The 228,814-nt window shown below is 38.6% G+C and overlaps 20 protein-coding genes across 37 annotated transcripts; 13 read left to right on the plus strand and 7 right to left on the minus strand.

Annotated features, from left to right (window-relative positions):
* Nucleotides 1-2,358: 2,358 nt before the first annotated feature.
* Nucleotides 2,359-35,894, plus strand: nedd4a (NEDD4 E3 ubiquitin protein ligase a). Of its 5 annotated transcripts, none has more exons than XM_011491447.4 (29): nucleotides 2,359-2,641; nucleotides 3,914-3,987; nucleotides 5,990-6,068; nucleotides 6,163-6,201; nucleotides 6,316-6,369; nucleotides 20,172-20,222; nucleotides 20,801-20,862; nucleotides 21,033-21,129; nucleotides 22,820-22,986; nucleotides 23,065-23,170; nucleotides 23,389-23,556; nucleotides 23,710-23,790; nucleotides 23,923-24,042; nucleotides 24,745-25,086; nucleotides 25,242-25,307; nucleotides 25,420-25,474; nucleotides 25,583-25,641; nucleotides 25,789-25,854; nucleotides 25,929-26,158; nucleotides 26,568-26,689; nucleotides 26,796-26,866; nucleotides 26,955-27,050; nucleotides 27,129-27,202; nucleotides 27,291-27,351; nucleotides 27,442-27,501; nucleotides 27,595-27,702; nucleotides 27,817-27,913; nucleotides 31,911-31,983; nucleotides 32,983-35,894. In XM_011491447.4, the coding sequence occupies exons 1-29, from the start codon at nucleotides 2,597-2,599 to the stop codon at nucleotides 33,083-33,085; spliced, it is 2,826 nt and encodes a 941-aa protein (XP_011489749.1). In that variant the 5' UTR covers nucleotides 2,359-2,596; the 3' UTR covers nucleotides 33,086-35,894. The 5 variants fall into 5 exon arrangements, with proteins under 5 accessions (XP_011489749.1, XP_078800638.1, XP_078800639.1 ...); XM_078944512.1 differs by lacking the exon at nucleotides 2,359-2,641 and adding an exon at nucleotides 2,793-2,942; XM_078944513.1 differs by lacking the exons at nucleotides 2,359-2,641; nucleotides 3,914-3,987; nucleotides 20,801-20,862 and having other exon boundaries at nucleotides 6,035-6,068.
* Nucleotides 35,895-38,937: 3,043 nt separating this feature from the next.
* prtga (protogenin homolog a (Gallus gallus)) lies at nucleotides 38,938-62,836 on the plus strand. The gene is made up of 19 exons (XM_004067331.5): nucleotides 38,938-39,122; nucleotides 40,436-40,738; nucleotides 46,730-46,874; nucleotides 46,984-47,117; nucleotides 47,782-48,078; nucleotides 48,182-48,341; nucleotides 48,653-48,900; nucleotides 50,118-50,282; nucleotides 50,655-50,960; nucleotides 51,459-51,647; nucleotides 55,582-55,677; nucleotides 55,753-55,939; nucleotides 56,323-56,450; nucleotides 56,554-56,724; nucleotides 57,710-57,889; nucleotides 57,987-58,110; nucleotides 58,202-58,343; nucleotides 58,594-58,707; nucleotides 59,088-62,836. Exons 1-19 carry the CDS (start codon nucleotides 39,053-39,055, stop codon nucleotides 59,427-59,429), a joined length of 3,501 nt encoding a protein of 1,166 aa, XP_004067379.1. The 5' UTR covers nucleotides 38,938-39,052; the 3' UTR covers nucleotides 59,430-62,836.
* Nucleotides 62,837-64,238: 1,402 nt separating this feature from the next.
* Nucleotides 64,239-69,942, plus strand: ccpg1 (cell cycle progression 1). Of its 2 annotated transcripts, XM_020714383.3 has the most exons (11): nucleotides 64,239-64,392; nucleotides 64,773-64,857; nucleotides 64,931-65,045; nucleotides 65,283-65,380; nucleotides 65,454-65,637; nucleotides 65,753-65,845; nucleotides 66,438-66,788; nucleotides 67,078-67,193; nucleotides 67,368-67,487; nucleotides 67,631-68,877; nucleotides 69,074-69,942. In XM_020714383.3, exons 2-11 carry the CDS (start codon nucleotides 64,798-64,800, stop codon nucleotides 69,267-69,269), a joined length of 2,580 nt encoding a protein of 859 aa, XP_020570042.1. In that variant the 5' UTR covers nucleotides 64,239-64,392; nucleotides 64,773-64,797; the 3' UTR covers nucleotides 69,270-69,942. The 2 variants fall into 2 exon arrangements, with proteins under 2 accessions (XP_020570042.1, XP_004067232.1); XM_004067184.5 differs by lacking the exon at nucleotides 65,753-65,845.
* Nucleotides 69,835-75,118, minus strand: pigb (phosphatidylinositol glycan anchor biosynthesis, class B). 3 transcript variants are annotated; one of them, XM_011491465.4, is made up of 13 exons: nucleotides 74,734-75,118; nucleotides 74,525-74,654; nucleotides 73,828-73,945; nucleotides 73,636-73,740; nucleotides 73,165-73,295; nucleotides 73,062-73,080; nucleotides 72,940-72,986; nucleotides 72,804-72,855; nucleotides 72,526-72,737; nucleotides 72,279-72,343; nucleotides 71,977-72,196; nucleotides 70,096-70,273; nucleotides 69,835-70,021 (listed from the first exon to the last, which is right to left on the minus strand). In XM_011491465.4, exons 1-13 carry the CDS (start codon nucleotides 74,840-74,842, stop codon nucleotides 69,908-69,910), a joined length of 1,500 nt encoding a protein of 499 aa, XP_011489767.1. In that variant the 5' UTR covers nucleotides 74,843-75,118; the 3' UTR covers nucleotides 69,835-69,907. The 3 variants fall into 3 exon arrangements, 2 of the variants coding, with proteins under 2 accessions (XP_011489767.1, XP_004067233.1); XR_002293150.3 differs by having other exon boundaries at nucleotides 70,096-70,226; nucleotides 72,940-73,080; XM_004067185.5 differs by having other exon boundaries at nucleotides 72,940-73,080.
* A 750-nt stretch (nucleotides 75,119-75,868) lies between these two features.
* On the minus strand, nucleotides 75,869-89,912 carry kif3a (kinesin family member 3A). The gene is made up of 17 exons (XM_004067186.4): nucleotides 89,824-89,912; nucleotides 88,963-89,236; nucleotides 88,685-88,829; nucleotides 87,379-87,463; nucleotides 87,163-87,268; nucleotides 86,813-86,952; nucleotides 86,483-86,680; nucleotides 86,147-86,321; nucleotides 85,935-86,033; nucleotides 83,991-84,147; nucleotides 83,722-83,902; nucleotides 82,867-82,977; nucleotides 80,671-80,796; nucleotides 78,444-78,497; nucleotides 78,221-78,289; nucleotides 78,005-78,135; nucleotides 75,869-77,225 (listed from the first exon to the last, which is right to left on the minus strand). The coding sequence occupies exons 1-17, from the start codon at nucleotides 89,833-89,835 to the stop codon at nucleotides 77,177-77,179; spliced, it is 2,112 nt and encodes a 703-aa protein (XP_004067234.1). The 5' UTR covers nucleotides 89,836-89,912; the 3' UTR covers nucleotides 75,869-77,176.
* A 1,323-nt stretch (nucleotides 89,913-91,235) lies between these two features.
* pigbos1 (PIGB opposite strand 1) lies at nucleotides 91,236-92,316 on the plus strand. The gene is made up of 2 exons (XM_020714400.3): nucleotides 91,236-91,307; nucleotides 91,975-92,316. Exon 2 carries the CDS (start codon nucleotides 92,018-92,020, stop codon nucleotides 92,174-92,176), a length of 159 nt encoding a protein of 52 aa, XP_020570059.1. The 5' UTR covers nucleotides 91,236-91,307; nucleotides 91,975-92,017; the 3' UTR covers nucleotides 92,177-92,316.
* A 1,233-nt stretch (nucleotides 92,317-93,549) lies between these two features.
* Nucleotides 93,550-103,313, plus strand: rab27a (RAB27A, member RAS oncogene family). Its single transcript, XM_004067187.5, has 6 exons — nucleotides 93,550-93,806; nucleotides 100,006-100,174; nucleotides 101,034-101,119; nucleotides 101,206-101,309; nucleotides 101,444-101,567; nucleotides 101,965-103,313. The coding sequence occupies exons 2-6, from the start codon at nucleotides 100,022-100,024 to the stop codon at nucleotides 102,158-102,160; spliced, it is 663 nt and encodes a 220-aa protein (XP_004067235.1). The 5' UTR covers nucleotides 93,550-93,806; nucleotides 100,006-100,021; the 3' UTR covers nucleotides 102,161-103,313.
* Nucleotides 103,314-103,529: 216 nt separating this feature from the next.
* On the plus strand, nucleotides 103,530-110,409 carry vrk3 (VRK serine/threonine kinase 3). 5 transcript variants are annotated; one of them, XM_011491498.4, is made up of 16 exons: nucleotides 103,530-103,667; nucleotides 104,718-104,920; nucleotides 105,019-105,147; nucleotides 105,331-105,411; nucleotides 105,492-105,641; nucleotides 106,369-106,503; nucleotides 106,788-106,828; nucleotides 106,912-106,978; nucleotides 107,124-107,208; nucleotides 107,281-107,383; nucleotides 107,469-107,561; nucleotides 107,711-107,843; nucleotides 108,758-108,875; nucleotides 108,985-109,043; nucleotides 109,123-109,259; nucleotides 110,072-110,409. In XM_011491498.4, the coding sequence occupies exons 2-15, from the start codon at nucleotides 104,719-104,721 to the stop codon at nucleotides 109,257-109,259; spliced, it is 1,533 nt and encodes a 510-aa protein (XP_011489800.1). In that variant the 5' UTR covers nucleotides 103,530-103,667; nucleotide 104,718; the 3' UTR covers nucleotides 110,072-110,409. The 5 variants fall into 5 exon arrangements, with proteins under 5 accessions (XP_011489800.1, XP_078800645.1, XP_020570076.1 ...); XM_078944519.1 differs by having other exon boundaries at nucleotides 110,102-110,409; XM_020714417.3 differs by having other exon boundaries at nucleotides 103,653-103,743.
* Nucleotides 110,410-110,494: 85 nt separating this feature from the next.
* LOC101157042 (rho family-interacting cell polarization regulator 1) lies at nucleotides 110,495-121,679 on the minus strand. Of its 2 annotated transcripts, XM_023953493.2 has the most exons (18): nucleotides 121,485-121,679; nucleotides 119,226-119,313; nucleotides 118,967-119,101; nucleotides 118,813-118,891; nucleotides 118,703-118,726; nucleotides 118,548-118,601; nucleotides 117,767-117,916; nucleotides 117,137-117,200; nucleotides 117,008-117,051; nucleotides 116,803-116,928; nucleotides 115,345-115,493; nucleotides 115,143-115,251; nucleotides 114,591-114,722; nucleotides 113,235-113,819; nucleotides 112,926-113,158; nucleotides 111,894-111,984; nucleotides 111,718-111,802; nucleotides 110,495-111,637 (listed from the first exon to the last, which is right to left on the minus strand). In XM_023953493.2, exons 3-18 carry the CDS (start codon nucleotides 119,056-119,058, stop codon nucleotides 111,612-111,614), a joined length of 2,043 nt encoding a protein of 680 aa, XP_023809261.1. In that variant the 5' UTR covers nucleotides 119,059-119,101; nucleotides 119,226-119,313; nucleotides 121,485-121,679; the 3' UTR covers nucleotides 110,495-111,611. The 2 variants fall into 2 exon arrangements, with proteins under 2 accessions (XP_023809261.1, XP_004067380.1); XM_004067332.5 differs by lacking the exon at nucleotides 114,591-114,722.
* A 3,082-nt stretch (nucleotides 121,680-124,761) lies between these two features.
* On the minus strand, nucleotides 124,762-131,872 carry LOC101157282 (transcriptional repressor CTCF). 2 transcript variants are annotated; one of them, XM_004067333.4, is made up of 13 exons: nucleotides 131,379-131,872; nucleotides 130,121-130,391; nucleotides 129,860-130,036; nucleotides 129,404-129,776; nucleotides 129,142-129,312; nucleotides 128,909-129,042; nucleotides 128,678-128,798; nucleotides 128,456-128,605; nucleotides 128,109-128,269; nucleotides 127,843-128,025; nucleotides 127,606-127,774; nucleotides 126,292-126,438; nucleotides 124,762-126,110 (listed from the first exon to the last, which is right to left on the minus strand). In XM_004067333.4, exons 2-13 carry the CDS (start codon nucleotides 130,343-130,345, stop codon nucleotides 125,860-125,862), a joined length of 2,262 nt encoding a protein of 753 aa, XP_004067381.1. In that variant the 5' UTR covers nucleotides 130,346-130,391; nucleotides 131,379-131,872; the 3' UTR covers nucleotides 124,762-125,859. The 2 variants fall into 2 exon arrangements, with proteins under 2 accessions (XP_004067381.1, XP_011489834.1); XM_011491532.3 differs by having other exon boundaries at nucleotides 124,762-126,107; nucleotides 131,379-131,609.
* A 1,716-nt stretch (nucleotides 131,873-133,588) lies between these two features.
* LOC101157523 (uncharacterized) lies at nucleotides 133,589-138,125 on the plus strand. The gene is made up of 8 exons (XM_011491543.4): nucleotides 133,589-133,811; nucleotides 134,730-134,833; nucleotides 134,915-135,383; nucleotides 135,471-135,563; nucleotides 135,653-135,689; nucleotides 135,900-135,971; nucleotides 136,046-137,407; nucleotides 137,492-138,125. Exons 1-8 carry the CDS (start codon nucleotides 133,713-133,715, stop codon nucleotides 137,761-137,763), a joined length of 2,508 nt encoding a protein of 835 aa, XP_011489845.1. The 5' UTR covers nucleotides 133,589-133,712; the 3' UTR covers nucleotides 137,764-138,125.
* Nucleotides 138,126-138,806: 681 nt separating this feature from the next.
* nudt21 (nudix hydrolase 21) lies at nucleotides 138,807-142,121 on the plus strand. The gene is made up of 7 exons (XM_004067190.5): nucleotides 138,807-139,110; nucleotides 139,930-140,130; nucleotides 140,209-140,272; nucleotides 140,356-140,445; nucleotides 141,163-141,238; nucleotides 141,342-141,456; nucleotides 141,699-142,121. The coding sequence occupies exons 1-7, from the start codon at nucleotides 138,989-138,991 to the stop codon at nucleotides 141,718-141,720; spliced, it is 690 nt and encodes a 229-aa protein (XP_004067238.1). The 5' UTR covers nucleotides 138,807-138,988; the 3' UTR covers nucleotides 141,721-142,121.
* A 1,174-nt stretch (nucleotides 142,122-143,295) lies between these two features.
* ogfod1 (2-oxoglutarate and iron-dependent oxygenase domain containing 1) lies at nucleotides 143,296-150,619 on the plus strand. 2 transcript variants are annotated; one of them, XM_078944518.1, is made up of 13 exons: nucleotides 143,296-143,567; nucleotides 145,164-145,309; nucleotides 145,393-145,439; nucleotides 147,512-147,612; nucleotides 147,680-147,796; nucleotides 147,873-147,964; nucleotides 148,056-148,184; nucleotides 149,008-149,121; nucleotides 149,365-149,444; nucleotides 149,518-149,747; nucleotides 150,138-150,214; nucleotides 150,293-150,351; nucleotides 150,449-150,619. In XM_078944518.1, exons 1-13 carry the CDS (start codon nucleotides 143,405-143,407, stop codon nucleotides 150,453-150,455), a joined length of 1,362 nt encoding a protein of 453 aa, XP_078800644.1. In that variant the 5' UTR covers nucleotides 143,296-143,404; the 3' UTR covers nucleotides 150,456-150,619. The 2 variants fall into 2 exon arrangements, with proteins under 2 accessions (XP_078800644.1, XP_004067239.1); XM_004067191.5 differs by having other exon boundaries at nucleotides 143,299-143,567; nucleotides 150,086-150,214.
* Nucleotides 150,620-153,208: 2,589 nt separating this feature from the next.
* On the plus strand, nucleotides 153,209-161,437 carry tradd (tnfrsf1a-associated via death domain). 2 transcript variants are annotated; one of them, XM_023953495.2, is made up of 5 exons: nucleotides 153,209-153,347; nucleotides 156,390-156,543; nucleotides 156,625-156,905; nucleotides 158,632-158,779; nucleotides 160,657-161,437. In XM_023953495.2, exons 2-5 carry the CDS (start codon nucleotides 156,393-156,395, stop codon nucleotides 160,947-160,949), a joined length of 873 nt encoding a protein of 290 aa, XP_023809263.1. In that variant the 5' UTR covers nucleotides 153,209-153,347; nucleotides 156,390-156,392; the 3' UTR covers nucleotides 160,950-161,437. The 2 variants fall into 2 exon arrangements, with proteins under 2 accessions (XP_023809263.1, XP_023809264.1); XM_023953496.2 differs by having other exon boundaries at nucleotides 153,216-153,347; nucleotides 156,393-156,543.
* A 3,203-nt stretch (nucleotides 161,438-164,640) lies between these two features.
* Nucleotides 164,641-170,846, plus strand: gnao1b (guanine nucleotide binding protein (G protein), alpha activating activity polypeptide O, b). Its single transcript, XM_004067193.5, has 8 exons — nucleotides 164,641-165,177; nucleotides 165,306-165,348; nucleotides 167,647-167,788; nucleotides 168,062-168,222; nucleotides 168,323-168,451; nucleotides 168,525-168,654; nucleotides 169,000-169,153; nucleotides 169,245-170,846. The coding sequence occupies exons 1-8, from the start codon at nucleotides 165,060-165,062 to the stop codon at nucleotides 169,430-169,432; spliced, it is 1,065 nt and encodes a 354-aa protein (XP_004067241.1). The 5' UTR covers nucleotides 164,641-165,059; the 3' UTR covers nucleotides 169,433-170,846.
* A 531-nt stretch (nucleotides 170,847-171,377) lies between these two features.
* cog4 (component of oligomeric golgi complex 4) lies at nucleotides 171,378-180,427 on the minus strand. 2 transcript variants are annotated; one of them, XM_023953497.2, is made up of 19 exons: nucleotides 179,270-180,427; nucleotides 177,445-177,527; nucleotides 177,226-177,340; nucleotides 176,972-177,146; nucleotides 176,525-176,718; nucleotides 176,261-176,366; nucleotides 176,036-176,193; nucleotides 175,905-175,963; nucleotides 175,685-175,809; nucleotides 175,472-175,590; nucleotides 174,949-175,115; nucleotides 174,676-174,841; nucleotides 174,300-174,362; nucleotides 174,098-174,211; nucleotides 173,436-173,528; nucleotides 173,275-173,358; nucleotides 173,103-173,204; nucleotides 172,804-172,932; nucleotides 171,378-171,794 (listed from the first exon to the last, which is right to left on the minus strand). In XM_023953497.2, exons 1-19 carry the CDS (start codon nucleotides 179,402-179,404, stop codon nucleotides 171,660-171,662), a joined length of 2,322 nt encoding a protein of 773 aa, XP_023809265.1. In that variant the 5' UTR covers nucleotides 179,405-180,427; the 3' UTR covers nucleotides 171,378-171,659. The 2 variants fall into 2 exon arrangements, 1 of the variants encoding a protein (XP_023809265.1); XR_013654862.1 differs by lacking the exon at nucleotides 172,804-172,932 and having other exon boundaries at nucleotides 171,655-171,794; nucleotides 172,977-173,204.
* A 483-nt stretch (nucleotides 180,428-180,910) lies between these two features.
* Nucleotides 180,911-185,680, minus strand: gfod2 (glucose-fructose oxidoreductase domain containing 2). 2 transcript variants are annotated; one of them, XM_004067194.5, is made up of 3 exons: nucleotides 185,541-185,680; nucleotides 184,177-184,473; nucleotides 180,911-183,478 (listed from the first exon to the last, which is right to left on the minus strand). In XM_004067194.5, exons 2-3 carry the CDS (start codon nucleotides 184,427-184,429, stop codon nucleotides 182,583-182,585), a joined length of 1,149 nt encoding a protein of 382 aa, XP_004067242.1. In that variant the 5' UTR covers nucleotides 184,430-184,473; nucleotides 185,541-185,680; the 3' UTR covers nucleotides 180,911-182,582. The 2 variants fall into 2 exon arrangements, with proteins under 2 accessions (XP_004067242.1, XP_078800647.1); XM_078944521.1 differs by lacking the exon at nucleotides 185,541-185,680 and adding an exon at nucleotides 185,105-185,230.
* Nucleotides 185,681-188,354: 2,674 nt separating this feature from the next.
* On the plus strand, nucleotides 188,355-190,642 carry thap11 (THAP domain containing 11). The gene is made up of 2 exons (XM_078944522.1): nucleotides 188,355-188,497; nucleotides 188,575-190,642. Exon 2 carries the CDS (start codon nucleotides 188,687-188,689, stop codon nucleotides 189,509-189,511), a length of 825 nt encoding a protein of 274 aa, XP_078800648.1. The 5' UTR covers nucleotides 188,355-188,497; nucleotides 188,575-188,686; the 3' UTR covers nucleotides 189,512-190,642.
* An 11,062-nt stretch (nucleotides 190,643-201,704) lies between these two features.
* slc38a8b (solute carrier family 38 member 8b) lies at nucleotides 201,705-207,375 on the plus strand. Its single transcript, XM_004067198.5, has 10 exons — nucleotides 201,705-201,995; nucleotides 202,976-203,174; nucleotides 204,520-204,676; nucleotides 204,755-204,859; nucleotides 204,946-205,003; nucleotides 205,782-205,896; nucleotides 205,982-206,129; nucleotides 206,203-206,405; nucleotides 206,742-206,793; nucleotides 207,117-207,375. Exons 1-10 carry the CDS (start codon nucleotides 201,807-201,809, stop codon nucleotides 207,217-207,219), a joined length of 1,329 nt encoding a protein of 442 aa, XP_004067246.1. The 5' UTR covers nucleotides 201,705-201,806; the 3' UTR covers nucleotides 207,220-207,375.
* Nucleotides 207,376-213,294: 5,919 nt separating this feature from the next.
* On the minus strand, nucleotides 213,295-222,381 carry cmtr2 (cap methyltransferase 2). The gene is made up of 3 exons (XM_011491610.3): nucleotides 222,309-222,381; nucleotides 217,354-218,613; nucleotides 213,295-215,553 (listed from the first exon to the last, which is right to left on the minus strand). Exons 2-3 carry the CDS (start codon nucleotides 218,602-218,604, stop codon nucleotides 214,396-214,398), a joined length of 2,409 nt encoding a protein of 802 aa, XP_011489912.1. The 5' UTR covers nucleotides 218,605-218,613; nucleotides 222,309-222,381; the 3' UTR covers nucleotides 213,295-214,395.
* Between the last annotated feature and the right edge of the window lie 6,433 nt (nucleotides 222,382-228,814).

Genomic DNA, 228,814 nt, shown 5'->3' on the forward strand with positions numbered 1-228,814 from the left:
TTTTTGGTTTTTCCAATTCTCCAAAAACATTTACATCAGTTCTGATTTTTCACCTCTTTGAGGTTTTTTGTAAGATAGAGTTTTTTGAGACATAGAATTCAGATATCGATAACAATATTTATCATCAATCAGTCTTCTTTTACAATTTTAGACATTTTCTTGTTGAGACAGTTTAAAAATACAGCTTTTATAATCACACATTACTCGTTTATGGGCTATAAACTTATATATTTGATTACAGTTTGTTTGAATTGAATAAAATACTTGCAGCTTATGTGATCTCACTTCATAGAGATGATAACTGCATTACTCACGTCTCTGAGACTTCAAAGTTCATTTTAAAAGATAAATGTGTCTGTTTAAGCATATTTTAAATTAAAGTTATATGAAAGATGCCACACCACAGTTGAACTGGTCTTTAAATGTTCAACATTTATTGTTCTTTCTTTTTGTTTAATGAGCTGCTTTTAAAAAAAACTGTGTGATGCGAATGAGCAGTAATTGTAAATGAATCTGTACCTGCAGCCGTTTCATAAACACAAACTGTCCTTTTGTTTGGGCGCCAGTACAAAACACCAGCTTAGTGAAACACTGCCTCATGACTGATGAGGCTTCAGTGTATCCCTTTCTGACCATATGCTGTTTGTGTTTCAACCAGACCTCCCCTGTTTTTATGTTGCAAGTGTGACTGCACACAGCTGTAATCCACTTAAATTACTTTAGACCACCAACTTCTTGATGCTTTAAAGGTTTTAAAGTCAATTTATACCCCATTTTTTGTTTTCCCTGGTGATCTACAGTATGTTTTTTGAAGAAAAAAATAATAATAATTAACATCATCACTCATTAATAACCTGCGTGTTGCTAGAAGACCCCAATAACTATGCATTTTGTTTTGACAGGGGGTCAGCAGCACTGTAGTTTTTCATCAAGCTGAATTTTTTCCCCCTTTTCTCCTCACACATACCCAGATAGCCTGAAGTTTCTGGGTGTAGTGGACAGGAAACAGGGTACAGCAAAGAAGTGACTGTGTTTGTGACACAGTAAGACAACAATCACTTTGTCTTGTTTAAAGGAAGTGACAAAGGAAATAGCTGTGGAAGCTGCAGAAGGACGAGGAATTAGTTCAACACCATTCCTTTTCCAGCTGCATACATAGAAGACAGCAGGATTTTACTTAGTAAACAGCCTAAACTGGTAATACTACATTTTCAGAAAGAAACAAACAACAGCCTGTGCTTCTTCAGGAGTTTTAGTTGTTCATTGTTAAAGGCAAGGTGTTGACAGTTCATAGTTTTGATAGTAAAGTTGGCTTTTCTGTTATCTGTTGTTGGAACAGCATTTGATCATGGGGCTAAAAAAACAACTACATGAGTGTTTTGTTTTCAATTCAGTCTTGTCAGGTCATCAGCTCTTTCACCTTTTGTTTCTCCATGTTTTTTTCTTCTTTTTTTTAAAAGTTTTTTATTAAATATTTAAGTTTCTGCCACTAAGCCTGCCTTGAGGTACTACACTGTCAGTTCCTGATACTGGGAAAAACACCAAAATACAATTTTACACTCCCTATCACTGTTACGGTGACAAAGTTTCATTATCCAAGGGCTTTCTCAAGATAGTACAGAAGGTCACAGCTACAGCAACAATATTATGCAATGCCTTTTATGGCTGGTTTTAAACTGATTGTGTTTGTACTGGTTTATGTGGACTTTCTCCTTCTTGATTGTCCAATTTGTCTGTAAATCTTTTATTAACTAGAAACTGAGGCTACAATTCGGACAATATCTATTGTCCATCAAAATTGGTGTCAGTAACATGAAAGCATGGATCCATCCTGCCTTATATAAACGGTTAAGGCAGGTGGCGGTGTAATGGTGTGGGAGACATTTTCTTGGCACACATTGGACACTTAGTACCCATTGAGCATGGTTCCGACACCACAGCCTAACTCAGTATTGTTGCTGACCATGTCTAACTCTATGGTGGAACGGGCGATTATTATCATGTATGTACAGTCGACAAATCTGCAGCAACTGTGTGATGATAGCATTTCAAACTCTATGAGGAATGTTTCCAGTACCTTACTGAATCTGCACCACCAATGATGAGGGCAGTTCTGGAGGCAAAGGGGTCCAACCCGGTACTAGCAAGGTCTACCTAATAAAGTGGCCAGTGAGTGTATTTTCTGATAAAAATGTAATAAACACGATGAAAAATATATATCTATATATAGATCTATATATAGATATATATCGATATATATATCTATATATCTATATAGATATAGATATCGCTACCAGAACAAATGAGTCCAAATGTCCAGTCTCTGTCTGAGTAGTCTCCCTCTCGGTTTCCTCGGTCAGATGACAGGAGAATGAGATGAGGAGGAGGAGGAAGGCAGAAGAAGGAGGAACGGAGGAAGAGGATGGGTTTATCAAGTGGTGACGGTGCCGGACTGCTCGTCATTCAGGTTCACGGTATTTGTCCGCGTGAAAGCAGCGAGGCAACAACAGGGGCGGGGTTGTGAGGGAACACCTGAAGGGAGACTTACTCGGTTCTTCTCCCCTACTCTCTGTTGGAGATAGGGCGTGGAGTAATAATGGCTGCGCCTTCATCATCGATCCGAGCGCTTCAAACTGACGAGGTAAAGTCACTCATTTCCTAACCGAGGCTACTTACGCTGTCGTTAGCCAGCTAGCTAACTAGTTACCCCAACCTCAGAGAAGTGAAAATTGCTTCAGAATATCGTTCGGTTTGAATAATTACTGTCTAAACTGTTTGGTGTTTTTCCCCGGAATCTTTGCCTTGACTAAACATTATTGAAGCTCGATGTCGTGGGTCATGTAGTTTTCGGCTAGCTCGACTTTTTCGGACAGGAAACCAGTCCAGTCAGCTGCAGATTTTGCTATCTATCAAACTCCATGACGTCGCCTGGAGTTCAAACCGTGAGTGTGAGCGGAGGCCCCTGAAGTTAGACCAAGAAGTTTCATTCTATATCTGATGATCCACGAAGTTTTTAGTAAATTTATAAGATGCTTATCTTGTTGTGGTTTTAAAGAAATAAAAGTAGAATGCCAGTAAATGACAGGATGTTATGTAACTCACAGACTGAGGGGTGTGCTCCTCTGCCATAAGATTTTAATTAGGACCACAGTTTACATGTTTTTTTTTGTGCCATTTTTTTGTCCAAATTTTTTCTGCCTTGCACTTGATTTAATTTACTTTTATTTTTTTTTAACTTGTCCTGTCCAACAGCTGAGCAAACAGATGAGAGCTGAAAGCCTCTTGTGTTAGACATATTTACTGTTAGAACAGGGGGTTATGAATCTTTTGACACACTAGATGTATATTTGAATTAACCCCTTTTGTAATTTAGGCTATTCACTTTACTTATATTTGTAATATATTTATGTTGGACGGAAAAGAAAAGTTCTCCTACAGGCATGTCATCGTGTACACAAAACAACTCATGTTCACACATACTTACTTCAGTTCAACTAGTGTGAAACATTTCATTCAGTCTTTCAAACTATTGGTGCAAAGGTGAGACAGCACCTGTGCTCGAGTGAAGTGTTTATGTTCTATATGGTGGATGATGGAATGTAAAGAGAAGGAGGGAGAGTGCCCAGTCCTCCCCACACCAAGACCCCCGCCACAGCAGCAGCAGCGGCAGCCAGGACCTGCATGCAGCATACCTGTTCCTTTTTTAGGCTATCATCAAGACAGGGATCTGAATGCAATGAATTCCCCGGCTGTTGCCGAAATATTGGGCTGTTTTATTGAATTAATCTAAATCTTTCCTCTATCTAGAGTTTTCTGTACCTTTTTGTTAGCTTATTTGTTTAAAGAAACATTTGTTTTTGTTTTTAGGTTATGTCTTTAATTTCATACTTGTTCGTTTTGTTTTCTTATTCAGGGTCAAACCCGAATCCTCAGAGTTAAAGTGATTGCTGGATATGGGCTGGCCAAAAAAGACATTCTCGGAGCCAGGTACATTTAATGTTCATTTAATTACTGTTTATTACAAGTTATTATTGTTCTATAAATGCCAAAATAGCCTGTTTTGTCTCAACTGTTTTTTGCATATAGATTTGCTTAAACTACTGTCATAAACAAAACAAGCATTCACACCTTGAAATACTCTCTTCCCAATCGCTTATAATCATTCTTGGGGAGGGGAGGGGGGTGTAAAAGGATCATAACAAATGTCTTAGTGTTGGACAAATTCAAGCTTAGATAGAAGGCAAAAATCTTTCTGTTACTGTGTCTTTATTAACTTTATTTAAACTTTACACGAGGCAAAGACATCCAATAAATCAAACAATTACATTTTAAAAACAAAAGAGACTTGAAGTTGCCATGACCTGCATGACTGCCTATCACATTCTACATCAACCAGGTTGGGATTCATTCACATGTTTGCTGCCTTGCATTGGATTATTGTCATGTCACATGACCCAGTTTCAGCGGTTAGGTGATGACCATAAACCTTTAGTGTACAACAGTTGACTGTTGACTTTTTTGGCTGCTAAAAGCTTCCAACACTGTGCTTGACTATGTTTTCGCTGAACATTTCACTGCATTAAGGCCAAAAAGTTACATAGTTTGAACTAATTTTTCCTCCCATTGTTCCCAATGTTGTATGTTTTTTTATAACTGAACTTTGCAAATCTTAGTTTCACTTTCATGCGAATTTTTCCCCCCTCCTAAATAAGCCAGAAGTCCTGTCATGACATTTTATAGAGGCCCAGTAGGCTCTGTAATCTAACATTTGGACTATTTATAAATTATTTTCATAGTTTTAGCTTGATAATTTTCTTTGAATGTTTAATTCTAAGTAGATCAAAAAAGACTTAAATGCATTCCATTCATCTTTCTCACTGTAGAGCAGGGGTTTCCCAACCCTAATCCTTACATTGTTGTAATCCAACAAACTGTTTTAATCTCCCTATTTCGAGAAATCAATAAGAAAAAATATAACAAAAGCAATTTCCTGTCAACTAAACCTGTACAGTATTTAAACCCATATATACTTCATGATGCACATGTGCATGCCAACATGTGTTGGTTGGTGAGAAACTGCTAAAATGTGTAAATACCTAATCAGTTCAAGTGTCTTTATAGATTCTGACATCCTTTCAAAAATAACACTAAAACTGAAAGATCATATGTTTGGTTTGAAAGACGTTAACTTGGTTATTTAAGGATTACTCGTCTCTTCAGAGTGTGAATTGTGGTTTAAATTGTATTGATCCTTTCTTTCATTCATTCATTCATCTTCTTAACCGTTTATTCCCTTTCGGGGTCACGGGGTTGCCGGAGCCTATCCCAGCCACTTGGGCGTAGGCAAGGGATCCTTTCTTTTTAATCCAAATTTATATTTTTAGGGTATTCAGAGCAAATCAGTGTTTAAAATGATGTAGCATCAGCATTTTGTTTTAAATTCAATTATGTGTTTTCCGTTAAACTATCAAATGACATCATTTTTAAATAATACATTTGGATGTCATACAAAAACATTTATGCCTCATATTTTTGTGCTATTTCTTAAGTGTGTCTATAAAGACCCACTTCAATGAAAATTGTGTTTTTATTTATAAATTATGATTTGAGTGGGACTTTCAGCTTCATCTTTTTGTCAACCTGTGAGAACAGCCTGAAATGTTGATCTTGTTTGTTTATGCAGGGACCTCCATCCCTTTTTTTGGTCAGAGTTAATACGTTACTTATGATGACACACTGCAACTGGCAGGGTAATGAATAACACGCTGGAATTGAAATAATGTTGCTTTAATGAATAGTGGTTCAAATCATTTGTGATGGAATTGCTGTCATTACCTGAGCAATGAGCTGCCTAAACTGTTGAGTTAGTGTTTTTATAAATCTGAAATAATCAAACTACCTTTGAGTGAAGAAAGCCACAAGCAGATATATAATTCCTGTTAGGATGCTTATAAAGGGATATAAATCTCAATCTGCCTTTCTGTTGCAGTGATCCATATACAAGACTGTCTCTCTATGATCCTGTTAATGGAGAAATCACAAGTCTGCAGACCAAGACAGTTAAAAAGGTGGGTGGGTGCACATCTGAAGCTAAAGTCAGACCTGTTTTTGTTAGCGGACTTATATATGAAAATCTTTATTCAAATCTCATGTCATGCAAAGACTCTGGACCCACGGTGGAATGAAGAATTCTTCTTCAAAGTAGGTCCCTCATGACAAAACATCATGTCTATTCTAATATCTCTTTTTCTAAAAGTTCTTGCTTTATCCTAAAGAAATGTGTGAAGCTTCGTTTAAGGACACCCTGTTTTTCAGGTTGACCCCAAAAGGCACCGTTTGCTGTTTGAGGTGTTTGATGAAAACCGCCTGGTAAGACGTTTCATTCAGTTTTTCCAAGATGTATGCATGTTTAGCTGGTGTTAAAAATGTTTTTCACAATCTGTTGAAGTAGTCATGCTGTGTACTGAAGGTTTATTAGAAGTGTGGATGAGAGAGGGGTCAGTCTCTGTACGCTACACTCAGATTCAGCAGAGCAGTGAATCTCAAAAGTGGATGGTTTTGTTGCTGCATCAATAGAAGGGATTGGATCCCTGAAATGTGAGTGGGGTTTTGCGATTACTGCCGGTAGAAAAGGAATACAAACTCAGAGAGCTGCTTAGGGCCAGCACTTAAGTAGGGAAGCAGAAGCTTCAGTTTTGTAAGATTTGTAGGAAAGAGGAAGCTGCTAATTCTGTCGTCAAAAATTCACATCACTTTTTGTATGAAATCGACCAGCAGTATTTGTAGTCACAGATTTATTTACAGCTGTAGGCAGCCCTGTCAATGGATAAACTAAAGAAACGCTTACATTTTAACCTATAGCTCAGACACTACAGGTTTGCTGTCAACAAATTAGCAGTAAACAAACTGATTTGATTTTCAAAAACGTCTTTGTAAGGAATCCTGTTTTGTATACCAAGAAACAGCAGCGTCAACGGAATGTGTCATATTCCTGAAGATGCAGGTATTCTCTAGTACCTTTAACATTGGCTGTGCTTGTCAATGATGCAGTAGGACCCTTATTTTGCCATGACACACACAGTATTGTTAGAAACCTAAGACACTCTGTTAGTCACACCTGTAAATATAGGGGAATTTGGCAGCTGTGAGAACATCCTTAAATCTGTTTGGTTAAAGATTACCAGATTTTTTTGTAATTATTTCGTTTGTGCAGGACCGAAAACCATTTGAAAAAGGGATGCTGGTGTTTGGTGTTTTTTTGTGTGTGATTCCACATTTCCAGCATTTTCAGATGCTAAATATCAGTTGAGCTGCTTCCTCTGTTCCTTGCTGGTATGAGGTGCAGCAGCTCCCAAGACAAATGGCTAAAACTCTGCGGTTGCACTTATTCTTCTTCCTTGAACTCAGTGTTAAGTTTCTGTATTTGTATGATATACAAGTCATTCCTTAGTTTGACAAACCACCTGTGCCTTTGTATTTCTTTCATGAGCACCTAATGAGGAAAACGATTTAACACATTTTTTTCCATATTCAACTCTTTTTGATGGAATAAATTTTGCAGTTTATTCCAATCCAGATTTATTTTTAAATTACAGCCCAGTAATAAGTAGAATATAAATAAAACCACATTTACAGATGAGTTTGGCCAGACCAATCTAAATTAGTTGGAGAATTTAGGATTATTTATACGTAGTTAAAGAACTGGTTCTCTTCAGAACAAAATACCTCGTTTCTACAATTTGCCCAACTGGTAAATCAGGATTTTCTAGGAAGCAGCAAATTAGTTTCTCATAAAAACACGTCAATGTAGAACCATTTGCAATCATTCATTTAGAAAAGTGGGTCATTTACCTGCAGCATGTTACACAGTAATCAAATGAACTGTGCTAACAGATCAATTCACGTGATCTGTTTCAGTCCCTGGAAGATTTTGTTTTATCTGTTCAATCATTATCTCTTTCTACACAAAACGCCATAAAACATGACCTCACAGATGAAAACAGGCTTTTTTCATGTGTTCACAGTTTGACAGAATGTTTCCATCGTAGGCTTAAGGTCACATGATACAATAGCTTTGGGTGTGACCTTAGACTTGCACAAGACTGGGTCAGGCTTAGCATCTTGTGCTGCAGGAAGGAATTGTGTTACTTCTTAGAGCTAATGTGTAAACTCACACATTAGCAAGGCGTATTTTTTGTCATCTTTCCTTTCTTTCTTATTTCTTATCCAAGAGTTCCAGTGACTCCGTTGCTTATGGTTAAACAATCACTGTGACCAGCAACAGTTGTTGTAAATGTATTCATTTTTCGAAGATTCACCTCAAAGCAACAGGTTTTGTTGTTGCTAAACTTATCCTCTACAGCCGCTGAGCAAACAGATGAGAGCTGAAGGCATCTCGTGCTGTTACAATAGGGGTAATGTACCTTCGGACAAGTGAGAAGTAGATGTGTATAAATCCCTTATATTATATTTATGTACATTTCTTTGTGGGCTGATCTGAAGAAAGCGCTAGAGTGGGATTGTAGAGATGGGGCTGCAAAAACTTTCACACACATGGATATCGACACATACACAATAAAAATACAAATCAACTCACATTGATTCGTATGAATAATTTTGCCTTATTGCAATGTGTGTTCTATCAAATGAGAAACAACAGAAGTGGTGGCTACAAGCAAAGCCTCTCTTCCCCACATATTTTCCCTAATCTTGTGGCAGCTGAGCATGTTGGTGTTGCAAGTGACTTATTGTCCCATTGTGTGCATTTCTGTAACATTTTGCTTCTGAAATCATAGGAAGTCAGACCTGTTATTCTGTTTGTGTCACTTTTAGTATTTAACAATTGTGAACATACTTTAGGTCTATGAGATTGTTAAATAAAAAACCCAATCAGGCAAACTGTAATGTTCTATGAATTCTTCTAGGTTTAGGATTGGGTGTTCACTACTACTTTACAGTTATGCAAAGATGTATTTCTCTTAGAGGTAAGGTAGAAAGAGAGGTTGTGCTGTGTATATACCTACTACATTATGCAAAGCATCTCTGTTGAACCCTTTTTGAATTCTATATTGCAAAGTTCAAATACTTTATTTAAAAAAAAAGTAAAACCTTGCAACAATACTGAGCCTATTGGCCCTCAGTTGCACAAATGCTGTCAAGTAAAATTTTTTTAAAGACTTCAGGAAAAAAAGGTTCTAGACCGAATCTTTTTGAAATAATCTAAAATCATAGTTTTTCACATTTGCTCTTGGCAAGCATAGCTGCCCTTGATTGAAAAAAACCATTTTAAATCCACCTTCATCTATTCAATTTAATTTTATTCATATGGCAAAATTTGAAATACAAGATCTAACGACACGACATGGTGAGACGACGTAGCTAACGACACTAGCAACGGTTGCTAAGGAGCCGTAGTGAGACGACAGGGAGGAACGACACTGTCAAAGACAAATGCAAAGGTTTAAACATAACCCATGAACAAATGTTCAGTAGACAGAGACAATGGACCAAAGACATAGACAGTGGTCACAAAAACATATATTTGGCACAAACAGAACCTCATATACTATAACATGTTTGGTATTTCTAGGAAAATGTATTTTTTACCATCTCTCTGTTTTGACAAAAGATCCTTTATAGTGTTATAACAGAATTTTTTTTTGTCTCTGGTTCATCTCTTAGACTTCTCTAGAAAGTGGATCCGTCCTTGTATTATTTCGGTTTCTCTTCATTTAAGGAATCCTAAAACGACGCCCTTTCCTTTCAAACATAGTGAAGTTATCAAACACATTGGGAAACACTGATAAGGTTGGGTTGGCATAATGTAAATTCTCATTAACCATTTGCACTGTAGTGGTTCATTTTGGTCTCAATGGACTATCTTTCAGAGATTCTGCTTCCTATTTATTACATCCTAATGGATATCTTAGCCTCCATGCTTCTAATTTGTCAGTATAGGACTCAATGTGTAACCACAAGGCTCTTTAGAACAGAAGATTGTCTTGCTCCATTTAGATCGAGAACTGAAAGATTTCCTGGATCCTGGATGAAGTGGTGACTCAAACATCAAACTTCTATGTTTTATCAAAAACATGTGTCCATGGCAATTGCTTAGAATGATTCCTTAGAATTTGATAGTCTATGTTTATGCTGTAATTGGTTTTTATCTAATAGGTACCATCTGCAGACTACAAGTTTTGATTTTCTGTTCACTTTTGATACGCGCAACCTGATTCTGCTAACGATTTTTCCAACTTTAAAGAAGTCAGTATTAAATATTGTAAAAAAAATAAAATTATAAATATTTGGCTAAATCAGTGATGTGACATTGTCCATTCCTGGTAGGTTCCATTCCATACATGTTAGTGTTTCTCCGCTCGATTTAATTTTGTATTACTGCTCAATTTCAGTCTCACTGATACATCCAGTTGGAGCAGTTTGATTTATTTCAGAGCTAGATTGGTTGGTTTACTGTAAAGTAAAATAGTTAAGATTTAGACTGACTCCTATTTTACCTCTTCAAATTCTCCTCAGATCTTATCTCAGAGTTTCCATTTGTAGCAACAATATCTTGCACTCTTAAATGTTGAGTAAATATGACCTTGTTTACTTCTGCGTCATGGAACATGAGATCCGGCAAAGCTCCTTCATTGTATTAATATATTACATCATGATACAGTTGTGTAGATTGACAAATATGTGTGTGGTGTTAGTCATACATCTTATCTTATGGCTGACCTATCACCATCACTCTCCTCTATCAGTTCTGGGGAGTGACTCATCTGCAGTCATGTGGTTCACTGGTCATGTGAGACATTGTTCCACCATGAAAGTGAGCAGGAAAAAAAGTGTCTGCTCGTGAGTCATGTCATTATCCTAGCTTTGCTTCTTAATATTAAACATTACCACCGCTCTGTATTGGAAAGCAGAGTAATTATCGGAAATAGACCAGCCTAGCTAACAATAAGCTTCCATTAATAAACTGGACTGTCAACAGCCATGGAAAAGAAATCAGAGCAGCAACTGGCTGTTACATGCGGAGTCATATAACCAGTGTCGTGTGACGGTAATGTCACAGTTATTATAGTTTTTATTTTAAAAGAAATATCCTTTAGCTCAGTGTTTAGCAGTTTGTTGGATCCCTGCTCAAAACAAGTAATTTAGCATTCTAGTTTATCACTTTGGAAGTCTCAGCATTAATGCTGTTGTGCAGCTTTAAATCTGTCTTACAATCCAAATGATCTATTTCTTCAACTTGAGCTTCAGTTTGATTCAGAATTATGTTGAAAGTCTTTCATTTTGATTTCCTGTAATTTCCTGTAATTCAATAGTAGAAGGTAAAAATATTTGTTGGAGGAAGGAGCAGCGAAACATTAGATGAACTGCAGTCACAGGAAGTGCAGTCCTGAGTGAGTGAGCCAAAGCAGATGTAACAGTTCACTAGACATTCAGCGTAAGTCTGCCTTCTTCAAGCTGGTTTTTCTTTCTTTTTAAAAGAGTAAACAAGATTGAATAAGATCGAGAGGGCAGACTTTCGATAATGGCATAATTACTTGTGTTTTACTGTAACTTTGTTTTCTGTTAGGGGGTCTGCTCTGGTTTTAAAATTGTTCATTTGGGTCAAGTATCCAAACAGAACCACTGGCCCCTTCTGACTTAAAGCTGAGATGAGCCTGGAGAGGAATGTAGGTTGTCACCAGAGCTATTTTGGCAATGTCCAGTCGCTAATGATTGTGATCACAGCGGAGTGCGCAGCAGTTGCTTTACTTGCTTCTTTTTCCTACCAGCAAGTGTGATCATGCTGCTCTTACAGGCGCTGCAGGGATTAGGGAGTTAAACAAATGGCGCGTCGGCTCCGCTTGCATTTCGCGTCAAGGAGAAGCAACACGGACCCCCTGTCACAAAGCCCGAGCAGCCACGATGAGGAGAGCGGAGTTGGTGCGTCTGTACGTAGTCCCACACAGAGTCTGGCGCACAGTTCTGTCCACTTGAAGGTGACTCCTCTGTCACCAGACTTTGCCAACAGTCAATACTCTTCAGTTTTCATACCGAGAGTTAACACTGGAGGGTGTAATACGAAGAGCGTTCTACAAATCTCACTGCAGCCCTGTGGACAGCTCAGTGGAGAGCAGGATGGCAGCATAGAGGATGGAGACCCTGGGGTTAATGAAGGCGGCGGAGGGTCGTGCCACAGCAGCATGGCAAGTGATGCTGGTTACTGCAGCAGCAACAGCATCTTTGAACCGGAGCCTCCAGAAAAGCACAAGACCAACCACGAGAGAACTCGACTCTCCTGGAGAACCAGAGTCCCACTGCGGAGGTGCTCGTCTTTGGTTATATTTCCAAAAAGCCCCTGCAGCACTCCACCTGCCTCCCCAGTGAGTTCAGGAGCTTTGCCACCTCTCCTGCCAGCAAGAGGATCTAGTCATTCAACTCCTCAGTCATCTACCAATACATTTTCACAAGACGACGAGGAAGTAAGTTACAAAGGGTCCACCACAGCTGCAGTCAGTTGCCAAAGTCAGCCAAGAGGAAACTGTTCAGCAGCTGAGGACTCGAAACACACGGTGCACTTTAATCTGCCTGTACAGGATAAACAGCAGTCCAAAGCTGAGAGCAGGAATGCAGGGGCAGAAGTTTCATCAGCTCCAGACAGGTCTAATCGTCACTCAAGTAGTTTGCTGCTGCATTTTACCCCCCACAGTCCACAGGGCTCGACAAAGGCAGCTCTCAGTAAGGATGCAAATGTGGAATATCCAGAGGCTCATCACCCTACTAATCGTGCTGAGCATGTACATGATGGGAAAAAAAAACTGTATCGCAGTACCTCTGCTTGTTTGTTTCCTTCTACAAAACCATCGCCCAAAAGGAAGCCTTGTTTAACGGGGAATGGCCAAGACTGGTCTGAGGATGGTCGCTGTCACCGTGCCGTGCAAAGGAGTTTTTCCCTCGAGGTGCCGTACCCTAACACCGAAATTTCATGTCACGTTTCAAAACCGAAGCTCAGCAGCTCTTATTCTCCCCATGTGCATATTCATTTGTCGCCCTGTTGCCCCACAAAGTTGCCCAACTCTACCAATGATGTAAACACAAGCCATAAATGGAATAATGAAACAAAGAGTTCAGGTCAGAGCACCAAGGTGAGTGCTATATTTAACGCTAACACCGACTAACAGCTGAATGCCTGAACTGGGATGTTGTGAAAACTAACATCTGTCAGAATTTTTTTTTAATGTAGATTATTGCCATATAGTTTTTCTGTGACATAAGTTCTGCTGAAAAAGTTGCTAAATAAGTCTAGCTTACAAAGATGTAATCTTACCCATCAGGATACTATTTAAAACGGGGTAATTGGTGCAAAATGCAAATGACAGGGTTTTATAAAATATGTAAATAACAAATAATTTAGAATTTTTGCTACCAGAAAAAAAATAGTTTCAATAAAATTTAAAGAACAATGCTACATATTAAGTACACATTTGTTTTTTCTAACTCTCCTTTTCATTTACTACCACTAAAGTGTTGCTTACAAGGGTTAGCCTTCAGGCTTTGTTCAAGACGTGCTGTAACTCCATAAGATCTTGAATACAAAGTCACGCAAAGAACAAGTACAGTGTGGACAAACACTTAGAGATATTGATTTACATTATATTTAATCCTTCCAAATGTGGATTTCCAAATAATGTGTGAATTGCAAAGACATGGTTCTTTACCATCTTGGGGGCATAACAATCCAATGTTGGGCAAACTCAACAGTTCCCTACTTTTATGATTCGGTTAGCACTATGAAGGATCAACTTAAGTATATCCCAAGGCTAATTTTAGTGGTGGGAAAAGTGCTGCCCCTTGCTGACTTAAATAAAGGGGCTCTGAAATATTCCCCCTGACTCCAGATAGTCTGGTGGACTGAAGCACTGCTTGGTCCTGTGGATTCAAATTTAACAGCATGATACTAGAGCAGCACACAGTCATGCCAGCCATCTGTGGACATGGCATGTGTGTGCGTGTTTCCCAGTACGTGTGCTGCCTGCACTGTTGTTCGTCTTCCAAGCAATGTTTGTTAAGTATTATGTGTCGGTCTCCCCACACTTTTGGCAGGTTGTAAGAAACTAAGGATTTCTGTCACATTTAGATGGTCTTTTCATTTTTAAAGATTTTAATGTTGCGCCCTCCTTTTAAATCATACTTTGTTCTAAATGCAGCAAGGACTACTAAAAGGTACTTGTAATGGTTATTCAGTCAAGTCTCACATCACACATGTGCAGTTAAAAACCTTTTTTTTTTACTCCTGTTCCACTTGCACTTCACCACCAAAGACATTTACTGCGTTATGTGTAAACTTGTCTCATACTGTAATAATGCTTGTATGTTGTTCCTAAATTTCATGCTTTTCCCCTCAAAATTTGTTAAATTTGTTGAAGTTTAAATACTTCCTCAGCTCATTTGCTGTGTTACTGCTCTATATTTATCAGAATGTTACTGTCACACATGTACTGTATAAAAATACATAAACTGGACACAAATATAGCCGCTTGCTTTGGTTTTTCAAGTTATTCTTTCATTAGTGGTGTCATGCCAGTCCAAAATGTCCAAATTACAGAATAACTAGGACTGCACTTGATCCGCACTTGATGAAGTGTGAGCCAGATGTTTCATGTGTGCTTTATTTGCAAGTATGATTGGTTTTTCATTTTATAATGCTTAAAGTACTAGGGTTTTACCTCACTGATAACTCTGCTGGTATTTAAATAAATGTACCGGTATACGAACCCAACAGAAAAAAGAGAACTATGGATTAAGTTTAGGGTGTTGTTAAATTGTGATGTTGGCTCTTTTGTTATGTTGTTTAGAATGTATGTCTAATGGTATAAATACCTGAAAAGACCATTCCATAAATTTTTTTTTCCACACACCCCTTATGACAAAAGAATCTTTGTAGCGACTTCAAAACCAAACAGTCGCTGAGAGGCGGACGCTGGGTCCGGGTATTGAATGACGGGCTCAGAAAACCAGAAAGCATAACGAAGTTTGTATTTTGAAGTTTTAATAATAAAAAAATGAAAGTAATTAAATCCACTTATTATATTATGATCAAGAAAGAAAAAAACAGAGAATCAAGAAAAAAGCACTAAAGCGTATGAAGCGATTAAAAAAAAATAATACGGCAACCCAGCTCACCCCCCCCCCCTTCCATCTTACACAGGGAAAAACCACAGGTGAGTTAAAGTTAATGTCACCACCCACAAACATGTGACCCACCAGCTGATTATCCTACTCAATGACCTATAATAAAAACAAATCTATATTTATTCAGCATAAGAAAGACCACACTTAATTCTTGGCACCTACAATCTTTGTGTTCATCTCTTAAAGACACCTTAACTTTGAAGTGTGGAAAATGTGACTTTCTTTTTGTGTCTCAATAAATATGTTGTGTTGATACTGTAAATTTTCCATGAGGAAAGCAAATGAATCATATTAGCCTTTAGACACCGTGTGGATAGATATGATGTTAACTGCAAATGGTTTCCATTTCAGGAAATGAGTTTGCTTTTTTGAACTTTTTCCATTTTGCTTTGGGTTCCTGGGTTCAAGATGAAGTGGGGATACTTTGCCCAAATGTTAAAGAAACACGATCAACACACTCCCCCATTTCCTTTACTATTAAACATTTTCAAACAGAAAATGTTCATTTGGATGGGCCTTGGGAAAGAAAGCATGACAAGCTGATGCTGCTGGATTCTTCAAGGGAGACTTCTTTCCTTTCTCTCTCTTATTTGTGTAGTTCCCTCTGGATGTGTTTGCACAGGTTTTTACCTGGGATTTGCAGAATACGTAGCATATTTTCTCTTCCATTGTCACTATATATTTAAATTTATAATTGGTATCATACTGACGGATAAAAGCTGTTTTGGAATATATAATAAGCACATTTTGGGAGGTAAAGCCATCGTGGCTCATTAAACTTTTGTATGTGATGATAAAGCTTGTATGACTTTTTTCTGCTTCCTTTTGATTTTTTCATGGGGGGGGGGGGCAGTGGCTCAGGTGGTTGAGCAGGTTGGCCAATGATCAATGGGACGGTGGTTCGATCCCTGCCTCCCCCAGTCAACTGTCGTTGGGTCCAGACGCCTCAATTTTTTCAAATACATTTCTCTGAAAATGTTAAACTACCAACATTACTAAGATAATATATTCTATATAATAGGATGGATCTCTTGACCATCATTGAAATCAAAGAATTAAGACTAAAGAAAAGTGCTGCCCCTTGCTGACTTAAATGAAGGGGCTCTGAAATATTCCCCCTGACTCCAGATAGTCTGGAGTAAGACTAAAGTAGTGCAGCTTTTCGAAAATGGTTCCTAATTTGGTATTCGCTGGTTGTCTGTAACTCAGATTACTCCCTTAAGTTTGTTTGGCTCAGTTTAGAAATTATTATCTTTGCTGCTTCACCTTTCAAGTCTTGTGCTATACTATAAATAAGAATAGGACAAATGGACTAACTATTATTTTGTTTTGTTTTTTTCTTCCTTTTTACAACAGTAATCACATATTCCATACAGTAATCAGTGAGCCAACCAAATCACATTAACTTTGCCAGTAAAGTTAAACTAGCTGCTTTCCCCGCTAATTGATTTTTTTTTTTACCAGCCACCTACAGGTCCAGCTGTCTAAAAGAGTTTGTCATTGCACAGCTTAGATGGTTTAGATTGATCCAATGAGCCCACAGATGCCCCAGACATGCCTGAAGCTTTGCCACAACATTGCATAAAATATGATCAGCTCTTCTTCATGGGATATGCTAACCAGAGACACGTGAACCTTTAGAATGCTTATGCATTAACATTTATCTATCATTATCCATTTATTTTAGGCCATTGTATGTCTGCAGTGTATACATTTCCATTATTAATCTTCCTCTCTCCTCACACAGTTACATGTTTTTATTTCTATGTCTGTCTCTTACTTATATAGCTGTGACCTAATCACACTTTCAAACCATGAAGTTAGTTTCAGCTTTCATTTTTAAACATTTTGTGGAGCGATCGCTAAATAGGGTGTTTTGTTTATCCTATTAGCAATAACTGCACTTTGTTGGCTTGCTTGCGTCTCGGATTCCTTTTATGTTTGATATACAGTTTGTTTTCATTCCTGTCAGGGTTCAGCTAATGTTGCTAACAGCTGTCAAACTGCTTAACAGTATGCTAAACGTTAGCAACTAAAGAACTAGTAGGCTAACTACACTGCAGCTGTACCAGTCCTACACAAAATGTAATCAATGCTGATACTGTTGCCAATAATACACTAAATATTTTGTTTCATCACTTACCTGTACAGCAGTTTAAGTTCTATATGGTCAAACCTTTTCTGGTTGTCTTAGCAAAACTCTTCAAATTACATTTCCTCATTTGATGTATTGTTGCTTTTTGTTTGAGATTTGTTATAGGTCAACTGTTACGCCCCATTTGTTGTCTACTGTAGGAGTACTTCGAGAGGCATAACATAAAACGTAAATGTTTTTGTCCGTTTAAACATAACGAAACACCAAAGAACTGTCTCCATAAAAACATAAAAAAATATTTACAAATTAATGAATAAAAACCAACAAGAACTTAAAGTGAAGCAAAAATTCTTCAGGGTGAACCAAGGACAAAATAAACAAAACCCTAACTTACTGAAACATGTAATGTTACCTGTAAATAAAAGAAAAGGGAAATCAATGACAAAACACTAACCTCCCTAGACTAACAAAAACAGGAGAAAACGAGTACTAAAGAAAATGGCAGTTCACCCCTACAGCTTCACTTAACATAACTACAAACCAAAAGACTAAACATGGTGGGCACAAAACCACTAAACTACAAAATACTAGAAAACAACACTAAGTGCAACACACAACAAAACAGGTGGAGAGGAGCGCCAAGCTGCAGTGGAGACATGTTGCTGCAAGGCTCCCTTCTCACATGCTGGAGGTCCAAATGGTGGTTGTAAAGGCTGCCTCCATCAGCTTGGGTCCAAATGGAGGCCACACCTGAAAATAATCAGACATAGACATACACACACAAAGATCAACAAAAACACAGAAGTCCCACTCTGATACGAATCAAATACACAAAACACAGAATAAACAGAACAAAACAAAACCAAATACGGCCACAGCCGTAACATCAACGATATTCGACATCATTTGGGTTATTTTTTATTTTCATGAAGCCTGCTACCTTCAGATGGTGCTGTTTATTTTTAGAGTTTTCAATGCAGCTTGAAGTCCCGCTCCAGTCAGTTTTGTATCTATCTTTAAAAGGGTTCCCAGGGTCTTTTATTAAGATTATGTCTTTTAGGACATAGTTTCTGCAGAGCAGCAGAAGTTCATCAGAAATTCGCCTCTGAGTTCTGGGCAAAGTAAGCCTTCCCTGGCTTCCCATCATCCTTCTGTTTACAGCCCCTCACAACTCTAAGCTCACATTATCGGTGCAACAAAAATGGCGAACAATATTGGAGCTATTCAGCTGTACAGTTCTGAGCCAGATCCAATCTCAGACGATGGAAACAAACTCGTACCTGGATCTAGTCGTCCACAACCGGATGCATCACAGTGGAGCTGGGCAGGGAGTTTGCGGCTCGTTGACTGTAGCAGCTGTGTCATTACTACAGGGATTTTTCAAACGGCATTATTTCGTCTGCTCCTTATTCACCACAATTTGAATAAAGAAATAACCAGAAATTCAATTGTAAGCTTAATTTTCTTTATTCATGTCATCCATCATGAGAAAAATGCTACAAGAACTTGTTAAAAACCAAAAACACATTTTTCATTGGAGTGGGTCTTTAGTAGGCACAAAGGCTTCAGGTCATGATTACCCTGATTACCCTGTCCCAGGCTGCAGCAATGCACTACCATGTTTTTAGTGTATATCTTTCAATAGCCTGCATCGGCTGATTATCAATAATTGGTGCTATGCAAACATTAACACTCTGGAAGCTACAGATTTTATTACCACAATGTGCTGGTGTGTCTCTCTGAAGAGATTGACAAAAATTCACCAATCACACCATGAAGATGCAGCGTGCTCTGTCTCCTCTTTGTGCATATCTTTGCTACCCAGTTTTGCTATCTCATATTGTAAAGGAGCCAATCCTGAGACCGGGTACCTTGTACAAAAAGTTCTGACCTTGTAAAACAAATCCCCCCTTTGCAAAGACAGACAAATTTGATCTCTTTTTTGACCTCAGCCTGCAAGGAAAGGAACAGTTTTACTCATTTCAGATTCCTGAGAATCAGCAATTCCCTCACCTGAAAGAGTCATCAATACCAGGAAGGAAATGTTTAATTTTTTGATTAAAGAGACTTTTAAGATCAACGTTTTGTTTTTGTTTTTTTCTTTTTTTATCTTCTATTTACTTACACAAAAGGCTTTATTCTAAATAGGTAATGCTCAGTGTTGACCCCATACACGTTAATTATGTTTTGTTTAGGGAAAAATATACTGATAAAACCAGCCTCAATCCATATTTGTCACCTTTGGACTGTTTAGACAGTTTGACCTGCATGTCTGTTGTTTTTTCAAAGCAATGTTTTTTTTACCTTTTAAGGAGAAGCTTTCAAGAGAAAAAAAAGGCACACACTAAATGTTCCAAATGCTTGACGGCAAAACAGTGTCCATGTTGCATTACTTTTTATTTTCCATTTGTCTCGCTGTAACACAGAGCTGCTGTTCATCTGTTGCTGATAATCACTCATCTGAGTTGCACACCGAGATAAAAGGCTTCACTCGTTTTAAGCATGGGACACATTTTCTGTTTGCGTATTTGTAAAATTAGATAGAAAGTACAGTTGGTAATGAACTAAAGGGGGAAGAGAGAAAAAAGACATAAAATGCTCGGTTTAAACCAAATAACAGACACAATTTTAATGTGTCTAATCTGAGATACACAACAAGATTTTTGATGTTGTAAAACTTACATATGCTGTGTATCTTGTGATTTTGAGAAGTGAGAACATTTTAAGGTTTATTAAGGCTAAAGATCAAGGATAGAAAGGTAATTGTAATGCTAAGAGTATGATGCAGCGGAATAAATTGCACCAACAGAAAGTCAGCGCAACTTTGAAAAGTGCGTGTGTCTCACTGAAACATTTTTGACACTTGTGTAACTTCCTGTTTCTCTGACAGACACGTGATGACTTCCTGGGACAAGTGGATATTCCTTTAAATCAGATACCGGTGAGTGGCTAAATGTCTTTGTATGTACGGACAGACCGAGGAAGAGTGTGGCATAGTTTACAGCACATCTACAATGGAAAACGTGATTATATACATCTTTACGGCCTGAATTACAGCCTAAATTTAGACAGGAATGAAATAGCTGAATAATTAAGGACTACAGTGTCTGCAAGTCAAAACTGTATTTACTGTCCTGCAACTAGGTGTTTTTACCCATGGATGCAGCAGAAGATGCCTTAAAGTAGGCAGGAGTCCAGAACGTACCCTACCTGTATGAGTTCTTAACCTCTGTCTCACCCATGCCTTCATGCAAACATAAATACACACACCGCGATTCAGATGTCAGTTCCCCATCGGTGTCCATAGTTTTGAAAACACTGTCAGCCATGTTTATGTTGGTGCCTTTGTTTTATTATAAATACAACTCCCTCAAATTAGGCTTCCTTGTGCACCGGTACCATCTTCCCATGTTTTATTTTAAAGTACACTGACACAGCCCTGGTGATCTAAACGTGTGCACATTATAATCAAAGTTTTTTTTTTATGTGTGTTTGTGGATTGTTTTTTTTTTCTCACAGACAGAAAATCCTAGTTCAGAAAGGCCATACACATTCAAGGATTTTCTGCTCCACCCTCGAAGGTTGGCATTTCATCATATGATTTACTTTGCTCATTTTAAGATCCATTTTTTTATGTTGACATTTTCATTTACTAAGAGAAGTGATACAAGTGAAACATGATCACAGTTAAGGATTTGCTTATAATGTGTAGATCATTTATTGAAAATTGACTGTTTTTTCCCCCCCAAAGTCATAAATCAAGAGTCAAAGGATATCTGCGTCTCAGAATGACCTACCTGCCAAACGACTCAGGGGAGGAAGCAGCTGACCAGACTGAAAACAATGATGTAAGTTGGCCCTTATTTTTCATCAATTGGTCATTTACTTCAGCTTTAATCTTCTTAGAGGATAAGTAAAATATTAATTGACTGTATTTTTTCCATGTTTACTGTCCCACTTGGTCTGCTTTGCTTGTATATGTTGGCTAAGAATAAACTGGATTCCAAGCATTTTGCTCAAACCAAAAAAATCTTCCTTCTGTGTATAGTCAGAGCAGTTCCCCGTATTACCAAGAACAGGCGGATGTATCTGAGAAGACCTTAAGTGGTCTGGATTCAGAGAAATGATATGAGAAACCTCAAATGACTTCCAAGCCAAAATATTGTTTGTGACTTGTAAAAGTAAAAGCAAAGGTATCTTGCATGATTTGTAATTCAAATTAAAGTTACTTTTATCTATAAATAGTACAAAAATAAGAAAATAAAAAAGGAATGAAAATGTATTTATTTATTTTTTTTAACTTAAAAATCCAAATATAAAAATGAAAAGAAAAGCAATTATATAAAGAAAATTATTTTATTAATTCAATTTTTGAAATTCACCAGACTTCAGTTCAGTAGTTTACATATTGCAACACAAGTGTACAGTTCAAACTTTGTAATCTAACTCAGTAAATACCTCCAATCATTTTATAGGATACCCACTTAAATCCTTCCAAATGTTGACTTACAGCTTCCTAATTGTTCAAATTAGTTTGTTTTTAATGTAACTTTATCCAGTTTTTGGCTACTACTTTTATACTATACTTTGCCATGTTTTTTGTAATATTTTACAATCACTGATGTCAAAAATCTTTTTATTGTCAATAAAAATCTCTCTTATATTTATTTTCTAAAACAGTCCAAATAGTTTAAATGTATATAAATAAGTGATATTAGGTATAACCTGTCTGATCTTAATCCAATTTAAAACAAGTTACTTATTATTTATTTGTAGACAGAATAAAGCAGCTTTCTTTCTGATAATTATCTGACACTGTGAAAAGGACACAAGCGGAAACTGAGGTTTTTAGAGGAGTTTGTCACTTTGTCCTCACTTAATGACCCACTACAAGGGTCATTAAGTGTGGTTCTGTGTTTGGAAAACATGTTCTTTTACTATTTTACTCATGATGGAGGATATGTATACAGAAAATGAAGATTAAAACTGTATTTCTGAGTATTTCTTTAGTCAAATTGTTGTGAATTAGGGGCAGTCGAGAAATGCAGTTTAATAAAAGCCTGTCGTTGTTGCGTACAAACTCCAGTCGGCAGACCACAAGCTCCCTGCTCTGCTCCATTCTGATTCATCCACATGCATCTTTGTTTTCATCGTCTGGGCTGGCATCTGGCTCAGAACTGTGCGGTTGGATAGCTCTGATATTGCTTGCCATTTTTGTTGCACCGCTAATATTAGCTTGGGGTTTTGAGGGGCTGTAAGCTAGCAGGGAAGAGTGTAAGCCAAAGGAATGATGGGAAATAAGCATTGACTTGCTCCCCTCCAACAGTCCTACCCACAGCTCAGAACTACTGCCGCTCTGCAGAAACTATGTCCTAGAAAATGACACAATTTTTAAAATTTTGGCTAAAAACAGCATAATCATAATTAAAAGACCACTAGGGACGGTTTTGAAATAGATCAAAGGATGATCAGAGTGGGACTTTATCTTATTTTAATTGAAATATCTGTATTTTAAAACTTGATGTTTGTGTTGTGAAGCAACCTGACTGGGAGTTTCTGGAGGGCCAAGACATGTCGGGTCCACGACAAAGTCAGCTACAGCTTCCTTTGCCCCCAGGCTGGGAGGAGCGACAGGACAATTTGGGAAGAATTTACTATGTCAACCATGAAACCAGAACCACACAGTGGCAGCGACCCACAATACAGTAAGCCGGTGACCGTGTCTCATTGTTTTCTGTTAGGTCCATTCTTTGTGAGTGGTAATGTTTATATCTCTTGAACAGAGAAAGCCAACGCAGACTGAGCCTCTATGCAGATGGGGCACATACCTACATAACACGTAGGCAGATCTCTGAGCCTGATGAAAGTGCCCCCCAAGAGCCCTCTGAGGTAAAACGGCTTTGCCCTTTTCACTTCATCCTGTTCTTCTTTCCATTTTGTTTCGGAGAATGAGTTGATTTTTTTAAAGCTGGAAGTCAATGTTTGTAGTTAAACAAATAAATGAGCTTATTAAACCTCACTGTTTGTAAAAGCAAAAAACTGTCTTTCAAATTGGCTGAGAAATTATTAGGTCTTGAGCTTGAAGTGTCCTCTCACTCATTTGGCAGAGCTGGGAGATCCTTGGAGCAGATGAAATCCAAGCAGGAAGACGCAACAGTTACCGGCTCAGATCCCCATCACCCCAGGAACCGGCAGAATTCCACTCCTTCTGCGATGAGCTCGGAAACATTCATCTTTCACGATCCCCTACTCAAAATCACTGCATGTCTCAGATGGTCAGTTGTTTTCTATGCAGGATGTGGTTCCTGTTAGGGATTGCTAAAAAATTTGAATCAAAAGCAAAACAATTTCAGTAGTAAATGTCCTGTAAGCTATAAAAAACTTACCACCAAAATGATCTTTGACGTGCTCTGCTTCCTTTGCTACAGAATCACTTAAGTACCTCAAGACATTCCAGCATCAGTGATTTTCAATCTTCAACTGACGAGGAACAGCCAGTTAATCCTGTGGTGCTTATTTCTCTTTTAATCTGACCTGTTTTATATCATTTTTCTAAATTATCACTTCAGCTTGGTTTTTTTCTTGAACTAAACTACTACAATGGTTGAGTTTAAGTTAGTGTTTTTTCTTTCCTTTAAAAGTTGCTTCCAACCTCAACCGGGTTGCCTCCAGGTTGGGAAGAGAAGAGGGACAGTAAAGGCAGACGCTACTATGTCAACCACAACACCCGAACAACTTCATGGTCCAGACCTGTTGTTCAGGTACACGGTTATTCTTCTTACTTACCCATTTATATTTTATCTCTTGTTCTGTTTTTCACTCATTTTTAAATTAACTTTTCAAGATCATGTGTGTAACATTTTGTAGGTTTAACCCTCTGGATTTTTTTGATCATCGAGTCAATGTGAAACTTAGAAATAAAAAATTAATGATTTTTTCTTTTTTTATATCTGAAGTTTTTGAAATGGAAACCCTAACTACAATATTTCTACAAGCTCTAAAAAGCCAGTTTCTGAAACATGTGTGTTCCTGCTTTGTTGCTTAATTGTAGTAGCCTTTTTTCCAAAACACATTCTCAAAGATCTCACTTGCATAGAATTGTGAAAGTGTATTTGCAAGTTGTGGTTACTTCATCCAGTGCATTTCTCTAATGTAAAGCACTTTGAGATGTTGTGCGACAGGAAAGATGCTCTCTAAATAAAGTTGCATTTCAAATTTGTAAACAGTAGATATTTTTCTGTTAGCCATTGAAAACACAAATAACTCTGGAAAAAGTGTATTCATTTACTTAAAGAAAGACCACAGCAACACTATTAAGTAAAGTTGACTGTGACTTTATTATTTATTTTAGCAGTATGTAAGTAAATGTCTCAGTTTTTGTGGTTATCGACCAAAATCTAAAATCTTGTTGCCTGTCTATACTATGCTTCAAACTCAATATATTTTCTCTCTTTAATGCACAGAGACCCTCAGACGCAGCAGGGCCAGCATCATTAGCACCAACATCAGCATCATTAGCACCACCAGCACCGGCATCATTAGCACCAACAACACTGGCATCATTTGCAGCAACATCACCAACATCACCATCTGCAGCGCCGAAGGTACCATCTGAGAGTGGAGCCCCCCTGTCCCGCAGCCCCACAATCTCAATACAGCCCACAACGCCAGAGGAGCCAGTTCCACATGGGGCTAGCGCTAATGCTGCATTTGAATCTGCCTCGTTGCCTTCGGGCTGGGAGGTTCGCCACGCTAGCAACGGAAGGCTGTTTTTCATTGATCATAACACAAAGACAACTACATGGGTGAGAAAATAGTTGTCGAGAGGCTGCTTTAAAATGTTTGGAGAAAAACAGGGTTTTGTTTTTAGGTAGTTTATGCTGGCAGCCTATAAAAATGTACATCAGTCTGTGTTGTGGGACAAAATTGTTATTTGAGTGTTTCCTCTTTCAATAAACAGGAAGATCCCAGATTCCAGGTGAGGAGGAAACCCTCGCTTGACCCATCTGATCTCGGCCCTCTACCAGTAAGTTCACCTGAATATTTAAAATTGATTGTCAACAGAAAATCCTGTCGATACTAAAAATACATCATATGCATGGTGCTTAATGAGTGATATTATCTGTTTTCATTTCCAGCCTGGCTGGGAGGAAAGGGTCCACTCAGATGGGAGAATCTTTTACATAGATCACGGTGAGAACAAGCTTTTTCTATCAATGTCACAGTTTGAACTTTTGCAACAATAAAAAAAAAAAATCCCTCTCACCATTTTTAATGTATGTGATCATTCTTCTTGTATAGACAACAAGACCACACAGTGGGACGATCCCAGGTTACAGAGTTCATCTTTTACTGGACCAGTGAGTGCAGGCTATTTTATGAACACGATTCAAGACAAATTCTCAATCTAATATATGCTCAATTGTTCATACTAAATCACGATTATATTCCCAAATATTAATCCTAAAACGCGGCTTTGTGTTTTTCATCTACCTTGTTTATTTTAGGCAGTGCCTTATTCTCGAGATTACAAACAAAAGTATGACTACTTTCGAAAGAAGCTTAAGAAGCCGGTAAGTGTCCGTAAACATCAAACATGACTCACTCCTCTTCAAAGCCTAACTCATTTCTTTCTGTCTCATATTAGGCTGACATCCCCAACCGCTTTGAGCTGAAGGTGAAACGAAACGAAGTGCTGGAGGATTCCTATCGACGTATTGTGTCAGTGAAGACACCAGACCTGCTGAAGGCTCGACTCTGGATAGAGTTTGTTGGAGAAAAGGGGCTCGACTATGGTGGCGTGGCCAGAGAGTGGTTTTACCTCATATCTAAGGAGATGTTCAACCCATACTATGGACTGTTTGAGTATTCTGCCACGTAAGTACATGTCTGACAGCTTTTGTAATACGAATGTTTGGTGTTTGTTAGACTGGTGGGTTTTTTTGTATTTTATTTTATTGATATGTCATTGATATTTGAAGCTGATCCGAGTGCAGCTCTTTCTTTTGTTGAATTCATACTTCCTTGACCTGTTACATGGCATGATTAGGTTAGATTTTTGTTACAAAATTCTACCAGTTTTTAAAGTTTTGTTTGATTGACAGTGTCAGATAGCACTATTAAGAATCTTCACCATTAAATCCAATATTGGAAACTAATTATAACAAAGCCTGAATGGTACATCTTCTATTTAACAAATTTGAGCAAAAAGTTGGAAAAACAAGCTTAATAGTCTTTGTCACAACAGCCATATTTTTGTCTCTCATGATTTTTCTTCCTCCAACAGGGACAACTACACGCTGCAGATAAACCCAAACTCAGGTTTATGTAATGAAGACCACCTGTCCTACTTCAAATTCATTGGTCGTGTAGCTGGCATGGCTGTGTTTCATGGTAAACTTCTGGATGGTAAGTGCTACTTAGTTCACAGACCACAAAAACAAAGATTGATGATGAAAGTCATCTTCATCATCATCCACTTCATTGTTCTGTTGTGTTTCTTTTTATTTCAAAGCTTTTTTCATTCGGCCTTTCTACAAAATGGTGCTGCAGAAACCAATCATCCTGCAAGACTTGGAGTCTGTTGTGTGTATATAATTATGAAAACTTCTCAAATGGATTTTCCAGAAAAACAATGTCATAGGATTAACTTTTCAAGTTTCCCTTTTTTTAGGACAGTGAATATTTTAACTCCCTTAAGTGGATTTTGGAAAATGACCCAGAAGACTTGGACATGAGGTTCACCATCGATGAAGAGCGCTTTGGAGAGGTTTGCTCCACATGAGCACTTTGTTGAACCTTTATTTCCTGACATGTTCTCTTGATGAACACTACCTCTCTTTTTTAGACCCACCAACATGAACTGAAGCCCGGTGGTGCTGACATTGTTATCACAAATGAAAACAAGAAGGAATATATTGAGTAAGAAACAGTTCACTTCATACAGAAACCTTTGGCTCCTTGAGGTGCTTAACTGTTTGATGTTACTCTGTGTTTCTGCTTTTGACAGCATGGTGATGCAGTGGAGATTTGTGCACAGAGTGCAGAAGCAGATGGCAGCTTTCAAAGAAGTAATATTTATTACTTCAATGTTTTAACATTGTAAATTCATGTTGCTGTCAAAGATAGCAAATTAAAAAAAAAAAATCTTTTCATTTTAGGGATTTTTCGAACTGGTACCAGAGGATCTGATTAAGATCTTTGATGAGAATGAGCTTGAGGTAAGTTTTGAATTGGTCTGACGTGCACAAATCAACATCTTCGATCAGAAGCACAAATATTGATCGGCGTACCTGCTGTGTGTTGTCCTGCAGTTGCTCATGTGTGGTCTAGGAGACGTGGATGTAAATGACTGGAAAAAGCACACTAAATACAAGAATGGCTACTGTGCTGAGCACGCGGTTATCGTCTGGTTCTGGAAAGTAAGACAAATACTATACTTAATGCAAAACAGATGTTGTCTTTCATTCAAATCTATCTTTGATGTTTTGTTTTGGTTTCTTTGCACTAATACGATTATAATGTTCTTGTTGTAGACGGTGCTGCTGATGGATGCAGAAAAGCGCATTCGACTCTTGCAGTTTGTGACTGGAACATCCCGGGTTCCCATGAATGGCTTTGCTGAACTCTATGGTGAGGTTAAAATGGGTGGTGCACAGATTTCTGTCATGTCACTCAACATAATCTAGCCTTTAATACCTAACAGCTAAATATGGTGTGCCTCATTCTTGTCCATAACACAAGAAAAAAGTACATTTGTGTCATCTTTGCCTGATCAGTGTTAATCAATGAATAGCTTGATCTTATTTTTTATATTAATTTAACATTGCTTCTGCAGATTAATGCATCTGCTCCAGATAAGGGAAAAAACTACCGGTAAACAGCACCACAGAATTGACTTTATGTATTCTATTTATCCATTACAATGTAGATGCAGGTTTGACCAGAGATCATTTCTCTCCTCTTTTACCAACATTTTATCAATCAATCAATCAAACTCTATTTATAAAATAGCGCTTCTCATGCAGTTGCGCAGCTCGAAGCGCTTTAACATTAAAAACAGAAAACACACAATATTACAGTAAAAACCCAACCCACCCTTCACCCTTCCCTCTCCCCTCCATTAAAACATATGACCCATGGCCCCCACGTACAAAGAATAATGACTATGTAACTGTAAGGCTTGGCTCTGCTGTGAGGAAACAGTATATGGGAATCTCTTCATACCAGGAGCCAGCTTGGCCATGGGAACATCGCCACAGCGCCCACCCAGACTTGGACAACAACTGGGTCCACTTAAAAGCCGTGAAGCTGCAGAGCTAGACTCCAGCTGTCCCAGCAAGGGCGACAACCACGGCAACAACCACCGACTAAGCCAGCAAGCCTTGGAAGAAAAGATCCCCACAAGAAACACTGGGGCTAAAATCATAAGATACTAAAATGAAAGACATAAGATGTAAATAAAAACATACAATTGAGAATAAGATGCATAAAATGAAATTAAATACATAAAATAGCCTATACTAAAACTAACAGAATAAATTAGCAGTTAAAATCAACCAAAAGCAAAATTTAAAAAAGTGGGTCTTGAGCCTCTTCTTAAAAACCTCCACAGTCTCTGCGGCCCTGAGGTTCTCTGGCAGACTGTTCCACAGCCGAGGACCGTAATGGCAGAACGAAGCCTCACCATAAGTTTTGGTCCTCACCTTCGGAACAACTAAGAGGCCAGCACCGGAGGACCTCAGGGTCCGGGAGGACTCATACTTTAAAAGAATATAATTTAAATAAGAAGGCCCAAGACCATAAAAACATTTATAAACCATTAAACTAATTTTAAAATCAATCCTAAAGCGCACAGGGAGCCAATGCAGCGATTTTAAAACCGGTGTAATGTGTTCCCGCCCTCTGGTCCTCATCAGAAATGAAATAGACTTTTTGGGTAAACCAGAGAGCAGGGCATTTCAATAATCTAAACGACTGAAAATAAAAGCATGCATTAGCACCTCTCTGCTGACAAGAGAGAGGAACGGGCAGAACATGGCAATTTTTGAGAAGATTAAATCCTGTCTTAATTACATTTTTAATGTGTGGAAAAAAATTTAGTACACCCAGAAAGTACGCCCAGGTTTCTAACACATTGAGAAGGTTTAAAATTCTGAAGATGTGGTAAAATCATCTCTCTCTTGTCTTCAGAACCGATGATTAAAACTTCAGTTTTGTCCTGGTTAAGCTGTAGGAAGTTTTCTGCCATCCATGACTTTATATCTAAAATTCCGTTTAAAAGAGTGATAACATGTTTAAGGTCATCAGGAGACGCGGCGATGTAAAGCTGTGTATCATCAGCATAGCTGTGAAAGTCAACGCCGTGTCTCCTGATGACATCCCCAAGTGGCAACATATGTAAACTAAAAAGAATTGGACCTAAAATCGACCCTTGGGGAACCCCACAACTTATTTCATGGATTCTTGAAGAGCACGTATCCATACTTACATAAAAGTGTTGATCTGTAAGGTAAGAGTAAAACCACTTAAGAACATTTCCAGAGAGGCCCACCAGACTCCTAAGTCTGTCTAATAGAATCTGGTGATCTACTGTATCAAAAGCGGCACTAAGATCCAGTAGCACCAGAACAGAAGGTTTCTGTGAGTCATAGTTTATTCTAAGATCGTTAACGATCTTTAAAAGAGCCGTCTCTGTACTATGGTTTATCCTAAAACCAGACTGATATTTTTAAAGAGTAGCGACACTTTTTTCTATAATTTTACTTAAAAATGGTAAGTTGGATACGGGTCTGTAGTTATCCAGAGTTTTTGAATCTAAATGACTCTTCTTCAGAAGGGGCCTCACCACCGCCGTCTTACAGGCAGAGGGGAAGACCCCCGTCTGAAGAGAGCAGTTTACTATCTTTAAAAGCTGTGACTCAAAGAATCCATAAAATGTTTTAAAAAGTGAAGTGGGAATGGGATCTAAAAGGCAGGTTGTAATGTTTGCTTGGGAAAAAACTCGACCAAGCATCTCCGCATCAACCAGGACAAAACTCTGCAGGGTTTCTTTTGGTGAAAACAATGCTGTTGGTCTGTTAAGATCAGTGTATTGCATAGATGAAATGTTTGATCGTATAGCATTGATTTTACCCATGAAGTGGTCTGCAAAGTCCTCACATGCAGCATTAGATACGAGCATGGAGGACTTGTTGAAGTCTTTGTTTATTAAAATATCAATTGTTTTAAAAATAAATTTGGGGTTGTTTTGGTTTTCTGAAATGATTTTTGAAAAATAGAAGGTTCTGGCCCGTTTAACTGAGTTATTGTAGATTTTGAGTTGTCTTTATGAATTATTAATTTCATCTTCCTGTATCTTCTCTCTGCTCTTTTGCAATTCTGCTTCAGACGCTTAATGTCATCAGTTTTCCATGGGATTTTAGGAGTGGTTCTTAATGTTTTTGTTTTGAATGGAGCCACTGCATCTATGGAGGACAGAAGTCTGTTATTAAAATGATCAACAATAAAATCACAGGGTGCAGGATAGATCTAAACAGGAGTTTGCTTAAAATATCAATAAAACTTGCAGCCACTTCAGGAGTTAAATACCGTTTCCTCACAGTTCTCACTGAGGCTTCCTGCTGGATTTCACTGGTGACATCAAAAAACGCACAATAATGTTTTGATATCGCCAAGTCAACAACAGAAGACACCCCGGTGGACAGACCATAGGTAATGACAAGGTCCAGGGTGTGTCCTCTGTTGTGAGTTGGTTGTGTGACATTCTGCTGAAAATCCATGCTGTTTAGAAGATTTAAAAAGTCACAGGCATAGATATCATCATTCTTGTCAACATGCAAATTAAAATCACCAGTTATTAAAATCGATTGTACCTAATATGAAAAGATGATGAAAGTTCAGAATATTCTTCGATAAAACAGGAAGGAGGGGTTGGTGGTCTGTATACTGTGACAGTTAAAACAGGTGGGTCACCAAAAAGAAAAGCATGATGCTCAAATGAACAATACTTACTAAGTCCGTGGCGGTGGAATGGGCCTCAGCGGGAAATTCTCCAAACCACGGAAGGGTTTGAGACAGGGAGCGGTTGGTGCTGAGGGAATGCTGTAGATGTTGGATGTACTTAGACTGGGATGCTGTTACTGATAACATTTTCTCTATCAAAACAGATTTTTCTCTGAGCTCCAGTCTAAGCTTTTGAACAGTTTCCTTAAGTTGACAATGTCCTGGGTTGCAGTCGTCGGGAGTGCATGGTGGAGCGGCAGCCATCTTGCGATTTCCCTTAAACATGGCAGCAGTTACCTTAATACGTTTACTGGTCAGGAGTTAGACTCGACCTTACAACCTGACAATAGGACATCACTGCTCCCAGAACTATGGGTACTTCCTGTACCTTTGCAAGTACTCACTGCCTCCATGGATGTGAAAGAGCGTTTCTGCTGGACTTTAGCCCACCCCCTTCGATCTTGAGTGACCAAATTTAAAACACCTGAACTGAAATAGTAGCACCAGAGCACAGGAAAAAAATAGAAGGTTCATTAAAATGTGCATTCAAAAGTGGTAAAAAATGTTATTAGAGCATATTGTGATTATATTTCCCATAAAACTCATGTTTTGTTTTTGTTTTCAGGGTCCAATGGACCACAGCTGTTCACCATCGAACAGTGGGGCACAAGGGACAAGTTACCGAGAGCTCACACATGGTGAGTATTCACTGTCATTCTGTTTTATTATTTAACTCCTAACAGCACCTTTTAACTCTCTCAGAGGTGTTGCTAAGGTTTGTGTCAGTGTTTGTTAGGCCAAAGCTCAGAGAGCCTAGTAGCTCATAATTTTGTTGAATATTATTTCATATGATGCTAGTGAACATCAGCAATGTTTATTGTTTTGTAGGGATTTATTGAAAATTCTTGACCTGCAGTTATTTGCCTGCTCAGGTTTTAGTATTAATGTGAATAAAGCTTTCTGTTGTAGTGATGCTTTGCCAGGTGTTTACTGCATCTATTTCCAGTTATTTGTGTTTCTGTTTGTGTTTTGGGTTATTTTTGGTATCAGCAACAAAGTTGCATAGAGATCCAAACTGTGACAAAAATAAGCACTTAAATTATTTTTTATCAGACACTGGGTTTGTTTTGTGTAAACGACCCTGACGAAGGCGGAAGGCATTCCGCCGAAACATGTCGGTAGGTTTTACACAAAACAAACCCAGTGTCTGATAAAAAATAATTTAAGTGCTTAATAGAACATATAGACACAATGAACTTCATTGAATCATGTGACAAAAATAGCTAAGCTTAGTTTTTGTCTCATTTTAACCCTGCAAAATTGGAAATGTACTGCATAAAGCTCTTGGAGCTTAGTGTAAGGACAAACTGCTCTTTCCTACAAATCTTTTCAGTTTGATTTGATCTTTGAGAAAGGATAAAGTTCCACTTGTCGTGTCCATTGATGTCTTTTTCAGAATCATCCACATTGTTGTTCTGCGTGTTTTTGCTTTAGCAGAATATTTGTCGTTGGATTTTTATAAATGACTTCCATGTGGTTTACCTGCATAAAATCAGAGGCCTTGTCAGTCAAGGGGCCCCTAATGAAGAGCACTTTTACCCTCTTTGCATTGATTTTGCATATGTTTGACAAATATTTTCAAATGCTGCAGTGAATTAAGCTCAATAGAACTTTTGTTTCACTTCCCTTCTGTAAAGCTTCAACAGGCTGGACCTTCCTCCTTATAAATCTTTCGAGGAACTGAGGGAGAAGCTCGCCATCGCCATTGAAAATACGCAAGGCTTTGATGGGGTGGATTAACACGCATGCGGAGAGATTACATTAAAGCCATCGCACTAAAGTGGGCAGTGTGACACTTGAAGGAAAGTCACACAACCTTCACTTCAGTTTTCTTCACATAACACACGAGGAAAAGCTACAGAGACGGAGGTATTTTGATCTCAAACCACATTATCTAAAGTTTACAAATCAGGTTTCTTGTTTTTTAATTTTGAATGCAAGTCGCTTAAAGGTGTATTTAATCTTATGTTTGCTGCTGAAATGCTTAGCTATTTAAAAAAAAAATCTGATTCTATGAATTGATGCCAAAATAATAACTGTGAATAAAAGCTTTACAGATTATGTGAGTAAAATCACTTTACGCTAAATGATGGTAATTTGCAACAAACCATGTAATCGAGGACGCACTTATTTTAGCATCACCTTGAATGGAATAAAACACTGAAGAATATTTTTATGGCAAGAAATGTAGGTATTAGGGGGGTTAAATAGATTGATTTGGTGTTGTTTTTTTTATTTTGTTCGATACCTTTAGGGTGCTTATCTCGCCGTCCTAGTAATCCTTTCCTTTTTACTACTGAAATACATGTTAGGAGATGAAAATAAACTGTTTAATACCCTATGAGTTCTTGCAAACTGAAGAATAGTCTATACACTCATTGAACTTAAAAAGGTCACTCCCACAATTAGGTTTCAATTTTTTTGAACAAGCAGTTGCTCAGTCCAGCTGTTTATTTTAGTGAGCGGTCATGTAAACATCTCCCATTGTGATACATTTATGAAAACCTTTATTTTTTTTTTAGATCTTTTTTAAACGCAAGTACTGATATGTAGTCACTTTGCTATAATTTCATGTAAACTTCTCTGAAAAAGTGATGGACAGACAGACATGGCACAATGTGTAAGTTTACATATCACATTCAGCTGAGTAGCTCGTGGTTTAAATATCAAATAAGGCATTTTTGTAAAATATATAAATATTGATTTTTTTTTTGGCACAGTAATAATCATGCCAGAAAACATAGGGGTCACTAACTCAAACTCTTCAAAAGCTAACATCAGAAAATGTAGGAGCAGTTCACAGAACAATCTATGTTTTCACTGTGACTCTGGAGCTTTATAACTCAGCCATGTCATCTGAATCCCGGTTATGTAGTAACATAAGTTTCCACTAATTGTCTTAATACTACACAAGCTCAGAATCTTCACTGTAGGAATTTGGACTGTATTGATAAACAATACAGAAAACAATACAGAAAACAAAGTTTTCTTACTGTTTTTAAATATATATATATATATATATATATATATATATATATATATATATATATATATATATATATTTTTTTTTTTTTAATATTTCTTGATGTAGGAAAAATACTAAAAGTAATACTCCACAGTAAGTATTTCATTCTTTAAAGATGCCCTGGAAAAAACGTTTGGAGTGATGCTTTTTTAAAGTATCTGGGAGTGTATTTACTGTATCTTCCTGTTTCATTCCAGCATATTAGGAAAAACTAAAGCTAATGTTATAGGTTTAAAATGGATAAACCTCAAACCTAAAAATATATGTAAACCCCAAAAGCAGAAAATATGCAGGTTACATACAAATTTGAGCGACTTCAGTTAAACTAAATGTACTTTTTGTTCAAACAAAGTCAGGAAGTACTGATGAGCAGGACCATTACCATCTTGTCTCCACGTCTGTGTGAAGAGACCCGACTGCATGCTGTGTTAGGTTATGCAGAAACATACATGCTTGTACATATCGTCATAAACTGCCTTGATGCTTCTTCACTTCTGGGTTTCACAGATGCGAAATGCATGTGTTGTACAAGTCATATCAAATTTAAATGTTAAGTATACTGTATCTTTTTAAAAGTTGTACTTTAACAACTTTCTTGACTCAAATTTGGTCATTTTCCATACACTAGTTAAACCAGTGTAGAATGAATAAATGTCAATTCACTTTGTATTTCCTCGGCTGTTGCATAAGACTTTTCACATCTTGTAATGGACCTGATATAATTTGCATGCAATATCAGCATAAAAACGTTGCCTTTTGTCGGTTAAAATCGTGTCTATTTTTATTATACTACTCATAAAGAGTATCCAATTGCAGTTTAGTGCTCTATTTGTAAGAGTGCAACTATATTATTTTATCATTTTTATTTTGTTCTTGAATGTGTACAGATTATTGTTTTAAAAAAAATCCTTTGTGGTATATTTGTAAGAAAGTACTTGGGCAGTAGTTTTCCCAGCTTCTGGATGCTGATACATGTTTACACTAGCTGCCATGTTTACACATCTGCTAAAAGGGAAGAGAAAACGGGCTTGTCTCCAACAAAACACTTTTCTATGCTTTTATAAAGTGACGCACTTTTGCTACAATTGATGAGTCTTATTTCTGACCTGTGTGATTCTGTGCCAGTCTGTCACCTACAGACTGCTGAAATCCTATGCTTCGAATGTATGTGACTGAATGTTTACATGTGTTCCTTGCTGAAAATGAGCATTCTTTTCTTTCACTTCAGTTATAAATAAGATATAAAGATCTTTATTTGTAGCCTAGACTCCAACTCATTTAATTATGTCAAGATATTTTAATACATTTTACTAAATGTTTATGCTTGTCCGCAGAAAACGGTTAATTTCTCATACATCAGGTTTTGTAACACCTTGAAGTGCATTGCAACAACTGTCTTCATGCATCTGAGCAATCAGCTAAAAGGTCATAATCAGCTGTTCAACCGCTTATTTGATGGCCCCAAGCACACTAATGTGAATATAATTGTCAAAGAAAAAATAAAAGACTAAAACAAATGTGAAACTGTGCCATGTTGTCTCTTATTTGCACATGCAAAGCTGCTCTTTTGTTTCTTCAGGATGGACTGAATAAAGTTTCAAAGAGTAGAAGCACTACTAACTTTTTCCAGCTGGGGGAGCTCAAGTACCTGGTGCATTAAAGAGGTGCATAGACCTGGAAAAATATTCCTTGCCTCTGTTATTAAAAGAAAAACCCACAATAGTCAATTAAATAAATTGAAACTTACACAAAAAAAGAGACTGAAAATGTACTAATGAAAGTCAGGCATTTCTTTATAATTATCCAATAAAGTTCATCAAGCTTGAGGGACATTTTTGATTCAAAGTAGGAACATGTTAAAATAAAAATGTACAAAAACTGCTGCTTAGCAGTTCCACGGTCAACAATGTTAGCAGCTTTTTTTCCCCCAGATTGAATATTTACTAATAGAAAAAAAAATCTAAATAAAATAAATCAGCCTCAGACCTAATGTTTATACTTTAAAAAAGTTTCTTAAACCGATTATTGCAATAAAGGACAATAACAAATGTAGTCACTACTCCCTTTGTTTAAGTCAGTTGAGAAGAAGGCAGAGGCTGTTATTAAAGCTCTGCACATAGAAGACTCATCAGCATTGAGACCACAATGCATTTCTCCACCACCTCCCCACCAGGACTCTAAAACCCCTCACCTCCTCTGTGGTCAGTGAAAAAAGGTCACGCACACAATGCCAGACGACCTTTCAGTCACTTCGGGGGTCAGCGGGGATGGGGAAACTGGTGGATGGAGCGCCCCCGCCTTCGGCCAATGGCAGAAGGCCTTGGGAAAGCTGGCTCCCCACAACCCAAAACCTCACCAACATGCATAACCTGATAGGGACGTACTTTCTATTGATGAAACCTCCGAGCTTGACCTGAGTTCACTCACGGACTGAGCAACGGCACACCCACAAACTGCTGTTTTTCTGAAAGAGCCAAACTGAAGTCTTGATTTATTGAACACTCAGGGCAGAGCCTGCTTCAGTGTGGACGAGGTCCGCCTCACACTTTCTCACGTTATACAGCACAGTCACTGATGAAGCTAGAGTTGCAAAAGCCCTGAGTAATGCACATGCTCCAAAAAAAAGTACTTACCATGCAGAGAATCAACAGAAAACCCGAGATGAACAGAAAAAAACAAGTCACAAAGAAATCTTTTTGATTATTTTTTCCTATTTTTAATGGATTTATTTGGATAATTAAGTTTATGTAAAAAGGTTCAGTCATCTATTGTAAGAAAAATGGACACCTGCATGGACAAATTTCACTTTGTGATTGAAATTCAGAAAAATACGTTTTGTTTCAATCTTTTGTTTTCATTTTGTTATAATCTTAAACGCATCGTCTCATGCTACATTCCTTTAAAACATAAACCGAATTCTAGTTCCTTTTAGGATGAACCTCTCCGTGAAGCGTGTTTCTCTGAATTGATCAGCATGCTCCCTTTATTCTTCCTGATGGCCATCACAGCTGGTCAGCCGTCCTGCAGCTGAATAAAGGATCGTAGGTGGAGGAAGGGGCAGGACCACGGGTGGGCAGGGGTTCTGATCTCCCCCTACAATCAGTGATGGACACTGGATCAATATCAACATTGACACAGCAGCTGTCCTGTTCCTATCAATGCTGCCTCGTAATTGCAGGTCACACTTTTAAGGGACAGACTCATTTACATTTTTTTCTCAGCTTGTAGAGGGCATTTGGTGTACAGTTTACTCTGGTGGTGCTCTCATCAATATTGATCCGTTATATTGATAAAGGAAAGACTGAGAGTCCTTCTGGAGGGACCGGTGCGTGGGACAGGTCTTAGCCAACGTTGAAGCTTCAAATGGGGTCTAAAGTGTCCACACAGCACACAACATGCCTACACTTTTAATATTCCTTCGAATGATATTTTTCGCATTATATCTTGTACAAAACATTTGAAACTTTAAATTTAATTTCATTTTCCCCAAATGACCATGAAAAATTATCAATGTTATTTAGCTTTGATTTTAAATAAATAATGGGATCCACTTTGTGGCTCTTTCAAACTCAGCCATTACTTCGCAGAAATTTTAAAGTTTTTCCACTTTTTGTTCAATTTTGTGTTGTGTGTGAGGTTTGTGGGGGGATATGTGGGCATTGTGTGTGCTTTACCTTTTTTTGTGTGTGTTTGCATGAAAGTCTTTGATGGTTTGTTTTTGAGTTACAAATATTTTATTATGTAAAGCACTTTTTATTACACATGTATGAAAAGTGTAGTCTATCTATCTATCTATCTATCTATCTATCTATCTATCTATCTATCTATCTATCTATCTATCTATCTATCTATCTATCTATCTATCTATCTATCTATCTATCTATCTATCTATCTATCTATCTATCTATCTATCTATCTATCTATCTATCTATCTATCTATCTATCTATCTATCTATCTATCTATCTATCTATCTATCTATCTATCTATCTATCTATCTATCTATCTATCTATCTCTTTCTCTATCTCTTTCTCTCTCTCTTTCTCTCTCTCTGTTAACAGTCAGCCTCCTTAGGTTTGAACTTTTGTGGTTTATCCAGACTATGGAGGGGATCAATGATGGTCCTCTGGATAGTTGTCCAGTCTGAAGTCTTCTCTATATTAAACCCAACTGAACCAATTTAATGACATCTGGGAAACCTGTGCATGATTAGTTGGTAAAACTCAGTTTCAAACACTCATGTCCTGCAAAATTTGGGCAGGTTTCTCCACAGAATTCAAATTCTTTGAAATCCTGTTTTTGAGGGTCTCATGAGTTTTAACCCCAATTTTAATAAAAAAAAAAAAAATTGAAATCAATCAAACAGTGGGCCCCAAGTTTATATATTATGAAAGTTTACTTTTTTGCATGGAATTATGGAAATGAACACACGTTCCAGCGATATTCATTTTTTAAAGGGTCTGAAAGGGGTTGAAGCTCTACAGCGTGTATTACTACGTTCCGCCTGCAGGGGCCGCTAGACCTTAGAGTCCACGTTGACCTGCAGAGGTGATTAATTGACTCCGTCCATCCCAGAGGAGGGAAACTGCCCTCCTGCATCTCTGACCGCTAGTCCTCGCCGTCAGTAGAGTGCAGCTCAAGTGGAGGAAGCAAACATGCGAGAGTAGCTAGGATGCATGGACAATGGCGCCGGTTGAAAGGAGACTTTATCAGCGGTTGCTGTTCTTCGTGGTCATGTTGCTTCCAATCTCAGGTGAGCAGCTGTTTCATTATACGAATTTATAATTCCAATGCAACCGTCGGGTTACGTGCATGTGTGTGAGTGCCAAGACTGACTTAAGAGTGGGTTAATTTAAGTTTAAAGCTTTTTAAGTGGACAGATGACGTTGTTTCCAAACTGACCTTTGCTTTAGGAAAGACTCCACCGGTATGTTTTTAAATAGTTCATTTTTATCAATTTACACTTACAGCATTTTGGGTGCTTAACCCAGACACAGTTACTCTTACAGTGACTTTGTTTGGCCTTTAATTCTTCCTCAACTTCTTAAATATTAATTAGTAAATGAAAAAAAAGTTTAAAATGTGTGTTTTCTTATCAATTCAGTCAGATTTCCTGTTTAAAATACAGTCTTTCACTTACTTAGTTATTCTGCATGATTTCACTGGTGGTATGAGAAGCTGTTAATAGAAAAAAACACCTGCATAAAAATATTATCATTAATTTGATTCAAAATGTAATACATTTATAAATATTTGTGAAAACATAAGGGGTAGATGCCATCATCTTAAAAATGTAATTACTCATAATCGTAAATAGAGGTTTTTGCAGTAAGGCATGATACAGTTGCTGCTTGGGGCACATTAGATTAATTAAATCTAATGATTTTTAACTAAAGTCAAGTAGAGTGGTTTATTGCTTGAAAAGGAGTGGGAAGAAACAAACTTATTTGATCCCACCCTTAACTATATTTAGTTGTCATGATCCGGTTCTCATCACATCAAGGTCAGATGTTTTTGTCATAATAGAGTGCTTTTTGATTATCATCACAAAACATTCCTTCATAATTTCAGTAAAAATTAAAGTGAATCACACTTCATGTAATACATTTCTATTTATCATCACCGAAAAAGTTTAGTGTGAATGTATCCATGGTTTTCTTTTTTATGCTTTGGAAACAACATGTCTGCTATAAAAAAAACAACGACTCGTGTTTTTTTTTAATCAATGAGTGATGTTTTGAGTCGAGCTATAGAGTAATCCGAAGGGACTATGGGATTTATTTGTTTGACCTACTGTAATGGCAGCGTTGTCCTTCAGCTGACACTCCGAGTCGCTTTTACATTTGACAAACCATCTCAGCTTGTATTTTCCTGTCACGCTTGCATCAACTTTCACCCACTTAAGGTATAAGGTGCCACAGCCCTTAACTAATGTAATTACTAGCTCCTGAAAAGTCAATGCAAGCTGGCGTGTAAATACTTTAAATTCTTAGTTGGCCTCCTGGCAGAGGGTCTTGCTCTTGTGTGCGTCTCCTGATCGCCTCCTTTTGTATGTTTTTTCTGCAGGTATTTTATGCTTTAGTGAATTGTTTTTCACCAAGGAGCCCCGTGATGTGACTGTCATGAGGAAGGAGGCAGTTATCTTGGACTGTCAAGCACGAGGAGAGGCCCCCGTTCACATCCGATGGCTCAAAAGTGGATTAAAGCTTGTGGAGAGTGAACGGGTGTATCTGCTGCCCAATGGCTCCCTTTACTTTTCGGAGGTGGAGAGCAGACGAGGAGACAAATCAGATGAAGGGTGCTATCAGTGCCTTGCTCAGAACAAGTTTGGAACAATCCTGAGCCAGAAAGCCCGTCTTACAATCGCAAGTAAGTAGGTTTTTTCTCAAATTTTAACCATTTTTATGTTGCTTTTGTCACTTTTGTATGCATCTTCCTTTGTGTTGACTAATATATATATATATATATATATACACACACACACACACACACACACACACACACAATGTGTGTGTGTGTTTGCGGCCCATTCTTACACTTAAAACAAGTCTGTGGAAAGAGGCGCACAGAGTTAGAGCCTAAAATGGTGCTTGGAGATGCCTATTGGTGTGTTAATGAATGTGCAGGAGATTTGAAAGGTTAGAAGCTGTCCAGGATCCCAGCCCCTCAATACTAAAGAGCAGATGACCCCTATTTACTACTGGTCAGGCCTTTCATGTTATGGCACCCTGATCGTTTGAGGAATTGTTCTTTTGGAATGCTTTGTCCTTCACTGCTGGGCAAGTTGGCCTCATGATTTAAGGGGGATGTAGGGAAGCTTCAGGCTGAGATGGTCATGAGGGACCTAATGTTTTCTCTTTAGCGTCACCAGGGCGAAGATCAAAATGGGGTGCTCTGAAATCTATATTATAGGAAGCTTTCTGATTAAAGATTTAACAAGCTGTTAAAATTGAATTTGACCTAATTCTTCCACAAAGAAAGCTGCAATTTCTTTGTTTATGTTCAGTTTTTAAAGTTTCCCAACATTTTTTCCTTTTTCAGGAACTCCGTACAGCATCTGATTGGTGCTCACAAGAGCACGTTCAGATTTATTAATTAATTGATCAATTTACTGGCCCAGCAGCATGAACTAAAGCGGTGATAAACACTGTCTGTAAGCTTTACTAGTTTGTTTTAAAATGGCACTTAGACCTGCTAGAAGCTCTATCTGGAAGCTCGTAAAATTTTCACATACCTGAGAAATGCTTAGTTGAAGGACTCAGGGGCAGCAGTGGGGGTTGACACAAGTGGCAAGTATACAAACACACACACAAGCTAATGTGAATAGCTGTTTCCCAGTACTGCGGCTTTACTTTGTGTGTCTAAAAGGCCTAAACTTTATTGCAGGGCTTCTCAGGTTAGGAGGGACTGGATGCCTTGCAGACAATTGCTCTCTGCTTCACTACTCTGGTGAAAGGAAAGCTTTACACTCAGACCAGTTTTGTCCTCAGCGCCTCCCAAAAGCACAAAAGAGAAGGGATTCTGTGGGGGCAGTTGTTTTTTTTCCTGAAATCACTGGTCAGAACAACTTTGTTTGGTCACAGCAAAGCTAATTGCAGTGATTGTAAAAGTTAAATTGAACCAATTTTATGATGAATAATTCAAATGGGAATGCATCTGAAATCAGATCTGTTTGTTGTTTCTGAACAGGAAGTGGGGGTTTTTGTGTTATCAACTTCTCATTGGAGAATGATGATGTTGATGTAAGTTGACTTTAAAAGTTACAAAGCACAAAGAAAATAATTTGACACCCAAACTTTGTTGCACAATGTTGTCAGCAGACCTTAAATGAATGATGATTTTTATACAGAGACTCTTGTACTGTAGTTTCTTCATACTATATCAGATACACAAAGGAATGAACAGAAAAAATACATATTCTCTTGTCTTTCTACACATTGTTTGAAGTCGGAATGTGTTCAAATAGGTTAAGCCACAAACCAGTCAGTTAATGGGGTTGTTTTCGGTCAAACACGGCAGTTGATAACAGACTACATGAGCCAAAAATGTCTGGTATGAAATTGTGAGAAATTGCTGACAAACAGCAATTAAAGTTGGGAAAAGGGTTCTTCTCCAAATGGTTTGTGGCATACATTTGGAAATCTAGAAGATAGCAATTCAATCTCACATGGAATGTATTTAAATGATAAAAATCCTAGATCATTTTATTTTTGCTTAGTTTGATGCTTCTTAATTTTATTTTTGTGTAATGCTCAATGCATGCTTGGTTATAAATGGGCTCTTTATAAATACTTGTCTGTAAAAGATTAATATTCTGGTGCTGGTACCGTTGGTGTGCACAGACGATTGGAATTTAGCTGTGTATCCACAGGCAACCAGATCAAGACAGCTCCTTAAAGTAAGGAATGCATTTAAATTGAATTCCCGATGACAGTTAGAGGCTGCAATAAGGCAAAAGTCAACTCGCATGGTGTGAACTTTAATGTTAATGAAAGAAATGCCCTGAAGTTAGACCAGCCAAAGCTCTGAACCTCTGCAGGTTAAGAAATGTTACTATGGTTGCTCTGAATGGCAGGCCTGGAGGTCAGTAGATGGGGGGGCAGCGAGGCTGTGAAGAGGATCTAAATCTTCAGTACAATGCTGCTAGATGTCCATTTAACTTTATTTGTTGTTGTTAGTTTCATTTGAACTGCCATTGTAATAATTAAAAATGGAATAACAAATAAAGCTGGGTTAGAATGTATTTGCACATATTGACTTCTTAGTCCGATCTGATACAGGAGTTTTGGACAATGAGGCCACTGTTTTAGTGGAGGGTTGCTGTTGAGTGATTGGAAAACTTTGGGAGAGATAAGGACCTGATGTAGGGGGGTGAATGCTCTTTCTAGCACGACTCCCCCTCCGCCTATCCTGATCTTTGAGAGGTCACACTGCTCATGGGAATAGGCCTTTGTTTGGCCAGGCCAGTGGTCACTTGGCAGGGTTGCAGCCTGTGTGCAGGAGGAGCACATCTGCCACCCGGCTAGTGATTGATTTGTGGGCTTTTTCAGCTTCGCATTCTTCTTTTTTGGTTATCAGCCTCTAGTCGCGTTTAGAAATGTTCATTGGAGTCATGTAGTGTTGTAGGGAAGTCTCCCTCTGTTCCAAAGCGAGGTTATCCAAAGGAATGCAGGTAGAACAAGGAAACACAATGAGGGGTTTTTGGTGTCATTAGTCCTTGCTGAGATAGCTTAGTTTTGAGGGGTTATTGGTCAAGTGATAGTTATCAATTTAGCATGCAGTGGAGAAACCAGGGAGGATGATCAATTTTAATGTCTCTAAGCAAATATTGAACCTCTGGGGATGAGTTGGAGGAAGGAGGGTTGAGGCTAACACCAGGACTTTCCATGTGTCATGCTGTTTTTGTCACTTTTTTGAATTCACTGAGTTCAGAATGTTGTTGTCTTGAAAAAAACACGTTGCAGAAGGGGGAAAAAATATTGATTGTAAATGGATACAAGTTTTTTTTTAAAGTTAAAAATAATCTAGGTTTCAAAGACTATCTTAGGTGGAGGTTGAGCATTGCCTGAGCAGAAAAAATGTTTCCCTTAGTCTGCTAAATGAAACAAACAAACAAACAAACAGAAACAAATAAACAATTCCTGGGGTCCTCAAATAAACAATTCACTCCAAAGAAAAATGAAGCATATAAGAAATCTTTAGGTTAAGTAAGTATTTTTGCTGCGTTGTGTTCTGACTGAGAAAGTGACCACAGAGAGGGGCTGAACTCATTCCTAGCATTTGTGGGAGAATCTTTGTTTGTGCTTGACCTGTCCACTGACCTGTGGTGTGTTGAGCTGCCGCTGTAGAAGAACCCATATGCTTCCAGATGAAGTCCTAAATGCATCATTTCATCACTCCACCAGTTTGGACTATCACTAAAAATGCGTTAAAGATCAAAGAATGCATAGTAACTTGAGCTTTCATACCTGTGGGACTCTGCTTGTGAAAGTTTGTGTCAGACTGAAGCTTAGGCTGCATTTAAAGCAATTTTTATACAACAAATCAGCCTGTGGTGACAAAATTGAACTTTGAATCATCACAGCTGGAAAACGGCATAGGTGAATGTTTAGTTAGCTTTCATGCATGTTGTTAGCAGAGGCACTGGTTTAGGCTGGAGATCAAGTTAGATCTTTTTTAGACACCAAACAAATTGCAATAATTTTAATTCTATTCCAAATGTTGATACAAAAAGGAATCCTTTAGCCAAAGTCAGTGTAAAGGCTGCATCCTCAATTCATGGGATGTTCAGCTGCAGTGAGTCTGACGTAAAACAAGTTATTTAGTACTGCTTGAGCGTATTTAAAACTCTGTGCATTGATATATTGTGTTACTAGCATTTTGTCCTTATTGTGCTTGAATTCTTTTTTTTTTTTGTATATTGGTTAAAGAGATAAGCATGTGAAGAGAGTTAACACTATAAAAATAGGAGCAAAGTTTCTGAGGTAATGCGCTAAGTGGTCTCATTGGAAAAAAAGGTGTAGTTCATGGACAGGAATGGAATTGAAGGTATCAGTATCTAAACTTCTGAAATGATACCCAGTCCTAGTCAAGCCGCTCTCTGTCTGAGTTGAGTTCCAGCCTGAGATTTGTGAAGGTCAAAGGTCAAATTAATGAGAAGGGCAGATGGTCAGAGCTGTTTCTTCAAGCTTTTGGGAGTAAGCTGAGGTATTTGTTCTGTACTCTAGAAAAGGTAATGTTAACATATTCAGCCAAAGTTTCATGTTTTTGTGTGTTGGTGCAAAAACAAAACAAAAAAGGTTCCAATAGTTTTTTGCCTTTTTTTCTGGAAAGAAAAACTAAATATAGGTAACTTAGTAAAAAGACATCAGTAAAATGTCTCCAATCGCTTGACAATTTTGGTACAATAACTTTACCCTGAAATTGGCAAAAGAGACAGAAGAACCTTCTAGCGGGGAAAGATAACCACCAGCACATAGATCTTCTACTTTGCCTTTTTAGTTTATCAATAAATAAAGAATTTCTTGTTGTATTCCAGTCAAGAATCACCTAAATAAATGGGGGATCAAAGTTGTCAGGCAAGAAGATCAGCACATCTCCCATGTCCCGCAGCCGTGTTGTTGCATCACAGGGTGTGTGTGTGTGTGTGTGCAGTTGTGTGAAGAGGGTTTAACTGTGTCTCCTTTCCTCTATGTTCACATCAAACAGCCACAGTGGAGCTAAGGGGTAACAGCTCAAGACTAATTTGATTAAATAGGGCCTTGGTGAGGACATCTGATCTACACCACCGTTAGTCTCTGTTTAAACCTTGGAATATCATTGAGTCCACTGACAATTCAACATTTACCTGTGTGTAATTGAAATAATTGATAGGAACTTTAAATTTCCCATCTTTTAATGATTTAGTATGGATTTCAAAATGTCTCACCATAAGAATTGGTAGAATTTTTTTCTTCTTGAACTTAAAATAACTATAACTTTGCCAGAACTTAAAAGGACGTTTTTTATCAAATCTGTGGTAATAATTTCAGTTTTTTTAAGTCTCAGCTCTTCTGCTGCTTCGCTCTAGACCACTGCCTTCTCGAATGCATCCATCCGCCCCCTCATGCACACTACAATGCGTTTGCTGCAGCTGAAGTTCCCCAGAGACATTTGCAAATTTTTTGATATACACGTGAAAGTTAGCATGCCGCCCTGTTTCCTCTGTCACAAACAAACAAACAAAAACCTGTGATTGATTTCTTTTAACAAATTACTGACCACAGGCTGATGCAGCTTCCTGAGAAGAGGGGGATGGTACTAGCCTGGGTGACCTTTTCAAGACTTTTATGGCTCACTATGAGGTCTTATCAAAGGAGCCGTTCGCTGACTTAAAGGTCCCAAACTGTTAAAGCTCCTACATGATTTATACACTATTTTCCTGTTGCATTAACAGTCTAGTAGTTGTTCGTGGTAGGTCTTGTTTAGCTGCTGGTCAGCTGGTGCCTGAAAACAGCTCAGTTTCAGGGAAACCTTATCCCTGCAGGATGTAGTGGCTCCACTCCAGTCAACACCTACTTGCAGGACTTGGCATGTCTCTGGCTTTAGGTTATAGGCATTTTTGTTTTATGACATCCACTCTGGATCTGACTGGGAGATGGATGTCTGGGATCCATCACTGTGTTTGGAAAGAGGGATTGACCTGAAAAAACAAACAAAACAACTGCAACTTATTATCATCCTTTGGAGTTTGTACTTGTAGATATGTCCTCGCTTGTTTGCCACAACGGCTGAAATGGTCAAATATGTGCGACACTAATGCCTGTAATGTGATATGGATGCTATTCTGATACCTTTGTCCTTCATGCTGTTTTTCTGCAGGTATGTCCTCTTTTGCACTCCAGCCAACATCCATAGTGGTGACTGAAGGCTCAGTTGCCAGGTTTTCTTGTAAAATCAGTGCTCACCCTCCTCCCATCATCACTTGGGAGTTCAATCGAGTCACTCTACCCCTCTCCACTGAACGGTACACACTGGTATTTTCAATGTAACCTCATGGAATTGTTTAATGTTGAGTTTGATAATTGCTGTGTTACTGTCCACTTTTGAAATATTTTTGGTGTGTGTTGGTTCAGAATTACAGTCCTGCCCAGCGGTGTTCTGCAGATCCACGGGATCCAACGAGCAGATGCCGGACATTACCGCTGCATTGCCACCAACATCGCCAGCCGCCGCCGAAGTGCAGAAGCCACCCTCACTGTCACTCCATGTGTGTCTTTTCACTTATTGTTTAAGTCCCACTCCAGTCACCTTTGATCTGTTGTAAAAGAGTTCCCAGTGATTACTTAAAACCTCTGTCGTTTTTCCAGGACAAAGTTTCTGCAGGGTAGCAGTAGTTTAACAGTAATTCACCTCTGAGTTGTAAAAGGACCATTGGTGCAGAATAAACCTTTCCTCATTTCCCATAATCCCTTTGTTTACACTCTCTGTCTAGATTACAGCCCCTCACAACCCCAATTTAACATTACCTGTGCTACAAAAATGGTGAGAAATATTGGAGTTATTCAGCCGTACAGTTTTGAGCCAGATGCCAGCTCAGACAAGGAAAACAAAGATGTTCATGGATCTACTTGTGCACTAGTGAATGCATCGGAATGGAGTGGAGCAGGGAGCTTGTGGCTGCCGACTGGAGCACCTGCGTCGCAGTAATAGGCTTTTTTTAAATGGCATTTTTTGTCTGCTCCCATAATTTAATACTTTACTTTTAATTTTCTCCATCATAAGAAAAATGCCACAAAAACATTTTTACTATCCTGGGTCTTTAATTTTCTGTTTGCTCAACACACATATATCAAGATGGTTTTGCTGTCATTTTCCCTTCACTGCGAGTGATGTGAGATATTTACTGATGGTGTCCTGCTGTCCCTGCACAGTCCCAGCCCCCCATCTTCCTCAAAGACCCCATATTATTGCTGGACCAAAGAACATGTCAGTGTCGCTGCACCAGAGTGCCATCCTGGAGTGCCTGGCCACAGGAAATCCACGTCCTCTCATCTCCTGGAGCCGAGCTGACGGCAAATCCATCGATGTTTACAACACTAAAGTGTTGGGAAATGGCAACCTCCTAATCACTGACATTAAGCCGCAGCATGGAGGGGTCTATATGTGCAGAGCCACCACTCCCGGCACACGGAACTATACTGTCTCATCAGCCAACATCACTGTGTTAGGTAAAGGTTCTACTACTTTTCCAGGAGGTTACTTTTACTTTTTTTCCTTGTAGTTTATAACAAACTAATCTCGTCCCCTTTACATATTTTTTTTCAAATGTAGCTCCACCTTCCTTGGTGGAATGGCCAGAGAGCTTAACCCGCCCACGTGCTGGCACCGCTCGATTTGTGTGTCATGCTGAAGGGGTTCCGACACCTCAGATCACATGGTTCAAAAATGGAGAAAAAGTTCAGTCCAACGGTCGGATCAAGATGTACCACAGGTACATTTCTTCCTTGGGTTTCTCACACATGTCCGCAGAGACCAAGAGACCAGAGTCAAGAGTCTCATTAGACAGTTGTTGACCAATTTTAACCTGGTTAAATTAATAATTCACCATTTCTCCCACAGTAGAAAGGAAACCAAATAATTTACAGCTGTTCAAATTGAATTTTTGTTGGTTTTCCAATAATTTGATTCCTGCTTCTCATTCAGCTGTCAGTGTTCGTTAAAATAACAATAGAATGACAGCACTCTGGAGGAAGAGCAGAGGGAAGCTCCGTTTCTTTAATACTTTGCATTGTGTGTTAACAGCAAACTGGTCATCAACCAGATCATCCTTGAAGACGATGCCATCTATCAGTGCCAGGCAGAAAACGAGCTGGGGTCGGTCCTCTCCATGGCCAGACTCATCGTGGTGATGTCGGAGGATCGGCCAAGCGCACCCAGGAACATCCGGGCCGACACCGTGTCGAGCTCTGCCATCCTTCTGGCCTGGGAAAGGCCTCAGTATAACTCGGATAAAGTCATTGCGTACTCTGTGCACTACATGAAGGCTGAAGGTGAGTGTCGCTTTGACACAATATAGTATTTTTTTATGCAATAAGACATTCTAAGGCTGTTAAGAAAGTTATTATTTTGTTAGGAGGTTTTAAACAGAAATACTTTAAAAAAAAAAAAGAAACAAATCAAAAACTTTCTAAACAAATAGTCGAGAGGACAAACATCTCTTGGATTTCGGGAGCCCATTCCTTTGCTGGATAGAATATAAAGACATTACAATTCACAAAAACATTTTAAAAAGTTCCCATAAAGCCCAAAGGTTAGACCGAGGCAGGAGAAAAGCAGCCAAGTCTTTGGGTTTCCGTGGGAATACTTACGTTTGATAACAAGAGTCACATTCGCACAATGCAACTTTTCAGGAGAATGTGCTGCCAGTTCATTCAAGCACTGCACTTAATCACAATGCAGCTGACTTCCGCTGGAAAAAGGACACAGAATTTTTGCTCAGAGAAAAGAGCACCTGCTGGATTTTTCCAGATAAGGAGGTCAAAATAAAGGCTTTTTGAACTCCCTTTGTAAAGTTCTTTAAAAATGCAGCTTAACAGTAATTATTTTACAGTTTCCAGTCAGTGCATAGTTGAGCACTTAAAGAATGTTAAACAGTGCAGGTTGTTGACAGAGTGGCTTGGTGATACATTGAAGTTCTTCTGAAAAGAGAAGCTAATTAGTGCATGTAAAGAAGTGTCTAAAAATGTGTGTATTCTGGGAGGCAGCAAGAGTGTGTGAACTGAACAGAAAAACCAGCATTGTATTTTTGAAAAGGCCCTTTGAGGCTTTCAGGCTATTATACAAAAAGTCCTTTTATTGACTTTTAAGTATTTTGTTTACCAGGTAAGAATTCAAAGCTGGTGATTATGAATATCCAATCTCAAATCTTGTCTCTTATATTTTTTATTTGGACTACACTAAAATGTTAGTGCTGGAAAAATGTAATGTCAAAATTAAAGATTTAAAAAGTTGCATTTCTGTTTTAAAATCAGACCTCACATACATGAGATTCTAAGAACCATGAATACTTCTTTTGTTGAGACAACAATGTGGCTTTTGTTACCACAGCAACAGCAATCACTGACTAAACCACTAGAGCCCTAATGAAATCTTATCATTTATATTCTGAAAATTTCAATAAAAATCTGTATTTGCTTGTTGTTGTTTCATACTTTTTTGAAAAGAAAAGTCCCATTTATTTATTTGTGTAATCTCTTCATTTGTCCAGGATTAAACAATGAGGAATATCAAGTTGTCATTGGAAACGATACCACTCGCTACATTATTGATGACCTAGAGCCTGCCCGCAACTACACCTTCTATGTGGTGGCCTACATGCCCATGGGAGCCAGTCGCATGTCCGACCATGTCTTCCAACACACATTTGAGGATGGTGAGGCCAAACACTGTCTACTTTAGACTTTCTCTTATAAGAACCCAGACCCATTTCTCCTTAAGAATAAAATTATGTGGAATATACCACAAACCAAGAACACAGAACACATTTATGTTTTTCTGTTACACTGATGTCACTATGGGTTCTTATGGGTTAAAATAAAAATGTCCTTAAATACAAAAAAACAAACGATAAAAGCTGCCAGTTTTCCCATTCCCTTATATCTTATTTTATCTTTGGAAATTGTGTTTTCAATTTCGTATTTTATTGTATCTAAGTAATAGCTTTATTTTGTTTTTACAGTAAACATATAAAGGAAGTGAGCAGCAAAAAGACAAATTTATGTTTGTATTTCCTGTCTGTCCACAGTTCCCCTCCGGGCTCCAGAGCTGAGCCTCACCAGCCGCAGCCCCACAGACATCCAAGTTTCTTGGCAGCGTCTTCCGATGAAGCTGAGCCGTGGTCACGTTTCTGGGTACCGCTTGTCCTATCGCACCAGTTCTGAGAGCGGGGTGTCACAAATAGAGCTGCCAGGGGAAAAGACCCAATATTTCCTTGAAAATCTGCAACCAGACACCATCTACCTGCTGCGTATTGCTGCTGCCACCAGCGCAGGGTGGGGCGAGCAGTCTGCCTGGACTTCTCATCGTACTCCAAAGGCATCCAGCATTCAAGGTACAGCTTGAAGCAAATATGTTGTTTTTATTGTCCAGAATTAATGTAAATAACTAAATAAAACTGAAAAAGTGCAGGACAAACATTTCATTATAAGACTGATGAAATGACATTCTGATCAATTGGTCTCTATTATCGTGCTGTCCACCCTTGCACCATTTTACATCATAACATTAATATTCCTTGCCACTGTTATAAACCTCTACAAAAGAGAAAAATCATATCCTGTCTGAGTTGGGGAAATAGAATTGGCTGTTGTGGTTTAAACACAATGTAACACAGCTAGAGAGGTTTTGTATGGACTCTAACATTTTTAAGAGGTGACCAGTTCACATTTTAGTTTTCCTATGTAAGACAAAAATTGGGAATAGTTATTTTGATTTTTTTTTTATACTAGGAACTATTCTAAACATGTTTATAGCTTACAAACACCTTTATCAATACTGTTTCATCTTAAAACGTATTGTTTCCCTTCTGATTCTTGTCTGTTTTCCTCAGTTCCCTTGGCTCCTGAGCTGCATCTGGAGCCTTTAAACTGCACAACGATTTTAGCTCGCTGGCATCTGACACCGAGAGGTTCAGCCAGAATGCAGGGCTTCAAGCTCTTCTACCACGAGGAAAGCCAGCCTGAGAGCGCCCCAGTTCAGCTGAGCGCCTCTGTTAACAAACACATCATTGAAGGCCTTGGTGAGTTTTGTGTCAGGTTACCTTGTGCAACATTATCACTTTGTATGCAGTATTTTCCCAGCCTTCTGTCACTCATTAGTGTAGTCAAGAAGTTTCACTTTTGGGTTTTTGAGATACAGAATTTTCATTTATAAGCTTTTTGTGACAACTATTCTTTTTATAGCTTGTGTTAAAATTAGTTCAGAAGGTTAATTATCATTGACAGATTTTTTTGCCCCACTATTAGCTGTGAGATTCAACGCCTAAATGTCTATAATACAATTTATAATTGACTAAAATGTGTGTTATTAATCATCTAAAAAGTTCTTGAAACCAACAAAGTTTTCAGAACAAAGTCTTTGATTGACTAATTTGATTAAAACCAGCCGCAGCATCTGCTTACACCAAAGCTTTTGAGTGATTAATGGGATTAGGGCTTGTCACGTGTTGAGCAGAGCATCACTGGGCATAAAAACGAGAACAGCTTCACATCCTCCTGCTCTGACCTCCCAACCTCTGAGCAGAATATTTGAGTGCAGCTTTTTCTTTTGTGTTAGTAGACGTATCACAGCTTTTCTGGTCTTGGAGTCAGCAAAGCTGTAGGTTTTTATAATGCAGGAAGGAGGGGGGACAGGCCAGTTCAGTGGACATCTGACCATCTGTGACCAGGGGGGTCAACCAGGTGGTCAGCAGCTTTCTTGAAGATCAGGAAATTGTGTTTGAAAAAAGGAAGTAGAGAGAATAGATTAAACAAAGTTAGAGTAGATAAAAATGATTGAAGATTAAGATAACTAACAAACTTTGTCAAATGAAGTCAAACGTTTAATTTCTAGATTTTATTATATCTTTAAATCAAGAAGTAAACTCAATTTTCCCTCTAAGTTAACATGGGTAGTTGTCATCCAAACTAAAGGAGAGCTTCACCTGAATTAAAGTGCTGGTTTCATTGGGTGGAGGGGCTTTGCAGAGCTGTTTGATGGAGAGGAAAGCTGTTCTGAGGAAGCTGATTTATCATGTGTTTTATGACTGCTTTGAGCAGTGTCGCTGGAGGATCACAGGCATCAAAGACTCTTATTGTGTTTGGCTTTGAGAGCCACAAAGATGGTTTATTAGCCAGGGCCTAAAGGAAATGCATTCCCCTGACCATCTGAGTTGTTAGCCAAACAATGGGCGAGCTGTGTGAGCTCTGTATCTTGCAGCTCTGAGCTCCAGCACTGCACTTGTGGGGCAACACATCCTGCACCAGTGAAAATAGTGGAGAGACGCTTTTCACCCCTGTGTTTATATTGCTGTTAACAGAATTGCAGTAACCCACTGGTCAAAAAGGAAAAGGAAAAACTAAATAGACAGTGAAGTACTTTTTAGCACATGGGAACTCTTATCTGTTTTACCACTATATACATGGTACGTTTTTTCAGTCTCTTTTTGTTTTGTCTTTTTATTTTGTAAACTTAGACATAAAGAAAGGCTTTAATTTCGCTGTGACAGTACAAAGCTCACGAATTATATATCAATTTTTTTTATACACGTACCCTTGTTCCCTATATTTGATGCTTTTACTACTAAAGATCGAACTCAATCCAGCTGTTTTTAAGAAAGTAGCTTGATGTCGGAAATTGATGTTCCTCAGCAGGTCATGACTTCAAATTAAATCTCCTGGTACTGTAAATGGCTTTTCCGATAATCCACTTGATGTTGAGTGCAGTAACTGTTCTCCTTCTTAAAAACAACATTGATTTTTGTGCTGGGAGCTGTTCCAGGGCTGGATGCTGCTGAATCAGCTCTGTGTACATCTGCAGAGGATTCCGCTCTGAACCGGCCTCCTTCTGAATGATCCCTGATGACAATCCAAATGATTGAGAGGGCTCTGTGAGGGGACAGGAATGTGGTCGTAAGGCTCCAGTGTGTGTGTGGCACGGTGAGGTGACCTTTCTCTGCGTGGCGTACTCTGCTCGGCCTGTGGTTGGAAGTTGGTGAACTGAAATGTTTCTCATAGACGTATGGCAACAGACCTGGATGCACAACTGTAGATTTATATCCCAGCTGGAGGCCACATTGCAGCCACTCCTGACGTTAAAAAACGTGCTTGGTGGGAAAACTAGGTCTGAATGACCATGATTTTCAAAGGTCTTTTTCCTGCTTTAGCTGCATGCGTGTCAGTTTGTGTATACGTGTTGATTTGTGTGGGTAAAGGCAATAGAGAGAGGAATGGTGGGAGGGATGATAGATGCTGGTGTGAGAGTTCATGCAGGAGTTGACATTTATGGCCTGGCTCTTTGTGGCCTGGGGGGCCTTTCGCAACAGAACAAAACTTCAGGAGCTGATGGGTTGTGTGGCAGAAAAAAGAGAAGGTTTGCGAGACCAAACAATGCACACAGAACAATGTACAGCTGCAGGTCTTTACAACACAATGTTAACCTGCAAAAAAACTACTTGCATACTAGTAATGTCAGATAAATAATCATAAGAGGTCTAATCTGGTGATTGGAAATAGAAAAAGCTGCATTTTAGGGGTGTATTTCATGGATTATCAGGTATTGTCTAAAATGATCAAACATCTGGATGTATTTTGGTGGCTAAAAATTAAACCTGATTGCTCAGTTTTCATTCATTTGCAATTTAAGGAGTTCACTTCAGTACAAGCATTTTATTCTGACTTCTGGTGTTTCCCTGTTTTTCTACTCACTTCCTCTGCTTGACCCTCCCCCTTTAGAGCGAAACGTGTAACCCCTCCTTTTGCAGGATTTAGCTTGCCGAGATTCCATGTCAAAGGTCGTGGCCCAGATGTCACAGCCTCCCCCCTCTCAGAGCTCCTCTCCTGCATAATTATGGCAGACCCATTGTATTTTTGGGGCTGGGAAGAGGTGCACTCTCAATGCCTGTTCCTCGGTGGAGGTGGGCACTAAAGACTTCAACCTAAAAGACCGGGATTACTAGAATACTCTGGTCAAAGAATGTATAATCCTTTGTGAGTTTGATACACAAACTCCTTATTAAACTAGTTCTAGTTTGAATTTTTTCAACTTTAGCAAAACTTTCATAGCATCTTCATCTAAAACATTTGTCTTTTTTTTTAAGATTTTTTTTTTTAAAGTTTCAAGTTAAATAAACAAAGTCCCATCTCAAAGCCCACCCCCACCACCTTAGATGCTTTAAGAATTTTATCTCAACATGACCTGCTGGCCTTGGTTTGGTTGGAGTAAACCTCCCCAGGGCTGTGGGCTGTGAGCTGCTCCACTTTGAAAACCTCCATGGAAACATCTCCTGTGGTCCTTTCCCACTCAGATCAAGACAGTGTGTGAACCAGACAATACAAAGACACCTTTCCCTTAGGTAATGCTAAAGTGTGACTTCGTCTGGCTGCCTATCACTTTTATATCGGTGATAGATAATGGCATCTGCTGCAACTTTTAAAGGCAAACAAAAAGTCTTTGCAAATATCATATGCAACCATAAACTGGATACTAATCACTTATTCTTTTAGGGATAAATGGGACATTTGGTCAGATGGCTATTATTCAGCTGTGAAGGGTTACTCAGGCCTGAAACTGTTGTTGACCGTCTGCATTTCCCCTCCCAGGGGATTTTATCTCTATCTGACCTCCAGATTCACAATCTAAGTGCAAGGGGCAAGTGACCACTGACCAGCAGGCCTGACCGGGGCCAAAGAAAGGGCTCTCTTATTTGCAGTCAAAAGACTCGGGGTGACAGGGTGATGGATAGTGGATCTCTCTGTCCTGATGCCCTGAATGGTGTTGAAACTGACCAAAGGGTTCACAGCGAAGAGCATCTGTCACACTGTCCAACCGCTCGTTTACCACTGCAGTGTCACACCAGAAAACCTCATTGGCCTGACACCTACGAAGTCCAACTCTTTGGTTGAAGCACCTTTCTTCACAAACTCCTGAATGAAAGTTTTTACAGTTTGCTTTGTTTTCCCTTTTTATTGTTTTAGACCCAAGAAAGAAGTATCATGTCAAACTCCTGGCTTATAATGTTGATGAAGATGGATATCAAGCAGATCAGACTGTTAGCACTCCGGGATGTGTCTGTAAGTGCCTCAGCATTTTCATGCATCTTTTTATCCAAAAATGTCAACAAAATCTTAACGAGATGTTTCTCTCAGCTGTTCGGGATCGCCTAGTGCCTCCTCCACCTCCTCCACATAATGTTCACGTGAGGACCAATACCTCCACCTCTGTGTTTCTAAAATGGAGTCGACCGGCGTTCAGCTCCAGCCATGCAGTTAACTATACTGTACGCTGCAACCCTGTCGGCCTGCAGAATGCATCTCTAGTGCTCTACTTGCAAACGTAAGCTTCTGGTTCTGGTCACTTTGATCCTGAAATTTCTGTCTTTTCAGAATTTCATAAAGATCTTTTTCATTTATATTCTTTTTTAAGCACAGTATTCTGTAGCTGTCTGTAAATCAAACATTTTGAGCCATCAAATAATTAGTGTTCTTGGCACCAGCTCCATTTAATTGCCTCTCACTACAGCTCCGCAGCTCCATCTAGTGGAGATTTTTGAAAGGCCAGCTCAATTGAATGACAAAAACATCAGAAGGGCTAATTGCTCACATCTAGGAGTCTTAATTGGTGTTTTCACTTCACTTTATTTAAAGTTATTATAAGAGTTTCACTGAATAAGTTTGAATGACCTGAATGTTGAAGTTTGTCACATCTTTCTTCTGCAGGAACGAGCAGAGTTTTGTGGTACGTGACCTGGAGCCCAACACTAAATATGAATTTGCCGTTCGCCTTCATATAGAGCAGCTGTCCAGCCCTTGGAGCCCCGTGGTCTATCAAACCACTTTACCTGAAGGTAAGCTCAATGCTTTCTTTATTCTTTGTTGTTTTGTGGAAGTTAATTGAACATTTCAGGCTTAGATCACTCATAACAATTTTTCACTCTATCGACCACCTAGCTCCCACACAACCCCCTTCCAACGTCAAAGTGACACTAATTGAGGAAGACACAGCACTCGTTTCCTGGAAACTCCCCGATGAACCCAATGTAGCTGTGACGCACTACACTGTCCTGTACGCCTCTAGAAACACGTGGGCTGCTGGGAAATGGCAAATGCTGCGGAAAGAGGGTAAGCAGCACAGGCTAAAAATGTTTTAAACATCTTCAAAATGACTGATTCGAGAAAATGTATGTATTTGCTAAATATTTGTCGTTTATTGATTATGATTATGTATTTTACTGAACATGGTTTGGAAGGAAATCTTGAATGTCTTTATTGAGAAGGCACTAGTTCAGCAAAGCAAAGGTTTGCGTTAATTTATGCAGTTTGGTTGATTTGATCCCAGGAAACACACATGAAAGAGCCTACACACATGAGAATAAACAACAAACAACTCACACTGTGGTAATATGCCTGAAAGTAAAGACATTTCCTCTTCTAATGCTGAGCATCCAGCCCCCCTGCTGGGGGGGTGACTGGGTGGTACTGGTGAAAGGGAGGTGAATATCCTAGATTTCCTGACACCCCCTCTTCAGTTCTTCTCTCCTGATGATTGTTTTAATGTTTGCTTTTAATTACATCACAAAGTCCCATTGTTCACAGCTCAGCTCGTGCAGCTTTGAGAGCTTCTTTACTCTTTTATATTTGTCATTTTTTATTGCTTGAATGTGTGCTATTGTTTTCTCTGTAAGAGCCTGCCTTCTCTCTGTATGTCTTGGCTCGATGCAGTTTCTGGCTGCAACTGAATGCTTTGTCTACAGACATACAATGTTGATGTTTGACAAAAGAAGAGTTTAAATCCTACTTTTAGTGATATTTTCCATCAGTTTCTAACAGGTTTAAATGGATAACATGCATAAGAAAATGTTAGGGTTTTGTTGCTAAATTGTTCACTATTTGCTTGTTTTTAGTTTGCAAATGCAAATACCTTATGAAGAAAATGTTACCCACAACTCCCAAAACTAATTCCAACAACCTTTATATGGATTTAAATAATATGTAACATTTCCTTTAATTTTTTTAGGCTGTTCTTTTCTAATCTCTGTAAATATGGTTAAGAACTGAATTTGTTTTTAGAACAATTTACTTACAAAAAGATCATATCCCACCACAGGAAGCTTGACTATGGCGCTGTTGGAGAACCTCAAGCCTGGACAGGTTTACCTGGTTAAAGTCTCTGCATCCAACCAAATGGGCGATGGTCCATTTTCCCAGGTGTTGGAGCTGGCAGTAAGAGCAGATCCCTCAGCTGGAAAAGACATCAGATTCTCCAGTGGCTCCTCACACTCCACAGGTCAGTGACTTCATTACTGAAGTCACACAGAAACACATTGGGTGACTACGATGTTCTTTTTTTTACGGTACTTACATTCAACTTTGATACTTTCCAGGCTTTTCTGATGGTTTCTATCATCTGGACCAAAAATCAATGACAGGTATAAGTGTGGGCGTGTGCATTGCTCTCACCTGCATCATTATCTGTGCCTTCATCATCATATGCAGAGGCAAAAACAGGTACTTTGTGTAAACATGCCGGCAACACTTATCCCTTTTCCCTAATATTCCAATTTCTGTGAGTCTCCTGTTGAATGTTTTTTCCCTGCAGGAAGCTTTCGGCTGTGAAGATCTACAGAAATGGTGTGAGCAGATCTACCACACCTGTAGGTCAGCAGGGATCAGAGGAACAGGAGGAGAATGCTGATGTGACCATTCCAATGATGACCCAAAGCCACTACGTAGATGCTAAAGTAAAAAAAAATACTATTAAGTATATATCAAGATGAAATAAAACCAAAATATACAAAAGCATTCCACTGGAAACAATTAACAAATTAATTTGAAAATATGTAGCGACAATGCAGTAATTTTTTGCATTTAAGATTAACAACGTGTTATTACAAAATTAGTAAGGATGATGTTTAAAGAACAGATTAAATGGTGAAATGCTAATTAAAATATTAATTATTTAAAGTAAAGTAAAACTTTCTTTTTTTGTAGGGTGGAACAAATCTTATCATCAATTCTCTTGGACCTGTTCAGCCCAGCTCTCAGAAGAAAAAGAAATGGTCTTTCTTCAGCAGTGACATGAAAAAGGAGAGCTTTGCCATGCAGGTAGGATGAAGACTTTCCTAGACGGGTCAGTGGGCTTTTCAGAGTTCTCATGGGTCATGTTTACATTTATGTTGGCACCATAAAATCCCCAGAAATCAGAATCACTTAACTTCCCTTTATCTGTTTTAGCTGCAAAGGCATTTGCCTTTCATTAGTTGAGCCTGAGGCCTATCTTTTCTCAACCATCTTTTACTTGTAATCTCTGTATTTGGGGGGTGTTTCATGAAAATCTGTTCCACAAATCTTTTTGGGAAAAGAAATTGTTGGAGTAAATTATTCTTTGAGGGTATTTTTATTTAACAAGTTTAACTCAAAGCTAGAGCTGCTTTCTACAGCTGTAAACCTGGGCATCTTTTCTTGTTTTTTTCTTAACAAATTAGGGACACGGCATTGTCTCCTATCAGGCTGGCACTACGATGTTGACCTACGAGGAAGAACTGTGCATTTCTCCAAACCAGCCCTCCACCCTTCAGGGCTTGCTGGAACATTCAGGCGACACAGAAAGATCTTCCAACAGCGACGGCAGCCATGAAACTGGCGACTCTGGCCGCTACTCTCACGACGAGACGGAGTTGACCAACCTGTCTTCTGGTCCGAACAGCCGCCCGCCATCTCTGTCGGCTGAGGACAGCAGCGGGGACTCGGACTGCAGCGGTCCTGCTGAGGAGCACCACGAGCTGTCAGATGAGAGGGAAATTGACCTGATAGAGAGGGTCTGCTGAGATTTGCCTCAAGTCACTGTGAAGCCCAGAGAGGTTTTCAGTCTGCAAGTGTGCAGCCATGTCTGTGTTTGCGTGTGCATCTATTAAGGCAGTGACTTGCAATCAAAACAACATTGTGCAACATCAAAAATGGACAAAATGACTTTTATCATTTAGCTAAGGTGTCACACTCAAAACAGAACAAAATCCGCCTTGCAGAAGCCCCAAATCTTACATGTCATTTCTTAAATGTACTTTAAAACAGGTTATTTATGGGTTTCATGTACCAGAAGTCTTAGCTGAAAGAGTGACTTAACAGAACCGATTTTAAGTAAAAGTTTAGAACATCAACCTACTTAAGAGAGCTTCAGAGGAACACAGAGCTTGTAAAGCTTTGGAAAACCTCTTCTGTAATGCATGTGCATGTGTTTGCACTGATGTTCAGAAATAAGAAAGTATCGTGGAAGGGGTAACAGCTTTATCCAGGTCACCAACATATGGAAAATTCACCCATAAAGGCCTGTGGATGTTGTTTTTGATTGCAAGCAAACTGCTGGACTGATTGTCAGCGTGAGAGTTTTGTAAGCTGTGTGAAGAAGCAGAAAGAGTGAACTTTATTATCATTTATCTTTAAATCAGGAAGCCAGCAAAGACCTGAACATTGTCAGCTGTTGGCCGAGAGGTTTAGTTGGTTTCCATGGCTTCTCTTTCAATGAATGTCTTTTTTTAAGTTTCTTTTTCTGTATATTTTGGAGAGAAAAAATCTCACCCACCGTGAATGTTTAAAGAAATATATGAAATGTCAGGGAAGTGACATATCTGACATTATTTATGAGAGTTTATCACTGGAGCAGAAGGGGAGTGTGAGGTCTCTCTGCTTTTAATCTACCTCAGTTTACCTCAGGGTAAACTTTCCACTATATTTTTTCTAACTACTTTAGGTTACGTGATGGGCAGCTTCATTTACACGTCTTGTTGTACGTCCTGATAACTTTTGGTGTAATTGTTGTCCCATTTTCTTTTACATTGTGTTTGATTTGGTGGATGGTAAGGGCACTGCAGCTTCCTCCTCTCACTCCACCTGGTTGTGTGGAATGAAGGATTTTATCACATCCTTTTGTTATTTGTCCCCTCAGACGATGCTGAGGTACTGAGCCAGTATTAATAATATTTTTGTCCATTTTTGAGTTTGAAAGAAATAATGAATGTCAGTTTTTATTTTGTATGCGCGTGTGCAGCTGCCCTTACTATTCCTGTTTTATACTACCTCGTTTAAGAGTAACTTTTGTTATTGTATTGATTTCCTCCACTCAGGGAACAAGGTTTAGTACATTGAAAAGCCATGTAGTGTTACATGGTGAACAGACAGGGTATCTTCTCAGTGCTAAACTATTGTACTGTGTAATTTCCTAATAGAAAATCCTATGAATGTATCTCTGACATGCGTGCCAGTAGCTCAGGAATTAGTGCTGCCTTTTCCATATAATGCAAATTGCCTCCTAGATGACAGAGGGAGTCAGCAGAGCTGGTTGTTGTTGACTTCCCTGTTTGACTTGCGTATAGATTGACACCAGAAGTGCTTGCAGTGGCATATTGGGTTAGAAAAGCTTTATAATATTTGGCCTTAATGTGGACAGTGTTCCTCAGATGACAGACACCAAAGCCTAATCTGTCTGAGGGAGCAACTCCACGTGAGGATGCGACACATGAAGAATGATTGTAGTGGAAAAAGTGTCTAATCAAGGAGACTGAAGTGAAGAATGCTATAAAATGTTTTACCTCTAAAATTCTATTTTTCTTAGAAGTTATTGTACTTCAGAGGAGTACGATGTGTAGTTATTTTGTAACTAGTTTTTGTTTTGATGTAGATTAGATACAGATTAGCACTTGTAGTTTTGTATTTCAAGCCAATGTGCAGCGGTGACTGCAAAGCTATTACCCAAAGACTTGTTTGCGGATTTAGTTTGCTATGGTTCCTCGACTAATCTCTGGCAAAAGGCCACCGAGGAAGGAGAATTAATCACAAGGGATCAGACCAAAGATGAAATGTGGCCTTAGAGATCAGTTGAGGCGCTGCACCTCAAACAACGCCATGCGCGTTAGTGGCCTTCACCTGCTGCACAAAGAGTGCTGAGTTTTACAGACTCGCAGAAAGTGCTAGCAGAGGCTTTATGGAGTTACTATAAATAATCAGTTTTATGCACACTGACCAAACTATCCTGCTGCAGAGTTATTTGTGAACTGTTGCAAACAGATGTCTGTATAGTAGGTGAATATTATAAGAGATATATACAGTGTATTATATTGATTAGTGGTCTGAGTTGCAACAGTGCAGTTTCATGTTAATGTGCACCCACTGGTATGTTTCCACAAGAGTGAGTGAACAATAATTTTCTCAACACTTTATTTTGAAAGATATACTCAAATAATTATAGAGATTAAATATTTATATTTTGATATTTTGGTGTATTGAGAGTTCACTTGTACAAATAAGTGTAGATGTGATTTAGTTTATGACTCAAGAAAGAAACATCAGTGGGTGCACAGACGTTGACATGTTTCTGTGTTTTTAATCAGTGGACTCTCCGAAGGATTCAATCATTATAAAGGGAAGTGATTCGTGCGTTTCAATCATTTTAACTCTAAAGGGCAAACTGTTTGAACCAAAGATTTTGAAATGGTCACCGTTGCATATTGGTGTCAGATATCAGTTCAAAAGCATCCTATTTGTGTGAAACTCGATCGGTTCCAGTGATTTTTGCTTGGTATTCTATTTTTAGTTCAGTATTTTGTCACAATGCTTTTTTTTGCAAACTTTAAACAAAGCAAACATCTTAGTTCTCTTTAAATCCCTAAATGTTGAATCTGTCAATAAGGAACATTTGTAGTAACCAAACCAAAGCTTTTTGAGTCACACCAGTTATAGTTTTGGGTCATATAGTTATCAAGGGTACATAGGTGCTAACTTTGGTGTTTATTTTGTCTGTTTGTTGTATTTTCAGTTCAGATGACACAGAACTGTGTGTCTGTAATCAAATCAAAGGACCCAGGATTTTGGTCTGCTGCTTTTCATGTCAAATGCTGGATTGATGTTCCTGTCCGAGGATGTGAATTTAAAGGGATAAAACATAGAGTTCGCTCTTTGTTTTCCTTTCTAAGCTTCTGAGCACAGCGGGTTATTTACAGTCATGCTCAGGGGAACCCGCATCTGCTCTGCAGTGAGGAAAAACAGGTTTCAAAATATGAAATTGAATGTACCTTTTTTGCAATGATTATGCTATCTGATATTTTCTGTTGATGATTTGTTATATTTTTGTGACATGGAAATGATTAGCAAGTTTTTTCCCAAGTGTTTCAAGGGCAATTTAGACAATGTTTTATTATAAAAAGTCTGATTCTCACTTTGAATAAAAATACAAAAAAATGTATGACGGTAAATTTGTTTTCTTTGATTCCTGTTCAATAGATCCTGTGTTCCTTGGTTTCAATTAAATATTTCAGTTTTGAAAAAGCACAAAGACTTAATATTATATATAATATTAGTAGAGTTGCAGCATTTCATCCAACCATAACTCTATATTCTCATTTATCAAGTTGTGATTGAATGAAAACACTGTAATTTAGCTTTAGGCTCAGAGGGAAGCTGCTTTTACAACAACATAACTCTTCTGAATTATTTCTGAACCTTAGTTTATGTCATTTTTATAAAGTGTTTTACTAAAATATGTATATTTTTTAAAACCATCACCAAGTGCTCCTCAACATTTGCACTTCTTTGTGTGACCAGTCTGAGCCAACGGAAACACCAAACTTTGTGTAAAAATAATTATATAAAAATACAACTGAAATGATATTGCTATATATGAAGGAGTACATTTTAAATTTTAAATGTTTACATTATATATCAATTTTTTTAAAAACCTCAGTAATGAATTTCCTTTTTGAAAAAAGCTTTGTTGCACTTCGAGATCTTACAGATATAAACAAAACAGTTTATTTTCAAATTTCAACATAGTAGTGAGTGAGCACATTGATTCCCCAGAGTACATCTGGCATGACGTGACATCACCTGACAATAGAATGTCATAGGAAAAGAAAAAGAGGGAAAAAAGTAAACCGTTCTATCCAGGGAGTTATAACTTGCATGAGGATCTTGAACGTATTAGTTCAATTCAATGTAGCCCATAATAATAACAACATTCGTCTCAATGGGGTTCACACTATGGTATGAACGTATTACAAACAGACATTCTTAAATTAATTTGTTTTGGATTTCTAAAATAAAGTGTAAAATTAATATACTGTTTGTACTCCCCAAAAAAATCCAATAAACAGTTTTTTGTCAGAAAATTTACATTCGTATGTGGATTTTAGTTACTTCAAGCAAGGATCTTTCTGTATATTTCTTGCTATGAGACCAAAAAACAATTACATACAGAATAAAACAAAAAAGAAGATACATTTTATTATTATCATCTGCCATAATAATTTAACATGCGAGCAGTTCCGAAATAAATGAACACTTGTCTCTAGGAGATTGTTAAAACTGCATTGCATTTACATTGGATCTAAATTTTCTTTTAATGTAAACTTTAGCTTTAAGGCAGTCCTAAAGGAAAACGTTTTTTTAAAAATTGGTCATCAAAGTTCATTAGGAGTTAGCAAAACTTTCTTTCATCCCACACCATCCACAATGCAGTCAAAGTAGAAACAACTGGGTTGAGCTTTTCTTTTTTCTTTCGACTACGTTTATTATTTACGTGGTTTACGTCACCCCGTCAAACTTGTTGGAGTTTGGGCTTATACTCGGGAACTGTAGTTTGACGTATCGCGGGAAAAGTACTTGAAATTTATATAGGGAACTACATTTCCCAGAAACTGTGACATTACAGTGTTTTCAACGGCTACGTCCGGTCATACTGCAATAACCGCTGAACTGGTTGTAAACAGCTCCCTGGTTTGCTGATTCAGACTGTAATTTTATGTGAGTTAATTCGTTGTTGTTGTTTTTTAATGCAACAGCTCTTTTTGTTTAAAATAGATTTGTTAAATCTGAAAGGCATTGTTGTCAAGGCGGATGTAGGTTGAGTCGTGGCTTCGAAATGTAGTGTTTTAACATATACGTGTACATTAAAATTAGATAAAGTGGCTTCAAAACGGGCCCGGGTTGTCTTTAAATCCCTATGCCGGGTAAAACTGCGGACAATCCGAGAGTATGCAGGACCTTAACGGAAGCTGTTTTCACTTATGTCGTGCTGCTTTGATTCACTTGCTAGTTTTTCTGCCACCACTAGAGGTCGCTGTTTTTTGTGTGCATTGTATTTGGCCATGTGTGTGTAACAATGTGGGTCTTTAATTCTACAGACCCACATGTTCATTGCAGACAAAGATGTCAGAAACATCCAGTGATGCAGAGTCATCTTGTGGCTGGAGCATTATTAGTAATGAGGTAAACTTCGACAGACGTGTTTAAAAAAATGTTTCCTGTATTGGACAGTTTTAATGTTTTTTTTTATTTACAGGGTTCAGATATTGAGACTTTGGGGCAAGAGGCTACTGCTGAATTTGGAGCTGAGCTGTTAGAGCGCCCCTCACTGGAAGAACCAGAGCAGCTGGACTCACAGACTTCAGCACCTGGTAAAATCATAATTATTGTTGTATCATAGAGTTTTGCAGATGATGACAAAGCACAAAATTAGAAAAAGCTTAATTACAATCAAGTCTCTAAGGGGTTTTAATCAGAGAATATCTCCTCTCAAATTATGGTGTTCCTATAAACTTCTGAACATGCCTAACCTGAAATGAGATTGTGAATGTGAAGAGCTTCATTAATGTGTGTTTTTTTGCATTTTGTCTTTTTGCTATGTTTTGCAGCTTTTGAGGAGACTGCTCAATCCCTCGATGACACACTGGAAGAACAGGCGGGAGATAAAACACTGTACTCTCTGGACACAAAAGCACCTGAAAATGATGTGTGTTAATAGTCTTTAATTATGATGATGCTGTTCCCACTTTTATTGACTAATCTGAACATATCTTGTTTAGGTGGAAGGCGATTCTGCAGGGAAGGAGCCTGTGCTATCCTCCAGTGATCTTTCTGACATCGTAACACTGGGAGATGTGAAGGAGGACGAGCACACCGAGGAGGAAGCAGCCGCCCCCGCAGAGCTTTACCTCGGCACGTCCTGCAGCAGCCACTACGCCTTCACTTCTTCAGCTGCAGAGACTGGTACCACACACTCATCTGCATTGAACAGCTCTCGTGTTTCCTTGAACAAACTGGTTACTCCAGTTTGACTCAAAATGTCAGCAAAGAGAGCTTCAGCAAAAGAATTTCTCCTCAGATGTTTTGTTCAGTCAGTGGAAGTTCCCGCAGAGTTTGATGAACTTAAGCTTTCGTCTGAGAAGTCGTTTCTCTGGAGGGCGTTCTCCTACAGGTGCAATGATTGAAAGTGGAGTGAATCTTTTGACGCAATGCTTGCTCAGCAGCAGTGCAGGCTAATTCTGACAAGCCTTAATCATTTTTGGCTGAAGGAATGCTGTTTAAAAGGCTGTGCATGAGCTCATTTTAAGTGCAACATTCACTCTTATTGGGAAAAACTAGCCTAACTAACAACAGTGAAAAGAAAACTCAACATGCATAGTTGGAAATGATCAAATGTATCCTCTCTTGAAAATAATTGATAATACTGAAAGAGATCATTGATTTCTTTTTAGTTTATTTTACAAACAAATTCCCTTTAAACATTTTTAATGCGGAAATAATTTTTTTGTGTTGATATTATGCATGTTGATCACAGTATCAAGGGATTTCCAAGTGTGCAAGCTGATATTTGGACAAAGTTAAGTCACATCTCACAAACACAGAATATAACTTAAATTGAAATTGTAGGGTTTTATTTATATCTATGTGTTTAAAATCCTATAGATTTGATCTTAAAATCTGACGTTTTGCACTATTCTTTTTTTGCAGTTAACTGGTTTTGACTTTGTTCTTTATCCCTCTGCACCTCTCCATGTCATATGTAGTTTTTCCAGCGCAGCACCCAACAGTGACTAACTCCAGCAGCAGTGAAGACGAGGCTGAGCGAAGCTCCGGTGCTCTGATAAGAAGACGAAGGGTGAGGAAAAACACAGCGGGCGTAACAGACCCAGAGGAGGAGGAACAAGAGGCGGTCGTGCCGGCATCACGGTCAGCTGAGGAGAAGGTCAAGACCCCAGACGTGGAAGAACAAGAGCGTGAAGAAGAGCAGCAGGAGGCTGAACCGACTGCTGCTGCTGTAAAGGGTCCAGGTCAGAGCTGGGACGGCAGCATCCTCAACAAATGTATCCTGCTTGCCCTCATCATAGCCATCAGCATGGGCTTTGGCCACTTTCATGGTAAGAAACTTAAAAGTAAGTTTTAGTTGAAGTCATTAATTCTAACATCTGGATTAAAAAAAATTGTTTTGGTATTTGTTGAGTTTCTTTCTTATTTAACCTTTGTTTTACCAGGAAGTCCCATTGAGATAAAATCTAATTTTCAAGGGAGACCTATATCTGCACTCATCTCTATATTTTGTTGATAAAAGTTTTATTCTTACAAACATTTGGTTAAGAAAAATTGAGGGAACACAACTGCTCAAACAGGCCTCCACTCACAGACCTCTGCATTTCATATACTCTACAGGTACGTCCCAAATCCAGGAAAGGCAAAAACATATGGATAAATCCCGAGTGAATGAGCTTGACAGTGTGAGAGATCTGATTCAGCAACATGCCAGAGATCAAGGTTCCCCAAACCAGGTATGTTTGAATGTGATGACACATTCTGGGTTTTTAATCGTGATTTTCACTCGCTGATTAACTTTTTTGTTTAAATGTTTCGCTACAATTTCAATTTTTCAGTGAGTTTTGAAGTTTGACGTTTAATAATTTAATAAAATGTAATGACATTTTTGTTTTCCCACTCTCATTCAGATGATTGGGTCTGAACACGACCGCCTGGATGAGAAACAAATCATGCTGCTGCTCACAGAAGTGATTGAGAAAGTAAAGAAACAGAACCAGGAACTCGTCAGTAAACAGGCAGACGCTCAGGTAATAGTGATGTTGGATTACTGTCCAAACACAAATGCAGTTTCTTTTTTGCTGCATTTTCTTTACCTCTTAAATGCAGAATTTGTTGTCCTCCAATTAACAGCTTAAGGTTTCCCCTCTTTGTTCCTCTATTTTTCATCAAGGCTAAGAACGATGAACTGGAATTGTTGCTGCAACAGGCAGCAGAGGACAACCAGCAGCTAAAGATCTTGCTTCAAGATGGGGAAAGGTCTTTGTTCATCTTACAGGAGGAGATGGGAAACCTGCGCTCCAAGGTCAGGGATCTGGAAGCAGTGGGAGCTGCAGCTGACACTCTCCTGCTGGAAAACCAGAGCCTGAAAGAGCAACTGGAGGACGAAAAGCAGCTGCTTGTTGACGTCCAGATCCAGAACGGAGACATGGAAGCTGAAGCTCAGATGCTGAGATTAAAGTTTGACAAAGAGAGCAGGCTTACAGCGGAGCTCAGGAGAGAGTTGAATCATCTGAGGGGTCTCGTCCCTGAAGCTGGAAAGGAAGCGGGTGCAGAAGTAGAAGAGCTGCAGTCTCACCTGGTGGAGCTGGAGAAGAAGCTCGGCTTCGAGCAGCAGCGCTCGGATCTGTTCGAGAGGCTTTATGTGGAAACCAAAGAAGAAAGATCTAAGGGAGACAGAGAGTCTAAACAGAGAAAAACAAAGCAGGGTATGGCAAGGAAAGTGAAGGAGACCTTTGATGCTGTAAAAAACTCCACCAAGGAATTTGTCCACCACCACAAGGAGCAGATCAAGAAAGCTAAAGAGGCTGTAAAAGAGAATTTAAGGAAGTTTTCTGATTCTGTCAAATCAACCTTCCGACATTTCAAGGATTCAGCATCAACGTTCCTCAACAAAGCTCGAGGTTTTTATAAGAAAAATGAGGAAAAGAGTTCCGAGGAGTCTTGGGAGCACAGATCCCACAGTTATCCACACAGAGCCAAATCAGACTTTTTTCAAAACACCCGAAAGTCCACCTGGAAAGCACATGAAGATCAAACGAGTAGCAGTCATCAGGGCAGGATGAAAGGATGCAGTGGGGTCTTTGACTGTGCCTACCAGGAGTCCATGAGCCTGTTCAATAAAGCCACAGAGCCCATCAGGGCAGATGAATTTCAGCAGCTGCTCCGCAGCTACCTGCAGCAGGAGGTGGACCATTTCCACCACTGGAAGGAGCTGGACGCATTCTTAGGCAACTTTTTCCACAACGGGCTGTTCATCCATGATCAGATGCTGTTCACAGACTTTGTGACTGAAGTTGAAGACTATCTGACAGACATGCAAGAGCATTACAGTCTGGATGGTGACGTGTTTGGAGATCTTGATGACTTCATCTACAGGCACTTCTTCAGAGAAACATACGCAAAGAGGTTTAGCGCGCGGTAAGACTTCTGTAGTTTAATTTTCATTAAACTGCATTGTTTTCCAAGCTAGCACAGACTTTCTGGGGGCGGGGTTTCTGCTTTCTGTTTTCTTTTTGAACAGGTATGCTGCACTTTGTACTTATTTTACCCATGCTGGTGTCGTTTGTGCATTTTATGCATCATAGCAGTCACATTTTGTGCTTGTATCACACAGCGGGCCATTTGAAAGACCCAGTGCAGACACAAAAGAGGAGCTGAGGGCGAGACGCCAACAGCGGAAGCAGCACAAAGCCAGACATCGGCAGCACCAAGGGCGCAAATGTAGGAGAGCAGGACAGAGAAGCACAGACCCGCACCTGACTGACGTCAAAATAGAGCTGGGCCCAATGCCGTTTGACCCCAAATACTGACAACATCTCAGCCAGTTTTAACATCGGAGCTGTAAATCTTTAGGGGCTGTACCCAAATTTAAAGTCACTTTTTTTGTGTAATGTTGCACAGGCGTATGCTACTGGCTGTTCACGAAAGGTGTAGAGTTTTAGATGCCAACTGAAGTTGTGAGAGACCTCACAAACCTTTATGAAAAAGTCTGTTAGAGAAACAACCTCTCTAAAAACATTCATTGTGATTCACTTTAAGAATTACAGACATTTGGAATCTAGTTAGTGCCATGTTTACAAAGGGTAAAATCCAAGAAAGCACCTTGACATGAATCCACCTTTAAAGTGGCTCTGTGTATATTGTGTGTTTTGCTTTAACTTTCTGTAGTAAAAATAGTTTAAATGAGCTGGCTGCGGATGCAGATCTCTGATCAGATGCTGCTTATATCATTCCACCTGAAGATGCTTTCACTGAAGCTTGTAATTTTATTTCCCTTTTATTGGCACAGCAATGATGATGAAACTGGAAAAACATCACAGCTCGTCTGTTTTTTTCTTTTTTGGTTCTTAATTTGACACGGACTAAAACAAGAAATAACAGTTAAAATATTTATTTCAGCTGCAAATTGATAACATGTTGTTTAGAGTTTTAATTGTTCCAGTGTTTTTCAGTGCCTTTCATAAATAAAGATGCTTCCTCCAACCTTTCCCTCTGGAAAGTGAGTGTGAAATATCTCTGCAGTCCTGACAAATTCATTGCGCTGCAGAAATGCGAAGATTTCCTGCAAAAAAAAAAAAACATTTAAAAAGTTGCATCTTTTTACCAATATTTTCACAAATGTAAATTAGGCTTTACCTTTTCCAAAACATTAAACAAAACCAGATGTGTTGGCAGAGAGGATTTGTATGGAAATGACGTTCTGAGCCAGAGCAGGGGATCTTCATAAAATCTGTCGGACTCGTCAAAGTATCCCTCCTCTCCGAGATCTGGAGGACATTCCAGAAACCTCATCTTTAGTGGGCAGTGGATGTGACTGAAGAGAAAAGAGAATATAAGCTGATGCACTCATGGTAAGTTAAAGGCTGCTTTGACATTGTTTTCCAGTTACCACAAAAATCTGACCCTTTTTTTCAGCTTTTCACCACAAAATCCCTCCTTTCCCAGAAAGTGGTGACGGGCACACCCAACAGAAGCACAACGTTCAAAAACATTATTTAACAGTCAACTGTTTAAGTTTCAGTTTATTATTCTGTCAATCAAAACGTCACAACCATAATAGAACAACGGTTAAGTCTTAAATATTAAAAGACGAGGTTCATAGACATAGTGTTTCAATTTAACAACAGATGGAAAACATGTTTTTGGAACCAGACTTTCTGAGTTGGCCCATTTTCTACAACAGCAGCGAATAAGGAAGTCTTCCTTGCACAACAACCCATCTAGGAGTTGCTTCAGTTCATTTATCTTAACCCTTGTGCTATCTTAGATGACCCCACTCTTACTTTGACATGTTCTCCCTACCATGATAAAGGTGGAAAGATTTCATGTAATCCATGGACACCAGTGAAGTTCACAAATCATTGAAGAAAAAAGGTTTAGCGCACTGTCTAGTGGGTCTAGATCAGTGTTTTTCAACCTTTTTTGAGCCACGGCACACTTTAACCTTGACAAAAATCCCGCGGCACACCAGCATCCCAAAAAAAAAAAAAAAGCAGAAACTCATAGTCTGTTTTGATCTACAGCCCCCCCCCCCGGCAATCTGACGTGCATTTTTGTGATAATTGTGGCAGAAAAAGCAGGAAGTTGCAGATGTTTTTCTGAAAGATGTAATAAAAGTTAAGTTACATACAAACTGTATGTTCGTTGTGTTTTCAAGACGCTGTCCCTTTAAGCCAATGCATCATGGGAGATGTAGTGTGAAAACTGCTACAAAAAGGCAGAAAGACTTGCGTCTCTGAGTTTCATGGTTTTGTTCACTTGTTCCACGGTCTGATACCAGATTCTGTGGAAAGCTACACCGCTAAAGACGAGCTTTAGCTGGTGTTTTTGTCGGAACTGACTGAGTTATGAGCTAAATTGGAACAAGGAAGTGGAGACTTTAACCACTTCTGATTAGTCAGACTGATGACATGTGATTAAGCCTTCAAGAATGATTGGTGGAGTCGTGGAGACAGTAAAAGCTGCGGGACTTTTCCTTACACAGTTATAGCTGCAGCTATTTCGGGTTACCGTCATTCTTATCAAAATGTCTTTAATAGAATCAAATAAACACAAAGAAAAAAGTATTTTATGATCGTTTATAGTCCTAACTACTCAGTGTTTTATCAGGACCTGTTTGGATGAACAAAGAGCTGATTTCCTGGAGATGGGAAATGTTTTTAGATCAGTTAATGAGGGCAATTTTCCACGGCACACTTGACCATCTCCCACGGCACACTAGTGTGCCGCGGCACACTGGTTGAAAAACACTGGTCTAGATGACCCAAATCCCACTGTTAAAATGCCTAGGATAGCACAAGGGTTAATTATTCCCACAGTGCAATTTAATTTCTGAGCTGATCTGGATTCAGTCACTTTTGTGATAATCTGCTTCAAACAGGAAGCCAAATTGTTGCTCTTTGTTTTCCAAGCTAGCACTGACTTTCTGGGGGCGGGGTTTGTGAGCTGATCTGGAAGCCAAATTGTTGCTCTTTGTTGGGGTACCAACTCATCTGCAGCTGCTGAAAGATGCTGTACCTGTAAAAGGGTGTAGAGTGGCAAGGCATGAGGAAGAGGACGTCTGGCTGAGGTTGTGTGGAGTTGCCTTTAACATCACAAAGCTTCTGAATATGGATCATCACATCCAGAGTTCCCCGCTGGTGAACGAGGCCCGTGTAAAGAGCTGGAATAAGGTTGGCCACCAGCAGGAAAGCAGCTGCACTTCGGCGACGTGCTGTAAGATGAGCCAATGATGTTCCTGTGGGAAGACAAACGTCTGAGCGCATCTATCTGAGAGCAGCCACATGCTAGACTTTTGCAGGTTTAAACCGAGAACTGACCACAGAAGACCATGCAGAAAGGCAGCACTGGGTAGATGAACCTGAACTCCTTATGAGGAAGAAAACTGAGGAGGGAGAATAATACCGTTTTTCAAAAATGTAAGCATTTAATGTTTTAAACAATCCAAATTAATAATGAAGATAATTTTCTTTAAAAACACAGAAGATAAATATAATTTTATTAGGTATACAATCAAGTAGCTGTAATAAACAGTCCTATCTTCTCTTAACTCAGAAAGAGCCTAACCTGTAGACCACAATGGTCCAGACGACTGCTGCCAAGAGGATTTTGTACTTTCTGAAGGCGAGAATGGATCCATGAAGAAAAAATGGAAGATGTGGTCCGATCACCACAGCAAAGCCCTGGCTGAAGTACCAGTGCCAGGGGTGAGAGCCATAGAAATCGGCCACACCGTGGAAGATGTTGAGCTTGAGAAAATTGAATTGCACCAGAGTCCACTAGAAGAAAGAGCAGCTATTAGATCCCACTTTAGATACCGGATCTAACAAAAGCTGTACTTTTACCTTTTTGTAGAACACGCAGTCGATCAGAGCAGAAATCACCAAAGCCAATGTTCTGATGGCGACAACACAGACACACAATGAGGGTGAGAGGAGTGGCTGCAGTGACAGTGAGTTCTGTGGAGCTGAAAATACAAACCCTATGGGAATGTAGTTGTGAGTGACGAGCCTCAGTTTATGCTCCTCCTGCCAGAAATGATGCATCAACAGAGGAAACCAGACAATCAGCGCCGTTGGTCGAACTATCACAGCCAAGCTCACCAGGGCCAAGTACTTCTTGCTAAAAAAGAAAAGAAGAATTTGTGAGTTACAGACTGAAAAGATGAGAGTAAATGAAAAAGGAAGTGAAGGGACATTTTGACACCTGCTGTGTGTTTTGGATCCAGGCAGAGGAAAGTAGTAAAGAGCCAAACAAGTGAGGATGGTTTCTGTGCTATTGGTCAGGGTCCGAGTGCAGCAGAACCAGGAGAACCAGGAGACCATGTGGCAGAAGAACTGGATGACAAAAACACCACAAGAACTTTAAGGTTAGAAACCACAAACTTATGATCCTCCTCATGACTTCACAAAATCCAGTTTTATGATGAATACTGATTTTATTTGTTTGTAAAACTGTGCAACGAAGTCAGATCTCAAAATTAAATTAAATAAATAAGACAACAATCACATGCAGAGAAATCAGTTTAATATAGACAGACAGACAGATAGACAGACAGATAGATAGATAAGCAGCAATAATTTGAAGCATTTGATTATCAAAGCAGACAACAGAAGAGTATTAATTTCAATGTAAAAGAAAAAAGCAATGACATGCACCAACAGCCCTTTCACTTACTGTCCATCTGGCCGTGTCATGGTTTTCCAGTGATCGGATGAGAAAAAAGAACTTTGTGTCAGCAAACGCTGCCAGAAGAGCTTGAGCAATTCTTGGAAGCCAAATCTTCAGAAACAGCAAGAGCACAAACTTCACGAGTGACCAGCTTAACAAATATAATCAATTTCTTCATAGGAAAACAAAGAAACTTACCAGGAGATGAACCGAGTCATGGTTTAAGAAGAGTAGGATCTTGTACAGACATGCATAGAAAAGAGGATACACAAATCCTCTTATTCCAGCTTTCCATTCCCAGGTCAGATACCCATAAGTGCAGTGGTTAAGGTTATAACCGCACAAAATCTCACAATTATATCAAATGCAAATTGACAATTTTGTAACAAACATGCTTTTTTATTGTCATCACCTCTGTTTTAATGTAGTAAGCATGATATAACAACATGTTAAAACAAAAAACATTACTTTAAACAGATTAGATTATGAATAAACCGAACAGGATGAGATTAAGATGAAAAAGTGGTGCTTTAAATTGAAAAAGGTCCTTGTCTCCTTGAATTATCTGGTTGAAATTGACATATTCAGTTAATAAATAATGTTTATGCACTTTACAGAATGCATGTTTGCTAAGTATTGGGGGGGGGGGGGTCTGTCAGGTTAATCAAAAATGAAAATGCAATAAACCCAAACATACTTGAATGGTCATGAGCTGGTACCCCCAATGGTCATTACGATACTTTATTTAAAGGAGGAAACAAATGTAAAAATATGTTTTATAATAAATAAATAAATAAACAAATACATAAATATAATAAAGACCACTAAACAAATCCAAACCGAATTTTCTTTCTGACTGTCTGCTGCTCTTGATGACCGTCGTCCAAAAGGATATTTGAAGACCATTCGATGGGACACCTCCAGAGACTGCCAGTACTCATCAGGGACGAAGCTGGTCCGAACCAGCAGGCAGTTCACCAGCCTGAACACCACGGAAAACACGAGCACCCTGACTCCCAGCGCTCCTGATGGGACCAAGGATCAAAACACCGTGAACTCCTCTGAGCACATCATGGAAAACGCGCACAGAAGTTACAGCCGCACCGTTTTCCAGGCTCTCGTCCTCCTTTGAATACAGGCGGGAGTTACGTTTCCTCAGTTTCACATCGTCGGCTTTTTTCCCGAAAGACAGTCGCGATCGGAGATTCTCCATCTGCTGACTGTCAGCATGATAGTTCACCAGTCGGGAGTAACTCACGTGAGATCAAGCTCACTCAGTTTCTGATCTCACAATAAAACAAACCTGAAAACTGTTCTTCTGTCATTATCGATTCAACTTTATAAATTTAAAAACATGTGTATTCAAACAAACGTACAAATTATGCAAATGAATTCTGGGCTAAGAATTCTTAGCTTCACTTCCGAGTTTACTGTTTCGTTTTACATTTTCTTTTGCGTTTAATTTTTGTAGACCGACAAAGTTAAACGTGCAATACTGCCACCTATTGGCTGGAGTGACAAAGGAACTCAACCTGTTTATTTTATTTTATTTATGAAAGCTTTTGTAAAATTTCAAAGAAAAAAATGTTTTATTTTAATTGCTTCTAAAGATTTCAAATTCTCTTACATTTTATTTCTTCTTCTTTCTTTAAGTTGTAAATGTTCTGTTTCAAACAAAACTGATAATTAAATACATTTCACAAAATTTTGAGTCTTGTGTTCTTTAGGACCTATAAATAATATTTCTTTAGGTTTAGGGTAAAGGCATGTCCACCAATCCAGTACATGTATCACTTCTTAAGAGGAATGACATTTTTTGGGGTTTCTTTTGTATGAAAACTTCTGTGAAGATGAGGGAGTGAGTACCTGGTGGAAAAAATATTTGGAAAATGGACCAGAAAAACAGATCTTTTTTGAATTTACTGTTGGGGTAAAATACATAAAGCAGGGGGGAAAATAAGTGGAAATATGACATTCTCAAAATCGTTTGAATATAAAATTATTTGAATAAAAAGAGGATTTGGGTGAAGTAGTTGGAATTTTGATCACCTTACACAATGCCAGATACTGAGGCATGGTTAACAATCCACAATCACTTTATCATTTTATAACCATTTGAAATAATGATAAATTCATGTTTTGAAAGCACTTTGTTGATTGGACAACAAAACTTTTAGTTAACAGTACTAAACTTCACAATGCAAACTATCTTGTCAAAAATGAAAAACAGGAAGCAGGAAACATTTTAAGCTTTTTATTTTCATTTCACCTTTCGAGGGTCAACACACAGAGATTTAGAGCTTAAGAAACAAATTGGGTGAAAAATGCGTTTAGTTGCTGTGCTGCACACATGCAACCCACTCCCTGCTCCAGTTAAATAGTTCACTTTTGGTGACTTATTTTTTAGCTTTACAATTTGTTGACCCAGCAAATTATTCATATTTGGTATTTCCTTCTCTGAGCTGGCATCCCGGTCAATATTTTACTACTGGGTAGCTCCAATTTAGCTCACCATTTTGCTGCACCAATAAGGTTATAGAGGGCGAGAGATGCTGTAAGCTAGCAGGAGAGCGTGTAAACAGAAAGCTCTCTGTAATGGTGAGGGGAAGAGAAGGTGGTGCTCTGTGCCATTGGTCCCGTATTTCTAATGAACTACAGAACTGCTGCTCTGCAGAAACTATGTCCTGGAAAATGACAGGCTTTAATAATCATAATAACAAGACCACTGAGAATCTGTTTGGAATAGATCAAAAGAATATTGGAGTGGGTCTTTTGTGGTATGGAGCAGTAATAGAAGAAAATGTAAACAGCAACAGACGGCTGCATTAAAAACAGGAAGGTTACGTTTCAGCAGGATCCACCATTTATGAAAAAAAGTGAAAGTATCATGTTTTGATAAAGAGAAAATATTGAACATTACCAATAAAAACTTAACTGCTGTTTGAGCCTAATATACATTATTATTTTAGGTGCACATTTAAGTGGGAAAACAAGAAAACAGTGGATTTATCAACCACAACAACTTTTACAAAAAAAGTTCTAACTTCTCACAAAAAAAAAAAACATCAGTCACTGGAAATAAAAATGACAGTTATCTTCATATGTTCAAATATTTACATGCTTCTTTCCCCAAAACTCTTTGTTCTATCTATCTTCTTGCATCTTTTTCCGAAAACACAAGTCATTTTCAGTCACACAACGCCTTAATGATTTGAACAAACAGTAACCTGTCAAGCAGGCAGAGCATATGTGCAGAGCTAAAACAATTTTTTTGTAAAGTTCGAACAGCTGTTTAATATATCTATAAATAAAATGAGACTATATGAAACGCTATTTTTGTTGAACTGCATCATGAAGTACTCAACCAGCTCATAGTAGGTAAGACTGTTTGAAGAAAATTATTACAGTATGAACAATGGAAAAGTAACAAAAGAAATGTAAACATTATTTGCTATACATAGTGTTCAAGCAAAAACCAGACTAACAGGCTAACTGACTAACAGACATGAGAGTTGCAGTGAAATGGAGTCCTCGCCTTCAGCCGTCCTCATTGCAGAAGAGATTCAATCACAGCCTCTGGCTTTGAAGACCTTTTCCTGTGAGGAGATGGGTGCATGATGAATGTCAACAGCAGCATAGCACACCAGTGTTAACAATAATGTCACCATCTTCATTTCAATTCTACATCACATACATATTTCACCCAACCACAATTATTCTCTTAAATTAATAGGAGGATTATCATTTTCCTTGATGGAAGGAATATAGAGATACTGAAAGACGAACAAAAGCATCCATGGTAATGATTTATCATTAAAAAAAAAACTTTAAAATTTTAACAGCTAAAAGAAAAAACAAAAACTTTACCCCATTACAATTTTATGCAACACAGGGATATTTTAACTGTAAAAAAGTAATGTAAAAAGGAGTAATTACAAATTTTAAATCATTAAAACAAATAACTGATTCAACGTTACGGTTCAACTTTATGTTCAATCTAACCTCTAAATAAAGATATCTTAAGAAGCATACGAATCATGTCTAAATAAAATCTTTAATATTTGCTTCAATTTCCTGAATTAAACACTGAGCTACTTTTCTGTTCAGAAATCTCTGTCTCAAAATCAGTGTTATGTTGACTGCTGTTGTTTCCATCTGAACATTGCAGATCAAGAGTTTCCACGTTTACATCATTTGTCAGTATAAATCGAGGCTTAGCATTACTTACAAAACCTTTTTCCCGCACAAACAGTAGCTGCACTGAGAATGTAGAAAAGAGTACCACATTTTCTATGTAAATGACTTAAACACAAAAAAATAAATAAAAAAAGAAGTGAAACATGTTTATGCAGTTAGTTTTTGATGGAAACTTCACCTTCGCCCAGTCTTAGGTCGGCCGCTCTTGCTACTTTTAGAGGTTTTGGGCCTTTCCTGCTTCATCAGTGACTGCTGCAGACTCTCCTCTGTGTAGGCCAAGTACACATGGGACAGATCCACCTCGAACGGCTTCATGTCACAGCACCAAAACAAAAGCAAACTGAGTTTGTCAAAGAAACAAGGAAATAAATACAGTTACAGCTCATGGACTTACATCCTTTTCTTTTTTGTCTTGGGCAGGGCTTTGTTTTTTCATATTGTTGCCAGTGAAAGCCACACATTTCTGAAAAAATATGCACAAATATACATATAAATAAATAAAACAAAATGAAAGGAAAGTCTTATATAATCTAATAGAAATAAGTTTATTTACTTTAATTATAATATATTTTTAATGTCATAAAATGACAACCAAACACAAATCAAAGTGACCTCACCAGCTGCCATTCTCCTATGTCTTCATTCCAGTAAACATTATTCTCTATCATCTCCTAGAAGAAAAACAGAGAACAAATGAAAAAGGCATAAGAGTAGATAATGGATTCTGTATGATTTACACACTTTTTGGTTTGTATTATATTTATAGAAAATTATAGAAAATTGGTGTAGGATGGTTGTGTCTGTATCTGTACAGTGTCTGTGTTCACCATGAAAAAATAAATAAGCAATCAAACAATAAATACATTTAGGGATTCTGATTTGAATCTCCTAAATAGAAAATCAACCCAGGAAATTCATTGTGGTCCTTTTAAAATAAGACATTCTGTAGAGCACATGTGTCAAACTCAAGGCCCGGGGGCCAAATGTGGCCCGCCACGTCAATTTATGTGGCCCGCAAGAGCATAAAAGTTTTTAATTTCTTAAAATAAAAAATAAAAGTTGGTGTGTATTTATTCATATCTAGGGGGAATTGGACTTGAAATATCGGATTGGGAAACTAGACATTAGGACTTAAACACTGTCCATGTAAACTAACCTGACAGAATCAAATTTAACAGGATTTATGCTAGAGTAACAAGTAAACATATGTTTTCTATGCAACTGTAATTGTCAATTTAAAAGGTTATAATAAATAAATAATGAGTTATTTAACATTAAGGAGTAGTTACGTTTATTTTTCATTACATTTAGTTACATGTGTAAGTTATATCTGGCCCTTTGAGGACAACTACTATGCTGATGTGGCCCTCGGAGGAAATAAGTTTGACACCCCTGCTGTAGAGCATTTGAACATTTTTTGCTGATGCAGCCGTATTACTTTTTGGATGGGCGTTTAATCTTCATATGCCGTCATTAAAATCTCTGACTCCATCTCACTGAAGTATGGCGCTCTCTTTTGTTCTCCACGCGTTTCCATGGTGACTCGGGAAATCAGCGATCCATTGAGAATGTCTTTATGTACTTGCTGTGCACACGCATTAACCCAGTGTTACGGCTGTGGCCGTATTTGGTTTTGGTTTGTTCTGTTTGTTCTGTGTTTTGTGTATTATTTCTTTATTAGAGTGGGACTTCAGTGTTTTGTGGATCTTTGTTTGTATGTCTGTGATTATTTACAGGTGTGGTGCATGAAGGTGTGGCCTCAATTTGGACCAAAGCTGGAGGAGGCAGCCTTAAATCACCCCATGGACTTCCACACTGTGGGAAGGGAGCCTTGCTGCAACAGTCTCCATTGCAGCTTGGCCCTCTTCTCCATTTTGGTTTTGATTTCACCTCTTGTTTAGTTGTGTGTTGCACTTTTGTATTTTGTATTCGTAGTCCTTCGTAGTTTTGTCTGTGCCCACTCTGATTAATCTTTTGGTTTATAGTTATGTTAAGTGAAGCTGTAGGGGTGAACCGCCATTTTCTTTAGTACATGTTTTCTCCTGTTTTTGTTAGGTTAAGGAGGTTAGTTTTTGTCTTTATTTTCCTTTTCCTTTGTACAGGTAAGATTACATGTTTCAGTTAGTTGGGGTTTTGTTTGTTATTTTGGCCTGGGTTCACCCTGAAGCCTTTTAGCTTCACTTTTAGTTCTTGTTGGTTGTTTATTTGTAAATAAATTTTGGTTATTTTATGGAGACATTTGTTTGGTGTTTTTGTTACAGTTAAATTATTAGCCAAAACTTTACTTTTTTTTATGTTATGCCGCCTCGGTGCCCCTAGACACAATGGGGGCGTAACACCAGGGTTACCAAATCGAGCGTAAATATATCCGGTCTTTTAGAACGGGCATATCCAGAGTAAGCAAGTTCAGGCGGACTTCAGCCAGAGTTCAGGCTTAAAGTCAGGGTAGTTTAAACATGCTTCCTGGAATACCCCCCAGATTTGATGGTTTTGCCCGTATTTACAAACAAATGCTGAAAGCCTGAGATGCTTTAGGAACCGATATTGTGCTATTTGAACTCATTAAGTCTGTTTGATATGTCTACAAGCAAGAGTTAAGCTATTTGCTAACAGCAGGCCTCATCATCGGCCAGCAGGTGTGCTTCATGAAGGTTTGAGGCATCGTAAATCCATCCCTGTCAAACTCAGTACTTACCTGTAATAATGCAATACAAAATTCAAGAAATCTGATATGGATGTCATCATAAATGATATGACATAATCTAATTAAATTAAAGATAAATTACAATAACGTTTCTGAAATGTGATTTACAAAAACTTTTTTTAATGTGAGCACATACAGACCTGATATTCCTGGGGAATAAAATTATCTATGATGTGCATCTGCAACCTGAGCTCCCGGCTCAGCTGGCGGATGTTTTCCAGAAGACCCTCAATCTCTCTGTTATTCTCTTGTTGAAGATCTGCCATCTAGCAGAGAAAACAACAGTACATTTAAATGTTAACAGCTTTTGGAGAATTGATTTAGAAGTGAATATATAGACTCATGTTATAGATTTTATTAAGAATAAATCACTGATATTATTAAGCATTCATTCATTCATTCATCTTTTTCCCTTTATTCTCTTTGGGGGTCACGGGGCTGTCGGAGCTTATTCCGGCCACTTTTGGGCGAAGGCAGGGGCAAGGGCGCAATACCTAATTTCATAGGGGTATGCGGCCACATTAACACACACACACACAGACATAAATACACATAATAGAACGTCCCATCCACCCCTTCTAAGGCTATCTAAACATCCACACAACACCTTTATTGTTTAAATGTATAAATCCCATTACTGCTTCTTGATATGGCCCAGCAGAACCATTTTTTTATGAGCTATTTTCTACCATGTTTTGCCTCAATGATTCCCCAAATTTGTGTGGTGAAGGCCATTCAGAAGAATCTTCTAAGTAATGCTTTGCCCCAGCCCTCTCCTCTGTACCTCTCTGTTCTTCTCCCTCTTCATCAGCTGATCGTCTCTCCTCATTCTTCTCTGTTGGGACTGACTTGTCATGTATGTCTGCACTTGTTTCCCCAAAATAAGTGAACAGGTGGTCAGCAGAAGTTTAAACCAGAATGAGCATCTAGGTTTTTGTGACTTAAATGGTTTCATTATTCCTACCTGAAGTCATCTCTGCTCTCTTTTCTATCAGATGCATCACCAACCTCATGTCTGTGTCCTTCCCCCTTTTTGTCTGTGTTCTTCTCCACTAAATCATATGGCCAAGCAAAACTTATTTTATGTTTTAAATAAATTAAACATCTTGCTAATGATGAATATTATTTGAAAATGACTGACTTGCTATGAACTGGCTTTGCCCTGAACGTCCACCATAAGACCAGCCTGTTTCTTTCCTCCATCTGTCCTGATTCTTTCTCTCCATCCTCACAGCTGTGTGATATTAACTTTGTGTTAGGAAGATTTTCAAAGAATACAGTGACTAAACTATATGTAAAAATAGAAACATTTTTATCTTTAAATAATATTTGTGTTGGATATCACTTAGTGGTGGGATAGAATAGAATAGATTTCTTTATTGTTGTCAAACATCTCCAAATGTTCAACTAAAATCCGAAGTGTCGTTCAGCCAAAGTGATATTAAAAGCAAAAGGCTGTAAACTAAATAAACTCAATGAATAACTATCCAAACTTTTAACAATATAAAAAGAAACAAAACCACCATCTAACTTACCATCACACATACTTCTGCCTACTCCTGCCTAAAGGAGCAGCTTTTATCATCATTTAGTTCTATTTCAGTCAAAGGATAAAAAAAATTTCAGTGTTTTTTTCTAGTTAAAGAAATTATTTAAAAACTAAATCAGCACAAACAAGCTCCTTCTTTCTCTTCATGGTTATTGATACTGTAAATCCTGCTCAGTACAGCTGCAAGACACTTTTGTGACCATTTTACTATAGTAGCTTTAACCTGAATGTTTCCAAGCCTGTTTTTATCACTGCTATAACATACCTGCTGTCTCTCAACCATTTAGAGAAACTTTTCTTCATCCACACCACATCTTTGTCCCTTTTGTGTTTTCTGTTTGGATCCCCCGATTGTTTTTTCTTTTGCCTTTCCATTTAATGCTGTCATCAGATGATCACATAATTCAAATAAAAACAATCAACAGTGCGCCCTCGCGTGCATCTCCGCGAGACCGCGCTCCAGCACGTGTCCGTGAGAACGTGCTGGATTGCGCTCTCTGTTCAAAACCCGAGGGAGGGGGGAGCGGCTGCGGCGCCCAATCAGTTATGATGTGCTTCTGTTACTGATCATATCATGAAAATCAATGTGCACAAACAGCTGTGAAATAAAACAATACGGACTATAAATAGTTTTCGCAACTTGGGTATGGCGCCCCCTTTGGCCAGCGCCCTTAGGTGACGCATATGTTGCATAGCCACTTTTTGCGCCACTGGGCAGGGGGCACCCTGGACAGGTCGCCAGTCTGTCGCAGGATCATTAAGCATCACCCAGGATAGTTTTGCTTACTTCAGATTTGGCAGCCATTAGCATGGTCCAAACTTTCTTCAACTTTTTGGTCTTCCCTTGAGCCTCTTCCTGTAGGCTGGTGTACTTCTCTTCTATGTCCAGACGCTCTTGCTGTTTGATGGGAAGAGATGGTCACAAGACTGTTTTCACAGCAAAAAATCAAATAATAAAAAAAAAAAAAACTACTGTGGTCAAAGTGAGGTCAATCATTTTAATTTAGGTAAGAAAGACTGTAGAATTTGGTCATCAGATTAAAAAAGGAATAGGCTTTTGAGTGGTAATAAACTAATCATATTTCTAGTCTCCGTAATGCAGCAATATATGTTTGAAGTAGTTGAAAATCTTGAGTGAATTGGTGTCTGTTAAGACGTGAGATTTTTTAAATCAATTAGACCAAATTCAAAGAATATCTATCATGTCAGAACTGTGTGCAGAACCCTTTTCCCAAACCAAACCAGCTCGTCTATCTCCTTACAGACTTTGGTTTTGTAAAGCTGTGCACATCAGCTTAAAGCTTTGTTCTGGGAAGAGTGACTTGGATGCAGTTGCTCTGGTATAAAAACTATTTCCACAAAGTACTCTTTACATTATTGTTCTTCCCCTAGTAAAAAGGGCAAATGAAGTTTGGAGGTCAGTCATGATTAATTGTTGAAATTTGGCAACTCCAGAGCACCATGAGCCGCAGCATTTTGGTTACTCTTTTTAATAAAATAGCTCATTTTCAGAAAATGAGTTTATTTTTTTTAAGGCTTTCAAAATTGGTGAAAATAATTTTTCATGAGTTTAAAATTACAGCAGCACCAAGAAAACAATGGAGACACAGTGCCAGTATGTCCTCCCTGTTTAAACAGGTACCTCTTTCTCCTCCAGTTCCTTACGAAGCTGCTCAGCTCTCCTCCGACGTTCTTCAAGCTCATTGTTTGACTCTTCTAAGAGTTTCTCCTGCTCTTCAGCTTTGGCCAGAAGATCCACTCCACCCACAATCACCTTCTTCTCTAAGGTAGACAACTTCTCCAGCAGCAGCTGATGCTCCTGCCTGAGGATTTAAAGGCAAAATTGTAATTATTTGAACAAAACTCCCAAATACAAAGGAGTATCTTTCTTTTTTCTTTAGATAGACTCACTGGGCCTTAATAAGGTCCTTCTCTCGCTTTTCCAGCTCTGCTCGGGCCTTGTTTCTTTCCTCCTCCTCCATGTCAAGCTTGGCCTCCAAAGCCTTTCTTTCTTCTTCAATCTTTGCTTGCATCTCAACCATTTTGTCCGGCGAGACCTTCTTCCTTCCTAAACAGACACACACACACAATACCAATGAAATACATGCAAAGTTTAAGCTAAACCAATAACTTTTCTCACAGATTCTAAGGCAAGTGTATATTTTTGAAGTCTAGCTCCAAAACTACATGCACTTTGATGCAAATGCAGTTTTAAATTACTCTTAGCGTGAACATTTCAATGCTGGCACAACAAAGGACAAGACATAGCAAATCAAAACCTTGCTTGATCATCAGACAAAAACAAAAAGAAGCAACCAGTTAGTGTAACAGCTACGGAAGCGGATGGGGAAAGTCTTTTTTTATTTCATCTGAGGAAAGACACTTTTATTACATGACACCGAGATCATGTAGTTTCCTACACCAACCTCTTTCTTCTTGAATAAGGAGGAGGGTGTGTTTAAAACAGGACGTGTTTCGCACAAGGAGGAAGAGAAAAAGAGAAAGAGTGATACATTACAGAACAATCTCAAATCTTCTGACTTTAAAATTTGCAAGAAAACTACAAAAAAAGGTTTAAACAAACTTCCAAAAAGGAGAAAACTTCCAGTTACACCTGGTAAATTCCTGTCAATATGCATAGAAATGAAACCCAGTATGGGTGAATGGTGTATTTAAGATTGGGCAACAGTTACACAATATAAGCAGGTTGTTGTTACTCTGAAACAATCTAAACTCAGCACAAAAGTAAAGGTTTCTCTGTTAAAACAATGTTTTGTTCTTAATAAAATGTATCAAAGAGATAGTTTATATCATTGTACATGCTTTGTACGATGAATCTTCTCTATCAGGCTGATTTTTCTACTTCTAGCTCTTGTCTGGAAGGCTGTTCTGTTGCATTTCTAACACTTATTTACATCACAGTAATTAACAAACAGAAGTCTTAGCAGTCTGTGGAAGCACAATTTCTTTCTTACAAGAGGATGCTGCCCTAGACCGTACACTGCCTCCACAAAAGGAGAAATTTATCTGTGGGGCAGTAATTAACGCTTCCTCTGCCTTTTCCTCCATATTTCAATTGCCACCCTCAGAATCTGGACCAAAGCTCTCAGGTGCTCACAACCAGGTCCTAAACAACAACCAGCTGTCATTCAGTCTGCAGCTGGGGGTACAAGAAGGGGGCAAATAACAGGCAAAATGAACAGCATCAAAGCTGTAGGGTCTCTGTCAGAGTCAATTGAGGAATGGCTTACTGGGAAAACGAGCTGCTTCTCCACAAGTGCATCTTATTCCCAAATATTTTTGAGGAAACGGAGTCTTCTCTGTGTTTTAAATATCTTTAAATCATTTTTAGACATGAAATAAGCATTGAAACAGAAAAAATTCACCAAACTCAATTGCTTTTATTTTTGTTTGAAGGGTAATTATTAAATAAAAAAGATATAAGTATTAAAAGATTTATTCCAGAATATATAACTAACAAATTTTTACCTTGATATTTTTGGAAATCAGAAGCCTTACTCTCATTTGGTATTAAATTATAATTTGCAGGTTGTAAAACATTTAAAAAAAATTTTGGAGGTGAAAGAAGACAAGGGGACAGAATAAAGTCTTTTTCATACATTAATTTCTTAATGCCCTGAAAAAATATTTTGTAAAAATATTTACTGATACATTTTTTTTAGTTTTCCTACATTCAGTAAAAAGATTTGCAATTAGCAACCATTCAAACATAATATATGAGTTCGAATCTTGGTTTCTTCAGTAGATGATTTAACTTGATTTGTGAATCAAATCTAATCGCCATCTTAGTAACGAACCCCAGCCCTAGTCATTGTTCCAATGTCAGACTCCTACCTTTTCTTCTCCGGCGGCCTTCTCCTGGCTCTCCAGCTTCATCATCACCTTCATCCATCTCCTCAGACCCACTGCCCTCTGACCCAGAGATCTCTTCACCTAAAATTACAAAAGCGCAGGTTTCTCAGCCTATCTACACTTTAAATAAATAAGAAGTGTCAGTGCTTTAAGCTCTTCTGTGCTGAGTATGTGTTTGATCATCGGCTTCTTACCCTCTTCCAGTTTTTTCCTAAGGTCCTCAATCTCTTTTTGGAACTGTCGTAAAAGAGCATCTTTGGGATCCTCATTGATCCTGGCCTTGTTTTTGATGTTTTTAGCCCTGTTAGCATAGCGCAGGGTACTTATGGTCTCATCATAATTATAGTCTGCGGGACCAATGTTTGCACACTGGTGGAAAGAAGAACAGCATTCATTAGGATTCCCATTTTATAATATTAAATTTTGACAAAACTAGTCTGTTCCTGTAATGCAACGAAACATCAATAAATCTGCACCAAATGGATCAACTGCATCATCTCTAACCACATTTTTTCGAACTTCAGCTGTACCATCATAGTCTTGGAGTTTCCTCCCAGTGAATCCTGAAGCAGACGGGTCAGTTTGGAATTTCTGTAGGGAACGTGGGTGCTCTTGCCATCAACCAGGGCTGAGATGACGTTCCCCAGTGTGGAGAGGGAGAGGTTGATCTTTGTTGCCTCCTTCAACCGCTGACCTGTGGCTCCAGTTTTACCCTGCCTCTCTGAACCCTGCGGGGATGGAAAGCAAATGGGGTGGATAAAGTAGATCAGAAAATGGAAGGGGACGTATCTGTGGAGATGCATTTACAAATGACATCAGTGTCATCTCATTCTGAGGGACATTTTTTTTATTTTACATACCGCCAGATCAACCAAGTGCAGCTTTCCCATTCGCACATGTTGGTTTCCGTCCAGCCCCTTCTCACTGTACTCAATAGTGACGGTGAAAATAGCATGGGAACGGGAGCTGTGCTCGTTCATGTTTGTAGCACCAACAGATCCTAAATGTAAGAATAAAAGGTTAATAAAATATAGAAAAATAAAACCCATTAGATCACGTAACGTAATGAATTGGTTTACTAGGAGAAATGACCTATCATGTACTTCCTATTCAGACATAATCAGTTTATTCCTGTAGATTAACAAAAATCCCAGTTAGGCTATTTAACTAACAGTAAATATTGATGTTCTCTGTCAGTTTTTGTGCTTACGATTCTTATGGCCCACTGTCATTATCCTGTCCATGTCGTCAGCATTGTTCGCCGCATAGCTAGTCAGGTCCTTGATGTACACGCCTATATCTGGTCTTTCCTTCACCTGTCACGCAAAAACATTTTTTTTTTCCACAATCTGTACAATTTTGAGACTAGAACTGCAATAATAAAAGTCAGTTTGTTATCGGTGACTAAAGTGAATAACCGTATTACCTCTAGCCTTTGCATTTGGTCTTTGCCCAACAAGTCCCGGACTTCCTCATTGTAAATTTCCAGGTATGACACACGAACTAAAAATCTGTAAAAAGGTAAATATGTGGACAAAACCTTGATTAATACTTTAAAAAGCATATTTAACTTAAGTTGAGGTTGTAAATGAAGATTTTAAAAGACAAAACAGGGGCTTTGTTGAAGTAATCTAATAGTAAGAGTTAAAAGTTCCTATTTTATATGTAACATTAAAGCAACTCCTGGGATGGAACAAATTCTGTTTAACGGCTATTCTGTCACCTGGCTGGTTGCTGCTTATGACGAAATTCCAAACTAGATGAAGCACATGAGAGCTAACGTCCAAACAGATGTGATTCTTTTTTTGTTTTTTATTTTTGTTTAAACGTGTCTAGTCCAGCAGGTGAAAAAACAAAACAAGAGTTCTGGTCAGGGACCGACGGACCCGAGGTACTCGTCCAGTCGGAGCCACCCTCGTGTGTCTCAGTGAGTATCCCAACCGGTCGAACACCTCAGACCCCGTCCCATCAGTAGGATGTGATTCCCAAACATAAAAAAGCGCTCGCTGCAGACTGCTGACAGTGGAGACATTCAAACCCTTTCCAAAAAATGTGAATCCCCTGGAAAAGTGGATTCATTTCCACAATTCCATTCAAAAAAACTCAACTTTCATAGAATTTAGATTAAGGGCCCGCTGTATAATGATTTTAAGTATGTATTTGTTTATTTTTTTTTACATAAATTAGAGTTCCAGCTCATAAAACCCACAAAGAAAGGGTTTGAAAAGGGTCTTTATAATATTAAAAATGGGTCAGATCAGGATTTTTTTTATATATTAATATCGTTGACCATTGTAGAATAATGTAGCATAACATTAGAAATGTCAAAATGACTGAAATATGTAAGAGGGTTTGAATTTGTTTTGTCTTGATAGGATCCGGCTGCAAGTTTTTTTTTAACTGGTCATCGGCAAGCTCAGCAGACGATTCACCATAAATACTTAGGAGGAGACAATTTTTAGGAATCAATGAACTCTATCGCTCTTGGCAACTGCATTGACATTCTTACATTACAATTTTGGCATACAGTAAATTTAACAATGTTCATCACATTACACAAATGTTTTTTTTGATACAGTAGTGGGTGAGCTTTTCCTCAAATATAACCTCAATCTATCAATCAGGCTAAAAACCAACATTTAACTACATTATATTTTGCTTGACATGTATTGATAACAGCAAAATCATGTCATGGTGCAATATTACGTGGCCTGTGTGTCAAAATCCTTTACCTGGTGTCCCCCTCGGCCTTGGCGATATGACCAAAAATGTGAGCAAAGGAATTTGGGATTATCCCTCGAAGTTCTGGCACTGCTCTCACACCTTCCATGGTGAAGGTTTTTCCCGTCCCAGTTTGCCCATATGCAAAAATTGTGCCTACGGTAAAAAGCAGAGACATGATATAGGCGAAGAAAAAAAATACAACAGTATAGAAACCTTTGTTCCATTTTAAAGTTCAGTCACTCAGAGAGGATAAATCATAAGAAAAGTGTTACCACACGAACTGTACCATTATATCCTTCAAGTACTGAGTCTACGATGGGGCGAGCTGTGAGATTGTACACATCCAGCTGTTTGCTGTCAGGCCCAAACACAGTGTCAAAGGTGAATGTTTTCGGAGGCTCCTGAGCCGTCTCGAACTTATTAACTGTGATGGTTCCACGGATCTCGTCCACCGTGACGGCCTGTTTGAATCCCGTCATCTTCTCCCTCTGGTTGAGTGGGCGACATCTCACTACCACCTTGACATTATCACTGACCTCCTGTTTTTCATGCTTATGGCCCTAAAAACAAATGAGACACACCAAGAAAATGTATGAGGAAGTGTCAATACAGAAAGGATGCTTTGCAGATTTAATGAAAACCTCATCAATGCATAATACTGATGATAAAAATTAGGCATTGATTATAGATTTTTTTAAATAAAAGGAGTGGGTTGAGGTTAGAGGTTCCATTTAGCTACAACCGCATTCAGCTTGATACCAACACCTAGTAGTAGCAACCAGGTTATGGTTGCCATCGGTGTTGGCTGGATTGCTAGGCAGGCGCGCGTGCTGAGTAACTATGCTGTTAGCTGACACCTATTAAGAACAAAACACTAGTTTATGACGAAAGACTCCACCATTTCCCCCCGCTGTGGATGGTTTACATCATTCGAGGAATGATATAGCTGTTAGGCTAATGTTGCTAACCGGTCAGCAACAGTCGAAGAAGGGAGGACCCAACTCAACAAAAGCGCTAATAGGCGTGGCGACTAACCGGCATGATGAAAACGTAGTACATGTGCTATAAAGCTTATGTCACGATGACAAGAGTTATTAAAGTCTTCGTTGGTTTGACAAAAAGGCTAATTAAAATATTAATACTCAACTGCTGTGTCCATTTCGTCGATGGCTCACATCCGAAGCCTTGTTGTCAAGTCAGAGTTCTTGTGCGCATGCGTGACAGTGAAAGGACGGGATTGGTTACAGTCAATGGCAACACAGCTTTATTTCTATTTGATTAGGATGTTTTTAAAGAATATTTTTGTTGAAACTGATTGTTCTCAATATTTTGTAATAAAATAATTGAATCTGAGAGAATATATTAAAAATATTTAGTATTTAAAGACCCTACATTCTGTTTAGGGCTGCATGATATAAGGAAAACTCGCGATATGTGATATTTGAGATTAATATTGCGATAACGGTATAATTTGCGGTATATAAACAAATAACAAAATAACCAAAAACATAATTCCCATTTAATTGCAACAGTTTAAAAATTATACTCCAAATGATCCTCGTCGACATAGGTGACAAACATCTAACATAACAGACCTACATCCAATTGGTCAACAACGTGATTGATCAAATGCATAAAGGGATTTATTTGATTCGTTAAATGCTTCAAGTTACCTTGAGGTTGTATTAACACATTTAAGGTTTACGATTTATTGCGTTTTTCGCTGTCTTTTGCAATATGCATATTGCAGAGATATCGCCATAACGATAAATTTGAGGTATATTGTGCAGGCCTAATCCTGTTATTTATTAGCTATCTGCTGTTTTTAAATAGAGCTATGGTAACAAGGTAATTTCCCCTTTGTGGGATCAATAACGTTTCATTCTATTCTATTCTATTCTATTCTATTCTATTCTATTCTATTCTATTCTATACTGCTCTATTCTTAAATCCCTGAGGCTGAAAATTGTATAGGTAGCTCTTAAACATAGGTGTACTCCTGACATTCAATAAGAATGTACTTTTCATAATTTGGAAAAATTAGGAAAAATCTATTCGACTTTCCTTTTTTCAAGAATTTCGTCATTGTCTGACTTTTCTGTTCACTTTTGACTTGACAGCTCCAATAATGAATTTCATTATTATTAATCTGAAACTAATAGTTAATTAACCGCCTATTAGAGATGGAGTACTATCAGACAACAATAGTCGATTGCCTGGGTCCAACACTTTGAAGTTTTTGTTTAAACACATTTTTTCTTTCACCATGGGAATACATTGGTATTGAGCATCCGAAAAGCAGTTGGAAATTTGAATAACACATTTCAAGCTTATGATATTGTTTAAATTTCCTAATTTCATTTGTTTTAGATCTTTTGCCACAAGTGTCATAATTTAATAATAAAATAATGAGTGTCCATTTATAAGGTTTACCAAATGTGTTAATCATAAATAGACAATAACTTTAAGTTTTTGTTAAAGTATATTTAAGATCTTAGCAACCCTTAACCATTATTTGTGTGACGTCACCTTTTTTCAAGTTGTTCTTTTAATTCCCCACATGAGGGCACTCTTCGCTCCTTCAAGAGTGTTGTACCACAGCAAAAACCAGAAGAAGAATGCTCCTCTCATGTAAGTGTGCTTGCTGTGCGTTGTGGTTGCTTGTTGTTTTCATGTTTATTTGCCTTACAGAAAGACGCGCTGTCAGTTTATTTGATTTCGTATTAACTAATGCTATAGACTGTAACCTTTGTGCAAAAATACATTATGGCGGTTTTGTCTCATAAAGTACTCACAAAACGTCAAGGTTGTCAAGTTTCCCCCCCAGTTAGGACTCACTTCCGGTTTGAATTTTGAAAGTAACACCATAAAAACAAAAGTTTCACGTGTCTCATTGCTTCATCATTCATGACTTATATTATTTTAAAAACAAAACAAGGAAAACTAAAGCACTAATATTGACTCATCAGGCTTAGGTAAAGAATTTTATTCTGGTTATTTTAATTTCAAAATGGAAAGAACCATAATTTCCTCTAAAGCTAACGGGAGGACATGCAATAAAAATGTGGCATCATAACATTAGAAAAATAATTTGATTAAAAATAATAATAAATTCGTGTTTGTGGAGATACTGCTTTGGGTGTGTAAGTTTGAGGTGAAAGTTTCACTTACAACATGTTAAGGATGTGCAACATTCATCACTGTGAAGCAAATGCAAAAGAAAAAAAAAAAAAAAAACCCACCAGGAAATGATGTCTGCATAAATGTACTGATTACATCATTTTGCTTCTGTTTTTAGGATCTTCTAGTGTCTCCATTGGGATTTCTAACTGAAAAGGATCATGTTTAGGCAAAGATTGCCTTTCACGCAGTTGCTTTTGGCCACTGTGCTCGGGGTTGCGGGAGGCTTGTATATCTACAAACCTTATTTTGAGCCTGTACAGAAGATCTCAGGACAAGAAGACACAGATGTGCCGAAGAAACAGAATAAAACAGACTGAAGTAATTCATCGTGATAAAGAAATAAACAGACAAATGTTTGTGTCTTTATTTCAGCCACACTGCCTGTGTTGGACTCAAAGGCCATCATAAGATACTTTTTGAGAACGTGTGTATATTGAATAAAAATGTCTTAATTCAACATGACATGTGTAGAGCATACTTTAAGTAAATACCTTATGGCCTCTCCCTCTGCACACTTTGCAGAGATCGTCAGTCCATCACAATGAAACATAAAAGCCTCGTACTTTAACCTACTTCTACGGTCAGATAAGGATCACCGGTTCATGTGAGATTATGTGCAGAGGAATTAATGTCTTTTCTTACTAGCAATTAGCAAAACTTAGGCAAACAAGCAAAAACAAAGTATTTTTTTTTTAGCTTTACTTGTAAACACTGATATGTAATTATTAAATCTTGCAATGTTTGTACCAACACCAAACTTGAAAGAAGAATTGAAATGTTCTATCCAAGGTAAATTTTAAAGAATTTGAGTTAATATTGTTTGAAAATGTAAGCATTAAATGAATATGGCATTATAGAGATAAGCTGTTTGGATTGATAAAGAAATATACAGTTAAATGTATATAAAGTTATTTTCTCAATTTTCGTTGTGTTTTTCTAACTCTTACTATTACACTGAATCTACCATTAAGATGACAAAAAACTATAAATTTTTTTTCAAAGTAGGCAAACCCTACAAAATTAGCAATGGAACAAATACTGGATTTCTTCTACTGTATTGAAAAAAAATAATGCTATTTTAATGCGATGGTTGTATACCAGAGTGATTGCTTGTGCATTCATTATTTTAAGCTTTTATCAATACCTATCCAGTTTTCTATTAGGTACGTTGGAAGATGATGTGAATACCTGATGCATTCAATAAAACAACACAGCTATTGTTAAATGTCCCAAACCAGAGATAAAAATATTTCACCGCTTAACAAGTGTTAAATTGCTCTGTAGACTGCTATCATCCTGTTCATTGCAGTGGGTAACATTTAAGGTTGAAGAATAAAGTCATGTGCAAAGATTAATTATTATGAATTTTATTTATTTATTTGCTTTTGCTAACAACCATTTATTGGTTTAACAGCAATCACTTGTTAACAAATAATTAGTTCATAATTCATAAGAAATTTCTAATCAATTTATTTATTTTCTTTGTGTACTCCTTTACCATGGACATTTCTAAAATATTTTAGAAGGGAGATCAAGGAACCTTAGAGGTAACTAAAAAATTGCAAATTACATAAGTTTTTTTTTCATTCAGTATATCAGATTATTCAGCGTAACAATTTTATTTGTTGAATTTAAAACCAACCAATTAATATGGTTGTATTATTTATTCATCAAACTTTAACCAGTCAGATGGACTGACCCATGTGGGCCATCCTTGACGTGCTGCAGTTCCCGCCTGTACCGTCGGGAGGCGCTGTTTCTCAGCGCGGCCAGGCGGCAGTTGGTCTGAGCTCCGAGTAGATGCGGCTGCTCTCAAGTTCTCTGCTGGGCCAGAAAGGGACGCCGAAAGTCAAGAACTCCGTCATTTAGCTTCCATAAAGCCCGAAGCGGACAGTTGAGCGTTTTCTTTTTGACGACAGACAGCAGAGCAGCAACGCCCCGCGGCTGGTGAGTACTTTTTCTTTCAGGAAATGTCAAGAAATCAGCCCGTAGCATCTGTCAGAGGTTAGCAGGAAACTTTTTACTCGACTTGATGGTCTTGCTGGTATTTCTGCGCTTCCTTGAGAAACTGAAGAGCTTTGATATTTGGAAAACTTGAACCTGTTTCTCCTGAGCGGACACTTTTCTCGTTATTTTCTCAAGCAGCGAAATGACAAACCATCGTTACACCTTGCAAGCCACCAACATCTCTTCACGCAGGAGGTCATTTGACCAAACGGTCCAATTTTGAGAACAACATGTCTGAAAAAGTTTGAGAGTTTGACAGGACCCGCACTGCAGGCTAACTAAAATGTTTCCGGCGTCCCCCACATGAGGACCAGCTGAGGACCAATTGGTTTGGGATAATTGGCTGTTCAGGCCCGCATCTTTGCGTGCAAATGGATTTGGAGCGCCTCTTGTCTCACGTGTTTTTCTGTGCCTCCCTTTAAAAAAAAATAAAAAATGTACCCCCTCCCCCCAAAAAAGCACATTCACATTCTTGTTAATTATGTCACGTTGTATTTTGATAAGCTGGTGGTGCACATCCGGAACCCCCCTCCCTTGGCCGCCCACGGTGGCTCCTCCATTTATCTGTGACTTGGCTGCTACGTGGGTTCCGTCTTGCATGGGTGGGAGGGCTGGCAGCCGCGCTCGCCCCCTCCCTCTGTAAAATGAAGCAGGCAGAATAACATGAGTTTGACTAATCTTTATTTAAACATGGCTTAACATGGAAAGGATGTTACCAAGAGGTTTAAAACAACAGTTAACCACGGCAGACCAGAACCGTCAATCATTATAACTCACTTAATGGGTTTAAAATGTAAACATTGTTGGACTACAACATAATATCAAAAGTAAAGAGCACCTTTCACTTCTTAAAGACCCACTCGGATGCAAATGGTGGTTTGGTATTCTTGTGGCATTCTTCTCATGATGGAGGACATAATACATTAAGAGAATTAATATTAAAATTGCATTTCTGAGTATTATTTTATTCAAATTGTTGTGAATCAGGAGCAGATGAAAAAATGTCATTGGAAAAAGCTTTTAGGTGTGACGTAGGAGCTCCTACGGCAAGCCACAAGCTCCATTCCGATGCATCCAGTTGCAGACAAATGGATCCGTGTACGTCTTTGTTGTCCTCGTTCAAGCTGGTATCTAATTACAACTGGATGGCTCCCTGTTGCACAGGTAATGTTAGGTTGGGGGTGTAAGGGGCTGTAAGCTAGCAGGACAGAATGCAATCAGATGGATTTTGGGAAACTAGGACAGACTCAGGACTCAGCACCAACAGTTCCCAAAACTCAGAGACAAACTTCTAGTGAACTACTGCCGTCTGCTGAAACGGTCCTAGAAAATTACAGGTTTTCTGATTATGTCTTAAAATGGCATAATCATAATTAAAAGACCAATGGGACGCTTTTACCATAGATCAATAGAAAATTTGGAATGTGACTATTTTAAAATGTTAACACTTCAATTTTAAATTCTAGTTTTGCATCTGAATTCGTTTTCCTTTTTGCAATTCTTTTAAGATTGTTGAAAGATTCTTTCTAATTTTTGAGAAGCACTTTCTATAAATGAGTTCTCATCTTACAAATCTGTTGTATTTTATTGAACTTCCATTTGTCATTGGAAATAAAAATGGAATATTCCTGACCTTTGACTGAACAGTCACTTTATTCATTTAAGTAGGAGTCATCAGATGAACCCGCTGTTAAATTGATCATCGCTTTCATACTGATCAGCTGATGTCGTTTTCTGTTCGGAAATACATCAGTCAGTCTGAATTTATCTAACACTTTCCTCTGTATTTTAGCCATTTTATATCAGGAATGCTTTCTATATACTACAGGTTATTCATAATCCCCATTGATAGGCTCATTTTTGTCTTTCTAGCTTGAAAGCTGCTTGTGTAAAAAAAAAAAAAAAATCATAATTTTAAATTTTTTTCGAGCTGCAAACTAAACAAGCTAACATGCTTAGCACATGTTACCTTAACAGGAAACTCATGAGACATTTGGCCATGTTTTTCTAAAGAAAAAAACCGTCTCCGACAAACTTCCTCAATAGCTGAGAAGGTGATCCTTGCACAAGACTGTTGCCACTTTTGTATGTAGATAAACTAGTTTATTTGCTGTACAGGTTCATTCAACTGAACCAGCTTCAGGTTAGAGCAGTTTATGTATGAAAAGAATTAGGGTCTTGAGGGCCCTTCCAGCTTATAATATATCCAAATTTATGGCCTTTTTTTCTAATGTCACGTGCATCACGTCGGCCACGTCTTTGATCAGTGGAGTAGCACAAATTGGGCCATGATTGTCAAAGGAAAGCATATCTTAAGTAGCAACGGCTGCACTTCCCTTTTTGTTTTTTGCTCAGCTCTGTAAAAGATCTCATTCTGTCAGTAGAGCGTTTATTTTTCTCAGTTATGACACGACAATGAAGCGAGGCAAGATTCTTTTTCATAACTCATTTGTCACGGTGCCTTTGGAACACGTCTCATACAAAGGAAACGTCTGATTAGATTGATAATCTGCTAGAATATGCTGAGGCAGTCTTCCCTCCGACAGTGTGGTTTTGCTGTGCTGTGCTGCCGTTGTGACGTGTTTTCACCTAAGCAGAAGTACTGGACCCTGTCAATAAAGAAGATCTGAGTTTAACTAGTAGATTGATCAATAAGCTGTCAAATCAGATCCAAATGTTGATACTTTAATTCACGTGAAGTTGTTGAGATTTCCATTTTTCTGTCTGCTGCTTCACTGTTTATTACCAATACTACCAACTAGATTTTAACAGTGTGATGTTATTCAAATAGGTATTACACTCATAATACTAGTTTCAGGTGACAATTTTCTATTCACTAAAATGACAAGGTGTGAAAAGTTCTCCTGCCTGAAAATAAATCCCATTCAAAACTCATCTTCATGCAGCAACTATTGTTTTATACAGGATTATTTTTTGTTTTTTGTTTTTCTGACTTTTAGGGTTTTCTCTTTTTTCTTGTTTCTTTGACTGCTTTCTTTAAAATGCTATACATTTGTCAGTATATGCAACAGTTTAAAGTCCCACTCCCATCATCTTTTGATCTATTGTAAAAGCATGCCCAGTGGTCTTTTAGTTATGATTTTGCCATTTGCAGCCAAAACCTAAAAACGTGTCGTTTTTCAGGACATGTTTCCTGCAGAGCCGCTGGAATTCATTAGAAATTTGTCTCTGAGTTGTGGGCGGGACTGTTTGCACCGAGCAACTCCGCTCCCCTTCCCCTCCCCGTTGCTAAGAGCTCATAGCAGGGAGCTTGTGGTCCGCCCAGTGTTTTCTACATCACAAAAATGTTTTTTTTTTTTAAACAGCCTTTTTTCATTCGCTCCTGATTCACAACAATTTGAAGTAGGCGAGGGTCATTTTAGAGAATCATTTAAGTTATGTTGACTGTTATTTAAAACAAACTGTTGCAGTGAAATGTAGATGATGTTTTTGGATGTTATGCTATTTTTTTCATGTATCATAAGTTACATCGTCATTGAAATATTGATCATTATTATCACAAATTGCGAGTTTTCCTCATATCGGGCAGCCCTGATTTTAATAAAGAAATACTCAGAAATTTAAGTTTGAGCCTAATTTTGGCTATGAGTCTTCCAAATGCCATAAGAACATGTTAAAAACTCCAAAACAGGATTTTCTACAGAGTGGAGCTTTAATGAATAATATGGGTCTTGCTGCCAAATGACTAAATTGATTTGATTTTGTTTAACAATTGGTTTAATTCAGTTTCCAACTCTGTAGGATTAAATTAAACAGATTTTTTCCCGAACTTTATATCAATTTTAATAAAACTTTTTTTGTTTTTGTTAGATTATTAAAAAAACTGAGCTACATTTACAAGAACTAAAAAAATAAATTAAATACTAACAGAAAATCTTTTTTTTTTCTGCCTAAAAACACCATAAATAACGGATAAAAGAAAATGATTTCATGGATGTCATGAATCAATGTTATATTGTCAAAGTGCAAATTGATAAAACTTTTTCTTTTAATTCCAAAACATATTTACTGTGCTGTTTTTAGTTTGACCGGCTTTATTTAGCAAAAATGTCTAAGTTGTGGAATAAACCTGAATGTGAAATAGCTGTGGTGACATTTCCTGTTCCTGACAACAGATTTTTGGGTTGATCCACAGGAGAAGTTTTAGTTTAAAAAAAAAAAGTCTTTAAATATCCTAAACAAATAGAAATGAGTCTCAAACCTCTAAATGGGATTTCATGAAATGCTCTTCAATTCAGTTTTGTTGGCAGCCATGTTGGGTTCAGTGGGGAGGAATTGATTCATGTCATCAGGAAAGTCCTGTGGAGTGGGTTAGTCATCGTAGTTGGCATCACATCAGAGCTTTCCCATAACAGACTCCTACATTGACTGTAAGAGGACTGAAACTCGTTTGTGTGGTGATGTCTTGCTTGTAAGCGATTGCATCGTGGTGCAGTATTAACGTTATTGGTGCAAACTCCACGGGTTTGCATTGCGGCTAAACAAAGTCAAGTTTTGTGTCGAGATGGGACCTCACCTCTTTGCGGGGGTTATACTGTGAATAGAAACAGCTTAGACGTTATTACAAATAAATATACTGCCTAAGGTAGGAATGGGGTTTATAAAAATGAACGTGCTGATGAAATTCAATTGGAAAATTCAATATTCACTCATAAATCTTCTTTTATCTGGCAAATACAGATTTTCAGTTAGTTTATTGATTTACAATTTTATCAATGTAAGCATTCGTTCAATAGATCACTGACAAATCAAATCCTGAAAGAAAAGTTGAATCATGAATTTGTAAACCAAAGTGAATTGTCGAGATTCAGTAGTTTGGCTGGGATATTTTGGGACGTGGAACAGCCAGAAGTGGGCGGAGCCATGTTTGACCTAACTTTGCTGCATTCAGTCAATGGCTGCAAAGGACAGAGTGTTTGTTTTCCAGCAGTCTTCGCCCTACTTACTGCTGATCACCTGGATCAGGTGTGTTCTGCCATGAAGACGCTGCAAGTGAAGGCAGGGGGGGGGGGGGGGGCTTAATGGGATTCTTCTGAAGTATGCAGTATGAACTATGTGACAGATTTATATAAAATTAAACTAACAAAACACCTTTAACTTTTTAAGGCTGAATGTGTTGTAGAGCTCACTTAGCCTTGTATGCAAGAAAAGCTGTGCAGTGGAGCAAATGAAACGTTTTTGAAAACATTAAAAGAAAATCTGGAAAATTCAAAACTGATGATTAGAAATGCTTTTACACTAGAAGTGAATCACATTGGAGATAAATGCCTGTTAGAAGAGCTTTGTTGATGCCAAACTTGATCCAACTTTTAATCTTTATTGAATCAAAACAGGTTTGTCTGCAGAGATGCAAATCTTGCAGTTGTGGGATTTGCACGTTGTAACTTTCTGTTTATGGCGCCGTGAAGCTTGCTGCCATGACTTCCAGCACATTTTTCATGGATCTGGATTCTGCATGAAACCCCAATCCGCTTATAGTTCTCGATGAAAGGTTAGGGGGCGAGACAGGAATGCAGGGCTTGTCTGGCTCTGGTCAGCACCAACCATGTGATTTGGCTTTGCTGCTTTTTTTAGGTTTTTCCTGCAGTTATTGAAGCATTGCAAAAAGTTACATCAAGTGTTTCATATTTCCTTGAGTTAGTCACAGCCTTGTGATGCTTTACATTTTGTTCAGGCAGATTTAAATCCATTCTTAATCCATAATACCTAAAAGTTTGAATGTAAAGCTTGGCATGTTGCAGTAAACTGAGATGTGTTGTTTTTTTTCATTCGTTTATTAATATTATTTAAAAGAGGATTAGTGTTTCCTCAGGCAATGATTGTGCAAAATATTTCCACACATTTTTGTTCTCTGTCATTTTAAAGAAGTCCTTTTTATGAAGCTGCTGCTCCTCTTTCCTCTCAAAGTGCTACATCTGCCTGTAGAATTACAAGAGAATGTTTTTTTCTATTTTAAAGTATTTAGAAAAGGCTGGAATAACAAATGGAAATCTTTACCACTTTTTTAATAATTTTGTTGTTTCCTTTTGTTTACATTTCGATTGAGGATTTCCTATGTCTTCTGCTAGGTTACTGACCATGTCGGTTTGTGTTTGTTTGTAACAATCCTAAAATGTAGAAATCAAGGATTCAGCATGTCTGATGGGGAGTACGACTACCTCATCAAATTCCTAGCTCTGGGGGACTCTGGTGTGGGAAAAACCAGCTTCTTATACCAATACACAGATGGCAAGTTTAACTCCAAGTTCATCACTACAGTGGGAATAGACTTCAGGGAAAAAACTGTGGTAAGTTTGATGCCTTTTGATTGCTGCAGGTGCTGGTTTTGCTGCAGACTGCCAGCTCAGCTGATGTTGTAACAGAAGCTTTAGATATGACTAATGTTGGTGCAGGCACCACCCTCCTGAAGAATAAACACTTACCTTCAGTGCTGTGTTGACTTTCTTCTTACCTTATTGCTACTAATCTCCACTTCTAAAACTTTTTCTAAAATATTTCAAAATCCTGCAAAACACTTCAGGAGTGAATTTACATCAGAGCAGTGTTTTTCAAATTTATGATAAGAAAATACAATTTTTTTTTATCACGTTTGCTACACTTCAAGAAATATTTCATGGTAAATTTTGTTTACTGCGTTGGACTTAAACAATCTGCCAAAAATAATGTTCTACACACAAAATTGGTTCTTTTGACTGCTAGATTCCAAAGTATAGTAATCTTTTTTAAAAACCATAGAACATTATTTGAATATAGTTTTTTTTTTCTATATTTGGTTGCTAACATCTGTGTTGAAGATATTTCCCAAACATTTGCCCTCTTGAGTTGTTATGGCAGTGTCTTGAGATAAATGTTGTTATATTTTTATTGTCCAATCTTGTAGGATTACAAAAATGTGTACCATAAGTATAGGAATCAATAGTTAAATGTATAAACGATACAGGACGGTCTGTTATCACGGCCATATTTATGTTTTTTGCCATTTAATCCTTTTTTTCTTTGAATTCTTCAATTTGTGTAGAAATATTAGGATTTTTTATTATAGGTTTATATGATTGCGTCTCATTTTTTTTTTTCTCTGTGCAGAAGAACCTTCAAATCTGAATTTTTACTAAACATCTGACGTCTTTGGTTTTTGTTTCCCTACAGCTGTTTCCTCCCACAGGTTCAGGCGGAACATCCAGTAAAGGACAGAAGATCCACTTGCAGCTGTGGGACACTGCAGGGCAGGAGAGGTTCATGGACTTCTTTTCATACTCGCATTCTGAAGAACTTTCTGAATCCTCCATATCGGTTGTGAATTATTCCTATTTTGTTTCAGATTCCGAAGTTTGACGACGGCTTTTTTTCGAGATGCTATGGGTTTCCTCCTCCTGTTTGATCTGACAAACGAACAAAGCTTCCTCAATGTCCGAAACTGGATGAGTACGTCTGACGATGTCCAAACTCAGAATTGAAAATAGTTTCCTGAGCTGCTGCTCTGCTCCTCATCAGTCCATCATGTCCTTCTTGTTTGTGTTCTGAAACGGAGACCTAAACACCTGATTGTTGCTTTCCAGGTCAATTACAGATGCACGCGTACTGTGAAAACCCAGACGTGGTTCTGTGTGGCAACAAGTGTGACCTGATGGATCAGAGAGCCATCAGTGAAGACGAGGCTCGTGAGCTGGCAGAGAAATACGGGTATCTCAGTCTGGATTTAATCCGTTCGCACTTAAACCTCTCCCTTAAACGTTTGTCAAGAGGGCTGTGGCGCTGTGTTTGCCTAACCTTGAACAGCAAGACTAAATTTGTCCTCCTTCAAAAGCAAATATTTGCTGACGTAAAATATCCTGGTCTAGTACTTTTTAGCCACACCTGAGAGAACTTTTATAACTTAAAAATATCTGTTTGCTAGCAGCAACACTTTTTTTGTTGTTGTGTTTAAACATTGTTTTTTTCTTTTTTTTTAATCATAAAACTAACTGGGACTGAAGTTCAGAAGAGCTAAAATAAAATTCCCTCTTGGAATAAATGTGTTTAAAATAGTAAAGATGAAACGAGTGCATCAATTCTTGTTGTGGTTTTTGCATTCACGCAGAATACCGTACTTCGAGACGAGTGCAGCAAATGGACAAAACGTCACAGAGGCTGTGAGAATCCTGCTGGATCTTATCATGAGGAGAATGGAGCACTGCGTCGACAAGTCGTGGATCCCAGACGGGACGGTTCGACCCAACGGACCCAATCACCAAGACATCCCAGAGGCTCCTGACAGGGGAAAGTGTGCCTGTTGAAGATTAAAAAGTGGGAGTCTATACAGTATGTTTGGCTTGATGACAGTCCACCTCTTCATCATGATCTGTACCATTTCCTTCATGAAAGTACATCATACTCGCTGTAAAAGGTGCTCTGATAAGCCTACCAGTACAGAAGTGAATGTTGTTTTTCGTGTGGGAATTTCATTTTATTCCCCTTTATTCAGTAATATACTTTCTTTCCAATGATTCCTGCATATGGGTTGTTTGTGGGGCATATTTATTTGTAAAAATACCTGATGTACAATTCCTCTCTGTTCATAATGCTGAATGTGCTCTCAGAAACAGACTGTCTTCCACAGATTGGTGAACGCACACGTCTGAGTGATAACATTTATCTGCAACCAGACAACTAACAGATCAGCGATTGTTCCACTAAAGCTTTGCTAAATGTTTTCCTGGATGCTGTGGTTTTATCGATGCCTCCCCCAGTGAACATGCGCTTCATAGTTTTCACCTCGTTGTACTGCAGCCCTTTTTCCTTTTGTAAATGCTTTATGAAATCAACAATTGTTCTGCAGTTTTCTGAAATTCAAGTAAAAAATGTAGCAAGAACTGAAAAAATTAATGTATGTGCTAAATTCCAAATGTATATGTATTTAATATTATAATAGTCCACTAGAGGTTTGGGACGCATTTTTGATTTGCTTTCTTTTAAATCATAATGTAATTGTACCTACTATATTTAATTAACACTGTGCCTTTATATGAAAACAGGCTAAATATCAATATTATTCATAGTTAAGTTAGGTGAAATGCATAGTTCCTATTTATGATAATTATGTGCAATTTAATACATTTAAATGATTATACACTCCCTTCAATGTTTTACAGATTTATCATGTTTTCAAATGAAATGTCAGCAGACTGTTTTATACTGAAATAAAAATTTGTATGGAAAGAATTTTTAATGTTACAAGTTAACTCTGATGCTTTTCAGATGGTGTTCAAGAGCAGCCACAAGTTTCTTTTTTTCCAATCTATTAAAATAAATATTTGTAAGGCCATCACTAGAAATCTGTGCCATTTGATTTAGACTGAAGTACATTGTGTTGTCAGCAGTGCCATTTTTCAAATGCTGAATGTGTAAATTGTTTCCAAATAAAAATGTGTATATATCTATTACCTCAAATGGATTTTTATTATTTTTAATGAATGCTTGAATTGTGTAGTATCTCACCAAAAAGAAAAACAAAGGTGGTGGGGTTAATTTCACTAAAAATAAAAGAAATTTCCGAATCATATATTCATTTTTGGAAGAGGGTTTTATTTCCTAAGGAGTTAATATAGTACCATTCCATTTCCTTAAGTTTGTCAGCCTTTGGATCTTTACTACCTTCAAGTTGACCTTCAAGTCAACAAAGTTGGGCTGCTTGTAATTCTAGCAGCATTCCACGAGGGGGCAGCACGTTTGGAACCTCTCCTGTTTAGTCGGCGAAGAAGAACAGCAAGCTTCAAACCAAAACAGTCTTGTCTGTTTTTCCAGGTACCGTTAACGATTTCATACATCGTAGTTTTCATAATTATTGGTATATTGAAAACGAAAGAGAATAGTTTTTAATGTAAGCCACACTGACGTTTGTTGCATTAACTGCCTATAATTATATGCGTGAGGTAAACATTTTCATTTTGCTAAATGACAGTTTGCTATCGCTAGTACAGTACCAACATATATTACTTGACAAGTTGTTGAAAACGTAATGAAAAAATAGTTTGTTTGCTTTTGTCGCATCGTTCTTCTCCGTAAGTAGGTTAAAAAATACATTTTAAACTTTTTGATATATTTTGTTGCTACTAACTTTGCAGAACTTTATGAGATATAAATCAATTAAAAATGTGATAGCTCCTCCATGGAAGCTGTGACAGACTTTGCTGTCAGTATGACCTGACAAACACGTGATTTAGAGAACTGTGTTCCGTGTCAGCCTCTGAACACAATAAGGATTAATGTTCCTGTACAGAACCATAAGGGTCATATGCATAAATGTTAAGGGTGTTAAGATTCATTTTCACAATGATTCGATTCTATATTTGTGGATGTCGATTCCATTCACTTTTCGATTTTCGATCTGATTCACTGAGCTAAAATTCACCCAGAATATCTTTTGCCAAAAATTCCACCAGTGTGACTCTGAAATAAATATCTGGTACTGAACAGTGCAGGTGAAGTTTTCCAGATGCCTCGTACTTTCTTGTAAGATAATCAAGTGTAAATTAAATATGCATACAAACAAGAAAACAAGAATTAATTGCAATTCCATTCACAAGTGATGGCATTTTTTTTAAATCATAGAAACCAAAAGCACTGTTTTTTATATTATAGTAAAATAAACCTACCATGTCTCAAACCATATGGTATTTTCCTATTTTGATTCTATTATCGATTTGTCTCATTTTGAAAGGATTTTTTAATGGTCTTGGTCAATTTGATTCAATTCTGTCTCAGACAAATCAATCTGGTTCAGGAATAGAAATCAATTCATTGATTAAGCGATGAATTGTTACACCCCTAATAAATATATGTTTACTTTTGCAGGATGCCTTTCCAATTTTGCCCCCAGTGTGGGACAAAGTTGCAGCCTGGTTACAGATTTTGTCCATCATGTGGTGAGAAACTTTCTTGGGCGGCTGAAGACTTTGGACCGGGAAGCTCCACTGCTTCCACAAAAGCAGAAGTGGAGACAGCCATCACTAAAACAAACCTTGCTGCAAGAAGTTGTAAGCTTACGGAAAATAAGGGTTAGTGCAATTGCATTTTGGACTAAAACAAAAAAAAAAATCAATTCCTTTCGTCTTCATGTGGTTGCAGATCTTAACTATCTGTCTTTACTCAACAGTGCAGGAGGACATCGCCTCCATGAACGTTTCACCTCGCCCTCCACTGCGAAAGACCCGTAAATCGCTGCGCCTGGACAAAGATCCCACCCCCCTAGTGCTACCCAGCGCTCATCCTGCCATAGTTGAAGGTAAAATGATCTGCAGAATAATTATAGTTTTTATTTAGGCTGCTGGCAATAGAGGCCAAATCTTGGAAGACGTTACATGACCAAACTCAGAAGTTACTGTGCCTGTTTAAACCTGCCAATTCAAATCACTGTTACACTTCTTGAATCCAAAAAATGTGCACTAACGTTTATTTGCATCAACAGAAACTGGCACTATGAAAGCCAAAGTTGAATTTGAACCAACCATAGATGTTTCACCTTCTCGAGGAAAGTGCACTCGATCAGGTAAACTAAAGGTAAACACAACATGTATTTCTTCGTTCCTACATACATTTAATTTACATTCTTTTCTTGACACTCTGTAGGCAAGGGAAAGGCCAAAATGTCCAGCCCTCCTAAGAGACAAGCAGAAGAGCCTCAAAACCTGTGTGATAAAGGAAGCGGGGCAACACAGGGACCTGCAGTCGATGCTGCTTCACCTGTTTCCTCACCAGTCATCAAGTCTCCTTTAAAAGGTAGGGCAGAACCTGATGAATAAACATGCATGTTTTTATTTACCAGACAATAGTATCAGTCTCAGATTGACATAAAAACCCTAACAAACCTGAACCACATTGATGAGAGATGCGTTTCTTAGGTACAGAGAAAGAACGCTAAGCATGACACATGACAGAAACAAAGTCCAACATCCAAAACAAACACAAAAACCAAACTTAAAAAAGAACTGAATGTTACTGTACTGAATCCAATCTGTGAATCTGATTAAACCAATGTAGCCCTAAGCCAGCTTTTTTTAAAAATCTAGATTCTTTTTGTTTTTTGGCTTCCAGTTTTCATTTTCCTTGCAGTGCAGTGTGTTATAGAGCTCACAATTGGGTGAAGCAGTGTTGTTTGAGCAGAAAGGAGCTTTCCAGTGTGTAGATTTAAACAGAGTCTGCCCCTCCTTCTCTCCTATCTCTGAATTTTTTTACAATTTGTTTGTAATTGAATTTGCATTTCACAATATTTTCTGGATCATTTTCTCTTAATTTGAAGAGGTGATTGTCTGCATTCTGAATGTGTTGTGTAACTTTGCTGCCTCTGTTTCCCTGGTAACAAGGGTTTATGATAGATCTAAGAGTTTTTTATTATTAGGTTGATTCCTTAGTTTAATACTTATTCACAGAAACATTTTTTAAAATATATTTTAGTAGGTTCTAATTCAGCCTGAATAATTTCCCAATGTCAAAATGATGGTGACAGCGAGGAGTAAGAGGGCGAAGCACGCCGTCGCAGTGGAGCTGCTGCAAGAATGCGAGGAGGTGACCGACATGACGGGAAAGAAGTGGAAGCTGCAGAGGCTGCTCAGTCAGAGTCCAACAGAGCTTCTGTATGAAGGTGATACTATGAGAAGACTGTAATATTTCAGTGCTCTTTTCTTAGAAATGCACATTTCATCGTTTTGGGATACACTGGGAAACCAATCAGCTTCAGCTTTTATTTATTTTTTTATTTTTTTTACAAACAAAAAAACTCTGCACTTTTTCTTAGGGTTTGGACTGAAATGAATGTGTTTGTTTAAGTAGCTTCATTAGTGGCAGATTTAATGATCACAAACAGCATAGAAAAATGATAAATAAGGCTTATTTGTCTTAACAGAGTCATATTTTTGTTTCTTTCAGTGTTACGCCCCAACTCAAAGGAATCACACATCCTAAAACTGGTCAGCACAAATTCTTCAGATCTTTTTTAAATGAGAATTTTTGTCTGATGCTTCTTTGACTTCCTCTGTTGTTTTAATTTTAGGGAGCTAAAGAAGGAAAAATCTTTAATGAGCAGAACTTTCTGCAAAGAGCTGCCAAACCTGCTGCTGGTAATTGTTCAGTTTGTTGACTTTTTTTATTTTATTCTTGTTGTCCCTTTCTGTTCTGATCTTGGTGAATAGTAGTCTTACTTAGAGAAGGTGCCCCATCACATCGGTTTGATCAGTTAGATTTTGGGATTGGTTGTTTTTGTAGTTGACAAATGGCTCAAACAAAACAAGATGGATTTTCTTGGAATTCCTTCCTGTGCTGGTTTTGGTCTACATGCAGATTCATACAGGTATGACTTCATGACCTTTTTACTCATTTTTTATGAACATGTCACACTGAGGTTTTTCTCTTTACCGTGCAGGTTTCTTATTTTCCCCGACATGGGGCGCTCTCTCCACTCTGTCATTGAGAAAGAAAACAAACCTCTGTCAGAGAGCGTTGTTCTTCAGCTGGCCTGTAGAATAGTGAGTGTTCTCCTGGATGTCTGCTTGTCAGGTGGCCTTCATGACTCAGGAAATCGAGTATAAATGGAATTATTTGCTTTTCCAGCTGGATGTGCTGAGGTTCATCCATTCGAATGAGTACGTCCACGCAGACATTAATGCAGAAAACATCTACATCAAACCAGGACAGGATGCACAGGTGATTTTTGTTAAAGGGCTCAATAGACCTAAAAAAAAATTACTTTGTGCTGTTTTTTTTCTCTCTTAAATGTATTAGATAATGTTGTTTCTCTTTTTAATACCAGACCAGAATCCTCTAACGAACATGTTTCCTACATGTTCTGTCAGGTGTACCTGGTAGGATACTGCCACGCCTTCAGGTACTGTCCTGGAGGAAAACATGTGGAGTACCGGGAAGCCAGCAGAACGCCGCATGAAGGCGCCCTGCCATTCATCAGCGTGGACGCACACAAAGGAGCAGGTGCACCCCCCACGTAGCATAAATCTGACTCTATAAAGTCCCAGACCAATCATCTTTAGATCTTTTTTAAGAGCATTCTAGGTGGTCTTTTAATGATGATTATGCCATCTTTTTGCCAAAAATCTGTGTCATTTTCGAGTATATAGTATCTGTAGAGCAGCAGCAGCAGTTCATTAGAAATTCATCTCTGAGCTGTGGGCGGGACTGTGTGCAGAGTAAGCCCACCCTCACATCCTGTCATCCATTTTTTTAGGCGCTCTCTCACTAGGTTAAAGCCAGTGCAACAAAAATGGCGAGCAACATTGGAGTTGGGTTTTCCAGCCAGTACAGTTTTGAGCCAGATTTCAGCTCAAACAAGGAAAACAAAGACATTCGTGGATCTACCGGTAGTCGTCTACAAGTGGATGCATCAGAATGGAGAGGAGCAGCTTGTGGCTCGCCGATTGTAGCATCTAAGTCACACTTGCAAGCTTTTTCCAACGGCATTTGTGGGTCTGATCTTGATTCACAACCATTTGAATAAAGAAATTCTCAAACGCAATTTTAAACTTATTTTTTATATATTTCCTCCATCATCAGAAAAATGCCACAAGAGCATGTTAAAAACACCAAGAACAGTTTTATAGTGGGTCTTTGACCTCATGAATATGGAATCCCTTTAGTCCAACCTTAGCTGATGCAGTTTTCTTCTCTTAAGCTGTGTCACTCAGACACTCAGATTTCAGTGATGCAGACATGATCCCATGTTGATCATCAAACTGCAGACTTTTTTTACTGAACTGTAACCTCTGCTGCATTTAGCGGAATAACCTTGTTATTGTTTGTTAAGATAGTTTTAGTTTTTTGGTGGTGTGAGGGAAACTGCTCATGAAAGAAGCCGTTGTAGCATAGATGCTGTCGCTGGTGTGTTTCAGGTCCGTCTCGCCGCAGTGACCTGCAGTCTCTGGGTTACTGCATGCTGCACTGGCACATGGGGACGCTGCCGTGGATCGAACTCGCTCAGCCAGAACAGGTGGCCGTGCAGAAACAGAGGTAGCTGTAACAGGAGTGTCCTTTTTGAATGATTCCGATTTCTGTTGCATTTCTTTACATTTTGAACTTACTGACCCATGACCACTGGAATAAAAACGTTTAAATGCAGGTACAGACAGGATGTAGATGCCCTGTTGAGGCACTGCTTTGGGAAGAAGAGAGTTTCCAGTAAGTTTTTTTTTTTTCATAGCATGTAGCAGAGGAGGCGATCCACTGCTTGATGATCTGTTTGTGTTTCACTGCACAGGTGCGTTTCACACCTACCTGAAGTCTGTGATGGCCCTGGAGTACTCTGAGGAGCCCAACTACTCCTCACTGAAGAATGGCCTCAGTGCAGCTTTACATCAGCTGGGGGGGTCAGTGGAGTCACCTCTTAGTTTATAGGTGAGAATCAACAAGTCAAATATATTTCATTTGCAAACAGATTAAAATTCCTTGTTTCATCCAGTTTTACATTCAAATTATATTGTATGTTTTATAAGGACGAGTTATCTACCAAAATTTAAATATTTCTAAAATGTATGATCCTCTAAACCAGGGGTCTGTAACCTTTAACGTTAAAAGAGCCATTTAGGTCCGTTTCTTACGGACCAAAACCCAGATGGAGCCACGAACTCCCATGTTATTGTTTAGAAAATATACTTAACTTGTGTTTTTGTGGTCATTAAGCCCTCCATTTAGAAAATGTAGCTTTGAGATATTTACAATAGTATATCAATGTTATATTTTTCCTATATATAAATATTTTATTTTACTCTTAACAGCAGCATTTACAAGTTCCTTTTAAAAAAAGATACACCCTGTGTCAAGTAAGATCCTCCAGCTGCAGCAGATTTACTTGAATTAAAAATGCAGGAAAGTCAAAGATAGTATTTTCTATCATTATAACTTAAATAAATGTAAATACAATTCTATATTGCAGTGCTGCAGAACATACTGTGTGTTTTTTTAATAATATTCCACCACAAAACCTAATAAACAAAAGAAGTAAAACTGCAAAAATAATGTATTTAATATTTGTCTTTGACGCCAAAGAGCCACAGCGGAGGAATAAAAGAGCATGTGACTCTGGAGCATTAGGTTGCAGAGCCCTGCTCTAAACGTACTAATTTGACATCTAACCTTTTATCTTAAATTAACTTAATAAATATTTTTTAAAAAGCTTTTCATTTCTAATAATATTGTTTCCTCCACAGAAATCAAGTGGGATTTGTTTTTACTTGCAGGGTCTCTTCCCTTCAGGATGAATGTGGACATATGTAGGTAATGGATGGGGTTGAGATCTTATTTCTTGGGTTTATTCAGCGATGATTCTCAGGAAACTGCACTGCCGATTTTAACACTGATGAAAGTGGAGTTCATGTTGTCGCTGATGCTGTTGTTTTATCCACACATTAGTTCAATGTTCTTAGAAAGTTTGTACGATTTTAGTCATTCTTTTACGAGTTCATGTTGAACTGATGAGGCTGTTTTTATAAACTCATCTTAACATGTGAATTACTTTAAATAAAATGGCTTTTATCTGTTTAAAAAATGTGTTTACACTCTTTAAAAAAAACGTTTTTCCTTAAAAACCAACACTTATGCATCAATAAAACCACAAACGAGACCTACTCTGATCCGTTTTAAAGAAAACTTTATAAAGTTGAAACATTTCTGACATTTCAATACATATACAATTCTTATTATGAAACAGTAAATATCTCTTACTGCACACTGGTAAAGTGATTCAGAAAATAAACACTGCTATCTTCTGCCAGCTCTCCTGCTGTGGCGCTTAAAGCCGGAACATCTCTTGTCACTTGAGGCACTTTCTGAATGAAGAGGCGTTTGAAGGAACATGACAAAGCACATCAATGACAGACTAGCGCCCCCATGTGGCAGCTGTCACACAGTTATAGACCAGGTGGCTCTTCGCTCAGAGCCTAGCTTACACACTTGAAACTGATTTTTTTTATACAGACATGCAGAATTAAATACAGATCCACACTTACATGTGGTTTTTTTTTTTTTTGGTAAAAACAGGTACATTTTGTGTTCCTAATGTGTCTGTTCAGCAGATAGAAATGAAAAAGGCTCTTAAGGGAAAAGATCTTTTTGTTTTCAGGGTACATTCCTAGTTTGTAAAGGACTTCTTGTCTTCAGACAAACATCACATGCTCATAAAAGTCTGTCCTCCGACAGTAGAGAGCTTTGGGCTGTGCACTGACTCAACACTGAAAATGTAACTGGCTGGCTTAATTCTGTCATGTCCACAAATACTGGTGGTGCTTTTTTTCTTTTGGGGGGGCTAATGCAATTTGGTAAACAGATGACTTAACTTATAGAATGGTTTGAAAATAATGACTTAGAAAATTCAGAAACAAGGCCTCTTATCTGTTTCTTATTCAGCTTATAAAAGTGTAAACTTTAGTGGCATCCCACTTTAACACAGGCAACTTGATGGAGAGTAAGTCAAACGAATGATCTCTGGTGTTGGAGGTGCTTTTGTGTGTGTGTGTGGGTTTTTTTTAGGAAAGAACCACCCGGTTCAGCGTACTTGGTAAACAAGGCAAACATGAGCACAAACTCCACTGTGACAGAAGAATTTGTTTGTCTAAGTGGTGACTGGAACATCCTCAAGGCCTGCAGAGTGGCAGAGAAATGGCACTGAAATGACAAGCGGATCAGCTGTGGCCCCACTCGGCCCTCCAAGATAGCAGTGGCCAACGGGCTGGGGGGGTTAGAAAGATGCTCCTACAGCTCTTGGGAAGTTTCCTCTTCTGAAATATGAACAGAAAATGGTCATTTTAGCACCTGCTGACACTCAAACAGTCTCTGCTTCTGGTAAGAAACCACTCACCAACTCCTGTATCCTTACTGATCTCATCTTCAGCCTTAGGAATTTCCACAAGACCCAAATCCTGCTCATCTTCAACACTCGAGGCCTTCAAAATGTTTGAAGCACAGTTTGTATTTATTTGTTTTTTACATGGCAACAGCCAAAGCATTGTTGCGCCTTTTAAGAGCATTGTTCACCTGTGATCCAGAACGACAATCTTCATCTGAGTTCCTGAATCCCTCAGGCGCTTCCATGAGAATCTCCAGATCATTTCCCTCCTCATCGTCACTGCACAAAGACAGAAGTTACAGTGTGTGTAACGACTCGGGAAGATGCTCTTCATCAAGAGGTTTACAAGTTACCGTAAATATTTCAATCTTATACACTTTTAACTTTAGATGTTGATCATGAATCTAAGTACAAGCAAACCATAGAATAAGATTTGGGGAATGTGGGGCTGTAACATCTGCTTCATCAGAAAAACTACTTACGTCTGAAGTGAACCAATCCCATAGACCAGATACAAACACGAACAGCACTTACATGAACAAATTAAGTTTGGAGAAGTAAACATGTGTCTTAAAAAAACATTAATAAAAAAAGTCAACGGAAAACAGAAATAACTTCCTTCAAACCCCCGGGTTTGTTTTTTTAGGATGTGCACACGACACATAGTTTTCTGAACAGGAATAAACAGGTCTTTACACCACTTCCAGACCTTTAAAAGGACAGCGGACTCGAAAAACACGTCAGATTTTCCAGTTACTTGCTTGAAGGTGCTCCAAAAATGACTCTTCTTTGTCACAGGGCAGATTCTAGGGCAGAGCTGGAGGGCTTTTAAATGTGCTCATAGTAATTTTGGAGAGATTTGAGTTTTAGTCCTTACTCAATGTTTGTCTCATGTACCATTTAATTTCCTAATGCATATTTAGGATTACATCAGGGTAAATTGCTCCATCTGTGTAATCTGTTTTGGTCATAAGTTTATTTGCACATAAACCAGAGGTTGAGGGTTACATTCCTCTCAAATCTGGCAAAACAAAAGTGTGAAATGTTAGATCCTGGACAGGTTTACGCCTGAAAGGGCAGCATGGTAAACTTGGTCCAAAGTGCTTGAAAAGCATAGAAAAAGTAGGTGTTGAAGTCAAAACTGACTTTTTTTTCAGGGGGGTTGAGTAGTCAGATATAGCAAAGACCTGGACTGAAAAGATTAAACTAAAAACACTGACCTGTCCGTGGAGCACAAGTTCTCAGTGTTCTTTTCTTCTTTATTGTTCGTCTCTTCCTCAGTTTTAATTTGGTCCTCAATGCGTTCCCCGCACTGCTCTTCTTCCTCTACTTTCTCTTCCTCCTGCGGTCTGTCTTCCTCGTCCTCATTAAAATCAGAGTCATTGAGAAAGTCAAAACTTTCAAGAGCCGTCTCCACTTCCTGATTGAAGCTTGCAGAAGCAGGAAAGGGAGCCTGAGAAGAGACAAAAGCATGTGAGCGCCAGCCTGGAGCCGACAGACCAACCTGCTGGAAGAGTTCTCCAGCTCACCGTCGGAGTTTCCTCTGCTTGTTTTAACAGCTGCATGGACTCTTGTGGTGAATTTTGGTGACGTTCTGCAGCTTCAGCTCTGTCCCTGTCCTGCGTATCTGCCTCAGTCTGTTCAGCCTGTGATGATGAGTCCTCACAGGGACTGTTTATGTCTGCCCTCTTCTCTGAAGACGCTGTGGACATAGAAGATTCCTCTGGGCAGGAGAAGCTCAGCTCTGCTGAGACTTCTGAAAGGTCCTCTGATGGGACAGAAGACCTGCGATTTGCAGGACAGTCTGAGCCGCTCTTTCCAGCGAGGCAGTCTGAGCAGGAGGACTGCAGGTGGCCATTGGACACCGCATCTGTAGGCGGGAAAACATCTCCCACTTCTGTCTCGTCCTCTTCCTGGTTGGAGGAGAGCGATGGAGTGGAAGCTGTGGATTTGTGCGGGCCGCATGACACCGTCAGAGTGGTTTGGAGCACGTTGGAGGCTGTCAGCCTCTGAGCGTGATGAGCCAGTGCAGGACTGGAGGAGTCGTCAGAGGATTCCGAGGAGTTGGACCAGACTGTCCCGTTCTCAAGTTCCCCCTGACGCTTCAGCAGGGACTGGAAGATATGAGAACAACCGTTAACTTTACACAAACTTTCAAACAGAACTCTTTTCTCCAAACTACGAATCAGAAACAAAAGAGGGAGATCTGGTTCAAAAAGTCTTTTCCAAACCCACTTTCAGGGCTGAGAATTACATGAATACATATTTGATTCATTTCAAAACGAGTTCTGCTTGGTATCAAAGTTTTCACAGAACTAGTTTTAAAATAAAAGAATTCAAAGGAGGAAAAAACTTGAACAGAAAAATTGTTTTTGGCCTGAAAAAACACAAAAACTTGTTTAGAAAGAAAATGAATCAGTACTGGATCTTAAATATGCAAAAACAAGCAATAGTTTTTTCTTTTTAACATAAAACAATATATATATATACAATATATTCCATTTAGAGCTGCAAAATGCACAGACTGCATTTTCATTTTTTATAGATGTAAAAAAAAAATTCAAAGCAGGTTAATGAAATTTTTGAAAGAGCAAGAACAAAATTCAGTTTTGGAAAATCTTTAAAAAAAAGTTTTAACTAAAACCAATCAAACCTTTAATTATCTCTGAATTAACAATTTTATTTGCATCTGGAGGGTTAGATGAGGTTTTCTAACTTCATAGATTTAAAAGTAAAAGCAAAAGTTGTAATCAATATGTCCAGAAATCAAACTTTCAATAAAGATTTGGTCTTTGAATTTGACAGCTTTGATTGTGTCTACAATGAAGCACACATCCCTTCATTCTCACTACAGCAGAGTCAACTACAGCTACTTTTAAACACACCGGCTGAGGTGACACAGAGGGAGGAAGTTGACGGTTGGACTCCCAGCGCAAGAACCGGGCCCTATCCGCCGTGCGGTTGGGAAAAGCCTTCTCCAGTGAGCGGCTCTGCCTGGAGCCGCTACAAGGTGCACTCTTCATTGAAGATGAGGAAGACGAGGGACATAATGGAGCGCTACTCAACCTCTATCAAACAGCTACAAGAGCCACAGCTGCGCTCAAACACACGGCTGCTGCCAGACAAGCCTGCGCTGCCCACATTCATCCCCCCCACGTGGGACACCCCGCTCCCACAGCCACACGTCCTCACACACAACCCTCTGTGAAGGTCCTCGCACACATCTGCGCTACCACTACACACCAAGCAGTTGGGGAGCAGCTGAAACAGAACAAGCCAGTGCAATGACTCTGACGGCTATCAGAGATTCATCTGAAAAATGCACGTCTGTGTGTTATAAATAAACGTTTCACAGGGTGGGGAGGATTTATTGTGGACCCTTCACTGTTTGATTTAAAACAACAATCAAAATATGTATTCCATTTTCAGATACTTACGTAGAACACCTGCTCTCGCATGGATGGTGTGTCCGGAGGGCTCTGATTGGACAGCAACCGTTTGGAAACCGTGCTGGAGGAGGAGGTCTGGTCATCCTTATCAAATGGGCTTTCGAAGGAGAATACAGTTACCTTTTATAGCACCAAAACCAAATGATGTTTGGGTGATAGGAGGGGCTTCGGGGTCTGCCTGTTTAGGTACCTCCAAGTGACCTCCAGGTTCAGCTTTACTGTCCCCAGGTCGTTGATATCCACGGCGAGCGTCTGCGGGAGCGGGCAGAACAGGTCCAGCATTTCACAGGACACGCTGCCAACCACCACGTGATTAGCCAGGCTCTTCAGCTCCGTAACCTTGACAACCGAGAGGAGTGAATCTCAGATATCAAAACATGCTTAGATCACTCCTCAACACTGATGATTATCTGCAAACGTTGGAGCACAAAGGGATTGGAGTAAACATGTTCAGATGGCAGTGAAGCCTAAACCTGACAGAGATCAGGTTTCAGTACCATACATCATAAACCACGTGGTTTCATTTAAGGCAGGAGAGATTATCTCGTATATGATATTCTACAACATGTAGCAAGATGCTATGGAATTCTCTTCCTCTAGATCTATGCAACACTGACTCTGACGCCACTGTTCAAATCCAAACTCAAGACTCATCTCTTCAAACAATCACACAGTTAATCCATTCAGTTAACACAACCTCATTTGTCTGTTTTTCTATCCTGTTTTTATGTCTTTATGTTTATTCATGTTTTACTCTGATAATTTCTTATTGATGTTTTATTCTGCTTTCTTATTTTTAACCTTGTACAGTGACCTTGGGTGACCTGAAAGGCACTTGAAATAAATTTTTTTATTATTATCAAGAAAATACACAATTTAGTCCCATTGTAGCAATATCTGCAAGAAACTAATGAGACCAACCAGCTAAAATAATTTAAACATTTGAGTTATGAGTTTTCAGACTTTTGTACAAAATAGTATTGCCATTATTCAGTTTGGGGCATTGATAAAGTGCTTTTTTTCTTTGTCATGACAGCTTAGGCATTCGTATAGCTTTAGCACAGAACATTAGAACGGCCGTTTCCTCCAACGTTTGACTTCCGGTCGTATTCATCTGATAGAGAAGGCATGACTGTCTGTGCATTTACATACTGCTATAGTGTCACTGTTCAAAAAACGCAGCCAAGCAGGTCTGGTGTGTACTAAATATAAATGTAATAGATTCACTTTAAAAGTGTTCCCAATGGTCTTTGAATTATGATTAGGCTGTTTTAGCAAAAATAAAAAGTCATTATCTGCAGAGCAGCAGGAGTTCATCAGAACTTCAAAAATGCACCCAAATTACAATTTTCACTGTAGCTAATCTTTAAATTTGATCTTTTTTTATTCTCTTCACTGATATTTAAATGTCCATTTAAACCTCCAATCACCGTCTCTTAAGCAGTAAAATTACTGCTATAATATTTCTTCCTGTAACTTTTGTAACCTCAAGTTTAAACGTCAACAAAACCTTTTTACTGCAGATTTAAAGTAGACTCCTCAATTAAAGACAAGAAAGGTTTTATATCAAATACAGCAGCAAACATAAAAAAAAAAAAACGTTAACTGATTTTAATGTTTTATTTGGACTTCAGATATGGTTCCTTACCTTTATTGACAGCAGTTCTGTAACAAGTGGCAGGAAAATATATTCCTCACTGTCCCATATCTGCTTGTTGCTGACTTCCACTCGACCTCGTAGCCTCCAGCGCTGCCGGCCATAACGCATCAGAACCTAAGAGGGCCCAGCCATAAACCAGGGGATTGTGCAGAAACAGATATTTATAGAACAGAAGGGGGGGTTCCTGTCTTACTTCATACTGGTCACCAGCACACAGACGCGCAAATCCAGCAAGACCTGAAACATCAGACGTAAACAAAAATGTCAGAACTCGACTAGAAGGAGAGAACAGAAAAAGGGAAGTCAGAGAAGGATGACTCACCCTTCATCTTTACATGAAATTCTCCCATCTGGCTCTCTATTTCACTCTCAAGGGAACACATGTGCTGCACACGCAAAAAAGAAACCAGTTCAGACAGGCAGCATTAGCAGTTATGGGTTATTTCTATCACATAATTAATACATACTTGCATCTATTAATACATCTTGAAGTAAAAAAAGAAAGATAAATCATGGCAGAATCATCAACAATTAATTTTTCATTAATAACTTCATTATTTAGCACTAAGTCATATATATTTTATTTGTTACACATTTCTTGCCAAAGCGCAGCAAAAAAAAAAAAAGAATTTGAACTGAACAAGGCTGATAACTCCAAGTTCCCAATTCTGCAGCTTAAGTCCTAAAATATCTGCTCATTTACAAACACAGTCAGCTGATTCCAGCCACAAAGCAGTCTGTTGAGCTCATAGCCAAAACCAAGCAGGCTGCCTGAGCTGCAGCTCACCACCAACCTACAATAACGGCAGTCTGAGCACAAATAATAACGGAATACTTAAGTCTGATCATCAGAACAGACTTCATTTCACAAAACCATTATCAAAATCTGTCCAGCCCCCCGGATCCAAGTGAAGATCTTGGACTGCATAAAGTGCTGTTGGAGCTCACTTGCCTCTGTACATTCCCTGTAACCCCTGTTGGCTTCATTCTGACTCTCCCGAGCTTCCTTGCTGCCAGCTGCAGAGTTGAATGCTGCCACCATCTTACTTGCTCCATCACGCAGTCTGCGTTGTATACAATAAGCATCGTACAGCTCTTCAACCTGAAAGGACAAAGGTTTCATCAAAAATATACCAAAAAAATGCAGGTAGTGATCAGAAATCAATTTCTATAAGGTGTTTTTAACTGCTTATTTGTTCATTTTTACCGTGTGCATTTGTCATTTTTAAGCCACAGAAGAATCAGCTCATGACGAAAACTCTCAAATCTTTAACATTTTACATCTGTCTATTGGCTAAAACACTTTATTTAGTTGACAAGCTGTTCAAAACTTGTGGGGGTTTTCAGCAGGTAGCAAAGTGAGAGTTAATTTCTCAAAATTCAGTGTTTTTTTAAAAAGTAAGGTACTGCAAAAAAAAACCTTTCCATGATGCTAACATCACTACTTCATGGGTCCTTGTGGTTTTACTGAACACAAGGAGGAATAAAAAAAATAAAAGACAAGCAGATGGTAAAGGTTGCTGTCAAAAGAAAGCTTCTGCCAAAATTACATTAACTATTGATCGAATATATCCATCATTTTTTGAATTGTATCTTCTGTTCAAACATCTGCCTGCTGGTCATTTGAAAATATAAACAAACAAAAAAAAAATTCTGGACTGCTGCTCTTATCAATGCACATGTGGATGCTGCTTTCCCATGCAAAATCCTTTTCATTATTTTAGCATACGCACCTTACTGAGGTGGAACTCCAAGCGGCGCATGAACCTCTCTATGGCTTTCACTTGCTAAAAAAAGAAAAAAATGGAGTGAGAGAAGTTTTCCCTCCATCCGTGCTGTTTATCTGCTCTGCCATTAAAACACTGCAGTGGGTGTGAAAGAAACTCACCTTGTCCTGCTCGTACAACGACCCCTGCAGGGAATGAACAGAAGGAGAACAGTGAACCCTCTCGATCTGACAGTAAAGTTAATACTAGTGGGAGTAGTTTGACATCTCACCAGACGACCGTTTCTCTTGTTTTCTCTAACTTGGTGACCCAGACTGTCCAGCTCCAGCTGGTGGACCTGCAGGTACGACCTGACAGCGACATAATCTTCAGTCTTTGCTCTAAACCTGCGATATCCCACCCTGTATTGAGGTGTGTTTACTCACTGTAAGCCTCTGCGTAAGGCAGCATACACTTCGTCCAGCCTCTCGGGCTGGGGGGTTTTAGCGGGTGGCAGCTTGGTGGAGCCTGTGAACATCCTGCTTCTTTAGACAGGCACGTTTCTTTTGGATCAAACAGGACTGAGGGAGGGAGAGGAAGGGAAGGAGGCAGAGTTATCACACCTGATAAGGCCTGGGAGGCGAGTGCAAGATCATAGCCGTAGAAGAAACTAGAAATCCCAGAGCAAGTTTAAAGATTGGTCACCTGCTGAGTGGGGCGATACAATCACTGCATGCCTAGAGAGTTGCCTGTAGCCGTGTGGTTTTAGCAAATCAAAGGGCATGTCCTGTGTCTGCACAAAAGGAGAGGGTCGGGGTTAAAAATGCTGCTCTTCTCCCCGTACCTGACACAATTTTTGCTACTATTGAGAGAGGCTCCGGTAAAACACAGAGGTGGCTGTAGTAGGGACAAAAGAAGAGGAAGAGTTTCACTTCCTCAATTTGTCCAAAGGGCTTTGTCAAAAGCCTGAAACAGCAAAAGACACGCTGGCTGTATGCACAGCTGACAGCAGTGGGGCGTACAGTCTGCTTATGCTTCTCTTCCTTTCCTCTCCACCCCCCACCCCCCCCCCCCCCCCACCCCCACCCCTGCTCCTCCACATCCAGCACCAGAGTGCAGGAAGTCTCATGGCTGACTCTACACAGGAAATTCTACACTGAAGTCTGGCCCAGGAATATAAAACCGGTCTTCCACCGAGCACTTGGCTGTAAAAAAAAAAAAAAAAAAAAAAATCAGAAAAAAAATCAGCTTCTTTTTAAAATGCCAACTGGATTGATGCACGGGTCAGAAGAAACTTTAACAAAAGATACAAGAGGGTTCAAACCGGTAATCCACTCACAACAGAGATTACAGATTTAAAACGCACAAGCAGAAGCCAAACTTGCACACCAATAGTGACATCTGTTCTGCATAGTCGAGAAATTAGCTTTATTGTTGTTGTAACAGATGGGATGGGAAGAGCTCCACCTGTTGGGTTTGGTGGGATTGAGTAGATTTGGATTATCATTTTACATAAACAAAACTCCATTAAATACATCTGATCTGATGTGGGATTATTGTGTTTGTGAGGTGAGGTCCCCTCATGAGGAGTTCAAGTCAAAGTCCTAATCTGGAGGAGGGTGAGAGCATCTGAGCAAAATTACGGTAGTACAAAGGAAAAGGATGCCATGACATAAGAGCATTTACACATAAATAAATGCCTCCTGATTAACACAGATTGCAGCACTGACTAGGGTGCATGAAGGAAAAACAATGCAAACAGCTCAGCTCCTCGCATGTGCACAGCAAGCAGAACATCCAGATCTATCCAACTGCTTTGTTTCCTCTCTGCCTGACGTGCTTCTATACTTCTTTTCTTATATTAGCGGTTATTAGCTGCATTAATCCTCTTGGCAGAGCAGCGAAAACAAAGAGGATACTGTCTGCAAACACCTCACAAGACTTGGAGTTTGAAAAAAAAGGGGAAGGGGGGGGGGGGCTTCAAAGCACAAAGTGCATGCTGGGAGGTTTACAACTGTCTGTTTTTATTGTTTTTATCAATAGAAATATCATCCAAATTTGAAAATAATAATTAATATTATCTTACAAAACATAAAGAGGATTAGACTAACAATAGTGAAAATATTTCCACAAATGAGTCAAATATTAGATAAATAAAAACTAGTATTATTTATAACTAAAGTTCTATAGCTTCATAATATAACATTAGATGGATGTGACGAGCATTTTAATCATTTTATCAGAACAGGTTACATTAAAATTGGCAATGTTTTTTTTTTACTTCCAGATGTAAAATTATATTTTAAATAAATGTTAGAAGAGTTTTTATTTTTATTTTGTGTTTTTGGATATTTCCAACAGAATGACTCCACTCTGTTAGGATCTTCATCCATACTTTGGGTCTGTTTGAGGATGAGGAGGAGGAAGTGGAGGAAGAGGATGAGGGGAAGTGATGTATCAATAAAATGAAGCCACCTTTATTCCAGATTACTGGATTAGGCTAACCCGCCGGCAGGCAGCAGGCCACTGAGTCGGATAAACGAGCTCTTCCCTTACGGGGAGGGGGACTCTTTACTTGCACTAAGAGGCAAAGGATGAATATCAACTCAAAAGAAGAAGAGGGGGGGAAAAATAATAACTTGGGGGACGCCATCGTTTCAGATTTGTCCATATCCCAGTTGAAGGAGCTCCTCAAAGGCCACAAAAGTCCGCCCCCCGTCCTCACAAAGATCCCCGGAGCCCGAACCCTCAAGTTATTACGGTCACATGTCAGCCGCCGGCTGAGGAGAACGAGAACCCCACAATCCCTCCGTGGAGAACCGGGATACGGTCTGCCATAGCCCGATGGCAGCCGGATACCATTACGATAACATCACATTCACAGCAACACAACTTCAGACTTTCTCCATAGGGATAGACAATTCTCAGGGCCCGCTTAGTGACCTTGGAGATAAAAGCGCCTACCTCTGTTGAAATATCCCACGAGGCGAAGCAGAGAAGCAGCGTCCCATCCCGACGAGATGCTGCGCGCATTTACCAGAGGTTTACAGTTATTCTGGGCGCTGTCCTTCTTGATTTCGCAGCCCTTTTTTTTTTTTTTTTTTTTTTTTTTTTGTCATCAGTCAAACCGTCTGTACGCAGTCGTAACTGCTTCCGGCTAATGGATTTCAGTGTAAAAGTTCATAAATCCATTTACGTACTACACAATTACCAAAACATGGATTTAGAAAAAGGATTGTGGTTGCTATTATAATCAACGTCTTTCTTTTTTTAATTTTAGCAATAAAAATGACATTAATTTACAACATTTTGTCAGTGTATTGAAAAGGACATTTTAGAAACACAGAGAAAATTAAAACATAGTAACGTGTGAATCGGTGAATCAGTCGATCAAAACAATAGGGGTGTAATGGGTAATCAAATCAATTCAAAATAAAATAACTATCCATATTAGAAAATACCATTTGGATTGAGGCATGGTAGGTTTAATTCACTATGATGTAAAAACACCACACACGTGACGGCAGCAAAAGATGATCAATCCATCATTACAGTCTAATGTGTGGAAACACTGAATTTAGCAAAGACGTGACCATACAGTGTGGTAGAATGTTCTGATAATGTTCAGTTTGTATTATTTTTATGTGGAAAAAAAACAGTGGACTGAACCTTATGGAACTAATGGATTTGCAATTACTTCTTGTTTACGTATTTGTTTGTACACATATTTCCTTTACACTTGATTGTCTTGGAAGAAATATAAAGAATCTGGGAAACTTCACCTGCACTGTTCAGTACTCAGGTATTTCTCTCTGAATCAAACTAGTTGAAATTTTAACTAAAGGTTTCATTTCAGTTCATTTCTCCATTTCTAGACCACCTTCAATCATCATCCTAGGAGGCCCATTGGGCTGTATACAGTGTTTTACCAATAAATAATACAGTGATAAAACACAAAAAAGGTTCAAAAGACTTTAACAAGAAGTAATATCCTGGATAGATTTTAGGTCAGTGAATCAGATCAAATTGGATCGTTCAAAATGAACCAATATCGACTTTGAATCGAATCGGCGTCCTCAAATAACGTAGTGGAGCCTGTAATCTTCAAGCTATGTCAAAGCTAAACAGCATTCCTTTGGGTGAGAAACTGATTATTGAGTAATAGTGAGTATGTTGACTTATACATGTTGACATCTCAGCTTGTATTGAATAAGAAATGGAATAATACGCATATTTACGTCTATTTATGTGTACCACAGAAATGACTTTGAAAGAGGTTTGACCTTGTTAGATTTTCGCTTTTTTCCTTTTCACTTTTTGGTAATCTTCTGAAATTGTCGTTTTGACTTATAATCATTCAAATCAGTCAGCCAGCAGGGGGGCTGGCTGACTGACCAACACTGACTACTCTCCACTACCAGTTAATTTCAAGGTATGGAAGTACCAGTGTGGTATTTTCCCAAGCCCTTTGGCCTCCTATTGTTCAAAGCTGTCATGTTAATAATGGAAAGAATGAAGACAAAAATTAACTGTAACTTATGTACATGCTTACCCAGGAAATTGATCTGCACTGACTTATATGGAACAATAAATGCAGTACTGGTCATTTTCTGAGGCATTTCTGAATAAAAACTGTGCCAAAAGCTAGAATAGTCATGTGGTATCAACAATCTGGAGATCCAAAAATAGCTTCAGCTGGCATTGAGGTGTGCACAGAGAGTACATGCTATCAGAAAAGTGTGTAGGGAGGAAGAAAGGAAAGGTTGAGAAAAAAGCCTCTGTGGAAAAAACATGACTGGGCTTTTACCCCCACGTTAATAAGGTGGTGACTCAAGAGGGATTTTTCTCAAATTATTCCTTTGGGAAAATGTAATGGCCACTTTAATGAGTGGCAATGGCGTTGCAACTCCTTCTGACTCCAGAAACACTGATGATGTGACTGGTAGACATTTTGACCTATTAAATTTTTAATCAAGAAAATTTGATGTCCAATTATGTTTTCTGCCATACACTTGAAGTATTTTAAACTGGCATATGGACTCACTGCCTTCATTGTGTACCCACATGAGGGAGTCTGCTTCAAATACTGCTGTACCAGCGGTCAAGCTACACCGCTTCTTTTATTTTGAAATCCTGCTCAAAAAGCCGGAACGCTTGTCTTAGCTAGTTACTGTGGCAACACGCATGTCCCTTAGCCACAAGGCTGTTTTCTCCATGGATACTTTTGCCATGTTGGCGGTGCATCTGTCTGTGGAATAAACGGAAGGAATAAGTGTGATGTTTCTTGGAGGGGAGTAACAAACTTACGTAATGATTCCGGTCATTCATATGTGACTCAGGAATTAATGCTGCCTCACTTTTAGCTTTAGATCCATCCAGCGGAGTTGACTCGTGAGTTGTATGTAACGCCTATGTAAAAGTTGGCATTAGTGAAATGTGCTCCAGATTCGCCACAGTACAAAACCGGAAATTACATTATCATAATGCTGCACACATATAGTTCAACTGTGTATGTGGCTCTTGGAGATTACAGCATGTTTTATTTATTAAAACAGAATAAAAAGACACATTAAAGTTCTGTTTAAAATGCATTGAAACAAAGGGGTTTGAAATCAATGATTTCCGCATTTTAGTCCACAACAGAGATTCCCACAAAACTACGGTGCTTGTTGGTAAAACATTTGGATCAATAAATTAAAAACGTACCAGAGATGGGCAACGGTTTAAGATGTTTCTTTTAAAAAAGGCTGAAAGTTCCTTTTCATTGAAATTATTTTATCAATTCAAAGTGTTTTACGACTTCCATTAACCACTTCTTTATATCCACACTCATTAATGAGTAATTGCTCATTTGTGACCTTTTGATGGATTCTTCAAACTTCTCAGTATTCCAGTTGTGACAACTCCACTGCCATGCTGTATGGCTGAACTATTACTGTTCCATTACTGACCCAGGGCAGAATTTCATCAATTTCATCAGTCTTTAAATAGTAAAAGTAACTTTAAATAGTTTTGATATTATCTGTGTTCATTCATATCTTGAGATGGGTTAATTTAGGAAACGGAGTAACCTCAACATACTTCTATCACATGATGCATTTTTCTGTGTGTCACATGTTGTAGTACAGCCCCCTTTTCTAGTAAATCATAAAACTAACACCAGTAGAAAAATGAAAAACCTCTTTAATTCTTCATACCTCAAATCTTTTCCTATTTAAAATGAGCAAATAACACCCAAATATCATGTTTGTCATTTAATAAAATATATTTGCAAGCAAAATACAAGAACATAAAGATTCAGATGTTTTTCAGCCAATCAAAATAAAGGAGTCAAGCAAACTGTTGCTGCAACAGTGAGACAAATCGTTTAAAAAAATCTTGATTCTCAATTCTCTAGAAATCATCTCAAAACGTTTTCTCTCTTTAACTAGTTGTACAGTCATTATTCGCTCATGTCACAATTGTTTGTCATTCAAGCTGCTACACGACTCTGCCAAGATAGAAACCGAAAATCAACCCCAAGTGGAATGACTACACAACAGCAAAAACAGCCCCTTCTTCCTAGCACTTGTTTGTGACAGTGTGAAGTACACACAAGTCCTCTAGAGCATTTACAACGGAAAAGAGCATGAGATACACAATCTAGTAAGCTTTTTAAAAAAACTACAATATGCTCTAAACATAGGAAATTACTAACACAAGGAAAAAACAAAATTCATGATGTTTCACATTTCATATTTTGAAGTAACTGATCAGGGACAGTATCTTCCTGAATTCCAGGATTCCCCTTGGGTTGAATATTTGGTAATCCTCAAAGCCATTTTTAAAAAAAGCAGTGTCCTGTCCACACAGCAGTACATGAAGCTCATCTCATTTGTTTACACAATAGTCCAGAAAAATCATGAAGGTATATCCCATCGATTCTGGTACAAAACAGTTAAAAATAAAAACCAAAAAGAATTAGAAGGCTAGAAACCGAAAAATTAGAATGAGGTTCAGGGATATAACCAAGGCCCGTTATTTAAAACACAAGTAGACAAAGACGGCCTTCTTCTATGAATTTCTTAGCTTGTAAACATCAGAGAGGAAGGGCAAAAAAGACACAGACTAAAAAATTACAGCCACTCCAAACTAAAAACGTACTGAAATACATTTTCTTACTAAAAAAAAAAAAAAGGAAAAAAAAGTTTCCCCATTTATCCTTATTACACACAAGGTCAATCTTAAATTACAACAGTGATGTCTGTTTCTGTGTATTTGTTATCCTAAATACAAAGACTTAAAATAGAGGATTTACTCCAGAATTTGGGTGTTTTTACAGCGTCCACCCTCATGCCCATCATCGGTCCATCATACTGAGGATCATTTCAGGGGTCAGGTCTCCATTGGAGGGTGCTGCAGACAGCTGCACCTCCTGTGCTGCTGCATCCGCCTGGGACAGCTCCTCGGACTGGGCGCCGGGTTTCCCTCCGCCGGTGATCACTTGCTCAGTGGTCTCGTCTGTACAGTTGACCTGCTCGGCGCCAACCTCTTTTTTCACAAGTTCTTCCACCTCTTGAACTTCATCTTCCACATGAATAATGGCAGCTACTGAAAATAGTTTCAGGTCATACTCATTTCAGGTCCATAGAGTAGAACAACACTATTGATCCCACAAAAGGGTAATTACATTGTTACCATGGCTCTATTGAACACAACGGATAGATTACTAATACCACTGAAACAAGGACAAAGTGGAGAAAAAGCTAGAAATGATGCTTTGGAAGCTTACCTTCAGGCTTATTCTTTGGAGGTCGTCCACGTTTCCTCTTGACTGGGGGCTCAATTGGAGCTGGGATGGGGATGACAGGAGCAGCCTGTTCCACTTCAATCTCAGTTAGAAGGTCATCTTCCTCCTCTATTTCATCCAGTTCACCCTCTGTATCAGAATAAATGGAAATAAATTACTCTAACTCTGGAATTTTATTTAAAAATAAAACAAAGGATATGGTCAGCTTATATCCTAAACGACACACCAGGAGAAGAACTCTTGTACACAAAATTTAAAGCAGAACTCGACTGCTCAATCAAGTAAAGGGAGACATGTACAAAGGTTTGCAGCGTAAATACTAAGGTGCATATTTTTTTTAGACTTTAAGTAATTTATCAGTCACTTGAAAGCTTCATGCATAAAGCCACAAAGAAACCCCTCACTCTTCAACACTCAGGAATTCTGTCTGCATCTTTTTTACCAAACACAGAGATTGCTTTTCATGTAGTGACTTGCACAAATTGCAGCAGAGCACTTTTAAAAGATTTCAAAACAAAGTCCCTGCAATCAGAGCACCAGCAGCTCGTCTGTCTGTTTAAACAAACAAAGGGTCTGTGATGGATTATGTTAAACTATGTGAATGTTGACAGGTTAAGGGCAGAATAAGACACGTTTTAGAAGAAACATGTAAATGGAATTGTTTATGCTAAAGTGTGAAAAACATGACAAAAGATCAATCCCCTAATTTTAGAATTGCCAAGACCTGATCTACAGAAAACACGCAGAACCAGGACTTGGTAGGCATAGTTAACTCTATCTATATAGAACCAATAAATAAATCAATACAGTGCTGACAGTAACAGCAGTATCGGTTTTAAACGACAGATACAAACAAGAATAGGTAGATAAAAAGATTTTACATCAACTTTGTCAGGCTTCTTTTCCTGTTGTGTTCTCTATTGTCTTTGCCTTTGTGTAGATGTGATGCAAACAAAGTCATCCAATCAGAAGTTTGCTCATACCAACTCAGGTCAAATGCATTTGGCTAAATGTGAATCATTAATTAATGACACTTTTTTTTTAAATCAAAGAACTGAACAGTCTAAAAGCCCAAAATATTAGGTTTTTGATGTTTGAAGCTGTTTTTGTTGCTTAAACTAAAAAATGTCAAATAGAAATAAGTTTCTCTGTTAAAAGACATTTTCATTTAATAGTTTTAAATACTAAATATTTAGATAGTTGAAAGTTAGTTTAATCTATTATAAATTGATTTGGGGACCTGTATTGAGAAAGACACACAACCCTACTATACATCTATTACAACAAAAAAAATACCTGTGTTGTCATCATCATCCTCATCATCCTCATCATCGTCGTCATAATCATCTCTTCTGGCCTGCATTTTCCTCTTCCTGCCACGACGGCCCTTTTTGGGTGTGGGAGTTCCATTTTCATCTCCTGAAGCCTCGCCCGTGCAGCCCTCAGCATGACGCAGCATGGTGTTCTGCGCAGACACCATTCATATGATACAATGGTCAACAACTGAACAAAATGCACCAAAGCTCAACCTACCCTGCGGGTGAACGTCTTGCTGCATTTGGTGCAGACAAAAGCAGTGGGGACAAAGGTGGGGTCATGGTAGCGCTTGAAGTGCATGTCCAAAAGCTGTTTCTGCCTGAAGGTTTTCTCACACTGCTCGCAGGCAAACGGCTTCTCACCAGTGTGCGTACGCTTGTGCATGATCATATGACGCTCCTGTAAAATGAAAAATCAAACCAGTTCAGACACCATTAAACACTCTAAAAGACATGCAGAAGATCTCTCCATGAAACACCAACCTGCCGGCAGCAGTAGTCACATTGGTCACACTTAAAACGCTTCTCGTTTTTGTGCGTCTTCTGGTGCTGAATGAGAGCATAGCGCTCATGAAACACAGCATCGCAGTAACGGCATTTCTTCCCGGTCTCAATAAACGAGTGCTGCTTTCGCAAGTGGACACCTAAAATGTCATCAGAACACGACAGTTGATTAAATAACGTTCAATTGATGTCCTCTTTTTCCCTGTATTTTAGAAACCATTTCAGTCGTTTGAGAATGTTTACAATCATCTCAATCTCCTCTTAACCCAAGATCTCATCCTTAAATTGTCTTGAGGTCAAAGCAGTGGGTGCTCTGAAGGACATACCAAGGTCACTTTTGCGTGCGATGACAGTATCGCAGTGTGGGCAGTGGTACTTTGCCACGTTCTCTGTGTGTTTCTGCAGAATGTGCATCTTCATGGTGCCGCTCTGTGTGAAACGAGCGTGGCAGATGTAGCACTCATACGGCTTCTCGCCTGCAACATAAAAGACAGTAAGCCTGTGGTGCCTTTTAAACAAACAAATGTGAGTCAGTGAGCATTTCATACCCGAATGTGTTCTCATATGCCGCTTCAGCTTATAGGTGTCTCTGCTGGCGTAGCTGCACAGGCTGCACTGGAAGGGACGTTCCCCTGTGTGAGAGCGGATGTGTCTTTTCAACTTGCTCACCTGGGAAAAGATTTCAAAAGCTGATGAAAAATGAGGCGGATACCTCAAAAACATTCTCATATTTTCTACAAAGGGAAGACATTTTTTTTGTTTTCGTTTGTGTAACTTACTTCCACACTAGAGTAGTCGCACATTGAACATTTGAAAGGCTTCTCGTGCGTGTGCTTGTAGCGGCGATGACGCACCAACTCGCCGCTGGTCACAAACGCCATGTCACAGTCTGTACATTTATGAGGACGAGTGCCTTTGGAGGAGCAGAAATAAGAGAAGTTTTATCCTTTTGGCTATCTGGGGGAAGAAAAAAAATAAGTTTAGTTGTTAAAAATCAACATATTTGGTTTACCTGTGTGTGTGTTGAGGTGGTTTCTCAACAGGGTGACTGTCCTGAAGGCTCTTCCACAGAGGTGACATTTGTGTGGTCTCTCATCCGTGTGGCTCTTCATGTGCCGATCCAGGTTAGAGCGCCTTGGACATGTGTAGCTGCAAAGCTCGCATTGAAAAGTCTTCTTCACACCTGGAAAAAAAGACATTTGATCAATTTCGCAGGGGTTGCAACCGTTTCGTGTCCTAATACTTTCTTTAGAAATACCATACGATGAGCCAACCTTTTTTCTTGATTTTTGTGGGCTTCGGGGGCTTCATGTTGCCCACAACTTTCTCTGCGTTCACCTCTGACAGCAGGCCCTCCTGCTGCTCCTCTTCAAAGTCATACACAGAAACATCCATGTCCCGGTCGCCCTCTGCGTAACGCAGGCGGCTCTTCTTTCCCTTCTTTCCTTTACGGACGGCTGTGATGGGTTGGTAGTCTGGGTCTTTTGTCCACTCTGGGTCATCTTGAGGCACCGATGTTACAATTTCTGCTGCTTCTTCATCTTCCTCTACTTCCTCACCCTCTTGCCCTTGGAGATCCTCTTGAGCAGCCTGGAGCTCATCTTGCTCCACAGTCTCTACCTCACCGTTGGCACCCACTTTTACAACCTGAAAAGGATCGACAGAATATCAAGTAAGACAGATCAGTAACAAATATTGTTTAATCAAGAAAATGAGCAGGGATTTCTCACCTGAAACCCCTCAGGTAAAGGAAGTGTGTGACAAATAACTGCATCTTTGTTGGCAGCAGATGCCTCAACATAAGTCGCCTGAAGCCCCTCTACAGTAGTTGTTGTGACTGGAACCTGCACTAGCTGTAATTGACCTAGGCCTAATGCAGCTCCTGCTTGCTCCTCCATGTTCACCACCTACAAACAAAAGGTAAATGCCTTTGATTTCTATCATAATCAACCATACAACTGTATGGAGACAGATAACCTGTCTGTTTATACCTGGAGAGTGATGATCTGCCCCTCATCTCCACCAGTAACGGTGACAGTGCCGCCCCCTTCAAGGACCTCTGTTTTCATTTGCAGCAAAGCTGGATCCAGAGCATCCATCACCATCATTTCCATAGTACCGGCCTCATCCCCCTGGCCAGTTTGAATCAGGGCCTCTCCGCCCTCCGACAGGACTTTTCCATCGGAGGCCAGAGCAGTCGCTTGGCCAGTCTCCATGGAAACAACCTTGCCCTCCGCAGCAATGGTCAAACCAAGCGACACTCTAAGGAGAAACAGAAAGTTAAGAAAAACCCAACTCTTCAGAAAATCAGTCAGTTTGACTTGAATTTGTGGTCATGACTAACTCCTTTAAACAAGTCAATAAATCCAAGTGAGTCTAGACATCTTGTGAAACTGAGAATAATGACTCCTTATCTATGTTTACTCAATTTACAAAAATGCACCAGGAAGTTAAATGACACCCCCCACTAAAAAATAGACTAACTAACCAGTGACCCTCAATGCAAAAAGGATTATAAACTATAGATGGAAAAATGCAGAATGCCTGGTAAATACTTTTGTAATTAGCAGTTTTAAAAACAACTAAATTAAACTTAAAAATACGACCTAACTAGTTGTTAATAGTACAGTAAAAAAAAAAAACTTTATAATGTTAAGTCTTGTATTTGCACATTGATTAACAGACAGGAGGATTTTCAAATAGTAAGGTTCCCGTTTTGACTCAACGTTAGGGTATTGTTGTCATTCGCTTGGTCGGACCATCTTGTTTTTAAATTACTCACTCGCTTCTTTTGAAACACTTATGTTATTGTGAATTTGGTTGTTCCTACTTGACAGAAAAAGTATTTCTGAAAGAAAACGAACTTGCAGCGTGAACAAGACAAACTACTCAAAAGACTTTCCTAGTGGTTAGTTAGTAGGAAAGCGCGAGTACGTCTGAAAACAGGAAACAAAGGGTACGATAAGATGGACGACAGGCCTGAACAAACTAAAAACAGAAACACGAGTACATTTGGCTATCCTTTGTGGGAAAACATCCTTTTATCCACCGAAAGGCATCGAAATATTCGCATGTGACAAGGGGTTACAATTTACGGACACATTTAGTGCATTTTGAACAACGATAGAGGGAGACAAACACCCCCCGCCAGCCGCCAGCTCGGTAAGCCCTACCGTGACACCTAGAGGCCGGGGACGGCTCCTACAAAAACCTCCCTGGATTTGAGATCAATACACACGGTTTACTTACTTCTTCGCACTTCCTTATCCCGTCGGTTGACTTTGGAGATCGACTGCTGCGATTACTCTGTTCAGCCTTGCAGGGGAGAGCCGTTGGACCTCAGGGCTCGGCTAACAGTTTTCTCCCGCTCTGGGAGAGCAGGCCTAACATAAAATGGCGGTCTTGAAGAACCAACGCGGCTGCGCACAAACAGCCCTCTAGAACGTAAAGGGGCGTGGCCTCACTGTGGCTCTGCGTTGAAGTTAGTTAAAGGCGCCAGATTTGAATTGACGGGAAGTGGGCGGGGTAACCGTTATCAATACGACGAAAATCAACAAAACAGCAGTAAAACAACCTATCAGCTTTTTTGACATTGCAGCTCAACTTTTTCTTGTTTCCGTAGAGGGACATTACTAAGTCACTATAGTGATAGTCAATAAATTGAAGACCCACTCTGATGCAAATTCTGTTTTGTGTGTATTTAACATGTTCTTGGAGGAAATGTATTTAAAAAAAATAAGACTAAAGCTGTGTTCATGGGTGTTTCTTTATTCAATTCGTGATGAATCAGGAGCAGATGAACAACTGCGGTTTGAAAAAGTTTGTAGTTGCTTAAAATCTGCAGTCAACAGACCACAAGATCGCTGCTTGGATCAAGTGGATCCTTCCTCTTGCAGACAGATTGAGCCATGTATGTCTTTTTTTTCCTCATATGGGCAGGTATCCGGCTGTAATATGTGCCACTAGATAGCTCTAATATTGCTCAGCATTTTTGTTGCAATGGTAAAGCTAGGTTGAGGTTGTGAAGGGCTGGAAGGTAGCAGGAGACAGTGTTAACCCAATGGAAGATGGGAAATGTGGGCAGGCTCCCTTCACGACAACAGAACACAACTCAGGCGGATTTCTGAAGATCTCCTGCTGCTCTGCAGAAAATGTCCTGGAAAACGGCACAGGTTTTATTGATTTTATCTTAAAAAAAAGCATAAGCACGATTGAAAGACCACTGGGAAAGGGGTTTAAAATGATTAAAAAGATGATTAAAGTGCGTCTTTATAGTCACAATCTACACTGACTTAATGTTTTGTTAATACCATTCTAATTTCAGTTTCTGAATTTTGTTTCAAGTTAGGTTTTCTCATTGTTTCAACTGTACTATTAACTGCAGCATATTTGATTTTTAGTGATTTTAGTAGCAATCCTTCTGCCCATAGTTGGGACAGGTGTTGAAATCTCAGTTTTTAGTCACTGTGTCCCTTGGCAGAATACTCAATCCCACACTGCTCCCTTTACTATAATATCAGAGTTTGCTTAAATAAAAGCTTCTGCTAAAATGGTGCAGATGGTCAAAGCGGAGCATAAAGTTCAGGCCATTGCCATCTGGGATGGAAATGCTTCCTTGCATGGACACCATTTGTCACATCGGTGACTGAAGAACTTGGCAACCGGAGAGCAGAGCAACTTTTACTGACAGAGTATGTCTGCATCAGGAGTGGACACACACACTCTAAAGCTCCAACAATAACTTTGTATGTAAACTGGATGGCCTGGATTTACACAAAGAGATGTTTTCTGGGTGTGATACTATAATGAGAGCTGCTTACTGTGAAACTAAATTGTTAGTGCAACTCTACCCTGAAATATAAATTTTTTGAAAAGCAGCATGAAACATTTTTAGCTCTGTGTAGACATTGTTCAGCTGAATCTGGTTTGAATGTCAAATAACCAACCACCCAACAATATCTGGACAGTGCTCATAGAGCAGCACTGTAATTCCAATACATGAAATTGTAAAGCCAGAAGAAAATGCGCTTAATCCCATAGTTTGGTAAAGTCAGGGAACCTCCTTTATCATTTTTTACCAGGAGTGCCATAACATTATTTTAAAATTTACAAGGGCGGACTTTGTGTTTGTAATCTCTGTGATAAAAGGATGCACCAGGTTAACGTATCAATTACAGGATCAGACCATCTTTTCCGCATCAAAAATAAATTATTAATTTGTTACATAATCAACTGAACAATGTGTACATCCAATAATTTTCTATTGTAATACGATAGTTAGTGCATTGCGCTGATAAGAGCAAGGATTCATGGATGAAACAGACATCAGTGTATGGGGACTGTGTTCTTTTCTCTGAGCCTCTTCTTAATCTGTCACCATTTTTTTTTTCTGGTTTTCTTCTCATTGAGGGGAGGGGGGCCAGAGAAAGGCGAGGTTCTGTTGTCAGATCTGTCAGTCTAGCCAGCCTGGCCCCTCCCACCTCAGTGGAGGCATTACATATTGCTGGTGCTCTTAGCAACGGTGCCTCAGCAACAGAGCCACGGCAACACAGCTCCACGGCAACAGCGTGCCGTGTCTCCCCAATGGAGCTGCCATTGGGCGGACCAGCTCTCAGGCACTACACCCAGAGCAGACCGAGACCTCACCGACAAAAACTGAACTATCGCCCAAGCAGACCACAGGTACTGTGTAGGACCATTAGAGGGGCTTGGTAAAAATGGAGTGTGTGGCAAAGGGTGTCTGTGTGTGAAGAAGAAAAATGAAAGGGAGGGAGAGAGGAGAGATGTAATAGGGTACAGAGGGGAGCGGCAGGGGGAAGGGAAGGATAGAAGGGGAGTGCTGCAAAAGAAGCCTGGTCCCTGTTTGAATGAAGCAGTTTCATTGTACCGGCTACTGGCTCTTTGAAGAATTCATTTCCTTTTTTGCATGTGTGAGCATAATTACTTTACAGAGAGCAAGTGCCAGTTTAGTCTGAATGCCTCTTCTGGTTTTCTGTAAGCTAAAGATAATGACATTGTAGTACCTTTTTTTTAAAATCAAATTATTAGACTGTTTGATCATGTATTTTCTACTGAGCTAATTGTGTTCTGACAGAGCTTTTAGGCTGTAGACACACAGTCCCTCCCTCGGAAACAAAATTCAAGCAATTCCCACGACAGCATATCATGTAACACGACTTCTGTTAAAACTGTGTTTTGCTGCCAACCTCTTGGCTTTCATTGGTACTTGTGGGCATGAATTTTGATGTGATCAGGATAAGACAACTTTGGATGACAACAGTTCTGATATCATGTTACCTTTATTGGCAAAACAAGTTATCATAGTCATATTATGTGCGTTAAATCCAAAGACCCCCCCCCCCCCCCCCCCACACACACACACAATATATGTTCCTGAGCAAATGACACCCCAAGGGACTTCTTCATGGCACAGATGGGTAGACAATTAAACCAAAAGATGCATGCAGAAATTGCATTGTCAGAGTGGATTTTCTGAGATGATTGTTACATAATTCAAAGTCTCATAAGATTTAAGTTGTTGTTCATCTTTTCTCTGGCGTTTGTTGCCTATTTTTTGTGTATCATCATTGTTGTCATCAGGAAACGATAATTGAGAGTGAAAATGAAGTCCTGGAGCACATGGGGCGAGTGGATGAAGGAGTTGAGGAGTTTTTTACAAAGCGAGTCCTCCCCACTGATATTCTGTAAGTATGCAACTTTCAGATTAGTCTAATTTATTTTACAGATTCAGAAGAGAACTTGCTGTGATGAGTGTATTTGCTTAGGGACAAACCAGATGAAGACCTGACTGTAGTACAAGAAGAAGTGGCTCCTGACAGCTCCATCCCTTGTCCAGCACCAACGAAAACACTCAAGAGGAAGCTTGGTGATTTTTTTACCCTCAAGAAGAGGCGAGGTTTGAAATCAGAGCCGAGCCAGGAGGGACGTGCTAAAAAGACCTCCATCGCTGATCTAATTCGTCCACTCAGGGAGGCTACCAGGTCCGATAAAGACAAAGATAAGGATCGCGTGAAAGAGCAAGCAAAAGAAAATGAAAAGGATAAAGGAAAGGAACATCCCAGTGTTATTACTGGAGAGTCAGTTGTTCAGGAGACACCTGTTACTGATGACGCATCTCTGAGGAGCGAGGTGGTGCCTCCTCGCCGAGCTCTCAGAGAGGGGAAATCCCAGTCTCTTATTTTACTCTCTGGATCAGCAGCGACAGGGACTGCCAATGCCAAAAACACAGCAAAGGTGAGTGGAACTAACGCTCAGAGCCTACTCTGCTTTACAGCTATAGCTTCATACAAGTTTTAAAAGAGGTTCTTCTGTTGGTTTCAGAAACAGTTTGAAGGCCAACATAGTTTTGAGCAGAAACTGCATCTCATGCTTCAGCGTATTGGGGTTTCCAAACCTCAGCCAGCAGAGACACAGGTGAGTATAAGTGGGTTAGTTTCAGTTCAGGGGATTTTAACTGGAAATTTATAAAAAGAAGAGTCAAAACATTCTGGTAATTCTTGTAGAATCAAGACGGAGAAATGAAAAAGGCAGAGTCTGAAGGTAAGATCCTTGAAATTCTCAACTTAATTAAACTCTTATTGGCTTTCATGTTAAAGACAATGCATGAATAAGTAAAAAAAAAATTTTTTTAACCAGAGTATTGCCAGTCACTGTGATAATAAACTCAAAAGATTTTCCGTATATACATTAAAAGAGGCAAAACAGATACTTAATTCCTCTGTAAAAATAAACATTTTCCTTGTGCTTCAGGTACCATCATTGATAGTAAATCTGAGCCGCCTCCCACTTTGTCAAAACCGCGAACAATGTCTGCCTCTTCAGGTAAAACTCATCTGATTTAACAGATGTACTATTTGTGTAGAATTGCATTTAAAAGAAATATTTTTGGTCTTTAGACACAAGGCATCAAATTCGGACGAGTGTGTCTGCACACGAGGCAGCTGGGAAACCTGCTCTTCTCCCAAAGCCAGTTGTCAAACCAGGTCCACCCCCTGCAGCATCCGGCCGTAACACACCTGAGAATGAGCTAACCCAGATACAGGAAGCAGAGTCCAACACTCCGGCTAAACTCAGTCCAGCTTCAGCTACCCCTGCTCTCACCGACGCCACTGCTCCTTTTCTACCGACAATCTCAAACTCTGTCTCTGACTCAGCCTGTGTTACAGTTTCTCCTTCAAGTACTGTAACTCCTGCTGATACAGATGTATGTGTTTGCTCAGATGAACAGACCGCAGAAACACCCACAAGTAGTACAGCACTTAAAATATCTACCCACAAAACTGGCGATTCTTCCACTGAGCTGCCCACATCACCTAAAAGCATCACTGAGCCTCCAAGCACTATCTCTGTTCCTTCCACTTCTTCAGAGTCCACCACCCCATGCCTCCCAGTTACTTCCATTTCAACAGTAACTAGCCTTCCTTCTACCACCCCAGAAACAGTTTCTGCTCTCATTGATCAAAGCTCAGTTTCCACAACATCCACAAACCGGTTGACTGAGTCCACTTTGCTGAAGTCAAATGGTGTTCTCTCAGTTGACTCCACCCTAGCTGCTGAAGGTGACACAAGTGTCCTCATCACAGCCTCCTCTCCATGCACAACCATATCAGATGTGCCATCAAGCTTATCAGCCATCCCCAGCTCAGACACAGCAGTTGGTGATGATACATCTTTATTTGCCTCTTGTAGCCATGCAAGCTTACTTTCCTCAGTCCCTGAAGTGACCCAATCTCTTCCAAACTCAAGTGAATCTATTACAGTAGCAGTTTCAGGTGAAATCCCTGATACCAAATCTTCCACAGTTGTTTCCCCTTTCCCTCCATCAACCTCCTTTTCCCATTCAGCCCCTCATGAAGCCATCAGCTCAACATCCAGCATTGAAGTGAACTTTTCCTCCACAACAGAAACAGTTATTTCCACCATCATCTCCCCTCCCTCGACTTCTACTGATGAAACCAAGCCAAAAGACACCACATCCACCACCACCTCCTGTTCAAATGAGACAGAAAACACCTTCACTTGTAGTTCGGTGACTGCTGCTGTTAGTTTTTCCTGCACAAATGGCTCAGACATCTCCAACAATGTTAGCACTACCCTCTCACCACCTGCGTCTGGCCTGCTCCCTGCTGATAACTCAAGTGCCACGTCTCATGATGTGATCGGCTCTACCGATGATAGTCCAGGCCAAGATAAGAATGTGAAAATGTCAGAAGAAGATGGAACTAAAGTAGAAGAAACAGAAACGATGACAGAAAAAGGTGATTATTTTTCAAACTGAATGTGAGTCTGATGTGGGCTAATGCATGGTTTACTAACAGACTTTTATGTTTGTTTCCCTTTAGGACATATGGATGAGAAAGTGGTCCAAATGCAGAAGTTAGGGGAAGTTTATGGGAGTGAAGAAACCACTGATACTGAAAAAAAAGATGAAAGTGGGAAGGAGAAAGCTATGCTTGATAATGGTGACATGACAGAAACGCAAGAGCAGGGAGAAAGTGTGAAAGCTGAAGATGACACCCTGAATAAAGCAGGTAAAGAAAGTGAACAGAGCAGGGATGAAGCTGTTGTAGAGGCTCAGATAAAAGAGGAAAATACATCAGAAAGTAGTAAGTGATACTGAATGAAAAACCGTCAGTACAAAGATCCAGCTACTGTGACGGGCAAAAGAGCCCAGATTGACAGGCTTTGGGGAGTGGGAACGATCCATGGCACTACAGGGACCACAACATCACAGCACACCACTAAGGGTGAGCCATTGGACCAAAGATATGAGATCCCCAGGGTGTGGTGTAATCAACAAATCCAGCAGTGTCTTTGTCCTTTTTATGTAAACTATGTTGAAGACTTTATGTTGGAAATTTTGGAATGCACGTATGTTTATGTACCATAAGAAAAATACTGTGTTAAAATATGCCATGTTTACTATACATGAAAAAGAGACATAATTATAACTATTAAATGGAATATTGAGTTCAAGGACTTATTCCAGTAGCTTTCTTTTTTGTGCGATGTGTTGTTTTTCTGTGATTTGTATCCTTTTGTGCAGCAAAGACAGGTCCACAAAGGAGATGAGACCCAAGCAGTTGAGAGTAAAATACCCCCACACTGTCACAACTGTCTTCCAATACAACTTTGCTGCAAGATTTGGGCTTAATTGGAAGCTTTTTGTTGAAATAAGGAATATACAACACTGCTTATTGTGGAAACGAATTAGGATGTTTTGCATTTATATTTCAAAAAATTGACATAAAAAAAAACTTTAATTTGAGGGAACCTGTGCCTGTAATTACAGACTTACTTAAGTCCATGTTTACAAGGACTTGACGCCACTGTACCTGAATTAAACTTTTAATTGAGGTATAGCCTTTAACATAACAACTAAAAGTCATTGTGAAAATGTCTTAAATAAAAAAACCTCCTTGAATAAGGAAATGGAAAAAAAACCCCAATCCTCTTCATTCTTGAAGTAGTTGTTCTCCATCTCTGCAGGATAGTGTTTTATTAAAAATAAGGGAACATTTTTAGAATATTTTCTTTTGTGAACCTTTGCTCAAATTCATGCTTAATATGGATTTTTTAAATAGCTTTATTTAAACAGATTGCCTTGAAGCAGAGAACACGGCAGTGTTTTAATCATCCACACCGCCAGATGTCGCTAGTGAAAATCTAATCAAAGCCGCGCTCGTTCTCCCGGAAGAGCCCAGGTTCGATTGTAGACACGGCGCAGCGGAGACCTCGGATTGATTGTGCTCATTTTCGTTAATCAACTCTGCTACAAACGGACTCTCCCTGGGGTCACACCCGTGTAATTTTGTCGTGTTAAAGGATAAGTTAAAAAAATGTCGGTCGTTCAGCCCAGTCGCTCAAGCACCGGCTGGCCGCGCCGCGGTGGAGAGCAGTTTGCGAACAAATACATCAGCGGGCCCGCTAAACCCCTGACTCTGGAGAGAACCATCAACCTGTGAGTTCCCCAAGACTGCATGCAGCTATTCACACTATTTGACAATTGAAATAACAGCATATGCAGACATTTAAGGCCTTTTTAAGAAACCTTTTTTCGTTTGTGTTTGCTTTTTTGAAGAAAAGCACTCTTCGTTTGGAACTCGCCATCATGCACATGATTAGTAATTTCTAGCCACACCTGGTTTACCTTTTGCTTTTTGATGTGAAAGTCTTATGGGGAAAAAAGCACGTGACCTTTCAGTAGTATATCGTTTTTCATTTACACTACACGTTTAAAATCAATATGATAATTTACCCGTAAGTAAAACTTGCTAAACTTAGTCAAACTTTATTTATATAAAAAAGGGCTTCTCATGCCTTGCCCAACTCGAAATGATTTACATTTAAAAACAAAAAAACATACAGTATTACAATAAAAATCCAGCCCACCTTTCACCCTTCATACTCCCCTCCGTTAACACACATCACACATGACCCCACTCTCAATGAATACTTATAAAAGTAACTTCTAAAAGAAACGTAAGGCTTGACTTTGCTGTGAGGAAACAGTATTTGGTAATCTATTCCCAATCTATTCTATTTAAGAATCTGGGAATTAAAAAAAAACATAAAATCACTTCATGCGTTTGTCACTTTAAGTAGGTTAAATTACTATGAACTGATTTCATAACTTGGCAAAAGATCCGACAAAAACGGATACATAGATTAGTTTGCGACCTGCTCTGACACTATATATTGTACATATTTACGAGCCTCTTATTTAACAAATCTTTCAGGTTTCAGAACCAGTGATTAACGAGGGTTTTGTTTCTCTCAGATACCCTCTCACTAACTACACGTTTGGGACCAAAGAACCTTTGTACGAGAAGGATGGGTCGGTGGCCGCCCGGTTCCAGAGGATGCGAGAAGAGTTCGACAAGATGGGAATGCGCAGGACAGTGGAGGGTGTTCTCATCGTTCATGAACACAGGCTTCCTCATGTGTTGCTACTGCAGCTGGGGACAACTTTCTTCAAGCTGTGAGTGGTTAAGATGTAACAGACAAGAGAGATGGTTCTTCCTGCACGGTTTCCTAACGGTTTTCTTCTCTGCTGCAGACCGGGTGGGGAGCTGAATCCTGGGGAGGATGAGGTGGAGGGCCTGAAACGCCTGATGACGGAGGTATCTAAAGCATGGACTGTTTTAACGTGTTGTTTATGAGGTGTGGGTGGATTTTTGTGGGCTAAATTCTGATTTACTGTTAGATTCTCGGGCGACAGGATGGGGTGAAGCAAGACTGGGTGATTGATGACTGTATTGGCAACTGGTGGCGCCCCAATTTTGAGCCTCCACAGGTTGGTGACGATGCGTTTGGTTGATTGTGATAATTGCATCTGAAAGTAATGTCAAATGTTTTGGCAGCTTGAGCTAGAGATCCGTTTCTTAAGACTTTATTCTGGTTCAAAGATGTTACTTTTGAGCAAACATTCTGGCACAGCCATTTAAAGTACACACAAAATTGTTATTCTCTTGTTTACTTTTGCTTTGCAATTTTACTAAGGTGCAGTGGTCCCTCGCTATGTCGGGGTTCAGCTTTTGCGGTTTCTCTTTTTTGCTGATCTTTTTCTCTGTGTTCTGATTCTGAGTCTTGATTGGCAGAATACCATCTCAATTAATCTCCTTTGTGCTGTGTCTCTTGTACAAAATGTGTGCAGCCTCTCAAATTTACATAAATCTTTGATTGTGAGCAGATCTTTGTTTTCATTCTATAATACTGCATTTATTTTTCTATGAAGGTGTAAACTTAGAGTTTAAACAAGAGAGAAAAAGGTCAAAAAGGTTCATGTCTGTCTGAAAGGTATACAGCCTTAAAACGTCTATAACTCTACTTTTGCAAATTTCACCTTATCACCTAATATTGTTAGAAGCTAAACACCACGATAAACGAGGGACCACTGTACAGCACAAAATATGAAAATAAAGAAGAAAATTATAATCAATCGATGGATAAAATCTGTAATTTCATAACAGAGTGAGCTTAAACCTCAAATTAATTGTTTTTTTTTTTTTAGTACCCTTACATTCCAGCTCACATCACCAAACCTAAAGAGCATAAAAAGCTGTTCCTGGTTCAGCTGCAGGAAAAAGGTTTGTACATACTTGCACTGTAAATGTGAGGCATGAAAATAACTGGATGTGCAACGACAAAGTTTCCCCCTGTTTTGAAGTTTCTGACTAATATTTTTTACAGCTCTGTTTGCCGTTCCTAAAAACTATAAACTGGTGGCGGCACCACTGTTTGAGCTGTATGACAACGCTCCCGGGTACGGACCCATCATCTCCAGTCTACCACAGTTGTTGAGCAGGTAAACATGAACTTAATTTGTTTGCACATAGTTTGTTTAGGAAACATTTATTGTTATAGATCTGCAGATATGCATAGATCAGATTATAGATAAATGAAGATATCAAAAGCATAGCAGAGTTAAAGAGAAACATTTGTTTTGATTTGCAAATGACCTTTAGCAATTCATATTTTTGTGTAAACACTGGCTGGTTAAGATGTTTTTTTCTCTTTTGATCAAATTGTCTGTTTTTCTTCCAATAGGTTCAACTTCATCTACAACTAAGTTGGGGGGGGGAACGGAAGTGTCTGTCTCTGTGAGTGCAGCCAAAATACTGTCATGAAAAAGATTTCCACCTCTGTCTCAGCTTTTACAAAAAAAAAGACCCTTGTCATGTCAGGTAGAATAAAGGTCCACAGGGGTGTTCATACTTTTGTTAGAAGAAAAGTGAAAATGTAAACTCTGACGTTTCTTTCTGTTTGTGGTTTGTTTTTTGTTTTTTTTTTAATTAGACTGCAACTTTTTATAGTATGCAGATGTCTTTTCCCAGTGTGAATCGGATTTTATGTTCACTTAAGGAATGCTGATGTTTGATTAAAAAACTGCGACATTGCATTTCATGTTGTTTTAACTTGTAACAATGCTGTTCTTTTTAATAAAGCCTTCTTTTGTGTGTTTTTATACAAGAGCTGGTCAGTGATGCTGAGCGGTGATTTTTTTTGAACTCGTAGATAATTCCCATCATGAAGTTCTCTAACTTTAAACTTTTGTTGAGGGTTTTCTTTTTTCATTTGTTATTCAGGAACATGGCAGGCAGCTTGGAAAATTCTGGTTGACATGAGGTATATTATTAAACATGAGGTTATAATTCAGCAGTAGCACACCAAATGGGCAAAGGGCATTTGGTCAGAATTGAAGATGGAAGGATTTTAGTTTCTGCTTTCTCTCTATCTATAAAGAAAAAAGTGAAACCACCCTTGAAATTTAAATAAAGCAGAATAGTATTTAATATATTTAATATTCTCTATTTAATAAAATAGAGAGAAATATTTGGTTTTAACTTCACCCTGAGCCTGTGAAGCAGTTTTTAGTTTTACCTGGTGGTTTATTGCAGTAAACAATGATCTCTCTGTATTAGTTAAAGCATCTTGGAGTCTGGGATGAGAATATCGAGGCAATTTTGTCACTTTTATTTAACTTAAACATTTGAGCTTGATGACATTTTTATATACAAATTCCATATTAGAAATAGGCAGAAATCCTATTTTTATGATGTTGATTTTTTTTTAAAGTGTAGGAGAAGGGTCAGCGGGTGCTGACATTTTGTATAAAGGGCACAAACTTTCAACAGAATCTACCCCTACAGACCTCTAAACTTCACATAGCCTCCAGGTTACCGTAGTTTAAGGACAGCGCAAGCAGCTTCACGGATTGAGTTTCCATGGTCAAGCATCAGAATCCCATTTCTAACTGCAATGTGCCAAGTCTAAAATTGGGTGGGGCTTTGGGATAAATTAGAGGAAAGACTGTCAACCGGGTGTTCAGTGTCTGACTTTATCAATGACCTTCTGGTCAAATGATCAAACATTACCATAAAAACACTTCTTAGGTTGGAAAAAGGGTTTTTCTGAAGAGTTGTCTTTACAACTGTAAAAAATGCACAGGCTTAAAATTTAACCTTTTGTTTTAAAAATTGTATGTTGATTTAATTTATATGCAAGTAAATTAAACAAGTGAAGAGTTTTGTAATGTATAAAACTCGTATATAAATAATTAAGCACAAGTTAAACATCCCAGATGGACAGTTAGAAAAAAAAAAATGACGTCAGCCCTGCCTGAAAGTCTGTACTCGGGGCATATCGTTGACGAGGCGAACACTTTACGTCATTTTCCCGCGACGTGCCACACGCAACTCAGCTTGTGTCCACACTGCAGTTTCCTTCTTGTGTTACAGTCACCAAGGCCTGTCATGACTTCCAAACGAGCGCAAGAGGAACTTGATCATACTGATAAAAGAAAGAAGAAGAAGAAGAACTGCGAAGAGCTACCAGAACTTTGTCCAGATGTGCAGGACGAGAGCTTGAAGAGGGCCATGAAGGAGGCGTGGGGCTGTGGGACCCACTGGAGCCAGGGTCAGTTACTTACTAGTCAACCTAAAGATGAAACCACAGAACCAAACAAAAAACAATGAAGAAAATCACTACATGTAGTTATCCAGTAGAACACATGACTACTTTTATACCTCACTGAGTCGAGGTTCAAGTCAGACATCAAATGAAACTTTAAAATTATGGAACAACCCATGGATAATATTATTAAAGATTTTAAAGCAATTTGTAAATGAAAAGTAAAGAGTGGGCTTTAAACATTACCTGTAAGAAATACCTGTTTTAAACTAACAATTATTATTATTTTTAAATCTTCCATAAAAATACTTTATTAAATGCAAAGAAATTGTATTCTGGGTATATCTTTTTTATTTTGAAAATCACTTTTTAAATAAACTTTGCAGGAAAAGATAAGTTTCAACGTCCATTAAAGGGGACTGTGTCTTGTTAACTGTAGGTTAAATTTAAAAATACTTAATAATAATAAAGTAATAATAATGATAAAGACTTAAAAAGCAAAATACTACTTTAGGGCTGCACAACGTGAGGAAAACTTGCGATATGCGATATTGTGAATAATGTTTCGATGACGATATAATTTGCGGTACATAAACAAATAGCAAAACAACCAAATACATCATTTCCATCTCACTGCAACAGTTTAGTTTAAATAAGAGTCAACATAATTTAAATTACACTGTAACTTAAACTAGTCTACATAGGAGGTCAGCATCGAACATAAAAGGGCTCCATCTGATTGGTCAATTGCATAAAGGGATTTCTTTGATTAGTTAAATACTTTAAGCTGTCATAAAAACGTTTTAGCACATTTAAGGTTACCATGTATTGCAATTTCCGCCGACTTTTGTGATCTTGATATTGCGATAACGATAAATTTGCAATTTATTGTGCAGGCCTACCATACTTAACTGTAAATCTAAGGGATTAATTGTAGATCTACTAACAACTACATGCTTTAATTCCTTGACACCCGAAATTATTTCCATCTATCAAAAAACCAAAAGCACTTTTGTTTTCGTTTGCGAGTAGATGCTAAGTTAAGGTAATTTTGGAGCTGAAGTGGTTTGTTGCCTATTTGCATCAATAGGCAGCGTGGGGTTAAGTATTAAAACCAACAACAACATAGATTATGCAGCTAAAATTTAGTTTTTCTATTCTTTCATGCACAGTGCATCCAGTTTGATTTCAAAAATGACATCTTGCTTTTTCTTCCTAAAAGAGAAATAGATCAAATAAACTGAAAGAGTTTTAAAAGACAAGATAAACAGTTGAAAATATGTCAACTTTAGTCATTTTATTCCTTTAAAATAAAAAAGGGGAATTAAAAATGAAATATAAAGTCATATTTAAGTCTTTTATTTGAAGTGCGTCCACGGTTCCATTTTGTTGTTGTTTAAAATTAAACTTTACGTCGTGGTCTGTCACGCAGCTTGGTGTGTGAAATGGGTTCTCCACATTTGATTCCTCCCCTGGAGGAGGTTGGTGGTTTAACTCTAACCGCGACCGTAATCCTAACCTTCCCTTGGGTCCTTGTGTCCAAGAAAAAAGTTCAGGGCTAGCCGCACATATTTACACTTTCTTTTTCTTTTTTCTGTATAGGTAATGTGGAGTTGGATTGTCACCCTTTCCCACACTGCATCATCAAGAATTTCCTCAGCAGCAAAACCTTTGGTGAAAATCTCCAGCGTGAATTGCTGGAGCTGAACTTTCACGAAAAGTCAAATGATCTCTACAAATTCAAACAGGTACTCAACCCTCTGACTTTCCACACATTCATGTCTGTTGAAGTCTCTGCTCATGGTTTTCTTTTTTTATTGTTCCTCCACAGTCTGATGACCTGAAAAAGAGAAAAGAGCCACATATTGCTGGACTGAGGTAAATAAATAAAAGTGTAAAGTGAAGATCCTGGTGTAGGACGGTGTTATTGTGCTTATTTTAGAGGGTATTTATCATGATTTCTGGTCAGTAAGCTGCAGAACATGCTAAAAACAGATGCCCTATTTTTATGCAGTTATGTGCTATTATTGTCTCACTGGAACAGGGACGGAATCACAAACACCACAGTTAATGGCGAGTTAATCTCTTTTACTCCACCACCTGATCCAGCGCTTATCCATAAACCAGACACACAAGCCTACATTTATTGTAATCAATATTTCTTACCTCTAAGAGAGACCTAGCTTTCTTTTTTTTAAGCCATTGACAAAATGTCTTTAAGCTTATTTAAGGTAATCTAAGGTTTTGTGCATGTTGGTTCTTCAATGACGGCTAAAGTCTTTTACATCTGTATCTATACTACCTGTAACAATACCGCCAGCATTTGTGGGTCATTTTAGTTGCTATTGCATTGATTTTGCTTGGAAGAAAAACTTTGTCTTATTTATTAAGTTTTTAATTCAATTCTTATTGTAAACATCAGTTCCTGCTTTTCCTGCCCGTTCAGTTCATGCAGTCTTATTAAATGTTATGTGATGAATCTATTTACTAAAACCCACATATGTTCAAGAAAAATGAACAATATTGACTTTGCTGATTAATTATTAAATAAAATAAATACATTTACAAATGTATGCCGCTAATAAGCTTTTATTTCAGGACAACTACAGAATTTTAAGACTAATATTTGACAAAATATTAAACAGTTTTATTGCTTTTAAGTTTACATTTTATTTTTTATTCACTAATGCTCCATATATGGTGAATGAAAGATTAAGTGCATTATATACTTTTTTAAAATCTAAATTTAAGTAGTTTAAAAAAAGTTTTAGCTTGTATTTAAGAGAAATATTGGGTTAATGATCCACAAGGGGGTGCTAGAGAGCACGGTTGTCTTTTAATTAGCCCGCTTCCTACATTTATTGAGGAAAATATACATGATTTACACATTTGATTGTGCAGTAATTCTCACTGTTGAGAAATCATAAGTAGCAACAAAACTGGATTGCATCAAAACTGCAATCATCTGGGTAAAGGGGTCCCATTTTTAGTGCAGAGAAGCACAGGTCAAGCAAAATGTTAGTGAACGCCAATTGTATATAAAATTACTGCACCTCCATGGAGTTTTATGTTTGAGCTGCGTTCCAAATAAAACTCATACCTGCTTGATGTAACATTGGTGGAGCATCCATATTACAGTAGCAAGAGGATGCCTGACATACATACAGGCATCCTGCCTGAGCCAGCACCAAAACTCTTTCTTTAAAGACCCTGCACCCGAGTTCAAGAACCACTGTTGTGTGGTGTCAAGACCCTGCAGCTCCAAACCTACATAAACAAACTGCTAGCCTGCTAGCCTTGACCTCCGACTTCATTTGTGCTACAACACATAACAAGGGCACATTGTGTTGGGTTGTGGGTCTAAAAATATAATCCTCTGACAGTTTAAGGTAGAATCTGCTAAAACAATCTGCAGAGGGAACTCGTAAGGCCTTTTTTTTAGAAAAATGTAGTGGATTTACCTTGGATCTTTTAATGAGAACAGATTCAATATTTCCAAAACTTCTTGTTTTATTGTAAAAATCTAACACTTGAATTTCACTTTAATAAAAGGCACACATTAATGAATTATTCTAGACAGGAGAGGTGGATTGAAAAGCTGTTGAGGCTGCTACTACAGTTTCTTTTGTCGTCATTTTTGCCGTCTGTGCTTCTTTATGTTGAATAATGAGACTAGGACATTAAATGTGGTTTTATTCTTACACCTACAAACCTAAACCAGCCGTGTCTACTGAACAAGTAGAGTCCTGGAGGTTAAAGACTGCAATTAAATACACAGTGATGGCTCCCCCCTTGAGATAATCTTTTATTCATGTTGCATCAAATGTCATGGAGGGCTCTCAGAACAGCTTGTGTGTGGACAGGGCTTCCAGATTTATTGTTTTGAATCCGGTTAAATGTTGTTTGTACTTTTCCTGGCATCAGAAGTGAAGGTTTCTGCTTTTGTGCAGGGCGGCACTCTTTGGTCCTTTCCGCTCGTGGCTGGGAGACGTGTTGGGGGTTGAGCTGGAGACCACTGTGGATGTTTCTTGTGCCAGATATGAGTACACAGGTATTCAGATTTATACAATTTCAAGCATCTTTGAGTTAGCATTTGACATCTTTACTTTTTTTTTAAGATGTTCTTTTGTGTCATGACGATGAGTTGGAGGGGAGGCGCGTCGCTTTCATTTTGTATTTCGTGCCCCCATGGGAGAGCAGTGACGGGGGGACCCTCGATCTTTACGCAACAGACAGTGAGTATCCCACTGCTTGAGTGTGTACCTTTTGAGACCCAAGTGTGTTTGCATATTCTTGTGTTTTCTATTTTAGGTCATTTCCAGCCACAGAGTATTGCGAAGTCTCTTGTACCCTCTTGGAACACTCTAGTTCTTTTTGAAGTCTCTCCAGTCTCCTTTCACCAAGTGAGCAGAAGCGCTCTGCTTTGTGACTGTTTGAACCAGAAGGGAAAGATGGGATCGAAAACTAGATTCAGTATGATTTAATTTTTTGCAGGTTCGAGAGGTTTTGTCTCAAGACAAGTGCCGTCTTTCAGTAAGCGGCTGGTTTCATGGATCCTCTTTGCAGCGACCTCCTCGATACAAAGAGCCACCCTTCCCAAGGAATCCACATCTACCAAGAGACGTTTGTGCCACATGTTTGTTTTGCACATTAACTTTGATTTCTTGTGATTAGGAACCTACTCGAATATTTCTTAAAGTCCCACTCTGATCATCTTTTATTCATTATCAAAGCATTTGCTGTGCTCTTTTAGTTATGAATATGCTGTTTTTAGCAAAAAAGCTGTGTCATTTTCTAGAACATAGTTTCTGTAGAGCAGTAGTTCATTAGAAATTCACCTCTGCTGGCGAAGAGTTACCCCATCCCCTCCCTTACAGCCCCTCACAACTGCAACCCGACATTACACCTGCAACAAAAAATGGCGAGCAATTTCAGAGCTATCCATCCAGCCATTCAGTTTTCAGGCAGATGCCAGCTCAGACGTGAAAAACGAAGACATGCTTGGATCTAGTCGTCTACAAGTGGATGCATCAGAATGGAGCAGAGTAGGGCGCTTGTGGCCTGCCGTAGTAGCTCCTACATCACACCAACAATCTGTTTTCAATTGCATTTTTTGTCTGCCCCTGATTCACAATGATTTGAATAAAAAAATACTCAGAAATTGGATTTTAATCCTAATTTTCTTTATATATCTTCTCCATCATCAAAAAAATGCCACAGGAACATGTTAAAAACACCAAATCACGATTTTCCTTGGAGTGGGTCTTTAAGATACACTCAAGGATGTCAAAACAATCCATTTTTTTATGTGAATAAAAATATATCTTGACTGTTCACATTTTTTAAGGCAATATTACTCTATGCAAAATTTTAAACAAGAACAAATGTAGCAAGATGCCTTCTCCCCCCCTTAATAAACAACGTGTATGTCTTTTGTTCCTGGCAGGAGACGGTGCTCCTGGAATGGGTCAATCCTGTCTACTTGGACATTTCATATCAAGAGAAAATCCAGGAAGAATTTGAAGATAGCTCGGAAATTCAACTCAAGGATTTTCTTCGGGTACCAACCCCAATGTGGTTCCAAAGTCTGAATGCGTATGAATGTCCCGGTGATGCTCAGAGGGGCCGTAGGCGCGTACTGGCAGCCACGCCTGCCCCAGGGCAGCAGTGGCTGCATCAGTAGCTTACCATCACCAAGTATGAATGAATAATGAAAGAAATAATAATTATTATAGGCCTTTATTTGTGATGTTCTCTACATGGATGCTTGTTTCTGCTTGCTAAAAGTGGGTTTTTGCTTCAGGAGGAGAAATTCAAGGAAGTGGGTGAAGCTTTGCAACAAGCTCAAATTGTGTGGATGAAGAGAGGTCCGCCCAATAAGAGGTAGAGGTTAGCTGGATGTCTTATTTGTGAAGTGTCTGTTGCAGTAAGACTTCTGATAATCTTGTGCTTTTAGGTGCTTTGACGTGGCCTCTCTGGACACACTGCCTGAATGTGTGACAGAGTGTTGGGAACTGCTCAACTCAGAAGCCTTCTTTCTACTTCTCTCCAACTTCACTGGTTTGAGGCTGCACTACTTGTGTCCTGCGGATAGTGAGGATGAAGAGGAAGCAAAACAGAAGATGGAGGGAGAAGCTGCAGGTTCTTCAACAGAATCATCAGCAGCCAGTGCAAAGAAAGAGAAAGGTTTATGTCGCTTTTTTTGGTCAGGATTTCCATTCATTGTTGTGTTTATATGTTGGGGTGGTCGACCCCTAATCAGAAGATTGCAGGCTTGGTTGCCCGCCCATGTGTCAAAGTGTCCTTGGGCAAGACACTAAACCCCACACACAGTGGTTATATGTTGGCACCAGTAAAAGGCAGCAGTGAGTGAATGTGTGTGTGCGTGGGTGTGTGGGTGTGTGTGTGTGTGGGTGAATGGGACTGTGACTGTAAAGTGCTTTGGGCCTTCAAGGAATGTAGAAAAACACTACACAAGTATACATCATTTACCATTACTATGTAAATGCCTGTGTCTCGTTCAGAGTTGAGCACACCTGTCTGTTGTGGAAACGTGCGTCGATGGTCTCATGGCAGCTACACCTTGTTGCATGATGGAGAGGCAGAGAAGGCAGAATATGCTCTGGACCTGCTTTTACCTTTTGGCTGCACAGGTGAGCACACAAGCAAGATTAAAGGGAGATTTTACTGTTTTATTCATTCTATTACAGAAATGTTTTGTCTTTTCATAGGCTGGCAGTCAGAGTTTGGGGGTTTCACTTGTTATATTGCCAACGAAGAGGATGAAGAAGTGAGTGTTATTATTAATGGTCAAACTTGATTTATTTTACCCCTAATTTGTGAGCTTCATATCTTCTTGACCCGACTTGCTTGTGTCTTCTGCACAGCTTCTGACTGTGTATCCAGAGGACAACTCTCTCGCCCTCGTCTACAGAGACAAAGAAACCCTTAAATTTGTGAAACACATCAACCACAACAGCTGTTCTGCCGACACGTCCGCCTTCAGAGGGTTTTATGACTTTTCCTTTGTTTACTATGAATAAACATTTTCACAAAAATCTGTATGGGTTCCTGGGATGAATGCAATATTTTCACTTCACATTGATAAGTGAATGATACTGGGCCTCTTAATTTCAGTTTTAAAACAAATTCTAGATTCAAAAAAGCTTTAAAGGTTGGTGAAATTTAGTCTTCATATGCTAAAAATTCAGTTATTAGAGATGAAGTACCCTACAATACTTACAATTCCACAGTTAGAAACCTTGGGGTTTTATTTGACCAGGACTTATCATTTAAGGCTCACATATCTCAGGCGTGTAGAACTGCCTTTTTTCACCTGCGGAATATTGCTAAGATCAGAAATATACTTTCTAAGAGTGATGCTGAAAAACTCATCCATGCATTTGTTACGTCGAGGCTGGATTACTGTAACTCTTTGTTAGCAGCGTGTCCTAAGAGTTCCTTAAGAAGTCTCCAGCTTGTTCAGAACGCAGCAGCTAGATCGTTAGCAGGAACTAGCCGAAGAGATCACATCACTCCTGTGTTAGTTTCGCTCCATTGGCTCCCGGTTGATTCTAGAATCAAGTTCAAGATCCTCCTGTTAGCCTATAAGGCCTTACATGGACTGGCCCCGTCCTATATTAAGGACCTCATTGTCCCTTACCATCCGATAAGAACACTTCGCTCGCAAAACGCAGGACTGCTTGTGGTTCCTAGAATTAGTAAAAGTACGGTTGGAGGTAGAGCGTTTAGCCACCAAGCCCCTGTCTTATGGAATAAACTCCCAGCTCATGTAAGAGAGGCCGACTCAGTTTCTACATTCAAAGTTAGACTGAAAACATTCCTCTTTGGACAGGCTTATTGTCAGACTAGCTAGTATTCAGAGATTATTTAACTTAATGTTAATGTGTTTAAATTAAACTTAATAACAATAACTTTTTGTTTTAAAAGGCTGCTAGAAGTTGAAGCTGGGGTAACTATGGTGCACTGGGGTTCTGTCCTCTTTTCTCATCTACTTCTACCCTTCCTCTCCTCTATTCTTCATCATCATTTATCATTTAGTTTGCCATGCCGCTGTTTGGTGCAGTGCAATTCATGTATTGTCACTCGTTCCCTCTCCCCTCCTGGGGAGTGGGAGTGCTTCCAGACTCCAGTTGGCTCATCCGTGCTCCTGTTCCTGACCATGTACCTCGCCTTTGCTCCCGCTCCTTCACCTGGCTGTGGATCCTGCCTCTGGCTCGTCTCTGCTCTGTACCCGACCGAGTACCTCGTCTCTGCTCCTGCTCCTACACTTGGCTGTGGTTCCTGTCTCAGGCTCGACTTGCACCCCTGACTGTTCCCCCAATCACGGCTGGATGAAGCTCGTCTGCTGGACTTTATATATGTAGTTGTGGATTTAGATAAGTTAATTCTTCGCTAAGAGTTCTGGTAAATCGCCTGTCCGTCCTGGGGGAGGATCCCTCCTTCATGTGGGCACCCCTGAGGTTTCTTCTTTTTTTCCGGAATCCGTTTTTTTAGGAGTTTTTCCTTAACACGAAGGGGGGTCTAAGGACAGGGATGCCAGTATAGCTTAGTCACTTTGTTAGTTCATTTTAGTATTTTCCTATTGAACTCATTGTATTCATGATTCTTTTGAGTTCATGTTTACTTCGAAGCCCATCGAGACGACTGTTGTGATTTTGGGCTATACAAATAAAATTGAATTGAATTGAATTACATTATATACCATGAGAGCCAATGCTATTAGGCTTCAGCTATCAAGATAATGCAGCACTTTTATGAAATCATTTTAAATCCCAAATAAATGTTTTTTTAAAGTTAGATAAGACAATTTACATTTTTCAGTATCATTGATGTGGCATTTATTTTAATAAATGACAGTGCCACAGAAGCAGAATCAAGATCACAAATACACAACAGAGATCTCACTTTAAACCATAAAATAAAACAGGTGGAAGTCAACTGGTGATGATCTGGACAACTGGCAACCAGAAAAATGGTGCAACACTCATTCATTTATTTAAAGGTGTTACTAACCTTATTTTTGTTGCAGTATTTAACTGGAAATGTAAAATTAGTTGATATAAGAGCATTAGTATTACCTTGAAGAAAACTGTGCAGTCTTTTCCTTCCCACAATAATAAAAATTAAGCAGCAGGTTCATAAATAATTTACCGTGTAAAGCTATAAAATAGTTGACAGTTTAGTCTGAAACAGGTATATTCATATTTTTATTTCACAAATTGAACAGTTGAATAAGCCATTGTTATTAGCAAATACATTTTCAAATAACAAATGTAGAAATACTAACTTTTACCTCCACGTTTTTTGTTGCAGTATACTATTATGATTGCCACCACCCTAAAATATTATAATATTTAAAGGGAGTAAATTGTAAATCCTTCATTTAGTTTGGTTACCAGTTATTTTTTTACTACATCAAGCTAACAACTTCAAGGTTTTGTTTTTACCTCCCCGCCTACTGTACTCTAGAACGATTTCAACTGTGTTTCAAACATCCGAAATCGTTTCACGGAAATGTTGACCACAGAGATGAGAAAATACTGTTTACTTCAAGAAACCCCACTCTTACAGCAAAAAGGGGGGTGAGGAGGGAATTACTTCCTGGCCCTCATGATTTTTCCTCAGGCTGCGCTCTGGTCTTAACCAATCAGATTGAGCTTTTATTTCTTCTCAGCCAATCGGAGGCCAGGAACTTCTTTCTGTGTCAGTAGGTGTGATTTCTGAGGAGGAAGCGTCATCGAACAGTTTAGAAAAGTTTTTAAGGTAAGTTTATGACGAGTGTAAATACATTTGATCTGTAAGCGGAATTAAGGAAATATAGCACGGAGCTGCGTGTTCCTGTTTGGGTTTCGCTGTTGCGCGACATGCCGCTTAGCTGCGAATACAAGTTTTACGGCAGTACATGTACTGTACGTGAACTAGCATGTGTGCATCACAATCCAATCAACGTCAACCAAAAGTTATAGAATGCTAAACTAGGTTTCCTGGTTAGATTTCAGCATTACAGCTGTTTGCTTACTAGGAAAGTTAATCGCAGAGTAAAATGAGTTGTTTTAAATAATCCAGAACAATCTCTAATGAGCGGTCTTCCTAAAAGTGCTTTCTTTATTTGTTTTTTTCTGCTTAAATTTGACCTAAAATCAGCTTTAGGGCATTATAGGCAGATATTTTTAATAGTCAATGTTTAATTGCGGAATAAATAATATTTAAACGCAAGAGTTAAGGATTTTATGAAGTTTCACATAAAACTCCAATAATAGTTTTATCAGATTTATTCATCACTATAATGCTTCCAGAAGTGGGTTTTGCTGCACATGTTCTTTACCCCTTTGTGAAGACATGCTCTAATTTAACCAAGCATTGTAATGTCAAAGATTGGATTAAAACAAATTAAAATGAGGTAAATAGAGCATGGATCTCCAACTGAAATAGTGGGGGGCCATTTCTGTCACAATAATGTCACATCTCTGTTCAAATAATTAAAAAGGTATATCTATTTCTGAAAAGTGAAAACTTGCAGATGAATACTGTTTTGCCTCACTGTACGGAATGCTATTTTTGTCAACCCGCATTGTATATTTTTAATGATAAGACATTGAATCTGTGAGCAAAACCACACTAAACTGTATTGTTGTGACGCTGTGCCGTGCTCTTCTTTGCCTCAATAACTAACTGTAAAGTTTTGTTTATAATTTGTGTTCAGAGACATGTAGTAGTGATGCTGGAATTAGGAAAACAGATACAAAACACCTGCTTGTTGATCTTTATATGTAAAATTTTAGGATCTGTATTAAAAAAAGCATTAAAGCATTGATTACTAATTTAAAGGTGTGTTTTTGTGCACATTTTTAAATGTAGTCCCTCACAGCTGTCAAGGAAATGCTAGAGGTAGCTTTTTGGATGCAAAAAATAAGTAATACATTTTAAGCTTCTGGTAATCATGTAATCCTTATACAGATGGTGAACTCGCAGTATATTTCCAGAGTGCCAGCAGATAGGATACAATTTAATTACACACTGGCTAAGTTGTGGACATTCCCGTAGACACAGTTGCGGAGCATGGCGTGTATTAGTGAAATATGAGGAAATGCATTATAATCCAGCTCAGAGAATGTTCTTGCCGTGCAGAGTGCTCACCATCAAGCGACTCATAGACGGGCTGAACAGGCTTCAGAGGTTCTTCTAAGATACAGGCTTGTGGCTGAGCTGATGGCAGGGAGGAGTGAGGTTATGCCAGTCTTTTATGAAATGATGGTCTTTAAAGAAGGCAAAAGAGAAAGAAAAAAGAAAGTGGGAAAAACTCTGATTTTCACTGCTTTAGCTACTTGGAGTACAACAACTTTGATATTTCCTTTATCATCTTTGGGGAAGATAATTAGAGAATTTTGGACAACGGTTATTCATACAGAGATTCAGAATTTAGATTTTATATTTAATGTTGTTGGAAAATTGTTTATGTTTGCAACAAAGATCCTGTTGATGTGAAGATGAATGTATTTGATTTTACAGCAGGTAATGCAACAGTAAAATAATAAAGATTAAGTATTTTTAGGCATCGTTAAGAATGGCAAATTACAATACATCAAATAACTACGGAGGTTTGGAAGAATAATATTATATATAAATATATAAATAGTATATGAAAAAGCATTTTGAAGGAGTGACATTTAATTTTATTTTTGAGTCATTTGATGCAGTTACATTTGAAAATGAAAAAGCATTTCTGTTAATCCATTGTTAACTGTCAAATTAGACATTTCTTATTGAATTTTGCTACACATTTACCGAAATGAAATGTCAAATACAATTTTCTCTATCATTTTAATGAAGTGACAGAATAAGCGATGTTGAAGAAGAAAAAGAAAAAAGCGGTTTGGCAGATTGCTTTTTCTTTTTAATTTTGAGTCAACAAATGCAGCTTCATTTTGAAAATGAAATAGCATTTCTGGTTTTGACTTTTATTTTTAATTATGCTCCAGAATAACTTCCATACATAACAGATACTAAATGGTCCAATCTGCATCTCCATGTACCTTTGTGGCGGCGCTAGAACAGACGCTTTTGGAAGGGGGGCGAATGAGAAGAGCAGAGTGGAAGGTCATTATTATTAATATTTAAGCGCCAGTTCCTTTAGCTGAGGTGCAATTACTAATGCTTAAAGAAGCTTTGAATTGATGATCTCTTAATCTTTGTCAAAAATTATACTAATGTTGACTCCTGACGTACCTACAAATACATGTGTAAAGATTTGTTCATACTACTTAAAAGGACACCTAACTAAAGAGGGTAACATGAGAATTTATTTAAAAAAGAGTGAGCTACAAGATGAGGTAATTTTCTGTCTGATGTTAATGATAATTTATTTCTTCTTTGGAGTTTTCTGCTTTTTTGTTTTGTCAGATTATTATTTGAATATGATTCTGCTTAACTTAAACTCACCGCTCACAACAGACATTATCTTGTATCCATACAGATGTCCTGCTTAATTAAAATATCTAACATATAGGTGGACAAAGATGAGTGTATGTAGATATACACTTAGAAATTCATAATTTAATTAAACTGTTAGATAACATATGAGTTTCCACATACATTTAGAAACCAATATTTTATCATTATAAGTTTCTATATTATTTTTTATCAAGAGCAGACACGATCCTCTGGCAGATGCCAGTCTGGGTTATCAGCCTGAATTTACATTTTTAATTAGTTTTTATTTTCTTCCAGCTTAAAAAAACAGTCTATTGATGTGGTTCATTTCCTTCCTGCACCTTTATTCCCCAAAATCTTTTTCACTTTGTTTAGAAGATGGCAGACACGACTGTGGATGGAGGGGCGTGGACAGGATGTGGGGTCCTATTTCTGCAGTCGCTCTGCCCTGATGTGGACCTGCTGTCCCTTTACAAGAACCAAAATGGGAAGTTTATTGTTTTCAAAGTCATCAAACTGACACTTACAGGTGAACCCTTTAGTTCATTAGTCCAGTGATAAAATAGAAGACTGCTTTTTCAAATTGTTTATCAATATTTTCCATGGTCAGATTCTGCTGGAGGTCTGGGTGGCTACGAGATCCTAAAGGTCCACGATGCTGAACCCTTTCTCGGTGTGGAGGTGAAATTTGTGAACATGGCAGCATGCAAGCAGTTTTTGGATAGCTATAGCTCTGGAGCTCTGCATCAGTCCTTCTCCCAGCACGCCGGCCGGCTTTTTGCTGTGGCTCAAGAGTGCAGTGTTGAAACCCAGCTCAAGGCCAGCACAAACATTCTGGATCACTGTCTGGACAAGCTGGAGGTCTGCCTGCAGCACATCCACCAATCTCAGGTAACGCTGACGCTCAGTGATATCAGGTTGGTGAGGTAAGGTCTGCTTTGATGTTAAACTTGGAACTGGATGGCGGTGGACACAGGTTTGACCAGTCAATGGTTTAAAGTATCATAAATTCCTTAAGTTTGAGTTTTTCTGAGATTTTTCATACACATTTTTAAGTCAAATGTGAGTTTGACTTAGAAAAGATTTTTAACATACATTTCACTCTATGAAAACAGTAAAAAAATAAGGGCCCACTCTAATAAAAGTGTGTTTTTTTTTGTTCTTGGCTTTTTTCTGATGATGGAGGAGATATGTAAATAAAAAATTAAGATTAAAATTATTCATTCATCTTCTAATCCGTTTCGTCCCTATCGTGGTCATTGGGCTGCTGGAGCCTATTCTGGCCACTTGCGGGTGAAGACAGGGGACACCCTGGACAGGTCGCCAGTCTGTCGCAGGGCCACAATCACACACACCCATTCACACTCACATTCACACCTAGGGACAATTTAGAGTAACCAATTAACCTATGAAGCATATTTTTGGACGGTGGGAAGAAGCCAGAGTCCCAGGAGGAAACCCGCATGCATGGGGAGAACATGCTAACTCCACACAGAAAGGCTTTGGTGTTCTGTTTCAGGTCCCCCAGCTGGGACTTGACCCAGGGGCCTTCCTGCTGTGGGGCAAGAGCGCTAACCACTGTATCACTGTGTAGCCTCAATTAAAATATTATTACATTTCTGGGTACTCCTTTATTGGGAGTACCCAGAATTAGGGGCAGGCGAAAAAATGCAGTTGGAAAAATCTTGTGGGTGAGATGTAGAAGCTACAGTCAGAGGGCCACGAGCTCTCTGCTCTGCTCCATTCTGATGCATCCACTTGCAGACAAATACATGCATGTATGTCTCTGTTTTCCTTGACTGACCTATCACTTTACATAGAAAATAGTTTTTTTGTTTTTAAATACCACTCCAACCCATCACAAACAAATTACCATGGTGCAAAATATTGCATGACCCTCATTATGTATATTTTCTACATTTATTGATGATCCAAAATGGATTTTTGTTTTTCTATAGGTTTTCTTATGTGTTTCTCTGAATTTTACCTTATTGTACAAAATCAGCCTGATTTGTTTAAAGGTTTGCATGAGTACAAATGTATGTAACCTTGACAACACACACCCTAACATTAAATTCTCATTTAAAAACTGGGGTTGCACCTTTTGTCCTCTGCACAATCCATCTCAGTAAATCATCTGCAAATCATAATTAAACAGCAGGTGAAATCTATTGTTCACAAAATTTTCTACTCTTTTATCAGTAAATTAAAATATTCCTTTCTCATTGATATTAAACACATATTGCATTTGTTGGTAAGTGTTGTGTTGATATACTATTAGGACCTGTAATATAAAAGAAACAGAAAAGTAAATCATGTCTCTGGGAATAAAAAGAGAACAAATGAATGAATGAAATCATTTGTGAGTCTCTCAGTGGGATGCCTCCCTGCACCTTTCAATCTGTTCTGTTTAATTTTTAATCATGTAGATGGTATTGATGTTTCTAAACTGACTGTATTTATAAGAAAAGACTCTTGCTTTGAGTGACAAACAGAGGAAAAAGCAAGGCGTGTTAATGGATTCAGTTGTTTAATGCAACCACAAGTCAGAATCCGTGTTCGCCTTGAGGTTTTCTTTTCCTTGTTAATTTTTTATTAATTAATTTATTTTGTTCAGCCGGAACGCCTGCGCGATGAAGAGATCGATCAGTTGGAGCAGCAGCTGCAGACTCAGGCTCTGGGATCTGCCCCACAGCAAACCCCCCTCACACAGGAGGAGTCGTCTGTCCCGAGCAACTGCTTCAAGTTTCAGAATAAAATCATTGGTGCGTAAAACATTTTTACCTTTCGCTACAGTGAAGTTTGCCCTTTTTGAACTGTTAACCTTTTGAAGTGTTAACTCAGAGAGTTTGGAAAGGCTTTTCTTTCCTCTTTTTTTGTCAACTGCAGTTATATAAGTTATTTGAACTAAAAATAAATTATTGCCACATAATGTAAGAATTCCTTGAGCGGATAATGCTCTAAATCAGGTGTCATTGCTGTGTCGTCTTTAAAGACCCACTCTGATGAAAATTGTGTTTCAGTTTTTTTTACTTACATATGCTTTTGGCATTTTCCTGATGATGGAGGACATAAAGAAAAATAGGCCCCAAATTTCATTTCTGAGTATTTATTTATTCAAAATGTAATGAATCAGGAGCAGACGAAAAAATGGAGTTTGAAAAAGATTGCATTTGTGACATAGAAAAATAATGGGTGAGCCACAAACTCCCTGCTCCGCTCTATTCTGATACATCCACTTGTAAACGACTAGATCCGTGTACGTCTTTGTTTTCCTCGACTGGGCTGTCAGTATGCTCAAAACTGGATAGCTCCAATGTTGCTCACCATTTTTGTTGCACCAGTAGTGTTAGGTTTGGGGAGGGAGGGGGTTTAAGTTAGTGGGAAAGAGTGTAAACATAGAGCTCAAGGCAAGTGGGAGGGAAAAGGGGGCGGGTTGCTCCGTGACCATAGTCCTGCCCACAACTCTGAGGTGAATTCCTAATAAACTCCCACCGCTCTACAGAAACTGTCCTAGAAAATGACACAGGTGTATGATTTTGGCTAAAAACAACATAATCAGAATTAGAAGACCAAGGAAACGCTTTTAAGATAGACCAAAAGATGGCTGGAGTGGGACTTTAAAAACGCTCTTTTGGCTTGAAAATCTGCATATGAAATTAGACTCTCAAAAGCAGGATGTCAGATTCCTGTTGCACCTTTTTGATTGATTGTTGTGTTAAATTGTCTGACAGCTATTGGGCTCAAATCTGTTTTTTTTCCATAGGACTTTAATCCAGCCTTTTATAAAATGACGGCTACAAGTCTATGTGAGGAGATTAGTGGAATCAGATAATGTATTCGTTTTACGTATTTGGATTGTTTTCATTGTGGGTCATCCCAATTTTAAATAAAGTAAAAGCGATATAGTGGCTTTTTCATGAGCTATGAGACAAACGGGGCTCTTCGTCTTTGTAGTTTTTTCCATACTTACCTCAAATATCTGTCATTGATATAAATACCAAAACATGTAAAAAATAATGTTGGAAAACCCAAATCTGTTGGATGCGCTGGTGACAGTTTCCATTATAAAAAGGAATCTAATGAGTTTATGAAGGGTGAGCCTCAGAGCTCTAATGTGCTCTCGAGATTGTTTCAGTTCAGTTTTTCTTTTGCAGACACACAAATCTCTTATTACAAGTACAAAACCTTTTCACGGACGGACAATACTTTTGCAACAAACTTCATAAGCAATTTTAATCAGGATGTAGTGTCAAGTCATGTTTTTAAAAAGGAAGATAAAGGAAACTTTGGATTTTCAATAATGGGGGCATATTCTTCCCCAAAGGGACTTTGAAATTGTTCAAAAGGGTTGTATGATAAATTTCTATACTAAAATATTTTTAATAAATTCCAAGCCTATTATCTAATAGCTCAAATAGGTTTGCTTACGATTAGAAACTTGGTGTTAAAGCTTGTTTTGGTGCAGAAATTAAATCAATCAGTTATAATGTTTCAAGTGGTGCAAAGCAGATGAATGCTGTCCAGTCATGAGGTTGAACATCATCTGCTTTTATCATCATTTTCATCATCAGAGTTTACGTAATCACAGATTAAATATCATCAATGTGTTTTCCTTCTTCTTTATCCTTTGAACCAACAGAAGACCGAATGCTGACTGCAGTAGACATCCAGAGCTTCTCTAATGGAGTGGGCCGTCAGTGGAGGCACGTAGGGAGAGCCCTGGGGAAGACCTGCCGCGCTCTTAAAGCCCCAGCCATAGACAACCTGGCCTATGAATACGAGAGAGAAGGGTTGTATGAGCAAGCCTATCAGCTCCTCACCCGCTTCGTCCAGGCCGAGGGGAGGGCCGCCAAGCTGAGCAGACTGGTCAGAGCTTTGGAGGACTGCAAACTCACCAGCCTGGCTGAAAATCTTTTAGAGATCCAGCCTTGAGAGTAACTCCAAATACGAGTCCTGAAAACTGTGGCGACAATCATCAATGTATGATTGGAGTTTGGGGGGTGGGGTGGGGTGGGGTGGGGGGTGTCCTTCTTGCTTTTTAAAAAGTGTAAAGTCTGTCTTTCTCGCATGTAAAATGATTCCACTGTGGGATTACATGTGAGTGTGTATGTGAATATGTGTGTGAGCGCATTTGTCACACTTGTTGTGTGAACACATGCCTCTTCCCATGAGAGCTGGTGATTCATATCAGGGTTTGCATATCAGTTATTAGTATTAATGATAGTTGTTTTTCCTAATATGAAGTAATCACTGTTAAAAGAATATACTGTTAAGAGTTGTGTGCACAGTTTGAATGTCTGTGATTTCTGTCGTAAGTCAATCCTGTTGCAGCTTGTTTCTAGTGAATGCATCGCTGCAGCTTATAGATTTTTTTTTTACTATAAAATGTCTGCTTGCATATTAAATGGTCACAAAAAAGGCTTCATGTTTGTGTTTGATGCATTAGTGTAATTAAAACTGAAAAGATAATTTAGTGAAAATTCCCTCAGGTATGATTTGGTGCTAATCCCCTTTTTTGCCATCACTCGCTGACAGTCGCACACACGTGCCCGCACGCATTCGCCTGAACTGCTGATTAACAAAGCTGCTGGTGAACGTGTGTGTGTGTGTGTTTGGCTGCACCTGAGGCGTGTACTGACTTTTTATATGCGAGTCACTGTTGTAGAGGAGATGGATGGATCGGTCTTGTTGGGTGAGCTCTACTAGGCTTCATTCAGTCTAGTGTAAAGCCCCACCCCCACTCCACCTGCTTTTCCTCCCACCTGCTTCACACTTTACTTGACTATCCATCCAGATGTGACGTGTGGCTTAGAAGCTCTAATCACATTTACCGTACTATCTATGTACGGTATGGTCATAACCTCAACTTTGGACACGTATAATTATGAAGTTTAAAACAAGGAAAGGTTTTCTTTTAGACCTGCACAGTAGGACTGTTAGCTTGCAGCAGGAAGGCCAGGTTTTCTGTGTGGACTTGGCATCTCCTCCTCCTGCATGCATGGGTTTTCATGCTTTCTACCACAGTCCAAAAATACGCCTTTGTCCTGAAGTCACTGTGATCCTGCATGGGCAAAGCAGAACTGAAAAATGGATGGGCATGACCTATGCTTTTTTTCTTTTGAAAGGGTCAGCTGTCTATGCTTTAACTAGTTTTTTTAATTCCAAAAAAAAACAAAACAGTTGGCTTGAAACGACACACAAATGGCATCTTTCAAGTGTCCACAGCTAGCTTTAGCTATATTCAATGTACGTTTTGAAAACTATTTTTATGTTGTTGTTGCTAGTTTGCTTTAAATACAACAAACATTTTAGTCAGCATATATGGACTTAAAAATGACAAGAGCGTAAAGAGAATTAAATAGAAAACGAAAAGAAACAAAGGTGCACACACAAAGGAAAGTTGAGACCTTAAAGATGTCATTTGTTTTCTAGAAATTAATGCCAAATCTTTAAAAAAAAAAATCCATATTCTCTTTCTCGTCATATCTTATTTGCTTTACTCGATTCCATGACATAATCTCATTTAACCACTTTAAAACATGGGGCAGATGATGATTGCCACCATTATAAAAGTTTTCTTTGCAGCAAGTGTATCCATTGGGATTAGTTGCTCCTAAGAAAAGAAAACATTTTTATTTAGGCAGAAGATCCAAGTATTAACAATGAGTGTCACAATGATTTGAAAACCAAGTAAATATCTGGCACTAAAGAGTCTTCACAACTGTATAATGCCAACATAAATGCCCATGGGATCCTCCATCAGCACTATATTTATCATAAGGAAATGCAGAGAAATATTTTCAGTTAAGTCATAAGTGTGAAAAAATGTAGTCTGCAAATGACTTTAAATTGAATCCCCTTCTTTTTGAACCTGACTTTCCAATATATTCCTGAATGTAGTTTTTTTCAACTTTTTTTTAGTGCAAAGGTGGCACTCACAAATGGGAAAAAACGATTTTTCTTACATTTTTATATGTACTTTGTTAGAAATCAAATTGATAAATCTGTTGCACTTTTCTTTTTTCAAACTCCTGACACATCTGTTGATAAAAGGCGTACTGTGGCATATTTGAAAGTATTTGTCAAGAGGTCTCTGTCCTTAATAACCTTTGTGCTATCTTAGATGACCCCACCCTTACATTGACGTGTTCTCCCTACCATGACAAAGGTGGAGAAATGTGGAAAGATTTACTGTAATCCATGGACACCACTGAAGATCACAAATCATTGAAGAAAAAAGGTTCAGAGCACTGTCTAGTGGGTCTAGATGACCCAACTCCCAATGTTAAAGTGCCTAGGATAGCACAAGGGTTACGAGAGACCTGATAGGAAAGTTTATGTGCTTTGAGTCGCATTTTAACCATGACAAAAAAAAAAAAAAAACAAGGAAGAAAAAGAAATATATATTCTACTAAAAACACAGCAGTGGAGTGGTGATGATGTGAGGTAGATGTCTGTAAATCTATAAACCTCATGAGGTTGACTAACTTCTGCTGACTGTAGAATCATCTACTCAGACTGAAAAATATGTGTCCACACTGCTGAATTTGGGTCATTCAATGAAAATGATCTTTAGAACAAGAAAGAATAGATGTAAAATTACTTGAAACCTTCACTATTTTTAGGTTTAGTAAGTGAGTATAAAGTAAAGCTGTATACAGTATGTTAAGCAGTTGTCAGTTCAGTATAAATAGAATTTCAACAAGTAGATCATTAGAAATGGGGTCTAAATAAAGATAACATTGTCAGTGGCAATTTGAAGAAAACGTTTTTTTTTTATTTTTAAGTCGGGTTTGTTTACACTGGCTGGTTTACAGCCCCTCACACCCCCAACCTAACATGACTTGTGCAATGAAAATGGTGAGTAATATCAGAGCAATCCAATCGTACAGTTTTGAGCCAGGTTCCAGCTCTATTGTGGATAACATGCAACTTATCATCTACAAGTAGATTCATCGGCATGAAGTGGTGCATGCAGCCAGCAAGGCCAAGTGGGCCTTAAAGGTGGGCAGAAAATGGAGGATCCAGCCGGGTTTGTCCGCAGTTTCCATGGTGGCTTATGTGAACACTCAGTGGGCCGGCTCGCTATGCTAGCCAACTGCCTGGTGGACACATTGAGTGCCCACTAAAGCCAAGGTGGGGCCACCATGGAAACTGCGGACAAACCCGGCTGGATCCCCCATTTTCTGCCCACTTTTAAACCATATGGGGCCCACTTGGTCTTGCTGGCTGAGTGTAGTACCTACGTCACAGCTACAGCCTTTTTCCAACAGCTTTTTTTGTCTGCTCTTGATTCACAGCAATTTGAATAAGGAAATACCCATAAATGCAATTTTAATCTTAGTTTGCTTTATAGATGTTCTCCATATAAGAAAAATGACACAATTGAGCACATTAAAAACAACAAAAACGTGAATTTTCATTGGTGTGGGTCTTTAAAGTGTAAAACAAGAAAATAGGAGTAACAGCTTTGCTAAAAGTTATTTGAATACATGTAGGGTAGTTGTGTAAATGTAACTCCTTACTTCTCATTTAGTTTACCGTTTTTCTTGTTTTAGGACAGAATAGTGCAAAAAGTCCTCTCTGGCTTGATTTTTTTTTCCACGGGCGTGATTAGAGCTCTGACGTCAGCCAGATTGTTAGGTGAGTCTCGCGCAGCCAGTCGCGCGGCCGTCTTCGAGCTCGCGTGCCCCTCCTTCGTGTTAAGATACGGTGAAATCTCTGGCACGCGCAGTCGTCATCATCAGCGCCGCCCTGTTGAGAGAGGAGGCAGGAGACCCCCCTCCCCACCTAACAACAACCCCAACCCCACAGACTCGAGCGCTACGACCCCACCTCCCCTACCCCCTCTGAGAGAGGGGACACAGTGAGAGAGGCGCAGTCACCGATTCGGGATCCCGGCTCCGTTTCGCCCTCAATCCGGGCCTAATGCTGTAGCAGACAGCGCGGGAGGAGCACGACAGAGAGACCACGCAGTGACCGAGGATCGCCGAGGGACAGGGCGGACCGGGGAGAGACGGGATTGCTCATTCGCTTAGAAACATGGGATGTACACTGAGCGCCGAGGAGCGCGCGGCTCTGGACCGGAGCAAGGCCATCGAGAAAAACCTGAAGGAGGACGGGATGGTCGCTGCTAAGGACGTCAAACTGCTCCTGCTCGGTAAGAGAAGAGCGGGGCTGCGGCCGCAGGGCTGCGTCGCCTTGGCTGGCTTTGCTGCATGGGGCGGAGGTGCTCTCCGTGGTACTGATCCTGCCTGCCGCTCTCACTCTGCCCTTCGTTCTTTACAGGCGGCGGAGAGTCCGGCAAAAGCACCATCGTGAAGCAGATGAAGTAAGTGGAGCCTTTTTCGGAGCGATTTCTGCGCTCTCAAACTCGAGTGAAAGGCCCGAGATTGCGCCTCCCCTGTCTGTACTAGGACAGGTTGAGCCGCCATGTTTCAAGAGGCCCCGGAGGAGCGCCGGTGACTTGAGCACCTCCTGCAGACCACTGAGCGAGGCTGCGGAAGGCCGCGCCGGTGCGTCCCTGCGGGGTGCTGTTCACGGCCAGGGTGCTGAAACGCACGACTACAGGGACCGCGCGCCGTGGGTGTTGGGCCCGTGTCACTGTGCGTGTGTCGGTGTGTGAATTACAGCGAGGTCACTACTGCTCCATTAGTGAATACCTCTGCTTTTAATCTTAATGGCTTTAAGTGCCCGATATCGCCGGGAGTACTTTGACTATAAAGCGGATTTACGCAGAAATATGGCTTCTAAAACTACATCTAAACCTACTCCTGTCTAAGCTAAATCACTCTTTGATGTTTTACACGACTGCTGTTTTTCCCTCTAAACCTCTTAGTAAAGTATGTAGATGTTTCGACATGTGAAAGACAGTTTTTGCACATTTTGAAGCATCTCCTTAGTTTGGCAGGAAGCAGATGTTCCTCTTCTTCCTGCTGCACCGCCTGCACCCCTCCCTCTGTACCTTACCTCACCTCATTACCCTCCCTGCGGTCCCTGGTATCCCATAACTTGCTGCTATTCCCCAGACCCATGATGAAGGTCCAAATAGTGTTTACAAATACTCCCAGGGCTTGTTTTAGCCAAAGCAAGCAGCAGATTGATGGGTTTTACCACTCACCTTGGGTCGTAAAGTTTAGGTATTGAAGGTTACATGAATGGTGTGATCTGCAGCCTCTTCATTGTGACATAATGATCTGGGAGAAGTATCTGTTTGTGTGCAGGTCCACTCCTATTGCAGTGGTAAAGTGAAAGTAACAGGACGTTTTAAGGCCTCAAACTGGTCTGAAAATATGACCTATAACAAAGTGGAATAATACACACAGTGGAGTAGATTTTGCTTGTGGATTTTATGAATTAAACAAGGGGGCTGCTGCTTCTGCTGCTGCCGCTACTCAGCTGCAGAAATGTCAGTGATGTCTATTTTTATACTTAACATTTTCAGACTCTCTGATTGGTCAAAGGATGTCATTAATAACTCATAGTGTCTGTGTTAGGAATGTCTTAAATGCTAAATCCACAGATCTGACCTGAACAAAGGCCTTTTTGTTTAAAAAAAAAAGTTCATTTAGTATTTTCTAAATGGTTTGTAAGAAAAAAAAGTCTGAAGATATATTAAGAATTAGGTCCAATGTTAAACTTTTTGCTGTAACACATAAATGGAGGCTTAAACGATCACTTCTTTAGAAATTTTCCATGGAAATATTCAGTAGAGATCCATCAAATGTGCAAAAAATCGATTCAAATTTGTGTTGCATACATGCAGTACATTATTTTTAAAGATGAACCAGTATGGTAAAAATCAAGAGTGAATTCTGCAAATGACTGATCTATAATTCAGTTTATTTTCTCCTAAAGGTTTTAGACACGTTGAAAGAGCTTTAGTGATGGAAGATGTGTCAAATTCTCCACTAAATATTATAAAGACAGACACGATTTTTATGAAAATGTATAGCCTGAATTTATTGGGGGATCTTGCCTGTTCCCTTTCATTTAGCAGGTTAATGTTTTATTGCATAAAAGTGTTAATTGTGATGATGGTGGTGGAGATTCAGGCCAGGTGGCTGATCTCCGCGGTGAAACATCTTTTCATAATGTGCACTGATGAGATGAAAAGCGGCCTCCCTTATGCACGTCTGTGGTTTGTTAGTACAGCTAGCACGAGCTGGAATGTTGTCCGAGTTTTATGGGATTATTTTTTAGTAATTTGAGTTTAAGATGTTCTATCCAAATCTGGCTAGGTTGTGAAGAGTTTGACTGTCCAATATTGTACACTAGCGATTGATTTGTGCTCTGATTGAATCTCCTCCATTACACATCATGCATTATAAATGTTTTAAATATCACATTACTTTCCAGTTACTCTTCACAGACTGAGAAAGTGATCAGTTCCCATGCCCATTAAAGATGGGCACACTTGAAGAGGGTAAAAGGCGATAGAAATTATTAGGAAAAGATATGAGCATCCCTCTCTTTTACACACAGATGCACAGGAAAGCAAGCAGCAAATGTGGAGCTTTCATTTTGAGAAGAGTTTTTTTTAAATGAAATCCAGGAACATATGGACGTGTGAGACCATTTTTCTGTTCTAGCTTGTTTCCTCTGAGATAATGTCTGTGCGCGCATGCAGGATTATCCATGAAGATGGCTTTTCTGGGGATGATGTGAAGCAGTATAAGCCTGTGGTCTACAGCAACACCATCCAGAGTTTGGCCGCCATCCTTCGAGCCATGGACTCTTTGGGCATCGAGTTTGGTGACAAAGACCGAAAAGTTAGTTTCACCTGTTCCTGCATAAGTTTTGATGCAGACACTGACGTTTGATTCTGAAAGCAGAATAGAAATACAAAGATCAGAAGATGGATTGACACAAGTTACAGTGTTAGTTTGGGAGAAATCAACCATCTTATGCTCCTTACCTGGAGAAGAAACAAGAACCTCACATGAAATAAGAATATTTTTTATACATTTCAAATAACAGATGAAGTAGGGTAGATATATTTCTTATGCTACTTCCTTTAACCAGATGACTAATATTTTAACCAGGCTGATGCTAAGCTGGTCTGCGATGTGGTCAGCCGCATGGAGGACACAGAACCATACTCTGCAGAACTTCTCGCTGCGATGAAGCGTCTATGGGCTGATGCTGGGACTCAGGAGTGTTTCAACCGTGCCCGGGAATACCAGCTTAATGACTCAGCTCAATAGTGAGTGCAGCAAAAAAACAAAAAAACTGTTGCTAATTTCTGTTTAAAAAAAAAACTTCTTTTTTTTCTCTTTTCTTGACTCCCTGCCTGTTTTTAACAGCTACCTGGACAGTCTAGACCGGATTGGGGCAGGAGATTACCAGCCCACAGAGCAGGACATCCTGAGAACCCGAGTGAAAACCACTGGCATTGTAGAAACTCACTTCACCTTCAAAAACCTTCACTTCAGGTGAAGACGGCTTTGCAGCTTCAAATGACTCAGTTTGGGGACTTTGGTTCTGAACTTCTTACCTCCTTTTAAGGCTGTTTGATGTTGGAGGTCAGAGGTCAGAGAGGAAGAAGTGGATCCACTGCTTTGAGGACGTCACCGCCATTATCTTCTGTGTTGCTCTGAGTGGATACGATCAGGTTCTCCATGAAGACGAAACAACTGTGAGGGTCTTTTAGTTATTTCAGTATGAGTGTGCGGTAAATTTTTAGTTATGGAGTGAAGACTTGATGATCCCACAACTATACTGAAAAGTAACTGGTACAATCAAGTTTTTAAACCTGAATGGCATTTATATTCATACAAAGACAAAAATTAACTTTTGAGTATTATTTGTGACTAAAAACAAAAAAAAAATTAGGGAAAGTTTTTTTTAATGCAGAATAAATTGTTAAATAAAATAAAAACTTGTAATATAATTGCAGGAGTTAAAATTTTCTAGATAATTTCTGTGTTTTAGTCCTGAACTCTTGTACTTGGGGCTCATTGTTGTTCGTTTTGGCCCACAGAACCGCATGCATGAATCCCTCATGCTTTTTGACTCCATCTGTAACAACAAGTTCTTTATCGACACCTCCATCATCCTGTTCCTCAACAAGAAGGATCTGTTTGCCGAGAAGATTAAGAAATCGCCGCTCACGATTTGTTTTCCGGAGTACACAGGTGAACCCGCAGTTTTTCCTGAAACGTCTTCTGTCCGGACTGGAGTTTGTCTCTCACCCTCCCCTCTCTTTCCTCCTCCCTCTGACTCCAGGTGCTAACACATACGATGATGCCACTGCATATATTCAGGTTCAGTTTGAGAGTAAGAACCGCTCTCCCAACAAGGAGATCTACTGTCACCTGACCTGTGCCACAGACACAGGAAACATCCAGGTAGTGTTTGATGCCGTCACTGACATCATTATTGCAAACAACCTTAGAGGGTGCGGCTTATACTGAAGCCCGGCCAGAAGCACAGAGGTTGTCTATGGAGTGTGTGAAGTTATAATAATGGTAATTTTGATGATACTTAAACACATAAATATGTAATTCTACACGTCCAAATGGACCCAAAGAGCTGCCGTCAGACACCACACTGGATTATTGCCATGATTTGTTCCCTTCCTTATTTGAAGTATCCCTCCCCCAGTTTTGTCTTTAAAAAAAAAAGGGTTTTTGGGCTGAATGTTTCCATGTTTTGTTGATGGCTATATCAACAAATGTGAAGGTCAGAAGCACCAGTGGGTCTATTCAGCTTGTCCTGCTAAACGTACACAAATGTAACACACCATGTAGAACGGAGGGACGCTTTCCCATTCTTGATGGCAAGCCTTTGACATTTGAATACAGCCTCTGGTGCTTCATTTGGCGTGCGAAGGGTGGAGATGACGATGATACTGGTTTTGGGGAGGTGCTGTACTCATGGTTGAGGGTCACGGATGGGAAGAAGGAAGCTGTTATGAACTTTCCTTCAGAGCCACACATGCTCTCGTAGCCTGCGGGTCTGTTCCAATCAGCTCTCTTGTTTTATTTGCAAACACAAGGAAATAGAGACTTCTATTTGGAGCGGCTGCCCATCGCCATTGTCCCCCCCCCCCCCCCCCCCACACTGTAATGTTAGGAAAACCCGTCGGCCTGTTGAAGAGAAGGAAAATTTCATATCGGTGCCAACCATCTGATAATGACAGATAGAGGACTAAGGTCAATAATCATAGCTCATATCTATATTATTTAAGTAACAAATATAATATTTTAGTATCATTGTATAATTTATAAAAGCCTCATGCCCTTCATGCCTCCTCCTACCTCCAGAAAACCCCGTGCCACACATTTATTTCCCTGACTAGTCAAATTTGCAAAGAGGGTGGAAAGACGCCCTACGTTAACATCTCGATCTGTGTGCTCGAATCCTTCCACGTGAATCTGAGTAGAAATAGAAGACTGCACATGGAAAACAAAATCATTAGAGGCAGCCTCTGTCTGGGGAGTTTTATCTTTCCTTTTTTTTTTTAAAAGACCTTTGTTTCCCACTGATGAGTGAACAGGGAACAATTTCTCTTTTCACAGAGGACAAAGTACAGCTCTCCATTTTCACCTGTGCACCCAATCAAGTCATCTTCCCATCCCTGTATTCTCTTTACCCATCACATATCAATCCTCATACCCTCTCTTCATTTTCACCTTAAAAAAGCACCGTACTGTATATAAATATATGATTACACCTGATCAGATTTTTTTTTTTTTTTTTTTACTGTGAATGTTTTTGTGCTGCACCCCATCCTATTCAGTAGTTTACTGGTTGCTCTCATGTGGAATGTTTGTGCTGAGCCAATCGAATGTTGTGTTTACATTAAAGCCACATTTTTCCTAACGACTCCTGCGCTGGTGGTCTGAGTGTGATTACGCTGCGAGGTAACAGAGGTGATGACAAGCTGTGCCATCGCCACGCTGAGGCCGGCTTTAATCTGTACCCGGAATTAAGGTTAGGCAAAGGAAATTAGGCTGAACATTATGAGAGTGGACCACTTTTAATGCTTCATTGCCTTGCGAACAAAGCTTTGCGTTTAGAGTCCGAAACATGAATAAAAGATTGGGAACAGGTCTTGCATGGCAACAGGGCGGTGCTAAAGCGTGGTGGATGGCAGGGATCAGAAGCGCAGCACAGCAGCTCTCAATTTATTAGGTTAAAAGTGTTCATCACAGACAAGGAGCTATTCATATATTGAATGACTGGGCTGGATCAGCTGTCTGACCTGCTTCTGTCAGTTTAATGGGTATGATGTTCATTACTGCTGTGCTTCACTGACATACCCAGAGCTCCACTTTCTTAGTGTCCTGATTTCTCACATCCAGCTACAGGTTAAGAAGTTGGAATTCCCACTGTGACACAATAGCACACTTGTGGTTTTAATTACATATTTTACATTTAATTAATATTAAACACCCCCCCCCACTCCCAGTTGCTTCACATCACATGTCTGAGTGCTCAACTGGAACTGTAGCAAAACTGGCATCAGCCAGGTGAGCCGCAACAGCACTCTGAAACAATCAGAGCTTTTGTTTAAAAACCAAAGTAAAACCTCAGCCATTTCATGTACAGAACCATGGATAACCCCCCCCCCCCAATGCACAGACTGAGCTCAGGTGGGTAATGCACAGTGGTCACTGTAAAGCACAGGCTCTTCAGCTACAGCCGCAGCCTCTTGATGTCTTCGCTTCTGAAGTCGATCCGCAGAGCCAGAACCCGACGCACCTCTGCGGGAGTCAGCCGCCATGTCAGCGGGCCAGAGTTGGGACCCCAGTAATCCAAGATTTCGGTCACCTGAAAGTACAAACATGAAGATGTGAGCATGTGCACTAAAATGTTAGAATATTTTCTAATGTGATTTTTGTCTTTGGATAGTTTTATTGCTCCACTGAACCTGCTAAAGACCGAAAACCTCTGTTAAGTCTGCAGGCAACAAAAAAAAAAAAAAATTAAACTACAACATGTGCTAGCTAGACAAATGTTTAAACATTTCCTCACTGTTTGATTTTATATTGCATCCATTGTACCATTGAAACAGGAATTCATTTTTTTTATGTTGATTTTTGACACTTGTTCATAGCAAAAAGTGAGAGAAATCTTATAGCTTTGGGTGGTGGTTATTATTCAGAAATAATGGACAGATTGTACACAAAAAAGTTTATTAAAGTTGATTTGAATTTTTAGCATCCTCTGTATGTAAAGTTGTTGTGAAATGGCTCTATCAAAATATAACTTAATTAAATTAAAATCCTGTTTATACGAGAAAACTGGCTTGAAGTGCTGATGTAATTTTGTATTTTTGTTTTACTGGCAGGAGATGTGACTTTAAAAAATAGCATGCAATAAATAAAATTTATTAGGCTTTAAAAAAAATAATGTCAATCTGTTTAAGAAGTCTAGCTCCAGCCATTATGATAGCCGAGTGGGAAAAATAGTCCAAATTTCAGTGTAAGTCAACAACCAAAAGTAGCTGCAGCTAAGAACAGAAATTGTGAAAAAGCTTATTTTTTAAAGCACTTTATTTTCTTTAAATTGGAATATAAGCAATCTGCTTAATCTGCTTTACTTTGCTTTTTCAGATAAAACCTGTTTTTTCAGGGAGTGAAAGTGTATGATTAAAAATAAATAAAGAATGAGCTCTCAAATCAAACAGACGTCCAACTTCTACATTATGGTATAAAGTGGGTCAAAAAACAAAATTCAATCTAAATACCTGAGAGTGTTACTAAGGTAGAAGCTCCAGGATAAAGGATCTTTTTGAAAGTAGAATACTTTGGTAAGAATGTATAAGATCTAAATTTACCCTCTCCAGGTTGAGGATAGTTGCCATTTGTGTGAGGCGAGCAAACTTGTCTCTAATGGTCCAGGTGGTGACAGTGGTGAGATACGCCACAAGAGATCGAAGCTCTTTATCAAACTGCAGCCCTCCAAGCTGCAACAAAAGGATCAGAGTAAGGTCAAAGACACAAAATTCACCTATGTGCTCGTGGACCATCTGAAGATAAGCCGGAGCCTGTAGTTCTTCTTCCTTCTGTTCACAGGAAGCTCACTGCCACCTTGTGGCCAAGTTTGGCTCTTCAGCCCTCATTTCTTTGTGCTCACCCTGCTGAAGGAGCATTTGAGGACCGTCTTCTCCATCTCAATTGCTATTAGGCTGGTCATCAGGCTCGTCATAGTATCGTAGATGACGGGGGAGAGGGCCGCCTGGTGAGATATAAAAATGAGGATTACAAAAAAAACCATCAGGAATCAGTGGACTAAAAGGTACAAATACCTTAAACTCTCCCATGAGTTGTTCCAAGTTTACAATGAGCTGCTGCACCCACGGGTCATTCGCTTCGTAATCATTAAACTCTTCCTGTGAGGACAACAAAAAAATCCAAACATGTTTTACAAGATCCAACTTGTTTTTGTTTACAAATGCAAAAGCATCACCTCTTCTATGTTGTGTGAGACGGACAGGAAGCCGCTGATCCAGGGTTTAACTTGAGGCTTTATGGCTGTTGTGTTTAATTCAGTCAGACCCTCCTGAGAAAGAAAGCAGAAATGTTTACCATAACAGTGCTATAGTATTGCTCACAGGGGTCATTTTCAATTATACGTGTTCCCAAATTTAAATAATTATGCTTCCTTAACATTCAGGTCTCATGAAGAGGTGATGGTTTTCTAAATGGTAAACTTAATAAGCCCAAACTCCACTGAACTCATCACTATCCTAGTAATTTTTTATGCCATATATTTCACTTAATTTGACTTATAAAACCTACACAGCTGTTGTATACAGTGGTTATGTTCTAAAAAATATAATCTGCAATAAAAACAAATCCACAAAGTAGTTAACTTTTATTTTTTTACAGTAATACTAGATTTTTTTAAGGCTGTTAAACTCTTTCTCCCTCAGACATGAACATTTTTACACTTTTCTCTTGCTGAATGTAGATTTGGAAGGGTTGCAAGAGGTGAATCGGGTTTTATTGAGGGACGACTGTAAAGGAAAAGTTAAGAAAGTAGTGATTATGATTAAAAATCCAGCAAATATTACTTTTACTGCTATGACCTTAAAAAAACCAAAGAAAATCTGAAAAATAGTGACCAACCTGTAAGAGATCTTTGAACTTAGTGGATGTGCTGACCAGGTCAGACAAACAGCTTTCGATTTTGGCCTGTTCTCCAGATCCCGCACCCTGACTGAACAGCTTGGAACAGTCATTCTGTGGAGGCAGGATTTTAGTTTTTAAGGAAAAAAAAATAGGACATGTTAAGGAGAGGCAGATGATTGGGAAAAGATGTCTTCCTTACCTCCAAGTTTCTCTTCAAAGTTGTAATATTCTCACTGCACACCTCCACATTATTTAGAGTCACCTGGTTGAGTAAAAATAAGAGACACATAAAGATTATATATAGATTGTTATAATAATGTCCAGTTTTTTCAAAAAACATCTAGGGCCTGATGTGCTTAACTTAGTTTTAAATGCTTGCTATTTTTCTTTTAGTATTTTGAAGCTATTTTAAGAACAAAAAAAGTTTGAATTAGTGCCATCCAACTATTTTGCATTCATAAGATTCCTCTTTTAAATAGGAAACTTTTCCGGAAATAGGTTTAGAAAAAACCCCACAATAAGTTAAATAGACACAGAGTGAGGCACAGTTGTGTGCGTTTATATAGCTTGTTTACCAGAAATGCAGCCTTGGCGTTCTCTGTGCTCTCGATGCCCAGAGTATTAAACTTGCCCTGCTGTAAGCTGCTCTGCATCAGGCTGACTGCACTGCTCACACCGCGCTGGATGTCCTGGAGCGTCGTAGCTGGGAAGCCCTGCCGGAGCTTATTATATAGGACCTCCCTGATGCATGAAAGAGATCATGCAGAAGGAGGCACATGCATGTCTGAGATTGAATGCAGCAGATAAAAAGATGCATTGATCATGTCATGTTGATACATGTAGTGCACCTGAAGTCAGACTCCAGCACAGAGTTGGCGTGATTGATCATCGCACAGAGGCAATCAATGTTGGAGCTTGACAACGCTCTGCTGATACATTTTTTTACTATGTAGAAACAGTCGTCCACCATGCTGCTGGTCAGCTGTCCCTTCTCATAGGTATCCATAGATACCGCCTGGTGAAAAATGAGAGAGAATTTAAAAATACCAATGGAATAACATTTATGCACAGCAAGAGGAGAAAACATGAATGATTTGTTGTTGAAAACATGATTTCATTAAACTAACAAGTCAGCTGACAGCCTGAATATATTAAAAGATCAGGTTTTCTTGTTTTATTTTTGGATGTAGCGGGTATTTTTCAAGACACTGGCAGGATTTGTGAGATAAAACTGGGAAAGACGGGTCCAACCAGCCAGCATATTTACAATTACTAAATATTCAAGATTACTCAAACTGAAGATTAATTAAAAACATTTTTTAAATAACTTCTTCAAAGCTACAATATTTAACATGTCTAAGACACACAGACCTTGTTGACCGATTCCCTCATGTAGTATTCCTCCATGGGAATGTAGTAGCCTATCAGCTCCTGCATTGCCCTGCTCAGGGAACAGTGTTTTAGTAGTTTCTCCACACTTTGTTGATGCTCTGTGGGTTCAAAAATATGTGAGAACATTTTAATTAGCAAATTCTAAAGAAGGGTTTTTACGTTTGATCTTGCACCTTGAAAGACTTTGAGTACCTTGCGTGATGCTCTGGGGGTCTCCGACTTCAAAGTCAGCCATAACGCGACGACGAAGAAAACGCAGGTAAAGCTCTGCCCGGGCGTTCATCAAGGTTACTTCTGCAAGCACAGGGTCCAGTTCCCTGTTCATGTGAAATGCGGGACATAAAATCAAACATGAGAAGGAAGAGCACAAAAAGGAGCAGCACAATGCTATCTTTATCACACACAAACCCACCTTGGCTCGATGCTCTCTCCAGGCATGCTCTTCATCATGCTGCTCTGGACTACCTGAAACTACAGAACAGACTGGAGGGCTCAGAAAGAGAAGAGACACAGGATAAGCTGCTGATCAAATGTCAACCTCACCTTGTTGAGGTATTCTCTCTGCTGCATGAATTTGTCAACTATTTTCTGGGCCTGACGATCACACTCCTCCTGCAGGTGAGTGATGAGTGTGTACAAGTGGCCTGGACCGTAATACGTCTCTACGATAGGTTGGTGCGTCTCAATGACACGAGCGATGCCTGCAAATGAAAACCAGCTATAATTGTGTAAAAGATAAAACAATGGAGACGGTCAAAAGTTTCTGACCTTCCAGTAGCAGTGTCAGCGTGTCTGCAAATATCAACAGAGCTCTCTTCTCGCCCAGATCGCCGCCTGTCGCCAACAAAAGGTTCTCCTCTGCTTTGGAAGCAAGCTGATTGAAAAAGTGTCAATGTTTTTAAATGTGAAAAAAATTACCCAAAAATGGAAAATGAACAATTTTTCTTAAAACTGTACATACAAAAATAAAAATGGGTCGAGGCGTAACAAAAACTTTCTTCCAAACAATGCGGCAGCTCTCATGGTACTAACCTGACTGCAGAGATATTGACCAAATCGGGCAAGGCCCTGCTGGTGAAGACCCAACAGAGGGAAGATTTTGAAAAACCTCTCAACCTGCGCCAGGTCAACTGCTGCGACGGCCTCATCCAGCTTCTTTGCAACGATGACCTTCAGTTTCTGCTCTGCCTCCTGCAGCAGGACCAGACTGGCGTCCACAGCGCTGCCTGTGCAGCCACAATGAGAAATTGGTGATACATGCCTGTTGCAAGTAATAGTGTTTGACAAGAAGAATAGCAACACTCTATATTAAATGTACTAAAAATCAACTGGTAAATAGTTTGAAACATCAAACAAAGACAGCCACAATTCCTATTTTTTATATGATTGACTTTGACAAAACTGCAGAAGGGATTTGGGCATTGATTCAGCTAACTAAGCCTGTCCCACTTCAGAGAAACAGAACAGGGGGCATCATACTCTCTTCTCCCTGTCTGCTCAGCTCAATAACCGACTGGTCCAGAGACAGGTATCGATGGATGTGTGCAGCAGCCTGTTCATAGTCTTCATTGCGCAGCGCGGTCTGCACTCCATCTGTGCAGAATTTCAGATCAAGAATATCATCGGCACGCTGGATGACATTATATAACCGTGTCTAGAAGAAAGAACAGAGAAAAATAATGATAAGAACACAAAATAAAACCCCTAACTATACGTAGCGCAAAAGGATGTACCTTTGCCAGGTCCAACTGTCTGACTTTTTGGCTGACATTTTCTGCCAGACTGCAGGTAAAGGTGATCATGCCTGATAATTGACTGGCATCGCTTCCGATAAGCTGTAGACTAGGTCTGCAAACATGAATTTTGCAAAGAATTTCACAAATCCTTATGTGAAAAAGCTCAGCAATTCAGCTGCTACTGAAGGTAAAAGGTGTGTTGTGTGTGTTGTGTACCCCATTCTCTGCAGTGCCTGCATCTTCTTATGAATTGCTGCTTCCTGACCAACTAGCCTGTCCAGCTCAGCTTCTACTCCTTTCTGTGAAAAACAAATTAAATACAGATTTACTGTTTGATACAAGAACAAAATTAACAAAGAACTACTTAAAACATTGAAAAATCCTTCATGTAAAAAAGTAGTAAACCTAATTCATATGCATGTGGGAGTTAAAAAGGAACTAGCAAAACTCAAAAACTTAACGCTAAAATTTCTTTAGAACAAATTAAATCAGACAAAAAACTAATTTAGCATTTTTTAGTTATTAAAATACATTTATGAATAAACTAAAAAGAGGTAAACTGCTTACAGTTTTCTTTTCTGTTTTTGTAAAATCTCTTTGTATGGGTTGTGATGACAATTAATCTTATTCTGTATGGTTTTTATTCTGATTGTTTTTTTCCAGTATATGTTAATTAAAATCTACTTGTTAAATTAAAATGTGCCTAAATAAACACAAAAGTGTTACGTAATTAAACTACTGTTAGAAGTACTTCTATTTTTACTTTAGTAAATGTAATAGAGAAAATGTAACACGTTACAACACACCGCTGGGTTAAGTGTTATGTTTTTGAATCACTGTCTAGTAAACCACAAAACTGTCACATATTAGGTAGTTTATTTCCCAGGCAGAATCAAAATCATTAAAAAGGATAAATATGAAGAAAAACGGATTCAAAGACAAAAAACATAAAATTTCAAAATCCAACTTAATATTAGCGGTGCAACAAAAACAACAAGAAATAATGGAGCTATCCAGCCGTAAAGTTTTGAGTCAGATGCCAACTCTGACGAAGAAAATGAAGATGTGGATGCATCAATTTGTCTGCAAGTTTTTGCATCAGAATGAAGCAGAGCAGGGAGACTTTGGTCCGTCCATTTGTGTTTTTCTCGCACATCTGGTTCCGACTCACCATGATTTGAATACAGAAATACTCAGAAATGCCGTTTTCAGCTCAAACTATTTTATATAGGTCCTCCAGCATAAAAAAACCCAACAGGAACATGTTAAAAACGCAGTTGTCATTGGAGTGGGTCTTTCAGATTTGACCATGGAGACAGAGTCATTGCACAGTCAAACATGACACAGGTTTTAAGGGCCGGACTGGACGGATGAGCCAAACGGAACCAATTTGGTTCTTGATCAGAGAGATCTTTACAGGAGCAATGATTGATGCTTCTGTCTTATCGGAGTTTAATTTGACTTAGCTATGAACCACTGATAGATGGATGCAGGTCCAACAGAACAGTTAGTGTAGTTTAGAATAATGAAACGAGTGGTGCAGTTGGATGTTCTCTGCAAAGAGATGATGGATGTCAGTAAACTTGCAGATTTTACCTCTCCCAGAGAGAGTATGGAAAATGTAAATAGGATTGGTCCTAAAACTGGACCTTGAGGTATCCCACATGAAAGCTATGCTACTTTAGAAAAGATATTCGCATAAACATTAAAGCTTCTATTAGAAAAGCATCTCAACTGAACCAGAGAATCCAACTTCAGCAAGTAGTCTCATCATAAAGTGATCGACACAGCATGAAATGATCAGAGAAAAGGCCCAATAAAACTATGGCCAAGTACAAAAATAGCCAATCACGTCATTTAAAGCCTTTCTAACCTGGAGACAAATCATTCACTCCCACAATAAGAAGCAACATTTACTGTTAGGTTAAAAAAGGCTAAAGGGTTGAGCAGGACATGGTTGTTCATGTTGTTGTTTGCATCTCCAGAGTATGTGCGGAAGTTTGCCGACACTGTCAACATTTAAACGGCTTCCTGTACGAACCTCCTCTTCGCATAGCTGCTGGTAAACTTTCTCCAGATCCTCGAGCTCCGTCAGCGAGGAGATGGTATCCATACTCACTGAGCACAGGGAGCTCGATTCGCAACGTTTCACTGCCAACGGAGCGATGTCAGCCATCTTTGGCTGGACGGGAACTTGTCAACGTCATCTCCCCTTTCCCCTGGGTTTAGTCTGCCAGGCAGTGGGCTTCTCAAGCGATTATTCGGACTATAGAATCGCACATGCGAAAGCTTGAATAAACCAACAGGTTTGTATTTATATAAAAGAGGCGCAAGTCTAACGCTGGTTAATTGACAAAATAATCATTATAGTTTGAAACCGGAAGTGCAACCTGCGAAAATAAACTGGCAGGTGTACGATGAATGCTTCATGCAAATTAACCCCCAAATAGTGAAAATATCTGCCTGTTTTTATGGAAACGAAGGCTGAATGAGGAATATATAGACGTTTATGCATCTACTAAATGCAAATGTTATTATAAGATGATTTAACTTGTAAATCATTTCCCAAATGTTCATTCTTTATAGCTCTACCTCCGCTTCCACCCAGACAATTCAGGTACCTTTCAGGGAACATCCCATCAAGTCTACAGAATTTATTTTAATTATTTACCAAGAAGTGGGACACTCATGCTAAGAATAATAATAAGTTCATTTTAAAATGTGTTAAAGTTAACACGTGAAGCACATTGAATATTTGGTTAAAGTCAAGCCCCTTAAATTTGTACTTCCTGTTATTCAAACTATTGCAATGTGGTATTAAATTAAAACAAACGCTTTTTTTAAACCAGGCATTTCGCTGTTTTGTATAATTCTACACACAGATATGCAAAATTCCTTTCCTGGAACAGAGCCAGTTGGAAAACTGTATGCTGCTATTAAACCTCAGTTTTTGTAAACCCTAGCCTACCTCTTTTTTTTTCTTTTTCTTAATTACAATACATAATAATAGTGCTAACTCTTATTTAGATGTCTGTGTAGCATAAATCTTGAAAATAAATATGATTTATCCTTTGAAGTTATGTTTTAAGATTATTGACTTTCAAAGAAAAATGATAAAACACAATTTGTAATGTCTTCCGCACTGAAGTTATATTTGGTGTTTTCCCTAAAAAGCCTTTTTTTTTTAAAAAAAAAAAAAGGCAATTAAAACTTGCTACAAGTCCATCTCTACTGTCTTCTTCAAGATGTTACAGTTCCATCTTTAGCAGTTAAGCCCTTTAATGAGCTTACATGGTGGCAGGTGCTAAATGTTAGTCTCTAGCTCCCAAATCACCAATGAGTGCTCAGAGTTTTGATCTACAACTCTAGGAAGAAGATGAACTGTTCATCTGATTATCATTCATACCTACAATAGATATGTTTGAAGCGGAAGGATTTACAGGGAAATAATGTCAACGAGTCACTGACCCATACTGTAAAAGAAAAACCCGTGTTTTTCATGTCTGCTTTGGGTTTTATGAGGGCTAACAGTGAAACAGGTTTCTAAAGACATTTCCTACAGTGTCTTTAAGAAATATTTTTTAATGTATCACAATAACGGTAAGAGTATTTTCCTTACTTTAGCAGAAAAATTGGATTTCTAAAACAAAACTCAAGAAAAAAACTCAGCAGAGAGCCCAAATGAAAAAAAGGCTTTTATTCCATGAAATAATCAGAAACACAGGAGCAATACACACTTTAATGCAAAATTAGTGCTGAAGTTACATTTGTTAAAATTGTCCAAAAAAAAAAAGAAGACAAATATTACAGCTTAAAAATAAAGTCACAGGCTGAAATACAAACACAGAACAAACAATAGGAACTACTGTCCAAACCATCTCATAAATAAATTATAAAATGCCTCCAAATTAAATCCAACTTTTTGAGCGACCATTCCATAAATAGGCTGCATCTTTCAGTGCAAAAATTAAAAGTTGGTTAATAATAATGGAATGTATTTTAGTAGTGATGCATTCTACAGGGAAAGGTAATGTGTTTTTTCAAAGAGATTAGATGTAAACTTGTGTTATTTGCAAAGCACTGTTGAGGTAAGCACTAAACTTGTAAGAGTAGATCCATACATTCAAACCAGTACTTCCTATTTCTACTTTCGACGGCGTATTGGTTCTGACTTGGGTTTGATTTCAGGACTGATATTAGTGTCAACAGTAAAATGCAGTGAGTGAATGGGACAAATAAATAGTCAGGATACTCATTTAGGGTTAAATCCAGTGGTTCTACTCAAAAACAAAAAGCAAGACAAACAAAACATTCCAGAGGGTAAAACACTTTGTGCCAGCCTTAACGCTCCTTTCACATCTGCAATAATTACTATTGCATAAGTCTGATCTTTTAAATAGTTTTTAGTTGAAAATAAATGTAAACAAACCTTTCACTGCAGCTTTCTCAAACTAAATGTCTAGTCTCAAGGGCAAAACTTACTTCTGAAAATGATTTTTAAATGTCTTAGGGGCTCATTCTGGGGATGCTGCTACAAATAAGATATGTAGGACTTACACTTAGCTTATTTTAGACAATCCCTGGTATTGATGTGGGTCATGGCACAGCATGACAGCAAAACAAAATAGGCTTCCAATCATAAAAACTGAAGAATCAAAAGAAAACAAATAACAAGTAAACCACTCAACACAGCTCCATCATTATAATTCTGCACTGTTTTAACTTGAAATGAGAATCTTTTCAAGTTCTGCCAGAATAACAGGGGGTTTGGCAGTCAAACCGTTCATGTACTTTGACATTTATACCTGAGAAAAACACTCCCTTTTAGTAAAAGATAGAGTTTTTAATACCTTTAATGCCTGATTCAAACACATGAGAGTCTACATTTAATGCTAAATATAATCTCACAGTTTAACTATATTCTGCTGTCATTATTCAACTGAATTAAATAAGCAAAAGCAACCAAAATTTAAAAGTTGTGACTCACAAAAACTGCTCTTGAAGAGCATTTAAGCATTCTTTAATTACATATGCAGTCAGCTATTTGCCATTTCATGGATCAACGTTTCAAATGTTAGGTGAAGCAAATTTTATTGGTCATTCTGGCGAAACCTCAGTTTGACCCTGAAACTAAGCAATATTTTCTGAACAGAATCCAAATAATGGAGCTGTGGCATACAAATGTAGTGTAAATACAAATAACAGCAAAACATGTCGTTGCTTGTTAAAATAAAATAACTGTGAAGTACAAAGTAGTCACGTGTGATGTAAACGGCACAGACACCTGAATGTAGGAAAAAGATTCAGAGCTGAATTCCGTCACACCTGTAAGTCTGGGTTTAATATAAATTATCTCAGTTTTTGTTTCTCTGAAGAGCCTCACAGAGGTTCTGGTTGGGATCTGGCTCCTTACTCATGATCTCCACAGACACCCACTCTCCAGTGTTGCTGGACTTCTTCACTGCCTCAACCACAGTCTGCACGTACAGACCATCCTCAAAAGTTGACGCCATAGCAACCGGTCTTTGATCCCACGATCGGCGCTCTTCGTGAGCCTGGAAAGACTGTCTCAGTGCTTTTACCATGGAGCTCAGTCCATGCAGGTGAGGCAGGGGCATCTGCTTCACCTCTGGTCCCAGCCACCCATTTCCTCCTAGCAACAGCTCTTCACCCTTACTCCCATTGCGCTGACCATAGAGGTCTGTGCCTCTGGCAACCAGCCTCCCAGTGGATCCAACTACCATTACCTCCTGTACAAATGACCCGGGCATGTTAAAGTTCAACGTCACAGTGCAGCAGACACCACCCGATCCTGTTCCACCCATTAACAGCTGGAAGAAACAGAAGTCGTCGCTGGTGATGCGGCGGATGCCTCGGATCAAGCTGTTTTGCTGCACAAAGGTACGCGTCAAACCGTGCACTCTGTGAGCTCGTGCACCAGTCAGGTAGCTTAAAAGGTCAATGATGGCGGAGCCAACAGTGTGCAGCCCCCCTCCTCCCATCAGCTCCTCACACGTCCAGCCATATGGCTGGTCCAGAAGGCTCGGTCCATATACCCGGACGTCACAAACTTGTATTTCACCTACATATCCTTCCATCAGCCTCCGGCGCATTTCAACAAAAGAAGGCAGGAAGCGCAGAGTATTACCCATAATGCTGAGCAGCTGGGGGTAGTATCTTGCTGCGGTCACCATTTTAAATGAATCCACAGCAGTTGCAGCTTTCTCACAAACCACATTCTTACCTATACCTGAGAAAAGGTGAGAAAAAAAAAAAGAGAAAAATCAAGTCAGACAGTTGGTGCTGATAGTAATGTAGCTGTTAATAAGTAAAGTAATGTAGCTGTTAATAAGGAAATATAAGGAAGGCACTCAGGAAGTTACAGCTAAACAGGAAACTTGGCTTAGTGTGTAGGAATGGATTCAACAACAGGAAGTTCAATTCTCACATTAAATTGTTTTTTTTTTTGATTATAGAATTTATGTTTGCTTTATATAATTATCAAAACAATGACTTTAGGTTAATATTTTTTGACATTTTTTTCTACAATGGAAAATCTCAATTACAGGCAAACTCCTATAATTTCTTTAAACTAAATAGAAACTAAAACAGTTGTAGTTATTTTTCTTTACAGCACTCAAATGCACAAGTATATAGACTTAATGACAATAAGTTGAAGACAAAAATTATTTGCTAGTGGCATCCACTACTGCTGTACATATTCAGTTAACTATTACTGTTTAAATTGATATTTTGGAAACAAAGTTTACATCCGTGATTGGATGGTCACAATCGTCCTTTGCAAATATCTCAAAAGCTCAGAGCTTAAACATTATTCTCCATTGTAGTTTTTCATTTCACTTTTATTAACCAAACATCATACAGATATTTCTTTTAATTAAATAACTTTGTGTTATTTTTAAAGTTTAATAATAAAGAAACTCTTACCCAGTGCTTTAACAGCAATCTGTTTTGTCATTGATGGGGGAATATAGATGCAAACAAGATCAACGTCTTGGTGGAGAAGGACGTCATCAGACTGGCTGGTGTGGAAAGGGATGCCAAGTTCTTTTGCAAGGCCGCACGCCTCCTCTTCGCTGCGTCCCCAAAGAGCATGAACTTCAAATCCTTCGGCTTGCAACAACGGGACCAGCACTCGGGCTGTGCTCCCAGTGCCAAACACACCAACTCCAGGCAACATGGCAATGCCACTTAGTCTGATTTCACTGGCATCTTCACGTACATCTGAGGAGAAAAATAAATGCTGGTCTTTTGTTTACAAACTTGGAAGAATATTCACAACAGTGACAAAAACAAAGCATCTCTTTGGCAAAAGCAGTTAGTGGATGCTAAATTAAATCTATAAAATTGGAAACAATCTGCCTGAAGTGGTCATTTCTGCACAACTGTGGGTGGGTTTTCTCTTAGTTTTAGTTAATTCATCCACAAACATCCATATCTGATGGTGGAAATGTCCAGGGTTCATTATCAAACAGCCATTTGCATTCTTAACATGCCTTTCCATAACACTCCACACCCTCAAAGTCAGCCATCTCTTCTTCTCTACAACACATGGGACTTTATCACCAGGAAAACGTTGTCTCCAAGGACCGTATATCAAACAGGATCGTTTGACAAAGATTAATTTTGTACAAACCAATACGAACTGTTGTATATGCCTCTGATAGATAAGAGCTTTTCCAACTCGACTGCTAATCATCTCCTTATTATTGCAGTGTCATAGAACTAAACTGCATTATCGAATCGATTTAAAAAGGGTACATTCCAAAATGTTTTAATAGTTCTATGTGTCAGAAAGGTTTATTGCACTGTGAAAACAATTATGAGTTATTGGTGGGTTTGATATTACTAATACCTTTCATACTTTGTTCGTGCCTCTGCCTCGAACATCACGGAAAACAAACCTATTCGTCGACTACTGCAACGGACGACACGACCTCCAACTAATAAGTTTAAAAACCATAACACAGAAAACTCGCTATGGACATCTTGGCGAGCTGTTGAATGAAAATACATTTTATGACTATTTGAGCTCCCTTACAGTGGCTAAAAACGTACGTAAGGACTGCAAGTAAACTTAGAAGACAGAGATCAAAGGCACAAACAGAAGCTATAATGTATGCTAGCTTTAGCACTTTTGGCTAACCGACCACACAGCCGCAGTAGGAACAGATACACTCGCCATAAACCGTCTCTTTATGGTCAACACTTAAACTTTTGTTAGCTTTTGGTTCTTACAGATCGTAAAATGACTGTCTTTGTGTTAAGTACCGACAAGGCGAAGTACCTACAGTTTTTTTTGCCCAGTCAACATCCGCAGGTAAATGTTCAGCCGGGCACTGCCCAGTGGGTCATGGTAACTCCAGGAGCAGCCAATCAGAAGCCGCGAACAGAAGCAGGACAGAGGAAACCGGAAACATTGAAAACTACTGCAGCATTCGCTCTCAACCTTTATTAAACTAAACACATTCTTTTTGAATTAAAACTTATTGAAGAAGGAATACGTTATTTTTATTTCAATAGACAATGAAACTTTATAGTAAAAAAAGGTAGTATAGTTCCATTTATGTGTTAGTTTTTATGTGCTAATTTTTAAAGCTCTTTTATATAAAATTTAAAAATTTATAAACATCTTATTTAGGTTCCTTTTAAACGGTTCAGAGATGAGCAATGTAATAAACTTCATTGTGAATAGATAATTTTAGAAATGTAATAAATGATCAGATTAATCAACTTTTGCACAGTTTTTTTCAAAGTATCAATGAAAAGTGGATATTCTATTAAAAACAAATATTTCATATACATTTATTTAGGGGATATAAGTGTCATTTAGCATTTCTCAAAAGATTTTTCACTTCAAGATTTGTCTTTATGTTTTCAAAATATCTGTAGGGATTCACCTTTAAAAGTACACCTATTGGAGATTTTAATTGTGGATGCTGAAAGGTTTTCTGAAAGAAGACTAAGTCCAGATGCCATGACATAACCTCAAGACGTTAACCTGGATGAAGGAGTCTTTCGCCAATTCTGCTTCCTGGAAATGCCTTTTCTAAGTTTATAAATAGCTCACCTGGAACTCTAGTGCTTTTAGCTTTGTACACTCCACCAACTTGTGCACTGAGAGCAGTTTTGTAAAATGTAATCAAAAAGACGAAGACAGAAGAGAAAATAGCAAAGTGCATACTTTTATGTATAAGATTTATTTAATTGTTAGCAGAATTATGTGTGGACAGTAACAGAAAATACAAGACTACAGTTTATATATTGAGAGTACTACTTTAACCATTCTTGCTACATCCATTTGAAAGTTTGTTATTTGTCTAAATGCCCCCACTTGTTTTTGACGTAGCTGATCTGTCTTGATTAGTAAGTACTAGTTAATTACTTTGTGACACATCTAATGATACCAGTTAAAACTATACAGACACTTAATCTGATTTTGACCTCAGTGTAAAGATCAGCCACACTGTATATATGTCTGTATTGATGTTGTGAGAATGATAATTGCAAAAGAAGTAGTTTTTTGAGAGCTGGCTTTATGCAAAGGTCCAAAGTTTGAGTGTGTACTTGTCGAAAGGCATGAATATCGTTTGTCTTGAACTAAAAAACTAGCAAAAAACAAATAACCTTTCAAAGGCCGTTTGATGAGTGAAAACAATAGAAATTTTTAAATAATCCAGAAGATTTAGGTAAAAAAAGATAAGAAAATTTTTCATATATTAAAAATATAAAAAATTGATTAAATCATAGCTATAATAACTAGATGTGTTACTAATAAAGAACTTAAATGTACTCAGTAACTTAAACATAAATATGTGTGCATATAAGGAAAAGCCCTGAAACAAAGCAAGCAAATAAATAAATGGACAATATGAATCAGCTTACTTTTTTTTTTATTGATGCAGAACAAAAGTGACATACAGCAAAAGAACAAGGAACAATAAACTGTACATCAAATGTTTAAAATAAACGGCAGGGGATATACAGGCAAGAAAATAAAATTATATTAAATTATACAGCTGAGCAAGGTGATACGTTTTAACAGTTTTTTTGTTTGTACTGGGGGAAATGGAAAGTAAGTAAGTTTTATTTATTTTATTTTTTTATTTAACCAGGAAAGTCCCATTGAGATTAAAAACCTCTTTTGCAAGGGAGTCCTGGCCAAGAGGCAGCACAAAGTTACAAACACAGACAACAAATAAAATTACATTCAATTATAAAAACAGTTACATTTAAAGGAGTTGACCTCAAGTGCTCTCAGTCTGGTTTTAAAATCATTTAAAAAGATAAGATCAGGGAGCTTCCAGTTTTTTTGCAGTGTGTTCCATGACGTGGGAGCAGCGTGAGAAAAAGATCTTTTTCCCAGTTCTGTGCGGACAAATGGAACATTGAGCAACAGTTGATCATTTGAACGCAATGAATATGAATCAACATTTCTCCTCTGTAGTAAATCTCCAATGTAGGAGGGAAGCAGTCCAAGCATGGCCTTGTAAATAAAAATGTACCAGTGTCCTTGCCTTCTTGTGGACAGAGATGACCACCCCACACGAGAGTACAGTTCACAGTGATGTGTTAATGCTCTACAATTGGTGATAAACCTCAGAGCAGCATGATACACAGAGTCTAATCTATAAAGACAATGATTTGAAGCATTCATGTACAAAAGGTCCCCGTAGTCTAAAACAGATAGAAATGTTGCTGTCACAAGTCTTTTTTTACTTTGAAAGAGAAGCAAAGCTTATTTCTAAAAAGAAAACCCAATTTCAGTTTTAGTTTCTTCACAACATTTTCAATGTGGGGCTTGAATGTCAAGGAGTCATCAAGTAAGACCCCAAGGTATTTGTACTCATGTACTTGCTCTATAAGTAACATCTAACTTGGGCTAGTAAATCAAGAAAATTAGGAGATTTATTGCTGAATTTAGATTTGTGAATATAAAACTTGGTTAATAAAATCATAAGATTTATCAAATAAAATTGAGATAAAAATGTCTTATAATTAACTTGCAGGACAAGTAAGAATCGCCCCTCGGACGTTCATCCGTCCGACAGGGGGCGCCATATTTATGTGGGGCTCAAAATTGGAAGCGCAAAGCAATCTGGTACTTGTAGTTTACATAGTGGGGTGGTCGGATTGATAACGCGCCGCAGAACAAAACAAGACGACGCTCTTGAATATAAAGTTTAAACGTTGAAATCGTCGTGAGAAATAGTTTTGCCACGTGCAAGTTTGGATCAAATCGGCTGGAGTAAGTCCTCAAACTCGGAGAGCAGCTCACTTTTAGTGAAAATAAACAGGAAGTTGATAGCGTTGTGGGACGTGTAGTTTTGTGTGCAGGCCGTGGCGCTTGATAGCAAGGCATCGGAAAAAAAGCACCAATTAAATAATCCAAGCATCATTTAACCATCGTGTTTTAAGCATCGACTTTGAATAAACGATGCCCGGGTTCACGTGCTGTGTGCCTGGCTGCTACAACAACTCGCACCGGGACCGGGAGCTGCGCTTCTACACATTTCCAAAGGACACCACGCTAAGAGAGCAGTGGCTGAGGAATATTTCCCGGGCCGGGGTCAGCGGCTGCTTCAGCACCTTTCAGCCCACCACAGGACACCGAGTCTGCAGTGTGCATTTCGCCGGAGGGCGGAAGACCTACTCCGTTCGAGTGCCGTCCCTGTTTCCCCTGCGTGGAGTGAATGAACGCAGGTGTCGGCGGGGCAGAGGGAGAAAGGTTTACGCTGCAGTCCTCGCCCCCGCCGCCGCAGCGACCTCTGGGATTGTGGCCACTAGCGTGCTTGGGAACACGGCCGGAGGAGCCGAGGGCAGCATTGGAGGCGAGGCGGGCGACGACAGCATTACCGTGGTTCAAATAGGCCAGAACGGGGAGTACCTGGGCACCGCGCGGCTACCGGCTCAGTCAGAGGCGACTTGTTACTCCGCGCCATGCGGCAGCGCGGATGAACTGAGAAGCGACGAGTACTCGTTGGAAACCGGCACTAACCAGCCCACAGTGCATTACGTGAGTGTGACCAGCAGCCCTCTGGACCACTCGTACTCCCTGACGACTGGAACCACGTCAGCCGAACTACTGCGGAAACTGAACGAGCAGCGGGACATCATCGCGCTGATGGAGGTGAAGATGAAGGAGATGAAGGCGACCATCCGCCAGCTCCGGGTCACCGAGGCCAAGCTGCAGGAGGAGGTGCGGGAGCGGGACCGGCTGCTCGGCCACTCACCACCTGTTGGTTTCAGAAAGAAAATGTAACTCTCCTGAACAAACCTGGAGACCACCCTAACAGGGACAAGGAGATGAATGAAGCATGGCCGCCTGAAACCAGACTCTCATGAACTTTACGCCAAGTCTGACGTGAAGGATGGGATGGTTTATGTAGATAATAGTAATTAAATAACTGCTAATCACATAAACACACTGTTGGGGCTCAACAACGTAAGATTGTTATTCCTTCTTTAAAGAAGGCTCACTTCAACTGACCATCTTAGGGTGTTTAACTCTTGATAAGAAAGAAAAGAAAAAAATCCCTTTATTGTTAAACTTTTACGTTTTTTTTCACTTTGTATTTCTTAATTTAGTTCATTGTTTTCCAGAGAAAAATTAAAGGGCAAAGTTGCAAAATGCAGTAAGTAGGACTGAATGAAAACATTTCCCACACATTAACTTTTCATTTTAATCATTAAATGTGAATCTGATTGTACCGGAGTCCAGTGTAAGCACCGGATATGTTTTCACCCCCTATATTCTTTTTCAACAAAAGAAGTTTACCAAACTCATTCAAACTGCAGACTCGGCTGTCAAATAAGATGTTCCATAAAAATATGGATTCTGTTGCATTTGTTTAAGTTTTTTCCCCTAATAGGTAATTTAGTTAAAATATCTTTCTTAATATCTTGATATACATAATTCAACTTTAGTGTTTGTGTGTCGAGGTTGTTTCGATGAACCAGGTCCTGCTTAATCTGTGATTCTGTATGTGCCTATTTGTAGTCAGACATGAATTTGTGTTTATTGGCTGCATCTATTCATGGATGTTTTATGTACAGGATGTTTGGCACATTTCAGATGTTTTAGTCTATGGCGAGCTATGACAAAACCTCACCTTGAAACATTGTGCTAAAACGTTCAGTCGATTCTTAAGTGTCATTTGGTTCAGTGACACGATGATGGACTTCTACAGTATTTTCAGGTTTACAGATGTTGGATTCGTCCCGTCCATGTAAAAGGTTTGGACTGTACACAGTACATTTTTGTGTGTTTTAGGAAAGAGGAGGCAATGTGTTGCCCAAGACCTCGTAAGTTTTATTGAAGCAGAGTATTTTTGACGACTTGTGTTGACTTATGTAAAAAATAATTAAAATTTGTACAAGACGTTCAGTCTAATTTGCTTGTCACTTGATTGATACATTTTTGAACAGTCAAAAGAAAAACCTTAGTAGTAATTGTTGGAATTGGTTTAATTCAAGCATTGGAAACAAAACAAAGAAGACAACACAAATATATATCTATGGATAGATATATCAACCTTAGTCATTAGTCATAAATTGACTGGAATACATGTAAGAACATCCACATTCAGTTATAATTATTAATAATAAACATATTAAAACAACTACATATTAAGTTTGTCAAAAGGAGTTTAATTGCTTTAATAGAACCACTTTTAATAGAAGAAAGTGGAAGGAAGTAATATTTTTAATAATATTTCATATCTACATTATTATTATCCAGCTCTTAACTTCTGGTATGTTATTTTAACTTAACATAAGTGCAGATCATTTAAAAAATTCATCAAAATCTAATGGTACATATTGATTACATAAGAAGGCATAACATTATTTTAGGAACTATTACATATCACAGTTCAAGTGTTAAAATGAAGTGAGATGAAAGGGGAGTACAGTTTACAGTGACGTACCAAAGTTCAGAATGGAGAATGTTGCTTTCCGAAAAACTGGATTTGGTTTTCAATTAAGTTTTGCATGATTTTAATTTATTTAAGACTGCCAACAAAAGACATTCAGAGGGTAAGACAAGCAAGTTAACCCATTGTTCATCGGTAACGCCCACTGATGTTCAGATTTGTTGTTTAAGTACCACAAAGTTAGTGTATATCAAGTTGTTTTGGGCCTAACTTTCCCAAATATTTTATCAAAAAAGGTTTTCCGGTCATTTGAATATGAAAATACAGTGCATCAGAAGAGTCTGAGTCGACTGTGAAATCTTTAGATTTTCTTGAAAACTTTCAGACCTTGACATCTTGTCATCACCAAAGCCTTGAATGGTACGACACCATCCCATATTAAAGATCTCATAGTGCCTTTCCAACCAAACAGAACACTTCACTCACAAAATGCAAGACTGCTTGTGCTTCCTTGAATTTCCAGAAGTACAGTTGGAGGCCTACACAGTTTTTTCCTTCAAGTTAGGCTTACATTCACCTTCAGACAGACCTATTACAAGGCTAGCTAGAAACAGAGAAAATTTAATTTAATAGTTATCATAGGTGGCTATCAGGTTCACCATTTATCCTTCAGGAGCAAAGCAAACTTTGTTTCACGCTCTGGTATCAGAAATGACAAACTACTCACAGTAGTGAAGCTGCTCACAAAAATACTTAATTATGAGCCCAAAGAAGGAAAGATAATGAAATGATGATTTACAATGATGTAACTATAGTATAATGTTTACCAAACATTTTCTTTATGAATTGCAGTTTGATTTTTCTGAATAGTATTATCTCTAAGAAAAATATAAGAATTGACTCCCAGTTAAGTGTCCAACCAACTAATCCAGCTATCACAGTTTTTCAAAAGCTGGATCCATATTGATTTATTATTCTGGTGTTGTTTGGAAGCTAATACTTTTGATCAAACTCATGATCAAAAGAATTAGTTCATGACAGTTTTTGTTTTTACATTTGAAAAAGTACAAAATAAAGAAATGAAAAATCATCAGTGTTTTATCTTACAAAATTTGTCAAATTGTGTTTTAGATCGTTTTTTTCAATTGAAAAAAAGTCTTAACTTTATGTGTATCTTAACACTGTGATTTGATTTTTTCTCAAAAGTAGAAACAATTATCATAGTGAACAAATGATACAGCAGTTTGATTGCTTTCTTCTAAATTGCTGTGGGATGAATGCTCAGGGAGTAGAGATTTAGCTTGTTTACATGCCCTAATTTACTTCATCTGTCTGACAGTGTATGTTGGCAGCTTTCATGGTCATTTACTAATTGTTAATCCCCTCACATGTGCTGAAATGCTTAATATTACAATGGAAATGCAGGGGTTTAGGGTAGCCCTCGAATCTAAAATTGAATGAATGACTTTGAACACCCACACGAAGGCATGCAAGATAAAATAAAACAAAACAGGGAGCGATGACGAGCGAATGGATGAAACACATTGAAGAGAATGAGGATACAGATCACTAATCTCATCTGGATTTGTTTTTTTTTTCCTACTCCCATCATAATTACGTCACACTTTAATCCAGAGATGCCAATCAAACTTATACAACTCTTTTTTTCCTATGGCTGCTGCTGTTTACTACAGAATTCTTTTTTTTCACACCTAATTAATGTCTCCTGTGTAATTTGTGTTTAGCTTTTAATATAATGTGTAATAGAAGCCATGGTTGGTTGTATGCAACATTTTATTAGGAACATGTTTAAAACCACATCATATTTTACCTGTATTTTTTTAAAGCAGATTTTGTTTTATTAAAATGGGCTAGTGCTGGTCAACAGTTAGTTTTTCTAAAGTTTTTGCAAAACATGTTTGAGAACACTTTCAAAAATGTCTTCTGTGTCGACAAGTTGAGGCTAATGAGTTGCCATGGTAACCACATAAAGCAAGCAGCTGAAGAGCAAAAAGTTAGAGAAAAAGATTTTTGTATGTATAGGCGGGAAAAACATGATTTGTAGGCTGTTAATTAAAATACAAAATAGATTCAATGGATAAAATAGGTCAATTCAATTGTGTTTGAAGAAAAACATGCGTTGAGTTTGTTTGCTAATACAATCTGTATTAACATCATAAACATTTTATTGCTTGAATCTCACAATTTTCTTTCTTTTATTTAATTTTTCAAATTGTGCTACTATGTTGATAGGGTTTTCTGACCTGCCTTTGTTTTTTAAGTTAATCTGTGTTGGAAACCAGGGTGAATAAACATGGGTTCAGTTTTCAATCAAATTCAACAAATTAAAAAATTTCTTGTATTGAAAACCGGCTTTTTACAGACAGTTTTCAACAAGTGTGCAGTTTAATCCCAATCATTCAAAGATGCAAAAACGGTTATGTTGCTACAGACATGACTGCAAAGTTTCTGCTTGAGTTGTTTAATTTAAAAAATGAATCACCATTATGAAAGCTATTGGTCTTTTCAAGGGTTGTGATAAAGAAGGAAGATCTCAAATACTAGATCCCTAAAAGATATGTAAATATAACCTATTAAATTGAAAGTTTCAAAAAAGTTTCACAAGATTTTTTATCTTACCATCTTCTTGAATCTGTGCAGTAAGAAAAAACAAAGAACAAAAAAAAACTAAGTCTGTAGGACCATTGAAGCCTTTAAGGCGCATGGAAATCTTTGTGAGACAGAAGGAATCCTCTAATCAAGCCACAAAATAACAAAGTGTGTTAACTTTATTTTGCAAGGATTTATGTTCAGATTGGTAAATTGGGAGTATGTCTAATATGTATCAAAGTAACAAAATTCTGTAAAAAATTGCAGAAAGGATAAGATTTGGTGGTAAATTTGATTCTGTGCTGTATTGATTGAAAACTGTGGCCACACACAGATTATTTTGCAGTTAATGGTAGTTTTAAACTGCAGATTAACACTGATTTATCATTCCTCTTGGATCAATGCACAGATGTGAACCAGGACTTATACTAATACCTGGAGTGTGAGTCATCTGGGGAACAGAAAAGGGGATTTAGAAGCAGATAGTAGATGGAGATAAAATAGACCTTTAAGTGGGGAATGAGCAGGTATATTGTAAAAAATCCAATGTCTGTATAACATCACAGTTAATAAATTAAGGCTATTAATTGCTTTGCAGCTTTCTTGGGTGGCGCCATCATGACCCACTTAGCAACAGTTCAGTTCACCCATTGGCTGCTGCAGTTTTCTGAGGACACCATAACTCCCAGGTGAGCTTCATTCTTTTATCCTCACTGGGACATCATCCATCTGTCCCAAAGAAATGAAAAAAATAAATAAAACCACAAATCCTCCTCACACTTTCACACACACAAACATAGACATTTCCTTCCAATCTCATAATAAAACTCTGTAGGTAAACTCAGCAGTTGGTTTGTGCTTGCACTGAGATCACAAAGGCCACTTTTTCAAAGATTATTATTTAGAGATGAAATAATTGTTACAAATACGGGTAACCGGAAATGAGAAGGCTGTAATCCTCTGTTGGGATGCTGTTATTGGTCTGCTGCTTCCAAGCCCTCTACAGTACACTCCTCCCTTTTGTGTGTACACATACGCAAACACACACACACACACTCACATACTACCACAACATCCTCCTTACTCTCTGTGATTCATCCGTCCCTTTCACTGTTAATCCAGCTGGGTTGTGCCTCTGAGCATTGCTGTAATTTTACAATCTGATGAATTCCTGACTGATGGCGGGAAGGATCCAATCCTGAAGCAGCAACTTTTTTCCAATTTTGGATTTGGACCCATTTTTTTCCACCTGTGCAGAGGTGGTACTGATTTCATTGGACTCTGCAGAAATAAACCATGAAGTCCCATGGAGATCCTGCAACTGTGCTTTTCTCCATTGTTTGCCTCAGTAAGGATGTTTTTCTCCTACATAATTGTTGTCTGTATCTGTTCCTTGAATGTTTATTTAAGTTCCATCACAAAGTTTAAACATTTTTTGCCTAACCTGTATGCTTTGCAGCATTGATACAATTTCTTTAAAATTTTGGTTTGGAGTAGGAAGTATGTGTCAAGGCTTCAAAAGTATTTTAATCTGAAATTGTGGAGAGCCAGGTTTTACAAATGCACTTACCTTAATGAATTGTTGGCTGGGCTGACTCTCACTCTGAGTCTGTGCGCCCTCCCTTGCAGATTAAAGTAGAACACTTGATATCTGAATCTAAATTGTTGGTCGGTTATTTTCTGCTGTAATGACAGAAACTGTGAGTTTGGCAAAGTACGGCAGTAGAAGGAGGACTAATCATTAAGGTATTTGGGTAAAGTTGTGTTCACTTGACAAAAAATTGAAACAGACATGCAAAAGAAAAAATATTGGAAAGCATTTACAGCTTTAATGGCTTCAACCGAATAAAAAGGTGGTGTGAAGAAGTTATAAAATCAAAATCTTCAACTGTTACTGATCTGAAGTCTTCAGGTGCTTGTTATAAAACACAGGAAAGACAATCTCACAGGAGCAGTCAGTGGTGCCTTTCAATTTGGAATTTCCTTCAAGGTTATTCTTATTCATAAATCTTTTTATGATCTCAAAAAGGAAAAATGTTTCAGACAGTCCCTATAAGATAATCTTTGCATGGAGGGATGCTCCAGCAGGTTCAGAGTCTAGTCAGAAAAATCACACAAAAACAAACCCAAATATGATAATAACAGCTGAGTTGATTTACAATAAACCACAATGCTTCAATAACAAAGAATAGATAAAAACCAAACAAACATGGAAATGGATGGCCTTATACAAAAGCACATCTCATCAACACAAAGCGTGGCATTTCTAGCATACATTCTCCAGTCTCTCCAACATGGTAATGGAGTGGAAGTATTTTAGCCTGTCACCTAGCAGCCATTGAGTTAAAGTGAACTTACAGAAAAATTGTGTCTGACAGCGGGAGCTTCATGAGTCATAAAAATGAACTATGATGCAGAACAAACCAGAAAAGAAGCTGTGAAAATATCACTTGTATCCTCAGTGAATGTGTTATTTTTCATCAGATTAAAACTTTCAATTATGGGTTTCATCTTTGGTCATGCAATATTTAAAAATGCTGAACATTTCTGCTGTTTAAATAAACTGTAAACCAAGAAAGCAGCAGCACTGGGTTGGATATTTGTGGGAACATGTCAAATTATTGTCCTAGTGTCCAACGCATTTTTATTTTTTGAAATACATTTTTTCTCGATATTTTTAAAATAAAAGGATTTTGCTTTAAAATATTACATAATCTTAACTGACCAAAAAGCTGCATTCACTGTGCCATTTCAATTTTCATATTCCCCTTGCGCATAAACATTTAATTATTCTGGTCAAAGTCAAAATTCTAGTAATCTCAGGGAGATGTGTAATCTATAAGCTGATCAATGCACTCAGATAGTGGGTACATGCTTTTTTTCCCCTCCTTCCCTGAATTAAGATCAGGGATTGTATAATCCCTCCAGATGAATGGACTGCAACATATTTTTTTATTTGTTTGTTCCATCCAAGGACCATACGGATTGTGTCTCAACAAAATGGGTCCCAGAATATTATGTGGCTGTTTTTTCTGTGTTTCACATCACAGTTATGGATTTGGACTTAAAAAAAATATCAACTGCCACATGGTTCCTTCCTCAGTTTCCTTTATTGTACTAAAAACTGTCGTCATTTATTCAGTAAAATCGGATTTCTCAAATTCTAACACATGTTTTTATCAAAGAAAAAAAGTACAGTAAGGAAAATTAAAGAAAGTTGCTCCATTCTGAGACTGGGTGTCTCTCTAAAAGAGACAATGGAGTAGAACCAGAAGTAGCTGGAAAGATTTTGGGACCCCCTTGTTCTCCCTTTGAACTGAGGAAGGTCTGCGGATCAATGTTTTTGAATTTTTAACAAAGGTCTTAGCAAACGGCATAAAATGGAAGGATGGATAAATGATGCTTCGCTGATTATTAAGTCAATCTTTGTCTTGTCAAATCTTCTCCTACAGGTCTTGCCCCTTTGTGTTTTGGAGCTGCAATTCCTGTTGCATGTGGATCCATCTACAGAAGCTTTGCTCAGTGTTTGCTCACGCTTGGAGACAGTTTAGTAGAAACACAAAAAGATCAGAGCACACAGGACATTGATTCAATCTGCAGGTGCGTGTATTTCCTGACTATTTTCATGAAAAGTCTCACTAATTTTCATTAAATTTTCATCTAAATCATCCAAATCTTTCTGTTTATCTTTTCCACTAGATACCATTCATATTTTAAATTTAGAGGTTGACATATACTGGAAAAAATGTTAATTCTATATTAAGATACTTAATTATTTGATCATTTTTATTAAGTGTTTAAAAACATTTTCGCCTGTGATTTAGGTTTGGCATTATTATTTGACTGATATCTTTTTATTTTCAAAAACAAAATTAAATAGTCAAATAAACATAATAAACAGAAATTGGTTGTATGTATACGACATTGCTCTTTTAGATTGGAAAACCTGGTTTTCATAAATGATTGATAACTCCCTTCCTGCTTATGCTCACAAAGATCTTGATTGTTTGTTAAAGAGGTCAAAATTCTGGACATGGCAAAGCATCTTTGTTGCACGGATTGATTATTTATCTTGACTAAACAAGATAAAATGAAACATTTAAGCTCTCAAAATTTTTCCTACTGATTTTTAGCTCTGGCAACGTTATTTGTTGGAGCCGTTTCCACAACAGGAACGATTGAAATTGTTTTAAGGTGGATACATTGATTAAGTTTATTGTACTGTCCCTACTGGGATTGAGGATACATGCTTCCCCTTTTCTGCTGTGAAATATTAAATCAAAACTGAATTAAAAGCCAGTATGACCACGATTACAATAGCATTCTTTTTTGTTTGGTGCTTTTACGAGTCTAGTCAAAACAAAGCCAAAAGCCACATTCAACAATCACAAACTAGCCATACATTTTTTCCCATAATCAGGGGTAGAGTTGCAAAAACAAATAGGCAATCAAAGTCATACTGCATTAATCCATATAAGCAGTGGAACTGCCATAAAATTCACCTTACAATCATCCTGAAACAAATGACAAAGATAAAAAAGCCAAGTCTTTTTTTAAAAGTAACATAACAGTACAACTTTGATCTGCTGAAATGTGTTTAAAGAAATGTCCTGGGGATCACAATGTCTAAAAAATCAGAAACTGTGAAGTATGGTGTTGGAGGAATGATGATGTTGATTTGACTTTTTAGGACACGTGATCTGGGTAACTTTTAAACCAAATACTGATATACTGTTTGTGTAATTTATTGAGCATTGTGAATGTTATGGCAGTGATTTAATCCTGAAGTTGGGATGCTTTGGAGTTATTAAACTTAGGATCTAAAGTATCTCCTTTTTCTGGTTTGAAGGTCCTGGAATGCATTTCATGTTTGTGCCAACTCGGCTCTGGCTGGCTGTCCTGGAGAAGCAGCAGCCATCTGGGAGTCTCTGAGACAAGAGTCCAGGAAGACACAGTTTTCTGGAAACCTCTACGACATGTGCGCTAGCCGCACCACCCTCCCTTCCAGCACTTTGCCTGCACCCCAGAGTCCTCCCACCTCTGATCAGATGAACCAGGAGACGTTGAAAGGGCAGACGGACAGAAATGGCCCTGCGATCTTCACACTGTCGTTGCCTGTGTGCAGCTTGCTTCTGGTTCTCCTCAGGAGTTAGTCAAACCACGCAAAGACACTCCTTCAGCTAAGAGACTGTCACAGCTGGATCCCACCTTCTTCTAACTGTTTTATCAAGAGATGCTTCTTGTGCATATGTGATTTTTGTCAATAATGCATGAACCATAATATTCAGGATTTAATTACTTTGATTTATGGTTTTGTATTCTTATATGTGATCTTAATCTTGATATTTTCTGGTTAAACAATTCAAATAATAAATCTCCAATAATAGCCAGCCATCTGACTACAGTTCTCATGAACAAAAGTGTTTAAAATGAACATGAGTATTTGAATAGAATATGCTGGATTTTGATTAATCAAATAATGATTTTTTTTAAACTACACAATATTAAACCCATTTAAAAACCCATTTAACAAACCCATTATTTGTAAAGGGGTTTTGAAAAAGAATCAAAAACCTTTCCGCTGTAGAGATTACAAAAACGGTTTTGCCAAAGGCAAACCTAAGCTTCAGAGTATTAACTTTGGGCATTGCAGAATTAAATAAACAATGCCTCATGATATTAGAGCAAATGAGATTTTCAGGGGTTTTTGTAAATCCAGGTGTCCAGATGTACTTGTGATCCCATAAGGTATGATGACAAGGATTGATTTGGCTTTGGTTCATCATACCATTTAACCCAATTTAAGAGATTTGCACTTGTGTTAATAAATATTAATGGTTGCAAAGTTTCATGAACAGTTTTCAATTAGGTGAACACTTTAGGAAAACTTCTGCATATTTCTAAACGTTGATGCACTATGACTTTGATGTTTGATTTTGAAATGATGTTCCACAACAATGAATACGTCTAACTTTCCCACACAGTGAATTTTACTTCCATATACATAGGAGGCTACTCTTAAAAATGTACATCAGTCTAATATAATGTAGTGTAATAAGCTGTCACTTGACCTTTCTTGTCATTACATAAACACTCACAGCTATGTTCACAATGACTGGTTTAGATTTTTTGAGAATAGGTTTGATGCATGTTTGTGTACTTTGACATATTTATACTGGTCAGGATCAGAAAAAAAATTCAATGCTGTATTAAAAGTTCTTATATATCTCAATAATCGACCCCCTTATTTTGTATCCTTTGATTGAAAATGGTTAAATTATTCAAAGTGACTTTTAATCAGTAATTTGTTGCATATGTAGACTTAAGTAATTTAAAAAAGTTGTTGGGTGAATCATTGTCTTTTTTTAACCCTGTTGAAACCATAAGGCCAAATTTCCCCCCCTTTCCCCTCTCTTTTCATTTATCTATTTTTAAAAGTAATGTATTTGTTTTTTTCTTTTTCTTTTTTATTTTGTGACTGCTGTTAATTCCTGCAACCCAAAATGAACCTATCATCAAACACAAAAGGTCAAATTAACTTTAAAAGCTAAGGAGAAAATTGTTCTTGGGTTTTCTGGGGTTAAAACTTTATTACTTTTTAAATTAATGTTTCTTTTTTAAGAGTTTCTTAGCCAAGGGAAAGGACCAGATTCAGTGTGCAATAAAACCTATGGAACAAAAAAGGAATGTTGTGAGCAGAATCCAAAATCAGTCCAGTGAAACATCAGATGACTCTTTCTGTCAACAAACTCATGTACATCTCAGACAACAACAGCTTTCCTGTAGTCTGGGAGTTTGGGATGTATTTGTGTGTTGTCTGGTCTGAAAGCAAAACGGGCACACTTACTAAACTGTCCTGTGCTGTATCAAACCTTTCTAAAATTTGATCCCATCTTCACACAGCCCACAAATATAGAGGTAAAGCTTTTCACAAAACATGGAAAATTTAAGATGAAAATCCATATTTTGTCAGTCATCCTAACACAACGTATCTTTGGGACATGAAATTCACAATGTCAGTAAAATTTGGATATCAAGATTTGTTATTAATGTTTAAGTATTCAGAAATTATTAAATTGTGACTGAAATAAGTCAATGGGAAAAGGCTTGAACAGGTAGATGTTGCTGTTGACCAAACAGCTTGACCCTAATGTTGAAAATGTTAATTTGTGGGACTAAAATCCTTTAACGTCAAATGCTCTATACCCAGAGAGTAGAGTTATGATAAATTTAGAAAAAAACGTTTAAAGAATGTTCAGTTCACAAAGTCGAGCTAAACAGGTTTGGAATTAATGTCATTCAGAAACATGTCACAAGCCTTGAAGCATGATTGACATGAATCAACAAGAAGCCAGGCCATCAAATTAAAGGTAATAAAAAACAATGTCTAATACATCTATGCTCCTAAAAAAAAGGTATTTTCCATTAATTGAGCTCTTCTTAGCTGTGTCAAAGTGTGTAATCACCTCACAGTTAGTTAGAATATTGATTTTGTTTTTGGTGGGAGTTTCTAAACTCTCACTTCTTCCTTAATTCACTGCATAGTTTCTCAGGTTGTCAGTTTTTCCAGGACATCCTTTTTTTAATTGTCAGTTTACTCTTAGTTTGGGTTTAATAATAGCTGTATTTGTTTCATTTTGCCCTGGAATTGAATAAAGCCTCAGCGATGTCTCTTTCAACTAGGAACTGTGTGAGAGCACAGGAAAGGTCAGGATTATTGATATTGATCTTGGCAACAGAAATACATTTCATATTTTGCATATTTCTTGGATACAGAGTGTCTTTACGTGATGTTAAACAAGGCCTTCTACTAAGCAGAGTTTGCCTGTTTTGAATAATACCTCAAGGACAGAGCAGCAGAGCATTCAAGCAAACATACCCACGTTAGTGTCACATGTGTCGCCTCGGTGAGAAATGCTTGATAGACAAATTAAGGCCATGTGTGCGGGTGCGCAGCTCTATATATTCTGCGCTTCTCCACGTTTACAAGGGTAGGTCTCTTGTCAACTCTTTGCAAACCCTGCCTTTGATCTCAGCATCTGTGGGCCCTGCAGCAGGAGCAGTCCCAGAGTCATGGAGGAACTAGCCCGGGAGAGCATCAGCCTGCTGGCCCGCTCTGCATCCCACGCAGATCCTCCACGGCTCGGTTCGTACGGAGCTGTGTTCATCATGCTGAAGTCTGCACTGGGAGCCGGACTTCTCAACTTTCCCTGGGCCTTTGAGAAGGCAGGGGGGGTGACCACGGCCATCAGTGTGGAGCTGGTGAGTTCTTCATAAAAGATGAAGCATCAGATGTTCTGGACGGACAATTCTCAGAAACATGTGTTCAGGTGTTGCTGTGCATCATGCATACACACTACAAAGACCACTCACTGTCTTTCTGTAGTGAGAAGGGGGGGGGGGTCACATTTTTTCACAGGTGAGCTCTAATGAAGCGTTTAGTTTGGGTTAGGTTAGGGCTCAAATCGTCACTGGCTGACATCTAGACGCTAAAAGGGAGTGTCACCGAGTTTCATGGGTAGATAACAGGATTTCCAAGAATCAAGAAGGAGGTGACGGAAGTGAAGGTCTTAGAGCCTGTTTGGTCAGCACCATGGTGCATTTCCTCAAACTCTGGCATAGTATGATCTTGTTCAGTTTGGTAGGTGTAAAAGCTCCCCTGAACGTTTGGGTAAAAAAATAGTGTTATTGTTTTTTCCAGGTGGTTTGGTCTGATTGCTGTGTGAACCCACAGTATGCAAAATGAAAGTCATCTCACATGAAACCTGAGGGGACGGTCCCATTAGAATAGTCCTGCAGAAAGGCCCAGACATTTCACATCTCAATTTGTTTTCACACTGAAGTGAACCAAACCACCTGGAAAGGTAATGCAGTTACATTAGCTTTTTTGGGGGGTGGTATTATTACCCAAAACGAGCACTTCACAGAATGACAAAAAGAGCACCAAAGGGGAAATCTGCCAATTCAACCTGATCCAGCAGTCATACAAACTAACTAACTATAAACTCACTGTCATAATGGTTTTGGCAAACAATTAAGTAACTTTTTTATTATATGAACTTAAAATGTTAATAGCTGAGTTATAACTTCCTAATATTGTAAAAAACTGAGGCAAACTTACTGTTTTCTGTTATAAGGAATGAACAGAACAGAGCCTTTTGCTTGCATTGGCTCCCTCTGGTTTGTGTCAGTGTCACTGTAATCTGTGATGGAATTAGTGCCATCTTCACACTCCTCTCCAGGTGTCTCTAGTGTTCCTCATCAGTGGTCTGGTCATCCTTGGCTACGCATCGTCTGTCAGCAGACAAAAGACGTATCAGGATGTTGTGAGGGAGGTGTGCGGACGAGCCGTGGGGCAGCTCTGTGAAGTCTGTTTCTGCTTCAACCTCTTCATGATAAGTGTTGCCTTTCTTGTGGTGGTGCAGGACCAGCTGGAGAAGTGTGAGTACTTTGAGTTGGGTAGGTGGTTGCCTGGATTATTATGTGGCCGTATCTGGGCGGCCTTGGTTGTTGTGTGTGTTCAGGGATGCCCAAGAGTCCTGGGCGGTGATGGACCCTTGTACAGGCCCTGGTGTGCTTTTGTTTTACCTTAAATATTGTAGCGTACACTTGTATAGCGCTTTACTGCCAAAAAGCCTTCTACATTCTGTGACATTATTAACCAAACTAGCAAACACACAACCACCTAAGCACAGACTTGGTCACCTTTGCACAAACAGGACAGAAATCTTCCTTTATTATCTACATCATTTGTTTTTAACCCCCATTTTATTCATTTATATCCATTCCCGCTACCTTACCCACCCCACCCCACCTCTTTACTCTGTTTAGTCTGAAAAGAAATACCCACTAATCTTGATAAAAAACAAGGTAGCTTTAAATATGATTTTTTTTTTACGTAAATGTACACCTCGTGTGTCTGAAGCCACACATTCCCTGTTGTATGAGTAATATCTGACCAACGCAAGAGGCCTTGAGCTCTCACCTGTTTGTTTAGCTGCTGGACAGGACAAACAAAAAAATATTCATCATTTTATTCTGTCACAAAACTTAAACTAAACTTAGATATGAATAAAAAATGAGAGAGAAAGGAGACCCTTAAAAGAGGACAAACTCAGGACCTATAGCTATGGTTGTAGTTCCTCTGTTTGTAATTCCGACTCTTAATATGTAGGATTTACTTAAAAACCTTGCGTCAAGCGGTTGCACGCAACCACATTGAGTAATTGTTTTAAAGCATACTTATGTGGTACGAGCTACGGAATCCCACGAGGATACGTATTCTAGCATTTTACTCGTGTGTTGCGTAATCCATTGATTAAAATCGTTAAGTAATGCAAAATATTAAATGTATTTAGTCATTTTTAATATTTAAAAGAGTTCAATAAAAAAATCAAAATACACTTTAGTAAATATAAAAACAGTTATATATTTGTTAATCATCTGCAAACACCAGAAAAGCACAAAACAGAACATGCTCTCGTCGTAACTAAAGAAAACATAAATGAAACCAAACAGAGAACTAAACTAATGGCTACCAAACCTGTTACACTGTCATACTTTTGTAAAAGCTGCCAAGCAACCTGCCAAACAACACTTATGTCTATACAATTGAACGACACAAAACACAAACTTTCTTTCTTAGATTTGCTCTGTTTTAAGGTTAAACTTCCCATCCTCCCTGTAATCTTTTCCAGCAATTAGCCTTGAGACGAGATTTGGTGGCTGCTGCTTTGTGTTTCTGTTTATCAACTGATTTCTCTTGTTGCTTGTCTTTACATTTCAGTGTGTGTTTCTTTATATGAGACGGTGACTGGGTTGAGTGAGTCTGAAGTACCTCATCACTGGTACACTGACCAGCGTTTCGCCCTTTTCATCATGTGCCTACTCATCATCTTGCCATTGTCCATTCCTAAAGAAATTGGCATTCAGAAATACACAAGGTGACAGCTTTTTCTGGGCTCCGTCCCTCTGCTGACAGCTTACTGTGATAATCTGAAGTGTTTCTCTCAATCTCACAGTGTATTGGGGACCCTGGCTGCGACCTATCTGTGTGTGGCAGTTATTGTCAAGTATTACTTGATGGACACTCATGCAGCTATAATAACTCCAGAACACATCCAGGGGTGAGTTACTCTTGGGCTCAGATGGATGTTTGTGTGCTTTTGTTGCATCAGGCTCACCGCTTAAAATGCATGTGTGTGTCTTGCAGTGTGAGTTCATGGGCATCCATGTTCAGTGTTGTGCCAACTATTTGCTTTGGTTTCCAGGTAAGATCAATTCCGGCTTCACTGAAAGCGAAACATGTTACATTTCTAGGCTGGTTAATTCAGAACCTAAGTTACAAAGGATAAATACTACCAGCACTATTTTATAGCAGCTGGTTTTTGCAAATAACAATGGAATTAGTTATCCCCTTAATAGATGGTTTAGATTTACTAAAGAAAAATGACTGTAATCCCCTTTTACCTTCCAGTCTCATAAACTGCCATTTTGTTTTGAAAAAAAAACACAAAAAATAGGTTTTCTTAGGAAAAAAACCCCACATGTATTACTTTTACAACTTGGGGGGAGCTGGGGCCGTCAGAGACTAAAAAACACAAAAATACCAATGCTGATCAACACTTTAACATGTTTTCTTTTTGCCTGAAGTTTTTTTTTTATCAGGAGTACTCAATGGTTATATTCCAATAAAGGAAAGTCAAAACAAAATTCCTCTTTGTGTCGTGTGTTATTACACACAAACCAAAAGGAGATTTTTCAGTAGTAAAATACACTCTGGTGACAGTTTTTCTGCCTTGAATTGGGGACTGTTTCACAAACTGATCCAAGCAAAACAACTCAACTTATCATGTCAACAAAGCAGGATTGAAGATACTCAAACTGAAAAATTGGTTGTGTTAAGCTGACACGCAAGAATTCTTTAAGAGTACTTATGTAAAAGTTATTTGTCTATACTAAAACAAGTAAAAAAATTCAAAATGTGTTTAATATGCTTCATAAAATTATTCTGTAAATAGATGGTTCTAATGCTGTGTGTTCTTACAGTGTCACGAAGCGTGTATAGCAATCTATAGCAGCATGGAAAACCAGAAGCTCTGTCACTGGGTGGTTATTTCTGTGCTCTCCATGCTCTTCTGTCTGCTCATCTACACTCTCACAGGTAAAGGTCTAAAAAGAAATAAAGATCTGCTGAGTGATGTGTTGGTCTGATGGCTGCTGAATGGATCGATTTTTCCTATTGACAGGTGTTTACGGCTACATGACATTTGGGCAAGCAGTCGCTTCTGACATTCTGATGTCATATCAAGGCAACGATGTGGTGATGATCATTTCCAGACTTCTTTTTGGAATATCAATAGTCACCATCTATCCCATCATCCTTCTTCTTGGGAGGTATGTGTGCTTCATTTGTCTGTGTGATCCTTGTGTGTCTTGTGAGTGACATCTTGTGGCTCTGTGGGAGCAGATCTGTGATCCTTAACCTGATGTTGCGAGCTCAGAGAAGTAGAAGAGGGCTTGTCACACACTCCTTTGAGAGTCGCTGCAGAGTTGTTCTGACTGTGGCCTGGATCACATCCACTCTGCTCATTGCCATGTTTGTCCCTGACATGGCTGACGTCATCAGCGTCATTGGAGGAATCAGCGCCTTCTTCATTTTTATCTTTCCTGGTATGAGCAAACTTAACTCTGTCCCTGTTTGAACTGATCTGAGTTGACATTTACTAGATTTAAATATCTGAAAAAGCCATTTTTGAAATTAGATTACATCCACACATTGGTTTAAAACGACCCTAGTTGAACAATCAGAAATTCTGTTATTCCTTTAAGACAATTTAAAAAGAATTCAGAAACAAAATATTTATAACTTTAAAACCAAACATTGTAAAAAAAATAATCAGTTGTAAAAATTGTTTAAAAAAATTTAAATTTTAGTTTTAATGATTTCTGTTTAAAGTCCGCAATATGTGCAAGGGCATCAGTTTGTTGTGTTTTTGTGTTTTACAGGCCTTTGCTTAATCTTTACAATGCAAACGGAAGATGTCTCTTTAAGAGTTAGGTGAGTGCTTCTATTTAAAATCCAAAGACAAACCATGAGACTAAACAGAGTTTGCAGACTAAGCTTTGCTTTAAATAATTTTCATAAATGTAAATAAGGAACAGACTGAACTCACAGAGAATATGACAGCTTATCGTAACAAAGTTCAAACTGACACAAAAAGATTTGATATAATTCAAACATTTCATTCATTGGGAGTTTTTCTGTTGAAAATGTTCAACAGAAAAATTGGTTTTAGGTGCAACAGCAACCCCAAAACACAGTTATTTTTTTAATTAACCTTCTTGCTGTTCTCATTAATTTTTGTTTCTATCTCATTGTAGGAGGAGTTTAACAGTTTGGGGAGTCATGACCATCGTAGTTGGTGTCTTTATCTTTGGACAGAGCACCACGATTGCTGTGATGGAAATCATCCACAAATTCTGAATGCTTTTAACTGCAGCAGCAGTTGAATGACGTTGTGTCTCCATTTTGCCTTTTTGTTAAACTTTAGCCGATTAAAAAAACAAGTCACACAACATTTGAACTGTTACATGATATTTCTGTGTTAAAGATGTATTGTAAATAAAAGGTAAACAGATATTCAGATTTTTTTTACTTTCTAAAAAAGGTAAAAAGGACTCAAGTATTATTCGTTTTAGGCTTGAGAAACTAATTTTTAGTTTTTAGTCATCAAAAAATATTGTGCAAAGTACTTCAAGCTACAATTACAAATTAATTATAGTTCCCTGTCTCCCAAAGGAACTTAATACAAACCAATCTATTATCCTTTTATTTTATTAGTTCATTTTGCTCATTTTGTTTTTTAAAGAAAACTATTTTTTTGTTCAGCCCATAAGATGCAGCCACATGTTGTTCATTATATTTTGTGCCAGCCTCCATCTCTATGGAAACCTTTACAAATCCCTGAGCTCCACTGAATGCACCATGGTCCTTCAGCCTCTGCTTGTGCCATTGTTTGCACTGCTGCATGAGCAGAGTTCATGTGTGTTAGTGTATGTGACAAACAAGACACTTAAAGTTATTTCCAAATAGGTTTAGTATTTTTGAAATGCATAGATTTCATAGCAATACTCACAAACTTCTCAAAAGCAAATGTGGGCCAGTGTTCTCATGGCTTCATGGTGTGTTTTCACCTCAGTCTGTGTCCTTATGAACTGTAAAGCTTTTTCAGAAGAAAAGTATAATTTCATGTCCTTTACTAAACTAACTACATTCTATTTACCCTTCAATAAAGTAAAGGTGATCATTTTCTAAACTTACACTCAAATATAACAAGCATCTGTTTCCAATGCATTTCCAGGTTTGGTCTTTTTAGTGCTTAACATCCCTCGGAGCCGCATTTTTACATTTTTTGTGAAGTTGCTGTCTTTCCCCCTTTTTACTCTTCTAGCTTCCCTACCTTTTTCTCTTCTTTTAATTTTTTAACTGTTTCTCTTGTTTTAGTTGATTTACTGATGAAGGCAAACCCCTTCAGCGGCACATGTTGATGATTTTACAGCAACCCCAACAAGATGGCGCTGCTGCACAGTTTTTCAAACCATGCCAACATTCCATGTGCAGGATTACACCAATCTTTATCATTTGCAAACAAGGGATCTCTTAGAATTTATTATAAACTTTCATGGATTCAAATAGATTTCCAGCAAATCTAAAATCTCTCAGTCTGCTGTCACGAGTTGTGAATCTGTCTTGCATGGATGGAGTGCTTTGTTGTTAACAAAAGGATTCATTAGTTGACTACTTCATACTGCCATAGTTACACTGCCTTCTGCACTGCACATACTGAAGACTCAAAAACAAACCCAGCTGGCATGGTGGACTTAGCTTCCAACACTGCGAAGGCTGAAATGATCCATTATTTTCTGCTTTACACTATCACAGCCTCTGAAAAATAATTTCCAGGCCTCATTATTTCTCTGTCTGCAAAGCTGCCTTCGTGTAATTCTGGCTTCTTGGAGTGCAAACTAATTAATTTGATAATTTGTGATGACGTCCCTTTATAGGTTTAATTGTTTCTGATAAGAGCCCCAGCAGGATGCGGGAGTGAAATTGAATGTTAGTCACGTGTGCCTGTCACACTGATTGAAATCTCTGGGCCTTTTGTGCTTTCAGTGAATGAAAATTAGATTTTTTTTTCTACACAGATAAGTGTTGAATATATGGCGACTTTTTGTCTCTAAATAAGGACAGGAATTTGCTGCAGATGCGGTGCTGCATGTATGTGCTTCTTGTGCCCATGCATGTGCCTGCCCTCAATTTCTCTGCATTAAGGTTATGACCTGCTCCCATCATGCATCTGTCATTGTCTACTGAAACGATGACAGCAGGTATTAAATCCCTGGTCTATACTCAGAGATGCGATGGCATAAAGTTCAGGTAAAGAATTATTTGTGTGCAGCAAATCAATATGATAATATCTTCCATTTGTAATATTAAAATGCAACATTTTATACCTTAACTGTGATTCATATTTCTGCTTGTTTTTAGACCTAACATCATAAAAAAAGCTGCTTCACTACCTTAGTTATAACCCAATGTGCTGAAAAAGAAATGTTTTTTTTAACAGAATCTGGACTTTGTTTTCATCACAGAAGTGACAACTGTGGGATAATTTTACCCCAAAATAGATTGTGATCGTCAGCTTTGTTTCTTAAGAAAATAATCAAACTGCTTGTTTATAACCATGTAATGATAAAGAGTCATCTTATGAAGGAAACAAAACTTCAGAGCCTTTACCTATTTAAACATTTGAGCAAAACAAAATGCCGGTAATACAGATCTGTTCATTTATATACTGTAATGTCAATGATATAACTGAAATCTTTACTTTCAATTGTCAAGTTAACTTTTGTCGATTTCCTGACTGATCTTCGATTCAGTCTTTTCCAGAACAACTTTAGAAAAGGTCTGGACTGCATGCAAGCATCGATAATGCATGACCTGCTGTGTCCACACACTGCTGTTTGTGCAGCATGTCAGATGTTGCAAATCTGAAGCAGTGCTACAAACTAGTTTTTAACTGCTTTCTACACAGTATGGTTTGAGGAAAAATGAGGCTGAACGCATTTATGTAGTAGGATAAATTAATCCATGAGAAAACTGGAGAATATGTGGATTTTCTTACAATTTTTTCCTTCATTTTTAACATATGACATGAATAACCTTAAATATCTTTAAACCGTTCAGATTTTTAGGACATTTGACCCTTTTGTGTAACACAACAAAGTATACTCTTGAGCTGAAGTGTGCCCTTGAAGATAAAAGGACATAACAGTAATTTTACAAGTATTTCTTTACCTTGAGCTTTATTTCCCTTATTATGCTGCAACCAAGAGTTCAAGTAAAACCCTGTAAATTCATCCCTCCAGACTAGATGAAACTTAAACCCTTACTTTCAAACTGAAAAGATGGGGAGACATACAGTAAAAATGTATAGCTCGAATGACAGCAATAAAGTTTTACGACTTGCATTTGTTTTGATTGGATGTTTTATTTTTTTTAAATCATGGTAAAGTTTCAGAAGAAACTTTTTCTTCAAAAGAATTTTGGATATAATTTCTTTTATTTGATTCCATTCTTTTGTTGCCATTAATTTCCCTCTTGCCTCTTTAAACCTTTTATATTATCCTCTTACTGCATCAGACACATGTTTAGGCTGCCTTTAGAGTTAGACTTTGGGATTTTCGGCTGCTTAAAAGGAAGACTGCATTACAAAACATTTACATCAACCATCTTAGGACATCCAAGTTGCACCATAACATCCCAAAAGCCTGTCATTTATGAATGAGAATTTCCTGTGTGAGTGTCCTCTTTGCAGGTGGACACAATCTATCCACTGATGATGCAGTTATCTTTGCAGGGACATATGTTATGTGTTAGAAATGAAGAAGACAGCCATCATGCTGACCAAAACAAATTATGGAAAGCCTGGTCAAATGTCTTCATAAACATTGTTTTTGGCATGAATTTATTTCAGAAAGCATATTCGCCAGTCTGTTGCAGGGTCACACATATCACACACCCATGCATACTCACATTCACACCTATGGACAATTTGGAGTGACCAATTAACCTATGAAGCAAGTTTTTGGACAGTGGGAGGAAGCCAGAGGCCCCAGAGAAAACCCACTCATGCACGGGGAGAACATGCAAACTCCACACAGGTCCCCCCATTGATGTTCTGTTTCAGGTCCCCCCCACTTGCACCTGAACAAGTTATTTAAGAACTTGGAAGGTGCAGCACGGAGAACACTAATGCAATAACGAAATCAAGAGGAATAGGAGGAGTTTGGCAAGGCATTAATGATGAAAAAAGCTATTTGGGTTATTTGATTGATGTGTTACTTGAAGATTTTAATCCACAGAAATGCAAAGATTAAGGGTGAGGATTTGAGGCGGGAAAACAAGCATGGAGTGACTGATGATGTCAAATGCTGCCAGATTCAGGAAGATGAGAATATAAGATGAGATAGTCTGAGAAAAGAGAGAGATCATGTGTGTTGCTTTGAGGAGCTGTTTCTTGATTGAATGCTTCAGACGGCCTATGAGCTGACCTACAGTTTAAGACAGAAAGCGGAGCTTTGGAGATTTGCTAAATTCTCAGGATCTTAGCAAGATTCTGTAGGGTGTGGAGATGTCTCTGGGTTTCAGGAGTTTGTTTATGCTAGAAAACAGAGATTTAGAGTTTGTAGAGCTGCAGAATATTTAATGGATTGGCTTAAGAGAGTCTATATAAGCTTGGAGGATAAATTCAAAAGCTGTTGTCTTTCAAGCTGACGCTCCACTTTGTGAAATTCTGCGGTCCACTACAGCAATAATGGATTCTGTTAAGGTTTTTCTGGGAGCTAAGTTGTCAGTGGAAGAGGAGAAAATATTACTGTAAACAGTGATGAGGTCTGAGGGACTTTCAATCAGTGGAGTCTCTGATTGGTTGACACCAATGTGTAGAGACACTAAGAAAACCTGTGTTGTAGGTGTTTTAATTATGTTCTTGTGGCAGTTTTCTGATAATGGAGGACATTTAAAAAGAAAATTAAGATTAAAATGGGATCTTTTCCGTCCATTCCAAAAAAGAAACAAATGTAATCAGTATAAATTAAGTTTAGCCTAAATTACAAAAGGGGTTTATACAAATACACACCTTGTTTCAGAAGATCTCCTTATTGTAACAGTAAAATATGTCCAACACAAGAGGCCTTCAGCTTCCATCCGTCTGCTCAGCTGGTGGACAGGACAAGTTAAAAAATAAAAATTACAATGAATTTCTGAGTTTTCTTTTTTTATTCAAATCATTGTGAATCAGGACGGACAAGAAATGCGGTATGAAAAGAGTGTGTTCGCTACGTAGAAAATATGATGGGCAGGCCACAAGCACCTTGTACTTGTACTTGTAGACAATTTGATCCATGTACATCTTTGTTTTCCTCGTCTGAGCAGGTATCTGTCTTAAAACTGTGCGACTGGATAGCTCCAATATTGCTCTCCATTTCTGTTGCATCAGGAATGCTAGCTTTGGGGTGTGAAGGGTTGCAAGCTAGTGGGAGAAAAACGCTTAAACCGATAGCTCTCAACAACAGAAAGGAGGGTGGGGTTGCTCCAAGGCAACAGCCCCACCCACTACCCAGAGGCAAATTTCTGATGAACTCCTGCAGCTCTGCAGAAACTATGTCCTAGAAAACAACAAGATTTTTTATTTTGGCTAAAAATGCCATAATAATTAAAAGACCACTGGGAATGCTTTGACAAGAGCTTCAAAGATGATTGTAAAGGCACTTTAAGGTTCAAAAGTTTTATTTTGAGGCCAACAGACAAAACCCAAGATGTGACTTTGGGTGGAAAAAGTAAATCAACACGTTGGATGATAAGAAATTTCAGGAAACCTAAAAATAATTCCGCTGCAGGCCTGGAATTAGCATAATCTGGGCTGGTGTGTTAATAGAAAACTGCACCTGGAAAGTGCCAGAAAATGTTTTATGGAAGAGCTCATCCTCACCGGCGATTAGTTTGTCAAATGTATTCAAACTGCTAAATCTTGATGTTTCATTTACTCTTAATTCCTTTTAAGCAGCTAGAATATAATCATCTGCTTTCATTTGTAACTATTTTTTATAATAGCACTGTAATTTGCCATGTGCTGCCATTTATCTGAATTTTTACAAGGTTTTTAGCCTAAGCCATGAAACGCAGATATCTGAACATTTTTATTATGTCGTAATACATAACAACCCAGAAATGAAAGCTGTTCTTTTGTTCACGACATTGTGTCCTTATCCTCTCACCTTTGCAAAAAGGTGATAGGAAAATAAATTCAAGAGCTGCATCATTAACAAACACATTTCAGAGAAGCCTGTGCAGCGAGCGCCACCACCTACCCGTCTGTGGAGGAAGAAAAAGCCGACTTTCAGACTCAGACGGACACTCCTTTACTCCTTTGAGCTGGAAAATAGTTTTCTCATTCTGTCACCATAAGAAAATACATTTACACACAAGCAGTCTCGATAAAAGGATATGATTTATATTTTTATTGCTTTGGTAAAAGAATAAGTTATGACAGAAAAAACTGAATGGATAAAAACTTTAGTAAACCAGTGTCTTTTTTTCAGTGCATCCTCACACTTTCATGCAACATAAAAGGAAACACAATCTTTTAAAAACACAAAATAAAGATTCAACTTCAATTGGTGTAGAGATCCGGTTGAGATCCAAATGACTTCTGCTGAACCCTAAAGAAATGTGCATTTTAGGTTTGTCCCATTACTATACCTCCTGCTTATAGGTGGTCAAAGGTGGTGAACTGAACACAAAATGCAACAGTAAAAAGGTTTGTTATCACAAGCTGCTAAAAGAGCAACAGCGCAGATTATACTGAAAACTTTAGTTACAAAAACACCCAATATGAAATATTCTGTCTTCTTATTGAAGTAAATCCCAAATGTGCATCTTCTATATGCACATATTGCTATAGATATTTGCTTTAACCATTTTTCATAAACACAGATTTAGATTCTGGTTTTATCTTTCTGCCTTTTTTAAAACATATGATAAACTGAGAAAAGCAGATTTCCTCGGTCTGAATGCAAACTAGAGCGAGGAGTAATTAATCTAAAGTAATCTTTATAGATTCTCTTTGTTTATAGACACTTTTTTAATAAACCAAAGCCTGCTTCTATTTTAGTACGCATTAATTCAGAATGGTACCTGCAAATTCGCTTTGTCTTGTGCTGCAGTGGTTTTAATTAAACCGTTGTTATCATTTAATAATAGTGTACAATCGTAACAGCGGCGCTCTATCAATTTACTTTGTTTATATTTTCCTTATTTTGAGTACAGACTGATTTTTCATTAATGGTCTTGGTCAAAATGAATTAACCAGAAATGTAAATTGTGTTTTAGACTTAGTTGTAAACCGCTTGCAAATTTACATGTTTTATATAAAGGCAACAGAACTAAGGTACTATCAGTTATACAAACCTTTAGTGGAGTTTGTGGGGGAGTCAGTGCTGCAGAAGTTGTTTCAGGATTTAATGAGGACTGTCTTTTCATATGTTTATGTAAAAATACGTCTACACTTGTTGATCGGAATACTCTTGATTTTAGCACTCAGAAATGACTCATTGACCTGTGGGTTCTGTCTGAAGAAATGGCTAAATTATAGCACCTCTTCTGGCTTGTTTTTGTAAAAACAGAGGGCTCACTGTGCTGGAGCTGTGGCTCCATGACTAGATGCAGCTTCTGATGGATGATTTCAGAGTTCATGGTCCACAGGAACTCCATCAGCCCTCCATTCAGCATCTCCTCCATGGGAACAAATTGCAGCACCTGTCCACTTCCACCAAGCCGACTTTTACTCAAGGCCTCATCTTGTTTTAACGTCTCACTCATGCTTCGCTGCACATCGGTCAGAAATGGGAGCATTCGGGCAGCCGCTTTGGGACAGAAGCCAACACACACGAGCAGTGCTCCGACCACGCCGGAGGGGCGTGGACACTTAAATGACACGGAGCAGAAGCACACATGCAGGCAGAACACGACTGCCGCAGTGACTCGCGTGAGGGCGGAAAGAACAGGCAGCAGCAGGGCATCCCCCGAGCTCAGCATCTGCAGGGAGTCTATGACACAGTCTAAGAGCTGCTGCTGGTACAGCGGCGCCCCATCATGCAGTGAGTTGCAGCTTCTCTGCGGAAATGAAGGTTCAGCGCGCAATGTTAAGACTAAATCCCCATCTTGGCTCTGACAAGCACTCCACACGGAGTTGCTGCCAAACACCACACACTGTTTCTTCCCTGCTTTCTCCACAGAGCCAGCTTGGAGGGCACATAAGCCTGCAGCCTCAGATAAGACGGAGGCTGTGGAAGTTACATGGCAGGAGTCACAGCGAGGAAGACAGGTCCAGTCGACGGCTGTGTCTGTGAGGGCTTCATTTAAGTGGTTTAGCAGCTCTCCTTCACAGAATGGAGAGTTCCTGACAGCCAGCAGGGCAGCCCCGATAACGACATACCACGAATCCACACTACAGCTCGACAGAGGTCCCTCCAGTATGCATCCCGTCTCTCTATCCTCTGTGCAGTGGGTCTGCATCCAGGCAGCATGGCAGCTCCTCTTAACTCGCTCCCTCCAGCTCAGAGTCTGTAACTCCCTCCGTTCATTGAAGGATCCAGTCTGCCTTCTCTGTCCCGTAGGTCGGCCTGCTGACACCATGCTGCACGCAGGCCTCACTGAGCCACGAGAAACCCACTGACGTCGTGGAAGAAAGCTCACCTGCCCAGAAATCAAGAAAACATGAAACAAAGCTGCTGAAATACAACAAATAAACATGTAAAACACTGAACTATTAGACAAGTTATATGGTTACTTGAGTTGCTTATATAATTTTGATCGTGCAGTTTCCAAATGAAGCTATTAATCTATTTTCACACGATTAGGGCATTTGAGAATAAAATCAAATAAATCAAACTTTATTTATAAAAAAAAAGTGCTCTTCAGGCTTTCAGCAGCTCAAAGCGCTTTACAGGAAAAACAAACAAACACACTAAAAACCTTTATGGTCTCTGCAGCTCTGAGGCTCCCCGGCAGCCTGTTCCAGAGGCAAGGACCATAGTGACAGAACGAAACCTCACGGTAAGTCTTGGCCCTCACTTTAGGAACATCTAAAAGGTCAGTACTGGAGCACCTCAGGATTCACGAGGGTTCATACTTTCATTGGGATAGGAAGACCCAAGACCAATAAGACATATACAAACCATTAAAAGAATCTTGAATTAAGCCCTGAAACGCACAAGAAGCCAATGCAGAAATTTTTCAACCAGTGTAATGTGTTTACGCCTCCCTGTCCGCTTCAGAACTCATGCTGCAGAGTTCTGGAATAATTATAGCCCTACCAAAGATTTCTTAGGTAAACCAGAGAGCAGGGCATTACAATGATATAAAAGAGGAAAGGGCCGACTCTGGCAATACTTTTGAGATGGAAGAAAATCCTGTCTTAACGACACTTCTAATGTGTGGGATAAAGTTCAGCTCAGAGTTTAAAAAGTACGCCCAAGTTTCTCACACAGAGAGAATGTTTGAGACTCTGATTGGTAAAATCCTCTTTTTCTTGTCTTCAGGACAGATGATTAAAAGCGAACACCTGAGTAAATAAAGCATCCTGAATCTTCCTGAGTTATGTACATAATTACTAAATGAATATGGAAATGCTGCAGCTGCTCTTCATGCTGCTTTCCAGGGACATAAAACAATATTTTTTTATATTAGCAAAACAAAAAAAACAAAAGAATCATATCTGGTGCAAGAAGAGGATATCTTCTACTGTTTCAGCAATAAAGAGGTCTAATTTTTTTTTTTCTGCTCAGATCAGCACATTTTTTATTCCATTACTTTCCAAACATCTGAGCAGCATTAGACAGCCTGCCCTGCAGATAGGATTTATCAGATGAGTTATCAGACTATTCAGGTAATCACTGACTATGGCACTTTCAAATCTGACCAAATGTTTTTGGAATATACTTATTACATTAAAGGCAGTGCATAATTAGAAACAGTGCAACAGAAAAGTATATAGAAACTAGCTCAAAGCCTAGCTTTTATCTGTTCCAGCACAGATTTACAGCAGGTAGTCAGGAGATGACAAGCCTGCAATATTAGCAGGATTTAGGGTTTAACCACTGAATTAGAAGTAGTTTACCTAGTTAAAGAAAGTTAATAACGAGAACGAATAACAAAAACAAACACATAAACGAACACACAATCAAAAAAGTAAAGGGATAAATGCAAGGGAGGAAAAACAGAGCATAAAAAGAGTATAAATATGAATAACATGAATTCTCTTCAGAGATCTTATAACTTCCTGCTGGTATTTAATTTATCTAGTTTGATCATTAATAAAGTTTAAAATTTGCACAAACTTTGAGAGAAATGTGATCACAAACTCAAACATGTAAACCAGGATTTTTATGTATCCCATTTTTGTAGTGCATGTAAACAAGTCAGGTATGATTATAACAGTCACCAAATTACACCCAGTGATTGGATAACTGGTTTGTCTGGTAAAAAACTTCTTACCTGGAACCGCTGCAGGTACTCCTGAGCCACACAGTCCCGCACGTGCTCCAGCTGCTGCCTCTGCTCTGCACTCATCTTCTGGAACAGTTGCAGATTTTCTGTGATTGTCTTTACCTGCAGCGTGTGAAAATAGAAGCACACCTCTTCATGTTGCTCCAGAAACGACTCCGGGAGGAGGGAAATGGGGAAAAGAGCTTCTCTGTCAGACAGATCTGCCCCATAGTGGCGAATCAGTTTGGAGAGGAGGGGCCTTAGAGCCTCCTTGCCGTTATAGTTCAGGCACACGACGTAAACCTCAGAGTTTCCCGCTTTGCTGGTTGCAGGTTTGAAGACGTTGACTGAGTGGAAGCAGCAGTTGAGCAGGTAGAGTAGGCAGACTGAGGAGTGTTCGTAGAGAGTGAACATTTTTAGGACAAAGGAGCCTCCGGGGCTCAGCAGCAGCAGTGCAGCTGTGGCCTCGCAGTAGTGGAGGGACGCCACCAGCGCCTCCTGCTCATCTGGATTCTCCTGACAGTCAAAACTTCCATCTGCTGTCACCAAATCAACAAAGTGCATGTTTGACACAAACTTATGCAAATCCAACAAATATTTCTGCACCATGATGTCGCCTGTGTTGTCTGAGCCAAAGAACCACCAGGGCAGCGTGTTGGCAATTAATCGGTCGTCAGCGATGGTTTTCCCCCCTCCATTGGCTTCATGGTACGGATTGAGGGTGTTGGCCACCCAACACCAGTCGCAGTACCGTGTCGCCTCACTGGTTTTGATGTGGTGATTCAGAGCGGTTATAAAAGCTCCAGGAGCTTCACACAGATGAACCGTGTTGAGCTCTCCGTTCCAAAGAGCCTTCTCTGGAAGAAGGTTAAAGCTCCCGAGTATCTCATAGAACTTGCACCAGGCCTGAGTGCAGATCTCTGCGTTGGCGGTGGAGCGCACGGCAGCAATCACCTTCCCCGCCCGGTTAGTTAGGTTTGTGTGCTGATGCCACACCTGCATGTCCTTATCACTGAGCTGGTTCTTCACAGCATTCAAAGATGCCTTCAGCTCCTGCAGACGCTGGTGCTCCTCTGCCTGATGTGTGAGAGCATCGCTCATGTTGGGGATGACCCACTCCCCACCGGACGGCTTCACATAGGCCCTGACTTTACCAAAAAGACTTTGTATCTCTGCCGGTGTGTCTAGATGGGGTGCTTCATCGTTGTTGGACTGTGGCAGTTTGTTGGCTTTCCTCCTGGCTCCATTACTTGAACTCATCCTCCTCACCTGTTCAGGGGCCAGAGAATACAGAGTTGGACAGAGTGATTTCAAAGAAAGACCATCCAGTTTATTAGCAAGTTAAGCCTTCTCATGAAACACTTGGGCCACTTTTAAGCCCACATTTTTTAAAACCCCTCTAAATCCCACACCGATCATCTTTGGATTTATTGCAAAAGCAGTGGTCTTTTTATTATATTTACCACGCTTTTATCCAAAATAAACAAGTTTTCAAGGACGTAGTTTCTGCTGGGTGGCTGGAGTTCATTAGTAATTCACCCTTTGAGTTGTGGGTGGTCCAGTTGGCATGGATTTATCCTACCCCCCTCTTCCCATCATCCATCTGTTTACACTCTCTACTGCCAGCTTACAGCCCCTCACAACCCCAACCTAACATTACGGGTGCATGGAAAATGGCGAGCAATATTGGAGCTATCCAGTCGGACGGTTTTGAGCCAGATTCCAGCTCAGATGATGAAAACAAAGACGTACATGAATCTTTTTGTCTGCGAGTGGATGCATTAGAATGGAGTGGAGCAGAGATCTTGAGTTCTTCGTCACTGCTTTAAGATTTTTTTAAAAGGTATCTTGATCTGCTCCTTACTAACAACAATTTGAATAAAGATATACTTAAAAATGAAATTTTAAGCTTAATTTTCTTTATAAATGCTCTCCATCATCAGAAAAAAGCCAGAAGAACACATCTGAAACATCAAAACACAATTTTCATCAGAGTGGGTCTTTAAATGGTCACATGTTTTAGATGATGAAGGACTGAGTCACTGATGTTCAGCTGTCAGACTTCATACTAGCCTCATGCAGATAGACACCATGCAAGAAATCTAAAACTGCAATAAAACATGAAATGAGACTCCGCCAAAAGGTTTTTTTAAGCTACCTGTCATGAGTAATGTCAATTTCTTCAAAAGTGTCCAGCTGTGAACCAAAGTCCAACATTACTCATCTTCATTATTTAAGGTCAGAGAACAGCTTTTCTGCTCTCTGCACTGATTGAGCTATTAGACAGGAGATGTCTCTGAGGCCAGCACGATAAATAAAAAAACATATCATCATTATGATATCAGCTAGTGCAAGATATGTATCGCAAAAGACACATATAAATGGTTACCTCAAATGTTGACACACATTTGCAGACAGAGAAAAAGCATTATGTCTTTAAAAAAGCCCAAGCGCGCACTACCTACATTGTTTTGAACTGTTGTCCATATCAGTCTTGTCTAGTACCACCAGAGAGGTATAAATAATTGTTCTTTGGTGTATCCCTGACACTTATGTTTTTACCAGTCTTCCATTGAAATAACTTACCGTACAATATTATTTACCGGTATGTTATTTTATTTAAATAAAAGTTTTGCAGAAAAAAAGGACATTACCGTATATATTAGTAGTTTTGCAAGTTATTCTTGGATCACAAGTCATATCATCATTGCAATATTGGTAACTAACGTTGCACATTGCAAGTTTTCCTCATATTCTTCTATCCACTTTAAGGTTCTTTTTAGAATCCTGAAATTCTCAATATTCACATGTTGGTCATTCATGTTTAATGCACCAAATGACAACTTCACATAAACCTTTAGCTTTACCAAGAAATGCTGCTTTTAAATAGGTTAAATTTTTTTGAGATGCAGGAATTTTACTAAAGTAAAGAAGAAAAAAAACATCAAAGTGTGAGAAATTTCTTCTCAAAATCCAGATTAGTGTCCAACTATTTCTAATTTACAGCCAGAGTGAGATTACTGGAGCTAATTTTCTGCTTATGTGCACAAGATGCTGAGAGAGGCAGGAAGAGGCATTTGTGGGTCAAGTCTTATTGGTATGCAGTGACTCAGAGATAAATGGCAGCGCGCTGTATACTTTACATTTATGAATACTGCCGCCAAAAAGCTCACCGTGTTCAGTACTTTGAAACAACAGGGACTGGGGGGGGGGGGGGGGGGGGGTCCTCTGTTCGGTGTCTTCTTCTAACACACAACAGATGGAAACATAAACCGGTTCTGTTGACTCATCTTTTCATCCATCAAGGAATAATTAAAGTTTTGATGATCAACACTTTCTGAGCACTCTGCAGTTGCACAGTGATCTTAAAGAGGAGAAAACAAAAAAGGCTTTGGAAATACACCAATATTCTTGGACCCCTGAAGGGATATGCTGAAGGGTGAACATCATTCCTGTTTATGGTTTGCTAGGTTACTGTAACATGAACATTGTATTTTGTCTGCTTTGCTCTGTATGACAAGAGCAGATTTTTAAAAAGATTGATTTTCATTAACATCATAAATAATTGGAAAACTTGATGACACTGAGCAGTTCCTACACATTGGGGCAAAACAAAGTCACAGGTTTTGCAAGTTGTCCCACTAAAAAAGACGACAGAGGTCTGTAAAGAGTTTATTTTTTATAATGGTGCAGAAAATAAGAATTTATCTCCAACAAACAAGATATTTGACCTGTTACTTCTTTTTTGGTCAGGTAAATGACCTGAAGAGAACTCGGACCATAGTAACAAAGTTTACTATAGTAACACATTACATCATCATGGATTCAAATCTAAAGGTCCCTCTGCTTAAACCAGCACATGTCCAGACCAGTCTAAAGTTTACCAGAGACCATCTGGATGATCCAGAGGAGGATTGGGAGAATCTTATGTGATCAGATGAGATCAAATGGAATTATTTGGTTTAAACGCCACTCAACATGTTTGGAGGGGAAAGAATGGTGAATTGCATTCCCAAAATACCATACACACTGTGAAGCATGGGAGTGGAAACATCATGATTTGGGGATGTTTTTCTACAAAAGGGAAAGGATGACTGATTTGTTTTACGGAAAGGATGAATGAAGTCATGTATGATTAGATTTTGATCAGTGGGAGCATTTAGGATGAATAGAACTGAATTTTCCAGCATAACAATCATCCCAAACAAATTGCCCAGGGAACAAAGGAGTAGCTAATCTTCAGCTCTCCTTCCTGTCTCTGTCTCAGTCACTGTCTCTAAACCAACAACATAGCTGCTCTTAACGCAGTCCTTTTCCTCGCTGACACTCTTGAGTCACACATCACACCTGAAACCTTCTTCCACCTGTTCCAGCCTGCTTACACATGCCTTTCTCCTCACACTCTCTGACTGTAGCTTTTCTACTTTTTTTGAGCAAACCTCCACCTCTCTAGCTCTTTCTCCTTCCCTGCTGTCACCGCTCCTGCACAACTCCCCTCTCTGTATACATTTATATATATTCCATTTTAAAACCAAACTACACAATTACTCATTTAAAATGAGCAGTGGATTTTTCATAGTTATTCTTACACTAGTAGCTAACATTAAAAGCTATAAAGAATAGACTCAAGAATACAGAAAATCAATTTTCGAATTTGGTGATTGCACATTACATTAATGTAAACAGACAGTACATAGACTTTTATTAAACCTTCTTGAATTTTGAACTTTCAAAGGCAGAAATAAAAGGTGTTGTATGAGACAGTCCAAAATGTGTGAGGTAAACAAAACAAACTGGTTTGTGGACAGAGTGCTTCTCGACCTGCATTCTTTAAGCTTCGAAGCTCATAATGTATTTCTGAGAGCAACAATTTGGAAAACTAACAAGTTTTTAACATCACAGAAAAATGTGTCATTCGGTGACGAACAAAGCAATTCCTAAAAAAGGCAAAAAGGCCAACAGACCTGGATCTGAATATCCTCAGCAACCGGAACAGGATCCCACGTGACCAAAAAAAAAGCGCATGCGCAAAGTAGATTGGGCACTGTGTCTTAAAGGAACAGGTCACATTTTAATCTGAAGCATCTTGCCTCATAAAAATCCTTTTTACAGAACTTATGAGCACGGTATCTACCCGTTATAATAAAAACACCACAACCATTTTTAACAATGACAAATAATTATTTGTTCTTTTTTAGATTTAAAAAAGAGAAAATGTTTGACACCAAGTGAAACTGTGACAAATTTGAGTAGACATTATTTTTTATAGTTGCAAATTTTGGAGGTTCATAAACAAAATGATACTTATTTTGCTCGTTTGCATTCATTAAATTTAAACTGAATGTTTAACTGTTAGAATTGATTTTAATGAATGAAATAAACAAAATAAAATTTACATGTATATCTACATAAAAATGTAGTAAAAAGTGCAGTAGATTGGGTTTAGCATGAATAGGAAATACAGCTTAGTCTCAGGTTTTTTTCTATAGTGGTAGAATGAAATTTTATGTTGTCAGTTCTGTTTTATTTTTCAGCTAAGTGAGCAAAAATCAATTGCATCAAGCAGTCACTGTGAACATCTGGTCTCTGTCACAGCAACACTGCACTGATGCGAACAAGCATTTTCTTCGTTTCCTACAGCTGCTGTCTGACAATAATCCCCCTGTCAGTCTTACTGAAGAAAGATGGAAACAGAGAACTGAGATCAGTCTGTGAAATGGCTGTGAGAAACACCAAAATTGGTGTATTGGATGGGGCAGCACTTTACAGTGCAGACAGTTGCAAAAACAACATACAATTTTGTGATAATTTGAGGAAAATAGCCTAAACATGAAGCCTGTGGATTTCTATCCAAGATAAAAGGCATTTTAAATACACAATCATGGGGAAAAAAAGCTTGGCACAAGTCTGTTTTCAATTATAGAAAAAAATAATAAAAGTTCTATTTTTTACTTGGGAAAAATAACAGTGGAAACGCAACTTCAAAACTCTCTGATGCATTAACGTCTTGTAAAATGTCAGCTGCATTTGTGTAAAAGCATAAAATTCATTTTAAATGTCTGGTGCTTTTAGACATTAAATCTTCAGGGCCACCGTATAAATCACTGTAGACTATTAAATTAATCTTTGAAGCCCAAATTTGAAGAGGATGTGCAGTTTGGCAATGTACAAGAAAAGTTAATTAATTCTTTTGTCATTTATGTTTAAGATTTTAATCCTACATAAGTGTCAGCATCATGTAAATGGCTGAAAGGGAATATCTTTAATTGAGAAAGGAGAAATTAAGGAATGTGCTTTGAGAAATCTTTGTGAGTGACAGATGTTTTCCATTCAACAAAAATCACAGTCAATTAACCTTTGGAAATATGCCAACAACTAAGCGTCAATCTCAGTTTAGCCTTGAAATGCTGCTTTTTCAGTTGCATGCATTTTCTCCTTTATACTGATTATGTAAATCATGTGCAATGCTTTTATTTTTTTCAAGACAAAATTGTCTGGTTTACGCCTTTTTTCTGTTGAAATATAGTACTTTTTGCATATATTGTTGCGCAACAAAACTAAAATAAATCTTTTTTAAATTTTCGTTGTTTGTTTGACATTTTCTGTGACAATAGGGATTTTGGCAGCCTTTACATTAGTACTGTTGAACATAAACGGTGAAATAGTGCAGAACTAAGTGAGAATGACACACATACTTAATCAAGTAATCTAGAAATCCTATTTTGTTTTTCAAGGTTAGTATTTGTTTTGTTAAACAAATCATACTCAATTTTTTTAATACTTATACGTAGCTTAATGCATCTAAACTAAAGGTTTAGTCAGTAGTTTAATCATCTTTCTGTCACTCTGTTAATAGAACAGAGTGAATAAAAAAAGAACTAAAAAGTAAAAATGCTTCCAGTTTCATGCCCCTTACAACAAAGATAAATGGCATAATTATACTTTTCTGAAGATGAGTGTTTTATATTACATTTAATTGCCTATTGTGTCTTGGATTTTGGGTTTGTCAAACGTGTTTTTTTAGTAAAGTTTTTGTCAACAATTGTCAAAAAAAATGTGTTGAAAATATTAATGGTTTAGTTCTCATTTGTTGTGTTGGTTGGTCTCCTACCACAATTCCTGATGAGGTTGTATTGAATTGTGAATAACCTACAAATTGTCTGAAAGGAGAACCAAAGAGCATGTGTCTGTGGAGAGATCCTCCAAAAAAAAATTTATATACAAAATCCTCAGCAAAAATGGTTGGTAATTTAAATGGGGGTTGAATCACAACTTAATTTCACGTTGTAACTTTTTATGACAATGAATACATGCACATGTCATGTGTTACATAACAAACTAGTAAATGTGAAAATCTTCTGGACTCCTTTTCCAGACAGCAGCTTGCACTTTGAGCTCAAATGTCTTTGTTTGTGTAAAAGTTAAGCAAAGTGGAGCCAAAGCCCCAAACGTGTGACTGCCAAAGAAGCGAGAGTGTGCAGTTTGTGGAGCCACACACGTGTTCAAACAGTTTGGCAGCCTGATTATGCCCCATTTCTGCCCCATACCCCAATTTCGCTTAGTTCAGCAATTTTTTACCACCCAAATAATTCCAGAGCTTTTTGCTTGAAGGCACATCACTTAACCTCAATTTAGCCACGAAATTGAATTGACGTGATAAAAAGGATTGACTGAACAGAAGTGGGGCACAGAGGGCACAAATCAGACCATATGGACACTTGTACGCATCCAATTTGTGCAAGTACCACACATCCACACATACATGCAGCACACATCCATCTGAAGATATGTTTGCTCTGGTATGTCCACTGCACTTTATCTGTGCCCACAGAGGAGCTTGTGTGCGGGTGCATTCCTGTAAAAAATGCCTGTCATCACACAGTAAATCATCACATCATTTCACCCACTGGCCTTTCCGCCCTGCATGCCTGTCTGCACAGATTCATACTAGCACTCCCAAAACCGCTAAGGTGATGGTTTCAGACTGGAAGATAGGGGAGGCTGTGACATGAGGCTTTTATTCAATTATGACTTGTGGGTGTGAACACTGAGAAAGAATCAGCTGACCTAATTAATGTGAAAGTTCAATTTAAGTTAATGCACTGTCATTGATATGTGTTTTGTGCATGATTCTAAACAGGCACGTACAAAAAAATGCACCTTACCAGCTTAAAGAAGATCAACAAAAAAAGCACGAATCCACCTCTAGAAGAATATAACTACATGGATTATTTATTTTGTTTTGTAGCCTGAATTTGGTAAAATGAATTGGTTGAAATTAAATTCATAAAGGGTGTTTGCAGTAATAGGACTCCTGTCATTTTACACAATGCAGGCAGCTCTGCATAAAAATATGTCTCTCTGTTGTCAGAAACTGTAGCATTATTCTGTCCCTCAGACTAGCACAACTGAAAATCAACACAATCGATAACCTTTTTCTCCTACTTGTATGTGCTTTGAACACATCAACTCTTTTTGCAGAAAATCTAAGTAGGCCTAGTCCAGGTTTATTGTGAAAGTGTTTATTTTGTACAGAGTGTTTTTAATTTAAAAGGAAATTGGTTTTATGTAGTACAAAAATGGTAATTGATCTTTTTATTGGAAACATTGTAATGAGATTTCTGGGACAATTTAAAATCAACATTTACTCCAAGAAATTAAACAATGCTTTTATTTGTCGATTACTAAATACGATTGTTTAGATTTTGGGTATCAAACCATTTTTTAGTCTATGTTGTTGAGAAGCTGGTCCGGTTTTTCCCCCGAACAGCACAGCGTGGTATTATCTGCAAACGAACATTTTTTTTTAACAAATCAGACATTTTACAAACACCATTTTACAACAAAATAAACAATTTAGGGCCAATACACTGAAGGCCACATGTAGCCGTCATTATTCCAGATTCTTTACATTTTTGTAAATGAAAATACTGGTGCTTGTTTTCATGACAACTTTTTAGCCATGTATGCGTTGGTCTTCTAACGCTAACTTCTCCAGTTTAGCTATTGATATGCTGTGATTAATTGTACCAAAAACATTCTTTAAGTCTAAAAACACACCTACCTCTCATCATCTATTGCACTGGAAATATATTTAACCAAATGATGTTGCTGAGTATCAAGGAAGGAAGAAATGGTCTCTGTGGATTTGAACCAGGAACCTCCGCAAAGAAGTAATTTTTAAATCTTGTTGATATCTTTCAAAGCTTTCATTTTTAATTTAAATTTTCTGAGTTGTTTTAAGGCTGTCCACAGTTTTTTGTATTTCTGCAAAGTTAGATGAAATGGTTTTGTGTATGACTCAAAACATTGAGTACTGCTAATCAAAAACAGCCTCCCCTAAATTGGACTCTTGTCTCTCGCTGGATGATAAGCTGTAGATTCACTGCTAGTTTGCCAACAATACTCGAAATGAAGCAGTTTTTATTCTCAGGCAAAGTTGACTATATAAAAATCCCAGTGAGATTTCCCAAATGGACTGAAACTTAATTGTTTTTCAACAAACAGATTTCAGCATTTGACTGGAGGATTGTTTTCATCTGTGGCTGTTACCATAGCCTATTGAAATTCACAGCGTACAGCTGATTTAAATGGGTGATTACTGCAATAATGCAGCATGTCACTCCAACTTACAAACAGTACACTCCTGTTCTGACCGCGTCTGTGCCATATTAACACGGGGAGAAAAGATGTCTTGTAGAGAAACTCAGAGAGTCTAATTTGCCATAAATTCACACATCTACATGAATCACTGTTACATTCATTCTAACATTATGCACTTGGGTGTTTATTGCTTTTTGGAGCATGCAGATGGGCAGCTTTAAACACAGACTGCACTTCAGAGGAAGACTTTGCTTCAAATGATTAGGATGCATTTCTGCTGAAATTGCTCAGCTTTGGGATTTAAAGCTTGTTACGTCAGGATTCAGCTAAATGAGTTGTAGGACTCCAAAATTTCCAATGACTGAGGGCTGGTGAACAGAAAGTCTAATAAGTCTATTGCTCGAATGGTAGCAGGAACATCAGTTGGACAGAACTTCAGTCCTTGGATGATATCAGCAATTCACTAAATGAAGGGACAGAAAGTGAGCAAAGTCCAGTGTGAACATGCAGGGATCATGACAGGTAGTGCAACTCATGTGACTGTGTGAAGTTCAAAATGCAACATTGAAGAATCAGGACCTGCATGCAGTTTGTGTGTTTTTAGTTCCTGTGTTGTAAAAAGAGTAAACCATACCAGTGTTTGATAGACAGTTGCATTCCTGCCCATATATTGTCGCAGCATGAGCTGGATGGGCTGCTTCATCTTCCTGCCCATCGCTGTCAGCTTGTTTTTCTTCCTCTCACTGTGTGGTGCAACAAACAGCAACACACTCATTTCACAGAATTAGTTTTTCTGCCTCGCCTTAATTTTCAAGCATCACAGTAGATGGTTGTTTTATTTATGGAATATTGTGGTCGACGTTGAAAATATATTGAGGTGATCATTCCACATTAAATCAACGTCTTTCTTTGAGTAAATTCATTAAATAATTTTCATCTCATTTGGAGACTGTTCTTTTCCATGAAGCTTTATATCACACAGCTTTATTTAATCAAAATATACATAGTTCTGCTACTTTGTTGTCAGGCCGAACTTTGTATTACATTTAACTTATTGAATTATTCTTTGAAATATGTAATACATTTACACAAAGACTATCAAAGCCAGAAAATCTGTGTTTCATTTTTTTAAACACACAGGCCTTTATGAACTGCCTTTACACTCATATGTACTTAAGTGAAATCCCATAATCTATTGGGTTTAATGTGATATCACTGCACCAGCTTTAACTCTTATTCTATTGTTTTGGGCTTGTGCTCATATCATGAGTGTTTGGCCATCTTTTCAGAAGTGCGTCTCTCAGTTCAGACACGTGTTGGATAAGAAGTCTTGACTAATTCATCCTAAAAATGTTCTACTGGGATTATGTCAGGATTCTGTGTGGGTCAGCCAAGTTCTCCCACACAGACTCCTCATCAATGTCTTTAAAGACTTTCTTTTGTGTCTTTGTGCGCAGTCTTGTCAATTTAACCCACTAATTAGGGAGCATGAAATTGTGCAAAATCTCTGAAACACAGTTCATTATACCAACCATAAGGGGCCAAAACCAGCTCCTGAAAAAACAAACAAATAAAATAACCCCTCCACCAAACTTTACATTCGGCATATTGCAGTCAGAATTATGCCATTCTTGTGGCAACTTGCAAACCCAGACTCTACCATCAGGTGGAAAAGTGTGATTCCTCCTTTTAGAGATTGCTAAAGAAAATAAATTATTAATGATTTACTGCATCTTTCCCATTATAAAGGGAAAGAGGTATTCGCAAGAAAAAGCTGTAGATCTGAGGAAGAAATTTGGGATATCTTTTATCTGAAAAAATAAATCAATTTGTTCAGTGTTTTTGCATCATAGCAACATTTATATGG

This window comes from Oryzias latipes, chromosome 3, assembly GCF_053564925.1.
Source record: "Oryzias latipes strain Hd-rR chromosome 3, Olatipes_Hd-rR_3.1".
Classification (NCBI taxonomy): domain Eukaryota; kingdom Metazoa; phylum Chordata; class Actinopteri; order Beloniformes; family Adrianichthyidae; genus Oryzias; species Oryzias latipes.

What these genes read in the sequence shown, in the direction of transcription:
- nedd4a (XM_020714367.3), top strand. Translation starts at nt 11,841, where the DNA reads ATGGCGCGTCGGCTCCGCTTGCATTTCGCGTCAAGGAGAAGCAACACG. An exon ending in ATCACTGCATGTCTCAGATG is followed by an intron (nt 23,557 to 23,709) that starts GTCAGTTGTTTT and finishes CCTTTGCTACAG; the next exon opens with AATCACTTAAGTACCTCAAG. An exon ending in TTACCGAGAGCTCACACATG is followed by an intron (nt 31,984 to 32,982) that starts GTGAGTATTCAC and finishes CCTTCTGTAAAG; the next exon opens with CTTCAACAGGCTGGACCTTC.
- prtga (XM_004067331.5), top strand. Translation starts at nt 39,053, where the DNA reads ATGGCGCCGGTTGAAAGGAGACTTTATCAGCGGTTGCTGTTCTTCGTG. An exon ending in CTACCCCTCTCCACTGAACG is followed by an intron (nt 46,875 to 46,983) that starts GTACACACTGGT and finishes GTGTTGGTTCAG; the next exon opens with AATTACAGTCCTGCCCAGCG. An exon ending in TAGCACTCCGGGATGTGTCT is followed by an intron (nt 55,678 to 55,752) that starts GTAAGTGCCTCA and finishes TGTTTCTCTCAG; the next exon opens with CTGTTCGGGATCGCCTAGTG.
- ccpg1 (XM_020714383.3), top strand. Translation starts at nt 64,798, where the DNA reads ATGTCAGAAACATCCAGTGATGCAGAGTCATCTTGTGGCTGGAGCATT. An exon ending in GGGCTTTGGCCACTTTCATG is followed by an intron (nt 66,789 to 67,077) that starts GTAAGAAACTTA and finishes TATACTCTACAG; the next exon opens with GTACGTCCCAAATCCAGGAA. An exon ending in GTAAACAGGCAGACGCTCAG is followed by an intron (nt 67,488 to 67,630) that starts GTAATAGTGATG and finishes TTTTTCATCAAG; the next exon opens with GCTAAGAACGATGAACTGGA.
- pigb (XM_004067185.5), bottom strand. Translation starts at nt 74,842, where the DNA reads ATGGAGAATCTCCGATCGCGACTGTCTTTCGGGAAAAAAGCCGACGAT. An exon ending in ACTGCGTGTTCTACAAAAAG is followed by an intron (nt 72,738 to 72,803) that starts GTAAAAGTACAG and finishes TCTTTCTTCTAG; the next exon opens with TGGACTCTGGTGCAATTCAA. An exon ending in TGGACCATTGTGGTCTACAG is followed by an intron (nt 72,344 to 72,525) that starts GTTAGGCTCTTT and finishes CTCCCTCCTCAG; the next exon opens with TTTTCTTCCTCATAAGGAGT.
- kif3a (XM_004067186.4), bottom strand. An exon ending in GACAGTGGGCCATAAGAATC is followed by an intron (nt 86,953 to 87,162) that starts GTAAGCACAAAA and finishes TCTTACATTTAG; the next exon opens with GATCTGTTGGTGCTACAAAC. An exon ending in TGCACTTGGTTGATCTGGCG is followed by an intron (nt 86,681 to 86,812) that starts GTATGTAAAATA and finishes CCATCCCCGCAG; the next exon opens with GGTTCAGAGAGGCAGGGTAA.
- pigbos1 (XM_020714400.3), top strand. Translation starts at nt 92,018, where the DNA reads ATGTTTAGGCAAAGATTGCCTTTCACGCAGTTGCTTTTGGCCACTGTG.
- rab27a (XM_004067187.5), top strand. Translation starts at nt 100,022, where the DNA reads ATGTCTGATGGGGAGTACGACTACCTCATCAAATTCCTAGCTCTGGGG. An exon ending in CAATGTCCGAAACTGGATGA is followed by an intron (nt 101,310 to 101,443) that starts GTACGTCTGACG and finishes GTTGCTTTCCAG; the next exon opens with GTCAATTACAGATGCACGCG. An exon ending in GAGCTGGCAGAGAAATACGG is followed by an intron (nt 101,568 to 101,964) that starts GTATCTCAGTCT and finishes GCATTCACGCAG; the next exon opens with AATACCGTACTTCGAGACGA.
- vrk3 (XM_020714417.3), top strand. An exon ending in AATCACACATCCTAAAACTG is followed by an intron (nt 106,829 to 106,911) that starts GTCAGCACAAAT and finishes TTTTAATTTTAG; the next exon opens with GGAGCTAAAGAAGGAAAAAT. An exon ending in TGGGAAGAAGAGAGTTTCCA is followed by an intron (nt 109,044 to 109,122) that starts GTAAGTTTTTTT and finishes TTCACTGCACAG; the next exon opens with GTGCGTTTCACACCTACCTG.
- LOC101157042 (XM_023953493.2), bottom strand. Translation starts at nt 119,058, where the DNA reads ATGTTCACAGGCTCCACCAAGCTGCCACCCGCTAAAACCCCCCAGCCC. An exon ending in TGGAGTTCCACCTCAGTAAG is followed by an intron (nt 117,917 to 118,547) that starts GTGCGTATGCTA and finishes TTGTCCTTTCAG; the next exon opens with GTTGAAGAGCTGTACGATGC. An exon ending in GTTACAGGGAATGTACAGAG is followed by an intron (nt 117,201 to 117,766) that starts GCAAGTGAGCTC and finishes TTGCGTGTGCAG; the next exon opens with CACATGTGTTCCCTTGAGAG.
- LOC101157282 (XM_004067333.4), bottom strand. Translation starts at nt 130,345, where the DNA reads ATGGAGACTGGCCAAGCGACTGCTCTGGCCTCCGATGGAAAAGTCCTG. An exon ending in GCGACTACTCTAGTGTGGAA is followed by an intron (nt 128,799 to 128,908) that starts GTAAGTTACACA and finishes ATCTTTTCCCAG; the next exon opens with GTGAGCAAGTTGAAAAGACA. An exon ending in GCAAGACGTTCACCCGCAGG is followed by an intron (nt 127,775 to 127,842) that starts GTAGGTTGAGCT and finishes GTGTCTGCGCAG; the next exon opens with AACACCATGCTGCGTCATGC.
- LOC101157523 (XM_011491543.4), top strand. Translation starts at nt 133,713, where the DNA reads ATGGAGCTGCCATTGGGCGGACCAGCTCTCAGGCACTACACCCAGAGC. An exon ending in ATCGCCCAAGCAGACCACAG is followed by an intron (nt 133,812 to 134,729) that starts GTACTGTGTAGG and finishes TGTTGTCATCAG; the next exon opens with GAAACGATAATTGAGAGTGA. An exon ending in ATGCCAAAAACACAGCAAAG is followed by an intron (nt 135,384 to 135,470) that starts GTGAGTGGAACT and finishes TGTTGGTTTCAG; the next exon opens with AAACAGTTTGAAGGCCAACA.
- nudt21 (XM_004067190.5), top strand. Translation starts at nt 138,989, where the DNA reads ATGTCGGTCGTTCAGCCCAGTCGCTCAAGCACCGGCTGGCCGCGCCGC. An exon ending in GGGACAACTTTCTTCAAGCT is followed by an intron (nt 140,131 to 140,208) that starts GTGAGTGGTTAA and finishes TCTCTGCTGCAG; the next exon opens with ACCGGGTGGGGAGCTGAATC. An exon ending in GGTTCAGCTGCAGGAAAAAG is followed by an intron (nt 141,239 to 141,341) that starts GTTTGTACATAC and finishes TATTTTTTACAG; the next exon opens with CTCTGTTTGCCGTTCCTAAA.
- ogfod1 (XM_004067191.5), top strand. Translation starts at nt 143,405, where the DNA reads ATGACTTCCAAACGAGCGCAAGAGGAACTTGATCATACTGATAAAAGA. An exon ending in AACTCAAGGATTTTCTTCGG is followed by an intron (nt 149,122 to 149,364) that starts GTACCAACCCCA and finishes TTTTTGCTTCAG; the next exon opens with GAGGAGAAATTCAAGGAAGT. An exon ending in TTTACCTTTTGGCTGCACAG is followed by an intron (nt 150,215 to 150,292) that starts GTGAGCACACAA and finishes GTCTTTTCATAG; the next exon opens with GCTGGCAGTCAGAGTTTGGG.
- tradd (XM_023953495.2), top strand. Translation starts at nt 156,393, where the DNA reads ATGGCAGACACGACTGTGGATGGAGGGGCGTGGACAGGATGTGGGGTC. An exon ending in CATCAAACTGACACTTACAG is followed by an intron (nt 156,544 to 156,624) that starts GTGAACCCTTTA and finishes TTCCATGGTCAG; the next exon opens with ATTCTGCTGGAGGTCTGGGT. An exon ending in GTTTCAGAATAAAATCATTG is followed by an intron (nt 158,780 to 160,656) that starts GTGCGTAAAACA and finishes TTGAACCAACAG; the next exon opens with AAGACCGAATGCTGACTGCA.
- gnao1b (XM_004067193.5), top strand. Translation starts at nt 165,060, where the DNA reads ATGGGATGTACACTGAGCGCCGAGGAGCGCGCGGCTCTGGACCGGAGC. An exon ending in TTCAAAAACCTTCACTTCAG is followed by an intron (nt 168,452 to 168,524) that starts GTGAAGACGGCT and finishes CCTCCTTTTAAG; the next exon opens with GCTGTTTGATGTTGGAGGTC. An exon ending in TCCATGAAGACGAAACAACT is followed by an intron (nt 168,655 to 168,999) that starts GTGAGGGTCTTT and finishes TTTGGCCCACAG; the next exon opens with AACCGCATGCATGAATCCCT.
- cog4 (XM_023953497.2), bottom strand. Translation starts at nt 179,404, where the DNA reads ATGGCTGACATCGCTCCGTTGGCAGTGAAACGTTGCGAATCGAGCTCC. An exon ending in CAGGCACTGCAGAGAATGGG is followed by an intron (nt 177,341 to 177,444) that starts GTACACAACACA and finishes TCATGTTTGCAG; the next exon opens with ACCTAGTCTACAGCTTATCG. An exon ending in ACGCCAAGGCTGCATTTCTG is followed by an intron (nt 174,363 to 174,675) that starts GTAAACAAGCTA and finishes TTACTCAACCAG; the next exon opens with GTGACTCTAAATAATGTGGA.
- gfod2 (XM_078944521.1), bottom strand. An exon ending in GATTGCTGTTAAAGCACTGG is followed by an intron (nt 183,479 to 184,176) that starts GTAAGAGTTTCT and finishes ACCTTTTCTCAG; the next exon opens with GTATAGGTAAGAATGTGGTT.
- thap11 (XM_078944522.1), top strand. Translation starts at nt 188,687, where the DNA reads ATGCCCGGGTTCACGTGCTGTGTGCCTGGCTGCTACAACAACTCGCAC.
- slc38a8b (XM_004067198.5), top strand. Translation starts at nt 201,807, where the DNA reads ATGGAGGAACTAGCCCGGGAGAGCATCAGCCTGCTGGCCCGCTCTGCA. An exon ending in CGGCCATCAGTGTGGAGCTG is followed by an intron (nt 201,996 to 202,975) that starts GTGAGTTCTTCA and finishes ACTCCTCTCCAG; the next exon opens with GTGTCTCTAGTGTTCCTCAT. An exon ending in GCAGGACCAGCTGGAGAAGT is followed by an intron (nt 203,175 to 204,519) that starts GTGAGTACTTTG and finishes TTTACATTTCAG; the next exon opens with TGTGTGTTTCTTTATATGAG.
- cmtr2 (XM_011491610.3), bottom strand. Translation starts at nt 218,604, where the DNA reads ATGAGTTCAAGTAATGGAGCCAGGAGGAAAGCCAACAAACTGCCACAG. An exon ending in AGTACCTGCAGCGGTTCCAG is followed by an intron (nt 215,554 to 217,353) that starts GTAAGAAGTTTT and finishes ATTTCTGGGCAG; the next exon opens with GTGAGCTTTCTTCCACGACG.